The sequence below is a fragment of the Prinia subflava genome, chromosome 7 (assembly GCF_021018805.1).
Source record: "Prinia subflava isolate CZ2003 ecotype Zambia chromosome 7, Cam_Psub_1.2, whole genome shotgun sequence".
NCBI classification, from domain to species: Eukaryota; Metazoa; Chordata; class Aves; order Passeriformes; family Cisticolidae; genus Prinia; species Prinia subflava.
In genome coordinates, this window is record NC_086253.1 from 17,893,409 (window position 1) to 18,180,628 (window position 287,220).

Sequence of the window (287,220 nt, forward strand, 5' to 3'; positions counted from 1 at the left end):
CAGAGAAATGTCATCCTTTGGAGTGTGAAGGGAGGATAACCTTGTACCAAGGCTAATACTTTTTTATATAAGAAAAGGGGTGAACTAAAAATAAAAAAAAGGACCAGAAAAAGAAAGGAATGTAAAAAATAAACGGAATGATATAAACAAAATAAGAGTTAAATAATTTTAAATAATAATATAAACAATTACTATAATTTATATTATATGAAATATATGTTTATCTGTTTACATATTTATAATTATAAGATAACAATAAATTCTATGGAGATTATTAGGGGTATCAGAAAAAAGGCAAAAGTTGGGAGAAGAGAAGCAGAATCAGGGTTCTTCTGGGCAGTACACCATTATTCTGCAATTCCTGCTTGGGCCGCCCATAGGTCAGGTCAGGCTGCTCCACCTCTTGCCTGAGGTTCAAATCCCCTTTCACAGACACTTTTCTGGAAGGACAAGACCAGCTCCTGCTAAGCAATGCCTTTTTGGTGTGCTGTAATTGCACAGAGACACCTCACATTCACGGCATATCTTTCAAAAATGCACTGTAACATCTGAAAAATCGTCAGCCACTATAAAGAATATTTGCACGGGAGTGCAACATAAATCCTGCAGCTCCCCCGCTCTTGGGAATCACAGTAAAGACCAAGACTCTGCAGCAGGAGTCTTGGCAACTTATCAAAACATCTTTATTTATAAAGGACATAAAATACCAAACTTACAGGTATTCCAGATGGAAGAGACCAGCAAAGGCATCATCTCGTATAACAGTGAAGGAGTTGGAGTTCAGCAAGCTGAAAATGGAGAGCAGGCATCAGGAAAGCACATTAAAACTTGACACACCGGATTATGCCTATTGTGTTTATTGCCCATGACCAAACTAATCTCACTGACTTGAGCCCATATCACCCCACCACTGCAGCACACATAAAAGACTGTGGAAGTGTCCATTGAAAAAAAATTAAAGGCATTACATGACAGTAGTTAATGTCCACCACTCCCCAGGAAAAATGCTTGCTGTGCCATTGACCTTGGCTAAATACAACCTGCTCCTCAACCCTATGGTCCACTGAGCAGAGCAAGTCATCATTAGATGGCATGTCTGCTGAGTGTGGGCCCCATCCACTTAACACCCCTCCAGCTTTTCAGAGCCCAGCCCATGGCCAGTCCTGAGCTGCCAAGCACCAGCTCTCACTTATGCAGTCGCAGTGGGCCAGTGCTCACTCATTCCACACTCCCAGGGGAGTGCTCCAAGCCTGACCTGCAGATGGGGACAGCCTGCAGTGTGGGAGGACAGCAGCCAGTTTGTCTGCTGGAAACACAGACGTGTCCAAACCACTGAGACAGAGAACCCTGCTGCCTTTATAAAGCCAAGCGCTGTGTCCACAGGCGCTGAGAGGAGCTGCAGCAGTGCCTCCTCTCGGCACTGCCTTGCCCTACCCCCCTGTGAACTTCAGGGACAAAACTTAGAGCTGCACCAGAGAGGCTATCACCTGAGCCAGCACAAGACAGCCAGGGAGGTTAGGGAGGCTTTGCCAGCAAAGCTCATTCCTTGCTATATTAAACCACAACAGCAGACAATCTCCAAATGTTGATGTTCAAAGGCAGAGAGGGCAATCTCCTTTCAGGAAAATAGCAAAACTTCTTATTTGGTCTAAAATATTAACACCCCTCAAAAGAAATAATTTTTGGAAAATCTCAGGATTTTCCCCTATGAATGAATATGTCTGCACTAATTACTTTATTAGAGCAACTGATTAATCTTCCTTTTGCATGGTTTTAGGCATTTTACTAAAATTAATTTAGAAGACTAATGAACATGAAATGCAAACTTTCCCTGTGATCCCTGGATATTATGCTAATACTAGACAAATGCTCCTTAAATTATCCCAAAGAAATCTGACAAAGATGAAGACCACCATCAAAAATAAATCCTTGCATTACTATTTTACCATGATTACTGCCACAGAAGACATTATCCTGAGGTGCCCATGTGCTCAATTATGCATGCAGCTCTTTGTTATTTGTTATTTTTTTTCTCACGTTTTAAGGAAAAAAGATACAAATTACACTAAACAACAGAACTTGTGAGTGCCCAAGGTGGTGGTGACAAATCCCTCTTGCTCCCACATCTGACTTACCACGTAAAGTGACAGGAGCAACTTCTGCCTTCCTCAAGAACCCACCTCTGCCCCACCACCCTACACACATTGACATCTCCAGAGAATCTACTACAGCTAAGGAAAAGGGACCATCTTCATCTGCTCTTCCTCTCTCTTCCTTGTACCACCATCCAAACCAAGCAAGGTTCCCCCCAGCTCTAATTTTCCACCCACAGCTTCTCACCCTGGAATGGATCCCTCCCTTTCCTTCCCAGCTGGCACAGGTCACAGTTTGCCACCATTTATTGGTGGGCAGGGTCCTCGTGCCCTCTGTGGGGGGCTTGGTGCTGACCCCCAGCTCTCACAGAGACTTGGGTTTGGGGACCAGTTTCACGCTGAAGGAGGTGAAGGCTTCCACCCCTTGCTTTCCCCACTTTCCCCCAGCATTTTGCATGGAGTGCTGCTCCTCCCAGCAGGAACACAGGCCTTTAAGTCAAAGGAGGTGGGGTGCCCAAGAGAGGAGCCTCGCCTTCAGCCACCAGGTGCCTTTAGAGGCTATCTCTTGCTAAGACCAATTTGAACATCTAGTTCTGTGGCAGGCACTCAGTTTCTGGCAGGCTGGCAGGCTTTGGGTCGTTTTGCTGAATTTTTCTTTGCAGTGTACCTTTGCCTGGGGGGATCAGTCAGTCCCTCTGGGGTGGAGGTGTGGCTGGCCTGCTCGGTGCGTTCCGGACAGGCTGCGCTGGGCCGGAACGCACGGCTTTGCTGCAGACTACCAGAGAAGTGAGTATCCAGGCTCCCCAGGGGAGCTGTACTGCAGTCTCTCTATCTTCCTTGCTGCCTCCCAGGACAGCTAAATTAAGCAAGTTTGGGTAAGCTCCTGGAGCAGGACGCACACTCCAAACTGCAACACGGGCACAAGCAAGCAGCTTGCCGGGGGTCAGGAAGGAGGGATGGCTGCAAAGAGCTGGGAGCTGGGCCACTGTTTCCCGGGACAGAGGAGCGCTGGGTCAGTAGGGGCCACCCTCCAGGTTGCATGCTGAAGCACGGAGTCATGCTGCAGACAACACCAGCACTTCACACATACAGGATTCCCTTGAGGTGTGTCCTGGAAGCCTCTGCTCACCCCACTGTGCCCACAGTGCCACAAAGCCAGTGCCAGACTCCTGGGCACAAAGTAAGCAGGAGTGAGAGCCACCACCACACAACTCTGGGGGACAAAACTCAACCTTAAACTTACTAAAGCTGAAGTTTAAAAAAAAGTGGAACTTAGGGCACCATAAAACACTTTTCCCTCCTTTAGGAACTAAATACATATTTTTTGAAGTGGTTTCTGAGCAGAAAATGCACCCCTGAGCAGAAATGTTATGAAACAGCAGCTACAACTGGGGGACTGTGCAAGCTTTCTCCCGTTTCTCCCTTTCTACAAGGGAAAGGGAGCTCTACTTAGGAGAAACTGAGAGCCTCTATGCTTACAGGGACTCTATTTAGGAGGAAGGGGTGAGGTGCTACTTGGCCGTGCTCCTTCCCAGTGCCATACTTACAGCAGCTGCAGGGAGGGCAGGTGGGAAAACATCCTGTCCTTGACTTCGGAGAAGGTCCCGTTGACCAGGCTCCTGCGAAAAGAGATGCCACCCGTCAGGCGGGAGCGCCCCGCATCCCTCCGGCAGCCTGCTGCCCGCTCCGTCCCGCGGCCCCGCACTCACAGGGAGCCCAGGCCGGCGGGCAGGCTGCGCGGCGCCCCCGCCGCGCCCACGCACAGCGCCGACTCCCGCCAGCAGCTGCAGGGCGGCCCGCAGCGCGGCCTGCGCGGGGCGCCGGGCGGCGGCAGCGCCAGCAGCGCGGCGGCGGCAAAGCAGAGCGCGGGCAGGAGCCGCAGCGGGGCCGCCATCCCCGCACCGCCGCTGCCCGCCGGCCGCTCCCCGCCGCCCCCCGCGCCCTGACATCAGCGCGGCGCCGCCTCCGCTGCGGCGCCGGGACGCCGAGGGGGGGTCCCGGCGGGCGGGGCGAGGCGAGGCGCGGCGGGGACACCTGGCCCTCCGCCTCCCCGCGGGACGGGAGCCCGGAGCCCCGCGGGAGGCGCAGGGCGCGGGTGGCCCCCGCTGGTGGCTCCGGAGTGATGCTACTCCGGAAAACCGGGGAGGGCTGGGGTGCTGGAGCGTGTCCGGAGAAGGGCAACGAAGCTGGTGAAGGGTTTGGAGCACAGGTCCTGCGAGGAGAGGCTAAGGGAGCTGGGGGTGTTTGGCCCGGAGAAAAGGGACACTCAGGGGGGATTTACTGCTCTTTATAATTAACGGAAAGGAAATTGTAGTGGGGTGGATGCAGTCTCTTCTCCCAGGTAATAAGTGATAGCACAAGAGGAAATGGCCTTAAGCTGCACCAGAGAAGGTTTAGATTGGATATTAGGCAAAGTTTCTTCACTGAAAGAGTTTCTGGTATTGTAAGAGGCTATCTGGGGAAGCAGTGGAATCACCATCCCTGACTGTGTTCAAAAAATCACAGAATCATGGAATGGTCGGGATTGGAAGAGATCTTAAATATCTTTTAGTGCTAAAACCCCTACCATGGGCAGCTTTCACCAGACTAGGTTTCTCAGAGCTACCCAACCTGAGCTTAAACACTTCCAGCAATGGGGCACCCACAGCTTCTCTGGGCAGCCTAATGTGGAGGTGTGGTGCTTAAGGACATGGTTTAGAGTTGGACCTGGCAGTATTGGTTTAGTGATTGGACTTGATGATCTTAGAAGTCTTGTCTAATCATAGCAATTTTAAGGTTTTAAGAACAACTCGAGGGATGTCTAGATCAGGAAAGAAGCAGAAGGAAGAAGAAATAGATGATGACACCACACAATTCCAGTTGCTTTCCAGTAGTATGTGTGTGTTAAGTAGGCATTAATTGAATCATGCTGTATCTGAATGCTTGAAATATTTCAGAACTGCACGTAAAACCTTATTTGAGGTGCCCCGATTTGAATGAAACAGGTCACGCACATCAATAAAAGAATTACTCTTGTAACTTTGTGTTACAAGTTACTAGTCTTGTATTGTCAAAGAATTACTTTTTGTAACTCCTGTAACCTTCACTGTCTCTTGTGTCCAAGCCTCTCTTGGTTTGCCTGGGCCAGTCTCAAACTTCCAGAGCCCATTCCTGCTGCTGCAGCTTGTGCCTGCTGCGCCCCCGCTGCGCACACAGCCCAGCACGGCCCCTGTTAGGGGGCTGAAGACTGCAGTGAGACTCCTCTGTGCTGAGCAGACCCAGGTCTCCACCCACACACAATCCCTACGGCAGGCAAGAATTCAGAAAGCGTGAGCAACACCTGAGCTAGCAGTTTAATTAATTTATCATCTGATTAGGCAGAAACAAGACAGGGAAATTGTTTGAGGTCAGTGTTACTCCCAGTTTTCTTTGCCTTGTTTAATCTTTTCAGTGATTTTAATGATTTGTGTAATACATCTCTTTGCAGGAGCTGTTATGCACCACATCTGCATCTTAATTCTACAGCCACAATAATCTAAGGATGTTTATTTCATTGGCAAGCAGACAGAAATTGTTGTGAACCGTTAAAGCCGCTGGATTTCCTGTCATTCTCTTTCAGCTGGGTCACTGGTGCTTCATCCTGATGTCATTGAAAGTGACAGAAAAAAAGAATATTAAAAATTATAAGAATACTATCAGAAATCAAAAGTTTTTTTACTCTCTCTCACATTATCCTTCTGGACAAAATATCCTGCATGCAGCTAGAGCAGTCTGTAATAGACTGGGTGAGCAGCAGGCTGACGGGTTGGGCTTGAAGTGTTACAGTAAATGGGATGACATCAGACTGCCAGCCAGTCACCAGTGGGGTTCCACAGGGCTCCATCTTAGGGCCAGAGCTCTGTAAGGTTTTTATAAATTATCTGAACACAGGAAATGAACATACATTCAGTAAGTTTGCCAATCATATTAAACTAGGAGGAGCTGTGGACTCCCTCCAGGGTAAAGAGGCCCTGCAGACAGATGTGGGTAAGACTAGAGGGCTGACAGTCACCAAGCATATCAATTTGACAAGAGCAAGTGACAGATTCTTCACCTGGGACAGGTGATCCTCCTTATATGTACAAATCAGAGGATGAGATCCTGGAGAACAGCCCTATGGAAAGAGGTCTGAGGATCCTGGTCAGTGAGAGGTTGGATACAAGTCAGCAGTGCCCCGGCAGCCAGGAGAGCCAAGTGTGTCCTGGGGTGTATCAGGCGCAGCATCACCCTTGGTGATGCCCTTGGTGATCCTTATCGGTTCCTTCCAACTTGAGTTCTTCTATGATTCTCTGAAAAAGACACAACAATAACTTCCCCAAACAGCAACAAAGTAATGATGTTTCCATGAACCAGACAAGACATTTCTCCATGAAGTGTGACTCCTGTGGCTGTCCAGGTATGCTGCCTTGGGAGGCCTTTGATACATTCACCCTTTCCAAGTGGCACTCAGCATTCTGTCAGGAAACATGGCTTCAGGGTTCAGTATTGCTACAGGGTTTTAAATGTCTACAGATGCCATATTGGTATGTAAAGCACCTTCTCTAGAAGACACAAAGCTAGGACCCGAACTCCACAACTCAGTTCTTCAACTTTCACTCATGCTAAGCTGTTTTCTGCAGATGTCTAAAAATCCCAGGACACTTCAAAATGGAAAATTCTTTACCTGCTAGCACTGCCCACAATTAATTTTGCAGACGAGGTGTCTTCTGATTTAACTGATTTAAATGCAATTTATTTGGTGACCCTCTCTATCTCCCCATGGAAGACGAAGAAGGATTTTCTCCTGCTGTCTCCATATGGGGTGTTCTGTGCAGCCTCACCTGCAGCACCCCTGCTGCCCTCAGTGGGGGCTGCCAGGCACAGACCACCCTTTCTGGTGGTCTTGAAAGTGTCAAGAGTCAGAGGAGGATGAGGTGGAATGAGAGGCAGGTGCAGCAGGGCCAGGGCACTGCAAAGGAAGGCACCAGTGTGAAGGGCTTTATCAGAGGCTGAGGAGGGAGTCTGGAGCACCAGCAGGACACAGCAGATGGTCCTGTCCTGCCGAAATTAAAAGTTTTTGTTTTGGAAAATTCACGTGACAGAAAACAGGTATTTGAGGGGTTAAAAATACAAATATGCAGATAGATAAGCACATATAAATTACCTTAAAAGGATATTAAAAATTACTTGGTTTAAAAAGTGATGCTTATTTTATCCATACAGTAGTATAAAAATGCAGTGGTATAAAAATGAAATCTTCTTTTTTGAGAAGAAAATAGAAAACTAATTGATGTTGAAAAAGAACATTAAAAATGAGAAATAATACTGAAATGTGCATTTTGCTGCTTTCCTTCAAATTCTAGCTTATAGGCTCAGGTGATTTTTTTACATAGACTTGCAGGAGCATTCATTTAAGTCATGCCACAAATAAATGCAGTCAGCTGCATATGAAAGATTGTGCTATTCAATACCCATAGATAAAATGGCATTTCAAATGGGCTAAGAAGAACACATACAGCGTGTCAGAAGGCATGATATAAAAACCTGAACAGATAGGAGAGGTGCAAAGGCTGTGACATGCCTTTTAAAGCCACTGTAACTGAGAGTGCAGGGGAACATGGGGATCCCCTGGGACTCAGTGTGTACCCCAGTGCTGACCTGTACAATGGTGCACGAGATCTTCCAACTGGATGTTAAGTAGAAAACACTTTGATTCCCAGGTGAATATGGCTGAGACATCTCGACACTGATGTATGACATTATCATTGCCATTTCTTCTAACACAACAGGTCTTCTTCTTTTCCAAAATTCTGGATATTTATCTTGAATTGCAAAGAGAAAATAAATCAGAGGAGCATTTAGGAGCACATAAATATTAAAAGAAATATCTTGACGTGAAACTCGTCAGCTTTGTTTCTTCAGGATCAGGAAGGCATTTCTCACATGTTTTCACTTTCACTTTTCAATCCCTTTTTCATAAGCCCCTACTTTATTAAGTATTAACACACAGGCATTGACTGTATTTTGTCCTGTAACTTGACAGAAGTGGACAGTTATAGATAGAAGGCTGGACACATCACCCCTTATGAAATGAGAGCATTGAGGGGAAAAACATGTCAACCTTTTGTCTGAGAAAATTTAATTTCTAGGGTAGTTTGCAAATAAAAATTAGTTTTGTTGGATCACCACACACCACCTCTCCAAAGTAATAAATTAAAAAAAGAATTGTGGATGAGAGTAAAGTACGTCAATGAAGTGTTCCCACTATGAGGACCCTTAATTGCTTGTGACCCTGCTGTGGGAGAAGGTATGGGAAAATTAATGCTCTGAGCAATATTCATCTTGCTGAGTGTTTCCCTTTCTTTCTTCACTCATAGTTGATGTGACCTTTTTGGACTCCAACTGCTAGAGGAGATGTACTGCAACATGCAGAGAACGTTATTATTATCTTGAATTTTCTCCAGCTCTCAGACCAAATGTTTAGTCTGCTTGGTCAGGATTAAATGTCCTTTGCTCTTGACTTCTGAAGATTTCTGGTCCAGATTGCACACTTGGTATGTTACTGCAGCTTTCCTTTAAAGAAGCACAGAAGCAATTTACTTTGTTGAAATGTAACACTACAGGACAGGCTTTTATGAAAACTATTTTAAAAAGTATTCTCATAAATAAATTTTAAAAAAAATTTAAAAAAATTTTCAAACAACAACAACAAACCACCCCAAGTTGCCAGATCCTACATTGGGAGAGCTGGCATGTTCTCTGCACTGACACAATGCTCCCCAGCTCCAGTCCCTTACATCAGCACTGTGCTGTGGGCCCTGTGTGGCAAAGGTGGTTATTCACATTACATCAGAAAAAGAGGACTTGCTCACTTGTGCTGCCCTTGTTCTCATGTTTTCTAAAAGGCCCCTAAGCCGAGATTCACGGAGGCTCCAAATCCCCAGGTCTGGAAAGGAATTGCTGTGGAAAGAGGAACGGGCAGAACAAGTTAGGGTGGCCCAGAGCTTTTCACACATAGCTCACCTACAAGCCCTACCCGGCAATGAGACTTTTTGAGATGAGATATTAATAATATATTAACACCACAGGAATAAAAGGAATAAAACCATAAGAAACATAACAACCCACACACCTTCCTTTTCCCTTCACTTGTGAATCCCTCAGAGACCAAGGGAGTCGCAAATTGTTTCTTGAAGAGCAAAATTAATGAGCTAAGGCTGTGTACTCATATCCCCATGCACCTTCCCTCCTTGCATCCTCATCCACTTGGGATCTGCACTTCCACTATGCCCAGTTTCACTGACCTCATGCAATGGTTGCTCTCCTTCCAACTGTGCCCCATCCCTGGGCCTGTCAGGTGAGCAAGAAATTGGAAGTAGCTCCAGCTGGCACAGTACTCTGGGTGTGCCAAGCCCAGCTGCTGCCAAGTGCTGGTACTGCAAAAGCTGAGCAGAAGGAGGGGCAGCTGAAGGCTCCTTGCCTGCCCCTCATCTCTTCTTCTCATGGGCTCCCTGAATGGCAGCTCAGGATGTCTGTGTCCTCCATGCTTCTCTCCAAACTGATTTAAACTCAGTGAGTCCAAAGTTATCAAAGGGTCCTTGCAAACAGGCACAAATGCAAATAGAGGCAGTAAGAGAAGTCTCATTTCTTTAGGACAACAGGCAGAAGAAAAACTCCATAGAAAAAATGACAATTCTATAAGAAAAAGAGATTTTGCTATTTAAAGGATGGCTGTATTTCGCTGTTTTGCTATATGAAATTTGATAAGAAATTTAACCACTTAACTTCCCAGAAAATCAACAAAGGATTTTAACTTTTCTCTTTCCACCTTAAACTAAAGAAGAAAATATTTCTAATTTACACTTGTAAATGAAAGAAAAATGCATCCTTTATATTTTTAAGGACAGAAAGACTATGGTATTGGCTACAGAAAAAGTGGTCCACTTCTCAGTGAATTATGTCCTTTGAATTCAGTGAAACAGAATTACTGTAATTTTTTCCATGTTTGGACAAAGCTCAGATAATCTGCAGCCCCTCAAAAACATAGCACATGAAAATAAATCCTTAAATACCCCTTAATTTCAGATAACCCACAGAGACAGGGAGGCTCTGGAAGAAGGAAAGCAGACTTTGTGGGAATCATGGCAGAGGACTATTAAACAGAAGGCTAGATTTTTGCCTTGTATATATCTTGTTTATGGACAAATTGTATAGTTGGATAATAAATTCTATCAATTGCCATTTGATCAACTGCAGTTCCTTGACTATTTCACCCCAATTCTGCTTATTGATTTCATGTGCACTGAACTACTTCCAATCTTGCCATTTAAACCAGGATTGCTGGGTGCAGCACCCTCACAGAACAGACAGTCACTACATTTTGGAAGAGGACAAACCCTCTGCTGTCCCAATTTCCCTGAAAATGACCCCATATTGGTTCCCGCACATTTGAGATGAACCTTAAGATAATGTCCATCAAATTACAGATATTGGGGATTTTAAACACCAATCAGACTTAATCTGACACAGCTTTAGTAATGCTAAAAAGTGTTATATTTTCCTCATTTCAGGAAAGTCAAATCTCATTTCAGCAAATGAGGACAGGCAGAACAGTCCAAGATGACCCAGAGAGATGCAAAACAGCTTGGGTATATTATGGAGAACACAGAATTTGGTGCCATCTTTGCTAGATTTCTCTCTTCTTTCTCCTAATTTCTATGCAGTTCCAGTCTGTTGTGCAGCCTGGGCACGCTGAATGATGCTGGAAGTGTGAAGGGGCAGTGCTGATGAAAGAGTTTGGGGCTCTAGTCAAGCTCTGCCTGTTCCTTTCTCTTGCATGTCCTACTCCATTTCCACCATAATGTTTATACTCCGAAATACGTGTAGAGATTCGTGCTTCTGTGTCAGCTCTTTCCTCATAAAGCAACTTCCTGAAGATGGGTTGATCCTTGCTGGATGCTCTCCCACTTGTCTGGCCAGCATGGAGAGCATTGGGATAGAAGATGGCCCTCTCTTGCTGTTTGTACTCATTCCCAAGTGAGAGTCCCTCCATTCATTTTCTCTTATGCCAGTCCCACAGAAATCATGAGTGGTAACTGCTGTGCTACAGGGGGAAGTAGTATTTCCAATAATTATGTTCTGTTCTTAATGATGCTACATTATGTTAGAATATTTTATATTTATAAAATAGATTTCAATTTTATTACTCCATACAACCTAATCCAGTGCACTGAAAAGCCTATCCTAATGTACCAGAGCAAAGAAAGCAGGTATTAATGCCAGGTATTAAATAGATCATGTAAAATCATGACATGTAGACCTTTAACTTACAATATTTATAACATCATTGCCCACCTTGGCAAATACATCACTGACAACAGTTTGAGCAAAAAATTGCCAGGTGCATCTGTATTACATTTGTCAATCAGTTCAACAAGACTCATTTAAATTGCTTTGAGACACTACAAACACTCCTGTATAATAAGATCTGGCATATTCATATGTGTGTTTTAGCAATTAAAGAAGTGGCACACTCATGGGAAATGCTGGGGACCTCAGTGCTTACACTGCCATTCCCCTCTCCAGGCAACACAAAGTCCTTCCTCAGGCTTTGAGTGACAAAAAGATCAGACTGACCTGGATGACAACTTCAGGTGGGGAATTCCGAGTGCACTTTTCTATCCCTCCTCTGCCAACTGCTAATTACTCAACCTGGAGAAAGCTTCCTGATGTTTCCCAAAGTCTTGTGAAAACAGTTCATGTTTTTCACCCAAAGTGTTCTTGGAAAATTTGAATCTTTCCTCTTGGTTCTACTGGGAGGTCCCCTCCCCAGCAAAGTGAACCTGTCATCTTGGTTCACCTCACTGCCAAAATGCATCAGAAGTGCAGAGGGTGGGAGGAGGAGAGGACCACCAGAGGGTGAGGATTGAGTCAGGAATGTCAAGAGAACTTGGACTCTCCATAGGACCTGATGGGCTGCATCCAAGGCTGGTCACTCTATTGGCTGCTGCCCTTCTAAGGTCACTCTCTGTCACCTTTGAGAGGTCTCAAGGAGGAGAGGTCCCTAAGATCTAGAGGAGAGTAAATTTTGCACCCGTCTTCAGAAAAGACCAAAAGCATAACCTGGGGAATACAAGCTAGTTAGACTAACTCTGGTCACTGACAAAATCACAGAGGTCTCCAGAAACACTTTTCTCCAATGGATGGTATTTATCTGAACATTAGCAAGGCTTTTGACACTGTCTCCTGTGATATTCTTGCACCCAAGTGAGTCTGGACAGGTACGCAACTGGTGTCTGAAAGCTGCTTGGATGGTTGGGCTCCAAGGGCAGGGTGAATGAACCATCCTATGCTGGAGGCCAGTGCCAGGTACAGTGCAGCAGGCATGTGTCCTGGGACCTGTCAGCTTTCACATCCCCGTCAAGGACACCATGTGTGCACTCTCATCAAGTTCACACCAAATGGCTGCATTTACCACTCAGTAAATGGGATGGCAGGTCTGGCATCCAGAAGGACCTGGGCACACTGAAGGAATTGGCCAGCAGAAATGTCCTGAAATTCAACATGGATGAATGCCACATCCTGTACTTTGGAAGGAGCAATCCCTTGTAGGGACACAACTGGTGCCCAGCTGGTTGGGAAGCAGCTCTGCCAAGATGGACCTGGGCTGTCAGTGGGTACAAGCTGGGCATGATCCGGCAGTGTGCCCTGGCAGCAAACGTGGCTGGGGGTTACCAGGGCAGAATTAATGAGAGTGTGGCCAGGAGGTCAAGGGAGTGGCCCCTTTTACTCATCAGTAGTGAGACTGTCTGCAGTCCTGTGCCCAGCTTTTATCCTTTCAAATAAAAGGAAGAGGATGATGAGCTAGATGAGTTCAGCAAGAGCCTGCAGGCTGGCTGGAGTGTGGAGCACTTCCCTCTGAGGACAGGCTGAGGAAAATGGACTTGTCCAGCCCGGAGAAGAGATGGCTTTAGAGGCACCTAACAGCAGCTACCCAGCATCTATGGGGAGACCATCAAGGAGGCAGGGCCAGGGTTTTAACCCACTGAGACACATGGTAGGAGAATGAGAGACAACAGATGATGAAACAAGAGAGGTTCAGATTGAATGTGTGCAGAAAGATTTTCCCCACGAGGACAATCAGACAGTGGGGCAGCTGCTCTGAGAGGCTGTGCAGTCTCCACCCTCGGGGGTTTCAAGAAACAACCATATCAAACCTTGAGAAACCTGGTCTAACCTCAGGGCTGGCCCTGCTCTGAGCCGAGGCTGGACCAGTGCTCTCCTGAGGATCCTTTCAATGAGAATCATCCTGTGATCACAGGAGTCTCTGGTAATGGAGCCCCGGTTATAGACTCCATACGCAAGGATCCTGGTTGTAGGTGGTATCATTGAGAATAAGAGATGCAATTTTGAGGGTTTTTGCTTCCCCTATATTTAAATTGTCATTAAAAATGATGGATTATTTCAGGGTTTTTTTTGCATCACCCAGTTATATTCATGTATATGCACATCCATATATATAGAAACAGAGATCGTCTGTGCATTTTCCTCTGTGTATTTATCTACTAAATGCTTGTTTTATAATCCTGAGTGTTTTGCAAGGCTACAGGGTAATCTGCTTCATTCAGTAGTTACTCTTGCTCAGGAAATGCACAACAGCCACAAATGTTCCACAGCTTGGTTGCTGGGTAAACTGTAGCTCATTTGTATTCAGCACACTGTGTAAAAGTGATAAGAAGCCAAATACTCCTAGGAAACAGCACAAATGAAATACAGCACGCAGGAGGCAAAGTATTTATAGAAACAAAATATCAGCATTTTCCACACATTTACACAAAGCAATTTCAGTCTTTTCATAGGAAAAAAAGAACATCTCTGGCACTCATTTACTCATTTCCCTGCAGTCATATATTTTGGCCAAAAAGCACTGACTACATGGAAAACCTTCAGGTCATAGCAAATTAAAGATCAATGACAACCTAAAATAGATGCTGTCATATTTTCACTCCTAACATGTCTTTGCAATAAGAGCATTGTTTTAGCAAGTAAATAACATGACATTTCTGCTTGAATGGGATTTTAGCATTGTGGCTGAACCCTGTCCGCAGATCCCCAGCCTGTTAGGAGAGAAGGAATTATATCTATGTTTAACTCCTTGGGACCTCTGGATTGATTCACTGAAGCCCGTTAAGTGCAAGACAGAGGCTGCTCATTGGAAAAGCAGCTGATCACCTCTGCCTTTGTGTGCACTTCTCAGCCACGGGTTCTGTTTGGGGTGGGGAAGCCTTGCTGTGTCCAGGTGTGATGTCCCTGCGGCCCTTGAGACAAGCCCCCTGTGCCAGCAGGGCTGAACTGCTTCAGGTGTGCTCAGGGGAAGCGAGGGAAGGACTCTCCCCACTCATGCCAAACTGGCTGCATGGCAGAGGGAGAATCAGGCCAGGCCCCCACTGCCCATCAGTGCCTGGTGTGGCTGCACAATCCCCTCAAGACACTGAGCACAGCACCTGTGCCACTGCCTCTGGCACCCAGCTGACACAGCAACTTGTCCTCTGTCTTTGAGTGAATAGGTAGGAATAGAGAACTGTTTTTAAAGTGTAGGTAATTGATTCTTGAGTCTATCAGTGATGTTTTGAGACTCTGACTGTTATGTGTCATCAGCCCTCCTGTCTCTCATATAGTCTTATGAGTACCATTAAGCCTATGCAATAGCTCTTGTGGATTGGAGCAAAAATACAGTTATTTAGTAATTCCACAGTAAAGTAATAGAACAGGTAACAATTTTTGCATAAAGCTTAGAGAACAAACACCTGTGCAACTAATTTCAAGTATTATTTCCATTTGGCTAATGTGAGTGAAGGTTGGGAGACACCACCATCTGTACCTTCTTCTAAGATCCTTTTGCTTTAATGATTTCCTATTTGGGGATTTGGGGGAAGAGATTTGGAAATTAATTGAAAACCTATGATAAATCCCATCTGAAGTGTGAATTCAGCTTTTATTTGTCTTTTATTGTTGGGAGTTTTCATTAAGAACACTGAGAAACAGGAAAAACTAGAGAAAATGCTGAAACTGTCTAGAACAAAGCAAAGAAATAAAACAGTAGAAAAAATGCATCTGAACTTGGAAACAGCAGAAAGACCTAAAAATGTCTTTTTGTTGCCATAGTGTACAACTGAGTTAAAAATATTTTAGACAGAAATTGTCTTATCTATTAGCGGAAAAGACACTAAATTTAATGGTACTAAGTAATCATTTGCACATCTTTATTCTAGCCTTTGTTCTCTTCAGTCTTTACCAACATTAAATAAGCCACTAAATACATAGTGGGCTTTACAGGCCAGTGATTTATAAAGAGAAAAACAAGGCTTGGACAGCACTGGAGGCTGTGCAGCAGGAGCCACAAAGTGCTGTTGGGGCTTCATAGTTCAACGAAATATTTTCTTGAATTTATTTTTGTCTATACCTACACACACAATGTCTGCAGGTAAGACAAAGACATTTACAAAATGTATTCCTGCAGAGCAGGTTTCTTGCTCTACACCAGCCTGCAAAGCTTCAAATCTTTTCCTGCCTGGGAGAGGAGTGATAATATGTACCAGTTCTGGACAAGCCTGAAAAATGGAATAATCTGGGGAAAAAGGGATGCCGTTATAAAATGTATAAAAAGCTCATCCTGAAGCAGCTGCAAAGCAGCAAATCTAAAACTCTTCCTGGCCAAAAATGTGGAGGCTTTGCAAGTTATTCTGTTTAGGAGAAATTGATCCTATGTTGTTTCTAACAAAATTTCTGAGCCCTGTTCCTTTGGGCACTGGAGGGATTAAGAAAACAAAGATCGTTTCAAAAATAATTTCTATTTCCATAATCCACCTTTCTGGTCTTTTTCTTGGGATCATACTTATTTTGGGTGGGTCTGGCGTTCTGCCCAGTTCTATGTTTTACTCTTCCTTTACATCTATAGTCAAGTTCATAAAAGTTCCTCTTCACAGTCGATTGAGTTTCTTCAGTGAATTTACATATGTCATCCATTGTATCTGGTGCTGATACTAGTGAAAGTGAAAGATGTTTGCTTCACCAATTTCTGTAAAGCAGCTAGGTTTGTATGAAACCTATCAGAGACATAGATGAATATTCATGCTTGGGACATTTGTTTCACCCTTCAAGATGCTTACTGATTTACTGACATCTTTAAAATTAATGTGTCGGCTCATTATGTTCTGGATCATGTGGCTAAACTGATCTGGTTTCTCCAGAGCTGTAACAGGAATGTCAATGTTTCCCAGTGTGTATCCAAACAATATCTCTTTTCCTCATATCAGATTTCTATTTCCCATGCTAGGATCCTTTTTATTTTCAATACTCATAAATCATACTCATGCAACAAAACAATTCCTTTTATTGTGGAGTCTCCAAGAGGGTCAGCAAGATCTTATCTAGAGCAATGCACACATTTTAGAAGCTGCAGTTTAGGAGTTGTACTTTTCAGTTAAACTCAAAAAGACAGGCCTGGAAAGTAAGGTAATACTTCTCTGTACAGGGTGTAGGTGCAGAGCACTGAAACTTCAGTAATGTATCAGGTGGACCTTGGAGGGCACAAGACACTTCCCACAGACAGGAGGATGGATCACTAACAACAACAAAGCTGGAGGGAAAAAAAAAGAAAACCTGACTTAGAGATGCAAGACTGATGATAGAGACATCCCTTCTTGTGCCTTGTCTGAAGGTTGCATGGCTTGGGAATTTGGGCATCATCTACAGAATATGGTTTTCAATTGTGAGGAGGGTGCCTGTCAAATAACTTTATTGTTGCCCAGCTCTGGTGGGCCCTAAGGTCAAAAGGTGCCCATGTCCAAAACTGCCCAAAACTTAGGGGTTCCGGCTCAGGCATGCTTAAATTCAAAGGTGATGCAGAAATGGGGTTTATTGGCCTCTGCCCCCATGAAAGCTTTGAACCACTCTATTTTCTTAAAGCACCTTAACATAACAACGGATCAAGACCTTCACAAAATGCAGTTCCAGACACTATTTTTAAAATATCATGATGACCACCATGTTCCTCCCTCATACAATGCTTTTCTGATCATCATTCCATGAGTAAGTGACAAATCTATTCTCAGTACTGTCCCAAAAGATTCTCTGTACCTTGAGAGAAGAGTCTTACCCTGAGGCTTCTACTCCCTGGAAGAGATGTACTTCATCCTTCCAGGTGTGACAAACAGAAAAAAAAATCCCCTCAACATTCATTAAGCTGAGCAGAAGGATAAAATAGCTTGACACCCTTTGGCCTCATAACTTAGGAGGTAAAGAGCAGTGTTGCAAGCATGCTGCTGCTCTCCAAGTGTATGGCAGGGGTTCCCCAGCTGAGGCCCAGCCAGGGACCCTCCATGGCTGCCTGCACCTCCAGGTGAAGCACCCCAGCCCTTGGGACATGTCAGAGGGCTCAGAGTATCTATACTTTTAAGGTCAGGAGGACTTCTGGCAGCTACCTTATGTATACTCTAGGCACTACGGATGACGTTCAAAAGGGTCAGAGAGCACAGAATTGCATGGAAGACTTGGGGGTGATGGTTGATGAAAATCTTAATGTGAGCCAGTAATGTGCACTCACAGGCCAGATATCCAAGAGAATCCTGGGCTGTATCCAAAGGAGAGTGGCAGCAGGGCAAAGGAGGTGATTCTCCCTCTTAATTCTGTCCTTGTGAGACCCCATCTGAAGTACTCCGTACAGTTTTGGTGTCGCCAGCATAGGGAGAACATGGAACTGCTGGAGCAAGTCCAGAGGAGGATCATGGAGTTGGTAAGAGGACAGGAGAACCTCCCCATGATGACAGGCTGTGAATGTTTGGGCTGTTCAGCTTGGAGAAGGCTGTGTGGAGACCTCGTAACAACCTTCCAGTATCTGAATGGACCTGTAGGAAAGCCAGAGAGGGACTTCTCATCAGGAGCTGTAGTGACAGGACAAGGAGTAATGGGCACAAATTGAAAGAGGGAAATTTAGGTTAGATACCAGGAAGATATTCTTTACTGTGAGGGTGGTGAGACACTGGAACAGGTTGCCCAGGGAGGTTGTGGATGCCCCAATCCTGTCAGTGTGCAAGGACAGGTTGGATAAGCAACTTGGTCTAGTGGGAGATATCCCTGCCCCTTGCAAGGGGGGCTTGGGACTATAGAATTTTTAAGGCCCATTCTAACCCCTTAACATTCTAAGATTTTAAAATTCTCTGATCTGAAGTATTCATGTCTTTTTTTGCCTGGCAATTAGGATTCAAGCCCCTAGGAACGCAGTCTCTTACCAGAAGTGTTCTGCCCTAAATATACCCTCTAAGAGTCACCAAGAGGGACCTGAGGGACATGGACAGACCATACTGTATTGCAGGGGTGCTGGAATTGGCAGCTTTCCTCCTTTTATAGGGTATGCCCTGCTCCAGACCCAGGCTGTCAGAAGTACCCCAGTCACCATTTGCTTAGAGTTAAGTCTATTGCTTTTTTTAGGCAGCACTGGACAAAAAAAGTCTTACCAAAACTATTACAAATGCAAACAGGCACCCCGAGCATCACAGCTGTGAGAGGAGGTGTGTTGGTCTCCAGTGTGGAGGCTTGGCTCATGTGGGCCCACTGGCACTTCACTGCTCCTGCACAGGGCTCAGCTGACAGCTGGATAGTGACAAGCCTGGATCTCTACATCACTGCAAACCCAGCATCGTGAGTTCCATCAGGAGAATCATCACAATGATAACTCTGAGCTGGAGTTATGGGATATTGCCCTGAAGCAGTCACTGGAAGCAGAATACACCTATTAGCCTGAATTCTGAATCAACAAGCAAAAACAATATCCTTGCTTAAGATAAAAGACTGATATCACCAGAGCTATTCTACACCATTTAACATATTTTTCTTTACATTTATACAGCCTTTTCCTTTCTTTAAATTTTTGCTTTTGCATTCAAAAGCAGAATTTCAGAAAAGTTCTATTAAAGATGACTTTGAGTGAAAATGATTCATTTGTTTTGGAGCACTGTTAAGACCCATTTTCAGAAAGAATGGAAAAATACAGTCACGATAAAAGAACTTTGAATGAAGACAAAGGTAAGCTCTTTGGGAGTGCAGCCAAAGCTCTGGGTGTGGGAATCACATTCCCAGAAGTTCCTGCTTGACAGCTGGCTGCAAAAGACTGGAGCATGGGGAAAACCCAAGAACTAGTGTGCAAGAGCAACTAAAGGTCAGAGCAGCAAAGAAAGAATATGAAAATATGAGATCAGTCCGTTGGGAATTGTGTATTTATCAACGAAAGGCTTTGAGAAAGATTTGTCAGGAAGATGAGGCTGCAGGAGAATTTGCTTGAGAGACAAACACGAAAAATCTTCATTGAATTCGGAAAGAGTAGCACCACCTATTGGTGACCATTTGGGGTGGCAAAATGCTGGCACAGTCCCAGCTACACTCATGCAGATAAAGGAGAAAAGCTGCTGCTACTATAATCTCTGTTTTTATAATGGACACCTGAAATATTTATAAAGATAGGAATCTAGGTTGCACTTCTTGTGGCATAGTGTCATGGGTTAGCACTGGCCAGATGTTAGTGCACCCATGAATATATGTTTTTTCTCTAACAACTCCTGTGGGATGTGATCAGGAACAGAGCAGAGCAGGCTTAAATCTTGAAAACAAAAAAAACCCACCAAAACTTTATTAATTACATAAGAACAGGGACAGAAACACTCTTAAACACACACAGAGACAGAAATAAAAACTTCTTAGAACATTTCTTCTCCCAGTTTCCACCTCCCCACCCATCACTCTTCACAGACCAACCCTTGGGTTTTAGATCAAACAATCACCACTCAAAAACAAACTAATCTTCAATTCAGCAAGGGAGAGAGGAGTCTCTCTCGCACCACAGACTGTTCCTCAGAAAACACGGGTCTACCCCTTATGTGTTCCCATGTCACCCGTGGCACCGCCCAGAGAGGTCTGCCAGGGTGACACTCTCTTTTTCCTATGTCCAGCGCTCTCACCGCTGTCCACAGGCTGAAAACTGCATACAGGGCTCTTTTAAGGATACTTGCATGCCGAGCTCTCCCCTTTTTACCCAGGGGCCGGGGTTCCAGGAGCAGGTCTGCCCTGAGGGCAGAGGGTGCCACCTCACCCTCCCCCTCTTTTCTCTGCTCGCTCCACTCTTCCAAGTGCCAGTCACTGTAGCAAAAGCAGGGGCTGCTGTATCTACCCAAAATGCAGTTTATGTTCAAAAGAGACTTAAGTTCAGTCCATGGCGGACATTATGCAAGAGAAGTCCGGCTCAAAAGGCTACTCCTCTCATTCTTCCATCGAGTTCCTTCCAATCATGCTTTATCATCTCGGTCCCAGGCCGCTTCCCTCTCTCCGAAAACCACCAGTCATGAGAATCAATGTCTAAGAAAAGTTTCTTTCTGCCAAGCAAGGGTTAACAGTTTCTTCTCGGCAGGGTGCAGGCTCAGGCACTCCCAGGCTCCGCAAACCCCCACGTGGCTGAGCACCTTCTCCCGGAGTTTGGGGGGGAGGAGGGGGTGAGCACACACAGAAGGCACTTCTACAGTTTTCCACCCCTCCATCCTGGACGGGGCAGCTCAGTTCCAGTCCTGTCCCCTCTCTTCTCCCCCCCCCCCCGGGGGCTCCGGCTTACCTGAGCTGACCACGTGTTTCCCCTCCCCCACCCAGCCTCGTGGCCGGGCAGGGGAAGGAGGCCTGACATGTCCCTCTGCTGAAACCGGGATCTGAAAAGAGGCCGAGCCCCCCAGACTCCTGCTTTTAACTCTTTGTGTCCTCAGAGGCGTGTCCAAACATCCGAGTGACCAATCCAGGTGCTAGCAGAAAAGCTGATCACTGATTGGACTGCCCACATCCCCCTGGAAAAATTCACCTCCCCCCCAACCACGACACATAGTTGATGTCAATTCTCAATAATGCCCTAAGTACTCAAAAAATACATAGGTTTGAGCTTAACAAGACATGATTTGACCAGCATTACATCGACCTCATTTCAATTAAAATAAGAGAAAATCCACAGAAAAATCTTTACTCTGTGTCTCACACTTACCAGTATTTAAAAATACAAGCAAAACTCTCTGTATGCACTAACAAGCAGCAGAGTGGAAAAGACTACAAGATAAATATCTGTAATAAAGAACTTGGTGCCTTCTCTCTGAAGTGTCTAATCAATCAAAATGCATTTTGCTCTGCATATTTGCCTATTATATTTGCTGACTTCTGTGAGTAAAGCTTACAAATATTGACAGTCTATTGCTTTTTGGGAAAGAAGGTTTCAAGTAAGGAGCCATCCATCATAGCATCAGTGCTAGATGTGTTAGATTAGAAATAAACTAGGACTTCTTGGGTTGTTCTAGGGGCCCTGAGTTATCACTTATATAGGAGTGGTTACTGGATGGTTATCCTCAGTAAAGGGGTTTCTATCCCAGCACATATAGCTTGGACATGGTGCAGTTGTCTATTCCCTGTGTCCATCTTACTTTGTGGTTTTTTTTGGTGTTTGAGTTTGTTGTTTTGGTGGGGGTTTTTTGGTTTTTTTTGGTGCTTGAGTTTGTTGTTTTGGTGTTTTTTTCTTTCATGGCTAGCCTGTTAGAAACCTCCACTCTCAGGAAGCAGACTTGTGTGCAGTTCAGACAGGTTAGACATTAGTGGGGAAAGTTTATGAGGAAGGACTTGATTAAGGTCCATCAGGAGCTGCAGTTGATGCTCAGGCTGATGCCAAGTACCAGCAAGAGCCTCAGCTTTCCCTGAAGTTCATTTGCTGTTTGCCAGCAGCTGGTAGGATCAGGCCACGTTCCTGCAAGCTCTATTAACATATAATTGGATATGTTCAACGGTGTTCCCAAAGAGCATCGTTTTCTCTCTTGCCTGAGCTCTCTTCCACTCATTTAGCAGCTGGTTAAATGGCAGACCCAGGCAAGAGGGAGCAGTTCTGCTGGGCCTGCCGTGCTCGGCGCAGCTGCGCCGCGCGGTCGGTGACCGCCGCTGCTCCTGCCCGCGCACCGGCACAGCCACTGCTCCTGCCTCTGTCCACTGCACCTGCACACGACTTAGGAGGAAAAACAGCTCCATTGTTCTCTGTTTGGCATTTCTGAATGCAGTTGCTAAATCTATCAACTATTATATAACTAAAATACATCATTATGTACAAAGTGATAATATAACTATAATATAACCTAATATAACTAAATAATTACCTGGATTTTGCAAAAAAACTTGGAAAGGTATTTATATACTGGAAGTGTTCTTGGAAAATGTGAAATCTCAAGGGAAATTTTGTATAGGTATGGATGAATTGTAGCTTAGATGACCAGGATTTATGGCATCTATATTTTAATCATTTAAACTACTCTTTTAGTAGGATTAAAAAAAAAAAATTCTTAGAAATGAATGGTTGGATAATGTTTGCCTTTGTTGAGACTTTGTAGTAAAATTGAAAGCAGATCTCCACAACAACCTAAGTTTGGACAAAAATTTTAAACATTTTGGAAAACAACCCAAAACTCTGCATATAGATGCAGCATGTGATGCTTCTGCTCTGCACTCTGAAGTGCTCTGCACTTAAAAATAAAAGATCTACCCTGAGACAGAACCAGAAAGAAAATTAATGTTTCAAATTAACTGATGGCACTGAATTTTTTCCTGACAAACTCTTATTTTAGACACGTTGTTTTCTGGAAAGCTACAAGTAACAGCTTAGAAAACAATAACATTTTATAATATGAATAAGTTATTTGCTTAATTTTTCAGCAACTTATAACAATTTTTCCTAAAACCATAGACTTCAGGTAGGATTGGTAGCATGCAAGAGGCTATGTAACTATAATTGCTGAGATATTGTTTTAATTATTTGAAGTACCTGTTGATAGTCCTGAAAACTGATGTTTTCTGGCAGTGCATATTCAATAAACTGAGAGCAGCAGACATGGTGATGGCTCAGTGTCTCTTCACTGCTTCTCTGTCCCTCTGGAAGGAAATCAGAGATCTTTTCTAAGCTTTTTTTACCTAAGGGCATTTGAAATTATTGAAGGAAGTACCTAGTCAAACCCAGTAGCCTGCAACTTGGGAGCTGCTGATTTTACTCCCATATATTGCCATAATGTGGTATTTAGTCTTGTGGAGCCTATTCCACAAGGCTAAACATTATTCAGGCAAAAATGTATTTATCCTTGTTTGAGTAGAAAAGAGTTAAAATGGAAGATTTGAAGCAATCTGCATGTGAAAGAGAGAGAGGCAAGGACAGGGATGGTATGTGTCCTGAGCTACCTGTCTTGTACATCTCACTTTGACCTGCTGCTTTGGGCTTCTGAGAGAGCCAAAGGGCATAACTGGCACAGCTACATGAAAGGCAATTGGCCTTCTGAAGGGATCCTGCTGTCTTGTCCTATAAAATGGGAAAGATCCTCACTCAGCTCCATCTCACAGACTGATGGAAAAATCCATGCTTTCCACTTCAGGCTTTATAGACCTCAGGCAAAAATAAAAGATACATGCAAGTGTTGTACAACTAAAATGATAAAATAAAGAATGAAATTGAATTTTAAAATGAAACTATTTATGGGGTTTTTGTAGATGCAAAGACTTCTCTGACATCAGCTCTCCCCTTTTTATGCCACTGTGAGTTTCTGGTGGTCTTTTTGGAAGCCTTGAACCAAGTCCCTCATGACATATGTGCTCTCAGTCTGGGCCAGTGACACGATCAGTCTTCTGAGTCAGCGTCATCCCTATGCTTTCACGACACAGTGCTGCACTGCTGTGTCTTACTGAGAAAATGAGGTCACCCAAGTCTCACAGACTCCTAAATACAAATGCCTGTTACCGAAGAGTAAGGCAGAAAAACCAGGAGCAACTGCAATCCCTGCACAGCCCTGCTGCCACACAGGACGCATCACAAGGATATACTTGAGCATGGGGCCACGTAGCAAGACCCTAAACATAGGATTTCTGCCAAGGAAATCTGTTTCTCCCCAGCCAGCATAGGGATGAGGAAAGAAGAGCTACAGCACTGCCCTGTACATAAAAATATCAGCACTGCAGTGGAGGAACAATAAAACTGGGGCAAACAGTGGGGAGGAGAAAGTTGAAGGCATCTTACAATTTAATAAACTCATACCTGATCAATAAAAGAGCAAAAGCAAATGCAAAAACCTTGCAGGGCTGCCTACACAAAGGACTGGGGGAAAGCCTAAAGTAGGACTAAACCCTTCACAAGCCCTTACAGCTCTCCTACTCCTCGCTGAGTGTAAGTCCCATTTAAACATTCTCCAAACAATTCCAATCAGCACTTTATGGACACCAGCTGCAGCCATGGCACTGACAGCCATGGTCACATTAGCCCTGGAGGCAGCACCACCTGCTCTGCTCCTCTGACAGATCTCACTTTGACTGAAGGTGGAATGCAGCAGAAGGTGGGATGGAGCCGCAGAAATTCAAAGCAGCAGCATGCAGAAACCCAAATCTGTAAGGCGAACAGCAGAAGAACACACAGCCACTGTAAGAAAAAAGGCAGGGGATGACAGCAACCTGGTAAACTGAAAAAAGAGGAGAAATCACAGAATTCCAGAATGGTTGGAAGAGATCACAGTGGGTCATTTGGTCCAAAATCCCTGCTCAAGCAGGGCCAACCTAGAGCACATGGCACAAGATAGTGTCCAGATAGTCCTTGAGTATCTCCATGGAAAGAGTCTCTTTGGGCAACCTGTTCCAGCACCTGGTCACTCACACAATGAAGAAGTTCTTCCTCATATTGATGAGGTCCCCTTTCAGCCATCTCTTCTTAGGGTTGAACAGGTCCAGCTCCCTCAGCGTATCCTCATAACAGACGTGTTCCTGTCCCTTAATCATCCTCATAATCCTCCTCTGGACCTGCTCCAGGAGCTCCACGTCTCTCTTGTCCTGAGGAGCCCAGAACTGGACACAGCACTCCAGATGAGCCTCACTAGGGCTGAGCAGAGGGGCAGGGTCACCTCCCTTGATCTGTTGTCAGTGTTCTCCCTGATGCACCCCAGGGTCCCATTGGCCACAAGGGCACTGCTGGCTCTTGGACACTTGGTGTCCACCAAGTCCTTCTTTACAGAGCTGGGCTTTCCAGCAGTTTGGCCCCAAGCCTGTGCTGGTCCCTGGGGTTATTCCTCCCCAGGTGCAGGATCCTGCATTTGCCTTTGTGGAATTTCAGATGGTTCCTTTCTGCCCACCTCTCCAACCTGTCCAGGTCCTTCTGAAAGGCTGCACAGCACTCAGCTGTGCCCAAAGCTGCACTGAGCATCAGCCCAAAGCTTCTCCCAGCTTTCTGTCATCCATGAACTTGCCGAGGAGGCATCTAGACCTTCATCCAAGTCATTAATGAATAAATTAAAACAGTACTGGGCCCAGTATTGAACCTTGGGGGCACCACTTGTGACAGGCCTCTAGCTGGAGTCTTTGACACTAATTATGACCCTCTGGGATCTGGTGTTAAGCCACTTCTCAATCCATCAGGAGGGAGGAACTGTTAGAAGAATGAGAAGATTTATCATTAAAAAAATCCCTCTGCTCTTCCCAATGTATTTATTTTGAGAACACATTCATTGTGCATGTGCAGCTTATCTCTATAGCTCAGAGAAGAGAATAGATCAGCTCTCCACTGTCACCTTGACTGACAGACAGCTGTTGCTGTGGCAGAGTGACAGCTGAAAAGCCATGTGATTGATTCCAATGCCATCTTGCTTGATTGCAGCAAACGAGAGGCTTGTGTTCACTCCACTTTTATTGAAGAGATTTCTTCTAATTGTCTATTTACCATATTAAAAAATACTGGGAGATACAGGTCAGTGCTCCAGTAAGCCGATGTTTGGGCAATGTTTTCCAGGTACAAATGAAGATTTGCTTATGCTCAACACAAAGGCTGAAGAGAAAAAAATTAATGATCTTATCAGGTAAAGCAGGTGTTGTGGTCACACCACCAAGGTCACTAGCATTAACAAAACACTCTGAAAACAGAGCTGTGGCATGTTCCCAGCAAGGTGCTGGAGTGTTGTAGAGATAATGTACTCAGCCTCGAGGGGAAAAAATATGATGCGCTAACACTGGCTAACAGCTGTTAATAGCAGAGAATTGTGGACAGGAGAAGGATGTTTGACCTACCAGTCCTTTGGAGGAAGATGTAAACAACTGGCTTGATTCCCCACTGCCTTGCTCCTACTATGGCCTTCTATGCTTATGCCAAGTAAATGCTGCATATATGCTAAATGCTCTCAAAGAAAGAGCTGAGTTTTGCCACCACTTGCATGGATGTAAAAAATCCACAAAAACTGCAAGGTAGAGGAAAATTAGGGCGTGCAAATGCAGGGAGAGAGGTTTATGCAAAAACAAAGCAAACAGGGAGACTCAGAAATACAGTTATATAGCAACTAAATGAAAGCAGCATCTTTTAGCTCTGCTAAGTGGTGCCCCTGGAGTCCTAAGTCATTGTTACTGCCTTCCATGACAAAAATACATTGTTACTGCCTCTTCTTTCTGAGCCCATGGCAGAGCCATCACATTTAGGAAAGAGAAAACACCACTCCCTTCCGGATCAGCGGACTGGACAACCCAAGGCCAGCTCTGCCTAGCTGACACCTGCAGGTGGGCCACCGCAGGTCCTGCCTCACTTGGCAGAGCACTGGCATTTCAGGATGGCACAAGGAGTGCCATCATCCGAGCTCAAACGCCCTCAGTCCTGCTCCACCCCACCAGCAAATCCACACGTGCCTTACAGCCATGCTTGAGGCAGCAGCAGTGTTTCACTCACCATAACTACAGATAAGGGTGTAGAAGCAATAAAGAAGCCTTTACACTGCCCAGCTCAGTGCAAAAAGAGATGGAAAGCTATTTACTTGTAAATGAGCATATGGATCCAGAAGTCACTGGGTGAAGCCAGCACAAGACATTGTGAAGAGCCCCCAAAGACCTCCACTTTTGCAGTGACACAGAATCACGAGAAATATCTCCCTTCAAGAGGCCTTGGATCAATGAGGCTGAAATTTCTCTGAATGCCTCCAGAGATGGAAAACGAACTCTGTGGGGCCCAATGAAAACACGCACTGTGAGGTCAACATGTTGCGCATCGTTTCTGAAACATTAAGTGCTATCCTTTAGCAGATTTAGACACAGATTTAACATTCAGCTGAAATTTTTAGAAACAAAACCAAAGAGAAAACCAGAGCGTGACAGTTTGTGCCATCTGCATGGGATATGAGCATGAGTTTTAATGGCACCAGTTAAAACATTATTAAAAAAATTATATTCAAATCCATTTACTGATTACAAACCCTTTAGCAAAAAAAAAAAGCTAGTGGCATGTGTGTGCCCTTGCACCTGCTGCTGTTGTGTGCTCCAGTTGACTTCTTGCATAGGAGGTTCTGCATCAGTGGGGATGGCAATTCACTGGTAGGCATACCTCCTCCCTTCCCATCTATTCTCTGGTGCACTAATACTGCAGAATCAAAAAAAACCCCACATCCAAAATTACTCAGTGGGGTGAGGGGAGAACAGAGTACTGGAAATACGTAATATTAGAAGAGTGGGCTACTACTGTGATGAAATGAGAGCTACATTTTGACAGAATTCTCTGGTGCTTGTACTGTGCAGGAGATCAAGACTTTACTATGCATACTCTGATCCTCCTGGAGACTCAACACCTCCTCAGCTGCACCGCAAGCATTTCAGGCTATTTCTATTTTTATGAACTTTCTAGACACTTGTCTCATCTTCCATTTAAAAATGTGTCTTTACTATATCCCAAGCCTCTCCACCCACTAAGCTGTTTGCTATTGCCATAGATGCTGTACAGAATGAGAAGCCAGAAGACAATGAGAGTAGTAAGCAGACCTGTATTTAATCAAGAGCTTATACAGTATTTTGCAATTTTAAAAAGACATTTCTCTAGAAAATAACAGACATTATTATTTTCCCTCAACAGCTACATTTCTCAGTTTGACACACTGTAGCCCAAACTAAGCTCTTTTCCCTTTTGCAGTTCCTCAGGCTCCAGAAACTTGCAGGTTTGATTCCTCAACAGTAGCTGTGTCTGCAAACTAGCTCTACTTCACATGTGCCTGGCAGCCCAATAGCAAAGCAAGGCAGGAATGCTTTCCCCTACTGGACACTGAATTTTCCTGCAGCCAGAGCTCAGGGCTGCACCCATGAACCACCAGCTGCAGTGCTGGAACAGTGCACCCTGCCCCAGGGCCTACAGAGGGAGCCCACAAACAGTTCGGGTAAGGGACAAGAACGGCTGCAAACACTCTTTACGTGAGTTTCCATAGCAATATGAGCTTTACATGTTGCAAGAGCCAAACACATATAACCCATGCAGAAAGCTTCAAAAATGTGGTGGCCTTGCTCCTTTTCCCTGTATTTTGGCCATGTGCTCCTCTGGTACACTTCAGTCAGGAAATTGGCCTCAGAAGGAGCTTTTGGAGAAAACAGATCTGTAGTAAAACTATGTGTTCATTTTGAATTCCCAGCTGGTGTGTTCCTACTTGGGATGCCTAGAACAAGATCTGCTGCTGTCATTGTACATGTACATGATCAATGCCACCCTCCAAACAGCAGTAGGTGTAAGATGGTGGCCTAACGTTTGCAGCCCTTTGAGGACAAGCAACAGGAAAGGTAGTACCCAGCTGAAACTGTTGTATTCTTTCTTTTCACATTATGTTAAAAATCAAACAGTTACAATTCTGCTAAAACTGACTCAGCCCGGACTGGAATACAGGATCTAAGGGCAAATTAAATTTCACCATCCACATTAAGAAATCAATTCAGCTTCTGAACTGGATCAGCTTTGAATTTAGTTGAAATGGTTTGATGAAAGACTCCTGCCCAGTAGCAGATATAATTATCACACCCATCTTAATTGGATCATGAACTTGACTTTAGGATCCCTAAAGGAGTATTGAAAGCTTGGTCCAGTTACACTGAAGTTAGTCCAGAACACTGAAGCTTATCCATCAAGATAAATATATTACCAGTTCTTTGATACAACAGATGCTTGATGAGTAATGGAGCAAATGCCTTTTTAACTATGTTTTTTTAAAAGGATTATTAAACTGCACTAAAGTGTATGCTGTTATCTTTGAGGGGAAAAAAAGTATATTATATAAAAAACAGTTATTACAGAGCACATGGAACACAATTTTTCAAGCACAAGTTTCAGAATTAAAAATATTTGAACAAAGGTTCTCTGTGGAATGTCACTTTGTAACCAATTCAAGGCTTTAAATAGCTATTGTTTAAAAAAATTGTCAGCTATAGGAATAGTTTTCCCTTCAGATTCCAAATCCTGTCAGACCAGGGTGATTAAAATGTTGCATTAAAAAAAAAAGGGGGGGAGAGGAACAGGCAATCTAATCTCCCCTTATAAAAATAAAGGCAGCAACTCAATTTTTAAAGTATCATGAACAAAAGGCTGTAGCCCATCTATCATTCACATATGGATCCATGTAATGATTCTTCAATTAGAATTATTATCTGTACAGCAGCTGAAGACTGAGAACTGCTGATACACTGCAGATGAGAACATTTGCTAGTCTCTGGGCTCCGGCCTTTCTTAAAAAATGATGATCACACAATATAGATTGCTCGGTTTATATGTGTATTAAGCTGCAATGCCAGCATTTACATTTGCAACATTACAATTTTGCTTTCTTAGGCTCAAGAGAATTTGCTGCATCTGGTAGATTGTATTTGCTTTGTATCTTAGGCAATTGTTACGAGCAAAGCACAAATAGGAAATATTATTGCTCCAAGTTCTTTGTTTTGTTGATTATCTCAGATACTACCAAAAAAAAAAAAAAAAAAAAAAGTAAACTAAGAGTGGGATTGTGAGATGGGTCATTCAGTGTCAGTTCACTTGCACTCTATTATCCCAGTGCTATTTTTATAAGGCACAGCCATCTGCTCCCTCATTTCTTCCACCTTGTATAGATCCAGTCTAAGATGCAACATCAGAGGGAAAGAAAAGCACCTCACACAAGAGTTGCAGGCCCTGTAAGGGGGGGAAACTCACTTTGGTGATTCAAACTGCAGCAACCTGAGTGGTCCCGCCTACCCTTGCACCCTAACTACATGCTGTGACCTAGAAGATGATGGAGAGGCAGCTACACAAACAGTAGCTGTGAGACAGCCTTACTAAATGGGCATCTCCTCTTGGTGTTTGTACTAAAGATTCCTGCTCTATGAGCCTTGAATATGTTCTGAAGCCCAGGCAGCCTTCCCAGATGTCTTCCTCAATGTAGAAGCTGGAGGGAGCAAGTCTGCTCCTACAGATTTTTGAGCCATGTGAAAGCCTTTACTGAAGATGTAGAGATTAGAAAAAGGGCTGCAACTTAATTAAGAAGCTTTTCTACTTCACTGTTCAATCTTGGAAAGATCTTCATAAAAGGCAAATACTGCTAACACATTTGTTATTTGTTTCACAGTGAGCAATCTGACACATGCCCATGCCACTGCCATCTTTCACAGAACTACTTTTAGTGGGTGAGAGCTGCCATAGCCATGAAATCTCCCTGTAACTGTTATAAAGGAAATGAAGCCTCTGCTCATAGGTATATGCTCCAGTGTTATTTCACTACTTTATTATAGACATTACTGAATAGAGAGTAAAAAATATATACTCTTACTTGAAAAATACTTTTTATCCTCTACTGAATCTGCTGTTTCAAATACAGTGTACAGAACCATGTCTTCTCCATTTACTTGGAAGGATGTATGTTGCCATTTGAATTACTTAAAATTTCCTTACATTTATGTGACATTATAGAATAGTTCTGTCTCTACAAAGTTAATATTAATGAAAACTGAAGACATTTATGGGGATATAGCATGAAAATGTAACTGACAACTGGTACAAAAGCTTACCAAAGCAATAGAACATGAATACTTAATTCAAGAGTTTATACATTGTGGTAGGACACATTTCTCAAAAATATTTCAGATTTTCTCACTTCAGGTGGATTCTCTAAGATCTGTGAAGAACTTGAATGACACAAATTAAATTTTATATTAGTTTTCAATTAAAGCCATCACCTTTTTTTTAATTAAAAGGATTGAAGAAGTAAAAATCAAAAACTACTTAGGTCTATGAACTCTTGTCTAGAGTTTTGTTGACATTTTCAGCTTTGATTGCAAATGGGAAACATTTCAAAGACAGAAAAAAACATGAATCGAGGAAGCACTTCTAATCTATGTTAGAAGTGACCAATTTACTTTCAGCAGACAATTTCTTATGAGACCAAAAAAGGTAGAAATTTCTTCCTCTCAGAGAAGCAACTGCTGTTTTCTTTATTCAGAATCAGAACACTACTAATCAAAATGCTTATTTTAGCTGCTATCACACATCTCCCTAAACTCTTGTAGTAATAGTGCTAAATATTCACATTCTGTAACTGGTCATCTAAATCAATAATTTATACTCATTCAGGCAATATCAAAAACCAGGAAGAAAGGTGTCACTAAGGCCTGGTGGTTTTCACTGCCTGCTCACAGAATACTGAGGCAGTAAGCTGCAGTGATGTGGCTCCAAAATTTGTGGAAGTTTTACTGACTGGAAAAACTGAAGTACAGCATGCTCTCATTAAAAAAAATAAAAGGGGAGGGAGGGAGGGGAGGAGGGAGAAAAAAAGACAAGCTGCTCACATGTCCTTACTGCCACAAGGGCTCAGTGGCCACGTTCCCTGACATGTCTCCTAGGATGTGTTTGTACAGCAAACAACAATAGTGACTGCAGTCTGGGGAGCTGTACCTGCACAAGCTTTAATCAATCTAATGTGTAACTCCAGCAATAACAACGTGGAAGAAGCAGTTCAACTTAAGCTGAAGATAAAATGGACCTCATTGAGCATGAGCACCTTCAGGATGATTAGCACATTATTAACTCCCACATACTAGCATCACCTCTTGCATGAATTCGTTTGAATGTGATGGACAGACACGTCTCAAAAGCTCCACTATTTTGGTGAAGTGATTTACAGAGGGCTCTGAAGGATACATTTCTCAGATCCCACCCAACAAAGTAACTAAAATATTTCCTGACATTTAGAACTCATTAATTGTGGTATCCTGAACAACACTACATTACAGACAGACAAAGAAAATACTTTGAATTTACTTTGAACAGTAAATTACATAGAAGCTATGTACAATGTTGCAACCATGTTTAAGAATAAGTACACATTTTGCAACCTGCAGTACTGTCACTCCAGTGATATGGAACCTTTGTTTGAGGAATAGACTCTGAAGCTATTGTTTGCTTAATGAATTCAAATCAGCAAATGCACAGATCCACAGAAGCAACAGTGCCAATGGCAACAGACACTACAAAAATGGAAGTATATAAATTTCAACAACAGTGGACTAGAAATGCTAAAATACTCCCCAGGTCTCACTGGCTTTTAAGAGTGATGCATTAGTCTTACTCCTTTTCAGTGAGTTTTTGACCTGATCACCCTATTGAATCAGAAGAACAGAAACAAAAAAACCAAAGCCAAAACCAATGACTGTCCCTCTTCACAACGCCTGACTTTAGTATTAAAGCTCCTTTGGGCTGCTAAACTATGCACATGTTTTCAAGAGCTGAGTACTGACAGGATATGAGACACTCTAGGTTCCTCTTTGCCACTGGAGGCTGACTAGTTCTAGGCAGCTCATGACAGGTGAGAACACCTGAAAAATGTTACTATTCCAACTCTGTCATTTACCCATGCAGTCTGAACACTGCACTTAGTAAGTGCTATTCCAACATTTGCATGAATCTTGAAAAGAAATTAAAAGTGACACATTTATTGATGAAAAAACAAGTACTTTGAGAGCAGAGATACGTGTTGTTTGGATGGGGTGTACCTAGGATTCTGTACTGACTCCTAGGAGGGAATTCAGTCACTGCAACAGGCAATATTGTTAAACAAAAACACATGAATAAACATACTGTGATTTGGTCAACTTGGTCCAAATAGCCACATACAGATTGGAAGGCAAACTCTAAGTCTTTGTGAACATAAAGCTTTACTTTGTCAGATATTAAGTGCATTTCATACATTGCAAAAAACGGGTGTCTGGTCCTTTGTTCTTGGAGAGAGTATTGCCTACTTTCTTAAAGCTGAATTCCACCCAAATTTTTATTATTGTTTTCAATAACAGGAATATAAGATCAAGAATAAATTTCTGTACTGCAGATGCACAGTCCTAACCCAATACAAACCTGACATACTTCAGACAAAACCTTATCTTCCTGTGTTACTAAATCTGTATCTTCTAGTCTTCAAGTTGTTCTGTGCCTGTGTTAGCATCACTTATTTCAGTTATACTTTTTTCTTGCTTTGCTTCTTTTCTAAAAGTCTTCAAACACTTGTCAAGCCTTTTTAGGAATACATCTACATCTTGCTTTTTAATTCCAATTGCTGAGGCAGCATTGAGGTAAGCACAGGGATAGTCATTTGCATGTGACATAAAGCCTTTAAAAGTGTAGTTATTCACAGTTTGTACAGACCCACAGGGAACAACCCTGAAACAAACAAACAAAATCATGATTCAGTTAAAGATGCCATGACATTTTATGTGGTACCCTAGGTTGAACACAATTACACAAATTCCTAGTGAAGCAGGGAGTTGCTATTCCTACCACTGATGCTCAGCATCAGCGTAATTTAACTGTTGAAATGCCAGGTCAAACAGTACATCCTACAAAAGAATTACTTATATATCAAAAGGAAAAACCTGAAACATTCACATCAGGCAAAGAACTGGAGAGTTTTAACTTCAAAAATTGAAACTCTTGAACAATTTCAGCCAAAGATGGTTAAAATTACAGGACCAGCCAAGGTTATGACAGGCAAATTAAAAAGAGCATCTAGCCACAGTATATATAGATTTACTGTCATTCATCTGTGCAGGAAGTGGAATAATCCAAGCTAATGAAGCGTACCTTCTGATGTGGAAACATTCAGCTCTGCTATAAAAAAATAACATTAAGTCTATGGCAGAAGTTAGCATGGCAGCAGTAATATTCAGATTAAGGAATGCTGCCAAAACAAATTTTAAATCATTCTCTTCTTCTAAAAGGTTTAAACTAAAATCATTAAAAATTATTTGGCTTGCATTTCATTGTAATAGTATCTCTAAGAATAAATTCAGCTCAGAGTGGCTCAGGTTAGAGATTTTTAATGTTTTAAATTTTAAATTTTTTATACCTAATTAGTTTCAGAAAGCAGAACTTTTTTCCACTTGACAAAAAACTATGTAGGATATTAAAAGCTTATTCCCTTGACATCCAGCATAATCACATTTGTGCAGCAATAAACAAAACAAAGATCTTCTGTTGTACTTTACACCTAAACTGTAAGATCAGATCACATCTGGAAACTAAATGAAATCAAGGAATACTAGGGAATAATGACACTAAAATAACAGGCATAGATTATCTATTTAGGCTACCAAAGTAGACATAGAAAGCCTCACTGCTAACTTAGGCAGGGGGACATTACTACTCTATAACAGTGATGATGAAAGGGCAGTTACTCCCTAACTCATTATTGTTAGACTGCCTTCTGTAATCATGACAATTCCATAAAACATTTCACAGGATTTTGTACAATATATGCTAATACACCCACCCCACTCCCCCAGTTTTTTAAATTCAAAGTATCCTTACCTTGCTCCAGAAACTTGTCTTGTGAAAAGCATAGATCCAAGCTGGGTAACAGCAGCATCATTAGTTTCATCCAGATTCTTCAGTGACATGGCTAAAATAAGGTAAGATCAGGTTAAAACTGCTACAAAGTTGCCTTTTCTCCAAAGAACGAGCAAAAATGACAAGTTGCTTTCCAACAGCAAGAATCTAGCCAAATATTGGTGCTCACATTAAAAAAAAAAATGAAACACTGTCACAGATTACTTCCTTGGTTAGAATGTATGCAGATTCTGCACAGGTGGGTAGTATAATTTTGGTGTTCAGCAGAATTTTTGGTTAGAACAAATACCTTGAGTAGGAACTCCATAATTTCTTTTACAACATTAAGATGATGAGTAATAATATATTAATTTATTTTTAAATCTATTTTTATGAAGTATTACTATATGCTAGCATCTTCAGCCTGTCTTGAATTCATTTCTGTCAAATGAATACAATGGACAGGAGCAAAATAATGGATCCAAGTTACTACACTACTTTCATAGCAGATTACCTTATTGGTAACCTTATTGAATTATTATTCAATTTAGTAGAATGTAATAATGTTTCATATATAGGAATGGTATGTGGAAGTGCATTATGAATCCACAGTATATTACATTTTTTTAAGTTAAAACTCCAACAATTACCTAAGGAAATGGGATTATGTGGTGTGTCTAACAGTCTCTCATTGTGGTTATCTGCCAGCTTCTTCAGCTCACTTGAAAGATATGAAAACATCTCCTGAAAAAAGATGCAATAGTTTTGTTATTAGGTATCAAACAGAGAAAATAGCACCTATTTCACAAAACTGTTACATCTCCATTACATCCTACAGGTGCTCAGCTGACTCTCTTTTCATGTGTACCTAGTAAGTGGATCAGACAATTCTCTGAAATAATTCTATAAAGGAACAGCTCCATTTCCTGAACACTGTTCTTATCTCTCAAGCTGATAAAAAAGTCTCTATCTGGTCTAATATATGTGCTTGGGATGTCATTCATTCTCTCTGTGGGTGAAAAATCTTGAAGAGATTCCCATTTCCCAACAGGTTTTACTCCACCCTACATTTCAAGAGCCTTCTCATGCCCTAGCCCCCTAAGTCACTGAGAATGAACTGTTACCATCACAGATGGCCACTTTTTGGCAAACTGCTCCTTACTTTGTCTTCTCTCCTTTAATACATTCCAGACTAAAAGCATTATATTTTGTTACCAGGTATCACACAATCACACTTCCCTAGTGCAGAGACTTCTTTTTCTGCATGAGAATAAAAATCCAGTTCTTAAAGAGGCTCTAAGTACACATTTGACTGTATTTTGTTTCACACTATCTGTTGAGCAGTCTGTCCCTTTCCTAGGACCCCCCTTCTGTTCAAGCTGACTATAAGAATGGAAATATCTGAATTTCTGCTACCACTTAATTGGATTGCACCTCTACTGTGAAAGTGTCATAAGGCTGAGATTCATAAATACTTTGGCTCAGATACAAGTCACACTGCACATAAAAGAATGTTTCTCTTACTTCATCTGTATTTCATATCCTCCCTCTTTCCCCATAGTAATCTATGATAATTGCTCATGCTCTTCCTCAGTTTGATATATTCCTCTTCAGATATCAGCTCAAAACACTTATGGAGAGAGTGAGAATAAACACCATTCTTCTTATTGTAAGCTTTAGCTGGTTTTCCATCCTTTTTAATGCTTAGTCTCTCATAAAAACTAGCAAAACCATACAGACACTGGGTAGCCTTTTTAAAAGATATTAAACACCAGGCTTCTCCTCTTTCAGGCCATAAAAATTGTCCTGCTTATCTGCTTTAGTGTGACTGCCTGTTTAAGCATCCTCATCAATTTCTGGACCTGACAAGTGATTTTTCATTCTTTAAATAGAATTACCTCTTCTGTTTGTAGACCAGTATCCTGCTTCGACCCGTGGACTCTGACAGATATAAATTACAGCTTGTGATGAAAATTATGTTTTTGAACAGAACCTCCCCAAGGTCTTATGAAACCAAATGAGCTTTGTGGTACTTAAGTTAGCAGAATGTTACAGCTGCTTTTCTTGAACCACTGCAGGAAACCTTGCCTCCCTCCATGAGTGACTAAACGAACACAGCTCCCCACCTGCACTTCCTAATACCACAGAACGAATTCAGATGCAGAGAAAAAAGCACCCTCTTACTAAGTGAATTAGGCTATTGATACAACTATCCTCAAAAACATAAAGCTTCTGTAATACTTGAAAAAAACAAAACAAAACAAAAAAAAATGGGAGGTATCTATGTTTAATTATCAGAACTTGAAATCTGTGAAAAATCATTCTTATTTCCCTTAAACCAAGTGATTTTGTGGTTTCAGTTCAGAGTTTATTAACAGTTTACTCACAGCAGCTGAAAAATATTTATGTTTCAAATGTTAAGACACTTCTGCCTTTCCTCTGGTCTCTCACTGTATATAAGCACATTATTAATTTGTTGCTTTCCATAATAAGCATCACCAATATACTAGCTCTTTTATTAGAATTTATTTTGGAATACAAATCATAAATTAATTTGTGCTCCCTCTGCTGGCTATTTACTTCTAGAACTGAACAAAATATTGTAGAAATACACATAAATTGTGCCTACTCTGGTAATATTATTGGTGAAATTAGTACTGAGAAAAAATATACTGGAACAAGACCAATTTCCAAATAATTTTTCAGTGTTGTATCTAGGAAATTCTCTGATAAATCTCTTACAGTGTTACTGAAAGGACTGCTGAAAGGAATACTGGAAATATTATTGCAAGTTGGTATAAAAAGTTACCCACTGCATAAATATATTAAACTTAATTAAATCTATTAAATGAAATTAGGTTACTAGATGAGCCTTTACATACATAGGAATTTGTTTAAAAAAGGGAGGATGGAAAGATGGCAAAGAATTTCCATGTATGTATTTTCATCAGTTTGACTAAAGCTACATGAACACAAATTCAAAGTTTCCTGTTTTTATGAACAACACTATTTTGCATCTTTCCATTGGAAGCCCTGTAGATATTTTATAGTTTTAGAACTTTGTTGCAAAATGGATTAACTGCCTTTCCAAACAATGGATTAAAGCAATATTTTTGGGAGGTCAAATCTATAAGCAACCTCCATTATGAAATATTTCTCTTATATGGAAAATTTATAAGCACCCTAAGCAATTATATATAATTGAGCTCTTACATAATAGATTTTCTGTAGCAGGCACTCAAGTTTTCTCCAATGAAGCCAACTATTATGCTAAAGTTACACTGAACTACTCAAGCACTAAATGTCAGTTAAGTTTCATTATTTAATTCACTCTTTTACCTTAGAAACTTATCACAAAACCTCATTAGTCTAGACAAATGAATGCTGGACTATGAAATGTCTTTCACTGCTGGTTCTTTGAGCATCTAAGCCAACAAAACACCTCAAAAAACAAAGAACAAGTCATCAACATCACCAACATCAAACAGGCCAAATAACTCAATTGTTTGGATGAAACAGTCTACTTTGACACACATACACAAAAATATTTTCAAGAAGTGTTGTAACTATCATTAAAAATATCTGAATCATACTATATTTACACTGTAAAACTATTTTTAATAGAACCTACACTAGTGGGGTGACTCTTCATTTGTTGGTCCATTGTGATAGGCACTGCTCTTGCAAATGAAAAGAACAAGAGAGAAACAAGAAAGGAAAAAGCCAGTAACTCCAGAGAAAAAGAAGATAGGTGTACTGAATAAGCCATCAGTCCCATACCAGCTGACAAAGAAGCAACGGATGAAGGCCAAGAAAGTTTTTGTGCAGGGTTGAAACCATGCTAGCTGGCTCTAACCACCCAGCCTGCTTACACTCTGAGTCTGTAATGCTCTCCCTTCCTCCCTGTGTCACTTCCATCTGAAAAGATGAGCTGTCCTCAGGGAACAGCCACAGAGCTGCTTATGGTGCAGAAGAGGACACTGCACAGGAGTCATTTTACAGCCTCTTCATCCTAGACAGAGTCTGCCAGCTCTCCTACACCTGCCTGAGACTGATCTGGTCCCATCTTACTTTGCAGCAGCAGCAGTTTTATAATGCAACCATCACAGCCTCTTCTGCTCTGTGCCTCAGAAGGACCAGCTGCCTTTGAGCTGTGATCTGTCCAGACCACTTGGTGCACCACGGCACCCAGCAGAGGAGCTGCAGTGCTGAGCATGGAGACCTGCCAGCAGATGAGAGCCCAGAAGGAGGCTCAGTTCCTTGAAATGCAGCCAAACACATGACAAACTGTTGCAGCAGCCCTCTTGTTAGCGGGCAGAAATGAACTGAGACAAGACTTCTTGTTAAACACAGCATAAAGAGTCCTGGTTTATTCCTCTTTACTCTGAGCCATCCTGACTCCAACTATTCACTGACTCTGGCTGCAGGAATCTCCTGCTGTAGGTCTCCCTTGCAGCCTCTCACTGCTGGTTATTTCCTGCTAAACTCTGACTGCATGTGTGAATTTGCAGACTCTGAGTGCAGCTTTTACCCAGCCAGAGTGTGACTGCAGGTTCCAACAACAGACACAGACTGCAGACCCAGACTGACCTCACTGCAGTGATTCTCTCTGTCCAGGATCCTTCTTCTTCTTTTCCTCAAGGATTCTCCCGCTTCATGATTCCCCCTCACCAGCTGACCCACTCCTTTTTATCACACTTATCTTTACTGGATATAGCTGTTACTGATCAGGGGTGAGGCTATATTGGGTAATTAACATAGTATTAATTATTAGGGGCAAGATCACCTGCATTCCCTTCTCCAACAACAAACTACATGTATATGTGTGACACCTGCATGTATCACACACCCTCGTAGGCAGATTCTCTTGCATTGCAGCAATTTTGTGATGGATTTATACTAGAAAGGTTTAAAAATATGAAATTAATTACAGAACCTTTACATCTTTATTTTATCTGTATCTAACATATGTGTAATCTACCAGAAAGTGCCCAGTAAGCCTTGTCAATCTGATTTCGTAACACTAACATTCACATTTTTTTAAAGGTTCTTCTAAACAACAGCAATCAAGACAATTTCTCTTCAGCACTTGTTGGACCTTGAGTTCAGGCTCTGTGACCCACACTACTCCAACAAAGGTTTCTAAGTATGGAGGCCTCTCTGAAATTTCCATTTGTGCTTGGCACTTGTTTAGTTACACAACACCATTTAAAACAGTTCATTTAAACTAATTTGCCTCCAGCCACTCTAAAGTTTCAATATGGTTACATGTACTTCCCATGAGGAAAATCCTCCAACATTCTCACAGTTGACATGCTACAGTGAAACAAGCTAACTAGGAAAAAAAAAGAGGAGTAACCAATCTATCTTGCTTTGAGAACAGCTTATTTTTTTACGTTCTTAACATTCCTCATTAAACGGGCTTTCCTCTTCTTCCATCATAAGTAGAGCAGCAATACAAATTCACACTGAACTATACCAGTAACTTCTTCCAATCAGAACAACTCCACCACTGATAACTCATGAAACATAAACCCAGTATTATAATGAATTGTAAAACCCAAACAATTTTCTCCCACTCTGAATGATTTTAAATATTTTAGATACGTACTCCATAAGGACATAAAAATAACTCCAGTTCTACTCTCAGAAAGTATGCAGACAGATGGATACCATATAAAAAGCTTTATAACATCCCACAGTAACACAGAAATGCATTTAAGAAAATGAAAATTATCGTGATTGTTAATGAGGAAATTCTAATGAGCAAATCCATAACTGCTGTAAACAAAATAAAACCATCACCTCTTCAATAATACCTATATAATAATTAGTTAAGTGGATTAAAAGAACCATATTAGATAGCAGCAGCTATTATACCTGGCCTGTAGAGTTCTGAATGTAAACCCTGAATGTAGGGTTCTTGCTGTCCATGAAATTTGAGGTAACAACTAAGCCTGCTGTTTACACCATTACACACTGCAACACCTGTATTTCACGTGGCCTAGTTTAGAGACACACATACATATATGAAAATAACTTTTATGACCTAGGTATGTAAAATACAGGACATAACATAACCTGCACTGAGGCATCAAAAGTTACTATAAAAACACAACCTTTACAAAAAGTTCTTTAAAAGCAAAGATATTAACAAATTTGACTATGGACCAGCTGTTACCTGCATTGTAAAAGGACCTAGAATCACCTACTGAGATCACTGTTCTAACTATCATATAAACATATAAAAAGGAATTATGAAAAATCACTACTCCTTTATATCACTATATATAATCTCATACTCTTGGACAGTTGCACACTCCACAAATCCCAGATTCTCAAAAAAATCCCACTCCATTTACATGCTTCTCTCCCTCATATAATCTCTTTCCTTCCTGTATTAAACAGCTAATCTGTGTAAAAGGAAAACTGGGCAGATGATTTTGTTCCTTGCTTGTGCGAGACTAATCTCTTCTCAGTAATATTCTGGTCTTTCTGGCCTAAGCTCAAACGACCTGAAGTAACACCCATACGAATGAGGATCAGGTAAAAAGAGAAAGAAAAAAAATCACCTGAAGTTTTTTATAGCTGATTTTTTTGTGTGAGTAGGTGCAGCTGCACCAATATAGAAAGGAGTACTCAATGTCAAGCTATAAATAGTTCCTGCTGGAAGCTTAATAGCTCTGCTTCGGCTTCCTCAGAGCACAGGCAATAAACTATCGCTATTGCACTTTTACAATTCAGGAACAAACAAATTTAAGCAAAAATGTTTCTATTTCCATAGCAAATCCAATAAAAGAAACATATTTATGCCATATATAAGGCTCTGTTTATAGAGTATATTCCCATTTGAAATAAAAAGACCTGAAGTTGTAAAAATATAATATTGTATTTACTTTAGAATTCTACTTCCAAGAAAATTAGATGACTCAGAGTATACAGCTATTCATTAAGATATTTATGAAAGAATTATTATTTATGACTTGGACAATATTTCTCATGCCCTTTATACATCTGCTACTGGTAGAAATGTAACAACAAAATCAACTTTGTAGAAAACAATAAATTCTCTTGAGATTCTTTTGGACATAAGAGTAAAGGGGAAAAAATACAATTTGCTTTTAATGAAGACACAGAACATAAATGGCAATATATACAACAGTCCAGAATAAAATGTTGCAGTAGAGGCGAAAGTGTTAACTGCTTTCAGCATTTTACAAGCTGTTTTCACTTTAGTTGCACAGATCACTTCTTAGTCATTTTAAGGCCACTAAGTTGGTTTGGTTTTCTATAGTCTAGCTATTCCTGTGGGATCTCAGTACCCATACAGATTTGATAGATGCTTCTATAAGCAGCTAGAAATAAGTCACAGCATCCAGAACTACTGCTCTGCCACATTATCAGAGACAGCAGCAAGCTGTCAGCAGAAAATAACTGGAACACAGTTTTCAAATAAAATAATGAAACAGATAATGCATAGCTTAAAATTATTAATTTAATAGTACTTAATTCACATCATTTCCTTATATAAAGCCTCTATAAAAACAATTTTCTGTATTACTATATAAAGAGAGAAAAATCAGGTAATAATTCTAGAATTAAGGATAACTCAAGATTTACAAATTCCAACCTGACATCCACTGGATTTTTGTGTACTGCAATTACACCCAAATTAAAACCCGTAGTCTGTGTAAAGCAGAGAAGAAACTTAACTGTGTGTCTAGATTAATAACTAACATTATTTTTCTCTTTTTGTGGCAATGCACAGTATTTATAACCCAGCCAGAAGCTGTGATTCTCCAGAGAATGTGGCACACAAACATTTAATTAAGCACTATCATAGCACAAAAGCACAATAGGGATAAAAGCCGAAGAGCACTAACCCTGTGTCGTGGTTTGAAGGGAAGTGAGTTTTTTTAGAAGTAGTGGTCAAACCAATCAGTCCTTAAGTCTGAGTATTGGCACCTTTGTTAGCCACTAAGAGGTTGGACACGCCTCTGAAGACACGAAGAGTTAAAAGCCGGATTTCCCAGCAGGACTCTCTCTTTCCCTGCTCTGCTTTCGGAGAGGGAGCGTCTTCTCCTCTCCCCTGCCCAGGCCTGGCTAGGCCGGGTGGGGGAAGGGAGCAAGGTGGGCCTGGCTGAGCAAAGTGGGCCTCGGGGTGGGGAACAGAGGGAGCTGGAGTGGAGCTGGTCCAGCTTCCATCTAGAATGGAAGAGTGGAGGGAGAACTTTAGAAGTGCCTTCCGCGTCCCCCTCCCTGTCCCATCCCGTTCCCCCCCCCCCTTTCCCCCCCCCCCCGGTCCCGTCTCTCTCCTCCCCCCCACAGAGAGAAGGTGCCGAGCTGAAGCTGCTTGTGAGAGCTGCAGTGTCTGCGATCGCCTGTGCCTGACCTTAGTGGTGAGAGATAAAAGCTTTTAACTCTTTCTAAGGCAGAAGAGAGTTATCCCTCTCAAAATGCATTGCATTTTGTCTAATGTCAACCCATGACACCCTGGGTTACTCCTGAGTGTCATATCTCCTGTCCTGGAAGCAGTGTGACCATGATAAAACCATATAGTACTTCTCCATTTAAGTTTTTGTGGAAAAAAATCTACTGTGTTAGTAGAATTTAGGAACAACATCACATTTAGGAACAACAAATACGAATACTGTACAAGATAGTACAGGCCCTCTGTTTAGCCTCCCAGTTTAAACCAACACCAACATGGAAATCATGCTTACTCATGAGCACCATTTAGACAAGAAGTAATTCTATCACACTGACTTTCCAGATTCAGAGCTCTGAGCTCAGAATAAGTTCAGTGGCTTTCTAGATGGAAACTGGATTTACTACACAAAGCAGTTTGCAACAACACTTTGTTAATAGCTGACTTCAAGAAAATACTGCTTGCCAAAGAGCTTACCTTTCTCTCTTTCAATAAGTTTTTGTAGCCACTGGTTCCCAGAGACAGAAGTGTAATGAGGACATCTAAAGAAGGAGATGCAGATGCTCTTCCTGAAAAAAACCCCAACAGACAGATTAAAGTGGCAAAAATAAATTTTATGTGAAAGAAAGCTGATAATCAAGTTTTCTACAGTTATTCTGTATGGCTGAAATCAGCCCATGAACTAGTTACCTGGATACATTTTGCTGATCTCCTGAATGAAGGACTCGTCGAAGCCAGCAATGATAGCACCACCTACTGGAACCATAAAATTTTTGTCCAAGCTCTGAACAAAAGCATCTATTCTGCCAACTCGAGCACCCTTTATCAAAAAGGACGAAAAATAAAATCCACAGCATACATTATAAAAAAGGGAAATGTGAAAGCATCATAATTGTATAGAAGTATAGCTAAAAATATATATAATTCCTGAAACTCTCAGATACTGCATTTGTGATCAAAACATATAAATCACAGTATTGCCTCTTTTGGCATTGCTTCCTATTAGTACCATTGTCTCCCTAACATAGCACCTTAGAAATTACCATTTTCCTGTGATTTAAGATACCAATTTTAGTTCCTGCAAGTCTAAGTGTAGCTCCTTTCCAGCAACAACCAAAAAGAAACCCCTCAAAATTTAATGGGAATTATACAGTTAAAACTGTTCAATCTTGAGCACTTTTTACAACTCTCACAATAAGAAGCTACAAGTTAATGCTTCATTAGCAAAGCTTTTTCGATATATATATAAATTTGCATTAAACAAACAGGCTTATTACAGCACTCCTAAGGCTGCATTTAAAATCAAGATTCACGTAACTTCTTACAGCAGCTATCCCCCACATCCTTACACCTAACCACTCAATTTTTCAAAGGAAAAAAAGTAGATTCTGCAGCACACCTTCAATTTGAGTAGCATGTAACTGTGAACCGTACAATTAAAAAGTAGGCAGCATAAGAGAACTTGAAAAGTGGGTTAAACCCCATACATATCAAAATACATGCAAATACACATTTTTAAGACTACATACTAAATGTAGAAACAGAGTTAATACCTATGGCAAACAGAAAAAAGCAGAGCCAACTAAACATAATTTATTGCTTTATGTTTTGATAGCTTAATGCACAGGAGATAGGAAGAACACTCCAAGTTTGTCAGCTTTTTGTTTGCTATTCATGTTTGTGAACATGAATGCCAGCAGCTACCATTTGATTTAATTGACAGGAGACCACCAGAGGAAAAGCAACATGAAATGGTCTCAAAAGCTTTTTCCTGTGGTACTCTTGCAAGTTGCATTCACACTGTGCTCAGCATGTACATGTTCCCAAGTATTCATTAATAACTACTTTCTCATAAACAGAAAATTTTCTAGCACAAATAAATTTTGTAAAAAAATGTAAAACAACTCAGAGCTCAAATGTATATATTTGCATAAGCAAGAAAAAAACAACTTACTGAGTCTAGAAAAAACACAGAAACAAACAGCAAAAATTCTATTTGTAGCATTATAGACTGAAATGTTTATCATTGGAACATCTCATGCAGCAAAACCCAGCACTTCCACAGCCTCATTCATGTTAGTTTCTCACTAAACTTGAGCAGGTTAAACACAATGTACTAAGTACATTACAAATAAAGCATGTACCATTTTCTGTTTCATGAATTCCCTCAGTCTTTCAAGATTTAGAAATGCCAACATTTTGTTCTTTCACAATTGTACATTAAGCTGATCTGTGTCTTGTTAGTAATGTCTTAGCAATCAGAAAAAAAGATGCCCAGCATCTTTTAAATTACTAATAGTTCAGGCTCCTCCAGATCCTATTAAAATATAACCTATTATTTTGAATAGGTAACAGAAAAGAGAATATTGAAGAACAATGCACACACAATACAATGAGGAAAACTGTAAGAATTCTGTTTCATGACTGATCCTAGATATCAAGCAACATCCTCTTCAAACTAAACAGCAACAGAAATGAAACTTTTTTGAATGTAACATTGAACTTAAACCAGCTTCTCTGCCATTCTCTGTGCCAACAATATTTTTGCTGCTGTAGAACCCTGTACCTTCAACAAAAAATCTGTAACTCATTCTTTTGAAGACTTAATTTCTATTCACGTATGAGCCATTATGTCACTTTTAGTCAACAACTTTAGAAAATATTTTAAGAAAGCTTATTAAGGATATTTTTCCATTATAAAGACACATGAACATATACAAAACCTAAATAAATTTAGGGTTATGTAAAAAGCACAGTAGAAATAACTATTATTCTTAAATTCTATTTCTGTCTGTTGTGCTTTCCCAGAAAATTGTTCAAGTATCAGACGTGCATGGGATTACTCTCAAAGCTATGAAGCATCTGACAAAATTTGCTAGGTTGTCTACAAACAGAGATTTACTTACACTTGCTAAAAAATATTAGTAGAAATACACAGCTCCTACCTGCTGGATAAGATGCATACATTTGGAAGACTGAACACCATATGCATTGTTGACAATATGTGGAATGTCATAATTAGCACAAATCACAGCCAGCTCCTCCAGCCTGTGAGCATAAAATTGCAGTTTAGAGAAGCATTGATTACTGAAGCTCATATTACAAGTCAGACCATTAAAAGACTGAAAGGTCTACAGGGAAGTCAGAATGAGAAAAGTAACTTTTTTGGTTAGTACCTCAAGGCAGTATTTGTCATCTTAAGCTATAAAAGTTGAGATAAAAATTCTATTGGCTTTTACATATACTGCAAATCGTTGATCCACTCTGAGATTCTTCTTGCTTTGCTTTAAGTTTTGTGTGGACACCAGTTAATATACTCCAAACCATTCTGCTTTAGATACAAGCTTTTTTATTTTGTTGCTTTACTGTTAACTAACATAGTTTTAGCTAGTCACGTTTTTTCCTTTTCTCTAATATTCAATATGAAGACAGTCTAAAATAGTTTCAAGAGTGTCTTGGGAATCAAAAGCATCCTAAAACAGGAAGCTTTACATGTCTCTTTATTTCAAAGAACTAGTATTTCGATTCTTTGGCTGGAATCTCACTTGCATGTTTCAAATAAACTAAGGGAAAAGAAATTCTTTAAAGGAACATAGAGCTCTAAAATGTCAGAATATAAATATCAACAGACTGAAAATTTGTTCAGCTGTTTACTTTTCACTTGCCTTTAGAATCCCCTGAAATCACAGTGAGTTCAACCCGAATTGATTAATCAGTCAAATTAAGATTTATGCAAGCGCACTGATCATTTTAAGTAAGATCCTTCAGCAATTTAAACATACATATATGCAGTACCCTTTGCTGAAGCACTCCAATCATGCTAGATTTAAAATAAAACCTCATGATTTTCCCCAAACTTTTGAATCTGTTTTAGAAATAGAATCTATCTAAAAAAATTAGGCAATATAAAATAATTTAAAGTGATGATAAAGGTAACATCTTAAAAAAAATCAGGAAACTCTACTTCCAATGCATTTTTACTCTATCTCCTTCTGTACAGCCTCTCACTGTAATTTACTGACATACGCATAAAATGTGACGGAGTATGAAAACATTTTCCAAGAGGTGACATTCCTTTGCATTCTATTTCTATTACATTGTCTAGTGTTGTTCTGCAATGCAAAATTCTGCTGCAAGCGTCATATGAAATTTTCGAAACATAAATCCTTAGGAAATCATCATCACTACATTATCCTTAAAAAAAATCAGAAGTACTTTATGATTAGGAAACACCAGTAATCTAATGTACGTAATGATCTTCTACAGTCAAGATATTTGTCAGGAGCTGCATTTCCAATAATTTTTCACATTTATCAATGCAGAATCACAAAATATTCTGAGTTGGAAGGGACCCATGAGGATCACTGAATCCAACTCCTGGCCCTGCACAGCACAATCCCCAAGAGTCACACTGTGTGCCTGAGAGCTTTGTCCAAACGCTTCTTGAGCTCTGTCAGGCTTGGTGCTGTGACCACTGTCCCGGGGAGCCTGCTCAGTGCCCAACCACCCTCTGTGTGAGGAACTTCTCCTAATATCCAGCCTAAACCTCCCCTAGCTCAGCTTCAGCCCATTCCCTTGGGCCCTGTCACTGGGACCATGCAGAAGAGATCAGTGTCTGTCCCTCCTTTTCCACTCACAAAGAACAATATGTAACTGCAAGGAGGTTTCCCCTCAGTCCCCTCCTCTTCAGAGTGAACAGACCAAGGGATCTCAGCTGCTCCTCATGTGGCTTCCCCTCATTAATAGAATACTTGAGGAAATAGAACAATATGCAGGGCAAAGCTTTTGCCTTCTGATCTGCTGGCTCTTAATCAGACACACTCCTCACCTTCTATAGAAGAGACTCAAAGGAACAATTTCCCTCTTACAGGAAAAGTGCAAGCAAAGTATTTCACCAAACTAAAAACACAGATGGTGTACATCTATGTATGTTCACCTTTGTCACCTTCTGAAAATGAAAAGAGCAGTAACCTATTGCTACAAGTACTGAAAACAGAAGAGTCTTCTTTTCCAAAAAATATTCTATTGAACAATTAGATCCATTTTGCAATACAGAATGAGAATGCTACAGTTTGAAGAGAATGTGTTAGTATGCAAGGGAAGCAAATGATGCACAGCACATATATGTACCTGTACCTGCTTCCAAGGCCTAGAATGCAGCATTGAAAGTGCTACTAATGATATCATAAAAATAAACCATTAACGTGAATTGGCTACTGAAGTTCTTAGTAGTCACAAATAGAGAAATATTTCCCAGTTTCTTCTTCCTTTCTTTCTCTCCTGTTTATTAAAGTTCATGAAAAGAAAGCTTTCTTCTTTTTTCTACTACTGAAAGTAAAAAGATACCTAATTCTGCCAAGTACATAAACCAACTGAAAAGGACACTTTCCCCTTGGTTCTCTTAAAAACAGTAGTTTTAGAAACACCTTACAGCAACAGCAGGTATAATATCGAGAAAGAGCATTTATACACTACAGAATTACTCCCATAGAGTTAAACAGTACTTCAAAAGAAAGCCATAGGTACAGCAGGAATAAAACTACTTAAAATTTTAAAACACAACCACCACAACTACATAAAGCCTTACAAGTGCAGATATTTAAAAACAGACATTTAAAATTGCACCCTTGAGAAACGCTGTCAGAGTTTTCCTTCCTATAGGAAGATGAAGGTTATGGCCTTCAATAGTTGACAGTTTCTTTTGAACAGAAAGTACATTCAAATCTTCCTACATCTGTGGTATATCATAACATAGTGCCATTACCTAATAATTCATCTCTTAGTTGTAGAGGACAAAACAATCGCAGCATGTCAAAAAGAGGAAGCAGATAAGGTGAAGATTCATTTACCCAAGCTATAAAACAGACCATTCAGTTCTGAGAGCTGTGATTTAAGTTAGCCAATAAATCTGCAAGTCAACTTCAGGCAATGTTCATAGTATTCTGACAGAATTATATGGTTTTAACTCCCATCTTTCCCTCTAGCAACTAGGTTAACCTATGATAAATACTGGGCTTTTTTTTAAAGTTAGAACAGTAGAGTGAAATATATTTTTACTTGCCACATTTCAGTCTTTCCTATGCTTGTGGAGTAGAAGAGTAGCAAAGGCAACAGTAATATCAAAACATGGCACTAGCTATGGAGCTACATTTCCTGGATTATGTTTCCATGAGAGTCTACTTTTACTACTTCCATGAAATTTTAAGAAAACCATTAGCAAAATGACATTAATTTCACCACAAGAGAGCAACATTAACCTCACTTATATGACAGAAGAAAAACCTTCTGTGTAATTCTCACTTTCTGAATATACTTTTTCAGAAGAGGATTAAAGAATCTTTACTAATTGTTGGCAGAAACAATTTTAGGAAGATGGATGGTTAAAACATGGAGGTGTTGGTTGGTTGGGCTTTGTTGGTGTTGGGGGGTGGGGAGGATCTTTATTTGTTTTAACAGTAACAAATAACACACTTCTTACAAAGACTGCTTACCTATCAGGCACTCTTGGGGCGAAGCAAGATGTTGTAGAATGCACACAAAGAATATTTTCAGGACCAAGAGCCTTGATTTTGGCCTCCACTGCTTCGAGGTCTGTCCTTAGCTCATCACCTTCTAAAACATTTTCTATCACCACAGGCTCAAAACCTGACAAAAAAAGCAAGAACTGAATTTAACTCAACAAATATCTGAGTAATTATGGGGATTTAGTTCTAGTATACATGTGAAAAACACTTCATGCTACTATTGTCTTAATAGATTCTAACAGAAAAGACGATGCAAATGAGACAGATTGTCACCCTCTGATCTCAATTCCTAGGATAAAGTTTTTGCAAAAAATTGAGAGAGAGATTTGAACCATGAGCTTTGGTTTTACATAATTCTAAGGACAGCAAACTAGGCATCTTACTCTGAGGGTGAGCTGTAACTTCCTTAGTATTGTGTTCTCACTTGACTCCTTTATACACTCTGTACCACTGCACACACCTGCATTTTGCAAGGCATTAGGAAGACAGCATGCATATTTTAATTACATGTTAGAAATCAGGAGTGCACAAATAAAGCAGAACTACCATGAGTTAGGCCTTTTTTTGTATCTCACTACAAGGATATGAATTGATCACTCTGACAGATGGAAGTTTCATATCTGTTTGAAGAAAACACAGTGTCATCAATCAGTTACCTTCTTACCTGCAGTTATCATTGATTTAAAGCAAGATTTCTGGTCTATACGTGGCCAGATAATGTATTTTGCCTTTGGCCTCTTGTGCCTCAATGTTAAAAAACACAGAGTTAGACTCATGCCTGTTGCCATAGGAACCACAAAGCAACTGGCCACTGTCTGGACACCTGCAAAAAGCAAATCAAAAATTAACATGAAGAATCCATGATGTAACTTCACAAACAAGTGAGATTTTTCAAATTTACACCTACCAGCTAGTTTTATAACATCCAGAACTATTGAATTAGTAAGTTTGTTCAAAAGGCTTGAACCTGCAGCTTTAGGCTGTACTGCAGATATATCACCTGACCTTCCAATTCCATGGATCAACCTAAACAAAAGAAGTTGAAAACACACATCAAGTTTTTGCACGTTGCAAAGGCGTAATTCTTGCTGACTGAAGAGAATTTAATTTGATAAACAATTGTGGAAAACTTTGTACCCAATGCAACATCAGTATCTGCCACAATCAATTCCATTTTAGCAAACTACACATATTTGTATGAAATTTTGGTTTTTTTTTTTTTAACAGTAGATTAACAATCTTCCTCCATGCAAGTAAAAACTTTGACAAGATCCATAGCAGCAACACCTTTAGCATCTGGCAGGTTTTCTTTTAAGTGTATCTCAGCACTTCTTGATGTTTGTCAAAACAGCATTATAAATGCTGACATGTTGAGACACAACCAATGAAAACAAAAATGAGTTGTCTATAGTGTAGTGTAGCACAGGCATAGTGGTATTATAGATACTCCCTTGACAAATGCTTCATCTTCATAAGGCAAGGAAATAATATATACAAAGCGATATATATCTATATATACACGGATATATGCATGGCTTTGCCATCTTATACATCTTCACTTTATCTATCATTTTGCTATTCAATGTTATCTATCATGGAATACTATGTCTCTCTGCATTCTGTTTATAAATTATGCTTATAAATTGCAGTTATAAGTATTGAACATTATTTAATTCAGGAGTGGAGGATCCTGAAGTAATTTATAAAATACAAGCCTACAGAACTAACCTTACCCATGGCTGAAATGCAGCAGCTGCTCAAGTAAGCTAGTAACAGCATACACCTACTTATGGATTTAATTCCATTTTTGTCTCAGCAACAGAATAAAATGCAGTCCAAGGAGTATGTGACATTTATAACTTCTTGCAGCATGATTTCACAGCTTAAATTTATTCTCCCGTTTCAAGTTCTAAGTTGAAATCAACCAACACTTGATAATTAATTGAAACTTATATATCATCCTCGCTCCACCTAAAATATTTTTTTCCTTCGTTCCTGCTATGTTCTTAACAGCTGCCTCCTACCAGTACTTTTTATTTTGTGCACATATGTATTCTTCCTAAGAAGTAATCCTCCCTAAGACTGACCCTCTATTAAACTAAAAGGAGAGGCAGTTTGAAAACCATCTCCTGCTACCTCCAACACTCCCAATGTCACCTGTAAAACTTATTACACAAAGAAGTGGAGGGGAGGACACCTTGCTCTTGCTGACACTCAGAGGAGATGTGGGATGCCCGGTGACAGATCTGCACTGGAACAACAGCAGTGAACGCCAGTTCAGGCTCCCTCTGGCCAGAAGCCAGGCACGCTTTTTCTCCAGCACTGTCCAAAAGCAGAACTTCCTCAGATATCCTCCCCTCCCCTACCGTGCATATCCCAATCTAGAGAGCTGTACACAAAACAAAAAAACCCAAACTGATGTATTACTGGATTTTGCCATAAACATTTCATGGTACTGCAGGGCTTATGAAAGCCATCAAGCCTAAGTAACTCAACCCCATTATGGTAAAGCTTACTAAATTTCTGCCCTCTAATATGTTTTTGTGTTTATCTTTCAAGGAGAAACACCCTGGAACTTTCACTTTGTTTCACTCCTATTGGATAAAAAGTCACAGCAAGGTACTCAGCACAGAACTCAAGACACACATCGGAAAAAGTACATTTATAAGGAAATTATTGCAGGGTGTCTAAAATTATAGCATCCAACATACCCATTAAGTAAGTGTCAGAAGAGCTACAAGCTAAAAAAAGCTCTTTTTGTCTTTAGAGATCTCCTTAGTTCATATAAAATCTATTACAGATGGACTGGTGTTTCCTCTGCCTATCAACTAACCACATCATAAAGCTATTAACAAATACAACAAAATACAAATAGCTGTTCATGTCAATGTTCAGTATTGTGCATCTACAACGTACAGTAGTCTTTAATAATATATAGATGAGAAACTGCACCTTGTTATAAAAGGCATGTAATGTACAGATTATTTTAAAACAGTAAGATCTCTGCTTCCCTTCTAGAGGACAACTCAACAACTTCAGCATACAGGACGTAAACCTGACAAAACACTTTTGCTTCATTCAAGACTTTCTAATGAGTTATTACTGAAAATTTAATATAGAAAGCTGCATAAATTCAATTATCTCATCATATTATTTTTCTCAAATGCTATCAAGGTCTTAGGTAAACAAAACCACAATAAAATACGCCACTGGAAAGCATTAATAATAAAACTGAATAATTCAAATAGTCAATAATTTGTACCTGTAGTGCCTTCGGGCAACAAGTCCAGACACCACTCTTCCTTCCCTCTCACCAACGCCACAGTTGCCCAGGAAGTTATTGCTATCCATTATAGCAAGTTCATGAAGAAACAATTCAATGGTGCTTTCATCCCATCCATCTTCAGGACATTTCCCCTTAATAATAATATAAATATGAAACTTGGAAATGAAAAAGGAACAAAACTTCATGCAACTTGTTTGATTATCGTTACCCTTCTTTCTCATGCTAAGCAGCAGTTTGTACTTGCATTATTCTCTTTTATACTATCTAATGTTATGAACCTGTATTCAGAGAAAAGTTAAATAATGATTCTTCCACGTATTAAATACAATTACATTAGCACATCCCGACATTAAAACAATCAGGATATTTTTTACCTTCAAGTATTCTCTATGGTACACACAAAACCACTGCAGGGCACACCTGTTAATTACTCCCTAAAAGACTACAGATTATTTGATGTATTCTCTAGACATGATGTACAACTACAAGAACTCAACGGTAAAAACTGCACAAAAGGGAAGATATTCAAATATTAGAGAACCAAAAACCTGAGCAGAAGGGAAATACAGTTTTAATGTAACACATCTGCCTATCCACATATTTTCCTTTCTAGTTATTGTCTAATAAGCAAGGAAACCATTTCCAAAATATATCAAACCTGCAACCAGAAACACACTCATTCTTGTGCTCTTTACTGAATTAACAACTGCATCCATATTTGCAAATTGCAGACAAGATTCTCCTAGGACGGGGACCCATAAAACTATGAGGATTTTTTACAGGTTTAGAGGCCTTTTCAGATGCCCCAGTAACAAAACAGCCCATTCAGTAAATCTAATTAGTTTTCCAAGTGAGGTGTCAAAGTTAAGTTGGAAACAGTAGATGACATAACTGAGGAGTCTCAAGAATGGAAACATTTGCTAATTCATTGACAGTGATTTTTATACGCTGAAGCCAATGAAATACATCGTTTTGGCACCTTAAAAGCATCACTTTTTACCCCGTGTAACAATGTGTTAATATCTTACTGTTTTTAAACATTTATTTAACTGTTCTCTGGGCATTTTTCGGTAAAGGCACAACTCAGGGCAGTAATTTTCTTTTCCTCCCAAAAGCGCCTTTCACTCTGGAGCTCCGCTGGGTCCCTGCCATCACGGCACGGCTCTCCCGAGGCACCGGCCGGACCCGGCGGTGGCGCCGAGCCAGAGGGCAGAGTCCGTGAGCCGGGCCGGCCTGTGCGCTCACGGGGCTCTGCGGGGCCGCCCTGCCCGCCCCGGGGGACGCTTCCCCGCCGCGCCCGGCTGCTCGGAGGGCCGGGAGGCAGCCCGGGGCCGCTCTGCTCCGGTGCGCGGAGGACGGGGGGCCCAGCTCTGCCCCAGTGCGGACGGTGGGGCGCGGAGACCGGGCTGCTCGAGGCGGCTGTGCCCCGCTCGGCCCCCGGTGCCAGGGGCGGCCCCATTACCTGCTCCAGCAGCGCCCGCAGGAGCAGCTCGTGCGCGCGGCGGCCCTGCGCCCCCTGGCGCACGTAGGCCGCCGTCACCAGCCGCTCGCTGCGGCCCTGGTTCTCCGCGTTCATGGCCGCGGCGCTCCCGGCGCCGCCGCCGCTCCCCTCCCGCGCCGAGCGGGCCTGTGCGAGCCGGGCACTTCCCGCCGGAAAGGGGCGGGCCGGCGCACGCAGCGCCGCGGAGCTCCGGGGCCCCGCCCCGCCGCCAGAGCCGCGCCGCGGGGAGGGCTCCGCGGGGCCGCCCCCGCCCGGCCCTTCCCGGCCGCCGGGCGGAGCTGCACCGCCCCCGGTGCAGGTGCGGGGCCGCAGAGGACCGGTCCCGGCTTGGTGTGTGTCACAGGCGGCGTCCCGCTGTGAGGGGCAGCTCGCCAGAGCCCAGACTGCTGGGCTGGGAGGAGCCTCTTGGTGGGCTGGGAGGAGCCTCTTGGTGGGCTGGGAGGAGCCTCTTGGTGGGCTGGTTTTCGCTGCCCCGCGGAGCTGAGCATTAGGCTGTTGAGAACAGCTGCGTACCTCCCCGCTGCTCCCGCCGGGGCGAGGGCGCTCTGTGCTCCTCGGGATGTGTCTGTGGACACAGGTGCTTGTGGGACGATCCTCAAGGAATAGCAGCACCCTGGTAGGGCTGGGGGCGTAGCCCAAAACTGCATCACAGGGACAAAGACATGTTACCCAGCGAGACCTAATTAATTAATTAGTTAATTAATCAATTAGATTGTTTGTTTGTTTGTTTGTTTGTTTTCACCATTTGGGAAAATCACTTACACCACCTGGAGACCTGGGCCAGGCTTTGCAGCTGTAAAGCAGGAACTGCCAGTAAAACCTCAGCAGGTGGAAGCTTCCCCGGAGCACGGGCACCCGGCCGCCGTCGCTGTCCTTTGCCCGGCCACGGGACTAGCAGGTTCCCATTTGCCTCCTTGAAATAACTAGCAGGGAACGTAAAAAATCTGAAGAGGCGCGTTAAGTATGCGGTGTGTTTGTTCAAATGTTTAATTATGACCAGCCTGTGCCTGGTCCATTGAATCTGTTTATGAAATCTTATCTGCTTCTTCTGTTTTTCAGTTTTAGGCTCAGACGGCTAATTGGCTTGTGAAGCGTAGGTAGCGACCATCCCGTTTCTGTAGGTGTAGTTAGCCTGATTAGGATCTTTTGGGTGTTTTGACAGAGTACTCTTACACACCTGTTTGAATTGTTGGCTCATACTATAATGCACGGAGTTTCTCAGCCCTTTGAGCAGAAGAGAGCTCCACAGGTTATACTCTCCCCTTCGCGGTCCCCGCAGTCACCGGTGGCTGCATGTGCCGTGTTGCTGCTGCTCCTCCTGGTGTGTATCACGAGAGGGCGCTCACCGAAAGCGATAAGAGCACGATTGTGCGGATATTCCCTTTTTTTCCTTCTGTTTCTTCCACTCCAGTGTTTCGACATAGTGCTCAAATACATATAAGAGATGACAAAGCCTGCTCTGTTGGTTAGAAGGAGAGGGACAAAAGCTTTAGGATGAGGAAAATGACCTGGCCTATTTAGGTGATGTAATTCTTAGTAATTTTAATCTGGGTGGTTAATTTAAGAGCATTAGTTATTTGGAATTAAAATTAATGGTTTGTTAATTACTATGATGGTAGTGTGTAGCTTTTTTAAATTATGAGCTCTAGTGGTGTTTGAACTCTGCGCTACTGATAAGTGAGACAATGTAAAGGCTTTTTTGGATCAAGACCTGTGAGCAAGTTACAGAATTCTTATTGAAGCAGAAGATGAAAACTACCAGTTAACTGCATTTAGTAATACTGTAAAATGTAAAGATGAACGTATGAACCAGAAAAAATAAGGTTTTGTACTATTTTTTGCTATGAGGCTGGTGAGACACTGGAAGAGAGTACCCACAGAAGGTGTGAATGCCCCATCTCTGCAAGTGTACAAGGCCAGGTTCAAATGGAGGTCTGAGCAACCTGGTTTAGTGGAAGGTATCTTTGTCCACAGCAGGGGAGTTGGAAATAGATGACCTTTAAGGTCCCTTCCAACCCAGGCCTTTCTATGAAATAACTAATGAGTTATTTCTTGTTTATTTTTTCCAAAGAATGAACTCTCAATCTTTTTAGAAGCTTGTGAATTGGCTGTTCAATGGAACATTATTGAAACAGCCAGTTGTAGCTAAAGGGAGGTGCAGTATTACTTAATGTGTAATGCTGAGAAAAATGTCAGACTTCTTCCTTTTAGTTTGCTCATTTTGTTTGCTTCACACAGAAATTAAAGTCCGTATAATTTTCCATACAGAAAATTACATGCAGTTGCTGTAACCTTCATATATGTGTTTACTAGGCATCAAATGGCTATTCATCTGGAGTCACAGTTGACTGAGTTCGCTTTTAATAGAAAGGAATAGGAACAGAAATGCAAGTGTGAACAGATTTTATCAAATGTTACAGATATTAGTAGTTACGTAAGTAAATGACAGCTTAATTCCAAAGTCCACTGGTTGACAGGCAACCCTGGACAAAACAAACACAAATCCAGAATTTCAGTAAGGTTTTATTTTGTCAGTAATCAAGAAAAGTGATTTTCCCCCCTGTAATCCAGATTATGCACGTTAAATACTTATACCACGGTTTAAACTATGAGAATAATGAATATTAAATATATACAATTACTATTTGCAGCTGAGGACTGATTTACTCCCAGTATAACTCACAACCCTTGTTCTGTGTAAGTATTTAATGCAGGTATCCGTCTTCCGTATTTCACCAAAACCTGAGGAAACGCCCTCTTCTACAGACACGATTGGGAGAACACATCCAGGCTGAAATCTGATGCAGTATGTTTGGGTCATAGTTGTATTGTCTTTCTTCCAATTAATAAAGCATAGAGAGGAGGGGAAAATGGAAATAATGGCAATGTACTCATACTGTTTTCTCTTATACTGTTTTTAGGCTTCGTTTTGGAAGTTACTGTGATGGTTTAGAACAACGTGCAAATTTTGGGGAGGGAGAGCAGCTGGCTATAGCAAGTGGTGGCGAGGAGGCAAGCCTGTTCTAGGTGTGGAGCTCAGGCGAGTTTCAGGGATGTTTTTGTCAAACGTCGAGCGCTGGAAGCTGCCGCCCGTGCTCCCGCCCGGTCCCGGCCCGGCGGAGGCTCCGCCGCTGCTCCGCCCGCCCCGGGCGCGGGGCGCCGGCGCAGCCGCGGCCCCTTTAAGGCAGGTGGCGGGGCGGGCGCGGGGCGCGCGCACGCGCTGCAGCCGCAGCCGGAGCCGGAGCGGCGGGAGCGCCCCGAGCCCGCCCGGCCGCGCCGCCGCCTCCGCCCGCCGCGCTCGGCCCCGGCCCCGGCCGCCCATGGCGGAGCCGGGCGCGGAGGAGCCCGACGAGCAGCTGCTGCTCCTCGTGGAGCCGCCGCCGTCGCCTCCTGAGGCAGAGCTGCCCCGGCGGGGGCCGCAGAGTGCGAGAGCCGCCCCCGGCGGGGCCGTGCGGCAGTGTGGGGAGCCGGGGCTCGAGGAGGTGGAGGACTCGGAGGACTCGGGGCCCGACGGCGATGGAGAGGACGAGCCTCTCCTGCGGGCGTCGGGTGGCGGCCGCGGGCGGCGAGCGGGGGCCGCCTGGGACAGGGAGCGCCGCGCCGCCGCAGGTACGGCCCGCAGCCGGAGCTCGGCGGGACGCGCGGGGGGCGCCGGGGCCGGCGGCGCGGGGCGGCCGCGGTGCTGTGCCCGGGGAGGGCGGCCCCTGCCTTGGTCTGTCCTTCCAGCCAGGCTATAAAAATGCCTGTGGGGACCGAAGTGCGCTCGAGGTGCCGTGTCCGATGGCACGGCATCGGTGAGGGGCACCGGTGTGTTGACCTCTCTCCACGTTTGTGCTCGCTGAATGTTAATGAAGAGAAGATGCAAACGGATAGAAGTTCGACTGCTTTGTCCCTATGTGCAGGGCTCCACGAACTCGTTTACATCTTCTTGGGTATCTCCACTGTCACTTCTCCCCGCTCTGTCTGCTGCTGTGTTTGTTTCCGTCATGTTGTTCGAAACTTGTAGCTTTGCATGTTTTAAAGACTGTTTTGTGGTGGGACTGGCTGCTGCTTCCTGAACACTTGGAGAAGTGTCAAGCTTTCAGTTTGGCTTGCCTATCCCACTAACTACTTTTTTTTGTGACTCTCATCGTTTCGTCTTGGAAAAAAAAATCAGTCTGTGTTTGTTCTTTGTTTTAATCACATGCTCACTTTGTACTATCACATGCTTTAAGAGTTTTAGATGTGGGCTCTACTGTCATATTTTTGGTTTTCATAAAAATTTTATCTTCATATTTTCAAATCAGTTCTTGGAGAGAAAAATACAGTTTGAAAGTCCAGAAATGCAAGAATTTAGTTATTAATTTTAAAAGAGGCATAAGCGTGCCCATTATCTAATTCTAGATATACTGGCAAAATGATAAATTGCATGATATTTATTGCTTACTTTCTTTAGACTTTCAAGCTTTCTGATCATGTGCAAGTTTCTATATCAGTATACATCTAGGATGGGTTTGCTGACAGCAGTATGTGCAGTTCTGTCACTTCATTGCTTTTGCTATGTAATTATACTGTAGGATTTCTTGCCAGAGACTGGCAACACTGTTTCTTTTGCAACAATAGAGTGCTTGAAAAATATCCAACACCCCCCCCCCCCCATCAAGTTCAACAAAATAAGTTGTGTTAATAATTCTGTTTTTGTAACTTTTATTTGTTTGGCCATAAAGACAGAAAAATCTCATCTTTTACGCATGGGTCTGAAGTGTAGTCCATACGTGTAATGTAAACATGCCATTAAAATGTTAGAGTTTTCCTGTCGCTTCCCTACAAGACTGAAGATCTGTTTAGGTAGTCCTTCTAGCAAAACATTTCTGGAAACTTTAAAAAAGAAGTTGCTGCTTCAGAGTGGAGGCTAGAGCCACGGGTCTTGCACCACTGAAGCAATTAGGATGGTGAATGTAGAGTACTGCTTGGAAACTGCCCCAAATGTGTGTACGAAAATCTCAGAACTGACACTGATTAGAGCATTCCATCCTTTGTTTCCTTGTCCTTCCCTCTTCTGTATGTGTAACCCTTGAAGGTGCAGGGTTGTTTCATGTGTCAGGTGGAGCTGACATGCACCAGATGTTATTCATGTATGTTATTGCAGCACAGAGTGTTCCCTTAATGGAGTTATGGTCAGAATAGGAGAAGTTGGAATTGGTTAAAGGGGCTACCTTTAATCATATTATTGTTTAAAAAGTTTAAATCTAGTTTAGTGCTGAAGGAGTTCATTCATGTTACTCTTGCAAAGTGTGTTAGTTTAGTTTAGCTCATGTCATGCTAACTTAATGGAAGAACAGGTTGACGTGCATACATAGGTGATAGTGTTTGTATCTTCTTTGGCAACTGTTCATCATTCCAGTATAGCAGCTTCACAAACTTGGGCCTTATCCAAATCAATGTGAAAAAAGTTCTCAAGCTTGGTAGTTGGACTGTGTATGCGTGAGCCCTGTCTCCTTAGTGGGAGTTTAATGAGAAGAGTAATTTTCAAGAGTAATTGCAAGAGAAACCGTAATTCGTTATAATTGTAAGTTTAGAGACTGTACTGGGAATAAGTTGTGACATAACATGCTTTCTCAGTGGAAAACTTGATGTAAATAATTTTAAAAGAAGAAACTAATACAAAAAAACCACCAAAACCCAAACCCTGCCACATTCAGCAAATACTATCTTCAATTAATATGGCTTATTTTCATATGGAGAGGGTTGATAAACTCCTTAAAGCTGCTAGTTTCCTTGTCAGCTTAATTGTTTTTGTACAGCCACATTACTGTTGTAACATGCTTTCTTAGCAGCACTATAGCAATACTGAGCAAATAATGAGTTTCAAAAATTATTTAACTTTTCTTCTTTCAGCATGCAGTGTAATTGGTTTTTTATTTTATTTTTTATGAAGTTATCATTTATGTTAGAAAAGACATGGTTGAAGAATTTCCTCAGACAGTGAGACTACTTAATGGTTCTAGATTCTAGAATGAATGCAGAGAAATTAAAAACTGACCTCTGAGTCTTCCACACAGTCAGCTGCAATCCATGTGATACAAAGTTCATCTGTAGGTTTTCTTCATCTGGAAGATAATTGTGCAGAATGACTTAGCATGACTGTTGCACTTCATTTGGTAACAGTATAATGCACAACCCTGTTGCTGCTTTCATTGACAAAATATGTTGTAGTTGGAGCTCAGCTGTGTGATGAAATGTAGATGTGTGGAGATGTTTGAGGCTTGACTGTGAAATAAGAACTACCGATTTAAAGTGACTTTTTCCATGAAATGAGTTTATTCTGGGTCTTTTGGTTTATTTCCCTAACTCACTTAAGTACTTTGTGACAGAAAAACCTTTGAACCTCTTCCCTACTTCTTGTTGTCCTACTCTAAAGTCTTAAAATGTAGTTTATCACAGTAGTATTGACCAAATAGTTATAAGAGATAAGAGATTCTCATCCAATGGACTGTAGCTGTCAATTCTTAAGATCCACTATTAGCTTTAATGTTTCTCTTCCTTGTTGCCAACTTATACTAAGACTTACCTGTATTTTAATGCTTTTTGTCTGTTTTTGTTTGGAGTCCATGTAACTGTTTTAAGTGGTGCATGCAAGCGACTGCTAATGTTCTAAAAAGCTTCAAAAACTGTCCTGAGCTAAGAAAAAAAAAAGGTGTTTTTGTTTTTTTAAATTTGACTCTACACAAACTGTTAAGGAGTACATTTTTGAATGAATTCTGTGTAGGTTGTCATTCCAGAAGGATGTATATTAAATTTCTTCAATTGCTGAAATGGAAACAAAGCAACTTTATCTGTAAATATTTAATCTAGAATAATGTAGCTGTTTGTTAATGCAGAAATGAGACCTGATGCACAGGCCCAGTAGAATGCACTCTGTGAACTCATGAAACAATCTTAGCCTCAAAAGAAAGTATAATAATCTACAGTATCAAAACTTGTGAAGAAGTATTTTAAAAATTGAAAGGTGTTCTGGCGCCTTCCTTTCTATTTGTCTTTCTAAACGTTTCCACAGAGTCCTAGGGCTTACACAGATATCTGCACACACCTCATCTTCTGGTCAGTGAGTAAAGAAATGCTGCAAGCTGCTTCCAGACTTGTAAGGCTGGAATGGATGTGGCGTGCAGTACCTCACTGCTGTGTTGGTGCCGCTTCTGAGTGCTACATGTACCAGATTATTCAGTGGATTAACTTCCTTGCTTTTAGCAGATAATAAACATGTTAGCCAAGCTCTTAAATCAATCAACTTTTCTAATAGTGGGTAATGGACAGGACACAAAAATAATGTGTAAAATCTTTCACACTTTTTTTTACAGTTGTGATTTGAATTTTTTTTTCCTTAGATTAGTTTCATAAATAACTATCCAAAAGAGGAATCTTTGAAAATTGTAAACACTTAGTGGCAGTCTCAAATTTGTTTTTGCAGATTTGGCTGATTTATTTGAAATGAAAAGTTGATCGGACATGGATAAATCCGTGCACTGATTAAATGGACCAGATTTTTCAGCCTGCGGTTGGATGGGTGTCAGCAGGAAAGGCTGTTGGCTTATCAGTATGTTTGCTTATGCCTTATTTGTAGAACAAGTTGCACTTAAGACTGCTTGTTTTCTTGTTTTTCAGGGCATACTGGACATACTGCAGATATGAATATATTTTTAGATGATCCAGAATTTGCAGAACTCATTCTGAGAGCAGAGCAAGCTATAGAGTGTGGAGTTTTTCCAGAAAGAATCTCTCAAGGATCCAGTGGGAGTTACTTTGCTAAGGATCCAAAAGGGGTAAGCGTGTAACTGCAAAGTCAGACACCATCAGCAAGTTGAAAATGGAAATTCAAAAATTCTATCTATATGCAAATTAATTTAAATAAGTTATTTAATAATTTATTGTATGCCAAAATTTATTTTGGAAAAATCAATGCAAGAAATACTTAGATTTCTAATTATGTCTTGCTGCATAAGCTAAGGTGAAATAACTATTATTTATATGGTTCTGAAAAAAATTATTGCAAAATATGGAAGTATTTGGAGTATGGGACTGTGAGAATAACAATACTGAGTGCTTAGCAGAATTTAAATTTTGCTTTAATTTTTTGCTTTTGTTCTAGAGCTTATCTATGTTTGCTATCCATATTTTAGGTCTGATAAAACTTCATTTTGTCAATAGTGCAACTTTGATGTGTAGAATGGATTTCAGATCCTGTTTGGGTATTGCATCATTCCACGTCAGACCGGTTCTGTCACTTGCTTTCTCCTATTCCTCTTGAGTAATCTCCTCTTTCTTATGCTGGGAAGGAGCTCATTAAAGATGTGCTAAGCCTTTTTAGTGGTCACCTTCTGAAGTTTGCCCAAAATGAATATCAAATTGCAGACAAAATAAGCTGTTTCCATTAAGTCACCTTATGGGATTTGGTTCTATCAGAAAGATAAACTTCAAATTGCATAATTAAAATTAGCTTTTTGCATTTATTTGCAAAAGGTATATATTTGCATGCCGACATGGAGTTCAGTACTTAAGCAGCACTATTACAGAAGGCTTGAATATTTCTACATTTGTTGTTCATTGTGTAAGCAATAAATAAAAGACATTGTGTCTGTTACAGATTGTTCTGCAATATGTTCCTGACAGTTTCAACTAATTGCTCGTGTTAATGGAGTCAGTCTATAAATTCATTTTGACTGGCAAAATTAAGACTGGCTTTGGTAGCTTGTTCTATAGGTTGAACTTTTTGGTTCTACTCTGGTCCTCAACAGCAGTGGCTCTGCAAAGTTTAGCAAGACTCTAGCTTCAGCAAAACCTTGAAAATAATATCTGGATTTGACTGTATAGCACAGTACAGTCCAGGCTGGTAATAGAATGAGCTAAGCTCCTTTTCTAAATGGGCACCTAATAGCAAGTATTAGCCAGAGAGTGATTCAGAAGAGATAATTAAAGATTTGGCATGTACTTCTAAATACACCACAATGATTCCAAGAAATACAAAACTGCTGGCTTTGTTTTAAGCAGGGAGATACATGTGATTCAATGGAAAAAAATAAATAACTTTTTAATAATTCTAAACCTAACATTAGGATTTGACTAAAGTACTATACCAAATGCTGTGATTTAAAAATTAAAAAAAGAATAAATAGTGAAGTATTCAAAAAACATGCTGGCCTCTCACATTGCATAGCATATTTGTTGCATTTGTGTAAGTCTAAGTCGAATTTTGTCTGTGCAGTTGTGTTCAGGGTTTAGAATGCAACCTTAGAATCACAGATAACAGCATACCAAACCCAAGAGAATTCTTGTCAATTTGTTTCCTGTCTCTGTTTTATAAGACACTAATTTTATACTATGAATGCAAATAATGGTATTTTGTAACTTAGTGTTCCTTGTAGTTAATGGGAATTAATCAAAATAGATGGATGAGACAGACGATGCCACTAATGCCTGGTGTCTTGTGTATCTGTTTACAAACTGAATGAATAAGTTTCCTATAGTTACTTAGTCTCAGGCAATCTTGGACAAAGGAAGATTGTCTTGGAAAAATTGGGTGCAAAATCTCTCGAAGCTAAACCAGCTGGTCAGATCCTCTCCCTGATCCAGCTGAATCAGCAGCTACTGAAGAACAGTGCAAGTTTCTGCCAGCAAGCATGTTCATGACCTGAGTGTGAATCAGCTTTGAGTGTTGGTGCAACAACAGGCAATGTTTAGCTTATTGAGATACTCACTTTCTTATTCAGGAGGATTTAGTAAAATACTAGTATGTGAAGATGCTTCTTAAACAGTTGTCCTTAAATATGTATCAGAAAGAATTTGATTTAGTTGCCATTGTTCAGTGGGAAGGGATGAAGATGTAGCATTTCTATAGCGTTCCACTTGAGCTACAGAAGAGTCATTATGTGGACTTTATGCACTAGGCCAAAGTTTATCACAGAAAATTGAAAGATTATATATTTTAATGTGGTATAACCCTGTGGTTTGAGGTTAACAAATATAGAACCCTGTGTAGAAGGCACCTTGAGAAATTGCCAATGTAATGCTTGTGCTGTGGAGCAGCATTGTTTTAACAGGATTCTTGAGGAATGTCTAACCTATTGCTAGTTGCACCCCATTTTGAAGACTGCAGAACCTGGCTGTCTGTTCCAGTCTTGAGCTGCACTTAAGTTTTTAAAGATTTCTTTTTTGCAGCTTATCTGCTGGGTTTTAAGCCTGTCATTTTTTGGCTTGTTAACAGTAAATGTGTTGTTCCTTTTTTTTCTATAGCAACCTATTCTGTAGTTCGTTATGCCTCAGTTTTCTCTTAGCTTAAGCATTCTCTGTTCCTACTGTCTTTGATTATTCCTGTGTTTTGTGCTTATTCTCATTTTTTTCAGCTTTCTCCAGTTTGTTAGCAGATTTCATGAAGCACAGTGTCCAAAACTGAACGCAGGGCTCTGACTAATTTTAAGATTTACTATATTTCTCTAATGTAAATGATGGTCATTTTGATCCATTCAAACTCAGGATGATAAGAAAAATAGATTTAAAAGAAAAGAAATCAGTTGATTTTTAGTGTTCTGTGATATATGCCAATAACTCGCTTTTTGAAATTTATGAAAATTTAATAAAGAATAAAAATTGGTTACAAAAAAATTAATACAATAATAAAAGTTTAAAAAGTTTTCAGAGACAGGACAAATAATGAGGCAATAAGAGCAAAGAAAGGTAGCCCGGGTCTACCGTCCCCTCTCCTCTCAGACAAAAGCTGCGAGAAAGAAGGGCCCCGTTAGAGAGAAGCATCTCTATTTTTGAGGACAAACTTTGATGATTATGCATACTTTATCTAAGAAAAGCCCGTTTGCCAAGAGCCTTTTGCAAAACCCCTGGCGTCTTGGAGTCTGGCTTAACCAGGTGGCTTTGTGGATTCAAGGAGATATACAATGGTCTCGCTTGACCAGGGTAGATTCAAGGAGATATGCACGGTCTGGAGTGACCAGGGTGGTTTCAAGGAGATATGTATCTTTCCCTCTGAAACATCCAAGAGGGGTTTTTAGTATGGCTTGTTGTAATTGTTCTCTCTGTGTAGAAACCTCTGGGTTATCTTCTCTTTGCTCTTGAGCTAAGGACAATACCTTACACACAATTCTTACTTAGATTCAATGTTAAAAACTACATTTACTACATTATTTAAATGTTAATATTGCATAACTTTTCTACCTAGCATATTACATATAGTAAATATCTGCGTAGAGCCACACACCCAATATGCCTTTTTCACAATCCCTCCTCTTTCTTTTTATAATAAAATTGGCTCGAGCGATATTTACTGCTCTCTTGCATCCCTTCTATGTTCATTTTCTTCATAAATCAGTCTGGCTTCCTGGAGGGGGTCTGCTACTCTGTTTTGTTTCCTTAATACCATTATCTTTTGTACCGTTTTTGTTGTATCCATCTTTTGATCCAAGGTCACTAATTGCATACCTTGAACTACACTAGTGATTAATCTGATAAAACAAGGGATCAAACAAGGGAGGAATATTAAACCAGCTGTAGCACATAAGAGGAAAAAACCTAGTTTCTTCCACCATTCTATTCCTAGCACATTATCCCACCAGCTGGTACTTAGCATGGATTCCCACTTCTGGACTGGTACATGGGCGATTTTTCTGATATCATTGACTATATCCAGGACAGCTTCTCCATTATCATCTATTTTTAAACAACAATCTGATGTATTGAATTTTCCACAAACGCCCCCTTCTTCAGCTAATAGGTAATCCAGTGCTAACCTGTTTTGGTACACAGCGGCTCTGATTTGAGTTTGTTGTCTGGATATTAATTCCATTGCACTACCAGTTTTGTTTGTTATTATCTCTACGACTGCTTGAAGCCTTATGATACGGTTTAACATATAAATGGGAGTTCGATATCCCCAACTCCCGTCCTGTGCCCAGGTGGCTGGTCCGTATGTTTCCAGTATGCGTGCAGGGGGCCACTCATCCTCTCCCCATTTTTGGAATCCTCCAATTACATCTCTCTTGCTTCTTTTTAGATCCTCATAAACTGGTATCCCTAAGTGATCCCCTTCAGGTCCGGGCAAAAGAAAAAATCCTGGTTGTATGACACCCAGAGTACAGCTCCCTTTCCACTTGGGAGGGAGTTTTGGATACGCCCTTTTCCCACATATCCAGAACAAACCGTCTGGAGCTTTCCAATAGTCCAATTTTTGCTCATCCATATTCTCCCAAAATTTAGAAATCTCTGGGATGCCAACATAAGGATTCTTTCCTGTATCATTACATTGAAAAAGCCTGATTTTATTATTATATTCACAATTTCCGTTTTTTTCTTTTTTCTGGGTCCAGTACATGGTAGGTTCTTCTGGGATCCACCATACAGAGGTTCCATTACTAACCTTGTATCTTTTACAGGGAGTTTTTCCTACTTCACGGAGGAACTTTTTTCCTTCACGCCAAAGACATTCCTCCCCTATGACTACTGAACTTAAAATCCATCCCCCTGGCCGATTTTCTCCCTTTATACTTGTTTGGTTCCACTTAAGGAGCTCGATTGGGCCTAAGCTGCTGCCTTTCCATGGCCATTCTTCTGACATCAAAGCCCCTCCACAGACCCAACAATTGGTTACGTTGAGTTCCTTACTTATTCTTTCTCCCAATTCCACAAACAGATTTTTACCCATCCGTGAAATATCTATTTCTTTCTCCAGTTGTTGTTCCAATTTCTTATACAAACCATCCAGCGAGATTGGTACAGGCTTTGGTGGTGGTGCAGGCCTAGCTTTTTTGCTTATCAATTCCTCCTTTACCAAATCCTTTGTTTTACTCCCAGTAATGTGGGTGAAACACATCCATTTCTCCCCTTTTGCACATTCACTTCCCCTCACATTTTCCGCCATCCAGTACTTTTTCCCATTGTGTATGCAGTTTCCCAATTTGGAAGGGTTATAACAGTGACTGTTGATATGAGTGTGAGAAATAAAGAAGGAGCCTCGGTGTCTTTCCATATACAGTTTTTGGTAACACCTGTAGCATGGCCTGGTCGGCATCCCAAAAGGGAAGAGCCAGAAAATGAGTGACAGAACCAGCAGAGGTCCAGTATGGCTTATACTCCCACCTCCCATGCCTATGGGGTTGCAGCCCACAGCAGGTGTATGTGATCTTCTCGGTGGCGATTACAGAGGCCAATCTGGTCTTGCCCTCTCCTCTATTGTCACTTTCTCTTAGCTAATTTCCAGGCAAATCGTTTTTGACACTTCTTGACCGTGGTCTCCCACTCTTCCTCAGCTATCTCCCATTCAACAGGCACTAATAATTCCCAACCACACAACCAAGTTATTATTTCAGTAGCTTCAAGTTCTGCTTGGATAGGGGGCTCAGGTGACACTCTACACTTCATGCAACGAGAGCGTCGTTTGTGTGAACTACAGTACCAATTTTTCCCACAGCTCAAACACTTACATTTACACCAACCAGCATGTCCAGTATTTGGGTGAATCAAACAGGGTATTTGGCTTGGCAATGTATGAGGTAATTCCCCCTCCTCTTTATATAAATCACAGGCTAAGGCAAAAACACAGGGGTTTTCTGTCCGAAACAATCCCGATCCTCCTGTCTGTGGTGGAAGTATTCCTCCCCAGGGAGGGTACCGGAGGTGTCTCAAAGTTTTCCCAGGTGGTATTTGAAACCACTGGTGCAAACTCGGTCTAGCTTCCCAGTCTGGTGTGATCCTGTGTATGTTTCCTGGATCATGCGGATCTCCCCAGTTCATCACCTCTCATTTCCGTTTTAGGGTTAATTTCGTTTCACCCGGTTCCGATGATATTGTCCACTCCTTAGGCTTTTCCACAGGTCCTTTGATTCTGCTGGCGTGGATCCACCCTCGTTCTCTGGTCCGGACCGCCGCCTCGGTCGTCAGCAATACCTGAAAAGGACCTTCCCATTGTGGAGTTAAAGATTGTTCTTTCCATGTTTTTACTAATACCCACTCCCCTGGATGAATATTATGGATTTTAAAGTCTAAAGGGGTGGTTTGAGGGATTATTCCTTTTAGTCTTAAATTCTCAAGGGTTTTTGCAATTGTGTTAATATATCCCTTAACACTCCTTTCCCCTACTTCATAAGTAGCATTTTCATGTTTAGTGGTCAGAAAAGGTAACCCAAACATCATTTCATAAGGTGACACTCCCAGATCTGATCTGGGTTGTGTTCGAATTCTCAGTAATGCTAAAGGCAAGCATTGTACCCATGACATTCGGGTTTCAACTATTAATTTGGTTAAAGTTCTTTTTAAAGTTTGGTTCATCCTCTCTACTCTGCCCGAACTTTGTGGGTGCCATGGGGTGTGTAATTCCCATTTTATCCCCAAGGCTTGAATTAATTGTTGTAACACTTTTGATGTAAAGTGTGTTCCTCTGTCTGAATCTATTCTATTAACCATCCCATATCTTGGAATAATTTGTTCCAAAAGGGTTTTACTTACCACATTAGCAGTAGCCTTGGCAGTGGGAACTGCCTCCACCCAATGAGTTAAATGGTCTGTTATTACTAATATATATTTCCATCGCTGAACTTGAGGAAGTTCTGTAAAATCTACTTGGATACTTTGAAATGGTCTAAGGGCTAATTCCCGACCTCCCCGGGTGGTTTTCCTCATTACTTTCTTATTTATCCTTTGACAAGTTATACATTTTTCAGTTACCCTTTTTGCTACCCCATAAATCCCAATGCACCCATAGTTTCTTAAGAAATGATCACACAAAGCCTGGGTACCCCAGTGAGTTTTTTGATGCATGTCTTCTAATATCCTTCTAGTAAGTATTTTATTGAGTAATTGCCTTCCATCAGGAAGTTTCCATTTCCCTGATTCATCTTGTTCACCTCCTATCTCCTTTAACTCTTTTTCCTCAGTTTCACTGAATTTTGGAATTTCCAATTCCTCCTCGTTTGTAGTTAATATTAACATTACTCTTTCCACTCCATTCTCTGCTGCGTCCTTTGCTTCTTGGTCTGCCAAATTATTTCCCCTTACTTCTGGAGTTACTCCCTTTTGGTGACCTCTAATATGTACTACAGCTATCTCTTCAGGTAATTTTAATGCTTCTAAGACCTCTAAAATGAGCCCTTCATGTACTAATCCTTTTCCTCTTGAATTAAGCAATCCTCTTTCTTCCCAAATTTTTCCAAAGGTATGTACTACTCCGAAGCAATACATGCTGTCAGTGTAAACTGTACCCTTTTTATGTGCTAAGTGTTCTAGTGCCCTTTTTAGAGCATATAATTCACAGGTTTGAGCTGACCAGTTTGAGGGTAATTTCCCTTTTTCAATAGTTTGCATGTTTTTCCCATCAACTACTGCATATCCGGACATTCTTTTTCCTTGTAGGCATCTGGAAGAACCATCCACATAAATTATTTCCCCTTCTAAAAGGGCTTGGTCCTCAAGGTCTTCTCGAATCTTTGTCTGGTATTGGATAATTTCTAGACAATCATGTATTAAGTTATCTGTTGGTTCCCCATATAAAAATTGAGCTGGGTTCAGGCTTTTATTTACTTCTAATGTCAAATCATCACTGTCTATCAAGATCGCCTCATATTTTAGCATCCGAGAGTCTGTCAACCATTTTTCAGCCTTTTGGTTTAACACATTTCGAACTGCATGAGGTGTGCACACAATTAGTTTACCTCCAAAAGTCAGTTTACGGCTTTCTTCAACTAGGATTGCAGTAGCTGCTATAGCTTGAATACACACTGGCCAGCCATGGCTCACTGGATCCAACATTTTTGATAGATAAGCCACTGGTTTCTTTACTCCTCCCCACTCCTGAGCTAGAACTCCATGAGCCACTCCCTTTTCTGTATTCACATATAAATAGAAGGGTTTTGATAGTGAGGGTAAACTTAATGCTGGGATTGAAGCCAGTTTTGACTTCAGTTTTCCTAATTTATCCTCATCTTCCTTGTTCCATCTTATATCATCTCCCTCTGTCAACTTTTTGTATAAAAATTTTACTGCCTGTGTGTATCCTTCAATCCATAATCTACAATATCCCAATAAGCCGAGTAGTTTTCTGATTTCCCTTTTGGAAGAGGGAGAGGGAAGGGATAATATTCCTGCAATCCTTTCTGGGCTGAGCTTCCGGTTGCCCTTACTTATTAAGTGTCCAAGATATTTTACCTCTGGTTCCACAAATTGTAATTTCCTTTTTGATACTCTCAATCCTTTTTCTCCAAGAAAATTTAAAAGCTTTATAGTAGCCTCTCTGACTTCAGCTTTTACTTCTCCTGATAGCAAGAGATCATCTACATATTGGATAACTTGTATCCCAGAGGGAGTGGGGAAAGTTTGTAATATGGTTTCTAAAGCTTGTCCAAATAAGTTTGGAGATTCAGTAAAACCCTGCGGCAATTTTGTCCATCTTAATTGCTGCTTTCTCCCGGTTTGTGGGTTCTCCCATTCAAAGGCAAAGATATCTCGGCTCTCCTCGGCTAATGGGCAAGCCCAAAAGGCGTCTTTAAGATCCACTACACTAAACCACTGATGCTGGGGAGGGACCTTACTTAGGAGAGTATACGGGTTGGGAACTACTGGATATCTGGTCCGAGTTCTCTTGTTCACCTCCCTTAAGTCTTGTACCAGTCTGTAACTCCCATCAGGTTTCTTTACTGGAAGAATGGGGGTATTATGAGGAGACATACAGGGTTCTAGTGTACCATCCCTTATCAGTCCTTCTATTACTGGCTTCAACCCTTCCCGTCCCTCTAATGAGATAGGATACTGACGCACCCGTATGGGACAATCTTCTCTTTCAATTTTAACTTTTATGGGGTCAATATTCAATCCTCCTCTATTTCCTTCAGCAGCCCATACCTCCTTTTTAATTTTCTTTTCATCCTCCTGTTCTAGTTTCAGTATTTTAGCTGTCATCTTCCCATTTTCTGGTATAACTCCTATTCCTAATTTTATTTGGAAGTCTCGTCCCAATAAATTACTGCCTGCCCCCGGGACCAGCAAAACATCTCCTACCCAAAATCTAGTTTCTCCCTCTATTAATACATTTTTGATGACTGGAGCAGAAAAACTTTCTCCTTTTGCACCTACTACCTTTACAGTCTCTTTACTTACTTTATAACCTTTGGGAATATCTATGAGACAAGTTTTTTCTGCGCCAGTGTCTGCTACAAATTTCACTTCCTCTCCTTGGGGACCCACTTTTAGGGTTATCACAGGCTCTAGATGGTATTTGTCCCCTAAAAAATAGAGCCTGAGACTTCCCTAGTCACTTTCTGTATTCATCTCTTTGAAGATTTTCAGATCTTTTGCCCGTTTAGGGCAGTCCCTTCTATAATGCCCTTCACCTTGACAGAAAAAACAGACATTTTTGGAATGCCTCTGTGGCTTTGTTGGTGTTGGGTTTTGATTTTTTTCCATTCTCCTGTCTTTATGACCATCATATTTAGAAGCAGTGCCTGTGTATCTCTGATTTTTCTGGAAATTGCTTCCCCTCATAGTAACTGCCATAATTTTTGCCTGTAGCTTAGTTTGTTCTTCATCCCTTCGAACATAGACTTTTTGAGCTTCCTTCAATAAATCATCTAAGGGTTTTCCATGCCAATCCTCAATCTTCTCTAATTTTTTTCTAATATCTGGCCAAGCATTTGTAACAAAATTTACTCTCAATAAAGCTTTTCCCACTTCAGTTTCAGGATCTATTCCAGAATATTGTTTTATATTTCTCCTAAGTCGATCTAACCATTCAGTTGGGGTTTCTTCTTTTCCCTGTTGTATTTCAAAAGCCTTTTTAGCATTTACTCCTCGAGGGGCTGCCTCTTTTATCCCCTTGATTATGGTATTGCGATAATCATTCATACATTTCCTCCCTTCCTCATTATTCTGACCCCATTCTGGAGGTTCTGTCGGCATTATGTCTTCTCCAGAGGGTCCCTGGGGATGCTCTCTATTCCATATTTTTACTCCTGCTGCTCTAATCATCTCCCTTTCCTCATGAGAAAATAATATCTTAATTATGGATTGCAATTCCTCCCAAGTATAGATATTTGGTCCCAGGAACTGGTCAAGCTGTTCAGCTGTGCCTATGGGGTCTTCCAGAATCCCTCTTATTTCCTTTTTAAAACTCCTGACCTCAGAGGAGGTTAGGGGAGCATTCACGAAACCCGTTCCTCCCCCTCCCATGGGTACCTCTCTTAGGGGAAATAGCCCAATTTCTTTTTCCCATTCCTTTTCTTTAGTTTTGTTTTCATGTGGTGAGTAATAATCAGGAGAAAGTTGCTTCCTAACTGCATTTCTAGTATTTTTGTAAGGGGCATCTGGCAGAGACAAAGAACTCTTTTTAACCGTAGCGGCAGCGGTTTCCATAGAGACGATTCCCCTAACAGGAAGTGGAATTCCTGGAGGACTCACCATAGAATTTTGGTCCTCCCAAGTAACTATAGAGTTTGAGTCCTCCAAAGGAGGGGCATGGGCGGGGTCTGCTACCGGAATTTCCGAAGGGGAAGTCATTTCCTGTCTACTCCATGTGGCTGGGCTGCCCACGCGGCCCATGGCGGCTGGGCCTGCCGTCTCCGGCACAAACGGGGCCGCGGCAGCAGCGCCCGGCATCGCCGGGGCCGGGGTCGTCGCCACGGTCCTCGGAGACGGGACCGGCGGAGACCCGCCACACGCTGGCAGCGAGGGACTCGCCGTCCCAGGAGGGCTAGGAGCCGCAGATGCCTGCGGCGCCATCACCGCGGCGGACGGGAGGGCTGGCGATCTCATAGCCACAGGAGAGGCGTGCAAGGGTCGGGCCGCTGCTGCCGCCGTTTCTGGCGATACTATTCCTGCGGCTGGCGGAAAAGCTTGGGGACCTGGGGTCGCGGGGGAAAGGGGCAAGAAACGGGCGGCCTCCGCGAGCGGGAGAGGGTCTGCTGCAATTACTGGCGGAGAAAGGGAAGGGAAAGCCTCCCCCGCCGCCGCCGCCGCGGGCGAACCCGCCGCCGCCACCGGCGGAGAAAGGGAGGGGAGACCTCCCGCCGCCGCCACTGCGGCGGGCGAAAAGGCGTGCGGACCTACAACTATGGAGGAAGGGGTCAGAAAGCCCGCTCCTGCTGCCCCAGGCAGACAGGGAGCCACTACTGGGGGCGGGCGGGGGAGGGGGCCCGGTGCCACCGGGGCTGCCGCCCCAAGCGGACCCACGCCCGGGACGGGAACCGGGGCGAGACCACACGACAAGCCGGGACCCGTGGTATACGCGGGGGCAGGGACGAACTCCGACATTGGGGCCGAGGGAGACCTCCCGCTGGGTCCTGACTCTGGCAATGCAGGCGTGCTTTGAAAAGGAGGGGGTAGAAACTGCAGAGGGTCCCATTCCTTTTCTCTCTTTTTCTCCTGTTCCCCTTTTTCCTGTTCCCCTTCCTTCCCTTTCCCTGTTTTCCTCCCTTGCTTTGTTCCAGGGGTTTCTGCTACTTTAAAAATCTTGATTCTCCTATAATCTCCAGTCCAACAGGCCGCATAATTTCTTTCTTCTAAATCACTCTGTTCCTTTGAATTTATAAATTCATTTAAAGCCTGACAAATCCATTTTTCGAAGGAACCATATCTAGGCCAATAAACGTGATCAGATCTTATTTTCTCTCTTGGCCATTCTAGCATACAGAATTGTATCATCTTTATTTTATCCTTTGTCCTTGTACAAGGGTTTTTTTCCCAATTATTTAACATGATTCCCAGTGGACTGTCTGGAGGAATTTCTGTGGATGGTTTTTTACTTTTTCTTTTCTTCCCTATCTTCTCTTTACTGGATTTCTGTCCCATTTTTCAATATTCTCTCTACTCCAACCCCCCTTGTCTCTGTTCAACTTCCCTTTACCCCCACAAAAGCTACTTTTTTCCTTTCTCTCACACTATTTCTTAATACAGTTTACTTTCTCTGAGGAACTATAATAAAGTTTAAAATAAAAATTTACACTTTCTATACTTTCATTCATCCACATTCACTCCACCCTATTTTCCACTTATTCTCACACACAACCAACAATCATGACAACAACAAGGTACCTTTTTTTTTTTACACAACTTTTACACTCTTTAAAGAGTCCCTGGCCAGATAATGTATTTCACAAACCTTCAATCTGGCAATGTTGGGATTTCTCTTCCCAACCCCAGATGTCTTGGGTTTATTTCATAGATTCTGCAGAATTTAACATAACCCTGGATGTCTCAGAATTTCTCTCCAATCCAGCTGGTTATCAACCCTGGGTGCTCTCAGAATTTTCCTCAACCCAGCTAAATTCTGGGTGTTCTTGGAATATTTCTTCAACCCAGCCGATTATTAAAATAACCTGGGTGTTCTTGGAATAATTTTCCTCAACCCAGCAAAAGCTTTTAGGGTTCCCTTTTCACACACTTCTTCCCGGGGGGGGTTTCTTTCACTCCTTTTTACCATTCACTTTCGTCCCGGTGCTGGCCGCGTCCCTCGCGGGACAACGGAACCGCAGCGTAGGGGACTCCGCTCTCGCTTGGAAGGTCTGGGTTTTACCCCAGCCCGCCTCTCAGACACACACACTTTCAGCCCCCGTTCCGCGCAAAACGCTGCCACCCCCAATCCCAGCAATTCTTACCACTCCGTTGTCCTTGGGTCTTTATTCTTCGTGCACACTTTGATGTTAGGAGCTGGTTACCGCGGTTTTTAGGGAATTCTTTCCCTTCTCTTTGCCTTATTGTCTCCTTTTGTCCTTGGATCTTACCCCTTTCTGGGGTACTTAGCGAGGACCAGAGCCGAGGCCGCCTAATGCAGGCGGGACGCGTCTTCCTGGTCTCTAATCCTCTCACAGCACCCACAGTGGGGTATTTTAACCGTACTCTGCTACCAAATTGTGATATATGCCAATAACTCGCTTTTTGAAATTTATGAAAATTTAATAAAGAATAAAAATTGGTTACAAAAAAATTAATACAATAATAAAAGTTTAAAAAGTTTTCAGAGACAGGACAAATAATGAGGCAATAAGAGCAAAGAAAGGTAGCCCGGGTCTACCGTCCCCTCTCCTCTCAGACAAAAGCTGCGAGAAAGAAGGGCCCCGTTAGAGAGAAGCATCTCTATTTTTGAGGACAAACTTTGATGATTATGCATACTTTATCTAAGAAAAGCCCGTTTGCCAAGAGCCTTTTGCAAAACCCCTGGCGTCTTGGAGTCTGGCTTAACCAGGTGGCTTTGTGGATTCAAGGAGATATACAATGGTCTCGCTTGACCAGGGTAGATTCAAGGAGATATGCACGGTCTGGAGTGACCAGGGTGGTTTCAAGGAGATATGTATCTTTCCCTCTGAAACATCCAAGAGGGGTTTTTAGTATGGCTTGTTGTAATTGTTCTCTCTGTGTAGAAACCTCTGGGTTATCTTCTCTTTGCTCTTGAGCTAAGGACAATACCTTACACACAATTCTTACTTAGATTCAATGTTAAAAACTACATTTACTACATTATTTAAATGTTAATATTGCATAACTTTTCTACCTAGCATATTACATATAGTAAATATCTGCGTAGAGCCACACACCCAATATGCCTTTTTCACATGTTCTATATGTTTTGTCACTTTCCTAGAGCCATTACGTCTCTGAAATACCTGGTCAGTGAGTTGCTGGTTGGCTGAAAATTGTTTTTAAAGCTACTTTTAAAACCTCCTTTTTAAGAACTTAGAATAAATACATATTTTAAAATGCAGTCTTTTGAATTTTGACAAAATGTTTAGAAAATGTAAATATTGGTTTGGATTTTCTGTTATGAAGAGCTTATATTGAATTTGTGCTAATCCTAAAGAACCACTTTATGATACATTTATTTGGAATTTACCTTTGTTAGTTTTATTATTTCATTGTCTAAAAAGAGCAACTATAAACTGCACTAGATAGGATTTAACCAGTATTTTAAAATAACTGGTTTTAAAACTAACTTTAATATTTTGCATCTCAAAGCGCTCATTTTAATTTTATATTATTTACCTTAGAAAATTATTGGAGTGTTCAAACCAAAATCTGAAGAGCCTTATGGACATCTAAATCCAAAATGGACCAAATATTTTCACAAAGTTTGTTGTCCTTGCTGCTTTGGCAGAGGCTGCCTTGTCCCGAATCAGGGATATCTCTCTGAAGCTGGTGCCTATCTTGTGGATGAGAAGCTGGGGCTTGGAGTTGTACCTAAAACCAAGGTAATAGTTAAAACACAGAAATTACTGAATTAAAAAAAAAAAAAGCCAACATATTTGTCAGTCTCTGAACTGTGGCTGTGTAGATAGCCTTGTCTATCATGTGTTATTTGTAAGTCATTTATAAACTATTGCAAGTACAAAGGCACAGTGATTTGATGTAGAAAAAATGACTGATTTTTGATTTAATGGATAATTTTGAGATCTGATTTGAATCTCTTCTTTGGAACCACTTTCTAGCATTTTCTGATACCTTCTGTGCCTCATGTTTTGATGAGATGCAAATTACAAAAATCAGCATATAAAATTCCCATTTTTACTTGGGATATGTAAAAGAGAAAACATTCACCTTTTCATATAAATTAATCTGTTCAAAATGCCTTATGCTTGCTTTTTTTTAAATTTTTTTTATAACTGAGCATAACATTAACTGTAAATTTACAATTGAAATAATGAGGAATTCTGAGCTCTGTTTAACTTTCATATTTTAAGGTTGTCTGGCTTGTCAGCGAGACCTTTAATTACAGTGCAATAGATCGTGCAAAGTCAAGAGGAAAAAAATATGCTTTAGAGAAAGTGCCAAAAGTTGCTAAAAAATTTAATCGAATTGGACTACCTCCTAAGGTAAGATCAAAACTAAGTAATTAGTGCACTTCCTGATTCTTACATAAAACTTCTTTTTTAAAAAGGTATTTGTAACTTCGATGATAGAAGAAAAAAACCTTGCTGCTTGTTGAAAACTGTCTGAAATTTGATACAACTGTTACTGTTTCCATGCAACATGTATCCACTCTTACATCATTCCTTCCTTTGAACTATTTTAATAATCTTTTCACTTTTTGTTTAAATTAACAGTCCAGTTTTCTGCTGGAGTAGTAACATACTAATTTTTGTGTATCTCACTTTTGCTGTATTTATTGATTGCTTACTACCTGTCCTTTCAGTTTCATGTTTTGATATTGTCAGTCTGTTTTTATCCCTGCAGTTTGTCTAATCTTAAGTTTTTTTGTGTGATTTTTTTTTTTTCTTTCTATTGTTTCTATTCTTTTGGGTATCCTGCTGTTGTATTCTTCCTACCTCCCTTTTGTCTTATGTGCAGACTGCACTGACTAAAAACCTCACATCTTTCTTGCCTGAGGAGCCTTCCTGTATGCCCAGAATATCACTACAGTGTTCTAATCCTAAGCTTCTAAAACACAGGTTATGTACAGTCTGGGTAATCCACTTGTGTCAGTTCCCAGCAGTTTAGATCCATGGGACATGGGTTGTGCAAGCTGGTATGAGCATGGTTATTCCACATGCTGTGTGTTTATCTACCTGCATTTTAGTTCTCAAATATAAGTTCTTGAATTTCAATCTTGAGCACCTTTCACATATGTATAGAGCCTATGCCAACTCTTGTGTTCCTCATTGGACTCCTTTGGGAAATGTATTTCAGTTGTTTTTTGCAAAAACATCTGTCTTGAAGAAAATGGTTAATGCTGCTTTTCTTATCAGTGAAGTTTTAAGGCTTTTCTGAGAGGAAGATTTTTCTCTTGTACTTTTTAGTGAGTGTTCTCTGAACTATTGAAAGATGTGTTTCCAATGAAAAAGCGAACAGGTGTTAAAGTCTTTCTCTCTGTTTCATGTATTTGTAATACTAATTGTTCATTTACACTGAGCTGCCTGTGGCTGTATTTTATTCCTGGTAAACTCACTGAGTGTTTAAACAAATATTTAAAAAAAATCACCACCAGAACCCCCAGAAACCCACCCTCATGTGATTTGACTCTTACCTTTTTTAATAATATAGAAATGAATGAGAAATTTATTTATTACTTCATTTAAATTTTTTAATGTTGTATTTCCTGTGCTTTGAACTTTGAAAGTATATAACAAATTTTTTCTGTTAATATTAAGATTACTTATGTGACCTACCCATGTGCATTTTCCAAATGCAGTTTCTTAATATTTCAGGTTGGCTCCTTCCAGCTGTTTGTTGAAGGATATAAGGAAGCTGACTACTGGCTCAGGAAGTTTGAAGCTGATCCTTTACCAGAGAACACGAGGAAAGAATTTCAGTCGCAGTTTGAAAGATTGGTTATCTTGGATTATGTCATCAGAAATACAGGTATTTGTCAATATCTCTTGGTAGCTATCTATTTTTGTGAGACAGAAAGCAATGCTGCCTGAAAGCTAATGCTTAAGGCTTTTAATGCATTTCAGATGCTTTTCTCATGATTGAAGGCCATAAAGATGCATTTTAAATTAAAAATTGCTTTGGATTAATACATTAAATGTTGCAGTATGAAAATAGTCCAAACAACTCTTTGATTGTTACTCACTATTTTTAAGCAATGTGAGAAGTCAAGAAAAAATGCTTTCATTGTGCTTTAATTCTGTGCATAGGCTATTAACTGTTTCCCCCAGTTAGGATAAAGGATGGTGGAGGTTTCAGGACCCATAAGAAAAGCTGTGACTACAATTCCTTTTATTCTAAACTGGAGCTGGTAATAGCACAGTTTCACACCAGCTCACAACAGTTCATATTAATTGTGTAGGCACTGAGGTACCAGTGCAATATGTACGTGTCACTTCTCCTGCACTCTTGTTTCTATCACTCAGAAGCTGGGATTCTTCTGTTACCTGTGTAGGTGAATTACTTCTTGAGGAAACCAAAGGCAGTTTTATGTTGAAATATTTACTTTGCTGTTTTGGCAGAGATGGGCATCTTTGCTTTTCTTCAGACATGCGAGGTCTAGCTCATTTTCCTTTTCTCAAATTCTCTTTTTAGAAGCAAACTAGAGGAAAGTTTCATGAGAACATAATATTTGCTAGCTGTTGCCATAGTCTGTCAGCTTTATCAAATAAGCCTCCGTATTTTGAAACAATTAGTATTTTTTGACATTCTTGAAATTGTGAGGCAAAATGCAAATCTTCATTACATGGATGATTTTACTTTCATCAAATATATATAATCAGAATAGAACATTAAAATGTGATGATGATTAAACTTAAGGGAGCACCTTAAAGTGACAGAAGGTCTAACCAATCCATGCAGTCATCCTCTGTTTGAAAGACTTTCTCAGAGTGTTTAATCTCTCACTTGTCTGAAAAGTGCCGATATTTTCAGTTTCTTGTCCCTCTGTTTAGTTTTGCCCCTTGTCCATCTTTGTAGAGTCTGTTTTCTCCATGTAGTTCAAAGGTCACATTATCTATAATTTTGGAGGCTTTCTCCATTTCCTCATCAGCATTGAAACAAGCTTAAAAATTAAGTCACTGGGGTCTGGTAGTGTTTTCCTCAGGAAAAATGCACACCACAGCAAATCTTTCTGCATAAAGTGTATGAAGATAGTTTATTTTGGCCTTCTTGACATTTTGCTGCATATTCAGCCAGTTGGGGAACCTAAAGAAGTAATACATGCCTAAGAACACATGGTAAATTTGTTTCCACTGAATCAGTTGCCTGTACATTTCAGTAAAACTAAACCACATGCAATGGGAAAAACCCATTTTGAACAGTTTTGCCTAACTCTATGGGTAGTGTCAGTTTACAAAATTGTTATATATCACTCTAGAGGATGATTTCTTTATGAGTGACATGTTGTGACATGCATTTTCCTGTTTCAAGACAGAGGTAATGACAACTGGTTAGTCAGGTACGAAAAACAAGATGATGGACTTGATCTGTCAGATAAGGTAAGAGAATTGTACTCCGAAACTTATATTCTTTAAATTGCTTAGTTTTGTAACTTGGTCTTGCTGGAGATTAAGGGCATATACTTAATTCTGGTGTATGGTTTCAAGAAATATAACTACAAATTATTGTAGGCAAAATGAGTGGAAAAGCTATTTTGATTAGACTAGGTTAGAACAGTGCTAGAAATTATTTTTATCCTGTATTTTTGCTCTACTAGCTTGGGCTATACTAACAGTAACAGTGTCCACTGCCTGTTGCTCGGGCAGATTTCTTCATCCCTTTTTGCTCTGCTTTGTCTTGTGTTTGGGGAAGGGCTTCTCTTTAATGGTTGGAGAGTAAGAAATTACGTGTGATGGAGTTTGTTTGGATACTACTTTATATTGTTTAAGTTGAATTACCAGCTGAAGTTACAAAGTATATTATTTAGTGTTTTTAATAGGTTTTGCTGTTTTTATAAGCATGTAAGTATCACTTACTTTTTGAACATTCCTTCTGTAGGATAGCCAATGGATTATAACTAAAGAATCTATTAAAATTGCTGCAATTGACAATGGTTTAGCATTTCCTTTTAAGCATCCTGATGAGTGGAGGGCATGTAAGTACTGCATTCTTCAGTCATTTTCCTTTTAGGAGTGTATTTCCAAAGAAGTATATTTTATTTGTGTTGTTGTAGTAAGGAACTAAGAAATCATCACAGTAGTTATAGATTGATTTTTAAAACAATGTACTCTTCTTCAGAAAGTTAGCAATAAATGCCATTTTTGCAATGGCATATGTGATTTGTTTCTTGTTCATATTTTTTACCTTTAAACAGTATTAATACATGGGCACAATAAATGTAGTACTGTATATAATGGTGAAACTGGAAGAGTTTAGGAACATGTTTCTCACACATTTTCTTGAAGAATATAGTGGAAAATAACTTGACTGCAAGGATTTGCAAGTTGTCCCTCTGTTAGCCACATTTCTATTTCAAAATGAAGGATACTGTTGTAGGTGGACAAGTAGACAGGTTGTTTTTTCTTGTTCTCAGCTTTAGCTTACTTTGTAGAAGTAATATTTAGTTAGGCAATTTTCTATCTCCTTGAAAATACTATTACTATTTTTACTAATCTATTACTAACCTATTAAAATGAAGTTGGTTTTGACCACATCTCTAACTGCTTATCATTAGGAGGGAAGTGCCCAACAGGGCTTGCAATGACTCCTGTGGGCTGTTATGCAGTCAGGTAATTTTGGCAGTGAAGTGTGGGCTGGTTATGCTGTCAGAAGGCTGTTGAGTGCTCCACCCAGAGCCCTGTGCAGCCTCTATCTTGATACCAAATAGATGCTGTCCTACATATCTCTGGGCTACTGTCACTTCTGCAGCTGTTCTAAAGACACAGCAATTAATGCTTGTTTTATACCATCTTTACTTCAGCATCAAAAAGAATAAACTTGCATGATCCTTTCAATTTCTTTTGCAGATGGACAGGTGTAATAGTTTTGAAAAAATAAACTTTTAGCATAATTTTTACAAATTGCAGTCTCTTACCCCCTAGAGCATGGTTTTGATGACTAGAGCTGCTTGGTCATTGAGGATAACCTTCTGAAAGCCAGGGAGCAGCATTTGCAAAAGGCAGGAAGTTGGTCCAGCATGGATGAACAGGGAAATCCTGACTGAATTGGTATGCAAAATTTAAGTACATTAAAAGGAAAAATGTAGAGACTTCCCTGAAAAAATAGGGAATTTTCCCCAAAGTGCAAGAATGCAGTTTGGAATGTCGGAGCTCAGGTGGAGTAAAGCTGGCAGAGGACATGAAGAGCAACAGGAAAGGATTGAGTAAATCAGAGGTGAGAGTGGGACTGAAGAACAGTGCAGCAAAGACATCAAGGCATAAGAAAGAAGTTACTCAGTGCTGACTGCCTCAATTTTCATTTGTAGGATTTGCTCTCTGTCTCTTGGATCTTAAAGCTCATAAGTAGAGCCCCTGGGAATGAATCCCCAAAGCAGAAGAGAGGGAGCACTTAAGGAAAATGGTCCTACAGAGGTTCATAGGAGTAGCTGGGATGCAGTGGGTACAGTGGGAGCTGGCTGATGCTGTTTGTAATGCAGTTTTCTCATCACTCTTGAAAAAGTGTAGTAATGTGAGAGGTTGCTTCAGTCTCCATGAGGCCTGTGGAGTGAGTTCTCCTGGAAGCTGTGTTCAGGCACATGAGGAACAAGAAGGTTTACCAAGGACAAACTGTGCTTGATAACCAGGCAGCTTTTAATGATGACTGCTTCAGTGGCTGAGGGGAGGGCAGTGAAAACTGATTTTTTTTTTCTTGACTTTGATAAGGACTTCTACATGCTCTGTCATAGTATTCTTGTAGAGAAGCTTGAGTTATGAACTGAAGAGACTGTGAACTATGTGGAAAACTGGCTGGGCTGTCAGACTCAAAGGGCTGTGGGCATTGTGAGGAAGTTTAGGGGGTGACCTGCTGCTAGTGACTTTTCTCAGCTCCTGCAATTAATAGTTTGGTGTCTTGTTTAACATCTGGTAATATTTATTGCTTTTGCAGTATAATTTCATAAAAGGTGTCTAATAGCAATTACATGAAAAGCTATGAGTGCTTTTCTCTCAGTGCACTTAGAAGGCATTAAAAAATTAAAAATATATTAAAATAATAACTTTTTTGTTAATTTTCCATATGAATCAAATACCTGAAAGATTTCTATTTGATTGCAGCTATTATTTTACTCCAAAAGAAACTGCTTTACTAAACCAGGGGAAGGCCTCAACTGTTGCTCACAGTGTTTAATTTATAGCTTTTATGGCTTTAACTAAATATTTATTGCTTGATATGTTTCACTGTTTGAAAAAATGGCTTAGCAGTTGTAAAGCTGCTCTGGTAACTGTAGCCAAAAGGAATGTGTGGAGTAACAATGTTGGGAAAAGAAGTTACTGAGAACTTGTAGTAGATAGTAGAATACTCAACTCAGAATTGAATTTTTGCTTGTTTATCATTGAGTGCACTGTTTTTCTCCATTAGATCCCTTTCACTGGGCTTGGCTTCCTCAAGCAAAAGTTCCTTTCTCTCAGGAGACCAGAGATCTAGTTCTTCCTCGCCTTTCTGATATGAACTTTGTACAGGACCTTTGTGAAGACCTTTATGAGCTATTTAAGGTGAATCAAGTGCTTCTTTGAATTGATTATTACTGAAGTAGCTGATACTTGTAATGGGACAGTTACATTCATAAAAACAATAACCCTCTAACTTCTGAATGCCAAGATACTATGCTATTTTACCTCTAACACTGGCATGGTAGAAAGGGCTTATGTAATTGTAAGGAAATTGTCACCAATGTGTTTAATTGATAATAATTAGCTCATCTGAAAGCACAAATTACCTGTTCTACATCTAAGTTTCACATTATCAATTAAAGCTAGTTTAGTCTTACAGCACAGATCTGTGTAAAAACAGCATTTAACATACCTGTGTGATGAGTATACACTTAAACTGTAGCAGTCTGAGGAAATAATGTATTTAATGCAGCTTAATGTATCTCCATACTTTTCATATACTTAATTTTATATGCATATATTGTGCTAAGTTGCTGCTGAAGTCTTGATCACATTTAAAGTCAAATGACTCACTTTAAAGATACTGAAACTGTCTGCAGTATTGACATGGAAAGGGTGTCCTTCTCCAAAACATTTGTAAACATTTGTGCCAGATGTTCAAGTGAAATAATCCAATTAAGGATTGAAATAAATGGAAATTTTAATCTTTTGATGAAAATGCAGCTGTAATGTCAAAACTAGATCCTGAGGCACATTTTGCTATATTTGCCTCTTCAACTTACTCGTGTTTGAAGTGCCTCTGGATTTGTTAGTTAAACATTAATAAATCTGAAGGAGAAAGTATTTTTCTGCTGGAGTCATCATGAGAGAAAGTGCAGTGTAACATTGTGTGATAATATTAAGCCTGGTAAATGCCACCTGTTGGTATTTACCAATACCCAAAAGTTGTACCCACTGATGTATTTTATTCTATGATGTGGAACAGTCTTAATTTTCACATATGCAAACTTGATGCAATAAATAGACCTTTTTGTGATTCATACTAGCATTCTATTTGAAGCTTCCAAAAGTTAGTATAGTGTGGGTAAATATGAATATGCATATTATGATACTGATAAATTTACATGCCAAATATATAGCTGGAAAAAGGGGTTATTTACTGTAAACTGTTTGTTTTCTTAATAAAGACTGACAAAGGATTTGACAAGGCTACTTTTGAAAACCAGATGTCTGTTATGAGGGGGCAGGTAAGACTGCTTTCTATATTTTTTATTTATGTATTTAATTTATCATCACTCAGCTGCTTTTTTTTAGAGCTACAAAACCTAACTTCTATTGCACTGAACAACATTTGAAGGTATTTTCATCTGAGAAGACTAAATTTCTTTCTAGGGTTTGTTCTTATTTGTGGATAGATGAAACAGTAGAAAGTGGATGCTGAACTTTTTTTATTTTTACAGAAACTACTTTTATGCTAATTCTGTTTACTGGTTTTGTGGGGGATAGGGAGGACTTAAATGTATTTTCTTAGCAGGTACTTTAAAAATGAAAAAGGGCAATACATTTGGATGGAAAATTTGATGTCTGATTTAATTATGATTTTAAAATACATGTGACTTTATTTTAGAGTCATTATAATAAGTCATTATAATGTTGACTTGATTATTGAAAGCAATATTAGGTAATAAAATTTCTTCATTGTATCACATACTGAAACCATACTTCAAAACAGTCCAGCCATTTTCAGATTAGAAATTTGATAATAGTTAAATGTAGGGCTTGTTTCATTTTCTTTTGTTTTTTTGGTTTTTTTAAAACACTAAAGTAAGAGAGGAGGAGAGTGGTTTTCCATCTTCCTCCTATTTTACAGTTTATGACTGGTGTGAAATCTAGAGAAAAAGCTTTAGCTAAGAACAAATTTAGTTCATTGTAGGCATAATAGTGATTTCTGCAAGTGTAAGGCAATTGGACTAGGCAAGTTAATAGTCCCATTTGCCCTGAATTTATTGAAACTAGTCCTTGTGTTAATAAATTCAGTATGGATATATTGATAAGACAATTCCTAGAGTGTCTTAATTCAATGTTTTCTGTGTGGAATTTCCTACATTAAGATGTCTCTTGCACAGGACTGAAGCTCTGCTTAGTCAAATATAATCCCTGTTAACATCTTTTGTGTGATAGCTAGAAGACAGCAAACCTTACTTACTAAATTGAATTATGGGAGTTGTTTCTGAAATAACTCTTCTGAGAAGTTTGTATAGTCACTGGAAGGTGGGTTCTTGAAGTACTCATGCATCCTAAACTGTTTTAAGTAGCTTTTTTTGGCTACAAGGAATCTTTTATTTAACAAAGCACTTGGAAAAAATGGTTGATATAATTGAGAGTGATGTAGCTGAGGTTGTCAAAATTAATTTTCCACTATAAAGGCTGCATCTGGACCCTTCCTTCACACAGTCTCTCAAATGAGTTTTAGCAGAGATTTGTTTTAGTTTAGTTGTTTGTTTTTTAAGCTCTCTCTAACTATATGGTTTCACCATGGGAAATGTTAGGTTTTCAGGCATGGAAGAAATGCAGATAATGAGTAATCCTTGGATGCAGTTGGAAATACATGGGCAAACAATGCAGTTGTTTAGCACTGATTTTAAACTCGTTTTTGGTGTAAAACCAATGTACCTTATGAGGGCATTATAGAAGACTTGACTATCTAGATCACATGCTAAAGGATTCATTCAGTTAGGATGAATTTGCAGTATATCCAAAACATCTAAATACATCCTTAAAAATGAGAATTTAAGAATTAGAAAATGAAGAACCTAGATAAAGAAACTATATAGGGAAACATATCTTACATGGAAGAGTCAAGGTCTTGAAATTCAAGATACCAAACATAGTTAGAAGCCTAATTTTGTGAAGTGTAGGAAAAAAATTTGGGAAGGGTTTCAAACCCAAAAGAAACAGTTCTCTCAAGAATGTGGAGTCTAAGTAACGGGTAACACATCTACAAAGGATTGCCATAGAATTTTGAGAATGTAAATGTCAAGTGGAGTTGCTGGCAGAACCAAATTGCAATAAATAATGCAAAAGACTTTGTCGGGGATCTTTGGCCATGAAAGGGCAGAGGACCAGTCTTACAAGGAAGAAAGGGGCATTGTGCAGGGGAAAAAAGGCTTGATATTCAGGGTAATGCAAATGTGTCACTAGAGCTAAATTGAATACTTGCCTCAGTTTTCAGCAGGATAACATTGAACATGCAGTAAGTTATGAGGGCAGTCCATGAGCACTCAAGTTTTGGAGGAAAGATAACAGACTCCTGGGAGCTGAGGGCTGAATTTTAGTCTTAGCACTGGGTTTGGTATAAGCTAATTATATGGCTTCATATATTCTGATATGAAAATAATTTGTAGCTAAACTGCTGGTATATCCTATGTTAAATCATACCGGTGCCTTTCTTACAGGTATTTTTTTCACTAAAGGTGCAATGCTTTCAAAAGATGTGCTAAATTTAAAGTGCTCTTAGATTTTTCACTCTTAGAATTTTCTGAAAATTTGGAGAAGGCTGCATGAAATAAGAAAATAATGGAAGGGTAGACAGCAGTAGGATGTAGTCATGTTACCAAATAAATAAAATATTTCTACTTGCAATAGCTACCTTTTGAAATTAATTTATTCAGCACTACAGTCCTCTACAGAATTGATTGAAGAGTGGCATCTAGAATGATAAGCCTGTTAGCCACAGTTTTATTTGTGCTCCCTAACCTCACCTGCTTTTACTCTTTTTAGATACTAAACCTTACTCAGGCATTAAAGGATGAAAAGAGCCCAATTCAGCTTGTTCAGATGCCACGTGTGATTGTAGAGCGAAGTAGCACTGGAAGTCAGGGCCGAATTGTTCATCTGAGTAATGCATTCACACAGACCTTTCATAGCAGGAAGCCTTTCTTTTCCTCCTGGTAGCAACAAAATGCGTGGGAAGAGTAAGTTTCTCTTAACTTTAGAAAGCTACTTCTGTGTAAAGGCTCTGCAATAATGTACTTCTGCTGTATACCAAGAGCTCTGACTGCTGACACCTCAGAACTTAAATTCTAAAGACTCAAGAAATGTACTTTGAATGTAATAAAAGTTTACAATTTTTGTGTCAAAATTGTGAATTCTTATGTCAGGGAATGAAAAGAATTTGTCCATACTGTATTTTTATATGCTAAATTAATGTATTCTGAATAAGGGAAGACAGTTTGCATATGCTGAGAAATTAATTTTGAATACAATAGGAATTTTTTGTTTAATATAAATGTGAGAATCCATACACTATCAATTTCTTTTTATATGACCTTTAAAAAAAAATATTCAGAATGTTATCTTTGATTGTGAAAATGCTTTTCCTTGGAATTTTTTCCTGGTATTTTAAACTGGTTATAGATTTTTGTAGACTAGTTACTTGAAAAGTCATGCACTTAAAAAAAAAAAAAATCTGTTCTGGAAAAACAGAGAAAGGGAGAAGGGGGAAAAATAAGCTCCAAGTAGGCTTTTTTGCACATGAGGACCAAAAACAGTTAAATAGTTGAATAACAGTAAAATTCAAGTAAATACCCACAGTTTCTACTGTGACAGAATACACTGAGTGTACGTTTCAGAGGTTGAAAGTTCACTGTAGTGTTTAGCCATTGTATATTTAAGCACATATATGGGAATCTGTGATATTTCTTTGGAGATGCATCATGATGAAGAATTGCACCATGTTGTTCCAGGTTTGTTTTGCCATTTGTGTAAAAATGTGTTACCACCTGTCACCAGAGTGGTTCTTCTGCTAAGGGCAGAGGCACTCATGTGTTCATCACAAAGCCAGTCTGCCTTCTAAATTTCTAGCTAAGCACAGTTTGTTTGGGGTTTTCTGACTGGAGAAAAAAAAAGAAAAAAGAAAAAAAAGAAAAACCCGGGAATACCTACAGCACAGACAATTACTTTTGTGCCCTGAATAATATTCTGCTTACTTGCCAATCGCCATTTGCATTTATATTTAAGTTACCTGGTTTAAGACTTGACTGTCATGTTCTAGGTCTGTGACTTATGTAATGTGGTAAATATTTTTATTTTAATAATTTTCTGGACATTTAAGACTGGGGAGAAAGCTGCTTTTATGAAACCTTCAGTATTTCAGACATTGCTGTATTTTGTAATTCTAAGCAATATTGTTGAACGCAGAAATAATAAAATGCTTGTATTTTATATAGTTTTGAGTGGATGTGAATATTAATGTAGTGTGTAGTTAATGTAGCAACTTCACTCTTTAAGCCTTAAATGTAAAACACGGTACAGTGCCGTTCAAAAGGGAGGGAAATGCCTTTTGTAATTTTGCCATGATTGTTTCTATCCGAGCAGTTGATTTAAAAAGCGCGGTGTTGTTTCTGTGCGGCCCGTGCTGTCCCCGCTCCCTGTGGGCAGGGCCGGGCCTGGGGCTGCCCTGGGGCTCCAGCCGGGGCCCGCCGTTCCGCTGGGGGGCGCCGTCCCCGCCGTTCCGCTGGGGGGCGCCGTCCCCGCCGTTCCGCTGGGGGGCGCCGTCCCCGCCGTTCCGCTGGGGGGCGCCGTCCCCGCCGTTCCGCTGGGGGGCGCCGTCCCCGCCGTTCCGCTGGGGGGCGCCGTCCCCGCCGTTCCGCTGGGGGGCGCCGTCCCCGCCGTTCCGCTGGGGGGCGCCGTCCCCGCCGTTCCGCTGGGGGGCGCCGTCCCCGCCGTACCGCTGGGGGGCGCCGTCCCCGCCGTTCCGCTGGGGGGCGCCGTCCCCGCCGTTCCGCTGGGGGGCGCCGTCCCCGCCGTACCGCTGGGGGGCGCCGTCCCCGCCGTTCCGCTGGGGGGCGCCGTCCCCGCCGTTCCGCTGGGGGGCGCCGTCCCCGCCGTTCCGCTGGGGGGCGCCGTGCCCGCCGTTCCGCTGGGGGGCGCCGTGCCCGCCGTCCCCGCCGTTCCGCTGGGGGGCGCCGTGCCCGCCGTCCCCGCCGTTCCGCTGGGGGGCGCCGTGCCCGCCGTCCCCGCCGTTCCGCTGGGGGGCGCCGTCCCCGCCGGGCCGCCCGTTCCGCTGGGGGGCGCGGTGCCTGTCGGGAAGGAGGCGGTGCCATGGCGGCGGCGGGCTCGGAGCGGCCACGGCCCGCGGAGCTCGCTGTGCTCGGGCCGGTGCCCGGCGCGCCCTGCTGCCCTCACGGTGAGCTGGGTGCGGGGAGCATCTGCCCAGCGTCCCTGTGCTCAGCTCCCGCTGCGCTCCCGGCGCGGGCTGTTTTGTGAAGGCCTTGTTCTGGAAGCTCGGCTCTTGGAGCGGAGCAGTGAAACATCTGTAGGTGTTCCCTGTGTTATCGTATCCTCGCGTTTGTTCCTAGGTCCCGCGCTTCTGTTTGTGAAGACCAGCCAAGGAAAAGAGGAAGGAAGAAGATTCTATGCTTGTTCGGCTTGTAGGGATAGAAAGGATTGTAACTTTTTTCAGTGGGAAGATGAGAAGGTAAGAGAGCACTGCTTAAGGCTATGCTAAAGACTCAGGGCTGCGAAAGGTGATCAGAGGTGTGGAGCGCCTCTCCCACGAGGAAAGGCTGAGGGAGTTTGGGTTATTCAGCGTGGAGAAGGCTCCGGGGAGAGCTTAGAGCAGCCTCCCATTCCCTGCAGGGGGCCTCCGAGAACTCTGGACTGGGACTTTCTGCAAGGGTGTGTAGGGGAAGGATAAGGGGTGATGGCTTTAAGCATTAAGAGGACAGGTTTAGATGAGATATTAGGAAGAAATTCCGTACTGTGAGGGTGGTGAGGCACTGGAAAAGTTGCCCAGAGAAGCTGTGAATGCCCCATCGTTGGAAGTGTTCGAGGGCAAGCTGGATGGAGCTCCGAGCAACTTGGTCTAGAGGGAGGTGCCCCTACCCCACGGCAGGAGGGCTGGAACTAGATGATCTTTAAGTCCCTTCCAACCCAAATCATTCTATGGTTTTACAAAACATTGGCGATTTTTTTTTCTCTATTTAGCAATTTTAAAAGTATATTGCATTGTGGAAATCTCTGTTAAGTGCTGTTTTCTAAACTTTGTGTAATAGTTGGTATTTAGCTGAGCACTTATTTCTGTCAGGAGAATGTGTTTCAAGTATAGCTTTCAAGAAAAGCTGTGTACATTTTGAGCAAACCTGCTGGCAAAGCATATAAGAAGTTTGCCAGTGCTATGCAATGTTGAACAAAATTGGGTACTTCTGATCCCAAGAAGCCCTTGTTTCCCGTAATTAAGATAGAGAAAATCTGTTGGATACAAACAACAGTGAGGTATGCAAAATGCTGAGATGGTGGGGCTCGGCATGATGCTCAGTATCTCAGAATATCTGCAGCAATTTCTCTTTGTCATTCATTTTGAGTATCACTTGTATTATAATGTCTTTTATTCTGTTGAATTTTACTGTCTTCTCCTTTAAGCAAAACAGTTCCATAAGTTTTGGCCAAATGTCTTGAAACTCTGTTGTGAAACCATGAGTATGTTTTGTGGGAACAAAGTAGAAGACTCAGAGAAGAGTGTGAGCGACTGAAATGTTAAAGACTCAGGTGCAGATGGTAACAAGGAGCTGTCATGCTTTTAAAATGATTTCACACAAAAGACTTGGGCAACATTTCTATTGTTATCAGTTTTTCAGGATCAGGTCATAGTTCTTGAGAGGAAACACAACTGCTGGCACACATTAAAAGAAAGGATGATTCTTTTGATCTTCCTCATAATCACTTTTGAGTTTTTCTCTGAGTATTATATGTGATAGGAGAATGAAATGCACAGTTTAAACTCACAATGAGAGGCTTGTGTTGTTTTGCAGCATGTCCCTGTGCTGCAGACATACTTGTTCTTCTGAAACAACAAATGTGATTATTTTTCCTTGCAAAGTAGCTAAAGCATGAGACCTTTGCACCCTTTTTTATGTTGAGATATATACGTACACACAGCAGTAGCTGCGTTGTAACTTTTCATATATGCAAATTTTGCAGGTGTCAGAAGCTAGGCTTGCAGCACGTGAAGAATACAATAGAAGTCATCAGCCTTCTTTTACACACAGACAGAACGTGGACAGGTATAGTTAATGTATATTTTCTTCAGTAAAGGTGTAGTAATACAGGTTTAGATGCTCTGAATGTAGAGAGAACATTTCAGGATTCTTTAAATTATGAAAAGAAGAATTTGGACAAACAAGAACTGTTGTAGGGCAATGGAAAGGAAATAGCATGAAACATTTAACTAAAGCACGGTATTTTCAACCCAGGAGCTGGGGGGGGGCTGTTTTTTTTTTTTTTAGGTATGTATAGTCATTCTTGTGTTAATGCTTGTAATGTGCTTACAAGAGGTCAGTAGCAATTCCTGGTAAAAAAAATATTCCTGACTTCAGTCTGCAAAAGTAACAGGCTTAAGATTGTAAAAAGAAGCAAAGGTAACTTGGTAACAAGTGATGTCTAAATTTTTGTGTATAAACATACACAACTTTGCTGATAGTTGGAGTCTTCACTCTGTAATCCAGTTATTTTATGGAGATTCCCAGTATGTTTGGTGACAATATTTTATGCATTTCAAAGTGTCCTTTGAATATTTTTTTATAAATAATACTTCATCCTCATGGAGTTTTGTGAGAGCAATGTAAACTGCATTGTCTGTTTCAATGTCTGAACTCCTAAAATATTAAAAAACCCCTCCATAGCTCCCCTTCCTATCTTTGATAGAGACTTTTTTCAAACTTTGCTCCCTATATCTTTTGTATTCAAAGGTACAAGAATTTTGTTTGGTTGCCATCATCAAAGAGGAGGTTTTGCCAGGAATGCCAGCAGCTGTTACTGCCAGCAGAATGGGAAAAACACTCAGATCACCAGCTCCTGTGTGGTATCACCACTGCCCAGCTGAAAAGTCCAAGTCAACTTCTGTATCCACTGGAGAATAAAAAAACAAATGCACAGTATTTATTTGCAGACAGAAGTTGCCAGTTCCTACTGAATCTCCTTACAGGTTTAGGATTCAGACGAGTGCTGTCTGTTGGAACACCCAGGTACATCAATGAGAATTGTTACACTTTCAAATAATATTTCTCTCTCAAAACTGTCCAGCTTACTAATGATTACATAGTCAACGATTCTCTCATAATAAGAGGTTCACTGTGCTTTAATTGGTTGGGATTATCCAAACATCTAGTGGGGTCTAGCTTTGACCTTATGAGGTACCAGAGAAGACTGTGGCAGCACTGCAAATAACACTCATACACACTTCAGGTCTCTTTGGTACTTATGGAAGTGACATTGAGTTTCTTACCTTATTGGGGTTTTTTTGTATGAGGTGATCCCATACGCTCCACTGCCTTCTCATCTTTTAAGACTAACTTATTTTTTAACTTCGAGTACAGGCCAAGTGGAGTCCCCCAAGTTTAGATTACTCTGTTTTCTCTGTCTGTTTGGTTTATGTTTAGTAAAGTACCAGGCATTCTTGTCTTGCAAGATCATTTCTGAAGTTGGTCATTATGTGTTAAATTTCTTTGTTCCAATTTTTCTTCAGGCTTCATGAAATGATCCAGTCTAAAGCATCACAAGAAGAAGAATTCAGTGTTAGAAGCCTTCTGCTAGATATTGATTTCAGGTAGGTTTTAACAAATGTTTATGTATCTGAAGAACATATACAAAAATGTGTATTCTTACTGCCTTAAGAGATAAATCGGTGGTTGTTTTCCCTTTCTTGTCTCTGCATCTCTGTTCCTGTACACATACACAAATGACAACCAGTTGATGAGAAAAGTAAGTATACTTAATAATTTCTCAGTATTGGTATGTGTTCTCAGCAATCAGAACCCAAAGATTATGTTTTTCTTGAGGCTTGTTTTCACTCTAAATATCCCTTAGGATAGACAAAAAGTTATTTATATTTTTCTACTACTATCAAAACTTACATTACAGGTATTCACAGTTTTACACAGAGGATGAATTCTGCCACTACAACATGTTCAATCATCATTTTTTTGGTGGAGAGGTAAGGCCAAGTGTTTATTGAGTGCTTTGGTAAAAAAGTGCATGTTGTTGATGCAGAATTTTATAAGAAACTCGTGACTAATCTAGTAGAAAACACCATTAATTAATTAAGAGAATTTTAATAAAAGCAGCAATTAAGTTGTGTAAGCAACATTAGTTAGCATGAATTTAATAATCAACTCCAAACTGAGTGGAAGAGAACTACTGAAAAGGAGACAGTCTCATTCTTTGATTTTCAGTAATGTTTTTATATGTTAGCTGTACAGGGCACTTGTTTTCAGACCTTCAGGTGCCTTTTTTGTGGGGTTTTTTTATGCTATGGAAGAGGAAATTCACCTCCATAAGAGGGGGAAACAATTCATCTTCAAAGTTGAAACTTCTACAGTGATGGGTTTATTGCCAGAGACAATATGTTTACAGTTCTTGAATCATTATTTCTAAAAATTAACCTCTGTTTCTTACAGACTGCACATGAAGCTTGCAGGAAATTCTTGTATGAAGAAAATGGTGAAAGAGTCATTATGGTAACTGATCCCCCATTTGGAGGTCTGGTGGAAGCACTGGCTTCTAGTTTTAAAAAACTGATGGCAATGTGGAGGGAAACAGAAGAGGAAGGTATGTATTACAGCCACATGGGTGGCTTGTGCTGTAACATCACTTTAAGGAAAAAGCACCTATTTATAAGTCTGTGATTCTTGTTACTCAGGTGAATGTGAGCACACTTATGTTATAATTTCTAAAGATGAACTACTATATATGTAATTTATTCTGCTGATATTTTTAGTTCAGTAATGCCTAATCCTGAAAGTCTGTCTTCAAAACTTCTCCCAAATCTACTTTGCAATTATAATGGACTTTAAAGGTAGAGAAAAATAAGCTATCAAACCAGTTTCTTAGCAATCTAAGTGGATGTCATGAGTTTATTACATGGCACTTACATCTCCACGTGTAAAATATACCTAAGAGAAGCAGTTCTTCTGCCCAACATGATGTTTATATCCAGGTTTATGTGTTTGGCATGTTCACTGTAAATTTCTCATGCTGCATGTACTAGGTTTTTCTCCTGTGTACACCAAAGTCTTTTCATTACTAGGTCATGACAACAGAGAGATGCCCATGTTCTGGATATTTCCTTACTTCTTTGAGTCTCGCATTCTTGACTTTTTCCCAAGCTTCAGGATGATGGATTACCAGGTATGACTGAACCCAGTGGATCTGCTAAATACCACTTGTGTGCAGTGTGAAGAGCAGTATGAGTGAAAGCCCTTCTCTGTAGCTGTGCCTTGCTCATGTGAAGCCTGCATTCTGTATTTCTGTTAGTTGTATCTGTGGTAACTAGATCATGTTCCTGCTGTGTATCTTTAGCTCATCTGAAATTTATCCATGGGCTTGTTTCCTCTGCCAGACTTTCAGTATAACAAAATGTGAGTTAATTCTCACAGGTGCTTGTTGCAGAGGTGAGAGCTAACTTGATGAAGGATATTTTGTTTCATGCAGACGTTGAAATGTCAGTGGGTAGTGCCCAGCCCTAGGGAAAAAAGTACATATATATTTAAAAACTAAGGTCTTTCATCTCCAAAACTGCTGGGATCAGGGTATAGGTACAACGATGGAAATATTTGGAGTTACTTAATAATTGAACTTGTCAGTGATAAAGAAATAACCTGGCATCACCTCCTTCAATATTGTATCCATTCTGTGCATTGTTTAAGCACACAGGCTTCAGTGTGTTTTGAGGGTTTAGTCATGGGTATTCATGATGCTAAAGGTTTCTTTTTTCATGTAACAACTCTGCATGAATTTTGACATTTCTGATCAATGTATTTGTGGCTTGTAGAATGAAAATTTGTTGAAGAAAATGGATAACTCATGCTAGGCTAGATTCTACATTCCTGCCAGTGTTCAGAGATAAGAGTTTCTGTGACAAGTCTCTGAAGGCAGTGCTGGAAAAAGCAGGTTAATTGGATTTGCAACTTTGCAATTATTCTGAGATGGATTAAGATGTCACTTCTTGTAGTGACAAACCAAACTCTATAGGTCCTTTTTTTTTTTTTTCAGCAGGTTGCTCTTGTAAACAGCTGCAGTGTTGTCTTAGGTATCCCATGCAAATGAGCAAAAAGGAATAAGTACAATATGATTATTGAAGTATTGTGAGTCTAACCTAATACTATGTTTGCACAAATTTACAAGTAAAGACAAAAAACTTGATGAAGAATTTATAATTTGGTCTGGGGTTAGTGTCTTTTATATAAACAGGAGCATTTCATAAGGCACTTATAAAGATAATAAACATATAAATAGCTCTGCCTGTGCTTAGCATTCAGTTTAAGACTCTGTTTCATGGTTTTGTTTTTCTAGGTAGACTATGATAATCATGCATTGTATAAACATGGCAAGACAGGTCGTAGACAGTCTCCTGTCCGTATTTTCACAAACCTTACCCCGAGTATGATTGTGCTTCCTGAAGAAGAGGGATATAGGTAAGATGTATTAATGCTCAGCTGACTTTTTAAAGAGTGTCTTTGTTCTTAATTAGGGCATAAAGTCTCCAAAGGAGTTTGGGATGGTGCTATTTGATAGCGTCTTGCCTAACTTGGATGCCAGGCTTAAGAGTACATTTTTCTGTCTCATTCTAAAGTTGCATATTATATAAAGAATGTGTAGGAGAGCTGAAATATCTAAAAAGACATTTAAATTTGCCAGTGTGGAATTATGAGAATCCTTATTTTGTCTGTAGGAAATGTTGTCTACATCTGCAAGAGATTTACAGCTATGCCTGATAATCACCTGTTAACACAGTAGTAAAAAAATGAAGTTCTAAGAGAAGCATCAAGGACAGAAGAATTTAGTTTCATTTACTACTGATACTGTTGATAATTTGACCTGAATTTTACTATGTGGATGTATCATGTGTAAATGGCATAAGTGGTCATTTATGCAGCAAAGATATCATTTTTAATTCAACAGTAATTTTGCAGTCCCTATATTGGTTGTTAAGGTTGTATAAAATTAATTGTTTTGTGTACAAATAGTGGACCAGTACATCTTTTTCCCCAGATTTTGCACTGTATGTCAGCGATACGTTAGTTCTGGTAACCAGCACTGTGAGATATGCAATTCATGTACATCAAAAGTAAGCATTTCCACTTCTTTCTGCATGGGAATTTTAGCAGCAGTCAGATAACAACCCCTGTAGTACTTGCTTTGGTAAAAGCCTGTTCTGAGTTCTGTGGGAAACCCACAGCAGTTCAGTTTCATAGACTTATTATTACCTTCACAGTACATCTTCCATAACCCACTGGGAATTAATTCCTCTTTCCCTAATTCCTTTGTGTTGGAAAGAGGACAGGACAAGTTTGCTTAGACCAGACCACTTAGCCTAGAACTTACCCAGCTGTGGTCTGTTGACACATGGGTTTTTTCTTATGCTTTGAAGCTGTAACACATGCTAATTTCAAAATTTCATCTGTGGTTTTCACAGATTCTCAGGACTGTTGTTTCTGAGTTAGTCCTTCCTACAGATGAGTTGTTCCTGTAAACAGTGGGGACCATACACAACTAGTTGTCTTTTAAGATAGAATCAGTGGAGGGGTTCAATAAACAAAATCATTTATTTGCCTTTTGTAGGATGGGAGACAATGGAAGCATTGTGTTCTTTGCAAAAAATGTGTAAAACCCTGTAAGTACAGAAAAATATTTTCTAAATGGAAGTGTACTTAGTCCAAAGAAACTGAGATTCCAAACCAGAAGACAAAATATTCTGTGAAAGAAGTAAAATGTGGTAATTCAGAAGAGACAGAATAAACAAAAAGTCTCAATTTCACACAAGTTAGTTATTACACACAAGCTATTCGTTAGTTTAGATCTACATGCACTGTGTGGAAGTCTAATAAATTCTTGTCAAGGCACACTAAATCCCAATTATATTTATCATGGCAAAACAGAAATATTTCCATTTATCATATAAGTGTTTCCTAATTTTTTAAGCTTTGAATTTCATTAACAAGTAAGCAATTCCTAAAATGTTTTAGAGATCATGATAAAATTATGTTTTGTGCACAAATGTAATGGTATTTATACCTCTGTATAAATGGCTGAAGCAGTTGTTTTTATTACTGTTACAAAAATCAAAATCTGTAAGTACATTGTAACATCTGCACTATTTTTCTTTTGAAGATGACACACGGGATAAAAGATCTAGTGGCAAAATAATTCACACTTAATTGCACAGTATGTCTAGTAATGTGATAAGGCACCAGAAAGTGACTGCATCCATCTCTGTAAAGCTAATCCAGAATTAAACACCTGGTGATGTGGCCTATATTTGAAGCTTAGTTTTGAAATTCTAGTTTTAAACTTTTCTAGGGTCATAAATCATGTTACATGTTTTGCAGCCTGGTTTCACTGTGACAAGTGCAGCTGCTGCACTCTGCAGAAGCACAGCTGTGAGAAGAGCAACGTTGGCTGTTTCGTTTGTGGCAAGGCAGGTCACAAGCGCAGTGCCTGTCCCAGCCTGTCCTGCAGCAGGGCAGCTTGTCAGTAAGTGTGGTAATTGCATTAATTCAGTAAAATACAGCATTCACAGGAGGTGAGGTCTTACCTCATGAATCAATTCAGAAAAGGATTTTTTGGCTTTAGGTGCTGATGTCAGCTTTCACTATTGCCCCGTTACTGCATTGCTGGGGAGTATGTACTGAAGGGAGGGTATGATCAAAGGCAGGTCACTCATGGGGGCTCCCAATTCCCTGTCTGTGGGTTTACTTTCAAAATGGACTTAGATGGAGTGCAAACTTGGTGACTGATGCATGGAGCTCTGTCAAGATGACTGAAAATTGATGTTATGGAACACTCTTACTTTAATTCCTCATGAAAGGGCAGAGAAGAGAATCACCATAATGGTTTTGTTGCTTCCTGTCTCTTTTGCTTTGTTGTAGCATATTTTGCTTTTTTCATTCTGATAGTTCAGGTGCTTTTTGTAGTATGATCTAAATCTTCACCATTAATGAGGATCACATTGAGTACTTTTATTCTTCCACGATTGTCCTTTTGTTCCATACAGAACAGCACTGTACACATACCTGTATGTATCAGAGAGCCAAGTCAGTCGTGTGTGGCTCTCTTCAGATGGAACTAACTGAAAAGAGCAAAGGGGATTTGCTAAGAGATGATCCAGCAGATGGCTCAGTCTTTCCAGTTCAGGATGATTGATTGCACTTTATAAATTCCTCTCCAGAGTAAGGGGTTTTTCTGTGATTCTGGGCTTGAATGGCTACAGCAGTGGAAGGCAAATTTTCCCTCCCCAAAGCTGTACCTGTGTTCCACAGTGAGACTCAGACAGTTCTCCTCTTGGATCAGTATCCAGAGACTCCCCAGGTGCCTGCTGGATGGCACGTGGATTGAGGTGTATTGCTTCATGTCCTACTGATGGTAAACCAGGATTTGCTTAGGGAGTATTAGACACAAAAGGTAGCAGTGTTTCATTTTATATCTCTCTCGTAAAAATTCCATCTCTTAATGTTTGTTTTTCCGTTGCTAAAAAAAATTAAAAGGATGCTAAAAGAATTTCATAAAACCTCATCTGTTTTTTCTGTCAAGGAAGATACTGTTCTGTCAGGTGTACTAGAATGACTTTAGTACTTTCAGGCCATGAAGTCAGTTCTTTTGCTGATTCATTGCAGAAGATAACTTAGATTTCTTTTTCTAATAAAAGTTTTGTGTATTTTGTAATTATTCAGTGTTTTGCATTATGATAGGTTTTGTTTGAGACAGAAAATCCACTTGCTAGTTTTATTTAGGTGCTGTACTAATTGCAGGATGCTTCCTAATGGTGTTAAACTTCATGTGCTTCTTCTAAGTATTTTTATTATATATTCATGCATTATATATTCAGCATGAAACTCTGTGTGTGCTTTTTTGTACTTGGTGAGTGAGTTTCTTGTTTTCAGTATCTCTCTAAATTTGAATGCTGAATAAATACATAAAATGAATGTGTAATGGCAATAAAGTGGACATTTTTGTGAAGTTGAAAGATCATAACATTTTGAGATGGAATGTTCTTTGTACTTTTTGTGACAGTATTTCACATACTGCCATAAAATTCAGATACTTATTTAAAATGTATTTGTACAGAGAAGTGTGTTCTTCATTGTTTTCTAATCTCCATGTTCCTTTTTTTGCTTTACAGACCTGTCAAAAAGAAAAGGCAGAAAACTCGAAGCAGAGTAAAAATGGAGATCTGTAAAAGATTAGCTATGAAACATGTCATATTCTCCAAGAGGAAAGTAAAGAATAAGAAAAAGAAGACATGACTTTTCTTGCTGCTACATAGTTGCTAATTTATTTTTTTAATGTCAGCCTTCTGTTCCATTTTCTAAAAATGTAACTGCTAATATTCAGAATAAAACCTGATTGAATTAAGTGCCGATTCCTTTATTATACATCATTACTGGTACCAAAAAAAACCCCAACCCCAAAACAACTAAGTGAACTACCACATCCCTTACCATGTATTTCTATAATGTGATAATTTTGTACTTAGGATTAGCTGTTTATCTAATTTGGTTGGTGTGGGCGTTAAGGGGCTGCTGCTGAGAGGTGAGCTACTGGTGGATGCTCTGATTTTATGATGGTGCTGGAGGACGTGGGGCAAGGGAGGAAGTGAGGGTAGGTGGTGGAAAGGCAGAGTTCCAGGAATTCAGTCTCTGTTAGTTACACTCGTCTCACGGAGGATGGCTTGTGATTTATTTAAAAAATTCTCTCCAAATAGAAAAGGGGCTCTAAAAAACCCAAAGTACTTTATTTACTAGTACTAAATAGGTCTTAGTAAGTGAGTACAACGGGAAGACCCTGACCCCGCCTCCCCGCGGTCGCCCGAGTTCGGCGCTGCGGCGGCTCGGCTCCCGCGGCCCGCCCCGCTGCCCGGATCCCCCGCCCCGCCGCCCGGATCCCCCGCCCCGCCGCCCGGATCCCCCGCCCCGCCGCCCGGATCCCCCGCCCCGCCGCCCGGATCCCCCGCCCCGCGGCCGGCATCCCTCGCCCCGCGGCCGGCATCCCCCGCCCCGCCGCCCGGATCCCCCGCCCCGCGGCCGGCATCCCCCGCCCCGCGGCCGGCATCCCCCGCCCCGCGGCCGGCATCCCCCGCCCCGCCGCCCGGATCCCCCGCCCCGCGGCCGGCATCCCCCGCCCCGCGGCCGGCCCCTGCCGCTCGCTGCCGCTCCTCGCCGCGGCGGGAAGCGCCGCCCCGGAAGCGGGCGCACAGGCCCGGCGTGGCAGAGCCCGGCAGCAGCCCCGCAGCCATGCCCGCCTTCAGGCAGGTGGGCGAGAAGCAGCTGCCGCAGGAGGTGGTGTTCATGTCCTGGTCCCCCAAAAGGGACCTCATCGCCCTGGCCAACCGAGCGGGGGAGGTGAGTGCGGGTGCCGGGGAGGGGGCACGGGAGCGACGGCGCTGCCTCTCCCTGCAGGCCCAAACGCCTTTGCTGTTCCTTGGGGCATGTTTTTCGTAAGCCTGGCCAGGCATTTAGGGATAGCAATTTTTTAAATCAAGCGTCTTAATACTTACCGCTCCTTCGTTTTTTGCATTCTAATTTCTGAACAGTTTCACGTATGATGCGCTCGTTGCTTGTTTGTGGGATTTTAAAGTGCGTGAAAGTTCCTATTTAAATTAAATTACTTTTAAATCTACTCTTTCCCCCGGAACTGCAGTATGTGATCATGCATGAAGAGTTGTGCTTTCGGGCTGCCTGCTAGAGAGGTGATGGGTACCCCTGTTGGTCAGGAGCTTGTATCCTTATGCAAGGCTCAGCTTATTTCTCTGTACTGCTGTAAAGTGTGTGCAGTCCCCTAAAAGAACACAGGATTGAATCATCTGCTAGAGGAGCAGGTTGTGTTTAAGACACATGAGTTAAAAACTGGTAAAAACTGTGCAGCTTGAGCTGATTTACAGACGTTTATTACTTGGAGAATGTGGTTTAAGTTTGGCTTCAATGTATTTGCTTTGCAGGTTTTACTTCATCGGCTTGCAAACTTTCAACGTGTGTGGAGTTTGCCTCCAAATGAAAATACAGGAAAAGAAGTGACTGCTCTTGCTTGGAGACCAGATGGCAAAAGTAATGTCAAGTATATGAAGCGATACAGTGTGATAAAACCCCATGGGAAATCATGAATGATGATACTTCTCATCTGAAGGGAATTTTCAAGTAAACTGTGTTTGAAGAGAAGGGTGACTTAATTTTATCTAGGTTCATTCACAGTAATAGAGAGATTAACTCTATTGAATGCAATTGTAAGAAAATTTGTAAGCCAGATTTATATCTCAAATGCTATTTTTCAGGGTAAAGCAAAATTTCAACCTCCTAACTAAGCAGGATATTTTGTATGAACTACAAAGTTTATTGGGAGAGAAAGAACCTGTCTGATCAGGATTGATTGAAGAGCTTAGCTTAGTTAATATACACAAAACTTCATAGGCTAAAATTGCTCTAATTATAGACCAGAGAAGAAAAAAAAGCCTTTTCCTTATTTGTAGAAATAATGTTGAAATTAGTAGCTTAATAAAGTTATGCCAGAAATCAGTTAATTTTTGATTCACTGGAGGTGGGAGAATGGGAACAATCTTCTTCCATCACATGTGGATAAAAACTACCTATATTGTTTCATGATGGCATCTGAAGATTTTAAGAAACTTCTTTTTAAGCTGATTGCCTGTGATTATAAGAAAGGAAATACAGAAACCTCTGCCTGCTATTTGTTATTATGGATGAAGAAAGGTAGGAATAAAGTGATGCAAAAGTTTCTTAGCAACTCCTCATTCGTATGTTATATGTAATGTTATATGTAATATTGGACTCAAGTTTGCAAAATTGGAAGCCTCTACTTTATCAGAACTATAGTTATGAGTGTTAGAAGCATGTTCAGTTCTAGGTCAGTGTGAGATACAGAGTTTTTCACATTGGTTATTTATACATTTGACTTGTCTTTCTCCAGTTTTGGCTTTTGGCCTTGCTGATACCAAGCGGATTATTCTGTGTGATGTAGAAAAACCTGAAAGCTTGCACTCCTTCTCTGTGGACTTATCTATTACATACATGCATTGGATGGAAGTAACTGAGGAAAACAGGTGAGTCTGAAAAGAAGTAAATCAAAGGCTATGTAATGCCACCTTACAGATAAATTATACTTGGAATGTTACAAACAGTCACATAAAGTAATACAGTATTCCACAGCTGTGCGTTCTGTTCACCACTTGGCTAAAATTTTCCTTTTTTTTGAATAGACACTTTTCATATGCTTATTTTTAGTGCTCATACCTTAGTTTTGTGGTTCTTTGGGAAATACATTAAATTTCAGCATAATCTTGTCCTTCTTTTAAAGAGCTGCTTAATCTAGTGTGAACATGTACAGTCTGTCTTCTGATGCAGTTTGCTTCAATACCAATCAATTTATTAAACTAATTATAATAACGTTATGTTCATCTACTTGGTTAGTCAGAAAGAAGTATTATGTTTAAATTGTCTGTGTTTTCAAGATCTTTATTTGGGTGTTTACATCTTGCATGTTTTGTCTTGGGCGTTACATCCAATTCCATTGGCAATTCTGTTGTTCAGGAAGTCAGATTATCTCTAGTGACCATGAACTCTGTGTGACTGAACAATTCTCAGCAGCACTTGTGACCTGGAGGACATCATGGTCCCTATTTCTGTTGTCTTAAAGAAACCTCTGATGTGCTCCTTATGGCAGTGCAAGAACACAGTTAAATAAAACATTTATTTAAAGGAGGCAGGTGGTAAAAAGCTCCTGACTCGAGGATTTCCCCCCTCACCTCCAGTAAGCATCAGTCTTAGAACAGTAAGAAAATAGCTGTGCCCTAAACCACGCTACCATTCTTCCCCTGGTGGGGATAGGCTTACCTTCTTCTTGTGGAAAATCTCATCCTTCTGACATATCTAAGATATGATATTAAGTCTTGTGCTTTGATCTTCCTCTCACTGCAATGTGTCTTTAGCTGTTTTGAGGTGTGGGTAGATTGTACTGCAGGTTTGGAGAGAGTTTCAATAGAAAGCTTCTGACAGTAACTGCACCTCAGGTAATGAAGGATTTGGTGAAAAGCCTCTGAGCCACCAGATACAAACTTCATTCATTAGAAATAAAAAAAGATTTTTCAGTTCTTTTATTAATTTGATCACTTGATAAATTATTAAAGGTCTCATAAAGGACTATCCTCTGATATTTGTCATTTTGATATACATAATGCATTGGATATTTACTCTTAACTCTGGAGTTGAAAGGAAAGTCTCTTCTCATTTTTACAGTTTGAGTAATAAAGACAGTATTATGTCTTTTTCAGTGTTCTCACTTCTTTTTACAATGCTGAAGATGAATCAAACCTCCTTTTGCCTAAATTACCAGCTCTACCAAAAAAGTAAGTGTTACACTAGTAAGCTTGAGGAAATACCATTTGTCATTTGTTGTTATTTCGGTCATTCATCTTTAATGCTCTACAGATGTCTGATCATTGTTACTGACAGTAATTATTTTGTTTGCAGCTACAGTACCACTGCAAAAATTTTCAGGTAAGAAATTGTCATGTTATAGCGCTCTATTTTTTCATTTTATTTTGTTTTCTGGTATTGAAGAAAGTACATAAGCCCTAATCACGTGTTTTGTATTTTCAGTGAAGAAAAGTCAGATGAGATTATGAAGCTTCTGGGTGATGTCAGGTAAATTCTGGCTGTGGGTTGTTGATTGAGGTTTTTTGTTTGGTTGCTTTTTTAAAGGTATAAAATAATGGATAATTGAGTTTACTGTTAAGTTATTCATAATTTTTTTAAAGTCTCAGAGAAATTATATGGATTGTCTTTTTTTATGTACAAAGATAAAATTCAAAGCCTATATTAAAGTTTCTATCAGTTACCTTTCCCCCTTAGTTTAGAGGGATTATAAGGCACTTTATCAGCAACTACTATTGGTGTTGGATCTTTTTTTTTTTAGCAGATTTCTTGGGGTGCATTTGAAGGCTGATTTATGTGTTACTTAACCTGGTCTTGGAGACATTTGTGAATGTTTGTTATATACAGAGAATTCCTGGGGTTTTGTATGGTGTGACAAACCTAAACTTAAAAGTAGCTCTGAAACTAGCCATATCAGTGTTACTTTAAAATAAGCATTTGTTACTAGGAAGCACATGAAGAGCTGCTAGTGGAAATGTTATCTGACTGAGACTGGCTTTGTGCAGTGCCTTGTGCTGCTTTTTTGAGGAGGGCACTTAATGTCTGTGCCTTGTTTTTTCCATTTCCTTACAGTCTCACTGCTCAGAACCACCCTCCTGAATTCAAATCTGCATCTCTGTCTATCACCAGTTACTCCTTTTTAAAACTTGATAGGTCTTCTTACAGTAGGGTTTCCTTGCTTGAGAGAGAGTGAGCTGTCTGTGGTGTAGGAGCTTTGTGAATGCTCTCTGCTCCCTTCATCCAGTCAATTAATCAAACCAAAAGTTCTTAAGGTTCTGTTTTCCTGAGTTCTGTGTTGGCTTTAACAGAAACATTCTGCTTCAATGTATATTCATTTACATATGTAACAAGCAGAAGTTCTTGTATTTATAGGCTTTTTCCCAAGCCAGTGTAGCACATATGTGTTAATTAGTGAGCAGAAACATAGACCTGTCTGTCCCAGAGTATTCTTTGAACTGGGTTTCTGTTTCTGATGCTGTTGCTACTTCTGTGGCTGTTATTGCTGCTGTGTCCATTTCAAATGTTGCCTTTGAGGTGCTGAGGAGTGCCACTGAGTGTGTGTGACAAACTCACTCTGCATATAATCAGGGTAGTTCAAAGTAGCTTTGTAATAATGCTTTGCAGCCTGCATTGGTAAGGGGAAGGTTGCTAGAAACTTGTTACTTTTAGTGAAAAAGGATGCTGTGAATAAACTGTGCTATTTTTTCCCTATTCTCTCAGTTAATGTAGTAATTGATACTCTTAATATCAATTAGGGGCACATTTTATCAATAAAATCCAAGCTAATTGGTTAGTTTGTTTTTTAATTTCTTGAATTGTGGAAGGTAACACAGTGCAGTGATTCTTACGAGAAACATTATTAATTAAGGGATGGAATTTAAGTATTAACAATTATAACTGTGTGCATCCAAAATTTTTTCAGTATGCTTATTAACACATTCTTCTATTTTTGTAGACTTAATGCTCTTGTCCTTGGTGGCAGCTCAGGATTTATTGAGATATATGCTTATGGAATGTTCAAGATTGCTACAGTAAATGGGGTACGTTTGGTTCCTTTCCATGTTTTTTCTTCATAATATACCAAACTACAGCTGAATTGAGTGAATATATACAGATGCTTACACATAAGTGAAACTGGGCTGCTGAATTTAAAGAAACGAATTGATTGGGTTGTTGGTTATTGTTGGAAAGACATTGTAAATGGGAAATTCAACATCTTCTTTCAAAGTTCACTGTTAATAGAAAAAAAAAAGAGTGGGTTTGTTCCTGAGCAGTAGCTGAAAAATTACATTTTGTTTTTACATGTCATTGAACACAGTCTTCTTTGTATGTCAATATGTTAGAGCAGTAAATATGTCTTAGAGGAAATGTTTTATTAACTTGTAAGCTGGAATCTTTCAGGTGGCAGGTTCTTGTCGTGGGCTGTGTTTGTCTAGTGATTTGAAATCACTGTCAGTTATTACGGAGATACAAAGCTCTTCAGACAGTGAAGCAGAGATAACGTATTTTCAGGCAAGTAAACTAATTTAAAAATGTTTTTTAGAAGTAAAACTGCTTTAAAAATGACATTCTAGTAGCTTTATTGCTTTCCCATTATTTGCAGAAAAACAAAACTACCACTTTCAGCTGTTCTGAAATTAACTCCAGTTTAGCTTTTGAATTTATGTTGTTAACATGCAGTTTCACTGATGAGACTGACAATGGTGATCTGAGGCATTCTTTTAAATACTAGGTTTAGCATAACATGAATTTATTCAACTTCAGTTAAAATTATTCAGATTTTCTGCATTCTGCACACAAATGTGTAACAGCAATGCTTTTGATTATCCTATCTATGCAGAACAATCATCCTTAAAACTATTACTGTTAGAGCTCTAAAATGTGCAACCTTATCAGGGGTTTCTATAGATGTATTAAAAATAGCTATTGCTTCTTTGAATTAAATGTATTTTCCTCATAAAATCAAACTTAAGGAATTGAGAACTAAAAGGATTTCCGTGGGTCTTTCACGTCTTTTATTTCTGTAATCTATATATTGTTAAAAGACAAATCATCTATTAACTGTTGCTTTTTTCATTTGTTATAGTTGGACACTAGTCTATTATCAAGTTACTTGCCTGAGGTAACTCGAATGGCCCGGAAGTTTACTCACATTTCAACTCTGCTCCAGGTACTGTCGTGCTACACCATCCTTTTAGTCTCATGGTTCTGCAGGCTTTGACATTCTAATGCAAATGAAATAAATGTTTTTTTAGTAGGAAGCTTGATTTGGTTTTAAGAAAATGTAGAGCTCCAAGCTGGAATTTGATAATAAATTTTATATAAGACCTACAATGTATCTTTCCTTTATATTGTAACATTCATTTTTGAAGGTGTTGTTGAAGGGGGGAAAGGAAATAATACTAATACCAGTTTCTGTATTACAGTATATAAAGCTGTCATTGACATGCATGTGTGAAGCATGGGAAGAAATCCTGATGCAGATGGATTCACGACTAACCAAGTTTGTACAGGTGCTGTAGGATTAACCATCCTTTTGGAAAAACACTTTTTGCAGTAGTTCTGTTGGTCTTGTTAGTCTACTGAGTATCTTAGTGTTTAAGCATGGTGCTTCCAGATAAGTCTCTAAGTTCAGAGACAGCCTGGAAGTTACTGTGTCAAGTGCTCTGATGCTGAAGGTACCTGTGTACAATCAAGCATAATTGTATTGTGATACTTCTATTTATTCTGAATTTTTTAAGAATCATAACTTTCAGCTTGCCCAGCTGTTGATCAGTTGCTTTCTTTTTAAGGTTGGGCTCTTTGCACTTAAGTCATTGATAAACTGATTCCTGTAAATGTTCAGTAACAACACTTTCAGCCTAGTTCAATAGAGCACCTGTAATTAGCCACGTTTAAGATGCTATTTGATTTGCTTAAATTTTGTATTCATTGACCATGGCCAGAAGTTAATGAATCATGGGATTTATTTATTTTTTTAAATAGATTCTTGGTGATGGCAAACTGCTTAGAATTTTTATTGGGTAATGCAGTTGAAAATAACTTGAAATACTCAGAAAATTTCAGTGATCAGTAGTCTGATTTCAGCATTCAAAGGTATGGGGGGTTCTTTGAAATACTTTATATGGAGTGTTTGTGAGATAATTTGGTAGCCTGATTTAATCTCTTCACCAATCTTATTTCAATCATTTTGACTGACAGGAAAAGAATACAACCACTTCTGTTCAGGATGAGTTTATGCAGCTGTTGTTATGGGGCAAAGCAAGGTAGTTACCGTTGTTTTATCTGAGTATGCCTTTGCACTTGATGTTGAAACACAAAATTAGATGCTTATTTGATTCTCTCCCCACCTTCTTCAGTCTGGAACTTCAGGCATTATTAATGAACCAGCTGACAGTAAAGGTATGTTAACATTTTTTTAAACATACTAAACGAATCTATTTCAGTATCTTTTAATAATTTTTATGTTAACAGAACATTATTATATGATTTTATTTCTTTGTTAACAGGGTTTAAAAAAACTTGGTCAGTCCATAGAGTCTTCCTATTCCAGTATACAAAAGTTGGTTATAAGTCATTTACAGAGGTAAGTACAGAATTTCCAATGAATTATAGATCAAATGGCATATTATATGCTTTGCTAAAAGACAATATACTGTCTTGGTGGTGCTTTCTGTGTAGGTGTGGTGGTACAGAGACTGTGATCATGGCAAAATACATTATTTTACTTTTGCATAGTGGAGAACTAGTGAAGTATTTTGAACAATCTCTGTGATACATCACCTGTAAATTGCTGGCTGGTGTGTTTATATGATCTATGCAAAATATTCACACTAACTTTATGTGTCATTGGGACAATATCTGCTTTTCTCTGAAGTGATACTTTACCTCTTGTTCATGTCAGATCACCTTATAAAGCTTTGTGTATTAAATGATAAAAATGTAGCATGCAGCACTGAATTTCCTGAGGGTGAATAAAAAATTATTCTTTCCTCTGCCTTCCTAGCGGCTCTGAGGCACTTTTATACCACTTGAGTGAATTGAAAGGAATGGCTTTATGGAAACAAAAATATGAATCTCTGGGATTAGATGCATCTGGAATTGATGGTACAGTATTGTGTGTGTTACCTACCTGCTCTGATTTCACTTTTGAAACCTTAATAATAATGGTTAGGTTTTTTTTACAGAGGCTATTACTGCTGTTGGTTCTTTCATCCTGAAGGCAAATGAGCTGCTTCAGTAAGTATAAAGTCTAGAGAATTTAAAAAAATGTTCCTGTTCAGTTATGGAGGAGATCGATGGGCTAGGAATAGAGGAGGTTGGGAGAGCAAGACTCTTCAGTTGGTGGTGAGCTTTCATCTTGACTCATACCACAGGAATAGTCTTACTTGAAACATTGCATTGTGCATTTTAAATAAAACTGACAGAGCTTGCAGGCCTTTCTGTGGTAAAGATGGGACTTAAGCCTGCAGCAGCTTGTGACAGCCAGATTTTGTAATTTCTTTTCTTGTTTCTTGTTTAGAGTGATTGACAGTAGTATGAAAAACTTCAAGGCATTTTTTCGATGGCTCTATGTTGGTAAGATTGGTCACACAGTAATCATCCAATATCTGTTGTATATTGTAACCACTGAAATGCAGCAAGTAACTAGGCCAGTCTTAGTAATAACCATCTATTTTTTTTCTATAGAAAATTTCTGGGCTGTAAAGGGATATAGTTGATGAGGCAAGAGTAATTATAATATTGCACATAGATTATAAATTCCATAGTTCTCAATTAAATTTAGTATATGTAGAGTGGGTATTGTATATACTTGACCTGTAATGCTGCTCCAAACTGTTTTCTGCTTCATAAGCAGTTTGCTGGTCTTCATTTGGAGAAAAATAAAGGACTTTTTTTAGTCTACACCAAATTTGAAGTATAGCCTAATTGTCTTACTCTGTTACCTGGTGTTTTCTCCTGTGACAGCCTAGTTACTTGTAAGGTTCTGCACAGATGTAAAGAGTCTCTGTTTACAATGTCCACATGCACTTAGTAGCCACCTTCAGTTGTGTCTGGGTAGCTGCAGAGAAAATGTTACAAGGAAGTAAAGCACACTGTATTTTAGCCTGCTTGTTTTTATAAAGAGTTTATGAATAAGTTTATAACTTCTATTTGATCTTTTTAGAACTACTTTACAAAAACTAAGTGGTATTACCAGATACTGTAAAAGCACCAGATATGCAGTCTTAGCACTTACTAGCAGGAATATAATAGTTCTAATTTTGAAAATTGCCCAAATCAGAACTGTCAAAGTTCTCCATCATAATGTTATGTTCACTGTTTGTTTGGTTTCAAACTAAACAGAGAACTTTATCCAAGCCTTGCAGATTTAAAATTAATCCTGTGCAATTCTCTTAAAATACATTTTTCTGAGCATGACAATTTTCATGTATTTTACAAATATCCAATTTAGTACTCTTAGTATGGACATGAAAAAATTCTTATGAGCCCTTTTCATAATAATTTTGTTTCAGTCTCGCACAGGGTAGAATGCAGTAGGAAAAGACTAAAGATAAAAATTCTTCAAGATTTGTAATGTAAGCTAGTGAGACTAGATAGACTTCATTTCAGTCTTGATTTGTAATTCTTCATTCCAGACTCTTTTGCAGATTCTAATGAAGTAATCTTTTTTAACAGCAATGTCTTATGTAATACACTTGAAAAATTAAGAATATTAGGAAAACAGTATTAATGCAATAAGAATATAATTTTCCCTCAGCCATGTTGAGGATGTCAGAAGATCATGTACTTCCAGAGCTGAACAAGGTAATAGTAACATTTTCTGGTAAATGGTGATATTCTCTATATTCTGCTCATCTTAAAAGCAGAATTAAAGGTTTCTTTTTGTTCCAGAACTTGAAGGGTAGTGTCTGTGTCATTTGTTTGAGAAAGTTCATGCCTGCACATTCACACTAATATGCTGTTGTGCATTAATTACTTTTTCTGTTTTCTTTGTCAACACTACTGTATGTAGTACTCTGGGTATGCAAGGCCTCTGTATAGCAGCTCTTTATGTGCCCTAAATGATGAAGTTAACCAGAGTGAGATTTTAATATCTTTATCAATGTCCCAGTAGTGGAGAGGGAATATATAATAACACAATAATAGAATAATTTAATAATACCTGCATGGAATTTGCAGCCATCATCACACTGCCCTCATTTGAGGGCTGCGGTGCCTTCCAGAAATAGATGGGCTGGAGGAGTGGACAGGTAGGGACCTCCTGCAGCTCATGAAGGAAAATGCAAGGTTCTGTTGTGGGGTGGGTTAACCCCCTGTGAGTGCACCACTGGAGCTCGTGTGGCTGTGAAGATGCCAGCTCTGCCGAGATGATGTGGGAATCACTGGGTGTGTGCTGGGCACGAGCCAGCAGTGTGCCCTGACAAAGGGATGAGTTCAGCAGAGCACTCCCAGTCAGATTGGAGGCTGGAACATTTGCCCTGTGAGCACAGGCTGAGGGAGCTGTGATTGTGCAGCCTATAGAACGTGTGTTCTGTGCTCATTGAAATGTATTTCTTACCATTTGCTTTTCTCACTGGTTTTTTTCCTCTTAGATGACTCAAAAAGATATCACATTTGTTGCTGATTTTCTTACTGAGCACTTCAATGAGGTCAGTGGTACTGGTTTTCAAAGTACATGACTTGACTGTATTTTTCCTGACAACAGAGTCTGAAAAATCTTAGAATAAAATAGTTTGATCATCTTTTTGTTCTCTAATTCTCTTTATTTTTGTGTTTAAATAATGGGTTTGTTTGCAATATTTTTTAGGCACCAGAACTTTACAATCGTAAAGGAAAATACTTCAATGTGGAGAGAGTTGGCCAGGTAAAGAACTTAGGAATAAATGCAAAAAGAATAAATGAGAAAATCCTTAGATAGAGAAGCGTTTAAAGCTGTGTCCACTTTTCTTCCCTGGCCCTTTTGCTCTGTATTGCACATACCAGTAATGGTAAAAGAAAGTAAGTTGTTTCCCCTTATTATTAAGGAAGTGAGGGTTTAAAACCTTGTAGTTTCACTTAACACATGCTGTATTTTTAGGAAAAGACAAAAACTTGCAGCAGCAGTAAAACGCTAAAAGCCAACTTGAGTAAAAGTGTTATGTTTGTTGTCTATATGACATTAATCACTGCATTTCAAAACACTTGTGTTCAGACTTGATTTAAAAATCAGTTTCTTAAGGAAATATCACCATTATCTTAAACAATAGTTGATTTTTCTTATTGTTTCTAGATGGGGTGGAATATTTAATTTTAAGACTATGGCATATTAATTTAACAAGAAGTGTTTAATATACTCACTAGGGCCAATAGTGAAGGTGAATTATAATGTTCCCTATTCTAAAATTGCAGTCTTAAAAATGTGTGTTTCTTTTCTAGTACTTGAAAGATGAAGATGATGACCTTGTGTCACCACCTAATACAGAGGGAAACCAGTGGTTTAACTTTCTTAAAGATAGTACTCATCTTAAAGGTAACGTGCTTTCATGAAAAAGAAGTGAATGCAAGATATATGTAGAAAGTAATAAATGTGGAAGAGTTCTCTTTTTTCATGCTTACGAGTTACTTGTGTAGTGTTATTCCTTGGTCGTCATCTGAGTGCAGTGAAATAAATGGGCCTTGTTATTTTGCACAGGGTTTATGTAGCTGCTTACCCAGTCAATTACCGTTTTCTGGATATTGGGAGTTGCCCATCTTTTCTGTACCAGTCTCAGAAGTGTTGGCTAGGAAGGAATCCCAGAAGAGGTCTGTTTTAGGATATCTTCATTCCAGTTCAAGGAAGTAATAGTTATGCTTAGGTTGTACCTGGAGAAAGTGTCCTAACTTGTTCTCTTTCACTGAAGTCTGAGACTATTTTGTTAATTAGTGGTGAAAAAGAACTAAGAGACTATAATGAGCAGATGGTGACAATTATTCTAGTTCAACTTTAGAAACCAAAAACCTTGACAGCATAAGCTGTACAATAGAATTTGCCACAGTTGCCTTTTTCTGCCTATTTAATTCAGTAAAAAGGAGGAAAATGGTAGCATTTTTGTCTGGAAAATAATCTTTAGAACATCTGTTTTTAGAGATAATAATGGTGTAATATGTTTTTATAGAGATACAAGCATTTTTAAAATTGTCTGTTTACAGAAAGCCCACTTCTGTTTCCCTACTATCCTGAGAAATCACTGCATTTTGTCAAAAGGCAAATGGAAGGGATCATTGATCAGTGTCTGCAAAAGCCAGCAGTAAGTTCAGTTTTTACAGATGATAACTTTCTTTTAGGGATAGTGGTCAGCTGAAGCTAGCAGTCATGCTTAGCAAGGCCTGAAGCTTTAATCTTTGCCTTTGAGTGCCTACAACTTGGGTGTAGTCCAGCTTCACTGCTGGGATATCTCAAACCTTTGGCCAGGGAAAGCAGGGAAAGCACAAGGGGGATTTTTTTGTTGAACATATTCTGTTCACACGATATTGGGATCGGATTTTAATGTGGATTACGTGTGTGTGTGTATGTGCTGTGTACCAGATAACTGTGTTAGCTGGCAATACAATAGTCTAATATGGAGAAACATTAAACAAGTGTATGAAGTGATAGTAAAGTTTGCATTAGGGGTGTTTATTCCAGCATAAATATTGGTGGGATTTTCTTAGATGTACTCAGAGGTTGTTGGTTGGCTGGTTGGGTTCTTTTTATCTTAAAAACATGTATAATTATGAATAACTGCTGCTCTTTTATGGTCTATTTTTATTATATTTGTTAGGATGTGATTGGAAAGTCAGTGCATCAAGCAGTCTGCATGTCTCTCTACAAAATTTCTCAAAGGTATTTCTTTACTAAAAGCAGCTAAAGAAATGTGCAACTAAACTCATGCACAAGTAGCATTTTATAAACCGTTTTTTCTTTGCTTTGCAGTGAGGATTCCACACCTCAGTTATTTAAATTACCGTTTCTGTAAGTATGCTGCTATTCCTTGTTCCATGTAGTTCACCCATTATTAAAACTTGATCTAAATTTTCATTTCTTCTCCACATTGCAGGTGGAACGACAAAACATCTAATTTACATTATGTTCTCTTCACCATGTTAGAAAATTCTATTTCTAAAATACACATTTTGAGGAGACATACTGATACTTCCAGGTGAGACAAAAAGAGGGAAAATGGGTGTGTGAGCTTTGCCACATTTGTACAGAGAGAGTCACAATTTAAATCTTCGTAAAAATAAGGGATGAGCATAATGAATACAATCTTTCTTGGATACTAGAGAAAATGAGGAGTACATTAAGAAGTGCAGCAAACAGCAGCAGAAGTTTGTGTTGTATTAGCTCAAAAAATCTGATCTCAACACTCAAGATGGTTCTGGGATAAGGAAAAAATCAGAGTCTGTTAGATTATGCTCACAGAATTATTTATCTGTGCAAACTTCTGAAAAATTACAGAGAATCACACTTCCAGTGTTGCTTTGTCTTACTGTAAATGGTGTTCCTTTGATTAGTGTCTTGCAGTCTGTAATTTAATTCATTGGAAATATGGGGGCTGCACTCACAGGTGCATCAAATAGAATGCATCTCTTTTGGGGTGTGGATGTGTGTGTACCTTCAGGGGTTTCTGTGTACCCCGATGGGATTTGTTCAGCCTGGATGTGCTGATACAACTGCATTTTATCAGTGGGATGGAAATAAGCTGGGTTCAAAACCAACAAAAACTCCTCCTCTCTGTAAAATACTGATTTTTATAACCTGTCATTTAATTTGAGGAGACAGTGAATTGGGTGAGACTGATGAAGTGGGAATTTGTAAAGCACTTTTACTGATAAGGAAAGCATATGGTGAAGCTATCTTTTGTGTTTCCAGTTAATAGTTGCTGATGTCAATCTAACCTCTTTTGCTGTGGATTAACAAGTAACATAATGAACCTGAGACTAGGACAACTGTGCAAGGAATTCAGCAAAGAACTGCATCCCATAAGCCAGATGTAGTTTTCCATTTGACTCCATTAGTCACATTTTTCTGAGAAGCAGAAAAATTTAAAAGATTCCATCCAACAATCACATAATTTTGGCATCTTGTACCATCTTGTACCACAGTTGCCATTAGAGATTTTGGATTCTCAGTGAAGGGAAAGGTTTTTGTCACTGAAAAAATTAATTTTGTTGTTCTAGGTCTGTCAGTAATGGGATTCTTGCAGTAGAGTTTGGAAACTTCTTGAACAACAGCATAAATGAGAGCTCAGACTCCAGGTCAGTATGTTTGATTTCTCTTGCAGAGTGCTGAATTAAAGATCATATTTCTTAGGGATTTTCTTGCGTTGTTACCTTTAAAGTTAACTCACGTGGGTGAATGAGGGTGTGAGAAATGGCACAGGTGCATGAAGCTGCAGAGTCATGCAAATCTTACTTCATCTCAAGGTCAAATAAACTTTAGTTTTCCAGCTGAAAATTAAAGCTTTAACGTGTGTGCAAGAAACAAATCTAGCTGGAAACAAGTGTTTATATCGGTGATATTCTTTAAGTAAGATAAGACTTAAATATAGCCATCCTACAAGGCATATGATAGACTAAACTCATCCTTTTCATGTAGAAAAGCCAGATGTGATTTGCCCTCAGTACCTTCAGCTGTATTTCTAAATTTTCTTTGGTATTTATGTTTACTGGTTCTTATGTTTCATCTGAAATGTGAAAGTTGCTAGTAAGGGTTTTTTGTAAGTTGCTTTTTCCCCCCTTCAGAATAATTTTTCCTGCATGATAGAGGAGTCTGCCAGGTGGCTGCTATAATTCAGTATCATAGCTGCACAACTGATCTCTTTTATTATTTACAATAAAACTCATTGTTAAGTACTGAATACTTTTTAATATGAGTTCTGTTAAGTTCTGTATTATCTTATATTACTTGATGCTTTCTGAATTATTTTCCTATAGATGCTACAGTTGTTTGGATGCTCACTTCTATGATGATGAAACTGTAACTGTAGTTCTGAAAGAGAGTGTGCAACAAGAGGGGAAGGAGAGAGTCTTGGCTCAGCTGCCTTTATCTTCAGTATATATAGATGAGGACCAAGATAGGAAATTCATTTGGGATTCTATGGAAAGGTATTGAAAAACTTTGAGCAAATCTGAAAATGTGGAACTGAAAAGCAAATTAAGCAAATATTGTAATTGTGTACAGTTACTCATACTTTTGTGTGTGGAAATATTTTAAAGACACAAATTCTTTTTGTGCCAGGAGAGTACTATGGAGGAGATGGAAGCTTCCTAAATAGTTTGTTTTGTGGTTTTTGGGAGGTTGGTTCTTGGTTTTTTGATATGATACTACTTGTGTACCTGACTGTCATGAAATGCAAAGATCAGCTGAAGACACCTTATAGAATCAGAAAACTTCCTTTCTTTAGAAGATTCTAACTTTGCTGGTCAGAATACTTCAATTTAGGATGTTACCAGCATATGTGCTCATATACCTCTGTCTTGAATAAGAATACACAGGTATTTCTTGATCTTTCCCTGGCAGACACCCTTACAATTATTGTCAGCTTCACCTTAAAACGTCAGAACTGGTACCACTGTCTGCATGGGCAGGTAGAGGAGAGCATCAGCTGAAGGTGAACACACACACAAAGGCCAATATAGTTCAAGCAGTGAATCCAATCCTTTAGTTGCTGTGTGTCCCTTACTTTTACTTTTCTCCCATTCTTCTCTGGTGGTTTGCTTAAGATGCATTTTTGTTTCAAAATAAAGAGCCACACTGAACTGTAAATAGACTTTTTTATGCCACAAAGATATTGTGTATTGAAGAATGAACAGAAAACATTAAAAGCAAGTTCAAACTAATCCTGGCTGCTGTAAGAGGTAGGGAGTGTCTTCATACAATGCCTGTGGAGTGGAGTAGTGATGCATATTGGAAAGGTCATGGAGGCCAAAGTTCTATGTAAGGGGAGGCACTGCATCCAGGACTGTGTTGGGAAACTCCTCTTTGTGCAGAGCAGAGGTCTGAAGAAAAGCCACCCACATCCTGCTCTAGCTATTTCTTGTGGGAAGATCAGGCTTTACAACTCCCTTCTCACGTGCTGTAATGTTTTTAACTTGGTTGGGACATGCCGTGTCTCTCCAGTTGGATCTTCTGCTCTAGAGTATCACAGTGGCATTATGATGGTTTCAGAGACTTGTATATCTGTTGCATATGATGAAATTTAGACATAAGAAACTGGAGGTTTTTCTTAGAGCTGCAGTTGTTTGTTGTGAGCCAGCTTTGTGCTTTTTTCCTTGCTGTGTGCAGGCTGGATGAGCGGAGCAGTGAGATAACCACACGTACTGTCTTCTTGGAGAGTCAGTGGAGAGTGCTGGAGAATATGAAAGCTCAGTATGTTTCTGTAAATGGCATTAGAAAAGTTTCTTGTGTGGTAAGTGCAGTATCTCTGAAAAAGCCTGTCTGTTAAAGGAAGTGTGCTGACTGAAGTGGTAACCTAAAAGTTGCCCCCCTTTTTTTTTTATTTAAACAAATAGATTATTTTTTCATAATCTGCTATTAGTGTGTCAGGATACACACTAATAGCACAGGATGGAAAAACTGGAACAGGAGGTAATGGATCTGCTTGCTTTACTTCTCAGCCTGAGAGCAATATTTAAGTTACTAATTCCCTTGAAACCTCCATTTCAAAGATAAAATTATTTTCAAAGCTGTTGGTGGACAATTAAAAAGCTGTTGGTGTTTTGAGTTATTTAGTCACTAACAGGAACTTCTTACTGTCTCTATAGCTAAGTTCAAACCTCCGCCACGTCAGGGTGTTTGAGATGGATGTAGAGGATGATGGGGAAGTTGAGGAAGAAGAAGAAGAAGAAACAACTCAGATTGCAGCTGGGGAACCTGATGAGACAAATCAGCCTGCAGATGGCCAGGACAATGTGTGTGATGCATCTGCTGAAGAACTACCTGATGAAACTGAAGAACATGAGACAAGTCTGGATCCTTGAAATAGGCTTTGGTAATAGTAAAGGGACCAAACTGCATATACTGGTTTTATTGGCACAAAGAAAGATTGAAGAACGAACAAAAGTATTGAAGAATGAACAGAGAATTTTTAAAGCAGGTTCAAACTCATCCTGGCTGCTGTAATAAGCAGGGACATTATCAGTACTGGGACTTGATGTGGAGTGATACATTTGAAAGGTGATGTGACTAGTTAGAAAGTAATGTGGCTTCAGGCTGCTGAGATGATGCATCCCAGACCTCCTCAAGTGGCTGAATAAAGTTGGAATTCTGTGTTGCTTCTCAGCTTTGTTCTTTGTTCTTCTCAGATTTTGTTCTGGAGTACCTTTATTGACTCTTTTTTTGTCTGGTACATGGTTTGGTGCCAGCTAAAGCTTTGAAAGCTTTTCTATTTGCCATTTTTAATAGGTGAGGAGAAAAAGAAATACCAACTGAAGTTTTTGTAGCTAGGCTGTTCAGTCCTGAATACTGTTACAAAGATAAAATAAAGTTGTATATAAAACCAACAAAACTTGGGGCCTAATTCTTTGCTTCTCAGACTTTGTGTTCTAGTAATGGGTATGAAAGTTTCCTTTAGAACCAAAATGTAAGATTGCAAATCAGTGTAGGGCTAGTTACATAACAAAATTTAGCAACTGTTAATGAGATGCATAGTTTTAAAAGCTCTTGTCCTTGGTAACACAGCATTGCAATCAATTGCAGTTCTTTAGTCCTCAGAGCAATGTGTGTGTGCAGTGCATGATTTGTTAAATATTTGTATGTCTCAGCATGCCTAGTTTCTGTGAATTTGTTCCTGAAAGCCTGTCTTCTCAATCTGTAATTTTTTGTAAAGAAAAATTCCTACAGAGAGTATATTTTTTATTCTGATTTAACATTGGAGGTTGTGCATAGACTTCAGCATAATAATTTTACTTGCAATTTATATAGTACTGTAAGCATGATGTAGCGCTAAGCAGCAGAAACTAGAAATAGCATTTAGAAATCTCAAATGTTTTCTTCTTCCCTACTAGCTGTCATTCTCAACTGACTTAAAACTCAGCTCTTTGAATGAACAATGCTGCTTCGTTGTGGTTTGTTTGCCTTTGTTCTGCCTTGTTAAGGCTTTTTCCTTTCTATGATGTAATCGTTAAGAGTTTGTACCATCCCCTTTATATGTCAATCCTCAGACCCCCTCCCTGATCCCTTGTCTGTCACTTGCTGTACCCTTCCCTAGTTCTGGAAGGCTCTGGAAGGGTGTTGAGTGACAGGCTGGGAAGCGAGGGTCCATTCCCCAGGGTACCCTCAGTGGTCATCCTCGTTGTCTGTTACGTGCCCGTTCCTCTGCAGCCTCCCCCACTGGCCCATGTACCCTCCTCCCTTTTAAAAGGGCTGTGGGCTGCGGGTCTCATGTCAGAGTCTCTCTGCACAGCCTGTACCCCCTGGGTCTGGGAGCTTTCTGGAGACCCCAATAAGGGTCTGGATTGATCCCAAGGTGCTCTTTCAGGCTTTGCTCTCTCCTGCTGAAGCCTCCCCGGTCCCGGGGTACCACCTGTAGCCGCGCCCGGTGCCCCGGCACTGCGGAGTGTCCCCAGCTGACGCCGTGCCTGCTGGCCAGGGTCTGACCACACAGCCTCACTGCTTAATGCACCATCTTCCCTCAGAACACTGAGTGGGCCTTTGTTGGTGAAGAGGACCAAATTTACATTCTGTGCTTTAAAAATCTTTTAAATTTGCTATTTGGCATTGCAAAATTTGAATACTAAACTTACCCTCTTATTTTGAAATATACAATATTTAAGTAACTTTTTAAAAGTGGAATTCTGAAGGTTTTGATCTCTTTGGGGAAGACCCTGATAAAACAAGCTTTCAGTTTTTAAAGAGACTAAGTTTTTCCCTTTCCTAACAACCTCCTTGAAAGCTGCTTGCTGTTCATCATTCTTACCCAACAGATAGGTGGTCGTGGCTCAAGGCACAGTAAAGCTGGCAGAAATGCCTATCGAGGAGTGCCGTGAGTGTCTGTGTAGAGCGGGTAACTCTTACCAAGAAACTGCTATTAGAACAGAGCCCAGTCAGCTTAAACCTGGCCTTGTGTTCTTCCAGGAAACTTTTACTTCTGATCTAACTTAGAGTTGTCACATCAAGGGCTTAGAAGTAATTGTTCTGCTGTGCTTTGTGCTATGTAGTTTTAGTCCATGGGTATATGGAAATCCGATCTATCCTGCCCCAGTAGTTTCTAAATTTGGGGAGTTGTCATAATTTGCTGACAGTTTTGTAGACAAAAAGACTTCTATATTCTCAGCAAGCGTGCACACAATCCACTCTGTAATACAAATCTTTAGGTCTCTAAAAAACATTTACTGCTGCCTCTTTTTTAATATGTTTGTTTCACATTTGGCATTACTATTTTTAAAAAACACAACTTTTATTTTCTGCACTTTACCTGTTTAATGCCTTTTCCAGACCTTTTGCCCATATCTGTTCTTCCTGGTCTCTTCAAAGTTTGCTCCATTGCCAAGTGTGTGCTTTGGTCTCTCACCAGTGGTGCTGTTTTGCTCCACGACCTGGACATGCTGTGGTACCATTGCCTCCCATTTACGTGGATGTTGTGGCACATTTGCACCTTCCTTCAAAAACAGCCGCTTGAGCTGCTTGAAAGGACAGGAGATGAATGTAGAGCAATAGTGAACAAAAGTTTGCTTTATTGTACATCTGTGTTTGCAGAGAGGACAAGGATGTGTAGCTTTGTAAAAAAAGCTACAGCTGGTCCTAATGCTCCTTGACTTTAAAAAACCTACCTAAAACATGCCTCAAACCCCATTTGTAAAATGGGAAAGCCATCTCTGTAAGCACAGAAATTCCTTAGTATGTGGCCTGTATTTAATATCTGTAGGCAGAATTGGTTCATGTGTCCTGTTACCCACTGCACCAGTAACCTCTGAGATCTCTCATGCTACCTGGGACTAGCTGTTGGTCTTGGAGTTGTGGCTATAATCTTAATTTCTTGCTTCACAAGCTGGTTTAGGGGAAGAGCTGTCTTAGTCTGTGCCATAGAGCAATGGTAGCTGTCTAAGAATCCCATACAGGAGAGGGGTAGGAAGACTTCACCATACATCACATTATAAAGCAGTGAGAAAAACAAGAGAGAGGCAAAATGACATAGGGATCTCTAGGGAGAATGTTGAGGAGTTCCAAGAAAAAAGCCAAACCTACATCCCACCTCTGTAAGCTGAAGAGAAGAAATGCCACTTGTAAGTGAATAAAATGTGTTTAACCATTCCTTTAGGTTAAGTAATGATGCTGCAAGGAAATTAGCAGCCATAGGCCATTGGTGCCAGCAAAGTCCAGGGGTGAAGGAAGTTAAGTGGGATGTGAATGTCCTGTGCTGGTTGGCATTCTGCCCACAGGGCTTCTGCTCCCAGCTGGCAGCATCCCAGCTCTGCAATTATGTAATCATGCCTGCTCCTGCTTTTAGGCAGTTCTCACATGTAACCCACAGGCTAAAGTAAAGAATCCTAACAGGTTTAATTCTGACAGGTCCTCCTAGGAGCCCTACCTCCCAGAGTGAGCCTGTTCTTGCTGACAACATTATAGCTGGTATCCCTTTTTCTCTGTGTTGTCACAAGGAGTCCTAGAGAGACCTTCTGGATTCAGGAGTCTACCACCTGAATTTTGTACAAACTGCTTGGGCATGCACATTCAGGTGCTTATGAGTATGTGGTTTATGAGGGTTTGAGTGAATGAAATTGGTTCTAAATTAAAATGAAATTGCCTTCCCTTACACTGCCTGAATTATCATTTGCTATGTTGCTGCTGTTGGTTATATAAGAAATAAGGGCAAAGAGATAGAGCCAGTGCCTTTTAAAATTTGAAAGGATGGACCCAGTCTAAAGAGAGTATTAAGGGAAAGGGAGAGAGAAAGAACTAGATGCAAATATTTTTAGCAGTATATCTGATGACTTCTCCCAGGAGCTGTTCAAGACCAAGTTGGATGGTACCCTGAGCAACCTCATTTAGGGAGTGGCATCTCTGCCCATGGTAGGGGTGTTGGAAGTAGATGATCTTTAAAGTCCCTTCCAACATAGAGCATTTGATGATTCTATGATTCTGGAAGACTTAAAATACCGGTCCAGGGTTTAGGAGCATGTTGTTTTATCTATGAACTCTATTAAGGATTTCTGCTTAATTTAACCTGGGGGAATGTGATGGCTTGCTTAGGAGGAGTGGTACTGAGAGTGAATTTGGCTTCACTTTCAGGGAAGTGATAGAAATTGCAGCCAGAAGAGGATGAACAGACATTCTGTCCCCACTTTCTTGTCTCTCCAATGCATTTTTATCTTTGTAGATTACTGATATTTCCTTGACCTGAACCTTGATTGCTCAGTACTGAGTGAAGGAGCAGCCTTATCTGTCATGGTTGATATATTGACATTTGATTGGCACAATCTCAGCTCTAGCCAAAGTCCTGTGCCACCCTGTCCTTAACCTAACATAGCCAGTCAGGGTTAGTCTTTGGTTCTAAAGTCCTGGTAGAAGGAGTTCTCCTAGGAAGGGAGAACTCTCGTCCTTCCTAGCTTAATACTGAGCTACTCGTAAAAGCAGCTTGGAAGATGTCAGCAAACATGTTAATCTGATTCACTTCATAGCATTAAGAGGAGAAATATGCATATCTTTACACTCAAAGAGGAGTGGTAAAGAAAATAAAGAAAAATGTTTACAGTTTGTTGAAATGAAGTGCATCAGCAAAAGTGCCAATTATATATTTGCAGAACAAATCCAGCAGGAACTCTTAATTGCAAAGGCTGTCTCTTAAAGTGAAGCTGTGCCAAAATCTCTGTAGCCATGTTGGAATGGGATTGCCTCAAAGTGAACCAAAGCAGAGCTTCAAAGCAAGTGTATCCCTGCTAATTACAGATGCAGGGAGGGGAGGGTGTCCCAAAAAAGTAAGTAAAATTTACACCTTCCATTTTCGCTCAGTGTTTATTGGCTGTGTTCTTCTTTTCCTGTGTCACAACTAGAGACTCTTGGATGTAAGGTCTTGTAGTAGACCCAAACCTTCCTTTCAGTTTCTCAACTTGCATTAGAGATTGCATTACTTTTTATTCCCTAATGTCTCAGACCTGCTAACATGCATGTACTCATGGCAACAGTACATGCAGCACAGCTGTTGCTGTGTTGAGTTTGTAGTCTGAGTTGAATTTGACTTCCTAGAGTGGGATTGTCCAATCTTTGGTGAGCCACTTTCAGTAAAACACCAGTGGCACTTACTCAGTTTGTTGTGGCTGCCTCCGCTTTCTGTACATGAAGTATATACAGGGGGCATTGCAAAGGGGAGGAATGGTTCTGAGTGCAGTCAGATCTGGCTGGAAGTGATACTGCTGGCTTGCAGGTTGTATTCAAGCTGGGCAAGGTGAAGTCTGTTTTAATTGAATAGCATTCTTCAGTGTTTCTCCTGTTCATCTGTTGTTCTGGTTCATGGGTGGGACTTGGCTGTGTCTGGGTGTGAAGAGCTGTGCTCTGCCCTGCAGCTCCAAAGCTGTGCTAGTGACAGGCTGAACTCACAAGGGAGCTCCGATATCCTCAGGCTATTTCTGAGTGTAGTATTTTGTTCATGTGAAAAGCTGCAAGTGACTTAGTGAGCAAAGTAGCCTACCTGCACACAAATGCTTTTAACAGAAACCTGTCTCCAGTCTCAGACTGGGATCCTTCAACAGCTTGAGACTGGACTGGACTCCTTGTGCACACTTTGTGGCTTGGGGAGATAACCAAAGTTTGTATTTAAGTAACAATATTTTAAAAAAAGCTGTTGAGTTTACTTCAGAGAAAGGTTTAAGGTTTTATTTTTGCTTCCCTTCCAGAGGATCCCAAGGAAAGCATGCAAAATCTGACCAAATCAGCTCGACTTTTGCAAAATCAGCACTTGATGGCTGTTTAGACAGGTCCAGATTTATACCCCATTTTGAGTATTACCAGTTATTGACAATATGCTTTCTTATATTTTGATGTCATATTCTTTTGAACATCTTAGGATGCTTGAAGTACAGAATCACAGACTCATGGAATGGTTGGGTTGGAAAGGACCTCAAAGATCCTTGTGAGTTCCAGCCCCCTGACATGGGGAGCAAATTCCACTAGACCAGAGCAACTTAACTTTATGGAGATGTTCTGTGAGGGTTGGAAGGGAGAGGTTGGGAGGAGTATTTTTAGTGTGTACTTGGTTTTCTGGTTTGGTTTCTTTTTTTAAATCCAAATTACTTTTATTGACCATTATGGTTTTATTTGTGATCTAGTTTTATGGATTTATAGCATAAGTGTTTTATCAGGTAGTTTTGTGGCTTCATTTTCAAATGTACTGTAAGGGAGGTGATAGCTTTAACAACCCTTGAAAAGTATTTGAGGGGAATTTTATAGCCAACTGCTGTGATCTCAAATCAAGTCGGGCTGGACTGAGGGAGTTGAAAAAGAGATTGCTAGGTGCTACACAGAACACCATTGGTATTTTAAGAGGATAGCATTTTTCCCCGAGTCCTCACTGAAAACTCCTCAATTTGCTTTGGCAACTACATTATTTTTTGAAGCTCTTCATTATTTCCTTCTTTTTTGTTTCTATCTCTTCTGGAATCAATTTTCTTACTATTCTTAGCTGATTCGTTGCAGTCAGTATTGCTTATACCACTTTCTATCCAGCATAAGATGCTCCAGGTCTCTGCTCACCAAAATCTTTCTGGCTGCCTTTTCTATAAAAGTAGGAATAAAGAATTGCTCAGTTTAGATTCTGTGCTCAATTTAGAGTCTCAAGAAAGTGCCAGACTAGGCACAAAACTAAAGTTTCAATGCAGTATCATGTCACTAAGATGTCAGGGAAGTGATGCCTGTTGAGGTGGTTTCCTGAAACTCTTATCTCCCAAGGCTGTTTTGTTTTATCAATCATTTTGTCAAATACATATTGAGTTACTAGCCTTGTTTGTCAGCACTTCAGCAATGTCAGAAAATCCCATCACTCTGCTCCAGGGTGAGGTCAGAAAGTATGATTGTTAGTTTTGCAGGATGAGAAACAACTGGCAGGATGTGGATCCTGTCACACATTTAGTAATAGACACCACCAATAAAAGACAATCCTTGTCTTTTTATTCTTCCAACTGCTGAATTAATATAGCAGGTTTTCTTCAGTGAAAATCTGCTTCTGAAACCAGCCCTTAATATGAGGTGGGAACGGGCCTTCTTTACCATCCTGGGAACTTGCCCATAGGGAAACAGTAGTGATGGAAATCCTGTCCTGGTTTCTGCAGTTAGAGTGCTGGATTGAAGTTGTCTATCAAATCTTTGGAGACTGCTTCCACTGTGTAGATCTTAATCTTATTTAGTCCTATGTTAAACTTCGTGGTTGTTTACAGCAATCATAGAATCACGGAAGGGTTTGGGTTGGAAGGGACCTTAAAGATCATCTGATTCCAATTCCTCTCATAAGCAGGGGCACCTTCTACTAGAACAGGTTGCTCAGAATTCCATCCAGCCTGGCCGTAAACACTGCCAGAAATGGGACATCCACAGCTCCTCTGGGAAACCTGTGCCAGTGCCTCACCACCCTCACAGTAAAGAACTTAGTAGTATTTCCAAGTACCACACATCATGATTGTTAATGTATTACATAATGTACTGTGATTTTTTTTGTTAGCTTTTCATTTAAATTCTCAGACTCCTCCTACATATTTAAAAGCCCACAGAAAATGTGGGGTTGATGTAAGGTGCTATAGCTTCACGATAGCCAGAGATCTGTTTTGAGATGTGAGGGAGGGAATGTATTACTCATAGGTAGCCAGCAAAAATTTCAGGCACTGACTTCAAAAAAATACTTTTACAGATGGCTTGTAAGCTGCATGAGTTACACTCTTCTTTCAGCTTTATTCACGAATTCTCTAGAAAACTGAGAAAATATTATATGGCAAAAATAACTATACAATATTTTCTTAATCTTAGTTAATCTTTAGATTAATTCTTAATCCTTAGTTAACTTTTGGTTGGAGGCAAAACTCAGTTCTGGTTTTTTCTGCATACTACATATTCATGTTCTCCAGTTTTAACCCATGTAATAGTAAGGACATGCTTATATAATTGCATCATTGAAAAAGTTCTTAATCTGATGTTTAATTTTAAATCCTTGCAGTTCTACAATAGATGATTTTGAAAGAGCTGGTCAAGACTGCATTTTTGTTTTCAAAGAACATCCTATTAGATCAGAATTGTGGCTTACTTTAGGTATAATCATTTCCAGGATCTTGTTTTCGCAGTTTACAGAAGTGTTTTCAGTAAAATGGGAAATATTTGATAGAGCCAGTTAGAATAAGTGGGGGACAAAAAGGCATTTTCATTCTAGGCTTTCCGAGCGTTATTTAAAAATATTTATCCAGAGTTCAGAAATTCTCTAAAAATAGTTTTGTTTTTCTAAAGCAAGAAATAATTTGGAAGCTTTGAGAAGAATAGATAAGTGAGAACATCCCTGAGAAACGAAACTGAGTACGGTCTATCTTCCTACACATAAGTTATCTATATTATGGTAAAAGAGTTTTTGTTCCAAATGTTGCTATCCTCCCAGTGTCTTTCATTTCTCCTTGTGATTCCTGATTATGGGATCACTTTTAGACATTTACTGAAGTAAAAATGTAAGGGAGGCACTATTTTTGTTACACATTGCTGGAAGTTGCTTCATTGTTTGGATGGAATTTGCCTAATATTTCTCAGTCATGTAAACATTTGGACAAATATTTATAGTTTCAAATAACTCAGAATCATTTAGCTAATAGAAGAAGAACTTTTTACCAGAAGAAGTTGATTCTTTCCCAGAAGCTTGCAGCAAGGAATGTTACAGATTCCCGAAACACACATTTGAGTTGCACCATCATCACTTGTGCTGCAGAGGCCTTACGGAGACTGGAATTAGTAAATTAAGTCCTTTTTGTCTATGTTTCCACACTTTGGACTATAAGTTTTCAGTTTTAAGAGGAGTAATAAATGCACATTCCTCTTATTATGTATCTATGTTTTTGAAGTTGTAATTTTTTCACAAAATATAAACTACAGACCATCACAAAGGCAAGATAAATAGAAAAAACAGGTTTTCCAATTGAGGAATTTCTGTTTGACTTGATATTTTGATAGGAAAGAGAAAAGGAACATGAATGTATCAAATATGTACTGAGTTTTCACTTCTGTTGAAAAACAAACCCCAGTTTTGTCACTTGGGGAAAAAGAATGTGTTGAAATAATTTTTGCTTTTCCTTTAGCTAACAAATTATTTATCTGTATTGTCTGTATGTGACCAAACATGTGCCAGACAAGGGATCAGACACAAACAAAATAAGGTACCTATCACTTCTGTTTTCTACATATTCCCATAATTTTTAGCAGTGGACTGTTTTTCAGAACAGAAGTGTTCTGAGTGCCCTTGATGAAGGGAAATATTTGGTTAAGAGGTTGTTTCTATTAGTGTGGGTGGGATGTGAGAAAATTCACATTTGGGAGTGGATAAAAAAATCCAAAAGGGCCAGTCATCAGTGATTTGGGCAGAGCATGGAGACTGGGAGGTGAGTGTGAAAGGAAATGGGAGAGATAGGTGGAGACTGTGTTGGGCAAAGTTGATGAGATGAGATTTTGTGCCTTGGCAGTGTGAGCCACTGAAGACTTCTGGAGCAGCCTCAGCTCGAAAAGTTCAAGAGGACATTTTGTGTCAGAGCAATGTGGTTCCAGTATGGAGTGTAGCCAGAGAGCTACTTCTGTTTTCTATTTTTTTCCCACATTAAAAAAATTACAATTGAAAAAAAAGGAAAGAAAAGGAAAAAAATCCTAGTAATTTCCTTCAGCAGACTTCTATCAAGTAGGAGGTCTAAACACCTTGCTGTTCTTATCAATGTTGATACAATTGTGTCAGCAATTCTGCAGATTTTTTTTTATCTAACAGAATGTTAGATAAACTTGCTAAGTTGCTCCATTTACTGTATTGGAGTTGTAGGCACATTAAAGGAGTATAAAGCTGACCTGCATCTAAAAATAGAAGTACCTGGCAGAATGCAAATGGAAATCTGCGTCATACATTTTTATTTGAACAAAACTAACTGTAAATCAGATATGGTCATAAGAGATGGTTTGTCTTAAAATTAGCACAGAGTTTCTGTTTGAAGGGCTGTATCTTGTAAATCACATCTGGACATAATGAAGGGTTTATTTTCAAACTGTTGTATGCAAATGCTGATAATACTAATGCAGTGCCAAGTATGTAATGCCTTTTAAAAAAAAATCTCCCTGAAGTTCTTTATCTGTCTTAAAAGAAGTCAATTAAACAAAGCACACCTGGTTGGTTACTTCCAATACCTGCCCAATACTGTTTCTAGATACTAATAAGGCCATCTGTTATTACTTTAGCTCATAAGTTTCACATAGGCACATGGGGCTGTGCTTTAGAAGTCCTGTACTGTATCACTTAATTAAAAAGAAAATCTAGACAGTCATCCTTGTGATATATAAGCAGTGACTTGACATAATTTTGTGTCAATCCATTAAATGTTTAGCAGCTCAGCTAGAGGCCTAAGTTCCTGTAAGTCTGGATGGATGGATACAGGCATGGACCCACCAACAAGATAAAGCATAATGGTGTAAGTTATGGATTTACAAAAATGAGATGCTGAGTGCTTTCCCACAGGACTGGCAGCACTGGAGCAGCGAGAGTACCACAGCACTGTGTGAGGAGGGCAAGCTCAAGGGCAGCTCCTGTGAAATGCTGGGTGTGTGCTGTAAATCCACACCCTGCCTCAGCTCACATTTAGCAGTCATGTTGTCATATCTTTCTATCGAGTAGAATTGTTTTTGGTGAAAGAACAGCCTGAACCTTCTTTTTTTAATAGAATTATGATGAGCACAGTAAGAATATGTGGAGAAAAAAAGCATCCGGGACTAACTGGATGGTTCATGTGACTGTGAGGGGTTCTGCGTGCCAGGGAGGTACCTCTGAAAATCTGGGCTTCAGTCAGGAAAAGCTTTCTGGGAATGGGACTGAAGCATCTGGGTGTAGGCTGCTGTTGTTTATGAGCACATCTGAAATATGGACCTGATGCATCCTCACAACTGGTTGGTGAGAGGCTTGATTTTTGTGTTTACTGCCTCTGGATAAGACATTTGCTGGCCCTCAGCCTGCTTGCAGTGACTGTGCACAGCTTGGCCTGTATGTGCAGTGCGGCCACTTGTCAGGGGTTCCTGGATACCCGACAGCCCCACTGCAGCTACCTCACACCTGGGAAACAAGCAGAGATGGGCCAGGTACCTCAAGGGGAAGAGGAGGGGGTGTGTGGGCAGAAAGTCTCAGAAGTTTGGTGACTACTTCCTGACTGCTGGTTAATTTGCACATTTTAGCACGTAAACCACTGTTTGTATTTTAAAGGTCCTGCTGCTTGGCCTGTTCATTACTTTCTCAAAGCCAAACTTAAACTCTGTGCCAGGGGACAGAAACCACAGAAGGTTTTCAATGCTGGTTTTTTCTTTCCTTTATGTCTTTTCTGTTTCAGATGAAAACAACATGTATGACTTTAAATTTCTGATTAAACCTATGTTCTCCCATTTCCATATTTGGGATGTGGCACTACAGGAATATTCCCTTACCTTCTTGCCTGGTCCTCCAGTCATTAGACCCAGCTAGGAGTGGTTCTATCTGGGATGGTTAAGAGTGTTAGAGCCCAACTGGAGAAGAAAGAGAGAAACATTTTTCTCTTTGAGTAACTGAAATTGTTTAAGAAGAAGCTAGAGATCCATTTTCTATTTTTTTTGTGGGGGAAAGAGGAATTATCTTGTGAAGTCTGATTTCAGAAACTCTCTGTGGGTTTCCTGTACTTTCTGGGGAGACTAGGAGCTGGTGGAGCATGTGACTCAAGTGAATATGGACCTCAAGAAGGCAGCTTTACCCAATAGTCTTATTGCTTATACATTTTAACTACACAGAATGTCTTTTCCTTTTTTTCCTCCTTTGTTTTTTTAAGTTATGCCTGTTCAACCTGCCTTCAGTTTGTGTATATCCTACTCCTATGAAGCAATCTCTTTGTAGTAATTACTTAAAAGTCAGTTTCTCAGCATATTCCACCTATTTAAACTGTTTGCAATAGTGAGAACAGAGAGCAAATGAGGAAAATGAGAACACAGATTAAGTGGTTTTGTTTTTAAATTAAATGAGTGGAAAATATTAATGGGATTCATTGTTCTCTAGCTGTAAAAGCTGCTATTGAATTCCTGTTTGTCTTAAGTAAACACTTATTCCTGGAACCTTCAAGCAATGTTTTTCTTTATATCAGGTGCACACTTCAGATGCCAATGCCTTCTGCTTAATGACCTGCCGGAGGCCTCGTTCCGCTTTCTCTCATCCTGATCCCTGTGTCAGGGATCCTTCTGATACAGGGCTGTGCAGGTCAGCCAGTGTCAGCAATCTGCCCCATGCTTTGACCATCTGGAGTTCATCCTCAAAGTGCTTTGGGGAAATGTACTTTGCTCACTAAGAACTTAATTAGGCCTGGTAAAATTTGTACTGTCTTTCTTTGTACAGTCTGAAATGTCGTGGCACAACAGAGTTGAACCTAAGATGATTTCTTAGTATCAAACCTGTTCATTTGTTGTAGTGGTAGTTTTGATATATTGATGGTGTTCTGAAAGGCAGTATTTATAGAAAGAGATCATTATATTTTATCAGATCAACAGATTTAGCTGGAAAAATCCCCAGAGCTGTGTTAAGAGGCAGAGGTGCTTCTTCAGTCTTCAAAATTTTGTTGCAGCAACACATTGGTTGAAAAGCTCCAAAATATTGCTTCTCTTTGTAAACCCATTTTGCTTTGAAAAGGTTAGTGACCTGCTCCTGGATAATGACCCAAGAATATTATAACCTGCTATTCCACAAAATAATAACTTTATCTGAAAGTGGGCCTTGTCTGAATTACCTGGATCAAGAGGGGAGGATGCTGTAAGGAGTCAGGTGAAATAGCAGAACAGTTGTGAGTATTTCATTAGCATGGGGTTCCCTAAATTTGTGTCTGATTCAGTCGTTTGGGTGCTGTCTCAAGGTGCTTTTCAGAAGAAGCCTGAAAGAACTTGAAGTAGCGTGCTGTGTGCTAGCCCAGATGGTGGTGGACTGTGGGGGTCCAGAAATGAGAACAGAGATGGGAGCACAGACCATACTCCTTTCCTTTCTTTCACTTGCACAGGGATTTACCTTCTAAGCCATGGCATGAAGGCCACTCTTTTTTTCTTTAGTCTTTGTTGTATTTCTATATTCTGTGTAAACAGTGCTGCCTCAGAGATAAGCACTAGATGGATGCAGAGAAGGAGAGACAAACCAGTTTTCCTGTTGCAGAAATCCCACTATGCTGCAGCTCACTCCACCTCCTGTTGCTGTAGCTGGAAGAATAAAGCACCCTTCAGCTGCATCTCTTTTCTGCCTCCAAAAAAGATTGGGAAAAATAATGCTGCATTCATTCTGCCATCCTTTCTGCCAAGATTAGTGGGCAGCGTGTGCTGAAAGAGAGTTTGGACCAAAGCAAAGGAGAAGCTTGCATAAGAAGCTAAATATTGGTTAAAAACTCATCACTTGGTACCAGAATACAGCTGAATTATTGAACTTGATACTGAAACCCATCCAGTACAAACCTCTGCTGAAATATGATGTTTGGGGTGGATTAATGACTCCCTCTCTTAGAAGTTCTAAATTAAAAATATGAGCAGTCATTTAAAAATCAGAGATCCAGGAAATACAGGATGATTGCTAGAACTGTTTCAAAGCAAAGAATTTGATTACCTATCATTCTAATAACTTTAGGTGTTTTAAATTATTTCAAAATCTTGCTTTCTAAACTTTTTAGGTTACTGTATTTGTTAATTTAGTCAAATTCTATATAAATTCATATCAAAATAAGATGATTAGTGAAGCTTTTTCTTCCTTTCCTGGTAGAAACAATAGGGGAATTCAGCCTTGTTATAAGGCTTGCTTTGAAAATATTTAATAATTATAAGATGAGTGAACTTCTAATTGCACATTTATGATGCCTCATCTGGATTTCCTTTTTCCTCTGAAGCCTCATTTGAACCTAAATTAATTAGGTGACTAATTAAAGGAAGGCCTTTGATTTGAGATCAGGAAAGCATGTTTGAATGAAGGCTACTCCCTCTTCTTTATCTGGCAGCATCCTTGAATATTAGCAGTGTGTAATAATTAGGTGTGTCAAGCTGTGAGTTGATTCATCTTCTTTAAGTGGTCCCAGAGGAAGAGGTGGAGGAACAACCATTCTCCAAAGGTGGCTGAAGAGCATAAGATGCATAATGTGTTCTCAGTTCCTGATGCTTCCTCAGAATATGTACCAGCTAATACTTGAGTTCTTGAGCTCTACAACACCCCAGAAGTACAGACATGAAGTAAAAGGTAGGAGCGTGAACAGAAACACAGCATGTGCATGAAAATAATGTTACCTGTCCAAACTCAGTTCATTTTATAGAGGTAAAACCAAAATCTTTGGCAGGCCAGTTGGTGAGGCACTTGCATCCCTTCCACCTGTTTTGTACAGCTTTTTCAGTGAGCATAAACTATCAGTCCCTCCTGTGACTGATAAAAGTAATCTGTGTACCTTTTGTATGTGGAGCCCCAAACAGCACAATCTTTATGAATAATTTATTCCAGGAGGGTATTTTCCAGAGCTGCTAACCACTGTTGATCCAGTGTTGAATTTATGATTGGATCTGGCAGTATTCTCTAAGTCTGATTTTGGATTGCAACCTATGCACAGGTGCAAGTGCATCTTGAAAAGAAGTGCTGTTAAATATAGAGCAGACCCAAAACACAAAGTCATGGCCTTAGTTCCCTATATTCTGTAATAGGCTATTTTAGCAACAGTCAAACAGACAGCCCAGGCAAAAAACTTAGTCTGGAGTCCTGTGCCTGGCCCAGTCCTTCACGGTGGTCTTCATACCCCTGATGTGATAGCAGCAGCTCTGGTACTAGAGAAGGAGCTCCAAGTGTGTAGGAGGAGTGATGGCAAGCTCCTGCCTATCATAACTGCAAATGAAATGTTGAGGTTGTTTTCTGCAAATGAAACAATTCTATGTAATGCCTACCCTCTCAAGCACAAATAGGATTGGTTAGAATGCAGGTCTACAGTTGCTGAAGGAGTTGATTGTTGAATTCAGGAAGTCGATTGCTGTATTCAGCAGAGTCAGTGTTATTTCTAGCGCACACTGATTGAGAACACGTTATCACACAGTGATCCCCTGTCCTGTTCCCCCTGCAGGCTGTGTGTTCTTACCCTGTAGCTAGATGCTGGTAGCGTAATGGCCAGACGAGGAAGACAATCAACAAATTCATCAAGCTAATGTCTAATTGTCCAGTCTCAGATGACCTCTTCTGAGCTCAACTTCATCTTTGTTAAAAAACAGTGATTTAGAAGTGCTTTCCTACTCTGATAACAGTATTTGTTACTGCACTAATGAAATTAGCAATCAGATTTGATTAATTATACTTTTCTGTAATTTAATATTTTTCTAAGCTTGAAATAATGTGAAAAAGTTTCCTGGCAGAATTCAACTGTCTGGAATTAAATCTCATGGCCAACCAACTGCTGAAATACACTTAATGAGTTCTACAGCTTCCTAAACCAGGTTAGATGAATCATTAGATAATATTGATGGTCTTTGTTTACAGTTTCTCAAGCTTGGTGTTCTTGTTTCCTGTAATGAGTGTTAGTATAATAAACAGCATTATACATAGGTTAAACCCCACTGCTTGAACTCAAAGATCAGAAAGAGATGTACAAAAGTCTTCCTTGTAAGACTGTAGCTGCATCTGGGCTAGGAGGTGGTTAATAACACCATGTTAACTCTCATTCCTGCAGGCACTCCCCTTCAAAGCAAGTGTTTGAAATAGAAAGTAGCACTGTAGTTTGGACATGGGGAAAGACTGAAAAAGGTCCTGAGTGCTGGATTGTATCCCAGGGGATGAAGAAAGCTGTGTACTTGGTGACACAGACTCAATTATTCCTTTATTTCCTCCCTCTCCCCAAGCTGTGCTCATGTTCTCTCTCCAGCTCTACAATCTGAGCTGGACCTAGCCCTGTCCCTTGTGCACCCTGATTGATTTGCCATCTCCTCTGCTCTCTTTAGGAGTCTTCTACCAGTCTTCTTCAGCCAAGCACAGACGTCACCCTGAGCTCACTAAGGAAATCACTACCCAAGCTCTTTGAGATTCCTACCTGTAAATCTCTCCCTATTCTCAGATACCACTCTCCTTTCTAGGCCTTTACAGGTGTCCTTGTTCTGTCTCCCATCAGAGCCCCAAGATCTTGTTATCATTTTGTTTGTTTGGTTCCTATTGCAGTCTGGATAGCAGCTGTGAAATAAAATGCCTTTTCCCCTAATCTTTCTCTCCCTCTCAGTTGTAATTTCTTACCCAAGTCTACCCTTCCTGTTTTCTGTCTGTCTCTCACTCTTCACCAACCTTGCCAGCACTCCTTTTCGGGTTTGTCTCCCTCCTTTGTTGTTCTAGACAATTCATCAGTTTCTAAACCCTAACCTTCCCTGGTGACCAGCTATGACTGCGACTCCTCACTCTCAGACAATCCATTTCATGCCAGACTCTAAATCTGTTTCTTCTCCCAGTCAGTTGTGTCTACAGACGTTTGTTCAGGTGGAATGGCTCTCCTGGTGCTGGGCAGAGTCACTGAGACCATCACAAATTCAGCAGACCAGCCTTCTCCATTCCTGTCTCCAGTGCTGCTCCCACCTGCTGTCACTCCTGCCCCCTTGGGCTGATGCAGGCTTTGCAATGATGGAGCACAAAGTCTAAGCTGTGCTGAGATAAAGCCACCTCAGATTATTTGATGTGCAAAATCAATTATTTCTTTTAATTGTTGGTGTTTTTAAGAGCTGTTATGTTGTTCTGCTATTTTTGGAAGCACTTGTGGTTACCGTAAGCACAGAACTGCTCCCATCTAGTGCAGGCTGTACAAAAGCTGTCAAGCTTCAAAAATAGGCTCAGTTTAAACATGATGACAAAAGGCCAGCTGAAGTTGTCAGTAGAGATTTTGACACTTGTTTCAGGAAGGCCAAGAGTTGTCTCACAATAGGTGTAGCTTCTTATTTCCATGCTCGTAATGCCCAGAGCAGGGCACTTGACAGCTGTCTCTGTAGGTAACCTGCAGATGTGCTTCTCAAGGAATGACATGAAAATGTAAAAAGCTTCATAAGCCAAAGTACAGCCATGTTAAGCCTGCATGTGTAAAAATTATGCTGCTTCTTGTTTACTTGTAAGTCTTTGTTATATACTATTTGATTTCTTAAACAATATGCTACTAGGTCGTGTTTTGTTCCCCAGGTTTTTGAAATTGGACTCAATGATCCTTACAGGTCCCTCCCAAGTTCAGATATTCTTTCCTTCTGGGAAATTGAAGTGCATATTTTAAGGACACAAATTAATTCAGCTCAGCAGTAGCTCTGGCTTGGTTAATTTTTTATACTGTATAAAAAATTTTAGGGAAGTCATATACAAAACCAATCATCAAAACATGGGAGAAGCTCTCTAATACAAGATGCTATCTTTATTTTGTGAATGAGTCTAACTTCAAAAAAAATAAGATAAGACTGTCTTTACCTCTAACACTTCAGTGCTGTGAACATTTTAGCTATAATTTGTTTGCACTTGGGATTCTGGGAGGCATTTTTGAAGGTGCAGAGAAAGAAATCAAGGTCAAAGATCTGTAGGATGCTAATAGAAAGCAGAGGAGAGTTGCAGAGGACTTGGAAAGGCAAGAGCCTTTTAGGAGAGTTAAAGAAAAAGCAGAAGATTGTCAGTGAAGGAAGGCAGCATAACTCAGCAGAAGACCTGTGTCAAAGGAAGGTGGGAATGCAGCACCTCGGCTGAGGTCATTACAAACTTTGGCAAGACAGGTTTCATGAAATTAGATGTTGCATTACATCTGAATGTCACCTAGCATGGGGTAGGGTGTGGCTCAATCCCTTTTGTTTAGTAAGTGTAGACATAACAGAAACAAGTTTGAGAAATCCTGTTTCTGGAGTAGCCAGCCTTTCACAAACCTGCTGGTGAGGGACCACCCCTTGCAAATCCTTTCTCTGCTCACCCATCACAGGGGTTAACGTGGATGGCTGCTCTGCTGCATGTGGTGGGGCTTTTTGGTCTCCTGCTGCAGCTTCTGGAGGTGCAGGGTGCTTGGCAGAGGGTGTTGGGGCAGGCAGGGTGCCTGCTGTGGGCTGTGCTGGTGGGTGCAGAGCTGCAGCACCCTGGGCTCCAGCCCCACCACTGTCCTGCGTGGGGCCAGGGGCACCTTTCACCCCTTTTGTCTCCTCTGGGGCACCTCTGCGTAACCTGACTCTTATTAGCTGAGCACCCTTTTGATTTATGTGTGTAAACACTTTCTGGAAAGAACAAAGGTTAAAAAAGCAAATACAGTAAAAACAAACCCCAGTGCTTGGTTGTCATCTGCTGTTTTACAGAAATTCATGGTCAGGCAAAGGGATTGCATTATTTCTATGGCAGCACCATCGATTTGCTCTTTTCTGGGGAATATGTAGTCTGTCAGTGCCTCTCTGGTGATGTTATAACCGAGGTGTGGTGAGCAGAGCTGAGTGTGAACAAGGTTTGTGTGATCCAGTTGTTGGCCTGTGGGGAAGTAAATCTTTGACTATCAGCCAGCATAGGTGATATCAGATGGTCACAGGTGATGCAGTTTCAAATGCAAATACATGGTGCAGATGAATTAAAACTTTACCAGCTAGGGGAAAGGGGTGTTAGTACACATACCTATTGTCAGCCACTGCTGTCATACTCTTCAGTGTAAACACATGTACTTGACATGGGAAAGGTCTGGTAGTAGGAGTGTGTAAGGTAAATAATGGAGGAGAAACTGTAGGACAAAACAAATAGACATGGAAATTATTCTTTAATTTTTGCAGTGGTTTTTCTTCCACATTATAGCATAATTTGTATTTCTTATCTGTGAATGTCAATTTACAATTTAAAAGCCATTAGAATTTATCTTCTAATTATAAGCATAGTAGAATGAATACAGAAAATGAAAAATGGATTTGTACATGGATTTGACCACAGCATTTCACAGTTCTGAAATACAAAATTATCTTGGCAAAATTACTTACTCTGCCCTTAAATTCCATTTTTCCCAATTTTTTTTTGAGTTTGGCAGGCTGGCAGACACAGTTATAATTATGCTCAAAACAGAATTTGATTAGTACCAGATAGGTAATTTCATTGTATGAGGAAAAATATTGAAGCTGTTGATGATGGACAGAGAAGCTTTGTATGTCATTCATGTTTTGAACTGATGCTCATTTATCTGGAAACAATCAATTCAAGCATTTAGTGGCTTTTTCATCTTCTGGTCTCTTTGTCCAAGATTAAGTATTTTCCATATACTAGATGCTTCAACTTAATCTAAAATTATGGGTTTGATAAGAAGTTATTTGGTCGAATTCAGAAACCGCAGCTGCACAAATCAGAAGAGATAATAATAATTTTCTCTTACATCTATACTAAATTTTTCCTCAATTGCTTCTTTTATGGAGCTTTACGCTTTCTTGAATGTATTTCAGGGTTATAGTGCATGTTCTCAGGCACTGAAACAACTAGAATTGTCATCACAATTAAGCAACAAGGTATGGCAGATGCAGTCCAGGTTTGGAGGAGAAAGCAGAGTGGATGGCAGTCTCTAACTTGTTAATAAACCAGTGCCGGTGTCATTGCTTCTTTCTCCACCAGGGACAAATCACCCAAGTGTTTTGCTGGTCCTCCTTTCCTGAGTTTTTAAGGGACTGTTTCATCTTGTCTTTCTGGAGCAGGCTCAGGTCTGCAAATGGAAAATACATTTATTATAATCTAATATTTATGTTGAGATACCTTTTCTGTAGGCCAGCTGATTTAACTCCTACTCTAGTGAGAAATGGGCTATTTACTAGGAGTGAGGAAATGCAACTGCAGCCTTTCACTTGCCCCTCTTTCCAGCAATGTCTGCTATGCAAACCTGTGCTCCCTGGTTTGTACTTCCTCAGCTTTCTCAGTTTTCCAAAGTAAGACCTATACTTTAGACATCCCGAGCACGCAGTGCTTAATTGGCCAGAATTGCAAAGACCTGCAGTGCTGGGTATTATAGAGATTTAAAACCTGCTGTTTGTTTGTTGTAGTTCTCAGCGTCGTTTTTTTGCAAAAGCTGTTTTGTCCAGAGCTGCCTCTCTTGATACTTTCTTTTTGTGAAGGAGGAAGCTCCAGCTCTTCCCTGAGAAATCAGTGGGTGGGGAGCAAGGGTTGCTGACCGAAAACTATGCCTTTTGATCAATGGCCCAGGAATCAAGAGAGCTGGGGCCAATTTTACACCAGCTTGTACCTGAACAAGTCTGGTCAAGGCACAGTACCTACAGACTTCATAGGGGGTATTATTCATTTACTTGGACTCACTCTTTCCATACTAGGAACTGTGCTGAGCTGTTGTATTGTATGACTTTCCTTTCCTTGTTGGAATGTGATGCTGCTTGTTTCTTTAATATTCAGAGAACCATGTGGCTGGTGCTAAAAATAGTAATGAATAATCATGGCTTTAAAGCCAAAGAAAACAAAGGGAGAATCTGGGAACCCTGAGTGTGTAAGTCTTCTAATTTGGCTGGTGTTTGCTTAGCCTTTTTATTTGGTCTATCTTTTTTGCAATCAAATAAAACTTTGATAGGTTTTCAGCTAAGCTGACTCTATCTGGAAGGCTAACAAGGTTTCCAAACAAAACAATTCTTTTAATGAGATCATAAAGCTGTCTCCTCAGGAATGAAGCAGGGTTAGATGTTCATGGCTTAGTATGCAGAATCTGACGTTTTCAGAGGCCAGAAAAACCCGAGGCTTCTCAGATTTTGTCTTTATCTGTAGTTCAGTGTCATCTCACTGGAGGCATTTAGTCATTGCAGATACTGCAAAGCAGAAGTAGAGCTGATGTGAAAAATTACATTCTAGCACTTCTTTTTCATGTTCTTTTCCCATTGTGTGAAATGGGGGAGTCTATTAACATCACTCTTCTCCTGGAGCTGTATTTCAGCTCCATCTGTTTTGTTGGCTATGAGGTTATTAGCACAGAGGAGAAAACACAAAAGCAAAACAAGTTGCTCTCAGGAAAGCCGTCCAAGCATGAGTATTATAAATGATGGTGAAAACTTACTACCTGTGTTTGGTGAAAATCTTAACAAGTGAATAGCAGAGCATAGAGCCATAAAAAACAAGAGACGTGGTTCTGCAGGAGTTTTGTGCTGAAATGCAAGTGTATGGAGCCCAAGTTACAGTATTTAACACCATCAATGCTTCAGAGGTTAAGCCTCCTGTCAGCTAATTATGGGCATCCTCTGTTGCTCTGGAAATTGCACAGTTGCCAAGTAACTCTAGAGCCCTGCTGCCCATGCAACAGAGGTCTGGAGAATTGTCTCTCACAGCCTGCAATCCCACTCCTGGCTCTTCTCTTACAAGGCTAGCTTTTCTTTTTATTTTAATTGCTTTTTTTTTTTTTTGGAACTCTTTCATATTATTCTGTATGTATATTATTGTTATTATACTGCTCTATTATATATTTTAAATAAATTCAGAGACATGAAGACTGTTGGTGATCAACCCCATGAACAGCTAAGAGAATAAGGGACACTGAAGAAATACCTGAAATGTGTGCTGTGGTGGTTCCTCATGTGTGCCTGTAACTTGTCTGTTCTGGGCAGATGAGTGTTTGTCATAGTAAAATTAAGCCCTTGGTAATGTCAAAAACAGCCTCATTAGACGTCTGTGGAATTTGGCCTTCTAAGTCACAGAGGGTGGGCACACCCCAGGCACTGAGTGATGGCACAAGAAGAAGAGACTTGAATAGTGCCAACTCAAGCTCATCTGTTCATAAACAGTGCCTTTGCACAGAGCTGTGTGTTTGGAGCCCAAATCAAGGCAGTTGCACTACAGAAATGCTGCACAACATCATGCACGACCTGGGAGTTCAGGCACTGCTCAGCACTGGTGTGGTGGCATCACCAACCACTCTGAATTTCTGCTCCCTCAGAGGTATCTGAGCTCTGTTCCAGCGGTTCGTGGAGACCAATGTAAGCAGGCAAGGAGCCCAAGACATGCTGCTATTCAGCAGTTCGTAAAAGTATCTATTTAAAACCTTAATGTTGCGTGTGGAATAAAGGAAACTGCTTTAGAAGGCAAGTTAAATTTTGAGAGTAGTTAAAATAAGCATAAAAGAATTTTGCAACATACACATGGATCCAGAGCAACAGGTACAGCTCCTTAAAAGCTGATGCAACCTCTTTCAGATTCTTTTAGACATACCAGAAATGAACTATAGAAAATTCAACCTAGAAACTTGAGCTAGTGCAAACAGTGAAACTGTTACATTGTGAAATGCTTTGCATTGACCAGGAGCCTGTTATGCTTTTTTTTGGTTTTTTTAACCTGAAAAGTTCCGCTGCTGCAGAAAGATGAACACAGTGGAGTTAGAACAGAAACTCATATTTTAGGGTGTCTTTATTTGAAATCTAGTCTTCCTCTCACTTCCTTAAGCTGAGAAGATAGTGATTAGGTTTAGCTTGGATTTGGATATTAACTGTATAGAATGGTAATGCCCTGATTAAAAGAGAAAGAAAAATAATTTCAAAAAGTAACAACTAATTTATCCTTTTTTTCTATCTTGCAATGGTGGGAAGCTGGCTTGTGATCACCCCATTCCTTACCTGCTGTTTGCCACCAGAGAGCAGAGGCAAAGTTTAAATTTCTATAGTATGTACAACTCACACACAGATGAGAATTCCTGAGTATTTAGCCTGTTTAAATATTCCATGACATTTCTTTCCTGAACTGTGTAAATGAGAAGTCAACATCCAATATTTCTTCACCCTGCCAAAACCTGCTGATGTTTGCCAAGCACTGTGCATCATCCTAGCTGAACTCTCCAAGAGAAATTAGTGTGGTTCAGTGCCCTAATGTGGGCACAGTGCAGGGGCACCTGGAGAGTGTTGCTGCTGTAGGATGAGATTATGTCCAGACTAATTGCAATGTCCTCTCTGCAGCACTGCTTGGGAGCTAGTGTTGCACTGTTTCAGTTCTGGAGCTGCTTTGGCAGTAGATTAAAAAACCTATATATTGACTCTACTGAACACATAAATGTATCTCAGACCTCTGTGAAGGTCATTTGTAGCTCAGATTGTGGCCTAGCCCACAGCCTAACTGGAGCCATGGTATGTATTCCTCCTCTTTTTCCTCTTTTTGAGGAGTCATCTCCTGATATTCATAGCACTTTTCTTTTCCTGTGTTCTGGCCGTACCCCACTGCCTTTGCTCAAGAAGCCCCTTCTTGCCAGGGTGAAGACTCACCACTATTGTGTCTAAAGTCACCAAGTCCTCAGCCTAGTCCAGTGGATAGGAGAGATATTTATCACTGCCTTCTGGGAGCTCAGGATACCAGAGTTCTTGTCCTGACATAACCCATCTGTCAGCAGGGGTCACAGTGTATTGGTTAAGTTCAGAAAATGAGTTTAGGGAAAGAATTCAAATAAGCACTTTTGTGAGCTGCCTCTTCAATTAGCAGAGGGGAAAATAAAGCTGTTTTGTAGGAGTACTGTGGTATGTTGTTACCTTCTGAACACCTTCTGGAAAAGCCGGTCTTCCTCTGTTGATTGTGAGGGACTAGAAACTAAAAATAAAGGTTTTACAGAGAAGCTGCATTTTTCTAAAGAGGGAAAGTTAAGATCAGCACTAGAAAGGCAATGTATTTTCTTGTTGGTCTATGTCACTAGAAATACCAGCTTTTAATAATGCCATTAAATTCTATAGATCTCTGAGTTGTTTGATGATACTCATCACAGCTGTAAGTACTTTTTACCTTTTCTTGGTAATTGCTTGTTATCATTACAAGCAGTCACTGCTTGATCTAATCAAGTTTAAAAGTTTGAATCATAAAATATAAGAGCAGCAGTCTAGAGAAAAGGGAATTTTAATGTAAACTAATACTCAAAGGTATAATTGTTGCGTGGCTTTGCTTTCGTATCTGCAATATATGGCAAGCAACAGTATGAGAGAAGTGGAAACATAGGAGCATCTCTTAAAAGTGTTGTCCTCAAATTACTCCTGTGAGTCAGTAGAAGAGACATGTTTAAGGAAATTATCAAAATTGGAAATGGCTTTGTACATCTGTGTATTTTGGACTATTTCAAAGCACACTAAGCTTTGTATTTAACAACATTCTTTACATGGTACTGTAATTATTTGCTATACTCATTTTTTTCCTCTCTTCTTAACCTTCTTTGAACTTCTAGTTTTTAAACTTTCATTTATTATGATCTTTGTTTTGTTTTCCTATAAATGCTTGGGCTAAAAAAAGACTAAAAATCTTTGTTGTGGGTTGCTATTATTAGGATGCAGAATTTTACACATGAGTCCTCAGTATCCTCAAAGAGTGATACACATCTGATATAGGCAACCATTTTCTGACCACAAGGTAAATTTAAAAAATACATTTATAATTTACTATGTTTCTTTTGTAGTCTTACTGACCAGGCAATTGGTATTTGGTGTCAAATTATAAAAATTTGATACACTGATGACTACTGAAATTTTTGGTCACTTCTCATTGTTTGAAGAGCAACCGGGTTAGCTAAAGGAGGGGCATCTTCAGGCCCCTGACAGATGGCTGTCTCTGCTCCAAAGCCAGTCCTGCTGCACTGTTGCTTGGGTTATCAACTCCTAATCTTTCCAAGTGAAAATTATCTCAAGTAGCTTTGACCCCAGTAGTTGCTCTTCCAGTGATCCTGTCCATAGGTGTTTGCATGGCTAGAAGAGAATGTACAACCAAGCCTTACTGGGAGTTACTCATGAACTAAACTTTCTGGGCTCACATCCCACAAATCTTGGCTCTTTTTTGAACAACACAGCAATTTTCCATCCAAGAACCTTTTCTTCTGAAGGTTTATTGCTATAAAGTGTATGAATCACAAAGGGTTTTGATGAATCAGCTTCCTCTAATAAGTTGAAGGTCTCAAACACCTACCTCCACCTCTAACCTCCTTTCCTGACTCCTTGGCTTTTACAGAATACTTCAGAAAGGCAGCTTGAGTGACCTGTTCTCATTTTTCTTGAAGTACTCAAATGACAAATCCCTGAATGTATGGCCAATAAGACACTGAATTATTATTTTGTTCCATCAAGCTGTGATGATCATCTTGATGTATTTAATTTCCATTCCAGTTTCCTGGCTACATTTATGTATGCAATTGCTGAATACGAGTCCATGTTTACTGTGCTGGCCTTCTACAAAATATAAGTAATAAATTACACGAGATGTTTTGAATCAAATGTAAAAATGACAAAGTTAATTGAAAGGGCTTAAAGGTAGAGGGATTTAGAGCTGTTTCCTTCTCAGAATTTCTGAGAGCTGACATACTGCTTTTCCTGCCTACTGATTTCTGTATGGGACAAGGACCAGATTGCTGGCAAGCCTGACCAAGATTCCAGGAAAAGTGAGAGGAATTTCCTATGAGCTTTTTCACCTTCTGGTTTTACTTCAAGGTCTATGGAGTGGTTTCCTCCTCCTTGGAGGAGGAAAGGCCTCTGTCCTCGCCTTTTCCTTGCAGGGTGGAGGTAGGGGACCTGTGGCTGCAGGTTCAGCATCCATCCTGTGTTGGCTGTGTCTGCTGTGGCTGTGAGCAGTGCCCTGGTCTGAGCACGCACCTTCCCGAGGTGTGACTCTGTGACTTGGCACAAGATGAAGGCTGCACCAGGTGAAGGCTATGCCAGCTGCTCTGTGTGACACACTTCAGTAAAATTTCTCTGCTGTCAGGTAGGAAAGTAGTATTTACTGTAATGACTGAAAGCGAGCCCCATTTTGCTTCTCAGGCTTTTTTTCCCAGGAAACGCTGTTTTCTGTGTAATTGCATTGGCTGAATACCAATGAGTTCCGTGCTGTACATGCAATCCCAAATACAGTGTGCTCTTACATGCTGTTGTGTGGTGTAATGACAGCTGAGGTGATGACATGCTCTGTAAGGCAGTTCTTACCTTCAAGAACTACTTAAAGAAAGGAGATTTAAGAATGGATTTTTTGTAAAGTATTACTGTGTTCAAAAGCATAGAACTTCCAGAGGCTCATGAGTGCAAAGCAACAAATTTTCCATACAAGTCTTTTCTGTCTGTGGAAATGATAGGTGTGTATTTTGTCTTTAAATAGCAGATAGTTTGTCGTTGCATATGCCCCTAGGCAGAGAGGATCTACTCCCTGATGTGCTTTGGGGAATTGGATTTGTTAAACATGCCTCAAATAGTCTCTTCCTATCTTGATCACTAAAAGAAATGCAGGGATGTGGGTGTCTGTGTCCCATTGATCACCAGGTTAATGGTGCATCTTTGAGCAGAAAAAGAAAAAAGGGTTTCTCTTCCAGGAGTAAAACACAGGGCAGCAATTGGGGCCAGGAGTGTGGGAATAGATAGACCATACCTGATGGCTCTAGTGCACTGGGGAGGGTGGTCATTTGGGAAAAGAAATTCTGTAATAAAGGTCAGAGGGAATGTGGGTCACATGGCTTAAATGGCTGCCAGCCCAGGAGGGAGATAACAAGACTGGAAATAGCAAGTGTAGCATACCATCCATGAAAGAAGGGAGAAAACAGTGACCAAAACAATGCAGATGTGTTGTAGTGTGCAAGGCCTCAGAAAAAAACACATTGAGACAAGAATTATGAACATAGGGAGGTTGATAAAACAGAAAGTTGGGTGTAGGTAGGATGTGTTAACCTACAAATGTCTTGAATAAAAATATCTGTTATCTAGTCCTGCTGGTTTCCTTATCTGTGTTCCTGTGAAACTGTTAATATATTCTCAGAAAAAAGTAATACCTGAATCTGGAGAAGTATTAGTGTGAGAAGTGTGATGCTGGTGAAGAGGTATCTGGCAGACGTGTATTGGTCCCTTGGTATTGGTCCTGAGTATCATACCAAAAAACCACATGAGGACTGCAATACTAGAAATCAGCCTAAATATATATACAAAATGGCAAGAATATTAGCAGTTAACCATTGTTTGCTTTAGCCTGAAAAAGGAAAGCAGGTTAGGAGGAGAGTAGTAGGGAGAGTAGCAGGGAGAGTAGTTTATCTAGCTATTTCTGGCTCCCTGCCTTCTGTAGTGTGGAAGGAGTCACCTTGCAGTGCTAGAAACTCCGTTGTAGTTCTAATGTCACATTTTAACTCCTTCCATCTCAGGCCAAGGCTAAAATTCTTTTAGTGAAGCTTGTTCTGCCTGATGGGGTTAATATTGTGGCAGAAATGGCTTTAGCATCCAGACTATTCTACTTTAGAACAGAAAAAATAAAGATAAGATAGAAGTTATCTCGCAAAACATATCTTGCAATTCCTGCAAACAAAAGCCCACAAAAAGCCCTGTGCATTTTCTTATCTGTGAAGAATTTACTGTATCACTAGGATCTGTGGACTAGACTAAGCATGTGCAAGTTACAGCCTGAACCCCCAGGCCTGTGAGCTTTTATTCCTACTGGCAAGTTGTAAACCCTTTGAGGAGGATGAGAGCTGCACATCTCACCCTGTTCTGGTGCATGTTTCTGTGTGGCAACAGATCACGGCACAGCTGGATTTGCTGTGGGTGAGAACCAACTCCTGCACTAACAGGAGAGAGCACCTCAGCCTCCTTCCCCTGCCTCCCTCTGCATGCCTGTGCCTGCAGACCACAGCCTGCTGTCAGATGTGCAGCTGTGGGGCTGAGTGTCTCTGCTGTGCCATTCCCCAGCCCTGCCAGCTCCTCCTTGCTCCCAGGGGATGGTGTCCCTTGGTGGGTGCTGGCACGTTTTGCTGGGACACCTGCAGGAGAGAGCAGCAGTGATGTGCTGGGCTGCTCCTGCTCCCACCTGTAGTGAATTCCCTTCTCCCAGCAGTGCCACAGAGCTGTGGCTGCTGTGCTCAGGCTGCCCTGGGAGGGGCTGAGGCATGGGCAGAAGGAGGAGGAAGGGGTTTGATGGTGGAGTTCTCTGCCCTGAAGGTGCTCTGGGGTGTCCAGTTCAAGGCAAAGCATCCCAGCAAGGATGGGCTAGATTCTAATGACAGGAAGGTTTCCACTGTTGCCTTGAATCTTGTGTAAATCCAGATTGTTTCAAATGGTGGCAGCAGGAGATGGGGGCCTGCAGACAGCCTGACCTGGAGAGCAAGGGGCCACTGGGAGTCAGAGAAAGCTGCTCCGCTGGTGGAGATGGTATGATGCTGTCACCTGACTGAAAGGTGGCACATTTTGAAGAATTCAGTAGGAAATTTGTCAGCCTTCTCAAACTGGCCACCCCAATGTTCCTGTGCTTACTGGCCTGGATAAAAGTGCCAGTGAATCACTTCTGTTAAGAAAGTATTTCAAGAACAGAAAATTCTCAGAAATGTTGTTCAAATGGGCATCTCCCTGTCTTCTCTTTCAAAGAACAGTTTTAAGCTCAGGACCAGCTGGAACAGGAAACTTTAAAACAAGGACTCCAGAGATGTGTCAGTATCTTGTGTAAGGTATGGCACCTGTCTCAGGCTACTATTATATTGTCCTTCATCAAATATTGCTCTTAACCATTTATAGCTATTTTAATCTTGTATCTTCAACATGCATTTACGTCTTCAACAGATTGATTCCCTTTAATGTGAAATGCACTATGCAAAAATCAGGTATTCTTATACTGTTATCAGGCATAACTAGCCTTATGTATTTTGTTTACAGATTGCACAAAATGTGCTGGAAATTGTTCTTTATGCCTCCTGAACAGATCATCCTGTCTTTGCATTAATGCCGTTTTATGCTCTACTTTAACTTTCAGAATGCAAGACCAGTAGTTGAATCTGCCACATAGTAAATATGACACCTTTCAGAAACGATGGGACTACGAAAAAGAGTCAGTGACTTTCCAGAGGAGACAGCAGTAAGTCAGTAAGAGACAAACAATAGCATGCTTGGTATTACAAATAAATGTAAAAGCTATTGTAAAAGCTATTTCTCCTTCTTTGTGCTACCCTTTGCTGTGATGGTTTGCTGTCTTCATCTCTGTAATATCCAGCTACAGAAGAGCGCTTCCAGCTTTGCAGGCACGTGCATGACGTATCACACACGTGAAAGATGCTGCAACTGGAAACAACATTTATGTGGACTGCTTCTGTGTGTGAAAGGGGAGCTGGATCGAGCCTTGTGCACTTGTTTGATGGGTGCAATCATACTCTAAACCCTGCCAGAAACCCTGACAATTTGCTGTGTTCCCGTTTTCCAGTTTCCCAGGGCTTGTATTTCATGACACTATTTATTCACTCCTGAGAAACAGCCATGTGTTTCCCAAGGCACCACATCTAGAAACTAGCAACAGCTCAGTTGCTGCCAGGAGCCTGTTGTGTACCTGTTGGAGTGTGTGTTTATCATCCTTGAGGGAGCAGGGACATGTCCATGTCTGCCCCATCTGCACCCCCACCACTGCTTGTCTCAGTGGCTGCAGTTCAGAGCGGGTGCCTCAGACAGGCTTTCATTCCATGCAGTGTTCCCTGCTGCCCTTAATGCACCTGGGCTGAAAAGGGATCCTGCTTGTTATTCCTGCTGCTGAGTTTCACCGAAAAGAACCGCCGCAAGCACGGAACAATTACATCTGATCAAGGGCTTCAGGCTGTGGAAAAGTCATACATAATAATTATTCTGAAACGTCTGCTTTGACTGTCTCTGAATATCACAAGCTCTATACTTCATCCTTTTATATTTTGTTCAGCAGTATTTTTCAAATGAAGAACCAAACTCACCTAATAACAAAAGAATGTGCTCTGTGGCCTATGATATGTGCAAACCCTTGCTGTGACTGACAGGGGAGAAGGCTGCTAGGTCAAATCTTGTTTCCTGGAACCACTAACAGTTTATGAGGCCTGTGGAGACAGCGCTGATTAAAAAATAGCAGACCAATCCAAGCATGGTGTGAGGATCAAGGACAGCACGTAACGTATTGTAAGTGGACTATACATTATTTATATAAATTAGCATGAAGTTACAGTTTTACAACTCTGAAAGTCTTAAGTTACACATCAGCTGTAACAGAAGCACCTCTTTAAATCTTAATATATGCAAAATGACACTTGTTACCTTCAAGTTTAAAAAAAAACTTCTTCCAGCACAATTAAGAAGCAATTCTTGTCTTCTTGCTGAACTAATTTATGCTGGTTACTTAAACAAAGAAACACTTAATTTGAAAGTAATGGAAGCCATAGGTTTGCAATAGTATAATTTTTATTGAAAGTGCAGAAACTTCAATGAAAATGCATTAAATGATTATTAAGACTGTGTTTCTGCTAACTGATAGAGATACTTAGCAAGACTTAAAAGCAAGAGCTTAATTAGGTCACATTATGCCAGAAAATTCCAGCTTATCAATAAGCATAATATTTGGGCCTAAGTTTGAAAAGGTTTTAAAGAGCAGCCCAACTATATACCAAATGGTTTATCAATTAATGTTTTAGAGAGATAAAATTATATTTTCCTGAGCAGAGGAATTGTTCGTAATGCTTCTAAAAGTTAACATAATCCACATTTTTAAGCTAGAAGATGGTCTTTGCTGTAGTATTTCCTCTTTGGACTCAAGCAACCAGCCACAGTTTAGATCATAGCTAATGATGTATTCTGATATCCTTGAAGTATTGCTCTGTGCTGCCAAGAAATGTTCAAATTCCTGTTTCATGAATTTGTCTTAGGACAGAGAATATATTGTTGTGAGGTTTTGCTGGCATTTTTCTTTCATAACTGAGCCCAAAGGTTTAGATATTTATTTAATACCTTTGAATTCTGCTTTGTGTACTCAGTAGGAAAAGCCTTATAAAAAGGAGGGAGAGGGATTTTTCACAGAGAGTGACAGGACAAGAGCCAATGGTTTTAAACTGAAACAGGGCAGGTCTACAATAGATGTTAGGAAGAAATTCTTTCCCATGAGGGTAAGGCACTGGAACAGGTTGCCCAGAGAAGCTGTGGATGCCTCATCCCTGGAGGTGTCAGGTTGGACAGGGCTTTGAGAAACTTGGTCTAATGAAATGTGTCCCTGCCCACAGCAGACAGGTGGGAACTGGGTAATATTTCAGGTCTCTTCCAACTCAAGCCATTCTATGATTCTATGATTCTATGATATGCCATAAAAAGAGACACAACTGCAATAAAAGCACATCACTTTCTGTGCTTTAAGGGAAGCAAACACCAAAAACCCTGCACAAGACAAAATGCTTTCTGTCTTGGGTTCCTCTTCAGGTGTGCCTTGTGTCTATTACAGCACTGCTTTGTAAAAGCAACATTGGTCTTGTCACTCCCTTAATTACCCCTTATAAAGCTAAAAATATTTGTGTAAAAAGATGAACTGTAAACAATTAAAAAGCAGCTACTGCCTGGGTACATTAGTCAATGTAATGCCTTACACACATACATTTACACTTCCTAGTCAATTGGAACTGTAACTGTGTGTGAATAGGGGATTTCATCTTTCAGAAGTTTACAAGAAGCTATGTCTTCTTATTGTAGTGAAGTCAGCCATTGCATGTATCTTGAGGATGGGCACCTGGAAGTGGTGCTTGGAAGTGTCTATAGACACTATGGAAGTCTATAGAAAGTCCTGGCATAGTACTTAAAGAAAAAAAAGCCTTGCATTTCTTCATGTGTGACTTAAGGCTGAGGACTTATATCAAATTTAACTACAAGGAGAGTGAGAATGGTTCTTGCAGCATGTACAATGTCAGGTTTCCAAGAATAAAATCCTCCAAAAGAATCTACAGTTTCAATGGCTGACAGCAGGACTGGATAAAAAATGTTTATGTGGCAGAGGTATCACTGAGAGAAGTTGCTGTAAAAGAAGGAGACAATTTTTTTGATGTTTGGCACACTCCTAATTGCAAGACCTCTCAACTATGCAGCAAGACTAGTTTGCCTAATGCAGTAAGAAAATTACTGCAGTGCTCACACAGGAGAGGGCTGTTCTCACACCTGGCTTGACTTGGATTACTTTCCTGATTATCCTGGCAGGAATTAATAGAATAGAATAGAATAGAATAGAATAGAATAGAATAGAATAGAATAGAATAGAATAGAATAGAATAGAATAAGTTGGAAGAGACCTACAATGATCATCTAGTCCAACTGCTTGGGCAGTTCAGGGCTGACCAAAAGTTAAAGCATGTTGTCTAGGGCATTGTCCACGTGTCTCTTAAATGCTGACATGCCTGGGGCATTGACCACCTCTCTAGGAAGTCTGATCTGGGGTTTGACCTGCCTTTTGTTAAAGAAATGCCTCCTAATGTCCAGTCTAAACCTTTTCTGGTGCAGCTTGGAACCATTTCCATGAGTCCTATCCCTGCATCCCAAGAGGAAGGGATCAACTCCCTCCCTTTACTTCCCCTCCTCAGGAAGCTACAGAGAGCAATCAGCTTCCTTTTCTCCTACATGGACAAAGCCAGAGTCCTCAGCAGCTCCTCACATGACATTCCTTCCAGCCTTTCACCAGCTTTGTTGCCCTTCTCCAGACACATTCAAAGACCTTTCTATTAGACGCTAATCACGTGTAATTGCTTATGAACTACACATTAAGGAAAGTTACTGTGTTTGATATTTATTAAATACCAGATGGTTTGATTTTGCTGTTAATTTTGCAGATCTAGTTTAATGTCTTGTACAGAATTAGTGAGTTGGACTATTACTTGGCAACTGATTCCAAAGAAAAAAGATGTATTTCCTCACCTTATGGCAACAGATCACCTTTAGGTAAGTCACCTAGAGTTGTCCAAAAGCTGCTTCATGCATGAAGGCTCAGAAAGGTGATACTGTCAAGCATTTTCCAACAGTAAGTACAGAACAGTGTCATTGATGAAATCATTTGTCATTTTTCACCTGGAGTTTGAGGTGTTTCAAACTTTATTTAGAATGTACATTTTTGTACAAAATTCATGCATATGGCCTTTGAATGAGTAGCGAGTTCTTGGGAGATTATTTTGTCAGAAATCCTCATTTGATGTCACAATCAAATTGGCCTTTTTGGCGGAATTCATTTGAAAGAATGAAGATAAATAAGTGTGGATGTGGAACCTGAGCAGCTGCTCCGTAGGCAGCATGCAGAGGCCAGCAGGCTGCACAAGGCAGGCACAGGAGGAATGCACAGGTGGGAAAGGTGAGATGGAGCTTCTCATCCCTGCAGTCCTACTCACCTGGCTGCCAGTAATTATACTTGCTTGTCCTGCTACCAGCAACACCGTGCCCAGTGTCAGCCAAGAGTTAACAAATCATGGGGGAAGAAAACAATGGATTTCTTAAAATTAAACCTATCTTTAAACTGTCTGTGAACAATAAGAGACAACATTGCTTACTTTCCCAAAGCACTTGAATCTGTAAATTAAGGTTTGCCAAAGAGTGTGAATATTATTATTTATTTAAGAGCTCTCACATTTCCCTTCAGTTCTCTTCCTCTTCCCCATTACTTGTTTGTTGAGAAGGTGCTACTTGCATTCAAGGATATGTGTCAAAAGTGGGAGGCAACCAGAGGCTATGGAATATAAGATTGGTTGAGAGAGTGAACAGGAGTGGGAAAAGAGGGGTGTGGAGTCGGGGCAAGGTAAGGGGAGGGACTGTGAAAAGGTTAGCAGGAGGGGAATAATATTAGGTTTCTTTCGTGATTAAAAATTTCTGACCCCAAAGCATCACCAGGTCTTTGTTTTGGAGATTGTTTTTTAATGAATTATCTTGAACTTTAGTTAAACCTTTTAGTTATACACTCCAGACAAGAAGTAAAAGTTTAGAACAGCTATGGTAAGCAAAGTTTTAAAAAATTATCTGGGATTTAGTGCTCAAAGCAAATTACATGATCCAAATTTTTAGCATTCTTGTTGAAATCAAATGCAAGCTACTGTGGGTACTATTTTTTCACATGCCCCGTTTCAGCCTGTGCCTTGTTGCCTCTGACCATGCCTCCCCTGGGAAAGGGTCAGGAGCTGTGGTGCCTGGTGGCTGCAGGGCTGAGCAGAGCTGCCCCTGCTCTGAACCCCTCACCCCAGTGGCTGCACTGCAGGCTCCAGATAAGCAATCCCTTACATGTCAGTAGATGTTAAGAATGGTGCACCTTGGCAGCAAAACATCAACTAAAGAGGGCATTAAAATAAGATACTTCAGGAACAATAAAAACAACTGTAATAAGTGACTTCAATGAAAAACATAGTTATCATGGAAAATGTGAACAGAATAACCCCCTTAACTCATATCTATGGATGCATTTGTACTGACAGAAAAATTTGAGACATGGTGGTAAATGAGAATAAATTCATTCTGTACTGAAGAGTTGCTCAGTTGTTACAAGACCAAAAGAGATTTCCTTTTTCCTTTGAAACACTTCTATTTGTCTAAAATTGTTTGCCATATTATTGCTTCATAAAAACTATTTCTCCTGTGTTGCAATATTTATTTTCCTTTGTATGTCTGAAAGCTCTTCTTGTAGTTTTTCTCTTTGTAACTCCTTCAGTTCACATTTTACTTCCCCCTTCTGTTCCTGGCATTAGTTCTGTTGAATGCTGTCTGTTTATGACTTTCATTCCTCAGTTCTAGAAGTATGTTAACTACCATTACTGCATTAATTCTTTTGCATATCATTCATGTTAGATGAAATGCACAGTTTAGTAATACAGAACCCTGTGATAGGATCCAGTTTCCTTATACATTAAATTAGGGGGGGTTTATTCCTGTCAAAGTAGTCTTAGGAGTTTTATTCTTTATTATTCCCAACTATACCAGAAATATTGGGGGGAAAAGTGTTCTGAGTATGTATTGCAGTTATAGGCAGAAGAGTGCAGGTTAGCTAAAAGCCAATGATTTCCTTCAAAGACAGATTTACACTTCATAATGGAAAATAAATGAATTAGTGAACAGAGCGCTACAAAGTTGTAGCACTTGCCCTCTGTTACAAAATCAAAGTATCCTATATAAAGTCAGGGTCAAAGTCTACTACAAATATTATTTCCAAATAAATATTCAGCTGGGTACCACTATGGAAGTTCATACTCAAAAACCAATCTGACTGGGTGTTTTCATTAATAAACTTACTGCTAAAATGTTTATAGGCAGAATACTTTTCAGACAATAGATAAAACCAGGACTTAAATTTTTCCAGGTAACTGCACAAAGAATGAAATGTTCTTCAGCTGAATGGGTGTTAAGTCTTTAACCAAATAACAGTAGGCTAAATCCTATTGAAGTCAGCACTGGTCTTTCTCTTTAATGATCAGGGATTTGTGTTTCACATATCTGTAAAAGGGAAGGCTGATTTACACTCAGGCTGTTCCCAAATGTAGACAACTAGATTTGTTCAAGGTTTCTGAACAAGATAAAATGGACACTTTTATTTCCAAATGGTGGAAAACCTGTTCTCTTCAGTAAAGAGACACAGCTGTTTTCTAGATTTCCACCCTTTTGAATGTACATTGTTTAGGTGTGCATTCTTTGGATTTCTGGAATACTAAAAATTAAATTTAAATGTCAGAGTTTTTCTCTAGATGTTAGCTGAGAGCCATGCTCATGCTTGCTGTCTTTTGAAGCTGCATCTGCTGAAAGAGCAAACCTCATCATGTTAGTATTACTGTTAGGGGATATGTATCTTGGACTGCACAGACACCTCTGCAGGATAAATGGCCATTTCTTTTACTTCCTTTTAATTATTTTTGTTTTGGTTGTGACTTAGGTGCACTTGGTTTACTGTGCTAGGGCTTGGGTATTAAGGATGGATGGGGTACACTTGCACAGCAGGTATCCCTTTTATGGGGGAGATCTGCAAGGGAGCTTTTAGCACAGATGTTATGTAGACATGTTTCTTGTCTGTGTCATAACTTCTTGCAACATATAACAGTGACTGGACAGAGTTCACCTCTCACAGAATTTGCACATGCTAGGAATTTTTTCTTATTCTGTGTTTAAAACATTTTCTGTGTTTGCACTTCCTGCTAAATGCTAGACTTTCACAGGTATTATTCCAAATAGCTGCAGAGTAATCCAGCACCTTTGTTAGAGGAAACCAAGACCCTTGAAATTTGCTTGCTTGCTTTACTTTATTGTTTCCTATCCATTTTTTTATTAGGTCAGTTGTTACAAAGTAAATTCTAAAGTGGGAAGATAGAGCATTGCCATATACTTCCCAAGCAGCAGCAGCAGCATCTTTTGAATGTGTGCCAGACAAGCACTCCGAACTATCACTCTGACCGCCCTGGTGTTCTGGGAAGAACATCAGCTTCTTCTCCTCTGATTTTGAATGAAGGGAAGGCTTCTGGAACAAACAACAGCCACCTTCATCCCTTGTGACAAGCTTCTTATGAAGCCTCTTTCAGAGTGACTCAGCAGAAGATTCACCCGAGACTTCCAAAGACAGACTGTAGATTGTGTGCCTTTGTGTAAATGACTGTTTTTTCTTTCCTAAAGTTGTTTTTTTTAGTCCAATAGGTCTGATATGGAATTTTTCTAAAATGCTGACTTGGTCAGCACTTAGGATTGTGTTTAGCAAGTGGAATGAGGAATGCTGGAATAAAAACACTGCAGAAGTCATCACCACGTTCTGGTTGAGCCATGACAGGGCACTTGGGTACTTGAAATCTGCACATTTCATACCTTCCCACTCAGAAGAGCTGGGTTTCACAATCAGGGACTCAGAAAAGAATAAGCCATAACTCAGAGAAATACAAATATTCCCAATTAAATGATTCACCTATGTTGGGCATCACTTAAAATGTACTATTTTTAGATGTAATGTTGAAATGCTCTTCTGTTAAGAAAACTGAACCTCTGAACCACCAAGGCAGACCACCTTGGGTCCTTTTCCCATTACTTCTTTCCACTTCTGCACAGATCTCCACACAAAAGAGGAATTGGTTTCCTGTCCATCCTTTCAGCCTCTGTGCAAACTGCAAGTAGGGAGAGTGAGGCAGGGCTGGTGTTTCCATCCTTGGGCTACACCACCAGCCCTGCCCAGTGCCGTGTGGGCAGTGGGGTCGATGCCAGCAGAGCCCCTGCAGGCAGGGAGGTGCTTGGTGGTTGTGCTGCCAGGGTGTGATGCTGCACACCGGGCTGCAGAGGCTCTCACGGCCACCGCTTATTAAACATTTCTGACGCCGACTCAGGAGAAGGGCGAGCTGTGACTCACTGCTCTGAAGGCTGGGCATCTCCACAGGACTGAAAGGTGCAAGAAGCAAGAGTTTTGCTTTACTAAGTTACTAAGGCACTAAGCTGCTGGGAGATATGACTGCATTCAAGCAAAGTAGATCTGCTCTTTAGATGACTGGTTTAAGGCTTATTTTCTCAGTGTAAGATGCCTACTGAAACAGAAGAATTCAAAGAGAATAAAACTGCAGTGCCTAATGCAGCCCCCCATCCAGCTCCCTGTTAAGATCAGCACTAGAACAGACAGCAGTGCTGGTGGCTGCTTTGTCTAATCTACAGCACCACACTGTTTTATTGAAGAACATATCTCTTTATCATCTATTTGTCTTCATCTCTAGCGTTCTGAATGCGATTATCAAAGGTGTCCTTACACCTTTAAATCTACTTTGGAAGTAGAGCCACAGCTAAAATGCTAATGAGCTTGCCTTAATTGTAAACATTGAACACTGATAAGAATGAAACTCCATCCTCTGTTCTAAGGAGTTCTTACGTGTTTCCTACTTACACCGTTTTTTATCTGATTCTCCTTCACTTCTGTTCTTAGGCAGATTAATAGGTGCCTGAACAGACAAATAACAGTACTACATCTCCTTCACACCCTTTTGACAGACTTTTGAGACTGCAAAATATTTTTGGAAAATTATTATTGGAAAAAAGATTACTGAATGATCAGGCGGACGGCAATTTTTCAGGCTGGAACAATCCGTTCCCCAGCACTCACATGAACACATTTGTAACTTGTACTTAAATGCTGATGGGATGTTTTTTAGAATGTGATAAGTGTGAAATAGCCCATAGTTTTATCAGTGCTGCTTGCTGCCCACTCATGCAAAAAAAGTTTTATTGTGATCATTAAGTTGCAGGTAGGCAGTGCCTCTGGACTGTAAAATAGGAATGTTAGTGTGCAGTGATGAAAGCAAACTTTGCTCAACACCTGTCTATATATATTGCAGGTTTCAGTGGCTGCCCAGTTGATCCGTTTACTCTATTGTCTCGGAATTAAGTCGTGGTAAGTAAAAGCAACTAAGACTTATGTTTTCTTTTCTTCTCTTTTGAACTTTTTTAGCTTGCAAATCTAAAACTCTGCTTTTGCAGTTTAAGAAATGGCAAGAGAGAGGTAATGTGGGGAACTGGAGTGGCAGGTGAAATGTCATCCTCTTGTTAACATTTTCACCTTGTTTTCCTTTAACTGCATCTATATTTTAAGGAAGTGATTAAAAAAAACATAGTTCTGGAAACAAACTGTATTTTTTTCCTGTGATTAGCTAGGTTCATTTTTATGAAATATGATAAAGAAATAAAGTATTTGTTAGCAGCTGCCAAACCCCCCCCCCCAAAAAAAAAAAAACCTGTCTATGTCAAAAGAAAGTATATGTTTAACTATTATTTGAAAAGAAATGAGATTTTAAGTCATAATAGTCAGTGGTATTGGATACTGGAAAATGTCTAAGATATGATTAATGAAACATTGGAAGAAAATACGGTCAGTCCATGTGTTAGCATAGATCTTCTGTAAAGCCTGTGTGCCCCATGACAGCCGTGTCAGGCTGTTCTTGATGGAAACATTTTCTTATGCTAATTTGCTTTGATACACGGAGGTAGAAGGAATACATTAGAGTCTAATGTGGTTTGCTCAACCAATGTGGCAGAAGGCAGAAATCAACTGGTTTCTCAGTAACTTTTATTACCAGCTCTTCCATTAGATCAGTAAGTGTTTTTAATGTCATTATTTTCCCCTCTCCTTATTCTTTATGTATTATGTATTCTTTTTATGTATTTTTGTCTGTGGGATGGGGTAAATCTGTACTATTTCCTTGTTGGTGGGGTTATTAATTTTCTTGGCATTTTATTCTGGAAAAGTAATTGTTTTATTTAAATACCTGCTAGGCATTTCAAGTAGTTCACTGGTATTTCCTGGCTCTGGTTCCTCGGTGGAAGTCTCCAATGCTTTGCTTGGTTGTGAATTCAAAAATTAATCTTTGGGATCTCTTCTTTCTCTGCACATACCTAGGTATTTGTTCTCTTTTCTAGTTTGTTTTGTGTGGTTTTTTAGTTTTGCTATGTGTTAGATTCAGGCTTGTGAGCAATGAGCCTTACAGATCCATAGGAGTAAAATTGAGCACAGTGCTCTGTTTTTGTAGCCTTCACATATCTCTTTTCCCTTTACTACTGCATGAGTTGAAAGTTTACATCCTGGCTAAGCCTGTTGACTTATTCAAAGAAAAAGCCCCAAGGAAGGGGCTGGTGCCAGAGCAAAGACAAGACTTGATCCTAGCAAGGCTGAATCATTGCTGGTGTTTATTTAAGTTGTTACTGGCTCTGTTGCACCTGGGGCTTTGTGGCTTCCATGGAACAGGTTCTGGGGCAAAACTATCAGCTGATGTAAAGCTACTGAATGAATTGGTGTTGGCTGAGGAGCTTTCTTTTCCTGTCTCTATATAATGTGCTCCTATGTGGTACATTTTGAGGGGAAAAACACAGTATTTCTTCAAACTTTTTACAAGAAAGGCTGATATGTAGCTCGGTATTTATTCCTATGAAGTATGTATGATAAATATTCATATTTAATAAGTCATATATTTGGATATCAGATTAGCTAATAAAACCCCTTTTAAGATAAAAACTTCAGTGATGTGGTGAATGATAAGGAAGTGATGTATTTTTGTAGAAAAGCTGAGACAGAAGGAGGGAGACAGAGTGAGAGAGAATGGGAAAAGCCTGGCTGAACCCAGAATCTGATATGGAGCTGCTTAAGCAGCCTGTAGGTGCATGTGTGGTCGTGTTGGTGGTTGTAGGTATTGCCAGTTAGTTTTGAAAATACTGCTCTTTTCTTCAGTACTTTCTATTTTATGTTGTTTTGACTGGGTCTGCTCCCCAGGAGTAAGATTTCTTTAAGGCTTACTGCTCCATAGTTCTTGTGTCAGGCACAGTGTGGCCTTTTGGGGAGCTGTCATGGGTCAAGAGGTACGAACAATACTGGCTGGGCACAGGCAGCTGGTAGTTCATTTAGCTGTGTTAAGTCCAGCAAAACAAAAACTTGACAACTGTTTCTGATTTAGAACTGCAAAGCACAGAGAGTGCAGCTCTGCAGCAGAGGCAAACCTGTTACAGCCCGGTGAGTCACTGAGGAATGCAGCACAGGGCAACTGCGTGACACCTAGTGTTGCTCAGATAATTCCCCAGAGACTTTAACTCTTTGAAATGCTGTAGTGAGAGAGTATGGACATAAAAACCACAGGAGCCCACTTTGGCTCTGGGTTTTTCTCCCTCACATTTTATTTTAGAATTTGAATGCCATTGCTTTTTTCCATCTATCTCCCTCTTAGGTGGGGGAGGGTTCAGTTTCTTTTGAAGTTAGAAGGGATGTCACACATGGTTAGCATTTTCCAAAGGCAAGGAAAGATTATACTCACAACAAAAGAAGCACACACGATGGTGTGAGAGGATTTGCCACGAGGTTCACTGAAACGGACTGGATTACATCTTGCACAGGCATTGGTTTTCAGACCTTTGCAATATGCATAGCATATTGTGACCTGCCACTTTGAGGAGGAAGTGAGCTCCCGTTTCAGTACTGCTCCCAACAGGTGGATGTCCACAGCTCCAGTGCGTGTCCTGACGTGAGCCCGGTGACTTCACCCTGGCTGCAGGCTCCTGGGCTGGCACGGGGGTGGCCAGAGCTCGTCACTGCAGCTCATCCACGTCCAGCAGCTGTGGCTGTCCTGCCTTGGACCCGGACCAGTGCATCCGGCCAAACACAGCGAGTTGGTTCAGTGTGTGTTGTCATGGGCTGTTCTCTAATATGTTCCTTTTCATGTAGCTGTCTTTGTTGCTCAGAAGTAAACCCCTATTAGGGGTTTCATTGTCACCGATGTCTTGCGTCAGCAGAGTTGGTCTTTTCCACCACACCTGACGTCAGCCTGTGCAAAGGCTCGTGTGAGCTGCCAGGGAGCGAGCGGTCACTTTGCCACCCCACTGCTCTGCTCCTCCTCCTCAGCACATAGATCGTTTTCTGAGTATTTTCTCAAGGTGTTAATGTCTGTATTTGGGCCAAAGAAGAAGTCTTTAAAGGGAAAGCTACAGAATGTAGATTATCTTTGTAGCACAGTGATTAATTAACAGTAAGTAGCTGTGGCTAGGACTCCAGCAGAGAGTATCAGGTGTCTCTCCACTGTCTTCTCAGCTGTTCCTCTTAATAAGAGCTGGGATCTGGGAAAGCTGACAGCTTTGGTAGAACTTCAAGGGTATAGATGGTTCTGCTAAGTCCTTGATACCACTCACACAGCATGGGCTATTCCAGCAATACCTCTGCAAACGCAGATGCTCAAGGCAAGTACTGTAAAGGCCTCCAGTATTCAAGTCTACCTTCTCAAATCAGAGGTTGGCTAGGACTCATATGAATGACCTTATATACATACCTATAAAAAACTTCCTCTACAGCAGTGATTAACTTTCATTCTATGATGTTTAATCACATAAAGCAAAAACAATAGTAATACATGATGTACCTGTGGGATCCTAGGCACCTTAGGAACATGGGAGATTTTTATTATGGAAAAATGCTCTGCTGAACTCTTGTTTGGGGAGAGTTTATTTAGGAGCCATAGAGGCTGTTTGTGTGCTGAAGTTTTCAAGCTCCTGTTTCTCCACTGAATGCATCAGCTCAGTTTCCGTGCCGTATCCATGCGGGCTGAATCCCTCATTTCCATAGTAAGCGTAACAGAAGAGCTGTAGTACTGATGGCATCTCTAGGGGTGGTGGTGTCCAGCATATTCTGTGTCTCCGTGGCTGGAATAGGTTGCAGCTTCACATCTGAGTTTCCAGTATATTTTCATGATTACATTTCACTTAAGAATCACTTGTGCAGAGCAGTTATTTTTTTAATAGCTCTTTAAATGCTGAACATATATAAATGAAACTTGTTTAACAAGATGGAGGTGTTTTTTCCTGGGTGGGGCAGGAGGTTGTTTTGGCATCGATGAAAGTGCGAGAATTTGCTTTGAGCAGATGGGAATCCTCGTTGAAACAAGCAAGAGTGACTTTCTTTCATCTGTTCGAAGATCTTTGTGTATCTTGGGAGCTGCTCTGGGTCTTACACCACAGATAAAGAATGTGAAATGTGTAGTTTTTACTAATGGAATTGCAGAATAACTTTTCCTGGTAATGTGGAAGGGGAGATACTCTTTTCTTTGTGGAATTCCAGAAAACAATACCCACCTGTGTTACAGTAAAACACAAGTGATTTTGTCTGGGGGTTTTCCTTCCCAGCTAAATGAGGAGGCTGTGTGGCTTACTTATGTGGGCAGGGAAAAAACATTTTTACCATCAGCTATGTAAAGGATTAAGATTAAATAAATGATTAATTATAGTCCCTTAGAGTGACTGCTAACTGCTGCTGAACCTTGTTTATGGGAGCATGATTCCAGCTCTGACTTTTGGAGGCTGGGCACAGGGGCTGTGTTTATGAGGAGCATTGGAGGCAAATTTGCTGACGGGTGTTTCAGCCGTGTGGGTGCCAGATGTGCTGGTCATGGGGCAGCTCTGACTGCAGCACTGACTGACTTGTGTGGTAGAGAGGGGGGAAGAGATAGACCTGAAGGTGAAGCTTTCCTGGACAGGGTTCACTTCTCCCACCCTTTCCACAGAGGTTTTGGATGAGCTGGCTGATGTCACCAAGCCTGTAAAGGCAGAAGCATTGTGGAACATATTGGCTTGTCTTTCCATAATCACTTTCTCCCTTTTTCATGTCTCTCCCTCTGGCTTCCAATATTGGTGAAGTAAATAGGGAGGACTCTTCCAGGTTTGGCCTCCTCCTGTGCCTGGACCAGGTCTGTCATGTGTGCTTGCACTCGTGTTGGCAGGATTTGGACATGTGATGTCTTACTTTTTAAGTTATTATTTATTAATATTACAGTGCGTGTCAAAAGTGCTCCAAAAGGGTTCAGGAAGGAAGAGGTTCAGAGAGAGATCCTATGTACACTTTGTGAGCTGGACCTTGCTGCTACCAGCTCAGCCTCATTTGCAGCATCAGCTTGAGTTACAGGCAAATACAGACCTGCAGATGGCCACTGCTCTCTAATTTTCCTCTTCTCCGGACATTCAGCAAGCTCAAAACCCTGGGCTCTTCTTCCACCTTGTCCAGGACTCTCCTCTTCATGTTTCCATGGGAATGAACTGGTGAAGGCAACAAGGCATTGTGTTCAGAATTCATAGACCCAAACTAAGCAGTGCTTTAGGGAGGAATTTTTTTGCTAAAAAAATTTCTTTGTATTGAATTACCGGCTAAAGGTCTGTGTATTGAATTACCAGGCAGTTACTTAAATCAAGAAGGTGGAAGAAAGTAAAACAGTTCCCTTACTTCTTGTTGAAAGGAGCTAAAATTAATTAAAGAGAAGAAATGTCTATCTTTTGACAAGCCGAGGAACCTTTGCTTTCATGATTGTTAAAAGTGTATGAAAATACATATGTGAGATGAAAATAATTTTTTAATTTTGTACACAAACTGTGATTTAAAAAACAATTGAGAAATCGGTTTCCCAAGTAGAGGAATAACTCATAAAGTTTAGTAAAAATTTGTGTTCAAGAGAAAATTGCTTATATTTTATTCTCATCTCCTTTGCTCTTTATCCTTATCATATTTCTCACATGCACTCTTGTAAGGTGAATTTTTTGACTGCACTTGCATTTCAATCAACACTACTTTGTTAGTCACAGATCATGGCTCCCTGGCCAGAGGTAGAAAAGCCTGAAACCAATAACTATATCGGAGACTCTTCCAAACAAAACCAGAACATGGCTGGGAAAGACGGAGAAAATCACAAAGGTAATGTGCTCACTCCTGAGTTATAAAAATATCTTTAGTTTTGGGGATCCTTGGAGAAGACAGAAAGTAATTAAACAAATTTTTAAATGTTTTATTTCATCAGGCAACGTAGCTTCACTTGGAAATAAAGGGGAAATTCAACCTGCATTTTCCACAGTAGCTTTGATAGATGAGACAAGGCCAGAAGAAGAAGACCCGTGGGCTCTGCCAGAACTGCAGGACACTGGGGTCAAGTGGTCAGGTAGCCATTTCTCTGTAAATAAGTTACCTACATTGTTTTCCCATCACTTGTCTCATGTTCTTCCTGTATTATATTCAGTCAGTTAAGAAAAATCCGGAAATCATGCTTCTTACCCTCTTTAAAACACAAGGAGATATATGTAAAACAGTCCAGCACCAATATAGTTTTATATCCTGGCACCTGTTGGGTTTTTTGACTCAGTAGGATGATTATTAAAACCAAGGGTCAGTGCCAAATTTCATAAGGCTTTTGTCACATACCAAAAAGCTTTTTTTGTGGTCAAAGTAGATAAACAGAATACCTGCTTCTGCAGTTAAAATGTGATTAAGAACATTCTTTTGGGTTTAAACACACATTGGAGCCATGTCACTGTCTTTGTGTCCTCTGTCTCTGCTTGTGCACTGTTCCAGAGAAAAATTCAAACAATTCTTTTATACATAATGTGTTTGTTTTGCAGAACTGGATAGAAAAGGAAAAATCATTCGTGTACTCTATGGGATAGGGAAGTTCATTATGCTGCTTGGATTACTCTACATGTTCGTGTGTTCTCTGGATGTACTGAGCTCTGCTTTTCAACTGGTAGGAGGTACGAAAATATCTAAAATATCAAGAATAAAGTATGAATAGGCAGTAAATTTTGTCTGAGACAATTACAACTACCATTTTTCAAGAACATTCTTCATATGTGATGAGACATAGATTCAGAAGGAAGTAGCTCTGACCTTCTTTGGTGTGAAAGGGTATTTCTGTCTCAAAATCCAAAGAACTGTTGATGTAGGGGTTTTTGGCCCCAATTTCCCAGTAGATTCCTGTTACTTTAGTGACAGTTTACAAAAATACTTTTGTGCATAAATCTGTTCCATATAAAAGATATTTCAACAAGGTGAAATAGGAAAATTGTGCTCTTGACCAAATGAATGCACTTGACCACTGAAATATCCCCCAAATCCTTTAAAGATGAAAAATATTGAAATGTATTTTTTACATTTGCCTTGAAGTGTTGAATTCAGGTGATGGACTCAGGAGTGGTTATCTGAGAAATATGTGCACTTCTGTGGAAGTATTTTGCAGACACAGAAAGATACAGGAAGAGAATTAATCAGTATTATTAAAAGCATTTTCCTTAATTCAGTATCCAGAAATACCAAGTAATAACATTTAAATCAAGGTATGGGTAGTTTTTTTGTCCGACAGTCGTTCTGCTGATGGCCGTGGCATTATATGCTTCTCTGCAGAGTTCAGCAGGGATTATGGTCACTGAAATGAGAGAATAGAAAATATTCTTTAAAAACTGAGAAGCTGAGAGTCCAGAAGATGAATCTGGATCCCTGGGCTACACTACTTTTTTGGGATAGCAAACATGGTTATATATTTATAAATTAAATGGCTGAATGATTTTTAATTAAACACTCTGATAATTTCTATGGACTTTACCTTGTACTTCCCTCACTCTGCAAATATGTTTCTTTATAGGTAAAGCAGCAGGGGACATATTTAAAGATGATTCAGTGCTCTCGAATCCTGTTGCGGGGCTGGTGATTGGAGTTCTGGTGACTGTTATGGTGCAGAGTTCCAGTACCTCTTCATCCATTATAGTCAGCATGGTGTCCTCCACGTGTAAGTCTGCTTCCAGATCCTAGAGATCACTCACAAACCTCGTCTCAGGTGCAAACATTCCTACTTGTGTTCAAATGGTAGAAGCTTTGGGTAAAAGAATAGAGACTGTAGGAAAAGATTTCACAGTTGTTTCCCTGATGTAAAATCAAATTTTAAAAAGGAGTAATAATGGTATTAATATTAGTAGTGGCAGTAGTAGTGGTAAATAGGTTTTTTACTAGTAATAATAGTAAAACCACAACTGCAGTGAAAATCACTGTAAGCCTTGGCACTGAATGACTTAATTTTGGTATTATCTGCGTACTTTTCTCATGTTAGGCAGTTACTGAACTTCATTTTTTCTGTGGTATCATTTCAAAATTCTGCAGTAAGTAGGCAAATGCCTGGGAAAGAAGAGACTTTATCTTAATCTGGCCCTCTAACATGTGGTGAAAATGGATAATCATGGGCCATGGTATCAGTGGGGATCATGGGACTAAGGGGGCACCATGTTCCCAAGGGGTTTGATAAAAGCAAACCTGTTTGATTGGAGGAGCTAATCCCACTGACATCAGGGGAAGTCAGGGTTTCACTGACAGTAACAGAAATTTTCATTGAAGCATAGAGCTTGCTGATGATCTGATTTTTTTTATTCAGTGTTTCCATTTGTGCTTTCCAGTGCTGACTGTTAGAGCAGCTATTCCTATCATCATGGGAGCAAATATTGGCACCTCAGTTACAAACACAATTGTGGCACTTATGCAAGCTGGGGACAGGAATGAATTTAGAAGGTATTGTACTTAAACTCTCAATCTGGAAAACTGTTTCTTTCTTTTTTGTTGGTCTTCTTCTATATTCCTTGTCACTATTACAGCCATTCAACCTTTCTAGATAGGAAAGTCCCAAGCATAGCCATGGCAAAGGTATAATGTTGCCTACATGTATGGCTTCATATGCTTGAAGGAAAACACATCACATTCCTTTAAAAGCTTTGTGGGTTTGTAAGAATTCACCATTTTTAACCATCTTACATGGGGACAAGTTTTCAAGTGCTCCTACTATACCATCCTCATTTTATAATGTCTTTGTTATGGGAGGGCTGTACAAGATGTTAATATTACATGAATTTGGTCTGGGTTCCTTAGAAGAGATTTCAATGTTGAAGGCTTCTTAAGTCTGCAGAAAGCCAGAGCTGGTATCTATAGAGAAATGAAGTGTTCTGGCTGTCAAATACATACAGTGACAACTTTTAGACTGACACTTGACATCGCCACTGAGAGAGCATGTGGAGCTCATGGAGCACTTAGAGGCTTACTGGAGATGGGCAGTAAACTTGGGGGGGATAGGAGACTTTGGTACTTTGTCATTTATGCTGCACTGGGCATATTGAAATACTCTTAGCCAAAGCCTCTGAGGAAAGAGCTGTGGCTCCTCAGGCTTTGGAGGAGAAGATGGAAGAGGGCTATACACCAACAGTTTGCAGAAACATGTGGGGGAGCTGCAAAGCCCTCTTGCCCCAGGAGTCAGGGAGGACAAGTCCTGGAGGCAATGACTGATTGAGGATTAAAAATGTACCAAAAACAGGTGAGAGGCAAAACAAATACAGGCTGTACAGCCACTTCTTTCTTCAAGTAAGTACTCTTGGCAGCCTCATGTTAAGGATCTCTCTTGTCTTTTCTAGTTTTTCTTGTTTTACTCACCTGTCTGGCTCTCTAATTGGTCAACAGTGTGGAACCAACCTAGCAGTCCATAATAAAGTAGCTATCTCCTTTGACCCCAGAAATTAAGCTATTCCCACCTTGAAATGGTCTTAAACTCTAGTTTTATAATTTCATATCTCATTGATGTTGTACACATTTAACAAAAATCAACTCTGTTTTTTAATTTCTTCTTTCAGGGCCTTTGCTGGAGCAACAATCCATGATTTCTTTAACTGGCTAGCTGTGTTTGCACTGCTACCCATTGAAGTCATTACTGGCTATCTCTACCATCTCACCAATGTTATAGTTGAGTCCTTTCATCTTGAAAGTGGTGAGGATGCCCCGGAGCTACTAAAAGTTATCACAGACCCCTTTACAAAGCTCATCATTGAGGTAAGCTCTTTCTTACTTCAATAAAGCTGCTTATTTGGTTCAGTCACAACTAACCAAAATGCTCTGAGAATGAGAAGTCTTTGACTCCTTTCTCTGTGTCCTCGGGGTAAAGTTTGTTATGATGAATTCTTCTCTTCATATTTCATAAAGCCTCAGCTCTATGTTCCCAGTTTCTGTTCCCCCCCCATTTCACCATGGCAATGGCAGACCTAGCTAGGAGGACTGGGAAGGCAAGTGAGGACAAGTACAGCCCTGTGGGATGGATGGGAAGGCAGCCTGTGGCCTGGACATTGTCAGGTAGCACTAGCTGAGACAACCCTCCACAGCAGAGGATCAGCACAGGACCTGATGGTGACACTGAAATTAGGGGACATGATCATGTGCATCTAGAGGCCAGGGGGATGTACCCAGCTTCTGAAGTGACAGTAAATACAGTCAGGCAGTGTGTCAGAGCAGCTGATTAAACAGAAGGGATGAGATGAGGGAGTGGATGATGTGGGGAGAGTGAGACAAAAGCATTTGGGCATGTAGGGTTGTACCTTTTTTTCTGGGAGTAACCCCCCTCCTACCTGTTGGGCAGGAGTTCTGGCATTAGAGTCATGTAGATTTTATATGTTGAGCTTCCAAAGGGGTTTATTTGAGTAGAGCTGAACATAAGTATGTGATACAAGCTGGAATAATGCTTTCTAAAAATTCTCTTTATTCTTTTCAAGCTTGATAAATCAGTAATAAATGCAATTGCTACTAATGATGAATCAGCAAAAAACAAAAGCCTGGTAAAGATCTGGTGTGTCACTGAAACCAATGTGGTGAGTATCATGTTAAATTAATTGTCAGGTACCTCAGGAAATATATTACTGATCTGTAGCTGGTGCTTCTTCTCATCGGATTGTGAAATCAGATTTTTTTAGTGAGGGTGGGGTTTTTATCAGCAGAAAAAGAATGAAAAAAAATTTAATGTTGTTTTTACTCCACTTAAACCGAGCATGGTCACCAGTAGTGACCTTGACCTGGCTGCTTTTAGTGCTGTGCAGGCCATTGCCTATCAGAACTGGTGGATTGGTGCCAAGTCTTTCACTCCTTTCAAACCCTAATGCCTTTAAACTGTGATACTCCTACCAACTCCCTGAAAGTGGAAAAACTCTGCAGCATAGGCCAGAGAAAAGATTGCTTCAACCACCGTTTATCTACTGATCTAATCAGCTTTAGTTTTACGTGTGTTAGGGTGATCTGGTGGCAGCTGGCTGTTTGCAGCTTTCTTGGAAAACTGCCCTTGGAGAAAGCCTCTGTGGGGCTGTGTCCTGTTCCTCTTCACCCAAGCAGCCCTGCAGCTTGGAGGAATCTCTTGCACAGATCAACACCAATGAGTATTTTGGTAAACTGTGGAGCTGAGTGTTTGGTTGGCTTTGTTCAGCTAACTAGCAATTACGGCATTAAATAAAGAATCCTTTGATTCTCTAATTATTCTGCTTGTTGGCATATATAGAAAACTAATTCCCGAAGTCCTGAGGCAGAAGATACTTAAGGATACACCATGGAGGTTGAAATTAAGTGCTCAGCTCCTATTGAATGACAGTCTGGATGGCCACTGAAATGCTACCTATGGAGATAGTGCTGGAGCAGAGCCGTGCTCACCTGAAACCCTGCTCAGGTTACCCCGCAGAGCTCTGGGTGTCTCTGGGGAGCCTGGGCTGGGGTGCCACTGCCAGACCCCAGCCAGAGCCCCAGCCTGGTGCCCTCACTGCCCCCAGGCACAGCCTGACCCTCAGCTGGAGAGCTCTGAGTCCTGCACAGGACAAGAAACTACACGGAAAGTGCAGGCTGAGAGAAATGTATATTTCTAGATGCACACTTTTTTCTGTGTTTGCCTGTATTTTGGGTGTGTATCTACTGCTCAAGCTTATAGTCAAATTATAAAAACTGTGAAACCCCCAGAATTTTGACTTGATCTTGGTGAAGGGAAAGGAGAATAATTTAAATTATTTGCATTTCTAACAGGTTAAAGTAACTTCTAGCAAAAATTATTAAACAGACTTATGGCAAGGATAAATACATGCAGACCCCACATGTTTAAAGCAAAATGAACAATTTGATCTAGCGCAGCTGCTTTGAAAGTCAGATGTTTGAAAAAAATTCAGGAAGGTGAGAAATAAGACTGTGTTGTGTTTGTAAAGGTTTACAGGATGGCGGGCCTGGAGCCCAGGCCCTCCCTGGAGGTGTGGGGGCACTGGATCCACTCCCAGTTTTGCCTACCTGCATCATGTGGAGAGAGGTACAAATGCAGGTGCCAGTCAGCAGTACACAGCAAAAAGATATGATTTCTCTTTCCCAATTTCTGCAAAAGAAAATCACTCAAGCACTTTGGAAAGATACCTCGTGTTCAGGAGCATGGTTCAGGGTCCATTTGGCTGCTGGCTGCTCTCTTGTGGAAGTACAGCTCAGTCAGCAAACTCTTCCTTAATCTGTGTAATGACTTATGGACCTGGTGTCAGAATGCAGTATGTCCAGGCTAGGAGGGCTTATAAGGAAGGTTTTATTGTGGTATACACAGAAATTCAGTAATTTAGTAATGCTAATCATACTGCTTGTAATAAGCTCTTGATAGCATTTGAACTTTGAAAATCAAAGTAGGAGCAGCACTTTTGTTTCTACTGACATGGGAAATTGAGGCACAGAAAATCAGCTCAATCACTTTGTGTTCATCCAGCAAGAGAGGCTGTGCTAGTGTTGTAGCATTCTGACTCACAGTGCTGTGGTACTCGTCAGACCATGAAATGCATGGAGAGGTCAGTAAAGAGGTCTTTCCTTGACCAAGGAAGGTGTGGCACTGGCTGGAAAAGGAATGCCACTGTCTCACAACTGCAGCCAGACATGACAAAAACTGTCATCAGTAGATAAGTTCCTTAGCTATTAGTAGTTTGGTGCTGTGGTTATTACAATGAAGAAGCTTTGGGGGATGTGTTAATCTTTAAATGTTGCACTGATTGATTTGGGTAACAGCATAATCATTTATTTAAAAAATGCAAAATGTTATCATGCCATTAATGTGGTGCCAGCTTACAATTCTGACTTTTTAGCTGATGAATCTTGGTTGTAGTAAAATTCAAAAATTCTACATGTATTCTTAATAAAAGATTGTAGATGAATGACCTATCTGCTTTGTCTGGAAATCTTTAGACACTGCAGAATGTCACAATTCCACCTTCCGAAAACTGTACATCTCCTGACTTTTGCTGGACTGAGGGAAACGTGACATGGACCCTCAAGAATATAACTGAAACAGACTATATCACTAAATGTAAGTAGTAGAGCTACTTCTCTGCCACATCTTTACTCAAAAGCATACAGTGTATGCTTTCTTTTGGTGCTAACAGACCACTTCAAAGGAGTATCCAGGAGCCCTGGCCTGCATACAGACACATGGCACTGCTGTGGGTGCTGCCTGAGGTGCTCTGTTTGAGCTGCACAGCTGGAGTTACCAGCATCCTCGTGGTGTCTGCCTGCAGATGGATCTCTTTCCATGCTGCCTGATACCAGTAACTGAGGTCTTCAGTATCATGTCACCCTCGATGTTCAGATGGCTTGGAGCTACGGTTACTTTGCTGTAGTGGTTGCTAGGATATCTCCATCCCTATGCATGCCCTGCAGGACTTTCAGCAGCCCTTCTCAGGCATGCAGCCACCTCTGGGAAAAGCTGGCCCACCATGTGGCTTGGAGCACCCCAGAATTTTCTCTTGCCGTTGTACTCCTCTCCTGTGCACACCTAGTTCCTGCCTGCCCCATACGGGTGCCCCCTGTGTATTTTATGAGCATGTCTATAGTAGCACCTCTCCTGCCTCACTCAGACATGGCTTTTGTGGAGGAAGGAAGGTGGCATTTTCTCTTTTTCCATCAACCCCTCAAGTTGTGTGTGTTTTGGTCCAGTTTTCTTAGGGGAGTGAAAGAAAACCAGAGCTGGGCTTAGGATCACAGGCAAAAAATGTGGGTAGGCTAATTCATTGTCCTTTTCTTTTTCAGGCCAGCACCTCTTTGCAAACTCAGACCTGCCTGATCTTGCCATCGGGCTCATCCTTCTGGCTTTGTCCCTGCTTGTTCTGTGCTCCTGTTTGATAGCGATCGTTAAGCTATTAAACTCTGTGCTTAAAGGACAAGTGGCAAGTGTTATCAAGAAGACAATCAACACTGGTAACTATCTGCTTTTCCTGAGGATTGTTTTCAGGAATGACAAGGACACTGAGCATGTTTATTCATGTCTCCTGTTCTGGAAGACATTATAGAATATTTTAAAGAAAATACTATTGAATGAAAACTGTACACACTGCCCAGCTTTTTTTTCTCCCAAACATTTTTTCTTTCATTTAAAAATCTATTAGTGAACAACTTGATGGAGAAATGCAGCAGATTAACAGCGTTACAGACCAAAGTCCGGGCTCTGTTTCTAGATGTATAATCATTAGCTGTTAGAAATGTAGTGTTCCCATCCCCAAAAGATAGCACCAAAGTGCTGAGATTGTGATTGCCTGCTCTGGCACAGGGTCTGCATATTCCTTCTAAAGTAAATTGAAAAAAGTTTGTAGTAATATATAATCTTATCCTGTTCTGATGCCTAACCCTGTCTTCAGAAGGATAAGGCAGCCTTGAATAGTGGTGTTTCTCTGCCTTTCCCTGTGCTGTACAGGCATTTTTTTTCAGCCTGGATCCATTGAGTGCAAATGTTAGGGTGTTTTTTTTTTTTTTTCCACCAGGTTGCTTTTCCTTCATACTCTCTTTAATGGAGAGATTAGAAGCTGTAGCAGAGAAAAGCAGTCCTGGCACAGATCTCAGACTGTGGTTGAAGTGAGGGTTCACAGAAATACAGAAGGCAACAAAGTGATCCCTAAGATGTCTTTTCCTGGGCAAAGAACAATGCCTGAATTAAAAACAAGGGGTAGAAAGTGAACAGCTGACAGCTACTGCTTATTTAATTTGGGATCTGCTCTGTGTTCCTCTGTGTCTTCTCAGCTGATGAAGTCCTCACTTCTCAGCTCTCTCCATAAATTTGCAGGCTACAGGGGACATTTGTGCCTAGTTTCTCTAATGAGTGTAATTAGCTGTTTCCTGCAAGAGTTAACAATGTGTTTTTTGGCCATAATCTGCTTGGAACTAGTTAGAACAAACAACTTGGTTCTCTCAGGATGGTCTTCAGGGCTTTCTGAAGATCTGATCCATGCAGTGGGTGCCGAAACCAAGGCTCTGGAAACACCCAGAAGGTTTTGTGTTGATCTCTGCAGAAGCATTTCTGATACCTAATTGCATCACAACAGGTCAGGACAAGTGTCTGCCTAGTCTAGTATCCATCTCAAAGTGTATGCAGTGGTGCAAGGCTGTGGAAGGAGCACAGCAAACAGGATAAATCAAAGTAGTAGAACTGACCCCAAATCATCATTTGAGATCCAATATGCAAACAATATATCTACACTTTAAGTTCTTAACAGTCTGCACTACTGTGTTACTGTCACGGAGATCACTCTGGTATGCTAACAGCAGTGTTCTCCCTCTATTTTTTCAGATTTTCCATTTCCTTTTACTTGGCTTGCTGGATACCTGGCTATGCTAGCAGGGGCTGGTATGACCTTCGTTGTCCAAAGTAGTTCTGTTTTCACATCTGCTATTACACCCCTTGTTGGTAAGTTGTAAATGCTGTGCTCTTTATCCACGTTTTGTCTTCTCCATCATTCTGAAACCAGCTAAGTCGTGTTTCTTTTCTCCTAGGCATTGGTGTCATCAGCATTGAACGCTCTTACCCCCTCACCTTAGGAGCCAACATTGGCACAACCACAACAGCTATACTTGCAGCTTTAGCAAGTCCTGGGAGTACATTAAAATATTCATTACAGGTCAGTATAAAACAATGCTTTCTTGACTTCATTTAGAAGTTTTAACTTTACTGAAGAAAAACTTGACAAAAGTGGCTGTGATGCAAATATGCTGTTCATGTTGTGCCTGATTTTGTGTGTGTTATTAATGACAATGCATTCACTTCAACTGCTAGAGCAAAAAGGTTGCATTAAAAATTCTCAGAAATCAATATATAGCTAATCTTGTTATCATAAATTGTCTTGATCTGTGTGAATTGATTCAGAACTGAGACAGTGGAGGCCACTTGACCCCTGAGCGTGGAGACTTTGCTGCTTGGAGTTCAGTGCCCACATCCTGAGGATCCTCTGAGGGTCACTGATTTCTCTAAGCTCTCTTCTCAGGGCCTTAAGTCAGTTTATGAAGTGTACAGGGACTCCTGTAACCTAACTGAAGGTTGCACAATCTTTAAGCTGGCAAGCTCTCTATCTACCTGATGTTACAGTGAGCATCATGGAATCTATTTTTCTCATTGTCAGTGTAATTGGAGTGGGTTTTATTGAATTCCTTTTTGTCTCAAACTATTTGAAAAGTAGGAAGCTTTGGCCTCCCATTTTTCCACCCAGATATGAATTGAATGAATGCTTTACATCAAAGAGTGAAAAGATAATGAAGTTTCCTTGGTGAATAGGATGAATGTCTTTAGTAGCTAAAATTAATCAAGAAAATTACAGAAGTAATTTTATTGTCCTCAGGCAACAGATGTAATCATGAGAAGATGCTATCTTGATAAAGCTCAGATTTCATGATAACGTGCTGGTTTTATAATGCCCTTTATAAATAAACCCCTGTACTTTCATATTTACTTTAGTCTGATAATAGTTACAAAATTAAAATAGGATAAGGTGAGCAGGCAATGTACTGTTTTGTTCAACATATATTTATTCTAAGTGACTCCTGTAAGTTTTAGCAAGTCTGTGCCTTTTAATGCTAATTTTTGTTCAAAAAATTTTTGAAGTATATGAATCAAAGGATTATAAAGACCCAAAGTCCCCTTCTTATAAACTTATAAAGCCCTATAAACCTACAGCTAATTTTTGTAAAATCCAAGTTTGTACCATTAAAAATTTCTCTGTAGCTGTGTGCAATACCAAATTTATGTTTCCCATGTTTTCATTGAAAATGTATGGATGCAGAACCCAATGGTTCCCACACCCTATTGACAACAGCATTGCTTCCTGAGAGCTGGAAGTAATTATCATGTGGGTAGGAGGATTTAATGGCATTTTAGCTAATGAATTTCTCAAATGTTTTTGCTTTCAGATTGCCTTGTGCCACTTTTTCTTCAATGTCTCTGGGATTATTCTGTTTTATCCGATACCTTACACCCGCCTGCCAATCCGCATGTCCAAGACCTTGGGAAATATAACAGCCCAGTACAGATGGTTTGCTATATTTTATCTTCTCCTCTGTTTCTTTCTTTTGCCTTTGTTTGTATTTGGTCTCTCACTGGCAGGCTGGGCAGTCCTTTTAGGTGTTTGCCTTCCCCTGTTTCTTCTTTTTATTGCTGTGGTTGTAATTAATGTTATGCAGAAAAGGCGACCACATTCACTGCCGGAGAAGCTCCAAAACTGGGATTTCCTACCTGTCTGGATGCACTCCCTAGAGCCCTGGGACAATATAATTATGGCTTCACTTGCTTTTTGTGGGAAACACTGCTGTGGCTTCTGCAAGTGTTGTAAAGTCAATGCTGAACAGGAGGGTGCCAAAGACAAGCAGCTCAAAACAATGGAAGTTTATGAAAACACCATGGCAATGGCTGACGACGAAAGAGGTGGAAGAAGGGCACCAACTGTGGCTTGTGTTGACAAAACAGGCACAAACAACACAGCCTTGTAGTGCTGGATCCATGCATATTAGCAGAGATAGAGCACAGGACAGCCAGGCTCATCAAAACCACCTTGGACCTTGCACTGAGGACAGAGTGAACATTTTGTTAGGTTTCTGAAGCCAGTGATACATCACTCATCAAAGAAGGGAGTCAAACAAGCTTGACAGAGTCCCTAGAAAATCTATGCTCAGTTGCAAAGCTAATGACAGATTTGCTCACAGAGGATCTACTATGTGGTACCTTCCTCCAATGTTATCAGTAGCAAACAAAAGAAATCCTGATGTAGTCCCATGAAGAGAGGGATGAAAAGAAGTGGCAATCATTTCAAACTCAAAAAAACAATAAACAATGCACTTGTAGAACAGCCTTTCTGACCTACTGACTTGACAGAAATTACTTCATAATACCTAAAAAACCCTTGAAATTTAAAAAAAAAAGAAAAAAAAAACCCTAATGTTTTTTATTAGCCTATCTGCAGTGGTCCAAATGGAAAACAGTAGCTTTCCTAGAATAGACAAAATCTATTCTATGTGTGTGAAGGAAAATGAAATGCTGGGACATCCTTCAGAAGCTCTTGGAGTCCTGCTCCGACATAAGGGTGCACCTAAGCCCATTTGGAGCCCTCTCTCTCTCCTCTAACAGAGGGGACAGGAGCTGTAACCTTTTATCTCAGGCTAAAGACCATGAAAGTAGTTGCTGCTCCCTCTGCCTGCTGAATGTTAAGAATTGTGTGTGGAGACATCAGGTTGCTATCAAAGGTCTTGACTAAGGATGTGATTGTGTGGCCATTCCTCTCCCTAGGTGGTCCTCTTCAGTCCTGTTCACCATGTAATCCCACAGCTATGGACTATGGGTGCAGGAGGGAGGACAAGTGGCCACGGTAGGAGAGGAGAGAGTTGTGCCAGCCTGGGCTGATGCCCGAGGTCTGTGTGCAGCTGTGGCTCCTTTTGCCTGAGCCACAAAAGGAGTTTTCAGTGTAGCAGTGGAGGCTGGCTTTAGACCTACAACACAGGGAGCCTGCAGAGCAGATTTTGGCTAGCACAGGGCATCTGGTAACATTTACTGGAGAGAAAGGGGTTTTCACTACCCCTCTGTGCTCCGAACCACCCTACTTGGAAATAATGTGAATTTTATTTGTGATTGTATGTAGCAATGCAAATCGCAAATAAAACCCATAAGGACTGTAGTCACTACAATGGCTAGCAAATCCATGGGTAGTGCAATATTGGTAGGAAGCTGCTTGTGCTCAAATTTTACCTTATTGATGTTTTAGTAGATGCTTCTGAGACTGCTCTGAATCACAGGCTGACAGAAGGCATAATTTCAAAATTAGAAGAAGGTAATTTCAAAGATGCACTCAGTACTTCTGCTGGTTTTCAACAGCTTAGATATTACTGAGTGTGGGACAATATCTGAAGTCCAGTCACTGACATTCCAAAAAAAATGTGGCTGAGTGTAAACCAAGTGTCATTTAAAGTCCATTTAAGTGGCTGAATTTTAAATTAAATGTGTAATGAGAGTGCTGAGAAGGCCCTTAGTGTAACAAAGCCACCCAGTGCTGCTAGAACACAATCACTTTTGAACAGTTGTTTTCTGCAGAGCTTGGAATTCAGTAGGTTAAATTAAGCAATCAGGTAAGTACATACAATTTTAGAAGTGAAAATTGTTTTCAAACTAACATTAAAACTGACAAACTAAGTGTTTGCAAATTGCATTCAAACTGAGATTCTAACTGTTTCTGTAATTGTGAGCCAGTGACAAAATGCTTAGAATCAGAGTGAATTTCCAAAAACATCTAGTTTTGGTATAGTTCTGCTCTTCTGAAGTGTAGTAGCAAACAGTAGAATTATGTCAAATGTTCTTTTTAAAGTTATTTTGCTTATGCTTCATATAGTTGAAACAGAATTTTGTCAGCATCTCATTTTTAAAGTGGAATTTTTATATTTTCAGTAATTCTTCTTCATTTTATTCTCACAATTCTGGATGCTTTTTGAATCTGTTTCTTTAAATCCCAGTGTGCATTTCCCATGCCCTGTTTCTTTGGGAAGAATATGAGAAAAATATCCAGAATTGTTTCCAAGTTATCTTACGTTTCCATTGACCACCCATTGAAAGAGGAAACATTTTAGTCTACTTTTACTCATTTCTTAAACAACATGCACCTTATTTTGCTTCTTGAAGTCAAGCCATCAAGAACAGTGATAATAACTGTGGGAAAGCAATTCTTACAAAAGAATCAGGGTAATAATTGTCAGGCATATCAGTACTTTACAGTTCTTCTGTGTAACGTCTCCCCTGTGATCTCCTCTCCTTGTTCCAGGCCATACCCTGCCATTGTGTTAAGCATATTCCAGCAAATATTTCTGTTTAATACAGCATGATATGTCCTGGTACACTCACCCCCACACTCTTACTAAAAGATATTTACGCTTTATTTATAATTGTTTGAGTGTACAGAATTTTTCATAACTTATAGAGAAAAAGGCTTGAGATTGTGTTATATATTACATATTTGAAAACTATGCAATGTTTATCTATAAAAATGTAAAAAGGAACTACTGTATATTTTGTAATATAACTTTTCATTTGTTTGTAACTGTGTATACTGTGTATTATGGAGACTGTTGTCTCCATCAATAGGTTACTTAAAGATTGTTAGTAATGCAGAGACAGATTTCTTAAAGACGAAAAACAACTATAGACTTTCATAATATGGCTTAATGCACAAAGATACTAATCACTGTCTTTCTAAAATATTTGAATTTTCTGTAACGAGAAATTTTGGAAATACAATGTTTCTAAAATACTTTTTTAAACTCTTAAACACTTTATCTTTTAACTGTTTAAAGGACAGTATATGCTTTATATTTTGTCATGAATGTTCATCTTGTCTGTCCTCATGCATCGAATGTAAAAATAAAGAGAGGTTAAAAAAATCTTTTCATAATATCTATTTATATATATATATCATGGAATCCTGCAGAAAAATAAGTAGTCAGAAAAGTTCTAGCCTGAGCTGATGCAATATGCAAGAAATGAGAAGGTTTTTTTAGCCCTGAGCACTAAAGAAAAGCACCAGTGTGTCCAATATTTTCATATGAAGGAGAGATTTTCATATGGAGAAAAATGAAAAGAATTGCTTAGTGAAATTGTGTGGGTCAAGATATTTTCTGGCAGAGTGCTACAGACTGTCCTCAGTGAAGGCAAGCATGTAAGAGCAAAGCCAATGCTATTGTGGCAGCAGGGTGCATGACGAGTCACCACAAATTATCTGTGTCACTGTACAAGGCTCAGATTCCTCCTGTATTTTCTGGCAAACACAGTGTCTTTGCAGTGCTTCTTATACCCCAAGACCTGAGAGATGGCTGGCTTATAGCTGGCAAAAATATTCATCTTACTCTTTTTTTTTTTTTTTTTTTTTTTTTAATCACACGACTTATGGAGCTTAAAATTAACCAGACAGAGAGAAATAAAAAGTGCTCTTTAAATGTGTTAAAGAGTATTGAAAATGTTATTAGACTTCCTAATTATGAGCTCAGCAGTAGCTCAGGAACCAGCCCCCAAAGCACCTCTCATTCCCAATTAGACCATACTTTATCAAAATGAAGCTAGCAGAAGAATGTAACACCTATATTTATGTACTAAAGTGTAGACTGGCTGCTTCTGAAAGTGAAGCACCCCAGACCCATGATTTACAACTTAGAGGTTCTTACAGCCATGCATAAATACTGCAGTTCATCACCTTCCATGACTCCCTGTCTGTTGGGAATCAAAGCACACCCAGGGCACTGGCACATGTTGTGCCACCCACCTTTCTATTTCCAAACTGCCTGGGCCAAAGTTCAGCAATGCCTATCACTATTTAACCAATAGCAGTTAAGTCATGGAGCTCTACACTCATCAATGCTCATGCTTTCAAAATGTGCAAACAGTGCTTCACTCACTGCCTGTTCTCTGTCCTCTTCCCCTCTGCTTGCAACTTAAGCACGTTGTCCATAGCTCCTTTTGGTGCTCTGTGCTTTTTTAGTCTCTGCTGAAGCGCCACATTCGCTTCCCCCAGATTCAAACTCTTTGTACCACTGCACTGAATTGCACCAGGTCTTGCAGCATTCTGGTGCAGCGTTCTGGTTAGTCTGAAATGCTGCTTGAATGCTCCATCATCTCACCACGTGGAGGTGGGCACCCTCCAGGAGCCTTTGGACAGCCACTGGCAGTGCCATTGAGGAAGGCTGTTCTCTGATTCACAGCAAATTATTTGGGGGTGCAGGCTGGTTTGGTGCCACTGGCAGCAGCTGAACCAGCACACCATCAATAGCACAGGACCTCATCAGGGCTTTTAAAAGTAAACAGTGAGTGGTGTGAAGCAGAAATCCACCATTTCAGGAACTGCATGAGGAAGGAGACCACACACATGCCAGAGAATGCCAGGCCACGTTTCTGTTGCGTCATCTCAGAGGGCTGTGCTTCCTTGCAAGCGCTTTATCTGCATTCGGATGTTTTTTCCCTGCCTAATGGCCACTCCTGGTGTTGCCACATGCCAGAGATATGACACTGGATGTGTAAACCCACTCATGATATATTTACAGAATATTCTTTAGATCTTACTCCCTTTATGACAGTTCTACTACAAAGAAAACACGTGATCCATATGAGAGAATTGTGTGGTCACTTTGGTCTTTGGTCTGCATATTGGACAGTAATCACACTGATTTAATGGAGTTGTCCCTAAGCAGGTTTCCCCTAACAACTGAGATCTGAGTGTTTCAACAAGACAACAAGAGAAGCAGAGCAAAGGCTAGAATTAAACTGTCAAAAGCATTGTGTCTTACCCAGCACCTGATGAAATTCCCTAATTGCCATTTACACTTCTGGTGTATCAATCTTTTTACATGGCTCAACATCTAAGGACACATTACCATGACATAAACAATCAGGGTAATTACAGGAGCAGATATTTTGCAACCAACCCCACCGCTGATAGACTGGAGGTTTTTTACACAATGCAAAATGCATAAATTACAGGACATGCAAACAATTTGTGGACCAAATGCTGCCCTTGGTGAGGCAATATGTGGCCATAATTGACATTAGGAAAATTGGTGCTCATGTGACTGAGGAGAGCATTAAGCCTTATTTTAACTGACTAATGCAATGGCCTCAGGCACTGGATCTCAAATGGTTGCCAGGTTGAAGGCTGGCTCTTGGTGTTGCTGTACAGTACAAACAAAAGGCATTGACTCTTGTTTCTTGCTTCCTGCTGTTACATAATCTGAAAAGGCATTCTTAAAGATACTTATCAATGAAACTTCCATCTTCCTCAAAGACTGTGCTAGAACAGTTTCAAACACTCCCTAGCAGAGTGGGATGCATATGGCTGCTCCCACCCACAAGGTGCAGAGCATCCTTTGGCCTCTGCTTGAGGACAGGTGTGACACAAGGAGCATTTCAGAAGAAAATGACAGCACAGTGGCTCCAATCACAGGCTTGTATGCTGGAAGTGGAGAGAAGTTGGGTCTGAGTATATCCTGGGGAAATCTACTAAGCCTGGTTGCTGCCTTTGGCCAGGTTGGGAATGTCCTCACTGCCCTCAGAGCTGACACCTTTATCCATGGACAGGGAAAAGAAGAAATCCCAAGCAGCTCATTGTGTCTCAGGTGGGACCCCATCTCTGCCTTCAGTCCTTTGTGTCTGTGACAGCTTTTCTTCCTTCCCCTCAAACATAGCAATGCTGCTAAACCAAGGAATCCCCAAGCTGATTTCACCCAGCAGCGAGTGACATTTTGTTTTGTCCCCTCCCTCCATCACATTGCAAACTTGGGTTGCTGGGGATGGAGGAATCACAGACAGAGCAGGAGTGGGGCTGGAGGAACAGAACTTCAAAACAGTCCAGGGCTTCCGGGGTGGGATGAGGTGGAGTTGATATTGGGGCTGGGTGGCTGGCTGGACCTGGTGGTTAAATGACTGCACGTATGTGGCAGCAGGCAGGAAGCACTTTGCATTCATCAGCAGCAATTTCAACACAGGGAAACGCCTTGAAACACAGGGAAAGGAATAGGTTTTATTTCCCTGGAGTAAAACAATTTTTCTGGTGAGCCAAGCAAGGCATCCTAAGCCCAGATGCATGGAGCTGGCAGTCCATCTTTAAGAACCTCAGAGTTATGGATGTGGAGCAGCTCCAGTCCACCCCTCCTAGTTAGGTAACCACCAGCTATGTATTCACAATCTCAACAAAACCCTAAACAAGAGGGGCTCAAAGCATTCACTGAGGTGCTGTGAGAAAGCAGCTCAGTGTTCAGGGGCACCCATCCCAGGGCTTCACCTTGGACACTGCCAGGGGAGGGATGGAGGAGATCTCCCTCCCTCTGCACGATAACTTCACCTCAGGTATGCACACACATGGAGTGTTGTGTGCCAACACTGCAGGTGGGTACACTTAGGACAGATGTCTGCAGCTGGAAGAATGACCCATGAAGGAAAGTAACCAGACACCAGTGGCTCTAAAGCTGAGATATTACAGCTAGGAAAACAACACTGTTGAAACCAGAAACTCAAAGAGTCCAAGAGATTAATCTGTGGATTGTTCAAGGTCATCATTAATCCCTTCAGAGAATGACATGTCTGGTTCTTGGTGAATTTGGAGATTCTGATTAAGTGGTCTTCTACTGTTGCAATGAGCTGTCCTGTGGTGGATATGAATATTGCCTGAGAGCACCACAAAGAGTCTTTCTATTAGTAAAACTAACTTCTTACCAAGTCCTATTCAGCTGCCTCTCTTAGATGTGAGTCAGAGGTATAATACCTGAGAGGCAACTTTTAAAGTTGTTAAGACATCTTGACCATGAGTAACAAGTGATTTGAATAAATTACATTGAGCCACAGCTTAAGTGTAAAGCTTTTGGGCTTTCTTACACCATGAGCAGCAGTACCTTGCCAGGGAAGGCTTGTCACACCATACTGGCAGGAATGTTTGAAGCTACATTTACTCAGCCCTTGTCAGTTTTAATTAAAACCTAATTTCAGGACACCCCACTGGGTAGTTTTTAAGCAAGAGTAATTGTTCGGTCAATGAAAATGTTTCCACAGAGACACTATAGATTTTTCCACAGAAGGTGTTTTGAGGGTCAGAATCTCAAGCTGGTAAGAGCTGGAAGGACCACTCAGCTAGAGCATCCATGAAGGCAAAACATAATCCCTGGGTGCATTAGGGCATTTGTAGGGCAGTGCAGACTCGAGAGATCTGGCAGGATAGAGTAACCAGGTCTGCTTTTCAGGGGTTGTCCCCATACTCAGCCCATCAATGAGGTGGAGCTGTAGGGTCTTGAGGATACCCTGGTTCTTGGGGTTTGGACACCAGGGCTTGAGGCTGGATAGAGGGCAGAATAGAGACAGAGGGCAGATCCTCCCTCTTTTGTTCAGTCGTAGATCTAAGCCAAAATATCAAATGCATGGGTTTTACAAAATGCTCTGTTTCTCACTAGATGGTGAACACTTACTGCTTTCACATCAAATTTAGCATTTAAATGGCTTAGCAACCTTTCAAAATCGACAAGGGAGAGTGGATGGTAGAATTCCTGTAGCATACATGGAGCAACTTCAAAGAAGCAAACTCTGGTTAATGGAGAACATCACAGAGCTGAGAATGGATTTCACATCTGACCAGTAGAAAGGGCCATTCCAGCACCATCTGTTGACACATCCTGGCAATTCTCCTAGTTACAAATCCCACAGGAATTTAAAATTTCCTCACCTGGGCCAGGTGCCTTGCTCACCTCAGGAGGAGGCATTGACCTCAGCCTCTGCAGGGCACAGTTTTCAAATGCTTGAATGTGCACGCTGTACGATGGGGCAGTTCTTAGTCTTAGGCCTGCACATGACTAGTAGGAAAACTGGTGCTGGATAAGATATTACAAGCAGTCAAAATTGTTGTTTATTTTTAAATAATCACATGCATTTCTATACATGGAAATGAGAAAATTAAGTAGAAATGAAAAATAATTATGTAGCCCCCCAAATGTTATTTTATATCTATTGGATTGGGAAACTTTTTCTCACTAGAAGTTTCAACCATCTTCTCAGCTCAAAAAGGATGAGAAAAATTGCTCTAGAAAAATAAAGTATCTGAAATAGCTAAATCAAGGTTCCTGGGGCACAGCTGGGGAGGCTTAAAACCAAAATAAAGGGATTGAACACAGCTGAGAAGTGACTGGAGAAAAACAACTCTTGCTAGGGGCAGCCAGCTTCAGGCTTGCTGGTATGAGTCAGAAACAGCTCTGTGTTTGTGTGTCTGAAGTTTTGCTCATGGTGAGCAGGGTTGCTTCTGGAGATACATAGTCTAAAACTGTGGCTGTTTAATGAAGAGGTAAGTATTCAATTTTTTAAATAATTTTCCAGCTGGTACTTGATCTGAATCAACGGTATTATAACAGGAAGAAAAGAGGTTTCTATTCAAAGTATTTTCTTGAACCAAAGGAGATGTGGGGGAAGGATTCCTTTCTTGGGCATGTCAGCAATGTTCTGAAGGGTATACTCATTGAGAACCTTTTTGCTGATTTTCATTGCAGTAGTGTTATTCTTTTTTTTTGTCTTCTCCAGTCATGAGTTAACTTGTGTGGAGGTTTTAAATGCAGTCAAAACTTGCACTGTTGGCTGTGTGATGGGACATACACCAGTTGACTATTTATTATGTCTGTAGGAGAGAAAAAAGTCTAGTCTTTCTGCAAAAAATATCCCATTTCTATCAGAAACTGTCCTGCTGGTTTTGTACAGTATTTTGTCTGAACTCAAATGTTCAAAGGAACACTCTAACTCTTCACTTTTCTATTGGTGGCACACAAATCCTGAGGACACTGTTATGTGTGCTTCTAGCAAACAGAGGTCTTGAAGGAGGATACTGAGTGATTCTATATTCTGAATCTCATAGAGGTAAAATAAATTTGTCTTGTGATGTAGATTATGCACCTCATGAATTTATGCCCCCTGTGCCAATAAATGTATATTGGGGTGGACTATCAGGGGTTGAGGTATATGCTGGGGCTGGTGGCACAAAGCCATTGCAAGAATTTAGAAAATTTATAGGGTACAAGCAGCAGTCCCAGTCCAGCCATGTCCTGGATCAGTTACGGATGTTCAAAGTCTGAGATGCATCCTGTGGGATTGCCACTCAACATCAGCAATCTAACATGGCTTATGAACTCAAGCTAGGTTCAAGAACTGTTACAGTCTGGACTTCACCCATTATTGTTGGCTGAAAGGGGACAGTTATCTCCTCACTCGAGAGTAGAGGTCGATATGGAAATGTTTGCATTATTGCCAAGCTGTGCCTACACAGAGGAAAAGCCTTTTCTGCCATCACCCCATCCCACCAGAGAGGAAGCTGGGGGTGCACAGTGAGTGAGAGGTGACACAGCTGGGACAGCTGACCCCAACTGACCCAAGGGAGATTCCATCATACTCAGCACATCCAGCTGAGAGAAGAAGGGGGCCATTTGGAGTGTGATGTTTGTCTTTCTGAGTCACTGTTACGGGATGGAGCTCTGCTGTCCTGGGGGTGTCTGTACACCTCCTTGCCCATGGGGCACACAAAAGAATTCCTTGTTTTTGCTTTGCCTATATGCGTGGCTCTTGATTTACCTGTTAAACTGTCTTTATCTCAATACACAAATATCCTCACTTTTATTCTTCCAATTTTGTCCTCCCATCCAGGAGGAGTGCATGTGAATGTGGTTGTGTGGGGCTTAGTCACCTGCTGGGGTTAAACTGTGCCATGTGTCAAGGAGATCAAGGGTGAGATAAATATCTAAGATATTTTAAATCAATTATTCTTGAGTAAAGTAGCATTAATAACTTCAAAAACTGCATCTTGAACTTCTTTGTCCTAGGCACGTATTTGTTAATACTAGTGTAACCATTTAAATGTTTCAAAGAAAACACTTTAATTGGATTAAGTGAAAGAATCAACTGCAGTTATCTTATATATTTGCAGAAGGAGTCTTTATTAAACTCAGTACACAAAGCACACAGTAGATGTCTAAATTTCTGCTTTCATCTGCAAGTGGTGGTGGGGTAGGTGGATGCCTGGGGAATTCAAATGTTACGGATTTTATAGGCAGACTTATGGCCATAAAAACTATTTCATTTGAAGGAGGGATTTTTTTTAATGCATGTACCCCTAACATTTTGTGAAGCATTTACTGCATCACAAAAGAACCCAAATATTTGTGTCATAATGGCATTGGGGCACAAGGTAAATAGGGAGGGGCGGAGGCAGCAGTTTTCCAGCTAGTCTGGTACTTTCTCTCATGTTTTCTTTCTTTCTAACTGAATTATCACATGGGGTAACAAAACTTTCTTGGAAGGGTGCGTAGGTATTTTATTAATTGAAATGCTGAACAAGGTGGTTTCTATCTGTCATATCAGCAACAGAGTGTATCCAACTCTGTCATGCACTATCCCTCTGCGGGGCTGATAGTATCCAAGTGCCAAGGGTATCCTGTGCATTGGCACCAGATATTTGAGATATGAAAATGAAACTTTTTATCTCCTTTTAACATTGTAAAGGCACAGAGGGTGTGTTTGCAGAGCACACTAATGCAGTGCCACGCAGGATAGAAGAATTTGCCCTAGGAGAGCCCGAAAACCAGGCTGGGCAGCAACAATGCTGCCTGACAGCCTCTGGCCCCTGGCACCAAGAGCTCACACCTGCACCTGCCATGGTTATTTCTGCATGGCTATCACTCCTCTGGTGGGCTTTGGCCTCTGTGAGGACATGCTTTTAATCAGTGTAGATAACCACTTTTAATCCTCTTAATTCAAACTGGTTATCTGAAGAATGTGGCAATTACTCTAGGCACTGGAATATTTGGATTCATCTCTCTAATCTATAGCAGCTTTTCAAGTCAGAAAATTAACTCTTAAATAGTGGCCTATTAGTGCTTCTGAAGGCTGCTGGTGATGTATAAAAACTTACTGATTGGGGTCAGACACAGCTGAGCATTGAAGTCTTAAAAAATCTAAAGGAAAGATTTCTGATCACAGAATGGGTAAAGCTGGAAGAGACCAGAGTTGATTAGTTATCTGCTCCAACCTCCCTGCTCAGGCAGGACCACCCTAGAACACATGGCATAGAATTGCATTCAGATGGTTCCTGAATATCTCCAGTGACAGAAACTCCAAGAACTCTCTGGGCAATCTGTTCCAGTGCTCCGTCACACACAGTAGAGTTTTTCCTCATGTTCAGGTGGAACTTGCCTGGCATCAGTTTCTGCCCATTGCCTCTTGTGCTGTTGCTTGGCAGCACTGAGCAGAGCCTGGCTCCCTCCTCCTGCCACCCTCCCTTCAGATACTGACAGACATTGATGAGATCCCCTCTCAGCTGTCTCTTCCCAAAGCTGAACAGGCCCAGCTCCCTCAGCCTGTCCTCGTAACAGAGATGCTCCAGGCCCTTCATCATCTCTGTCACCCTTCCCTGGACCTGCTCCAGGAGCTCCAGGTCTCTCTTGTCCTGAGGAGCCCAGGACTGGACACAGCACTCCAGATGAGCCTCACTAGGGCTGAGCAGAGGGGCAGGATCACCTCCCTCAATCTGCTGTCAGGGCACAGCGTCTCCCTAATGCCCCCAGGGTACCACTGGTCCTTTTGCCCACAAGGGCACTGCGGGCTCAAGGACATCTTCTTGTCCACCAGGAGCCCCAGTCCTGCTCTGCAGAGCTGCTCTCCAGCAGGTCAGCCTCCAGTCTGTGCTGGTGCCTAGGGTTACTCTTCTCCAGGTGCAGGAACCTGTATTTGTCTTTGTTGAATTTTAGATGGTTCTTCTCTGCCCATCTCTCCAACCTGTTGAGATGAGAGACAGTGTCAAAAGCCTTGCTGAAGCTGAGGTAGAAAACATGCACTGCATTCCCCTCATCTGTCCAGGTAGTTGTTTCATCATAGGAAGCAAGCAGGTTGGCCAAGCGTGATTCATCTTTGGTGAGTCCATGCTGACTATTCCTGATCACCTTAGTGTCATCCATGTAGATAGAGATGGCCTCCAGAATGAGGTGCTCCATCATTTCTCCAGGGACTGATGTGAGGCTGACTGGCTGGTAGTTCCCTGGGTCTTCCTCCTTGCCATTTTTGAAGACTGGGGTGACAATTGCTTTCTTGCAATCCTCAGACACCTTTCCTGATCTCCATGACCTTTCAAACATTATCACGGCAGGCCTTGCTACGATGTCTGCCAGCTTGTGGATGTCAAATTTACCTAGGTGATCTCTAACCTAATCTCCTTGACCAAAGTCTTCTTTCCATCATTCCCTTACCTTGGTCTGCTGGGTCAGAGATTCCTAAGGGCTTGTCTTGCCAGTGAAGGCCAATGCAAAGAAGGTGTTTGGTAACTCTGCCTTCTCTGCATCCTCTGTTACCAAAGTCCCCCTCCATTCACTGAGAGGCCCATACCGTCCTTTGTTTTCCTTTCATTATTGATGTATTTGAAGAAGCCTTTCTTGTCCTTGACGTGCTAGGCCAGACTTGACATTGGATGGGCCTTGACCTTCCTGGTCTCAGTCTTCTGTACTCTGAAAATATCCTTACCTATTCAGAGTGGCCCAACCCTACTTCCATCTCAAGTGTTTCCTGCCTACACTTGAGCAAGAACAGGAGTTGTTTAAACATTGACACCTTCACCTGACTTCTTGCTCACTGGGAGGCACTGTTCTTGAGTCTGGAGCATGTGATCCTTGGCTATCAACCAACTCTCTTGAAACCCTTTTCTCTACAGTGCCTATTCCCATGGGATTCTTCCAAGAACACCCCTGAAGAGACTGAAGTTAGCTCTCCTGAAGTCCATAGTTACAATCTTGCTTCCTGCCCTGTTTCCTCCTTGCTTGATACTGAATTCTAAGTCTCATAGTCCCTGCAGCCAAGGCTGCCTGCAGCCTTCACACCTTCAACCTTGAAGGCCTTCCCCCTTCCCTGTTTGTTAGCATGAGGTAGAGAAGCACACCATTCCTTGAGGGAACTCCACCACCCCTGTCAGGAAGTAGTCATCAGTGCTCTCCAGGAACCTCCGGGACGGACTGTTTGTGTTTCACTCTGTTGCTTCTCCAGCTGATGTCAGTGTAGTTAAACTCACTCACAAGAACTAGTACCTGTGATTTTTGAGGCTACTTACAGCTGCCAGTAGCAGGCCTCACCCACTTCCTTCTCCTGATCAGGCTGCCTGATTCTCTGAAACATCTAATATTTGTTTAATGAATGAGCCTAGAGTTTTCTACATTAGAACAGGTGTTTCTTCTACTGGTATTGTAACCAACTGAACTGCAAAGGTTAACTTGTTTTCTGGGGCTAGCGTACTGTGTTTAACTCAAAAATTAAATTGGAAAGGCTGTCCAAGTGCAACTGGAGCTGGCTTGGAAGAGCAATGCAGCACTGATGAGAGAGAGGAGCCACTAAACTTTGTCACCTGGGTAGGACATAAGACAGAGCTGATATGGGACAAGGAAGAAGGGACAGTGTTATTGTCACTACTAATTTTGCAGAGTAGAAGGGGAAAACTACAATTTGGTCTTCATGAAAAAAAGATAAAACATGAGTGGAGACTTTAATTTCTCATTCCAGTTAGTCAGTACTGGTGTTTTTTGTAAAGGCTGTCCTGTGTTCTAGTAACACAGGCTGAGCACACTTCTCTCAAGAAAGCAAGCCTTCAAAACAGCTCTGAACACACGGGGACTGCTGGATGGCTCACACTAATAAACAGGCAGGTGAAATTGGAAGGAATCATCTCAGTCATTGCTTGGGGCTGGAATGGAGCCTCATGGCCTGTAAGAGAGGCAAGTAGTCTTGATTTGTCTGCACAACTAAACTGAACAAGGTCTGGAGGATATGCTTGGGCACTGGGTTGTGATTATCTCAGCTATTTGGAGGTGTGCTGCTTGACATAGCTCAAGCCCATTTGAGAAGAACCCTCCTAGACAATGGCTGCACACCTTTTGGGGACTTTATGGATCAAGACTGGTCCCAAGAAGCAGCAGATGGGGCAAATGGGTTCACAGGAAAAGTTTATCTCACCACAACCAGACAGCAGAGCCTGGCCTTGGAGTAGTTTATTAATACAAATCTATCCAGGGAGATTTGCTTCTAACTTGCACAATTACTTGCTGTGTAAATCAATTTGTCAGGACATGCTGTAATGAATAGATAGATAATGCCAAGGAGATATCTCAGTTCCTGCCTTGGCAGACTATCAAAAAAAGGTGCTAGGTTTGCTAATGGACTTGTGCTTTTTTCCTGTTCACCTGGAATAACCGATAAGAGCAAATAGCAAAGCTGAACATTAGGAGCTATCTAAACAGTTTATGAGTGATTAAGGAGAGGTCAGTGTGGACAAATGAAAGAAACAACAGAAAACAGAAAATGCAAGCTGGGGAAGGAAGCAAGGTCAAGAAATACGTTAGCAGAAAGATCAGTTATAAACAGTTATAAACAAAGCTGTTGCAGCCAGTTTTCTTCTAAGGGGTTATTAAGATGCCCAAAGGTGGATGAGTATCTGATAGCATTTGTCAAATAACTCAAGTCCCTTAAGCCAACAGGCATTCAGCACTGTTGGTGCAATTTCAGTTTGGAACACCAGTGCCTCAGAATATCTGATCTGCTGCAATTGATGTGACTTCTGCTTGGTTGTGTTTTTTGGGTTTTTTCTTGATTACTGTAACTGTTACATTAGTATATACTGCAATAATGCAAATATCTTTTCCTTTCAATTTTGGTTACTCGTTTCTCCTGCCCTGGTCTGATTTTGATAAGCTCACTGAGCTGAATATGGCTGCATTTACGCAGATACCTTCTCCTCAGGCATAGACTCGCTGTTACTTTCCTTACTGCAAATATAATGAAGCCTCCTGGCATGAGAATTAGGTATTTAGATAAATAATGAGCCTAGGATACATTTCCAACACACCTACACTCCAGATGCTGTATTTTTTTATTTACAATTTTCTGTTGATTATTCAGTAATTCCTATCACCTATGTATTAGAAGACAGCATAAGAAGTTGCTCCATGCTCAGATTCCCTTTGACATTCTTTAGTTTTCTTACCCTTGGGCTTTTTATTTTTGATCTCTTCCTACATCCCACTCTTTTAATGGAGTTCACGCATTCATGGGAGGACAGAGAGAGCATACGGATGGAACTCCTCTGCCAAAGCTTATTCAACTTGTTTCATACCTTTGTGCTATCTTTCATCCAGGATAAGGGATGAAAGGATAAGGGTCAACATACAGTGTTAAATGTCATAGTCCGTTAGTCAGTGGGGGCAGCTTACACAGACAAGAATCTGCTATAAATCAATTCTCTTCACAGATAATCTGTGTTTCACATGTGGTTTTTAAAGATCATCTACACTTTTCCAAAGGCTCAAAAGGGAATACTTTTTTGAATACTCAAAAATATGAGCAAGGGCATTAATATAGAGCTTTAAGTCTGTCCTCATGCCTATTTATTGGGATGCAAAGCTCTTCACTGTATGGTCTGGGAAGCAAGACCATGGAGTCAGTGGTCAGTCACCCCCACATCTGGCCCTGTCCTGCTACCCTACCGTGCAATTCAGAGCCAAACAAACTTTTGAACATAGTTGAAAACTGGTTTGAATTGTTTCCTTCATAAAGCCATAGTTGGTAACTTCTCAGAACTGCTCAACACTGACTTCCTTTTTTTTAGGGTATCTTCACACCAGATTCTCCCTTCTTCCCATAGCACTTTGATACATTGTATGTAGCAAACTCTCTTCCGTCTGTAACATACAAATCCATTTACTTGGTGTAAACTGCATCAATTTTAGAGAATTTGGCACCTATTTTGTAAATAAACCTTCTGAAATCCTTTCTTGTCCATCACTTATTTGCTAGAGATGATTCTGAGCAGAACCAAGGGAGAAAGAAAAACTGTCATCACTTACAGCACCTTATGCATGACCTGTGTTGTTCAGATGGCTGGACTTCTATCAAATGTGTATAAACAAACCATATCGAGCGGTTCAGCTCAACATCTGTGATTTATTATTTCCTTATTCCCACCCTGAACACTCAACATGGGCTGCAGAAACCATAAACTTCATGTGATCATGTTTCAGTTTATGAAAAATGATTCTTGATGCAGCAACTCTTTTTCCTTTCTGTCCCTGCTTTCCTTGTGATGTAATAGAACGATGTAGCTGCTTTGTGTAAATAACCATTCTCTTTCTCACTGGGAATTGGTTGATTCTCTAGGTTGTCAAGAGCCCCCTGGATCGTATAATAAGTGAAGGATAATAATGTAACCAATATTATTTTAGCCTTCAGGATTGCCAGTTTATTGCAAAGTGCTGCTTATCTTAAAATACTTTGGTAGACCTTCTGATGTAATAGGTAACAATAAACAGAGATGGAACCAATAACTGCTGGCGTCATGAAATATGTTGCAGCTTCAGCAATTGCCTCCTGAAATATAGATGTTGAATAATGTTTCTGGCAAAACTCTTCAAATTAGTTAATTACTGGAGTTCAGAACATGGGCTTTAGAGAGGAAAACACAGTGAGCCAGAGTGCTAACACTTAACTCTGACCTGTATGTACACAATCTACACCACTGTTGCTCGAAGAACTCCCAGATTGCAACACATGGGCTGCAATCACACCACCACTGACAAACTCCCATGGGATTACCTTGGGAGCTTCAGTTTTGCTACATGTGACATTTGCAGCAAAATACACCTTTAACATGTGGCTAACTATCAGCAAGATTTGTCTTGTTCACAAAAAACTACTCTGGCATGTGTATCTAACTGTGCACGCCGTTTGGCACCTGACCTAACACTGTCTATGTGGTGACATTTGTCTGCTCGTCTTCACTGACTTTCTGCAATGCTTCTGAGTTTACTATCTAAACCTGCTCCAGGTTTTAATACAGATGCACAGTCCTTTTTCATTAGGTGACAAAAATAGAGTTTAGAGGGCTCTTGAAATAGCCATATCTTTGTCTTAAGGTATTTGATATAATCAAATTCAGCTGCACAAGTTTTTGTTACTCAAAACAGACTCAAAAATAATGGCGACCATTTGCAATGGGTATGAAATACACATAACCTAACCCCAGTGAGTACAACAGTTTAGTACATAAAAGTCAACCTCCCTGCTTAACACATTAAAATGTGTTACATAGAACACCTATACATAGAAAGAACAAAATATGTATCTACAACTGTACTAAAAACAAAAAGTATTCTTTGCACAGTTCTTGATCAAATTAATTAAAAACTCAGTAATGTGGCACACAATTTACCTTCTCAGTGGGAAAGGGAGGAGCTTCAACATCTTCATTTTTATCCCATGACTTGTCAAGGGAATTGCTGCCTCAAAGCATCAACTCTTCTCTCAACACTTTTGAATTTTCTGTTTTCTGCAAGTGCAATGTGCCTCGATGGTATGTGTGTATATAGACATTTATATATAAATACAAAAATCTCTCTTGAAGGTCAGAGCTTTTTTTCTTTTTGCATCATTACTTTCTTACTGAAACCTCCTAAGTCTTGCTTGAAAAACCAAACAAAATATTCCAGGTTTGCTCTGTGAGAAGACTGTATTCCTCAAAGAAAGTGAAAGCGGATTGTCTCATTTGAAGCTAAGAAAACATACGTAAATAATGATATTGAGAGATTGCAATAGCAAGATAATATTTCATCCAAGAGGTGCCTTAAAAGAAATTTCTCCACATACAGGCTGAATTAAAAAAATATTTTTATTTACAAGAGTAAATAATGTAGTGCAAGGCGAGTGGATTTAACCCTCAATAATGCATAGATTGATGCAATTTATAGTCTGTGATCTACATAATTTTGCAGAGGTGACTGCACACCTGCTGTAAAGGTTAGACCTTTCCTACAGCCACTTTGCAGACAGTTTTAAATCAGATAGAAGGTATTTGCACTTCATACATGTTATCCATATGTCCCACCCAACGTCTATCAGATAAACTGTCACTTAAACAGGTGTCTTTTAGAGTCACTATAGAACATAAAATAAATCCTTGCCAGTGTTATCTACAGAAGAATACAAAAATAAATTTTTGTTCACTTTGTGTCACCTGATCGCACTTAAATATTCTTTTATTTATTCATTAGGGAGCTCCATTCTCTAATCAGTGGCTCTTGGTAGGAAGAGAAGTATTTTGTTGTGTCCATCAGGGAATGTGGATGCTTGTAAAACTTTGACTAAAACTTTGAAATAATTTCTAATATGTTATGACCATATCGCAAATATTCCTGGTGTGTTTTCTTCCAAAACAAAACCCTTTTCACATTGAAAAATCAGCATGGAATATAAAACGCCAAAAAACCTCATTGTTACCATTGCATGCACTGAAGTCCAGACTGGTTTCCATGGAACTTGGAAAGTATTGGTGACTGGGTTTTGCTTTTATGCAATTTCCATGATTCAAACTTGGAAAACTTTGCTAATTTCACCAATAAGTAAGCTCAAATGCAGTAAAAGCAATTTAATAAGAGATTAGATGTGTAAGTGAAACTTCATTAAAACCTGTGGGATGTTTGCTTACTTTTCAGCTAGGCAAAGACTTAGCAGGTTTCCTTCCAGGTCCTTCCATGATATACAGTATGATCGTGTGTTTGGTTTAGTGAGATAATCTGCATCATCTGTTTGGAGATTTTAAATAAATTATAGGGATGGTTTTCCTCTATGGTGGAGAAGTCAGACCAGTGAACTTCCCTACCACTTCAGCTGTTGGACTGCATTATTAATGCCATGTACAGGGTTGGTTGCCAGTTCTTAGATTCGTAGTTATTCATATCCTGTCTTCCAATGGAGTCAGCCTTAGGAAAACTACACTTCAGCTGGTAACAAGAGGATTCTGAGGGTTTGACTCCTGCTGTGATAAATTGTTTGAAAGTGTAGGTTCATCTTGCTGTGTTGGTCTGGTAGCATCCTCGCTGTCATTCCCTAAGGAAGAAGGGACGTCATGTGACAATGGCTCTGATCTTCTTCCAGGAGCATCACGAGCTTCAGAAGAACATAAAAAGAAATTATTTAAGAAAACCCCACTGTGTCTAGCAAGTCTATTCATCAGTATTTAAATATTATGTGGATGTAAAATTACATATAAAGAAAATATTCAAAGATTTGGAAATACTGAAAGAAGAATATCTATAACTATATAAATTTGTTGCATGATTCCCAAGTTACATAAATTAATAGCTAGTAAGAAAAGAAAACAGGATTTCAGAATTATCTCCATATTCAGCATACTATTCAGAGTTATATGTTTTAATTCAAATAATCTTTTCAGATTTAATGGTGTTGGGTTTTTTTAAATACTATTTCCTAAATGTGTAGATTATCAATGTGAAAGTCATTTTTTCAGTATTTTATCACAGAAATAACAGAAAACATAATTTTCTAACATACAGTTAAGCTGCCTACTGGGATTCAAACACAACATAAGAAAATGTATGTCGTGGAAGAAATTTTTTTGTAACTGGTAATATTCACAATTTCCTGATTAAGTCTTGTGATTGAATTGAATTGAAACACTTGACTCAAGTGGGAAATGCTTTTTAAATGATGACTCATTATTTTTCATGTGATGGTAGGGGTTTTATCCCTTTTACTCAGCAATGTAGTTTTGTCTCTGATATCTCTTTCAGTGTGGTAGAAAATGTGATGGCAGTTTTAGCAGACTGAAGTCTTAGCATTTCTGTTTGTTAATATTCTTTGTTCCATCAAAAGAGACAACATAGAGCAGAACTTTCTGTTTTAGGACAGGAGGAGTCTGCAACTCCTGACTGAATGCATTTACTGATTCTGTTACTGGTGTTAAGAGTCTGAACTGACTCTTACTGAGTCACTCTTAGAACCTCATTTTTTCTCCCACCTTGCATCTGAAGAGATCTGGTTCTATGAAACAGGAAACACACTTTGATTGCATATTGCAGAGACTACATAGGAATCAAAGTCATATAATTACTGTAACAATACTGCATGCTGAGAGATAGGGAATAATCACATGCAGCTAATGTTTTTATGAAGAATCTCCTTTATCAAGAGAAGTTCTTCAAAATCCAACAGGTTTGAAGTTATGCTTTACTTCATATACTCCTTTTTAATGATCAAAAAAATGAGATACGTGTTGAAGAAGCTACTGCTCAGAGATACTTCTATCAAACCTAGAATTCTGCTTTCATTTTTAAAGTTTTTACTGACCTAAAAAGATTACTCCCCATTCTTCAGTTTTACTATGACACATACTTACCAGATAAAGACTGAAAAGACTGCACTGCAAATGCAACAAGAATTGATAAAAGAAAGGTTCCCATGAAGTAGAGCTGTGACAATAATTTAAAAAACATAGTTAGAGCAGTGCAAAGCCAAGGTAGAGTTCCAAATGAACTGTGCATGCAATAAAGGAGCAATACATACCAGAGTAGAGTGTAAAACATTGTTCCAGAGAACTCTCATGTAAAAATAAAGCAATGCTAATGAACATGGACTAATTGATTCCTGGTTACTATTATTCCAGCACCTACAACAAGAAGATTAAAACAACTCATTAGTCCTCCTTCACGATTTTGTGGCATCAATCATCTAGGAATCTCAAATGGGTTTGCAGAACCAGTAATCCAGAAAAACAAACAAATATCATCACTGTCTCACAGATGGTGAAGTAAAAATTCATAAAAATACCAGCTTAAACTTAATAAGCACAGAATACCTCACCCTAGAAGTGTATTTTTATTTTCTTACTGGTCAACAATGGGTCTAAGCATCCACGCTACACTTACAAAGCAGTCACCGTTCTCATTCTAACTAATGTGAGCCAACAGCAGAAGGACTTGATTTAAAATTAGCTGTATGGTGCCAAAACTCCTTTAGAGACAATGCCATATGGCAAGTCCGAGCTTGGAGAGAGTTTTAGCTGACTAGCACAAGATCCCTACCCCTGTGGGGTGAGCTGAGCAGCTTTCTCAGTTCCATTAAATAAGACTTCACCTATGAGGGGCATTTAGACAGCTAAATCATAGGCATCTATTTTAAGCTTCAATTGATTCTTGTCTACAAAGGTTAGGAAGGAGTGGTGACATACATATAGATATATACATATATATACACACACATATATATCTCTAGAGCTATCTATATCTATATATGATATATATTATGATAAATATATTCATATTATGTGACCTGTAATATACCTTTTCCATATAAATTTTATTATAAATATACATATAATTTAGTTATAAAGTCATAGGCTGTGTGTCTATGTGTGTGTGTGTATATATATATATATATATATATATATATATATATATATACATGCAAATACATAAATATATAAAAGTATGTGCCCTTTTGGACAAAAGTGTATGACAATGGGAAAACCCCTCAGCACTGTCAACTCTAGAATTACTCTCCCAGCAAAGCAGGTGGATTCAGCCCAAGTGAAAGCAGAATTCACACTCATGCTCACAATCCCACGTAGTCCAGAAACCCTATGTATCTGACTTGTAGTTTCATGTGCAGTGGAAGTACTTTAGAGTGTAAGTTCAGTCTAACTGCAGTGAAGAACAATTTCAGCAGATTGTTGGTGAAGAGACAAATGAGGTTTTAACGTTGGTATCATCTCCACTTTTCTGGGTTCATTCCTAGCAAAACAGATGATAAACCACTCACTCATCATTCACAGCCTCATGTATTAACCATTAGCTCCTCCTTCTTCAAATATTTGAAAGGCACTCCCACAAATTCACTTAACACTGTGTAAGCTTCACATTCCCACTGTGCCTTCTAACACCTGTTGATTTATGTGGCTAAAGGAAACCAAAGTTCTGCACTGGAACCGGAGCACACGAGGTGGTTTGTCCATGACCAATGCTGGCACAGGACATTCAGGCAGCAGAGCTGTAACATTCTTAGATATCTAATATTCTGTGCCACAATATCTGTGCCAGCCTGGACATATTTGCAGAATCAATAGGAAGGATTGCTATTATCCCAGGTATTTTTAAGTTCTGTATTAAATTATGCTACATTTATAAATGAAATATTGGTTTGGACTGCACACAATTGACAGGTGCGTAACTTTGGAATTTAAATATATTGAACTGGAAAAGACCTCCTGGATGATTGACTCTAGCCCCTGCTATTTCAGGTAACCAAATATAATCAGGTCTCTTTAACAGGCATAAACTGAAATATATTTAGGGAATTTAAGAATTATGTTGACCTTAACCTGCCTTAAACCATAAAAGTGAACAAAGTTAATAATTATAGGAGTTGCTGTCCTCCAGAGCAAATGTTACTCACGTGGAAAACCTGAAGATGCTGATTAAGAGTAAAAAAGACTCACCTGTAATACAGTTCCTGAAGAAGTGATGTATTACTAGAATGCAATGCTTGATCAATATCCAAATGATCTAGAATGTAGGAAGGTATGGAGTTGCCCTCTTCTACAACAAGAGCCAAATTGAAGAAACCCTAACAGTAAAAGAAAATGCACACTTTTTAAAAACATTAAATTTTTGTATCTGTATTTTAAGCACCAAGTATCTAAATAATTTAAATGTCTTTTCTAAAATTTTTCAGTATAATGTGATATTCATTGAATAATTATGAGAGCCCTTTCTCCTAACCATATATTCAAGTAAATATTGAAAATGCTAAAGAAGCATAACTGTTTTCTTAGTTCATATCTTTTTCCAGATGGTTTCTTTTTCATTTTTAGTTGCTGCTTAAGCACAGTCACCGTATCAAATTGTCATATTTCATCTCCTAGGGAAATAGAGTGAAAACAGAAATGGATTTCTATTCTGTTACTGTTCAATTCCCCTTCACATAGCTCTACAGATCAATAGAATCTGAATAGTGAAATTGAGAGCAGAAATTTCCTCCAGACAATTTAAGTCCTTAATCTTACAGTTTTGCTTATTTGCACAAGTCTTAGGCAGCCCTGTATCTCTTCAGAGTCATGAAGATGACACACGAGACATTTTACAGGATTCCCCATCACTTTGACTTTCATACTTTAAAGTAACTATTTATGCATCTCTTCTTTCCTTTGCTAGTTTAGCAGTAATTTTTTGTCCCAATAACCTTAAAAGAGAACCCACTCTGATAAGTTCACGTACAAGACACGATCTGGAGATACTGCCATAGGGACAGGGAGAACAGAATATTGCACCCAGGAGAGCCTGAGAACAGGAAACTCAGGGGTGAAACACTGCATGTCTTGGTAATGTGACAGGGTGTATTCTTTAATTATAAAGCTTCTGAAGATGAAACCTTCATTAGTGAAGAAAATTCACCCTGGGATTCACTTGGTGTAATACACCAAGGGCAATGGGCCAGTTCTTTTTTTTAATCACAGAATGGCAGAGGATAGGACTGGAATACAACTCAGCTATTAACTCTTCCTCTTGCAATAGCAAAAATACTGACGTCACAACTAAGTCAATTGTGCCAAGGTAAGGTAGCACTAAATTAGGCCATTTACCTTTAGCTTACCAAGAAGCCCAATTCTAGGATCATTAATCTATGCTAAGTTTATCTTCTGTTATGAAACAGCAACTACTGACTCACAGGGTATTTTGAAATAATTGTAACTTATTCTAGCAGGTTTCTTTGGTGCAGATGAGGCCAAGCAGAAGAACCAGTCACAGCTAAGTTCTCAGATTGTTCTAGACTGATGTTTTGCCATGCCTGCAGACCCACCTGTGAATCACCCTCCAAGGCAGCCTGGGCGTACATCCGCATGGAGAGCTCCAGGTCTTTAGAATGGTTCTGGTAACCATAGTAGTAGAAATCGCCCATCTTCAAATAAGCTGTGGAAGAAACCAGCAGAAGATCATTTAGACTATTTGTAGCAATAGAATTTACCAACTATTAATGTGATGGAGAAGTTTACAGTAATTCTATTTAAAGCACAATATTACAAAACAAATGTACTCTTTCTCTTTGGTTCTCTTTGTGGCTACTTTATCTCAGCCTCCCACTGAAAGTAATTACCCTGGATGAAATCTCTCATTATTTCTCTTTAATGAATTTAGTGAATGACACTGCTTTTATCAAAACTGAGGCTTGAGAATCTTTATATTGTGTTCCTTTTTCACTGAATCCTTTTCTTCTGAATCTGTCTTTGGACAGCTTGAAGCCTTATTTAGTCAGATTAGCCCTAGTAAATTGAGGAGCCTTAACCATGCCATTTATGTGCTTGCTTTGTACCTGACACTATGGTGGCTGAACCTTTCCCAAAAGTAAGAGGACATTGCTGCTGCTAATTTTATTAGTTTCAGATCCAACTCAACCCAGGACAACAGCAGAGATACAATTTTCCTGGACTAGAAGGGAGCAACACCCAGCAAATATTTTACGAACATCTTTCACCGTAATGAAATGCATCAAAAGAGAGGGCATTGACTCAGACAGGAGCAAGCATGATGTTGCACTAATCTGTGCTACTGAATTTAAAAACTCCTATGACTGTGCCTACACTTACCTGACCTAAGCTTTCCTCAAATGGTTTGAAACTATTCTGCACTTTGGCTTGTGTGTCTACAGCAGCTTCTTAGAAATCCCATGTGTTTTTACAGCGGACTGAAATGGAGTGACAGCCCCATCCTATGAGTCTGACCTTCAGAAGTTTTTCTAATGTAAGCTTGTACCAGTGGATCTACCAAAGGGTCAACCAAACTATGCCTTACTAAGGTGTCCACAAACTCCTCAGGAAAGCTAACAGTGTTTGTCATCTCCTCTGGCTTCAGGCTATATCCACATGGTGTTCAGTTTGCACATATTTAAATTTCCCACACTGTATTTAAATTAATAGCATGAATTATTTTTACACTCCACTTTTCCACATGCTTGTTACAAATCACTTACATGCTCTTGTGAGACAATCAGATGAATGTTTTCAAATATTCAGTAAAGCTTTCAGAGGCACGAAATAGGCTTTGCTATTGAAGCCATAGATGTAGTAAAATTCAAGGCCTGAGGAATGTAACTTATTTACTAAAGGATTCTCTTAAAATAATCCTTTAGTTCTCCAAGGTAAGCTCTACCAATGTTGATAAACTCTGTACCCTAAGAGAAAAACTAATAATAAATTAGATAAGGAATCCCTTAGCCTTTATTAGTTTCTCATGACTCAATTATGATACACAAGTATATTTGCTTTTGGATTTTCCCTTTGACAAACCAAACAGCATGACCTCCTAAAGTCTACTGCTTTTTTTTCTTAAACTTTGAGTCAACTTCTCAGACTCCTAAATATCTAACCCTTCCATCCTCAGGAGTTAGCTTTTTTATTTTATTTTATTAAAATTGTATTATCCATTTAATGCAATAAAAGGAAATTTTCAGAAAACCTGTGTTGAAATACAACACTTTACCTTTTTTCCCCTCATATTCCTATCAAAACATAAAAAAGCAAATGCACGATTAGTAGGAATTAATCTTCCCTCAACCTGCCTACTCACACAGAAGTTGTGACAAATACAGTTTTTGTAATTAAAAAAAAAAGTAAAATTAAAATTTAGAAAGAATTCCTTATACATACCAAATGATGGAGCATTGACTTGAGAAACAGAGAAATTGTAGTATCTCCAGACACAGTCAGTTGCTAGGTATTTTCTTGCTAGGTCCTGTAAAGAAATTAATTGATTCATTCATATCCCAGGTAAGAGAACAATGGCACAAATTATCATTAACAAGGGCTCCTTTCAGGATAATGAGTTGTGAATTCATTTACTCACTGGTCTTTCTTCACAGATGTGTGCTAAATTTGACTGTGACACTTCAATCCCAGTTTCAGCTGCTAAAATGTAATGCAGCAAAGCTTCATGCCTAATGTTAGATAAAATAAATGATTGAAAAAACTTACAAAAATAACATGCATTTTAATTACAGTTAAAAAAACCACAAAAAGCACTAAATAAATGTATAAAATTGTCTACGAGCCAAATTTTGGTACAAAGTTTAAGAGTAAGAGGCTGGGAAACCCATGCAACAGCGACATACACAGGCAATGCCTGGTGTAACCAGCCATGCTGGATCTCAAGAATTGGCAGCCCTTTCCCTCTTGCACTGAAGCTACTCGCTCCAGTGGGCATTTACTCTATGTGCCAGACTGATGGGAAAGAAGAATTGATACGAAGCCCAATTCTCTATCTAAATGTTTCAGATAAAACATTCTTAAAAGGCTATTTTTTAAAAAAATCTAATTAACTTAGCTGTGTATATATTTGTCTAACATTCACCTATTTCTTTGATATGCTTTATATTTCATTTATGTGACTTGTTTTTTCTTGTCCTTTTAGATGGAGCTTTTTGAAAAAGGATTTGTCTCTCTTTATGTTTGAATGCATGAATAGAAAATAGTCTGTCCCTCTAAGAACTTTATGCATCTCACTGACTACAAATCAAGTAGTAAAATTTAATATTGCATTTGCAGTATAGCAGTTCAGTATTCTGATACTAGATAAGAGCATCTCTCATATTCTCTGCCACTCATCTACTCTGTATTATGAAGACTACACAAGAGGAAGTCTTTAAAATCATATGTGTCATTTTAAAATCCCAAGACAATTAAAAAACCCACTTGGTGTACTTTTTCTTTTCAGAAGTTTCCTATTAAGGAGCAGTGCTGCCAATGATTTTCCCCACAACACAAAGGTAAAACCATGGCAAGTTTTGGGGTTCAATGACTTGTTTAACTTGAAGCTAACTGGAAGATATGGTCAAATACACATTTGACTTCAAGAGTAGCTGCTTAAGCAAAGCAACTGAAATCAAATTGTGAAAGCAGTTGTTCTTACAGAACTAGGTAGTGTAACCTCCTGTTATGCAGCTATTTCTGCATGATTACAAATTATTCCTTGTACTTGCCCTGTGAAAACATTTAGTACAAGAGAGACCTGGGACTACAAAAGGAATTCAGAGGAAAGCTGGGAAATTGGTTGATCCTTAAGTCTCAAAGGGCAACTAAGCGAAGAAACTACATTTACAGCCTTTAAATCAGTCTTTGAAGGTCAAACCAATGTGACAGACAGATGTGTAAAACGTGTCTTCAAACAATGACTGAAGAACACATATTACTTGGATGGATTGGCAGTGCATCAATTTACACCTATGTAATTTACACCCTGGCATCTCAAGGAGGTCTCCAGGAGATTTTCCCTGCTAGCTATTGAGTCCAGACTTCCTGGAATCTTAATGCTCTACCTGCCATCTACCTGAGGACTGCAAAGTGAGCGGGGCAGAGTCACAGGCTTGCACAGCAGAACACGCTACAAAAATATCAAGAGAGTTTTTCAATGTTCAAAAGAGGGCTCAAGTCTAAGAGGAACTGTCTGTGATGATTGAGTCAAAAGACACTTCTAGGAATGGGTTACTCCAGAACAGTCCACTGAGAGTTTCTTGTAGATCTCCTTAGCCCGAAGCACTAATTCAGTACTTACAGGGGGACTAAAGCTGCAGGACTAATGAGCCATTGTTTTAACCACATGTGACAGTCTGATGATTACACACACAGTATCTTATGGCCATGCCTACAGAGGTTGCTAAGATGAAGCACTAAACTGGACAATTTTGAAACCTCTTGACTAGCTCATTGGATATTATACTTACACAAAAGACAATATTAATTATACACAGAAAACCCAACAAATCTAATCCAGCAGCTGGACTTTTCACAGAAATATACAGAAGTGAGAAAGTAAAATATGAAATTTGTAACAGAGAGAACACCGAAAGTGAACAGTTTTCTTCTGGTTAATCCAGTGCACATTAGACAAATATTATAGGATGAGAACCACAGTTGATACAAATATTTCACACTACTAACTCCTTGATTCTGTCATAATTGTTGAAGTATATTTTGAGTCAACTCCTCCTTCCCTTTATATCAGTGGATGTTTTGCAACTGATTTTTGTAGTGCTATTACTTCTTTTTTCTTTGAGGTGATGGCCTATTATTAATTATTTTATCTTGCTATAAAGTAAGTAAAAAATAGAAAATAAAGAGAACAGAAGAAACATACCATGAAAGTTCCAGATATGCATTGAGAGCTTTTCTGATTACATGACCTAAGTAGCCATTCTTCTCTGCAATGTGTTTTGCCCAGCTGTGGAACAGAACAAACAAAAAATGAACAGTAATGCTCCAGCAATGTTATCCCAACTCACGTAGACTCAAACACAAAAAGGATATGGGCTCACAAACTGATCTCTTCTGTAAGACAAACTCTGGGATTTAACAGTAGTCACTGCATCAATCCTGTAACGATTGACTGAGAACATGAAGTCCATTAATCTCTCTGAGTGTATTAGAGACATCCTATGGTTTTTTCTCAGCAATGTTTTTTTAAGAAAACAAACACAGATTGATAGATGCTATCAATAATTATCTGCCTGTTTTTTGATGCAAAATGCCAATTCTACCACATCACTGATATTTCTTGAAAATAAAATTAAAAAGCGAGGCTTTGTTAGATACAGTATTTCAGAGTTCTTTGATACGATCTCTCAGAGTTGTTCTGGAAAAAAAAAAGTAGAATACTCAATATCTCTTAAAATTCACTAGTCATCTCAGTAATACACATACTCATGCAGATCAAATATTACTGTAGAAGAACCTTTTGCCATGGAGGTAAGCACAGTGAAGTATATAGGCCATGGACTTAAAAATCACCAATAATCAAAATAAGCACATTAGAAATATATTCTCCTTTAATAAATGGTCTCCTTACTTACACTACAGCTTTTTCTGGATCTCTAGGGAAGTCTTCCATATTTCCTGTGATGTAATACAGGGAACATCGCAAAGTCCCTTCTATGTGTCCCCCTTGGGCAGCTTTATAGAAATAGCGTGCAGCAACTGTCTGTGAAGAAATAAGACACAATTAGCAACTCTGTATTATTGATCTTTATTGAGATTTCTTCCTCAGGACTCTTTTCATCAAAGGAATAAAAATTGGTAGCTGGCTAATGAGGGCAAGATATTTTAACTACTTTTAATGTACTTAGATAAAATGAATTCTTTCTTCTAAATTTTTAAAAGTTTAGGCTAGAAAAAGTTTTGAAAAACATGTATTCGGGTAATATAACATTACAGAACATCAAACAGAAAAGAGTCTAAATGTTTAACTAACATTTGCTGACACAAAAGTAAAATTAGTTATTCACTAGTAGGAAGATTATTAAGGCATCCTGGAGAACAGAACTTTTGCACTTGTGATACCAAATGAAGGCTGTGGAGCAGCGACAATTCTCTGTATGTTCAGCAGACCACAACCACAGTGCTCAAATCTTTGAAACTGGTTTATAAAAGATACCACAGACTGAGTAAGCAGGGCCAGAACTACAGAAGTGGGAAGGCTGTGTGACTGCACATTTTACCCTCAGGAACAGTAAACTGTAAAGTAAACCAAACCAGCATAGAACCCGAAACAATTTATTTCAGGAGATTTGTAACCGTCAATATATGCTTTCTGTTAGTGAGCATGGACTACACAGTCCTTCTTGCCATTGGCTTCGGTGAATAAAGAAACCTGGGCACTTTTAGATGTACTCCTATAATCAGTCCAGTGTGAAATGTGTATTTTGGTCCCTGGGGAAGGAAAATGTGTTTGCCAGATGCACATGTTGGTGAGCACTGCTGCTGTTGCCAGCAGAAATGCTCACTGTCTGGAGTATATCCAGATCTCAGAACTCAAAGCTCACACTGGAAACATTTTTTAGCTCTGAGGTCTGCCGGCATTTATTACAGTTTACCTCACTACACTTTTGCTGCTGTTCATAAAATGCCAAGTAAATTAAAAGAAATATAAATAAAGTAGACCATTCCTGTTAGGGGAAAGTTTATTTTGCATATATGTTAATGGGTTCTGTCACATAAAAACAAAGTAAAATACTGCTGTCTATGACGACTGTATCAAATTTTACAGTTACATTTTCAAGTTACATTTTCAAATCTGGATTGGAGATCTCTCACTGCAGGTCTGAGGCTCACAGAAGCTATGTGAATGTAGCATAGCTGTTCATGAGTTCAGGGACAAGGCTGTACTGCTTTCAGTTATTGTGGAATCCCTTCCCTATAAACTTCCCAGTCCAAAACTGAGAACGCAAATGGTCACATGATCTGAGAGCACACACGACCCTTCCTAGCTGCTCTCACTGGACGGAGTAAAATCTGCACCCATTTTGTTTCTGAATTAAAAGAATACAAACACATAGATATAATTTTGACTGAGATATTTGGGCAACATCTCTCTCCCTAAACAATCCGACTGAATCCTCCAGAAAAATCCTTCTTTATGACAAAAGGTATGAAAATCCAACTTAGGGTGAGCAGAGCAACTTCAAGAATGAGGCAAAAACTTCTAAATTTGGCTCTAATGTAAGAAATAGTACCATTAAATATTTACTCACTTGATTTCTGCCAGGTACTCCGGGATAAATCCCATCTAAATATAGGACACCAAGGTTGTATGATGCATCTGGATTTCCCAGTTCTTCAGCAATTAACCAGTGTTTGGCTGCTTTTCTGTAGTCTTTTCTAAAATTGTGGTAATACCATCCTAATCCATTCACCGCCTGGGGCAAGCCCTTAGGGAAAGGGAAGAACAGTTTCAGGTCACACATTTTTTTCTGCTTTTTGTCACTTCTGGGATTAGGGGTTATGAAGCTTTTTTTTCCCCACTACTCTTCCCTTTGGCCTTGTATATAGAGTGAGGAATAAGACTCCAGTGTCATCTTATTCTACAGTCTCAGCCATGTGCTGACTTTCACTTGTTGGCAAGAACAAACTGTGACTATTCTTCCCCTGGACAACAAGCAGGACACTTATTCTTGTGAACTCCCAGAAACTGGTTGACAGGATTAGCAATCAAAAACCCACTTCTTTTAAACCTGAACATTTCCTTGAGACTAAATAGAAAGCAATGAACACAGAACTTTGTAATGCTGCTTTCCAAATGTATTTCACCAACATCATACAGAACTACTTAAGATACTGCTATCTGCTATTATCAAGTTGCATCTTTGCATTTTGGCTCAAGAGGAGAAAATCTTGAGACTGTTTTTATTTTTGCTGCAATGAATCACCACTTGATTGCATAAACTGGTGGATCATATGGGATTGTAAGTGTGCCAGCAGTGTCACTAACTTGCACATTAAAATGCAAAAGCCATTAATTTTTTCAATAATTATGATGTTGTTTTTCTATAGAAAATGTGCATTGCAGCATAAGAACCCAAGTTCAAGGAGAGTAAGGAAATTTAAGTCTCTAGGAGTCTTCCAGGAAGCTGTTCCTCAGATCCTGAATCAAGGGAATTTTGATCACATCAAAAAAGCCTCTCTGTTTATGTAAGCCTTTCCCAAACAAGCAGTAGAACAGATAGTCTCTCCTGTTGCAAAGGAACCACAGAACTGGCACAGATCTATTCCGATGATAGTCAACAGTGAAGTCCTACTGTCATAATCAGTAATTTACCTAATTCTGGTTCTAAGAGCTAGGAATGTATTAAAGGTCTAGGTACTCTTTTATTCTAAGGACCAGACCATGGCCTGGGTAACCTGGCTGTCCTAGATCATTAAATGGAGTGAGGCTCCTCTGCTATGTGGTGCCTGTCAATTTTTCTCCCTACTATGGAAAAAACCCAGGACACTTTGGGACATCCAGGTCTTCTCCCTTAATGCTCAAGGAATATGAGGCAAAAACATACTCTGGGATCAAATACTCTGTAAATCACTTAACTAACATCAAGTTCCAAAAGATGTAGGTAGAGAGAATTCTTTTTCTTTCACAGAAATTTTGGCTGATTTTGAGTGGTCTAATCTCCCAGCTCAGGAAGATAAGGCTTTCACCATTCAGGGTGATGACACTGGAAGAAGCAAGCAGTATTGACACAGAGTTATGGTAACAGGCATTTTATATAAATCAGAGTTCATTCGTATTAGCACCTGGTATAGAACTACTAAAATAAAATATTTATTGTATGTTACCTTGGCTGCTGCTTTTTTCATCAATTCCAATGCAAGTTTTATATTCTTTTTCACACCTTGACCCTAAGAAATAGATATGTGAAACAATCATTGTTTACAAATGCAGACTGGTAAAAATTCACTTATGTACATCCAAAATGCGTTTTAATATTGATACTATTACCTACTAAGTGTCATTCAGCTTTAAACAGTTACAACAAAACAAACAGCTTTGTGTTCATCCTTCCTTCGCAGCTTTATGAAATCTGTGTCATTCAGTCTAGAAACAAGTATTTCATCAGTATATTCAAGTGATTTTTACAGGTGGATCTTTAGTTTTGAGCAACTAAGGAAGAATGAATAGCATTTAAAGGGGCATAGGTTGTGCACGGTTTGGCAGTGAGTAAGAGCTCACAGCTCTCCCGCAAAAGGATGTTAGAGTGTCTCTAGAGGAAATACACAAGGTCATGCTTATGATGTCCACATAAAATAATTCCAGACACAGGTAAAACACATTATGTGTGATCAAAATTTAAAAAAAAAACAAAAAGCAAAATTTAAGCAAGCATTTTCTAGAGAAAAACCCTCCACTGTCAAAGGAATGAGATGAACACCTAACAGTTCCTCACCAACAGTTCTAAGCTTTAGTGCTTCAATGTCTTATGGGTGACATCACTTAGCTGATACACCTTATCTGACTCAGATGTCAATGCTTCAGTTTAGCATTTTCTGTCTACTGCTTCTAGCAGGGAAAAACTAACTGCATGCAGCGATAATTTAATTCCAATTAAAAACCCATCCTAATAAAGAGCATTCTAAGAAAGGACCAAACTTTTACCTACATCTCTACACCAAAGCCTATGCCTACTAGCTGGTTGGATCCTTGACAAGACATGAGGAAAATTTTGGATCCACAATTTGGGTGGTATTTTGATCCTGAATATGGCTAGGAATAAAGTAACTGTTTATAAAATTTTGCTCTTTTTAAAATTTTTGTGCCTTTTTGGTAAAAATCAACATTGGCTTCATAGCTATTGATTAATTTTCAGAGTAAATCTAAAAGCACTTGTATACACTCTTACTGTGTGCCACTGCACATAACTTAGAAACATGATGTTTTAGGAACGGTTATTTTGAAGTGAAAACATCAAATATGACTTACCTTAAACAACACAATGGCATAATCGTATATTAACACTGGATCTTCTGTTTCTGTTGCACCCTTTGCATACCATTCTATTGCAGCTTCGGGATTTTTTGCCACTCCTTGTTGGCCCCAAAACAGCATCTGAGCCAGACGTTGCTGAAAGAAAACAACTTAAGCAGTAATGCTATAAATCCAAGTATTGAAACTGGAACTGGAGGAGCAGACTTTTGCAGGCTTAGATGCACTTCAAATGTGAGAAGAAACTAGTATACACCCCCAAGAGTTTGAAAACAACAGGTTAACAGGAATGTTCAGAGAGCTTTTCAGTGGTGGAATGTACTGATAATAACTCTACAGCAGGCTTATTTTTACAGCTGTCAGTATTGTAGAATAATCCTGGACTGATTAAAGTAAATGATAAGACAGATTTGATGCATCTCAGTATCACAATATATTGCTACTGGTCTCAGACAAGCAGCAGTAATTGCAATGTATCAAATACAAAGGGAAAAGGATCAGAGAAGAAGGTTGCCAAGTCTTGAAGAGTCTTCCCTTCTGCCTTGCATCATTGTTACGGCTTTTGCTGGATATTATTGAACAGGAACGTGAGAAATAGTCCAGGCTTGGAAAAAGAAGCAATTCTGGGTGGAAGGAGAAAATGTCTGTCCACTCTCCTCCACAACTTTCCTACATGGTCTACAGATGCACATTCCTGAGTGTGTCTAAAATCAAGAATGGGGAAATTTATCACTTTATACCTGTGCAGCTGCATTTCCTCTTGTTGCTTCATGTTTTAACCACATAAAGACATCACCATTTTCTTTTGTTTGAGCTTTTAGCAGTTCATCATCCATCAGTCTTATGGTTTCAACAAATGCCTGAAGAGTAGGTGAACAGAAAAAAATTAACTTCCACATGAATTTCACAGTGAATTTCTGTATCTGCTACCAGAAAGAAAAGGTTGCCCATTTTCTGCTTATCCCTAAAAATTCACAATCAGTTCTGGATTTTAAAATTCTCATCACTCCTCTGCTGGCCAGTGCATGAAGAACTATCCTTACATCCACTGTAAAAAAACATTCATTGCTTTCTTCCAAGACTGTAAGTCCATTCTACACCAGAAAGATATGCCAAAACACCAACAACCGAAAAAAAAAAACCCAAAACCATCTTTTGGTTTTTAATGCACTTAAAAATGACAAAGAAGTGTTTTTAAGTCTTTTAAGGCTTTAAAATTTCTACAGAAATTTCTTTCAAAAGATTAAAAAAAGGCTGGCAGAAAGCTTGATGAAGACCTGACCCATAGGACTCTTATCTTAGGTAAGTCTGCTAGCTTTTAGTTCTTCAGCAATTAAAATCTCTCTACTTTTGTACAACAATCATGCTTTCTGATAAGCCAGGATTCTAGCGCTAACCTACCTTGACTATTCTTTACAAATAAAGTTGTGTTACCTCCTGTTTAGCAGCCTATTCTAAAATGATTTTATTGTAACTTTATCAGATAACTATTTAACAACCAAGTCATTACATTTGATTATAGAAAAGGTTTAAGTATGGAGAGGACAATTCATCTGTTGCAGGAACTTCATCTCGTTTGTCTATTGAAACAGCAGATCAGTTACTTAATAAACACATCCAACTATATTAATAATTAAAAATCTGAGTGAGGATTTAGGGGCCAAGAATAAGGCTTAGACTTTAATAAAAGACAGGCTTGTGGACAATTCTGAGGATTTGAGTCTGATTTTGACTTTGATTCCCCCTTCCTAAGAAACATACTAATGATACCTACTATGATACAATTTGGGGGATTTTGTAACTATCATTGGATCACAGAATGATTTGAGCTGGAAGGGACTTTTAAAGTCCCTTTAGTCCAACACCCCTGCCACAGATAGGGACACAAATCAGATGAGCTAATATTTGTCAATCAAGACAAAAATCTTCTAGTCACATAATATGAATATGAAAAATAACTTGCACAGAAAACAAATTCAGATACACTTATAACTTTTTTTACCTGTTCCCCTTTTATATTGTGTTGATCCAGGGATGTCTTTATTGCAATATTGCTGTAATAAGCATATGACAGCTCCAAATCAAGTGGATAGTTATTAATGCCTTGGTAATGTTTATAGCCAAGATTCATCACAGAAAGTCTCTCGTTCCCCTGAGCACCAACCAAACTATATAGCAGTCCCTGGCAAAAAGCAACAGATATAAACAAGAGTGAATTCACTGCACATCTCACAAGCACTTTGCAGGAGATTTACAGGGAACAGAACGTTCACACTGGTAGCTGATATACTAGATATATCATGTAAACACAGTTACAGAAGCAAGCACAACCATAAAGTAGTCAAAACATCTTATGTTTGCACAGAAACACTTGAAAGAAGTGGCTCTAAATACTTTTCAAGTATTGCATTTATTCTGTCATCACTAAGTGTGCAGCAATTTTTAATGTCATTTTATATGGTATTGTTTATACTCTGACACTTTTTATACTCTGCAGTGACTTAACTAGTCCCACTGATGCCAGCTGGAATTTTCACACTGAATTCTGTGGAAACATATGGAAGCTAACAAACAGCATTTGAGAATCTTACCCTAGGGATCTGACAGGACTAGTAGGATGGAATCTATGGCTGATAAGGTTTCAGCACAAATCTCCCTTGAGGTATGTGTTAATTGGTCTATGAACCACACATTTGCCAAAAAACATTTTCAGCACTACCATTATTTTTCACCTGCACAGTAAGACAACCAGTGGTGTCCCATCTGTGCTGGATATTAAATTGTTTCCTACACATCTGAAGCAGATCCAATGATGAAATGACTTAGCCTCCATAATAAGCACTGTATACTCTGTAATTAGGGTATAGAAAAGGTTCCTGTCTAAAGTTTCTTGTTTTTGAAGAGTTGCAGGTGAGCTTTGTCTCTGATTGGCCTGTCAGGGGTTTTTCTGATTTAGTCTCCTGTAACCAGAACAGACAGATTTGCTATTCTCTATGAGTGTTTTATAATACAGTATTATATAACAATTAAATATCTATTGGCAGTTTTACTGTTGCCTTCTTCTCCTGGCATATAAACCCCTTCCCTTTATTCGACCTAGCACATAAAAACATTTCAGTTATTTGCAACCTGCCTACGAGGTCAGGAGTTCTCAAGCCCTGCAGTTGCTCAGTTGAAGCATGGTCACTTTTTTACAAAAGAAAACCATTCTACTTTGGTTACCCTTCCTTACTTGACCATAATATACTCAGTGTCACATTTTTGCACACTCTAAAATCAGACTTCTTTCCTGACTGTACTATGCAACCTTTCCACTTTAGATTTGCCTGATCTGAGACTTTTCCAACTTGTCTTCAAACTACTGTGAGTGACTCAAGGGCTCTTACTCAATTCTGGCTCCACAGTGCCTAGGAAAAGCACTACTTTCTATCTGTTCACTTTACCACCATTTTTAGGTCTTTATTGTATTACTGGCTTCCTTGTTCTGCTTGAGCAGAGTAAAGATTCCCACCATCAGGCCTTCATTAAGATATCACTGCCATCAAGGTATTTATTAGTAGCTTTAGTGGAGAATCCCTTCAACCACCACCTGGATCTGAAGGCCATTTCACTTTTTTTAATTCAATGGATCATCCCATTTCTTAACTGTCTTTAGAGGTAATTAATCTCACAGACATAACAGAACACATTAAATATAGTACCTTTACACGATCCACAGACACACCAAGCCCTGTTTCAAATATAACTGCAAGTAAATAGGAAGCCTTATGGTATCCACAACAACTGGAATCCATCAGGAGAGGGACAGAGGAGCCCAGATTGCTGAGGCCATTGGCACTGGACAGACCTTTCACCACCTTCTCAAATATCCTCTGCCCAACTTCGACAACTGTATCACTTCCATCTCCTAACACTAAAAATAAAATACAGGACACACAGTTATTGCAAGAGTTAAAAATTAGGAACCAATTTCCCCAGAAACTGAATAACAGACAAAATAATAGATTCTGTTATTTCTCAAGCTGAATGGTATCCTCAATGAAGATGAAATTCATAGAGACACAAGGTACTATTGAATATGAAGGGTGAATAAAAATCCAAAAGACAAGCTCAAAGTAACTAACCACTAAAAACATAAGCATATTTCTATGATTCCTTCTACCTATGAAGCCATCCTTCCATCTGCAGCACACTGTAACATATAAGCTATATAACACTCCTTTATTAAATTAGCTAATATGAAAAAAAAAGTATAACACATCAAGTCAAATGATATTAAACTACACAACAAATATTGTTATTTGAGAACAATTTAATAAAAGAAACATGATTACCATCTGGACTACTGAAATTCATCTCTTGTAACAGTTTGAACAAAGTGTGGTACTTTTCCCTGAGCTCTTTTCCCCACATAAAAGCATCACATTTGGATTTTTCTCCGTATTTGTGAATCAGCTCCAAATAATAGTTTTCATAGTAACCTAGAGAAAACAACATATTTAAGACATGAAAGATGACTTTTCGATTTTGAAATTTCTAGTTAATTCCAAATTCATGGACAAGATGAGCACACTCTTAACACAAAGCTAAAAACTCACTCAGCTAGCACAGGCCACTCACAAATACATTTAGACTTCTTCTTCCATACTCCAGTCACAACACATTCAATGGAACTCAGAAACATAAACTAGTTTTCAGCACACATTTAAGTTATGTCAATCTCCTTTCACCAAAGTGGACGCTTTGGTAGAAATTACTGGAATTACTCTTAATTACTGAATGTTAGGCAACTGTGGCAGAAACATTCTAGCAAAATCCACCCATTTTCCATTAGGGTCATTTTGAAAATGAAATGGAAAAAAGGCAATTGCATAGTGTACATTAAAGGTTCACAGTATTTCTTTGTCCCTTTATGCACCTGTCTTCTTACAGAAGACATATCAAGATGATTTAAGTTTTTATTCCATGACACAAAAGTATTTGCAGGGACAAACTCCCAGTTCTAGCTACCAGTAAAGAGACTAAACTCTTCAAATCGTATTCTTCTCTTGTTATGGCTGCATTTAATTTTACTTCTTATGATCAATATCCAGATTGTTAAGGGAAAGAAAACAGGCCTCCAAAGGTGACAGTTTAAAATTCATGTCATAGATCAACACTTACAACTTCTGTGTGTTTTTTCGCCTTGCCTTACAATATATCTGTAATCATAAACTATTTCTTGAATGTCCATACATCTCTCGTAGTAAAGCTCAATTTGTTCCACTGTGTCTTTGTCATAAAGAGGATTAGAAATCTGTAAAAAGGCAAATGATGGATAAATGGCACCCCCAGTATCTGTTGTTGTGTATGGTCAGCTAGAAAGATGCATTGTACACAAATAACAAAAGGAAACAGATTGTTCACTACGATCAGCTTATTTGGCACATCATATTAGTGTGTCAGACAATCTGATGCTGACTAGAGTAGACCATTGTATATTTATATGGTCAGCACAATCCAAAAATCACAGATGACCTTCCAAAACTGATCAAACCTATGTGACTTTTACCATCAGTTTTATCAAAACCATAAATTAATCAAATGTATCCAAGAGTGTATCACCAGAAACTCTGGGAACAAAGCAATACTGAAAAAATGTCCTTACTAAATATAGATTCAAAAACACCACTTTACATACTCACTGCCCAAGGCATTATCTTTTAGCATTTGAAATGGTAACTAATGTTGCTAGATTTCAACAGAAGATTATCATATATGACACATGCTCCCAGATACCATTGTGCAAAGAATGAACAGTCCATCTGAAAAAATAAAATATAGTCATAGTTGGCTGCTAATATTTCAACATTTCCAAGCAGTGCTTTTGCTCACCTGTTCTGTTTCCAGCACATTGAGGCGATAGTATTTCACAGGTCCAAAGAACGCTTCAATACCATTTACGTACCCACTGCCTCCAAGAACGAAGTATCCAGCAGTGTCATCATAATAGAAATCTTCCCTAAAACTTGAGAACATGAAACAGAAGTAAGCTGACTATCTAGAGGTACTGTGAAAGAAGAAAGAGAAATCAGTGTTTCTCAGAATTTCTGCAATTGACAGTCTTAAGCTCATTGCAAATATCTTTTTCTTTTGTAATTTGTCTATTGTCGAAATTGACTCTGCAATTTTGGGTGATCAATTATGGAGTAATTTTAATAAATCCCTTGTCTACAAACATATTAAACCAGCAGGATGTTTTATGTTTCTGACCTGTAAGTATCTTTTGATATTTTACGCATCGTTACTCAACCTTAGTTTTTTTCAGTTCCACCTTTCCCTTTCACTTTTCTAAAATCAGCATAGGAAAATTTAAGTTCTCAGTCTCCTAGAGTTATCATCTGCAACTTATCAATTTCTGAATTTAAAGCATAGCAGAGAAAGAACAATCCTGAAGTCTGCCATGCAGCTCACTGTTACACAGTTCCCTTATTAACAGTGTCATTTTTTAATTATTTGCAAGAGAAAGAGTCTTGAATTATAGTGAAAAATATAAATCTTAATTTATATTTTTCTTAAATTATAGTGAAAGAGAACAACTAAAAATCCATTTTAAAAAATATTCAGTAGCTTAGAATAAAGGACAGAGCATGAATACTTCTGGCAGCAATTTTCTCTCTAACTAAGCAAAACAAGTAACCATTTCCCTGGTGAAACACTACCTCTCACAGCAACAGTAAAACTAGACTTCAGTAAGGCCAAAAGTTCATTTGAAGACTGATCTTAATGCCACTGACCTGCCAGTCAGTTTTTAGTGAGGGTTATCAGACTCCAGTTCTAGATCACGCACCACATTAACTCATGGCATTAACAAAAATAGTCATCTTGTGCTTAATGTAAGCACAGCAAAGCAAACTGGTTTTGAAAGCATAGTGTAGAAAAAGACCACAAACATTTTCAAAATCAATTAGAATCTCAGTTACAAACTTGTGGTATCCTTCCCCCATTCTGTGTATCTGAACATATACACACAAATTACTCCACAAAGAGGAAAACGGTGCTTACGTAAAAGATTGATGATGATGTCTTTTCAAATTCTTCCCAACACTGCTTACTTCTATCTAAAAGAGCACAAAATATTAATTACAATAAAAGAAATGTTATAGGGTACATTTATTACAGTGTCAAGTTGCTCCAGGGGAGGTTTAAATTGGATGTTAGGAAATACTTCTTCACTGAAAGGGCTGTCAAGCACTGCCCATGTTAATTGCAGAGTCACCACCCCTGGAAGTGTTGAGGAAACAAGTGGATGTGTCACTGAGTGCTGTGGTTTTAATTGATAATGGTGGTGTTTGGTCAAAGGTTGGACTTGATAATCTTTGAGGTCTTTTCCAGCCTTAATGATTCAATGATTCTTGTTTCCACAGCCTGAAGTCCTTCTCCCCAGAGCTGTTCTCAATCTACTCTCTGCCCAGCCCATGTTTGTGCTGGGGATTCCCCTGACCAGGTGCAACACCTCACATTTGGACTTGCTGAACATCACAAGGTTCACATGGGCCCACCTCTCAAGCCTGTCCAGATCCATCTGGATGACATCCATTCCCTCCATCATCTCATCTACATCACACAGCTTGGGGTTGTTAGAAAACTTGCTGAGGGTGCACTCAATCCAACTCAATCAATCAAAGTTGACTTCCCAAAGCTGGATGGTCGGAAAACCCCCTCACAACTTTTAGCTTCAGATTTTTCATTCTTTTGCTATTGTGAGCATGTACAATTTACAGTATTTCTCTCAGCCTCAGCTATTAAGGAGTTTGTCAGAGGCATAATCAAATTATACAGATCTCAGCCTTGAACCTGTAATTCAGTAGCAAGCATACCTGTCCACCCTTAAAGGAGAGATCCAGTCGAAACCACTGCTTCAGAGGAAGGCTGAAGCTGGTTTTCACTGCAAGGTCATCCCCTCTCATGAGATGCATCTGAATATGCACATAACCTGAGAGCAAAAAAGGAAGAAAAAGGAAATAAACACCACAGAAACATTAATAGCAAGAATGTGTTTACTAATGTGTTGTTCACAGCGATTCTGTCCTCTTCATCACCAACAACAGAAATCTGGGCACTCACCAAGCCATACATCAGCTCTCAGAGAGTCCCACAGACAGTGCTCCACATTTCAGTGCTACACATCTCAGATTCTCATGCTCAGTGTCCCACATGAAACTACAGACTGAAAACCACGTTAAACAGACTAAACAGACTAAAGCTGAGGCAAACAGGGAGGCTGTCACAATTGATCTCAAACATCAGAAAGCAGCTGTGACTTGCAGTAAACTGCAGAAGGGAGCAGTAAACAATGGCACCATGCTGGTGGCACGGGACTGCAATGATCAAGTACAGGATGACTGTACCCTCCACTTCTTGGACCTGCCAAAGCTACACTCACAGTCTGGGCTTTCAAGACCAGAACAGGCTATTATGATACTCTAGTCTAACACTGAGAATAAAACTGATCCTAAAACCTCACCAAGCAAATCTCACATTAAGCTGATAACTTCTATTTTTCTTTTGTTCTTCAAAGGAAAACATCCAGTTTATAATCGATAAATTATTACTGAAATTGGCTACGTGATAGAGAAAACGAAAATGACAAAAATAACAGAGAGGAAGAGGTCAGTTGTCAAATTTGCAAAGAAGGAGGAAAAAAAAGTATTATGAGAATGCCAGGTGTGCACTTTTAAACTCTGCATGCTTATTTCATCTATGAGCCTGCCAGCCAACTCCCAGCCCTCTTCCAACAAGAACAGACTCCTACTGCAAGTGTTGCAAGACTAAGACAGTGCTACCTCTTAACTTTCCTCTGGATCAGGGAAACAGACTGGGTCTTGAACACCGCAGTGCAGGCAAGACCTTGAACGACTTTGACTTTGTCTGAGGCTACTCCAAATTATCAAAAATTTTCCTTTGGATATATATATGAATTAAGACCAAATTAAAATAACACTTCAGTAATAATAAGAAAGCTTCTTCATTGAGGTAAGACTGTTTAACCACAGTGTATGTTCCTGGCTGTAAGATTCAGGCTATTCTCCTGACAAAGCAGAAGTTAGCCAAGACATGCTATGCAACTACTCAGTTTTCTCCTGTTCATTTAGTAGCTACTTTCCTACTGAGACAAAAAAGAAGCATTTTGCAAGAGACTATTTTCACAAAATAGGTCTCATAATATATTTTTGTAAACGTTATTTCTAGGCACAGATCAATAAAGACTGTATTTGACCTCTTTGAAAGCCATTATAATATCCCTTACCTTCCTCATTTAGAAATACTGCGGGAGTACCATACATTTCTTTTGAATCAATAAAATAGAGTATACCACACAGATCCTTTTCACAGTGATGGAGTAGATATAGCCAGATTGAAACAGTGAACCTGTATGAGCAAAAACAAACAAAAAAGCCACTCCTGATGAGAAACCTCTCTACATAATTAGAAAAGCATGCATTTCACTTTAATTTAGCAAGCCTGTGTCACACATGTAATCTTCAGAACAGAACACATCCTCTGAAAAACCCCACTTAGGACTCTTGGATCTTTGATCTCTAACCGCAGACTTTTGTGGTAACAACAGGAGAAGAGAGTAAGGAAGCCTTGTCTGAATCAATTCCAGAATGCCAGGTCAGAGCTACTTCCAGATCCTACATCACCAAGGAACTGAAAACACAACCGAGACAATTGGAGCCAACCTCCCACACACAGACTACAGCACCGAATCCCCAGATGCGTGGTCTCGTCTTGATTGCTGAAGCCGGTAAAAACTATAAGCTCTGTCTTCTATACTAAAAGTGAACTGTGAAAATATGCTTGGGAGAAGCAGTTAAAAATGAGTCCATCCTGTGGACAGTACAGGTAGGTACGAATAGCTGTCACACAAGTATCACAGGACAAATAAAGGTGGAGCCTCTGCAAACTGTGGAACAGTGCAAAATAAAAAACCAAATACCAACAGCACTATGTACTTAGAAATTTCAGTTCAAACCTGGTTGAGGCACTAAAAGCAGAATTTATACTACAATATATAATTTTAAGGAGTTCCTCTGTGCCAGACTAAATCTGCTTCCACGCTCTTAACAGAAATTTGATCACTTATGTCTGTAACATTGGCACAGCACTTAGGTCAATGCTGAATGACTTTGAAAACTGTACCTCCAATGTACAATTCAGCAAAGCATTATAATTATTATCATATCTGATTAAATAGTTCATTTTTCTTCGTGACTTTTAGAAAGAGATAGTCAGTTTTTGCATTTCTATAATTAATATAAATGGTCAATATTTGTTTATAATACTTTAGGACTGTGTCAGCTTGCCTTGCTTCTCTCTCAAAAAATTGCTTAACATGAGTACCTTGTATCTTTTCCTAAACTAAACCACTGTAGATCTGAAAGCCTAACACCTGCTCTCCTGCTTTAAAAAAAATATGCAAGGGTATGAAGTTTTCCCTAATAGAAACTATGCCTTAAACAGCTAATAACACCATTTTCTCCAGAGATGGTACATGGGTGAGGTAGAAAGGTTTGTAAATGACAATCACTTGTATATTGATTGTTAGGACCTACAGGCAAACACTGTGCTTCTAAAAATACTGCTTGTGTGTTCATGCTTATATATTGCTCTTTTCAACTTTCATCTCTGCCAGTACAACAAACTCAAACACCTCAGTCTCCATTTAATCCTTGATTGCAAGTCTGAGACCATGTTTGCTCTGGACATATTTCCTGGGACAGAGTTTGGGGCAATGCTGATTCATTTCATATCCCCATAGCTGCAGAATGCCAAACTGTGTGAGCAGTCCCTCACAGTCAGCCTGGCCTCGCTGCAGGCTCTCCAGTGGTGGCCACCTCAAATGACAGTAACTCATCTCGGGCTCTATTTCTTTACGAATCCTTGAGTGAAGCCAAACAAGTAATCTCAGTTAGATCCACCTACTTCTGTTAACCTTTATTACATTGTGGAACCATACACAGAACTGAAAAAAGAACTGAAGAGCAGAACTCTCTTCCTCTTCCTAGCAGAACTACCCCAGGCTGTCACACAACCACAACACACACTGAAGACATCAACTGAAGGCAAGAACTATGTGGAGCAGATAAAAAGATGCATAAATTCATGCTATATACTCTAAACCAGAGCTTGAGTGCCTCAGTGCCAGAACCAGAATGCAGCTGTGTTGGTGAGTGAAGAGCAGCAGGTTTTCATCCATCCAGAAGAGACCAGGAGCTAAAAACTTCTCTGTATTTATGGCTTCAGTTATGGTCTAGTAATCTGCATGCAACCTGTGCTCTCTGGCAAGTCTTCTTGGCACTCTTCTAGGGGCCACAGGCCAGATGCAAACCAGCAGGCAAGTTCCAGTTCCTGCAATCATTTCCTACTTCTGTAATAATGTTGCCAGGGTGAGAGCATCTGGTAGAAGGGAGGTATGTTTATATATCTCTTTTCCCCTGAAGTTGCAAAATATGACTGGAGAATTGTGACAGTTTTGGGAAGGGGGACCAGAGCAGAGCAAGATGACCTTAAAAGGGTGATTCCTCTGTACCTGAATAGTGTGCAGGGGCTACAGAGTCTAACTCTCCTATCTAAATAGGAGAGTTTACACAGCAGTGGTAGAAGGAAATGGAGTGAGCTCAAGCTGGAAGACTTATCTAGGCAGAGGATTCTATCCCTAAGGGCTTATCAGGTGCAAAATAAACTAGAGTGTGAATTCATAGGGATAAAGCTGCTTCATGCTGCTTGCCCTTGCAAGAAATCCTGCTTTGCTCTTGGTCTGCAAACAATGTTAGAAATGCAGATCTGTTTGTAATGCAGAAAACCCCAGGCTAGTTAGTTATGAGACAGCAGTCTGATCATGACAGCAGGTAACAGCTAACTCACCCTCCTAACTGTACCTAACCCATTAGGCTCCTTTTGCATCTTTTCTCAAATTAGAAGGCAGTATTCCTTTAATTTGTGGTATAGCCCAAGAGTTCAAGTACATTCTACAGCATTCAAAAACCAAATACACCTCTGTTCAGTTACTTGCCTATACTTACATGGGATAATCAATCTGATGTTGTCTGACTGTCTCAAGTTCTCTGTTTTCAAACGGTTCAAATTTCTTCACAATTCCTGTTTTTTCCCCACTGGAGGCATATATAAATTCAAGAACCTGGACACCATCTGCAAAATACAATCTTTCTTAATCTGACAGACAGAAAGCATAGAAACTAATTAATTAGCTCACATTCCTACAGTCAAACATTTAAATGACTCAGATTAAAAGTTAACACAAACACTCAGTAAGTCCTTAAACACAAGTTCACTTGCTGCTATTACATACATTACAGTTTTGGACCAAATAACCCACGAAAAGTGAAACTGAGCCTGTTTCCAGATGGAATTAGAAGCAGGGAAAGAACAGACATTTAAATCTGAGATGCTTAAAGAACTAGTTAGTAAGCAAGAAGTCTTAATTTTATGTTATTCACTTAAATCTCATCCTATCTTTGGTTATGCCTAAGTGACGTTTCTCCACATCTCTTGGATTTGCTCTCCATTTGTGCCTCTCTATATTATACGTATGCACAGATACCAATTCTGTTCTTAACTGATGTGGATAATCCTGTAATAACACTGATAAAGCTGCCACTTCTAAGAAACAGGAGAAAAATCTTCAAGGCCATAATATATCAACAGCTTGCTGGGAGAAACCCAAAAACCAAACAAAAAACCATCAAGAAACAACAAAATAAACCAAACCCTGAGCAATTTGTTATACTATTATTTTAAGAAACAAAATCTGAATATTATTTCCTCCCACTGTCTGTTAAACTGATTTAATCTGTAATAGAAACGGATAATACAGACAATAAGATGTTTCACGATGTCACAGATATGACATGCTGTCTCCAACAAGTATTTTAGAAAGCCCCCAAAGGAAGTGAGATGTTCCCTGTTCTTCTTCAGAACATTTACATGCCCATGAAGTTAAAATAAATGACACAAACACCATTATGGGATTTTCTTGGACAGAACCATTTAGAAACAAATGTTCTTTTTCCTTCTAGGTTCTGCTTTGAGCATGCATTGAGAGCAAAAGAATTATCAGCAAGTGCAAAGCCAGAGATAGGCAAGCAGAAAAAAACCAAAGAACTCAAAAAATCTAGAAAGCAAAGCTGTTTCAGTAATCTACACAGCTGACAAGATACAATTTTTTATTTAAAACTACTATTTTTTTCCTAAAATGCTTGTTCATAATTGTTCTAGGGGAAAAAAAAAGGTGCTGCAAAGTTTAGCTCACAACAAAGACTTGAAAATATGTTTCTGAGTGTGAGGCCATCATCTTAAGCAGAATGCGACTACTTGTGTGAGAATTACTTGTGCGCAAGAACTGCAGAATTGATTCTGAAATAATGCAGTAAGGGACTGAACAACTCTCTCTGAAGATAAAGGAATGATGTCCACTGACTCTGGTGGGTTTTGACTAAAATTGTTTGAATACCGTTAGAAAATAGGGGGGCAGGCTGCTACAACCTCCAGGCTGGCTGTGATGAAACAATCTGAAGAGCAGGATGGCTTCAGCACTTGCAACTCTAACCCCACAGTTATGGAGATTACATGTTCAACAACGTTTCACAAGTAAACCACCATTTACCATTTATTACCAGCTTTTTTAACAGCTTACCAGAGATGTTATTTGTTTCCTTGAAGAAAAAAAGTGACATTGCACCTACCACTTTCATGAGGGCATTGAGGTATCCTATTGGCCTGGAGCATCCACAGATAGTCAGCACCCCACTGAAGACAAACTTTGTGGTCCTTATATGGCCTTTCAAAAGGTGGAACTGCCTCTAAAAATGTGTAATTCTTGGCAACTGCAGCCTGGTAGTCTTCATTCTGCTCATCATCATAGTTGCTAGCTGATTTGTGACTAATCCATGCATACAGTATCACACTGTGCACTATTATTGAGTTTCTGATGATATAATCATCTCTGTAAACCATGATACTAGGAAATTTCAAGTGTACTTGTCGAGTTCTGCTAACATAAAGGTTCTTCTCATCCTTCCATCTCTTTCTATATACTGGTACACCAGTCCTGAACTCGGAGGAAGCCACTGCTTCCAAACTGACAATACAAGGCTTAGAACATAAATACTGAACTGAAACCTCAGAATTGTTAAGAACTTTCTTTTCTAAAATGTTTAAATAGATAAAGTCTACATAATCCATATTCTTCTGAAACTGTGGAGTAACTGCCGTGGTCTGCAATGTCTCCTTTCCAAAGGACAGCACAAAGTTCTGCAAGAAAACCCAAAATACAAACATGTTAACCAGAGAATCTAAGTTTATGTACTCATATACTCACAGTAATAACAGAGTATTGCACAAGCACGTCCATATACCATACTTTAACTTCAAAATATGAGCTTTCTTTCACCCAGCAAGTAGACAGTACGGGTTACTGGAGAGCCACCATCAAGATTTTAATGGTAACAACTCCCCTACATCAAGTTCTCAAAGTTACACATGCTTCTACAAACAAACTGTATTTACAGGGTGTATCCTTCAGCCCTTATGCAAGTGGAATCCGGTCTAAGATAGCGACTCAAACGTCACTCTATTTAAACATGCTCTTATGATCAGGCCTAAGGAGTGTACATGAAAATGTACTGGCACGTATTCATTGTGTATCATTGTTTGCTAGGATAGCCACAGCCTGATGTTTCTGTATCTTCTTAAAAAGTTAGCTAATTTTGTTACCTGTCATGCAGGTCCCTGAAGGACAAACTAACAAAGAGAATGAATTAATATTTGTGAAGTGTTTCATTTTTGACATGTTTCTATCCTGAAGACAGACTTGGAAATTTGAGCAGCAAGACCAGCAGGCTGAATTTGCTCAGCTTTTATTCTCCACAGCTATTTATGTTATATACAGTTTGAGAGTGAGAGCCTGGACATACAACAGGATTATCCTCTATGCTGAAGTTCTTGTCTCTAAGGCTTCAAACAGCTTCTTTTCTTTGTGCCCTGCAGTCAGCATCCAGCTTGATGCACTGCCAAGGATCCGGGGGATTACTCAGCTCTAAGGGCAAGCTACCAACACAGCAGCTCCACCAGGTCCCCATGTCTGTCTAAAATATTCAGAATTGTCACTTAGGATTACCAGGGAAGATGGTTGTTAAGATTGCTCAAATGAGATCTGTCTTGGGTAACTTTTAACTTTGCTAAGATTAAACAAATTAAAATAAAATTTATCTTGGAAACCTATCTTGGATTGACGGCCTTTCCACTGTGTTTTTCAAAATATTCAAAAGGTTTGGCCTAGATTAGTACATTTCTAATTACAGAAATTATGTTCTGTGCACATGGAGGACTAGACCTTGCCCACAATCCAAAATGAGGATCAGTAAAAATCCCTAACAATAAACTACTTTGCTTTTTATTTCTTAAGAACATGTTGACACTCCTTGAGAACTACATTGAAAAAACATCAAGCCAGTAAAACCAGTGAAGGTGTAAATATTACAAAAAGTCAGAACTAAGTCCTTTACTAATTACTTGTTCCTATAGATGAGGATTTTTGGATTTTTTGATCACTTGTGTGACCAAATGCTATTTTTCCCTCAGTTCCCTGCCTCCTTAGAAGTGCAAAAGAGCTCAAGGGTTGTTAGTGGAACACAACTCTGCTCAGAGGTGCTTTTTACTTCAAGACCTTGACTTTATTAAGGGTAGACACTGGAAGTCATAACTGAATGAGGGAACTTTTGGATGAAAAAGCTAGATATCATTGCGAGAAGATGGGTAGCTCTAGATCACTAGATTTATTTAGTGTTCCTAGGGAACTTGTCACTTAAACCACTTTCCATAACTGCAACCAAATGCTTTTTATCTTCTTGTATCCAACAAGAGACACTGCAAGTGAGATGTGCAGTGATGCTGAACACTGATAAACACATGTAAGCACCGAGATATACACCTCGAACAAAAAAAATGCTAAAATATCCACAAAACACTGTGCAACTCAGTATTCTGGCTTTCTACAATAGGCAGTCTCATCAGTGACAGCCTTCCTCTCTGCCTTATTTCCCACTCCACAAAATGCATATTGGTTAGAGCATGGTCCTAATAATGACAAGGTCATGGGTATGATCCCTTTATGGGCCATGCACTTAAAGAGTTGGACTCAATGATCCCAGTGGGGCCCTTCCAACTCAGAATATTCTGTGATTTTATGGTATTGTAAAAACTATGCAAACTGAAGGGGCTAAAAAAGGAATAGCAATAGGAGGTTGGTATCCACTGGAACACATGGCATGGTGTCTGCCATATGCTGAAATAACACACATACACAAACACTGAGATAAAAGTTGATGGGAAAGCCTTGATGTTAATACTCATTTCAGTACCTTTCAGAGCTTGACTTGACAAAAGATACTATCCTTTTACATTTCCAACACAATTCTCCTTTGGTTTAAATGCTTCCAAAAGCATTAAAAGCCCATAGCAGCAGCAATTTATTATCCTAAACCTCTTGTACTTGATGGTTTTCATTCATATTTCTTGATCTTACAATAAAGAGTACTTTTAAGTAGCTTAATCTTTGTGATATGGGGACTGTGTCATGAGGAAGATGGTAATATACTGAGAACACAATGCCATGTGGTTATCACCAGATGCAACAGTCTGCCAGGTAGATACTACAAAGCATAGGGGTACTAATTTACCACACACATGCACTTACTGTCAAAACACAAATAGCCAGCTGTCAGTTTTCTCAGTGGTTATCCAATAAAGGGAGATAGCAACTAGACTCCAGCAAAGACAGCTTGGGTCTGGCACAGTTCATTAACAAAGATGCAGCAATGCATGAATATGTTCATCTGATTTCCTGTGAATGGTGGAAATTTTGTGGTGGGGATCCCAAAGCAGTAAGCTCTGAAACCCAAAGCCAGTTCTTTGTAGAAAAATTTCCATGATGTTCCTAGAGCACTTAAGCACAATGCAACACAATTGCTGATGCCTAAGCCTAGCTTTAGCTCTGCTGATCTAGTGCCTTTCCTGTAGTGCCTGATCTGCTAAATGGCTCCTCATTTTACTTTGTATTCTTTGATCCCTGGGTATTACTTGAGGCCTGTGCTGCCGAAATGCATGAAGTGTATTTGAGTCTGCTGTTACATTCCACCTAATAAACCCTTCTGGAGGCTCATCCAGTGAACAGCATGGAGCAAAGAACAACTCCACAGTGAGGAAGGCCTGGCAGAGACTGCAGACCATAAACTTCCAGACCACGGCTGAGTCTCCATGACCACTTGGTTGCCACTACACAGTGCATATAGTGTGTATCATCTAAATGTTTCTACTTGGTGAGGAACCCTCTTCCCTTCCTGTTAGATCAGACAAGGCAGAGGTAAATGTGCATCACCTCTGACATAGAAAAAGGATGAAAAGATTATACACTGAGTGTGATTATGAGACTTAAATATAAACGTTTCCGAGCACATTAAAGAGGCCAGCTATGCTAATTCACAATATTATCATGAACTAGGCTAAGTTCAACGAGACAGACATAAAGGCTTTGTTGTGTGTGGCAATTTAGCCATTAAAGCTGTAAAAGTTTTTTGGTTTTTTTTTCTTTTCTCAAATCCTGTTGAATCTGAATGAATCAGCCCAAGTCATCCCATCAGATCTTGGTATAAAAATCAGTGAGGGAGGCAAACACTGCAGGGGATGGGAAACTGAATATTTTCAGTAGTGTAATAATACAGAAATGATTGAGCGAGTATTCTTTCATTTGCTGGAGATCTCAACAGGACCCTCCATGAGTTCAGCCCTGCAGAAATTCCCCATAACCCTATGAAACCTGCACCTGTTTGCACAAAACCTGAAGATAACCACACTCCTTCACCCGCAAATGACCAACACATCACGCTACGTTTCAAGGTCTGTGAAAAGAAGACATCACAAAAAGGGGCGTTGATCTGTTGCTCTCCATCAGCACCAACACGGTACAGGCACACAAAGACTTGCACCAGACTTATGCTTAATAGCAAAAAAAGATGAAAAAGTAGTTTAGTAAATGGCCCTAAAGCACAGTTGTTTCCACAAGCCAGTGTAGCACTACGATCAGTCGTGCATCTGTAAGCAGATGTCAAAGGCCTCCCCATTCCTTCCACTCTGGAAGTTTATCGTCACCCTTTCAGAAAGCTTAACACTTGGATGTGACGGCTCGGCGTCCCCCAGCTCAGTAAGACACCGTGACCCCGGGGCTGGGAGAGGGCGCGGGGCCGGGCCGGACCGCCGGGGCCGGCCCCGAGAGGCGGCCCCGAGAGGCGGCCCCGAGCCCCCCGCGCAGGGCCGGGCTCCGGCTCCCCCCGCCCTGCGGGAACGACCCGCGGCCCCGCGCGGGCCGGGCAGGTGCGGGGCCGGCGGCACTCACCGTGAGGAGGACGAGCAGCAGCGCAGGGGGGCGGCGGGGCTCGGCCGGGGGCCGCATGCTGCCGCTGCGGCGCTGCCCAGCGCGGCACGGACTGCGCGGCCGGCCCGGAGACAAGGATGCGGCAGATCCGGCTTCCTGGAGGAGGGGCCGCCGCCCGGGCAGGGCAGGGCAGGGCAGGGCCCCGCTCCGCCGCCGCAGGTGCAGAGGGGCTGGGCCAGGAGACGCCGAGCCTCGGCCGCGCTGCGCAGCTCCGTGGAGGCTCCTCGCAGCTCCGTACAGCAGGCGCCGGGCGGCGGCCCGGGAGCGACGCGCCCGGCAGGGATCCCCGCGCAGGGCCGCGCCCGCCCGCTCCCTTGGCGGCTCCCCGGTGGCCCCCGCCCTCCCGCCTCGACGCTGCACCACCGGCGCAGTCTCGGGCCGGGACAGCTCCCGCTGCGGGGCGAGGCGCCTTAGGGCGGGGCGGCGGGACCGGGGCGCATCATGTCAGGCTGCCCGGGCCGGGCTGACAGCGCGGCGGCCCCGGCCCCGTGCCCGCACTGCGCCCGCCGGCCGCGCGGGGGCGCGCTCCCGCCGGGCCGGGCAGTGCCCGCGCCGCGGGCCCCGGAAGGCGCCGCGCAGGCCCCGCACCGTGTCCGCCGGGACCATGGCCGGGCTGGCCCGCACGCTCGGCATCTTCAGCGCCTTCGTGGCCGTGGTGGGAGCCGCCTTTTACCCCATTTATTTCCGGCCGCTGCTGCTGCCGGAGGAGTACAGTGAGTCCCTGCGCGGGGGGAGCTGGCTGGGCCCGGCCGTTCCGCTGTCCCCGGGCTTGGGGGAATGCTGGGGCTGCTGCTCGGTGACTGCTGAGGGGCTTTCTGCTCATCTAGGAGATACCTGAAAACCAAAATAATACAGCTCGCTTGAATAAATATTTCAAGTTATTGGCCCGCACGCGATTAAGAACATTTTTCAGCTGCTCCTTAGAGGATTGAGATACGGCTGAAGAAATTGAGATCAGAGAGATGGAGCACCTCTCCTGTGCAGAAAGGCTGAGAGAGTTGGCGTTCTTCAGCCTGGAGAAGAGAAGGCTTTGGGAAAACCTTGTAGAACACTTGAGGAGAGCTTGTAAAAAAGCTGGGGCAGACTTTTTAGTAGGGCCTGTTGCAATAGGATTAGAGGTAATGTTTTTAAACGAAACAGAGTAAATTCAGTGTAGATAGAAGGAATACTTTTTTTTATGATGGTCGTGGTGAACCACTAGAACTGGTTGCGCAGAGGAGTGGTGGGTGTCCCTTCCCTGGAAACACTCAAGATCAGGTTGGACAGGGCTCTGAACAGCTTGATCTAGCTAAAGATGTCCCTGCTCAGTGCAGGAGAGGTGGACTAGATGATCTTTAAGGGTCCCTTCCAACCCAGACTACTCAATGATTCTATGAGCTGTTTGAGTTCTGTTTTCCAACTGCAGTTGAACATCTAACTTAAAACTTGGTAACCAGTTGTGATGATTTGCTAGAGCTGGTCTCAGTCTGCAGAGTCTCTGAAACTGACTCCTGAGAAAAAACCCACTTTCCTTCCTAAACACCTGCCAGGAAAACCTGCAAAAGCCCACGAGTGACTCTACCCAGGAAGCCCTCGAAGGCACCTGCCGCTCCAGGTGTGAAGCCTCAGCGGCTCCAGGCGGGTTCTCCGTAGGGGGAGCACCCATCACTCCTCCACTTCTGTGAAATACTGCCAAAGGAAATGGGGGGAAGTTCTGGTGCAACCGGCCTTGCCCCCTCGCTTTAATTTTTTATGAACCTAAGCAAGCTGATGACCTGATGATATATGGGGTTAATTTGCCAAGACAACTGAAGATTTCTAGGAAGGAAAAAGAAAAAAGGATAACAAACTTACTGATCTTATTGGAAGGCTTTGGCCTTGCATCAAAACTCAAGTGAAATTTAACTTACAAGCAAGTTTTTATTCAAGGATGCTATGTTTGTGAAACTTCCCACAGTTATGTTTCCTACTCTGTGTTCCCTTTGGAAACTTTATTACTAAATCTTTTTTGCTTATGCTATACTTTCCAAAAATACTGTATTAGAAATGTGGCTTGACAGTAAGAAAAGGACAGAACTAATGGGGCATGTCCTCCTTTGTACTTGTGAATTAATGTGAGTAGATGTTTCTTATCAGTTTAGGGATTTTTAATCTGTATTTAGGACATAATATGATTGATGCACAGTTAGCAAGTGCACAAACTTGTGATTTGATACCTGATTCTAAACTTTAGTTATTGCCTGCTGCTGAATCTCCATCTGGTATCACCTTTATTCATTTCCATTGAGCTTTTCTTGATGCTCATCACTGCAAGATGAGAGGCACAAGCATTTGTTATCACAGTACTTGAGGCAAGATTGTGGACTTCCACAGTCATGGTGTTTGAACCAAAGTATTTAACCTTTGGGATACAAATGGATTTTCTGTGTACAGTCTAGTAAGATGTATGACAACTTCCACAGAAGCCTATATTGGCTTGAGCTGTGGGTGAATACTCAATATTTCTGTGTTTGGGGATGCTGTGTCCCAAAAGTTGGGTGTTTTGATTAGCATCACATAGTAATCATACAAAAGGCAAGAATGAATTTTAGTTACCTGGAGTGACATTGAACTCTGTAAACATGAAATGCTATATTTTCTTTCTTCACTCTCATTTTTCTTGTGTATCTGCCAATTTCTATACAAGTGAAGTACATTAACACTCAGGAAGAAGACTTTACTGCACAATTCTCAAACATCTTCAGAGAAGTTTCTAGCAGTTTAACAAATAAGATGAAAGCTACTTGGAAAAACTGTATGTAATCAAATTGTTGATATGAACTGTAAATTATGCACAAAGGAGTTTGACTCTTTTGTGCATAATTTAATGCACTCCTTAATTTCATACAGAAATGTTATAATTTTGTAGGGTTTTGGTAGCTCAGTTTGTGGCTTTGCTGTTTCTAATATTTTCTTGTCTGTATCTAGCTTTAAAAAACGCTGTTTCCTCATAGGGAACATGCAGTTTGATGTCAGTGATGAAACTTCTAAGGCTTCAGCACAGGCCTTTTCCACAGGGATTAACCAGAACAGTGGCTTGACAGTTGCTTTTTGTGATATTTTCACAGATTTCCTGATTTTCTGAATTGTGAAACTCTGTTCCTTCCCCATCCTGTGAGGTGGCTCTCACTAGGACTGAATCTTCCTTGTTGTCCTTTTTTTTTGGCTTACCTCTCTTCCAGGTTGTTTGCAGGCCCCACAGCAGTCTCCCCATTGACTGTTCCATGTCCTATCTGTGTATTTATCATCCTTTATGTTTTTGCACTGGTTTCTTTGCCACTTAACACCCCTGCTGCTCAACCCAAATGTGTCACCAGAGCTCTCAGACTGATTCCTGGTTTTGTCCCTGCCTCTCTTCTAGTCTGAGTTTCCACTCAAGACTGAATATCCTTCTCCTTCATGTCCTACAGGAAGACTTGTTCCTTGCCCTAATCTATTCTGTTCTCCCTTTCTGGGTTTTGTGCCTTTTCCTTTGGAATTAGACAGGTCCCTGAGATTTTGTCTGCTAAAAAGGATGAAATGGAATTGCCCTGCTCAGTGAACAGAACTGGAGAACCTGGATGTGCCTCTAGTGCCTGTCCCCTTGCAAGGAGGATCAATTACTGTGATATTACTGCTAGTCTCCAGTAGCATTAGGCTTGTATTTAGACAGCCTGATAACATGTGTGCCAGTGCATTCCCAATGGGATAGGATAATGAAAAAGTTCAGTTTTAAGGTGAGCTTAGTTCTGAGCTTCCTTTGCAAATGCTCACCCTGCAGGTTTTTAAAGGCCTCAGAAGTTCAGTGGTGTGGGCAGAAGGTTAATCCAGCTGAGCTTTGACTTCCTGCTTCAGAGTACCATTGTGGTGGTGAAGTGCATAACTGGAAGTGGAAGAAAAGGAGGGGCATTTAGTGAGGGAAAATAGTATAGTTTTCTCCATGTCTCTTCGTGGTAGTGGTAGAATCTTTCAAAGAAAAAGAAAAACCTGAGACGCACAGTGTATGGGAAAATATCCCTCAGATACTGAATTTCTCAGAGTTTACAAGCAGTAATTTTGTAGGTGCTATCATGAAATCTGTTTGCAAGATCTTTCAGGGCCTGAAAATGGGAATCACCCAAAAGAAAAATCTTTTGACTAGTTTTGTGTCAAGCATATGAATGACAGCTTCTAAAAGTATTAGTCATTCCTTAAGTGCTGGGACCACGGCAGGTGTTTTGACATCTTTATTAAACACTAGGCATTGTTTTAAGATGATTATCTTGTTGTTTGCAGTCTCTCAAAACAGACTAGCTATTAGTTTCTCAGTGAAGTAGAAATACTACATTTGCAATCTGTAGGTAGATACTCAACAGAATTTTACTGTGTAGCATCTAGAATTACTAAAATTTTCAAGATTATTTTATTGGATGCAATCAAGATATCTGGTATTTTCTATTTCTTAATAGTGTCCTTTCCGTTCTGTTTTCCAGAGAAAGAACAGTCAATAAACCGAGCTGGTATTGTTCAAGAGAGTATTCAGCCTGCAGGTACACTTGATTTATGTGTTTGCATCGATTGTTTTAAAGACCCTCTTGAAGTAAGGCCTGAATATTTATATGGATTTAAATAATACAGTGAAGAATACATTCAGTGAAAACATACTTAATAAACTTGCCATTTAATTATTTTTCAGGCTAATTCCTCATTGAAAAATTATGGTTTTAATGAAACTCATCTTCAAATGACTTAACTGGCCAAATAAGTTGCAGAGTTTCTGTTGTCTTCACACTTTCTTCAGAAGTGGGAACTGGCCTCCATTTAAGCAGCTCAGAGCAAACAAGAACCGTGGATAGGCTGAACTGTAGCTATAAAGAACAATGTTGCACCCTAGTTTTGTGGAATACTGAACTCTGCTGAAACACAGTTCATCAGCACTTTGGCAGTGCCTTCTGGCCTCATGGATGGATGGGCCATGCAGAAATCCACTACACATGAAGGCAAATTTAGAATGCAATGCAAATAGCTTTTGGATCCTTGCTGTTGACAGTGAAAGCCTTAGGAAAGCATATGAGGGAAGTAAAATTCAAGTATACCAGACTGTCCTTGACAGTTCATTTTTTCATAATGGTAAATGGAGTGGCTGTTCATTATGCAAGGATTAAAGATGTGAGAGTGTCTTGATGAACCATGTAATATCTGAACATGTTAAAGGGTAATTTATTTTTGTTTTTGAAAAAGCCTAACATCGGCAGCAGGTGAAAATCAAATAGGATTAAAGCCATGACCTTACTGCATGCATTGGTTAGATCATTAGTGTAGGGCTTGCTTTCCAGGGAAGGGGGTGAAATGCTGAAGAGAAGTAGGAAGGGTATTGTGAAATAGAGGTCTCATAAACCTGTCTTTTACACTAAATGTTCAAGAGGACTGGACTGGCTCATTTATCCAAGATATTGGTACTTAATGACCAGTTCTTCTTAGTGTAAGTTCTCCTTTTCATCTGTAAGTTCATCCTTATCATCAGCATCTGCTGATAAATTATGAAATCCCTTAGTTGAAGAGGAAGGGTAGACAAATTTAAGTGCTAGGTGCAGTTCTAAATGATTGATCCAACAATATTAGAACACCTTACCTATGAATGTGATAGATTTTTCCATTATCTGAAGTTTAAGATCAAGATGAGGTTGTCTTTCTGTATATTTTTGCAAGTTTAAGCAGAGTTGCAAATTCAGTGCAGAAATTGTTGGCTTCTTTCATCGCTTAATACACAAAGCTGGAGTAATAGACCTGTTTTTTCTCCAACAGTCTAAATTACCAACTGCTGGTATTCTGATATTTGATTTGTAGGGTTAAAAGTGTGGTCGGATCCATTTGGAAGAAAGTAATTGGCGGCTGAGTATATTGCAAAACTGAGGATGGGCGTCTTCAGCTGCTCCTTTCTCTGAAGTGTGTCTTTGGGTGTCGCTGGAGGAGAGTTCTGAATATGCTGTGTGGGCATGTGAAGAGCAACAAAAGCTGCTGGTTGGAATCCTAAGAGATAAAAACATGCTAGTTTTCAGAGAGAATGCTGGTGCATAGCTCACAGACTGTTAGAAAGCTGAATGATTATTGAATATAGAAATGAAATATTTACTTCCTTGGGAAAAGGAAAAGGGATTTTCTTTGAATCTGTAGACACTTGTAGAGTAAATTATGGATAGAGTAAATCATGCAGACTGCTGCAGTTTCCTCCCTAATTTGAAAGTTACAACATGGTGAGTGTAAATTTGTACATTAAAATTTTTAAACCATTGTGTTCTTTTTTTCATTGTTCTGCAATTGTGTGTGGAAGGTACCTTGGTCACCTGCCAGGTGTCCCCCTGGTCGTTCTTAGTCCTGCTCCTCCACAGGACAAGGGGAGTAAATAGAATGACAGAGCTTGTGGGTCTGGATAAAGACAAAGAGATTTCTTACCAGTTACTTTAGCACTCAGAACAGACTCAACTTGGAGAAAATTAATGTAGTTAAGTAAGTAGAATTATGATACACAATAAAGATCATTGCAGGATCCTGTATGTTTTGAAAAATGTATGCACAGAGTGTTCTGACATTAGCAGATTGTTTATCATCTTTTTGGACTCCACACACTTTCATTGGGACAACGTATGAAAGACTCCATGTTTACAGGGTTATTTTCCAAACTGTGGTTCTGCTACTTGCTGTTCTATTTCCACTTTTCTTTGTCATTACTCTCCCACTCAGACACACCTCCTCTTAGTTTTTATTTAGTCTTCTAATATCACTCTAAGCATTAGAATATTTTGTTTACTCTCTGGGAAAATGTGGCCATGTTTGATTCCTTTGAGTTCTCAGGTCATTTTGCTTGATGGTTGGAGCCAGAGTGAGTGTACTCATTCAGTGTAGGATCGTAGATGGGTTTGGGTTGGAAGGCACCTTAAAGCTCATCTAGTTCCAGCCCTGCTGCCATGAGTTGGGACACCTTCCACTAAACCAGGCTGCTCAAAACTCCATCCAGCTTGGCTTAGAACACTTCCAGGCATCTACAGCTTCTCAGAGCTACCTGTTCCAGTGCCTCATCACCCTCACAGTGAAGAACGTCCTCATCTCTCATCCAAACCCACCCTCTTTCAGTCTGAAGTTTTGCTCCAGGAAAAGAGCAACATTGTCACAAAGCTAATTCAGTGTTTGCTGCAGGAAGAAGAGTAGAGCTTAAAAAGAGGTTTTTATTATTTAAATCTTCTTCGATGAGACTGAAGAAATAAGGGAGCCTTGTTTTTTTATTTTCTTGAACAAAACATTCATGCATCAGACCATTTCAGCAAAGATTTTTCATCTAAAATACCTCCTCAGTGAAATTGAAACATTGCTGAAATGCATCTACTGCATCTATAACTGACAAGCTGCAAACCAAAGATTTTTCAGAGAATGTGTGAATTTTTCCATTATGCAGCTTCTGTCACTTGGTGACACAAATGCTTAAAACTCATATATCATGGTAGTGTGGAACCATCAGTATAAATGATGTGACAGAAAACGTGAAATTACTTAGTTTGAGGTTAAGAGATAAGACAATCTGCTACTCATTTACTTTGGAAAGGTGAGCAATTTGCTGAGTCTGGGTCTTGCCTAAGAAAATGTTGGGTAGCTTCTGAACAGTGGCTGCTGGGGGCAGGTGCTGAGCCTTTTGCCTTCATATTACTTAAATGTTGCAAAACATTTGGGTACCTGAACTCAGTTATTTAGCATTTCTAGAACTATACATGTTGGTCATGATCACTAATTCCTTCTGGTGCAGAAAAGCTCAGTAAGTTTTGTAATTGCCAATTTGTAGAGAATTTACAGTAGTTTATATCAGTTGAGTACTACTGTAGGGACGGTGTACATTGGTGAGCATTGATGAGTGTCACTTCCCACTCACATTCCACCCAATAAAGTGGGCTGATGGACCATGGCTTTAAAGCATTAGGATAGTGAATGTCTTTTTCAAATGTTTGCTATTCTGTCTGGATAAAACTGTAAAGTCAACAAGGTATGTACTGCAATAATCATCCAGAATTTACACTGAAATTTGCTGATTGCCCTGGCATGTGACACTTGCCTGGAGACTTGCCCAGTTCTCGTGTGTTAGGTTCTAGTCCTGCAGCAGGCTTGGAGACAATGCTTTATTCTGCTTGTGGATGCTTGACTTTAGCCTCTTCTTCCAGGTACCCAGTGGCAAGTGAAGTCCAGTGTAGTGAGCAGTGCTCTGCAGGACTCTTACCTTGCTCTGGCAGTAAGAGTTCTTCACTACTTTCATAACCTGCAACTACTATTCATTTGGTGATTGGGAGGGACTAGGCTTGCATTCTGCAGAGCAACTACATTTGCTAGTTTTGATCAAGTTGTTCTGATTGTTTTGATAAAAATTCTTTCTTAGAATATTTTTTAAGTTGTCTCTATCCTGTTACATGAATGCAGTTTGCTTATTTATTGTAGCTGGATTATGAACAGCAAATATACCTTCAGCCCTTGAAGGACTGAAGAAAAGTTTTAAACAGTGGTTGGACATCCCAACAGAAACTGGTTGTACTAGGTTTTAGCCTGTTGTATGCTGATGTTTTTAAATTATTAAAACTTGTTCCATAAAGAGCAAATCTAGCATTTTGGTCTAAACACAGCTTAGTTTTGAAGCACTGCAGATTGTTGATGATGCAATGAAACCCTCAAGTACAAACACTTGAGAAGGAGTAAATATGGCAAAAGATATGGGCAAATTGCCAGATTATACACATTTGTGAGAAGGAACAGTCTCAATAAATGAGTATAATATTCAGCAAGAAGAATCTCACGGGATTTCGAAAAAATCAAGTGGGATTTTTCTTGCTGAATATTACAATTATTTACTGAGATTATTCCAAATGATGAGAGGGGATTTTTTTTATCTGTAATACTTAAAGCACATAAAATAGCCTCCAGTTATCATGAATTTTATTCTATGTATGCCCTCCTATGAAAAGACAGCCCAGAAGAAGCAATTCTCATGATCTGCTTTTTTTCTAAACTAAATGAAAGCATGCGTTTTCCCTTCTTCCAGTCTAGCAATAATTAACTACTCATTTTCTCTGTATTGTGTACACTCCTGCTGACCTTCATTTTAACATGCAGATGCAGCGGTAAATGAAAAGCTGTATTGGCTTTTTCTGTTGTGCCACACAACCCAAAAAGTATGTTTGCTAGTGGAAGGAAATTATTCTCCAGCTTCCAAGAAAGTGCTGTGGAATACACACAGTTTCTATGTGGACAGTGTTCAACAGGTGAGAGCAAAACACAAAGTTCAGGTCAAAGCTTAGGTCGGACCTGTGATCCGAGGTCTCTTTCTCCATAGTGCAGACTGTGGGGGCCTTGCAAGAAAAATGGTGCAGTGTTTGAGACACTGTCTTGGAAAATAAGACTGTTGTAGTCAGTTCCATATTCCACCATGCTTTTGTCTGGCAGGAGGTAAGTAATTTAGCCTTTGACCTTCAGTTCCATCTGTAAAATAGCCATAAGGAGTGCTCCCCTTATTTGCAATTGAAAGTAAATACAGGAGTGGGGTTTTTTGATGTTCTAGAAATTTTTTTTTCTTGTCTGAGGAGTTTTATTCAAGGTTAGGGAAAATTGGTCTGAATTTGTGTGAGATACAGATATTTTGGTTTCAGGAATTTAAATGTTTTAAAGAATCTTCTCCAAAAGAAAATAATGAAATTTCCCAGATCTTTATACTGCTGAAATACTATGTTCTGAGATTGAAAATTTTATATTTTGGAAGGCAAACAGAAAACTCACCTGTTTTTCACAGCACTAATATTTTTTTGAAGAACAGCAAAAATGATTAAATTGAAATTCAACCACGTGAATGTTTTGGACAGCTGTACAAAAAAGCAGAAAATTAGTCAACTTTTTTTGGTGGTCCAGGTGCCTCAGCAATTTCTTGAGACTCAGCAATTTTCAATCTTTTGAGTTGCTATTTCCCTTATTTTCTGTAACAATGGGTCCTCCCTTCTAACCTTGGCATGCCAAAAAAGCAACTGAGAGCCTTCTAAGAGGTAGTGAGCAGAGGGGGTTGGGGCACAGTGAATGGAGGTGAGAAAGAACTGGAGATACTGCTGGGAAGAATGTTCCTCCTGTAGCCCCAGAGGAACACTTGGAAGTGGAGTGGAGGGTAGGAAGAGGAGACAGTGTTAAGTTGAATGGGAGTATGAGGAACATAGGACATAAATCCATTGGCATACAGCCTTTGTAGGCTCTGCAGCTTGCAGAGCAAACTGGGATACCTCTTGACTTATTTTCTGTTTCCTCCCCAGCAGAGTGGAAGAAAACCTGTCTAAAGAAAATTCCTAGGCAAGAGAGCATCTGAGGAGGAATTATATAGCTGTCCTTTGCTCTAGCCTGTCTTAAGAGGCCAAACATCACAGAATCATTTGTGCTGGAAAGGACCTCATGCTGAAAAGTGTCTTTCAGGCCCCAGGTCACAGGGAAGGGTGCCTCCTATCAGCTTCTTTCCATAATTCAGAAGGGTGAGTATCTTCAATGCCAGTCAAGGTAGAGGAGGAAGGTGTTCCCTTTGCTTCAGAAATTCCTGTAGGAGGAGTTCTCAGCGACCCACAAGTGGATGGCTCAGCCACAGTCTAGGAATGTATTCTTCCACTCCAAATGAAGAAAAACCACTATGGATATTAACCAGAAGTGTTTGCTCCCTTATTTATTCTATATGAATTTTTGGGTGCCAGTGATTATGGCAGGCCAGCTCTAGATCCATAACTCCTCACAGCTACAGATATGAGGAAGGTTCATACAAGAACTGTAACTTGTACCATTTCTGGCTGAACAGTACTGTTAGGAGTCCTCTGAAGCCTGGAAAGCAGCTAGTCTTAGAATCTTCACTTCTTCTCTCTTATTCTGGTTCTCACAGTTATCCTGTGAGTAGCTGATGTGGGCTTGCTGGATGTTCCATATAACAAAGAATTTCTTATAGTTCAATCCAAAACCCCTTGTCCCACCTAAGAACCTTTGAGACATTTCTACTCATTGCATTTTCTGTATGTTTTTAACATAGGTTATGTGATTTTGTGGCCTTTTCTGCCTGCCAGCCTGCCTACTTCTCTGTGCTTCTGGATCAAAGCAGCAATGCCAGCAACACCACTAAATGAAGGAGCCTGTAATGAACTGTGAGGATCTAAGGGACACATTCCTGTACTTGAAGTCTGGCAGTCCTTGCAATATGTCTCAGAGTTCCTCCTGGTTGCTTTCAGTTGACAGCTTTTGGTTCATTGCAAAATCTTGTTATTCCTTATTGCACTTAGCAGTTAAATTTTGTCCCATAGCTATCATTCCAGCTATTCTTTTCCTCTGACATTGCCTTTCATGTTGTTTAATCAGAAAATTTCATTAGTATATTTAGATTTTTGTGCCAAACAACTATTAAATCTTTTGAGGAATGCCACCAGTAAAATCCATCCAGGCCAATGACTTCCCATTTGTCATTTCCGCTTCTAGCTACTTTCATTCTTGGCTTACAGTTCTTGCAGCTACTAATTGTTTCCCTTGTGACATCATTCCAAATGCTTTGCTGAAGTCCAGAGGGAATATATCCCTTGGATTTTTGTCAGGTTGACAAGCTGGTTACCTGATTAGGTAGTACAATTAATACTCTGACATATTCTACTTTGGGACTTTTCACTGTCCCTACTTTTCTTTATATCACGGTTTGCTATGATTCTTGTGTGCTTTTCTGGAAAGAAGGACAGGTAGAAAGATGTTTTCCAAAGAAGTACCTGGACATTCTCATACTCCATCTGTGTGGATGCATCGTGAAGCACATAAAATTAACCATTCTGTTAGAAGTACCTTAAACATCAGAGAGTGACCTGCCTCCCCAGTCCAGGCAGGAAGGAGAGATGTTTGCTGCTATCAGCTTATTTCAAAAGCTCAGAAGTTAATAATCATCCTGTATTTTGTCACTGATTATTGACTCAGAAGAACCAGGCTTGGCTAATAGAAAATTGCCATAAGTAGTACAAGAACACAAGGATGGATTTATTTAGTCAGAAAAAACATCACCCATCAGACTTGGAGAAGAGGAAAGACAGTGAGCAAGTCCAATTGACAAAAATGGATTAGGTGAATTGTCACATCTACATTCATTAGCAAAATTATTTAGAGGGGTGCAAAAGTGTTCACACCCAGTTCTGATTTCCACAGGTCATTGGGTGCCTGTTGCTTAGAAAGGCTCTTAACAAGGCAGGCATGACAACCAGAGAATGACTGCTTTGAAGAACATAAGAAGTTTCCCTTTGCTTCAATCCTTTGGAATTACAGAAGAGATACAGATAAAGGTAAAAATATAATTTTTCAATTGTGCCACCAGTTTTAGTTGAATGACACTGATGGCAGTTTGTGATTCATTCATGAAGTGTTACATCCTTTGGGAACTATTTGGATTATGACCTGTATGCCCTGTTGGATCCTACAAACTCTTAAGGATGTCTTTACCCCATTTCATGCCCTGTTTGCCGTCAGTCACTCTGCCCATGCTTTTTCAGGAATCTTCCTGTGATGAGATGGTCTAGCTAAATTTCTGATCATCTCCAAGTCTCAGAAGAGCAAAAAATGTTTTGTTCCTACAATTTTCTGTCTTCCAAGATAAAATAAGTTGTCATGCAACTCTCTGTTGAAACTACCATGAATCTTCACAACCAGGTTCTAATTCTAGCCCTAAATCTGTGGAAAGTTTCTCATCTCCTAGATGATTTTTTCTACCTGTGTTTGCAGGCAGACAGTTCCAGTACCAGAAATGTCCATGTTAAGTGTTCTGCTGCTAGTACAGAAATGCATAACTACAAAACCAGTTTCATTCCAAAGAGACATTTAGGACTGCCTTGCTTAGGAACATGGCTCTTAGGGCAAATATCTACAAACGATAGGAGGCTTCAATCACTTAATTCTTTCAGGATTCAGCATTTTTTTTCTCTGCAGTTTTTGAGATAAATCCAGGAAAAACTTGTAGTTCCTACTTACAGTATAGCAATCTTCTTCACTCTGTCCTGAAATAGATCCCAAGCCAGGCTATCAGATCCCAACTATCAGAAAACAACTTCTGGCATTTTCAAGACCGTGTTCTGGGTAAATAGCCTCCTTTGTGTATGAAACACTTATGAAATCGTGCCTCTACTGTATACAAGAGGTATGATAATGTTTATGTATGCTTTGCCAATTTTATCTGGATGGACACAGGAGTCATACCCTCTGTTCTCTAGTGTTAGTTAATGTGTTGACCATCCTGTTGCCATTAAACTTCTCTTTGTAAAACACTGCAGGGGACAGCCCTTAAAATCATCTGCATATTCCAAGTGTGTATTCTTTATGGACAGCTTCTTACAAATATTTCTGTGTTGAATGCTAGCTGTTATGTTGAAAGTCTTCCTCATCATGCTAATGGCTTTACCATCTTGTATCATTGTAGAAAACATCACAGTGATTCCTTCATATACAAGAAGGAATATATACACTTTTATTTGCAGCTTCTGGATATCTCGGAAAATATTATGTTTAGTACAATGTTGCTGTATATTTGCTGTTGTAGAAAGTGATGGAGTTTCTGAAGAGGAATTATACACAGGAAAGGATATCCTTGCCTCAAACGAAGTGAAAGCATAATCCCACAAGTCTTCTCTGGATGTTAGGCATCAGTCCAGTGTTTTTCCACTGTTTGCATTTCACTGATCACAAGGGTCATCAAGAATCTTTGCCAGGATTATCTTAACTTTAACTGAACTCCCAATCCCAAATCTGAAGTCTTTTCATTGTTTTTTAACAGATGTGCTGTCTCAAAAGCAGTCATATCACAAAATCACAGACTATACACTGGAAATGACACTTGGAAGTCATCTAATCCAATTGCCTGCTCAAAGTAGGGCTACCTCTGGAGTCAGATCAAGGTGCTAAGGATTATTTGGTGTGAAGGTGTCTCAGGATTATGTGCTGTCTTGTATCTAGTTCCTCAGTCTTAGATAAGTCAGTACACAAGATCTTTATCTCTGGGAGCACTGCAGAATTGTACTTCTTGTCTGAAGTGTAGGTGGAAGTATTGTTGTGTGTGTTGGTGCAAAGCTTGTTAGAATATACCAGGGGTATTGGTATTGGTATCTCTGGACTTAACATGCCTGCTCTGGAGAGAAAACATCCTTACAGTGATTCAAGGATTCACCTTTATCCCTTTTCTGTGCATTACTTAGATGATATAATAAACAAATGTTAGAGTAAGTCTGTATTCTCTCTTGAGGGCAACCAACACTGGGATCTGGATGCCAGTGACTGGATTAATCTGTTATGCCAGGAGGCTCTCAGCCTCCAGCATTTTTAAGGAAGTGGAAAGTCATGGTTAAGTCTCAGTCTTTACCTGAGCAGGGTCTGTCAATGAATGCTCTCATTCAAAACAAAGATAATCTAGAGAGCTCTATTTACTTTTCCCACTGCAGATGAATGAATGGGCTCCTAGTGAAAATATGGATGGAACAGGCTTTTGAAGAGGTGTTTGAAGGCAGGAGGTGAGGAGCTATTTCAGGGTGAACTGGTCAGCCATACTCCCCTTTGAAGCCTCACTGACTGAAGGGCTTTGGCAGTGGGAAGGCAAGCATGCAGTGGGTATGAGTGGTGGTCACATCAGTCACTTCTCTCTCCACCCAGCAAAGGAAGAGCCACAGTCATGTTTGTGCAAACTCACCAGCAAAGGAACAGGGGCTGCTCAGCCCGGTCCAGTCCAGTCTGCAACAAGAAGAGAATCATCCCTCTAGTACACCTCAAACAGTCCACACCATCTATTGCTCTTCAGCCTAGTCAGTATTTCTAGTTGTCTAAAGGAGAGCTACTAACATTGGGAAAGTCTCTACACACAAGGTCTTTCCAAACACTCCTCTCTCATTTCCCCTGGGCCAGAAATCATTTTAGATGTGCCAGCTGCGACTCAGGCCCTGGGCTGATTCCAGCACCTGTGCCTAGTTGTATGTCAAAGTGAACTGGCTGAGCTTGTGGGACATTACAGTGTGCCCTGATGTAGGTGGTGCTTGGAAAGGTCCTGCTGGACTTCTGCAAGGAGGTGGAAAGCAACAGCATCAGAGCTGAGAGGTGGCAAAGCAGTGATTTCCAGTTCCTTCTGATGTTTATTTCCTGGTGAGTGAGTGACATGTTTAAGAATATTTTTAATGCTTGTGGTAGTAGCAAGAAGTGATACACTAGTTGCTTTGCATGTTTCTGTTGTCTTGAATTTTAGTATATCTGCTGCTAAAGATATAGTTACTCCTGCACTCCGGAAGAAACCCCAAAACAAGGACTAGTTAGCTGGATAATTTCCTACTGTTAAGTGTCTAGATGTAGAGTGAAACTTCTCATTTAGCATTTTCTGGACTGCTTATTTTCCAGTGAAAGAAATTTTCTTTTGATATAAAATATATGGTTCAGTCTCTGGAGAACCCTGTCTTTGTAATCTTCTTGTGCATTATTCTTATTACTAAACCAAAAAAATGAAACACAACCCCCAAAACAAAGTAGTAACCTAAGTTCAGAGCTGAAGAACGTAGACTTTCTTCCCAGGAAAAAATTAAAAGGGAAGACAATTTGTATTTAGTTCCATTATGTAGCCAAGAAAATTCTTTCAGAGAACAGTGCTATGTTTCCTCCCTCAAAGGTACTGTGTGTAACTAACATAATTAATTATACAGTTATTCACAACGAGGAACAAGGATGCTTCATTCACCTTGTTCTACAAAAAGGAAAAAAGGGTTCTCAATCTGTCAAGTGCAATGCAAATAAGAATTGAGGATGGTTTCTGAACACTGAAAATGGGGCAGAGATGGGAAGTTGTGCGATAAGGATTGTCTCATGTACATTGATGGCAACGGTGAAAGAAAGAGTAAATGGTTTATTTGCATTCATCTTTGTAGATTTCAGCTATATTCAAAGTTCTTGCCAAACAATTGCTTTTGCCAGTTTCTGGATTATTTATCAGCTTGGATTGACAAAATAAACTTTTGGCCCATGATGCAAGTCAGATGTCTAAGTCTGGTTTTGCATAGGGAACAGAGCTGACTTTCCCAGCCTAATAAGCCAGAACTTGGTCTGTCAAAGGTGTCCCTCATGAGGGACTAGAGAATTAATGAAGTCTGACTCTTGTCTGTGGAGGCTGTTTTTAAGGGCAGTACTACTCTCTCTGAGGCCATTAAAAGTGGGCTGGCATCCTTTCAGTGTCTCTGTTCAGCAGGATTGCCTCTTTCACAGATGTCTGCTAAGGCTCCGTTTCTCACAGCTTCCACATGACCAGCTGCTCTCAGGGGCCCTCCCAGCACAACAGGGTTGAAGGTTGAAGCTCAGGGTGCTAAATGTTGTGCCTTTTTTCTTTTTTTTTTTTTTTGAATTATAGAGTTTGGACTTGAATGATTTATGAAACATTTGACCATTCTCTTAAGGAAAACTCATCCTGAAATATACTTCTGGGAGGAGGCTTAGCGAACCTTTTGTGATGCTCCTCAGAGATCCGTGTACTTTATGAAATTTCATGTACAACCCATCACTTGGTTTATCAGCAGGTCTAGATCTACTGCCAATGATTTCTTTCCCTGGTTGCTATAGAAATTATATATTTAAATGTAGTTATTATTGCTTCTCAGGTTTATCCCCTCAGTTGAATGAGCCTCAGTGGAGGTGGGATGCTGTTCCCTCTCCTCCTTTACAGTTTATTCCCTGCTGTGGCCAGTTTACTCTTACAGAGTTTCCTGGGTAACTAGGGTCAGAGCTCGCCAAAACAGAGGGTTGCGCCTGTAGTTCCTGAAGATAATGCTGTGCTCTGCTTGCTGAAGAAGATGGTTCTCTGGTCATCTCTGATGGATCATTCTCTTTTGTGGTGAGACAATAACTACTCTCTGAACTTTCATACCTGGGCTGAGATAGACATGCTGATAGTCCTGTTGCTGCTTAGAATCTGTAAGACCCAGACTCCTTTGAGCAGGAGGCTTGTGTTCCTTCAGGAAATATAGTTGCCTACTGAGTATCTGCCTAAGCAGACTGTCAGAGGCTTGCTGGGGTCACATGGAGAGAGGATGGCTGTGTGTAAGATTTCATTTTGAGTCAGCTTGCAGGTATATTGAGTTACCTGGTGGAAAGCTTGCTGCCAGGGTGTTTGATGGTCTTTCCCTTGGCTGCAGCTTTTCTCTAGGCACATCTGACTGAACCTGCAACCAGCATGGGAGGTCATGGAGCAGAAGGATGCTACAGTACGAGTGCAGGCACTGCCCTTGAAGAACATGATGAGAGTGAGGCATGTGCTAAAAGAGAAAAATCCAGCAAGTCTTCCTACTAGGGTAGTGTGAAAGGTCTCATCAAGTCAACCCAAAGTTATGTTTTCCCTTTAGATATCAGCCAGTTCCTCAAAGGAATAGACCTCTGCATGTAGTGAATCCATCAGAAGGATGGATTCACTGCATGCAGAGAAGAAAAATATAAGGTCTTTAGGAAACTTAACTTGCTATCTAACTATTTATTATACAAATACTTACTTTAAAAATCTGTAAGGTGGCATGGTAACCTGGTGATGACCTTACTGAGCTGCCGTATATATGGCTGCTTTGTGACAAGGGTTCTGCAGGCTGCTGCCATATAGCACTAATTTACCTTGGCACACTTCAGAACAAAAGAAGGCATATTTATTTAATTTTTCAAGATTAACAAACTAGCGTTACTGAATAGACTGCCCTAGTATTTCCTTTGAAAAGGATACATTTTTCTCTTTGTTTGTTATTGCTGTTTCTGCCATGCTAAATAATTGGCCTCAGGCTCCAGTTCGGTACAGCACTTATATTCTTGGTACCCTCAGTAGCACTTGTGCATGCTTTTAAATTTAGAATTGATAGCCTGAGAATTGACTGAATTGTGGCCTCAGTGGTAATGCTTTTAATTGTAGTGTAAAAACCGGTCCTCCCAACGACCAGTAGATGGGGCAAGTAGGCCTCCTTATAGTTATGGTCAAATTTTGGGGTGTTTTTTTTTTTGAATGCAAGGTTAAAATGTAGCTGTTGTTGGCTCTTAGTTCAACAGTCTAGTTTGAAGGCTCTTTACCTTTGTACTGTAAGGGTAAATTACGAACTTTGACGTAACTCCACTATTTTCTTTACAAACATGTGTCGTAAACAATCGTTCTGTTCCTTGAAATCCTGAGATTTAAAATTATGTTCCTTTCTTTACACAGGGATGAAAACAAATCTTTTGAAGGTTTTGTTGTGCAAAGATATGGAAATGTGTGTTCTCTCCCCAAAACTAGCCAATAGTTAGGTGTTTACAACACTCATGGGGATGCAAAGGATCCAAGTTTTAGTCCCTGATAGTCTTCCATGTGCCTGTAGAGTGTACCAATGACAAGATCACCTTACTTGCCTTTTGGTAATCAGCTCTCTCCTGCAAAAGCTGCTGTCACTTTTACACATTTATTGATGCACCAGACTTGTACAGACTACATGTCTGGCCATGGTTGCTGGCCACATTTGCTCTCTGCCCACACTTCTTGCTCCCTGTTAACACCTCATGTTATGTACTTACCTAAAAAGGGGGTGATCTTCTGAATACTGCCTGTTAAAAGGAGTGAGAGCTTTTTCTTGAGCATATAGGTACACATAGGAAAAGAGAGTCCTCAGTTTCCCTTTAGCCACAATCACACTTCTGTTTGTTGTTCATCACATCAGCTCCTTAGGCGTGCTCTGCTTTGTCCCCACTTCTTGGAGCTCAGCATGGTAGTGTGAATCCTGGAGCAAGCTGTGTTCTTACAGGCAGTGTGGTACAGATGCCAGAGCTGTTTTCTGCATTACACTGAGGCAGACAGCTCCTCAGGTGCAGAGCCCAGGGATGATGGGGAGCTTCTGCTTGTTACATAGACCACATATGGTTTGCCTAGTTAAGTATAGCTTGCCCTTGTGGAGGCAGCTCCTACTGTTCAGCCTTGAATAAAAGGTAGTGATATTTCTGTTCTATTTTAGAGTGAGGCAAGCTGCCTGAGATAGTTCAGTGGGGGATGAAGAAACCTGTATCTGTACTAAACTGGCCAGGCAAAAACAACATGTTAAAATAAAAGAAAACAGTTTGGCTAAAGATTAAAAAAAATCCCAAACAAACAATCACCAACCCCCAGCTCTTTCTCCTCAGGCTTTTGAAAGCTGAAATGGAGGAATAGATGTGAGCCTTCCTTCTCAGATATATAGGGACAGTCTCAGCTGCTGGGCTTTAGTTTAGCACAGGGGCCTGTGAGTGCCACCATCTGTCATTATCTGTTTGTGATATCCAAAACTTCTCAGAGTGGGACGGAGCACAGAGGAATTCCTGGCTGGATTGCATGACTTTCTGCTCTTTCTTGAGGCTGTTACATTGTTAAATCTAAGATGGGTAATACTGAGTGCAGAGGGGTGTACAAGGCTTAAGCTGGTGTAAACTGAGAGCAGCTCTTTTGCAGACAATGAAAGTAACCAAACTCTACAGGCATCTAAACCAGTAAGAGTCTGGCTCACCTTCTCCAAAAGTGCATTATACAGAATCTAGGCATTACTTTAACCTATTCCATATTTTGAAGGAGCAATGTCTGTTGTATATGTCCAAGTTTGCTCTATATTCTCTCTCTTTTGCAGCTTCAGGATGCCCTCAGACTTCATCTCTAACACTGCCCCCTATGTGGTGAGCAGCATGATTCAGACAGGATTTCTTGCAGCCAAATTCCCACAGCCTGCAGTAGTCCTGCTTTCTTTACTTTCCATTCAGTCCTCTGACAGTGCTACAGCAAAAATTCCTTTGGCTCCTGCCATATCTACCTTTGCCTTTGAATATTTTTATTGGCTTACTGTGTTTTGAATGAAATATGAATTCCTCAGTGCTTTTCCAGCCAGTTGCATTTTGTTCATTGTGTATGTCTTGACAGTCCAGCATCCTTTGACTTCCTTGTGGTCTTCCTCTATTTATAATTTTCGTCATATTCTTCCCTGTTACCAAAGACATGTTCTCCTCATAAGATAAGCAGTGTTATGAACTCCCAAAGCCTCTGCTTCCACTCTACTCTGTGCCTTCCCTGAAAGGCTAATAATTTCTCTCTAAATGTTCTGGTTTGTGATATGGAAAGAACTGCTTTAAAATAAATGTATTGCTCCTGGGGCAGGTATAAAACATGGCTCAGACTGCACAGGCTCCTCAGGAACATGCTTTTGACAAATGCCTCATGAGGCAGCTGGAAACACCTACAGCATGCGGTGTTTTAGAGTAAACCAACTGCTCAGTGACAAGCTGGCCTCTGAGGAAAGCTGTGCATGCTGTTAGCCAGAGGTACCTCACGAGGACTGAGAGTCCTTCTGCTGTTTGGCTCCTTGCAGACAGCAGCTGTTCCACAAGAAGGTGAAACATGCAATAAATGACTGCATTTACTTGAAGCAAATCAGAGCTCAAGCAAAGGCAGTGGTCCAGCCAAGTATGTTTACTGCTCTGGGAATGCTTTTGTGCTGATGCAGCTCTTTCACCCAGAATCTCTGAACATTTTGAAGACATTAAGAAAGATAGGCTAATGCCTGTGTTTGCAGATGTGTTTGAGCCAGGTTTTGGATGCTGCTGTCCATATAGCCTACACTGAGTTTGGTATTGTTGTGGCTGCTTGGCCAACCATTTCCTTAACTCATAGATCATTTCTGCAGCTGGTGCCAAGCTCGTGGTGATGCAGTTATGTTGGTAACAGGACCTGAGCAGGCCACTGCATGGCTAGCTCAGGTAGGCACACATAAGCTGTGGTCACTTGAATATAAAAATACATCTGTCCTATTTTTAGGAGGCAAGAAGATCTGTGACCTGGACTGAAGACAAACGATCAGTTCAAAGATACGTTTCTCTTTTCTACTGCTGCTTTTGAGAGGAGAGAAATGGTGAAAGTGAAATAGTGTGTAGATTGTCATTAGTGAGAATAGGTTCAGACTAGGTTGTGCCATGTCCAGCTGCTGAATGAATGTTCAGATAATGCAGGAAAATGTCCTGTGACCCAGAAGGGAGAGAAGTAGTCTCTTCATGTGTGTGCATGTTTTCCTCATGGACCAGCAGATACATCTTTGGATGCTTCTTTTGAGATACAGAGGTCACTTGTTAATCTGCAATGGCATACAGAAAAGGGCTATATCTTTAGCCAACAAGAGGGTGTTAATGCAAGGATTTCATGTTGTTTTTCTAGAGAAGAATATGCTCCCAAATAAATATCACCTGCTTCTGAGTATGTCCCAGGGGTTTGGCAATGAGTTAAGAGCCAGAAGAACTGCACTGTGCTGAACTATTTCCAGCAGAGCCTTGGAGGCTGATAGCTCCACAATGATTGAAGGATGGCTCTTCTTTTCCAAACTGTCCCCAGACAACTGGGGTGAGTGGCTCCTCCCTGGTGGTCTGGTCGTCCTCAGCTCATTTTTCCTCAACATACAAAAGGGGCCAATCTCTGAAAAGTCTTGGAACAGACAACCAGTTCCTTCCAACTTCCTCACATTTTACTGAGAAACTTGCTTCTTCCCTTCTTATTTGCTTTGCTCACTCCTAGTGGTTTTCTGCAGACATTTCTCCCAGATGACCTTGCTAGAACCACAGTGAAACTGAAGACACTACTCATGTTCTACTCTGAGTTTCTTAACTACAAAATGTTTTCAGTTTGTGGAGAGGGTTTTTTCTTCTCTCTTTCATTCTCTCTGCTCCTTGGCTTCCCACAGTGACAGCCATATCTGTTTGATTTGAGAGAAGCTTTGCATGTGCTATGAGTGGCTCCTTCTGCTAACAATTTGTCCTCTGGAGCCTGCTGCTGCACAGTATAAATAAATTTCATTGTTTAGTACTTTCCCATTTTGTTCCCCTGCTGCTGGCAGTGAGTTGACCTACCCTGTTTTGTTTTTCAAATTTATCTTTCTTTGCCCTTCTTATATGAGACAAAGTCACAAGATTAAATTAACAAAGATGCATTATTGATGCATACTTTTTTTGTTATTTCGTGCTGCACTAAATGTTCTGCATAAAACAGGAACTAAAATGCAGATTACATTCTGAAATAGCACTCAATTGGGTCTTAGGACGGGGAATAATATCCCACTTCAAAAAGTCTAATGATGTGTGCTGAATAGGCACAGTTGCCATATAAAAAGTGTTTTCTGGTCATCCTGCCACATAAATTCAGTGTTTTTATAAACACTCTTCATTTGGCCCATTCTGTGCATGTGTGCTGCTAGGATGACCAGGATGTTTAGCACATCAGACCTTGCTTTGCAGTGGTGACTGTAGGTACTGGAAGTTCTCCAGTTGCAGTACTATGCATGCCCCTGCAACCTCCAGCTCAGAATATGGTAAATATTTAGAGTGGCTGAGCCCAATTTGGGCTCTGTGCTGTTTTAACTAGATTGTTCCTCCTGCTTTAAAGCTGGCTTAGGCATTTATCCACCACACCAGAATCACTGTGCAGTACATGTTCCCCAAATTGGGTGTGATGAAGGCCACAGTCATGTTTTCCATGGTTCCAAGCATGAAGCTTAGAGCACTTGAGGTTGTTTTTACTGCATGAATATGACTGCATGTGGATTTTAATATAGAGAAAAACATACTGTCACCAGCTAATGAAGTCAGTAAGGTGGTCACATTTGCCTACTTTCTCAGAAATTGTCATGATTCCTGTCGTTCTGTGGATGAATAAAAGAAATCTAACGATCTAGACAATCTTATTTTTGTCTATTTTTGTATCTTATTATAGCATAAATAGGTTTTGAATAATAGAAATCAAGTAATTTTTGTTTTCTCTTCCACTGATGACTTCTAAGTGAAGGAGGACATCACCATGCACAGGGTAAAAAAGATAGAGAAACAAACCCATTACCATTTGCATTTTACTAGCCAGATCTTAAAAAAATATTTGAAGGTGGGGAAATTTGTCACCTTAACATTGCAAATTATGTGAAACCAGTATGTCCTCCCACCACAGCATATGTTTGTGGTGGGTAGGCGGGGGAGATGCAGGGAAGAGGTGATGGTATAAAAATACCTTATAAAACAAATGTTGGCTAGGGGAGAGAGTTTGTCACTTCAGCTAGACTAGAGGGGGAAACCAGACAGACAGGGGGCGGATGGGGGCGTGGGGGAGGAACTTAAGTTCAGTGAGGTAAATAACTTGACAGTGTCTCAGAAATAGCAGTCAACTAATTAGCTAGAAAAGATCAGATATTAAACAAGAAGGTAGCCTAGTAAGTAAAGGAGTAAAAGCTACTGAAATGAAAAATTAAGACCTTAGGGGCGTCAAGCATGTGACAAATACCAAGCAGAGAAGTGTGACAGGTAGAAACCCCAAGATAAAGTGCACAGTCTTGCTAGCAGCCACTCTTCTGTACTTTCATAAACTGAGAAGTAGGATTTTTCTCATTTATCCTTCTAATAAGCATGCTAAGACAAATACAGACCAGAAGCTCTGTATGGTAACATAAATGCTGCTTTGTAATGCACTGCTAGCATGGCTCTCTCCCTCCACATGCCATATGGAACAGTTGTCCACAGCATCCAGGACTGTGCAAATGTGAGCAGACACCAACATGACCATCCATAGTGGCAGCCAGGGTGGAAAATGACAGTTGCCTTGTCATGCTGCTCGTTAGTTTGTGTGCTGTGGTGGGAGACTGACATTTCCACATCGTGGGACCTGGAGGATGCAGGAGCTGGTGGGAGGAAGGGCCAGAAGGGACAACATTCAGTGCCCCTGCACAGTTCCAACTGGAAGTAGTAGCTGTCCAAGTCTCCTTCCTATCTGTGATAATTATAGTTTTAATTTAGTTTTAATTGGCTTGCCTCAGTGGACAAGCAGGTGCCCAGCTCAAAGAGAGTGGGTGAGTGCGTGACAAAAAGAGACATGAGGAGAGAGCAGGCTGGTGAGGTGCTCTTTACATCCACTGATCTGTTACCCATGTGTATCCTGTTTTATGTACGGCTTCGGATGCTGCTTTCCTTTCTACTTATTCCCTGTTGTTTTAATCTAGGGAAATTAGAAAGCAATTTGGATGGACATCTCCATGAAAAGAAGGTGTTCTGCTAAATCAGACAAAACCTGCTCACCTGCTTCCTCTCTTCTTTCACTTGGAAGTATGTCTTTCTCCTGCCTCAGTGAGTGAATTTTGGGGGTAGGTCAACCTCTTGCCCCATGGTGTGGGGCCTGCAGGGTATTACAGCTGAGTAAGCAAGGCTCTGTTGCTGTGAGGGCTTATGCCAACCAACTCTGTGCTGACAGACTGGCTGGTGGGGCTTCTGAGTGACAGCCCTGGGACTGTTACAAGTGCAGGCACGTTTCAAGGGTGGCATAAGCTGTGGAAGCTCCTTGGTTCTCAATTTGCAGTCAAGGACAGAAAAAGATTCAGCTCTCTTCTCCTCTGACCTAAAACATATTGCTGAGGTCTGTTCTGCAGGGTGAAACTTTCCACTAGTAGGTGTTTACACATATTTGGCTATATCTGGCTATTTTCATATATTGGTATGCAGTCATTTCATACTTATATTCCTCTGAAAAACAATGTGTATTTTCCCCCTTCAACACATTTCAAAGAAAATACCCCAACAAAACATTGATAGAAAAATTTTGCATACTTCAATCAGGAAACTGAAACCTAGAATGCCTTCTGAGCCTCTGTGCAGCTGTGTTGTTGCTTTGTCCTTCAGCGCTGACTTAGGGTAGCTGTGGGGATTAGTAGTCTGAGTTCCCTGACTTACATGCATGTAATATTAATGAAATATTTTGGTGGAAATCTAGCTTTTACATTTCAGATTTGTTTCGTTGCTCCAGTTGGTGGGTTGAAACTGCCATCACAGCAGCTGCCTGAATATCGTGTAACACAACGTGCCTTGATGCCTTGTCATATTTCAGTGTTTGCTCACAGCACGAACAGTCCCAAGCATTGTGTTGTTTTTTTTCCGAAGGTCCAGAGTTAGTGAAATAGAGAGGATCTTTTTTCCTTCACTTTCTCACAACCCTCCAAGTTCTCATGCCTTTCCACTATCCCTTTCAGTGATTTAGTGATCCACCCTTTACTCTACAAGTGCTTGGGGACGCTTGCACTGTGATAAACAACGCAGTACAGAAAGCCTTTGCAGATGCTTCTGCATGTGGCTTCCTGAATATCCTGAGGTCTTCCTGCATGCAGCGAGCGTGCAGGTAACACTATAATAACTGAAGAGTGTAACAGTCAAAGCTAAAAGGTTTACAATTAATCAAGAACTTTTTTTGCTGGGGATCTTAACACTAAACCCGAAAACATTTCATGGAAATTTGGTACTTGTGATGCAACTCCTTGGGGAGTTCTTTATGTGTAGAATGCAATTTCTGATAAAAAGGAGAGAGAGAAGTATACTGTAGAGTGTTCAATAATCTGATCATTAGGTGATCACTGAGATGTACAAGACCAAGTTATAAGTTCTCTGGATGAAAAAGAAGAAACAGAAATATCAATTAATCTTTCCAGAACTGCAGATGTCTTAACTGTCGGGCTTTTGAGGAGGATGCATGAGTCTGATTTCTATGGCTTCTTTGTGTGAAAACTCTCAGAGACCAGTTCTAAAATTTCTCTTTTTTTGCTGGTACTAAAAACTTATGCTATTGCAAAATGCAAACCTTGTTATTCAGCCAGATAGAATAATAAAAGTTGTAGGTATCTTGTGAGCGTGAAGCAAAGAGGAAGCAAATGTGTTAATTTATTGGCTCTCTGTGAGAGGAAAATCTGGGCTTCATTTAAAAGTCAAATGTAAATATCTTTTTTCTAACTTTGGCTTGTGACAGATCAAGATTTGACATATTCTCATTTTTCCTAGCAAGCTGCTAAGGATTCAGACCAACTTGATGGAAATATACCTTTGACAGATGACAGCAGGATTTCATGAGTGATTTCTGTCTCAAGACGACTGCCCCTTCTCCACAGCCAGCAAGTAGCAATAGCATTTTAAAAGAAGGATGTCAGAGAGCAGCTTGGTTTTCTCAGCTGTCATCATTATTTGTTTCTCTCCTGGCCAAACCACCAGAAGCAGGTTAAGGATGATACAAACTAGCAACAAATCATGGGGTGGAGGACTGAGCATGTGACAATGCTCAGGCTATGGTGCAAACATTCGAGCTACGTTTCGAAAGCCTGGATTTGTGTTCAGCAGAGTTCATGAGTGAAAAATAAAAGTCTCTGACGATAACAATCAACAACATCAATCTCATTAGTGTCTGCTCTTCAGAGAAGAGGCTGGAGTGGATCCCGTCAAGCTGTGATTTGGTTCAGTGCACTGGGGAAGGTTCCTAGAAGCATTACCCCAGCTTCTTTACACTGTGCACTGAAGGGAAAAAAACAACATTTGGCAATTTGTTGTCAATATTTGTATAACTCCTGATGCCACTAAAACTGCATATGTAGGCTTTAAACTAACAAAAACAAAGCCATGGCCAAGCTGGAGGGCTGGATTTGTTTCCATGCACAATTAGGTTTATTTGTTTAGGTCTCATTTTATTTGCTTTCAGATGACTCAGATAGGAGTATTGCAATCCTTTCAAAGTGGTGTTCTGTGTATTTTTGGCATTGGGCTTAGCCAAATGTGGAAAGAATTGGCTGCTCAATAGTATTTTCTTATCCAGAGGTTTTTTCAAACTTTTGAGAGGAACTGAAGGAATGTCCCTTCCATGCCAGGCTTTCCCCCCTTCCCCTTCACAGCGTCTCTCCGTATTATTGTTAAAGAGCACAGGAATTTTAAAACACTCCTCTGTTGTGCAACTGTTAGCAACTGCTCTTATTAATTGCTTTACCATTATGCTGCATATTTAAATTCTCACTGGTGTCATCCATAACATGCTGCTGTGAGTGTCTTTTAACCCATTCCAATAGAATATATCAGTGGGGCCTTGCTCAGAATCTCCCATCCTGCTAGGCCAGCTCTGGGCTTGCTGAAAATGATTTCCTGCAGACATGAAGGGATATGTACATTTTGGCAAGTAGCCAAGTTTTCTGTTGGGAATTAGTCACTAAGGGCAGATTATTTTCCAGTGGACATACTGGTATGCTATCAGTTAAGAGAATTGTCTTAAATCTCAGCACCATGTTGTTTCTTTTATTCCCCAGCTCCCCAAAATATAAAAGAAAACAAAAAAGCTGCATTTTTTTTGTCTCTTCTGTGTTATATGTGTAGGAAGCAATGGCTTTTAATTACTGCTTTAGGCACCACTGTATTTTTGGGAGATTTTTTCCCTTTGTTTTCTTCTGATAATTTTGCTTCTAGAAATACTCCCTCAGATGATGTTTAAAATGGAGACAATATGAATAGATCTACATTTATTTCTATTTCTATGAAACATAAAGGATTTCCTGCACTCACCAGAAGTATGCATTTGATTTATAGCCTTCCTTAATGCTCTTCCCACTCACAGTCATAAAAGAAATATAGTAACAAAGGCTAATAGACAATCTATTTTAAAGTTTTCCCTGATAAAACCAAGCTGGAACTTTATTCAGCCTTAAATGTCAATTCTAAAATCTGAGATGTTTTTCTAATCAAGAGCAGTAAATGTGGCGGGTGTCTCGGTGGAGCGGGGCCGGCTGAGCGCGGCTGGCGCGGTGCTGCACACACACCTCGGGGGCAGACGGGGTCTGCACATCACCGAGTCCTCCCCAGGCCTGCTCTGCCAGACTGCCTGACCTGGGAGGGACTGCACAATGCTCACAGTATGGGATTTGTTGGGGGGTTTTTCTTGCTTTTTAGAGGATAGGAACCCAAAATATATCTATGACAAATGACCACATTGAGGAGGAATGTGGATCTTCAACTATGATAAAAAAGAAATAATATGAATTTCCAAGCCTGTGTTAAAAAAAACCCCAAAAAACAGAAGTAATAATAAGGTGGGCAAACTGGATGATGCCTAGAGGTCTGTTCCATGACACTTTGTTTCCCTCCCTCTAGCTGTGGAGAACTGAGACTGTCAGAATAGATCAAACCCATTTAGTGGCCTTAACATGGTATCACTTTATAACCCCTTCAGGGCATTTCAGCATTGGGCCTGGAAAGCTGTCAGACAACACAGTCCGGTGTGCTGGCTGCAGCTCTCCTGCCCTTTCCCCACACACACCATTTTGCTGTGTGCTGTTCAAGTCTAATCCAAGGCCTAATGAGACTCTGGATTTCACTGGAAGCTGAGAGAGGAGGCTGGATCAGGACCTGTCAGAGCTTATATTCTATGGGCTAATGTTAAACATGTAATTTGATTATCAAAGTTTTTTTTTGATGCAGGACACTGAACTAGTTTGATTTCTACTGACTAGTAAATTTACAATTAGTTTTTATACACTGAAAATGTGGAACCATTCCAGAGGCATATCCTTTGAGTGTATAGGAAAATATAAAGACACCACGCTGTATTATAGGTCCCTCATCACATAAGAGAGTTCCTATGTTAGACTGATTTTTACAGTGTTTGGGCTGCCTTAGTTGCCATGTACAATTAAGTGGTAAGGCAGAGACTTTTCTTGGCAAGTTATATGTATCTTTTGCATTTTCACTTACAATATGCTGTGAGCTACAGCCAGGCAGGTTGATTTCAATCTAAGGTGGTTTCACCCCTTCCTTCCTGCAGATGTGTAGTTGTGTGTAGGCAGATGCTTGCTGATGCCTGGCTAGTGATTCAAGTATTGAGACTTGTGGTCTTACCACCACTTCCTGATGTGCTTTACAGGTAAGTCTGAAAGAGGAAAGAGACTCTGGGGAGGAAAATTAGAAGAAAAGAAGTTAAAGATTTAAAGCATCAGCCTTGAAGCTACAAGGCAGTCAAGACATGGAAGGAATCACAGAAAGCAGACTGTACTTCCTCTTCCATGTGATGAGGGATCTGAACAGTTTAAGAATAGTAAAAACTTATGGCTGTGCCAAGCACAAGTAAGATAATCCCATGATATCCTATCCCTCTCTTCCGTAAGACAGAATGAAGTCTGTATCTAAATGCTGCTCCTGTTTAACTTCAGGGTAAAGTAAAATACCTCACCGTGGAACATCTCTGGGGGGTGTAAGTAAATCATAGTCCAGACAAGACATACATGTTTTTCATCTGTTGAGAAGTATTACATCTTAGCTGAGGGTTGGAAGCAGGTGGCTATCAGCGATGAAGGAGTAATTTAAGTCACTTGAACATTAAACATATCTTAATCACTAATGACAGCAGAAAATGCTGGGAAGCATGAGGAGAAAGAGGGATGGAGTAAGATGACCCATCAGTGAAGCTTTGAGATCTGATCATGGCAGAATCCAGGAAGGCTCCAAAGGCTCAAAGGATACTTTGCTTGGTATCCTCTGAAATTGGGTGTTTTTCTCCATATCTGAGGTTTGGTACACGTGGTTGGATTTAATCTAATAAAAGGATAAACTGCAGTCTGCTCTGATCCACAGGTGCTACTTGTCAAAAACCACTTTCCTCCCCCACTAATGCAGATCAAGCTGTCACTGAAAAATCAGGTTTTTTTGATAACCCAGCTTTTTTTGTGATGTTTCACTTTCCACTGATAGTCTTTATTACCTTGTCCTGTTCATTTGAAACAGGACCTTCAGTTTTCCATGATTAATAATGTAATTACAGTGATACATGTTTATTTCCTCATTGCTGGATTTCATAAAGTTGAATTTCCCATCTTTGAACTTCATCAAAGTGAAACATACCAGGTATCTTCATTCCAGCAACTTTGTCTGTGTTGCTTTTCTTATTGTTACTCACTTCTTTATACTGCATCTATAGCTGTGTGGTCACTCACCAGCAGATAGGAGCTTCCTCTGTATGTGCTCTCAGCTGTGCCTGTAATTAGCAGGTTGCAAAGCCCAACTCATAAACCTTGCAGCTGTGGCTTAACACTTCTCTAAAATGGCCACGTAGCTTCCAGTTGGCCCTGAGTGCCGAAACATCTGTCTGCAATGGACCTTGTAATAAACCCTGTGAGTCAGTGTAGTGGCTTCCTAGACAGAGGAGTGCTGGTGTGCAGTTAAGTAGCTTATTTATGCCAAGATGGCACAGGCTTGAGTTAGAAGACCAGTGGAGCTAAATGTCATGTAGGCAGGTCACGTATAACAACACGTATTTGCAGTGCTGAACAATAAGGCACAGGTGAAGGTAAAACTGCAGGTTGTGAGACCATAGGATTGCAGCTTGCTACAACCCTACAGGTATGAATGAAGAGAAAATGGCACTGTGTAGGAGAGGAAATATTTTCCAACTTCTCCAAACTTATATGCAAAGCAGAATTGCTGGAGAAGACTCTGATTCATGGTATTTGCCCTTTCTTCTCTCTACTATTGCTCAGAAAAGTGTGGGTAGGGGACTAAACCACTGTGAGAGTACCCATTATGCCATACCCAGTATGTCATTATGATATCTGCCAGCCATGTGGAGAAAAGACAGTGGGCCAGAGAGCAACACAGGTCTGTGGTACAAAACATGCTTGTATGAGTGGGTGAATCTGAGGGCTATGAAACTCCATGACAATATTTGACCATGCACAGCCAAGTTCTCACTTCCACATGAAAGGAGGAAACCTCAGTGTTTGTATGTCAAGACAAAACCCCATCTTTTCACCCTGCTTTCATTCACCCCTTGTAAAGCTTTATGACTAAGTCTGTTGTGTCTTCTCTTCATCTTGAGCTTTATTTCTTCTTCCCAAGTGCCCCACTGAGGCACCATGCAGGGTCTGCACAGTGCTGCCACAAGCCATAGTGCTCCTTGGGAGGGGGTGCTGTGTCTCTTGCTTGCTGTGTGCAGATACTGTCTCAGCCCCATCTTGCACCTTGTTGAAATGCCTGTGCTTGTTAAGGGTCTGGCTTTCTGGAGGACCACGTGTGACAGCTTTGCATTGCTCTTGGGCGTCAGACATTCTCTCACTACAGTTCAAGGGGACAGTCATCCCAAGAAGGGTTATTCCCAAACTGACACTTTGCTGCAGGGTTTCCACTGGGGTGACATCTGCTGATTTCATGCAGAGGTGCTGGGCCAGGCACCACGGACCACGACCATTGGAATGGCCATTTTCAGCAAACCCTAGTTAATCACACCCTCTGAAATATCCAAGACGTTTCCAGCTAAAAGCAAAAACTGAGCTGTTTGCAATGAAATGTAGCCCTTGCATAGTAATGTGTGCATGTAAGGACATTCTCAGAAATAAATGAAAGCCATGCTGGTAGCTGTTGGCGCTTTACAGCAGCTCCAAGAGTCCTTTCTGTTTTCCTCAGCTAAAATGGTGCCAGGATGCTTTTGTTGCCTGACGGGCTGCTGGCAAGAGCCTTCCTTTTGGCTAGTGCTGATTGCAGTGTTGCTTACTGCTGGCGAGCCTGGCAGCCAGGCTCTGTCCCACTGCCCCTGCCGGGGCAGGCAGCCTGGGGGCTCCAGCCCTGGGCACCAGGCACCCTCCCAGGGACAGGCTGAGGCTGAACACGGTGCCTGTGGCCAGGCGGGGCTGTGGGGAGCTGGGGACTGGTCCTGCTGTGGTGCCACTGGGACAGGGACCAATGACCCCAGGGGATAATGAAAGGGAGTCCTGGACAGGGTGACATGTGAGAGCCCTGGGGGGTGGCAGTGCCCTCAGGGCCACTTTGGCTCTCCAGCACCAGCTGCAGCCTGTGCAGGGCTCCCGCTGGCCTGTGCTGTCTGCCTGTGGGCCTGCGGATGGAGACACCTGCCTGCTCGTGCTGAGGCCTCCCGGAGGGCCTTCTCTGGGTCATAAACCTGGAATTTCATCAAATACCAGATTGTAATGCTTCTGCCAGAAGAGGGTGACCGCTGGAGCCTGGCTGTGTTCCTGGAGAGCCAGAGATCCTGGACAGCTAGATGTCCCTTGGGTGCAGCCAGATGAAATTATCATCTGGCTAGGCAGCCAACTGAGCCATTTGTTAAAGGTGAGTGCAAGCCCTCAGCACCTGCCTGGCCTTCTGGATATAGCAAAATCCTTGTGCTGGTTTGAACTGAGGTCTCCCTGCAAACCCAGACTGAGTTTGCCCCTCAGCAGAGCACATTTAAATGGAAAACCAAGGAGAATGTCAAGCACTCAGTATGTGAAAAGTGATCTCACAGAGAGCTGAAAGGTGTGATCCTTTCACAGACAGGTGAAAGGATCCCAAGGCCATGGTGAGGTAAGTAGGACTTGAGAATAACCTGCTGCTTTAACATCTGCTAAGGAAAAGATGGCAGATGGGAGAGGCCTCACACTGTTTCAGAGGCCTGACTTTCACCTCTGTGCTCATGGCAATATTCTTCATTTGTGCAATATTTCACCCAAGAAACAATGCTGCTAAAGATGAAATGATGCTGCTGAGGAACTATTTGGTGTTAGCTTTCCAGTCAGAAGAGTGAAAGGGTGATGCATTTGTCATACTTAAATGATGTCACTTTGGGAAGGGAATAATGTTTTTGTATTACGAGATAATTAATGTCTTCTATCCCTGAAGGTTTGATTAAACTATCAAGTACCAAGTGACATCTTTGTCATATGACACTTCTTTGGAAGCTATAAGTGCCAGAACAGCATTTCAGTGTATACTTTGGCTAATGTAGAGCCCCTGCTCCTCTCCAGGGCTGAATTTGTCATGACTCCTGGGCAGTGAGGAATCTTTGGTCTCTTGAAATAGTTATTTCGTTTTTTGGAGAGAATAAGAAGACAAAAGCAAGGGATTAATAAATTTTTAGGTAGAATTCCTGCAGCAAGGAATTGTGATCAATATGAAAAACCAGTAGTACCAAGACCGTGTTGCTTGGGAGATATACTTTGCATTCCACAATAGGCACAAAGGGAGATACTATTATTATTATTTTTCTGTAGATGTTTTAAATACAGTTAACTAATGCTGGCACCAGTAAAGTTACTTGCATTGAAGTCATTACGCTGATAATTTGTGAGGAATGCCCATCTGAGACCAAAGAGATTAGGTAAAGAAAAGGGAGCAAAAAGAAGAAGGATATATAGATGATCGAAATTAAAAATGACACAAATATGAGACAAAGCAATTGTTAGGAAATTAATCTAGGAATTATCCCAACACGCTAGAAATCTGTGGGCCCAGGTGGTCTGGTAGATTACTGTCTTAGCTGCTACCACTTCACTTTTAAAATGTAAAATCTACCCTGATCCTCAAATGTTTTCAGCCATTATGTTCAAGTTCCTGCAAGTGCTGTACAAGAAAAATTCATGCACGCCAGCTCTGTCAGAGCAGTGAATACAGCAGGTGAAAAAATAGAAAGCTAATTAAAGCTAAATCTTAAAATCCTGTTGCAATTCTATAATGAAGTTTGACATTAAATGAATTTTCATATAAAAATAAGGGGCAAATGTTTGGTTTTGTATTCTTCTTTCTTTCCTCCTTTTAAGAAAGTGTACCATAAAATTTTATTATGTCCAGTTATCATCACATGCAAAGAGCTTATTTCCTGTTCTATAACTTCATGACTATCAAGGGCACCAGTCATGATGCTTTGTTGCTCCCTAGGTTTCCCAACTGGAAGGAAGTTTGTTGAGTAAGTTAAACAATAGCCATAAAAAAAGTAAAGGAAGAAACATCCCTGTAACTCTACTAAATTTCTTAAATTCCATAGCAGAATGAAAAGAACAAAACCCCAAATGAAATTAAACTTGAAATCTTTTCTTGGATTTTGTTTAAAACTTTTGTGAGAAGATTCAATAGGTGTTTTAACTCAATCCCTAAACTTCTTCTGGACGAACCTCAGTTTTTAAGACCCAGACATTTTACTGGCAGTAATCTTTTGTTGGTCTTAGATTTGTTAGAATAGATAGGTTGTTAGAGGACTTGAGGCTTGGATTCCTCAGATTATTTCATTCATCTATGTCAGCCAAAATGCCAGTGAAACAATTTGGGCATGCAGGACTGAAATGGGAAGATTTTGAATTATTGCCCCATCATTCAGAAACTGAAGCTTAGGGTATATTTCCTTCTTTTTCACATGCAGCTGTCACAATGTGGAAAGCAAAGAAAATGTGAAACAAAAGGTGTTGAGTCCAAACACATAGTTAACTGACCAAGTTACTACAAAACTGTCCCTAAGAAGCTGAGATTTATTTAAGTGTTTTATTAAAGAATTATGTAAATTGCTGTCTCTTGTTTTATTCGTTCTAAGGATTTGTGTGTTTCTTAGCTTGTGAGGGCAAGGGAGTGGAATCTCTCATGGCTTCAAGAGAGGAAGTTGTTTTTTTCTGGGGTAAATTTTCTTGCTTGATAGAGAATACTTGTATAGTCTCTCCTTAAGTGAACTTTTTTGTGTTGAAAAACAAACCAATTAACTATTGTGGCTTTAGCTAGAGATTTGAACTCATACTATTAGACAAGGAACAAGAGTCATCTTTATTCAGTTGTCCCTGCCACATCACTTTGTCCCTATATTGCATTATTCTCTAGGAACATGATTCATAGTCCTTCAAACAGCTCCCTGAAACTGCAGTTTAGGGTAGGTCCCAGAAGATTTCAGAAAATCTAAGAACAAAGTCCCACCATTTTCTGGAGGTAGACTGAGGATAATATCTTCCACTAAACAAAGGCTAAACCTTAAGTTAACTGTTGACAGAAGTTGAATTTCTTGCAAGATAGCTGTGATTGAAGCAATTTTTATGCAGTACCTGTTGAGACTCAGTAACACAGGAGAAAATGATGATGCTGCGTTGGTGGCACTGGTGTCATCATTCTAAGAACAAGAAAACCCTTGTGTACCTATGGAAGACAAAATTAAAGTTTGCTTGTGGAGCAGCTTTTGACTTTCTCTTATGACTGTCATTACATAAGACTGAATTGTTTTGGAGGTTTAAAAGAGTAACTCTGATGTGAGGCATAAAAAAGAATGAGGAGTTGTTTACATACCTACATGGTGAACTAGTCCTGTTATTGCTGTGGATGAGTTATCTGACTCTTCATAAAGAAAAGAGAGTGATAATTTGGATTTTTTTGAGATTGATTTACATTTCAATGTTAAAGAGCTAGGAGATGGCAGTTTTCACCTCTGGATATCTTAGATTGTGACAATATGCAAAGTTTTGTAGAAGTCTTCATGATTGTCTCTAGGCACCCTGTTGAAGATGAATGAAACATTTTGAATTATTTGAGTTATTGAAATAGGAAAGAATTATTTGAAGTAGTGAGATGTCACTTTTGTCCTTTGTAGGCTTACCTTAGTAAAGCAGAAGTGAAATGCACATTGCCAGAATTTTTAAGAGCTCTGAACTTTTCAGAATCAACCAGATATTTGTTCTATACATATGGTAGACCTGAAGTGTGTCTGTGTGTCTGCTTTTGCTCTATTGAAAACATTCCCAGACTTCACAGAGACTATCACCTGGTCTATAACATTCTCAGAAGAGGGTAGGCAGTGGGATCTGACGTTGCACAGTCTATTTGCTATGATCTGTTACTGCTGGCAACTGTGTATGTGGGATTTATAGATGAATGTCCTACTCAGAGCTTTGGGAATTTGATCTTCTAATGCTTTTTTAAAATAAACTGTCTTTTGCTGAAAAAAATGTATAGCAGTATAGATTCCTATTGTTGGTATATTGAAGAGCGCTCAGACTTTTGAAAAAGGCCCACATATTTTATTAAGTGATGAAGAAAAGAGTGTATGGAGAACTGGGTGAAAAACTGAGGCTAAAATTATACCACATTTGATTTTTTTTTTCTGTGAGGCTTCTTGTGCCCTTTGCTGAAACCTTTCCTGCTGGATACTTAAATGGAAGTATTCTGGCCTAAGTGGACCTTGTGTCTAAGTGAATCTGGCAATTCCTATATTAAACCATTTCTAGAATATACAATTAAAGGAGCTGACAGTTTATAGAATTCTATTTAAGTTATATCCATTTCTTTCCATAATTATTTAAACATGTGGAAATGAGGATACAGGTATTCACAGAGTTCATTGTTTATTTCATTCTGATTCATTATTATATTGGAAAGACAAGTTACTAAGTCACTGTTATTTTTTTTTCCTTAGATGCTGATAATTTTTTGATCATGTTAGTTTTGGAAATTTTTATTCTTCAATTTCTTCTCACAATATGAGATTTTTTTTCTCATGTTCCAAATTTTGGTCTCAGGCTGTCTTGTTTCTACAAAGTGTTGCCTTGCTTTGATTTGTTCTTCAGAATGATGGGTGATGTTAAAAATCTCTTTGCAGGACATCTCACCATTGCCCTGGTGTGTTTCTATTCTTGGACTGCCACACTGGAATTTAAGAAATGGTAGAACCATAACTAAAATACTTAAGTGTTGCTAATTGATACATGAAATAATATTCTGAAGAAAGAATTTTGGCCCCTTTTTTGAAGATCTGGGATTCTAGCCAGCCATGCCACTACCACTAGAATTAGATAGGATCATCATGTATCATAACACCAGATTTTTCAGTTGACTGAATGCAGCTCATGTTGGCACTTCATTTCTAAACTGTTTGGGTGAATCTATTTTCCTTTATTAGTTGTGTTGCAACAAAGTATACTAAATGTTCATCACAGAGCAACTGGAGGCCTGGACAGAGGGTCAGGAAGAACAGATGTGGCTTTGTAGATGCAGGTTAGAAGTTCATTCAAGTGGGAGGGAAAATAGCTTTGTGTCTCAATAGGATGCAGGAAAATAGGAAAGGGGCAGCAAGTCGTACATGTCTCCAGAAGGCCTTGCATCTATAGGATGCAGCTCTCTCAGAAGGGTGGCTTTTTTGCTATTCTGAATTTCCAAAAGGCACAGAAAGCATTAATCTGAAACATGAAACCAGGCCCAAGGTCCTAAGCCACACTGAAATAGCAGTGTTGTTTCTTTTTCCAGATGAGTAATTGCTCTTTGGAGCCAGGAAGGAGGGGCTTGGAATATCACTTGAAATTACTTCCCCCCTCACACACCTCCACATTTTTTAAAGACTTTCCATGCAGTGAAGTCAGTGCAAAGTTCTTAGGAGCACAGAAATGGTGATTAGTACACCCTGCAGGAGGAGTACCTCTTGAGAACTGCTGGGGGACAGTTTAAAAAAAATAGAAGGAAAAGGGAAAAGGTCAGTTTATATTCTGGGTTGTTAAATCATGGAGACACATTCAAGGTCCATTCCAGCCATTCTGTATCACCAGAACGGCAGAAAAATGTCCCATTCACTCTGGCCCAGATAAACAGGCTGTTGCTCATCTATTTTAATGTTAGGATGGTCCATGTTAAAAGTGATACACATTATCCAAGTTTCCTAGTGGAAACATCAAATTTCATTATATATACCACAAAACCGAGCAGTATTTAGGACACTCAGCTGAGAAACCCATCTTCATAAACCTGTGCTTCTGCCTTTCTGTTCTTCACCACCTTCTTTCCATAAGAGTAAAAAAAGCTTTCCTTTTCCTTCAGCTTCTCTCATGTTTATTCTGCTGTTCTTGTTAGCATCACTCCTTTGCCTGACTGCCTATATTCCTGTTCTCATTCCTTCTCAATACTGAGCTTGGCTATTTATGGGTCAGTATCATTGGGTTAGTCCATTACCATGATGCGCAAAAGCTATCTCTAAAAATTATCAAAGTGCCTAGTAAATCTCATGGTATATTGCTATACTCATTGGAAAACCCTAGGTGCTCAGGGTAGAGTTCTTTGCAGGGCTGGAAATTCATTTGGGTTTTATTTGAGACAAGATCCATGATGGGGAGGAAGGTTTTGATGCATTGATTGCATTGGCCTAGAGAATACAGCAGCTGCAGAGGCTTGTTGATCAGAATTAATTTTAGTTTCTGGAGTTCAGTCCATCAACTGCTTTAGAAATTAGAAGCAAGTTTTCAAACCAGCTTCCAATTTTCAAACCAGTTTCCACAGCTTTTGGAAGGAGATCTTGACACAGGGGTCTGAGTTCACAAGAAAGGGGACAGAGCAAGTGTGTCAGTGCTTAAAATTTGTATTTGTTTTGCTACAGCAAATGGAGTTGCATGATTTTTGATCTGACCAAGGTATGGATTGATCTTCACTGAGTAGTAAGGAACAAGTTTTTCAGAAGACCAAAGGAGGGAAGAGATGCTTTCTAGCCACCCACACCTATGAGGGCATCAGTCAGTACCCTGTTTTACCGTATGGCTGTGAGAGCTGTTAAAGTTTCAGGAGTATTTTCAGGCCCTTAAAGCATTTTTCCCAATCTGACCAACACTGACTCAGTCTTGCTGGAGTTCTGCATGAGCCAGTCAGCCATACTTTACCAGAGAGCTGAATTCCTGTTGGTGTTCTGTCTTTCAATAATAGTAATAGCTGCAACTGTTGAGAATGAGTTCCTTGCAATGTTCTCAGCTATGCCTCTGTCACCTTGGAGTATCCACCAGAGATCAACAAAAAGGATGTGTGACCCTGCAGGTGAAAGCCTGGACAGAAGAGACAATCACACACCATTCTGAGCTCTGCTTCAAACAAGACATTGCAGGTACCACAAGCAGGGTTACCTTTTTCTGAATCCAGCATTTTCATGGCTTATTGCACTCCTACATATGTCTTTATATGGGAGTACCAGGGTTTTTTCTATATTAGGGATGGCCAGAGTGGCAATAAAGATAGTCTCCATTCTGTGTCCTCATGTGAACCTGACTGTGAGGCTTCCAGAAAGCTGGCACTTGTGTGCTGCTGGCATTTTCTGATTACTGTGTTTTTAAGCATTTTGCCCAGAAATGAGATGGCAATTGCAGACATCTACAGAGATAATGTTTCCTTCCTGAGGAGTGGAAAAACTGCTTACTTTTCAAAGAGCTTGACAGGTGAATCTCTCACTGAGGCACTGACTATTTCCCTCTTTGGCAGGCAAATTTCTGCATTGTTCCTAACACAAAAAGCCACAAAACTGATTAATATTTTATGGTTCTAATTTTTTAGCACTTTTCTTCAGCTTTGCCATGTGGATATGGGATGGGATGAAGCAGGTAATGGTATTTGTTGAAAGATGAAGCACTTATTCTCTGTGTGGATTTACTTGATCTTACCAGTCCTGTATCTTAATGATTCTTTACAGGTTCCAGGGCTTCAGTCTAATACTGTAATTAAACTGCCTGGCTTGATGAGCTGTTTTGTGTAGTGAGCTTCCAATTCTGGTTTTAGCTGTGCAACATTTTTAGAAGAGTAGTTTCTGTATGTCTGATTCATTAGTCTTGAGCCACCTCTGAACTATAGTGAATTTCCTATCAGTGTATGCAGGCTGGAATTTACATGTTGATGGCAATTAACGTCAAGTCATTGGGCTGCTGGTGAAGGCATTATTTGTACTCTGTTTGTGGGTGGACTTTCCAGTGACGAGATTCTTTTCTGAAGCAGACCTGTTTGGTGAGAAAACTCCACTGAGAAAGCAGTAGTGAAACTTTGGCTTGGTAGCATCCTAATCAAACCAGAAAAGTGGTATGTTGGTTTCACTCCCATCAGCAACTCCAAAGTGTCCAGTCCTATGCATAAGATCTGTAGGGCACGTACCTTGAACAAGAGAACAGAAAGCCACTGTGCTTTCTCTGTTTGACCACTTTCAGTGAAAACCTTACAGATACTAATTTCCTATTGGTCTCTGGACCATTTGAAGATTCTGGTTTTAAATAATATGCAGCCACCCCCTATTGGTTCATTCTGTGATTTCTTCTCAGAGACTAAGAGTTGTGTAGACTCAAAAATTATCAGAAATTGTCCTGGACAAGACTCTCTAGTCCTTACTCACCACTCAAGCTCCCTACATGTCTAAGACAACTGTTAGTGTAAGAATAAGGAATTTGTTCTTATGCTTCATACAATTTAGCTTTAGGGATGAGGAAATGGGTTGCTTTATTTGTTGAGTGGGTTTTTTAGTTTTGTTTTAAATGAGAGCTCTGACCCTGTTTCTGGAATGCCTGAAACTCATTTCTCTTTGTCGTCACTCATAATCAATTCCAGAGCTATCAAGTATTTCATAAAATGGTAGCTGCAGATTTTTTCCTACATCAACCACTGGGACTAAAAAATAAATGCACAGAGTAGGGCCAGAGTCTCAAGACACGTGTGACATTTTATTAAGCCTGTGTATATCATAGTTTACAGCCTCAGAAAGTTCTTGTTCTTTCCTCTGTTTATATTCCCAACTACTGTTCCATTCAAGTGTGGCCAAAGACATGTCGTTCTAATTCCTATGAACAAAGCACATAGCATTTAGTTTTCATTCCTGGCTCATTAATAATAATAGTGCGAAATTACAAAACAAATGTAAACAGTGAAGAACCTCTAGGTGATCATCAAGTTCCACTTGAGGATACACATTTCAGGATCCCCATGTATTCAACTTATCTGACAACCAACCAGTTCTTTCATTACTCATTTCAAACTGCTGGAAAAGGTAATGAGAAGCATTTCCCAAATGAAGTGAGAAAAATAACGTTTCACCTACCAAAAATCTCCTAACACTTGTTACTCAGTACCCACATGTAGAGGAACATGGCTGTGCATCTGTCTCTAAAATATGCATGCCTGATAAAGAAACCCAGTGGTATTCTGGGCCAGGAAAGGCTACTGAAGATTCTATAGGTGCACTTTTTTGACCATTCCAGAATATATTCAAGACACACTGGTTATGAAGCCTACAGTCTTTCTTCCTTTTCCTTATTCCATCATATTTTTGTGTATATAAACACAAAATGCTGTTAAGTACTGCTTCCAGACACAGCTTTTAATTTAGTGAAAGAATGCACAGTACAAACTAGTTTGCTTACCTCCAGTGGGAGCTTATAGGTGTGGGGAGAAAATATAAATGGAAAATGCCATCCTGACTATTATACTCTCTTTTTATTGTATTTTGAAATATTTACATATGAGCCTTTAAACATAATTATTGTGAGTAATGGAGCCAGAGAGTTGTTCCTTCTTATGGCATTAATTCTCATTGTCACTACTGTACATATTATCTTCTAAAACAGGACTTAATCTGTGGTTTGAATTTGTGGGAGCTGCTTTTTTTGGCTTTGTTATGTAACCACACTTACAACTGTGCCAAACAGCTTGTTTGTTTCAATAGGATGATAATTTGTTAAAACAGGAGGGAGGAGAGGGGGACTGAAGTGCCACGTATGCTTGGTTTTGCAAATATGGTACCTCATACCCACAAAGCATTTGCAAACATATAGCCAGCAGTGTAGGTGGAAGCTGTGTAGCATACTTTAGGAATTACCTCTTCTCAAAGTCTTAGAAATCTTGTGGGCTCAAAATATTCATCAGCATACTGGTGTTTAATAAGTTGCCATCTGTCAGCTGAAATGTGGTAAATCCAGTGTGAATGCTTTTAGCCCATGGAAAATGTAAGGCAATTTGATGTAGCTTTGCCTGCAGGGAAAGATGGCTAAACTAAGCCATACTACCCTGCATTTTGGCCAAACAAAAGGTGTGCAGTCAGGTATTTCCAGGGTCTCAGCTGATTTACAATAACTTGACCCATGATTGAGAGTTTTTCTGCACCTCCTGTTGCAGCCAGATGATACTCAGAAACTGAGGTCTGGAGGGATGGCTAAATTTAGCTATATTAAAATTTAATTCAACAGCTTTGGCACCAGAAAGCCTTTCAGAATTTCCTCTGTCCAGGATGCATGGAAAGTACGTGCTCTGACAATGTAACACCGATTATTTTGTGGATTTCTACAGTTCAATATTGTGAGCATCCAGGAGCTAACCCCCTCTCCCTGCCCTTTCCAAAATCTTTCAAGTGATTTTGTGGAGAAAGGATTCAGAGAAAAACCTCAAGAAAAAGGAGCCATGTGCTTGGGTTTTGCTCCCTATCACTGATTATTCTTGAAAAATTGCAGGGGGATTTGTGGGTTACAAGTGTACAACTCATACTACATAGTTTGTTACTAAGTACAGTACTGTCTTGCAGGAAGTAAGGTTTGAATGTCACTCTTGGGCTTTGAATACATTGTAGTGGGAAATGAACAGGAATTACCATTTCATCATGCATCAACTGAAAATTTCCTTTGAAAATTCAGCTTCTACTTGACTGCCATATTCTTAAAGCTGGAAGAGACATTATAATCTCCTTTGCTTGTCCTTTCATGTGACACAGCTTGCAAAATCTATATTAACATTTCCCAACTGAACCAAGCCTAGAACTCAAGCAGGCTCAACACTGCAAGTATTTAAATGTCCACTTTTAAGAAGAGTCAGCTGGAAACCTCAAACTGCAACACATTCTAACTTTAGAGGAAAATGAATTTGATTTAGATATGAACTTTGTGCCTTGGCCTTGACTCAGTTTTTTTCTAAGTAAAATTAGTGTCTGGCAAAAATACTCCAACCCCCTTGCTTATTGGGTAATATAGTTCACTGGTCATTTAAAGAAGTGTAAAAAGATATACTTGAGAGACTGCATTCCTTTGGAAGGATGCAGAGTACCTCAAATGCACAATAGGCCTCACTTGGGTATGAAGTGCAGAAAAAAAGCAACTGATTACAAAGATTCCTGATCAAAATCAAGATGCAAATAGTCCTCATCTATTCAATCTGCACTGAAGTAATGACCCATTTGGAAAAAAAAAAGTTTGGATTTCACTTCTTTTTTTTATTTAATGACTAAGTGTAGACACTAAAGAAGGGAATTGACTGATTTTACGAGCTGATTCCCTTTCCTTCCTCCTTGGCTCATGTGTCTCTCTGGTGACTAATGGGGAGGTTGCTTCTCTGGAACACAAGGGGAAAGTTTCAGTAAATTGCAAAAGCATGTTTGTTACTTGGAAGTTTTTTGGCACATTCTTTAGCAAAGTTCATGGAAACCATAAAACTATTCTGAAGAAAGACTTAGAGGCTACATTACCAAAAAATGCACCTACGCACAGGGACCTGCTTGTGAAAGTTCATTGCAATGATCAGATCAAGAATTTGAGCTGTTGTGCGGTCCAGCAGGTGTGCATAAAATACACGACTGCATCTGCAGATCCTGTCATGGAAATACACAACTCTCAGATTTGCATCATTGTCTCTATGTTTTATAAGGGTGAATTAAGTACCTAATTTTATCTGACAATTAAACTCTTTCCTTACCTCTTTCCTTGACCCTTCTGTTTTCCATGTCCAGAAGATAAAAGTTTTCCCCACAGAAGAATCTAATGCTTCTTAAATGTTTTGCCCTCACAGAAAGCACTATATGAAGCAAAATTGCTATTAAGGTTATATTGGAGACTGGTTTGTTCTTACAGAAACTTGATCTCAGTAAGACTTCTAAGTCTTCCTACCAGTAACTCAAATTTAATTTTCTTACGTGAGGAAAACCCTCAGAATCCATGGAACTGTAGGGAAAATAAGCAGATCTGCAAGGGGAGGGGAGGAGACGGGTTGGGGGAGGGGAGGGGAGGAGACGGGTTGGGGGAGGGGAGGGGAGGGGAGGGGAGGGGAGGGGAGGGGAGGGGAGGGGAGGGGAGGGGAGGGGAGGAGAGGAGAGGAGAGGAGAGGAGAGGAGAGGAGAGGAGAGGAGAGGAGAGGAGAGGAGAGGAGAGGAGAGGAGAGGAGAGGAGAGGAGAGGAGAGGAGAGGAGAGGAGAGGAGAGGAGAGGAGAGGAGAGGAGAGGAGAGGAGAGGAGAGGAGAGGAGAGGAGAGGAGAGGAGAGGAGAGGAGAGGAGAGGAGAGGAGAGGAGAGGAGAGGAGAGGAGAGGAGAGGAGAGGAAAGTGTCATCTGGCAGACTTTGAATTCTAGAAGAATAAGCTCATACTGGTCTTTTAGCTGCCTGGATTACATCTGCAGCTGTTCATATGCTCTCTTTTTTATATGTGTTCTTGCTGGCTTTAGTAGTCATATTCAGAAAAAAAGCAATAGATTTTTCTTTTCTTAAAATGCCCATTAAAAATGGACATTGCAGTCACGAAAGCTGTTAAGTAAGCATGCTGAGACACCTAGGAGACATACATAGGACTGGAATATTTTTTGTTTCCCTACCAATATCTTTCCAACTCAACCTGAAGTAAACAACTCTAATAGGAAAAGGAAGCTTCATTTCCAATAGCCCCTTAGGTCTTGGCTTCCCCAACAAGGAAGTCATATTAACATCTTCTCTGATGATGACTTAGTTGATACAAATAGGCCTTTGCTGAGAATGGAACCAAAACTACATCTTCATTTCATATAACCCATAAAAACATTATATAGGTCATCATTTGCAAGGTTTTAATTGGAGGCCAACATAGTTTTCCTGAGCTTCTCATAGTTCTTTGAATTTGCCCTTTTTTACCAGTCCTGTACCCATCTTGGAGCAGCCTGCAGTGTGTCCAACAGGAATGTGTTTGCATGTTTGCCACTGACTTTCAAATACCTTGCTGGTATAGCTGTTGGCAGTAGCTTGCTCTGCCTTCCTTTGTCCTTTTCTTGTATACTCACGTAACCTGAGACATGCAGGACGATTTTCAGTTTCATTTGTGATTTACCTAAAATTCTTGCCTTTGGTTGTTACAAGTCATGTCAGATGTATCAACACAGAGTTTCTCTTCTGCATTACACTCTCTTAAAAGGTGAATGAGTGCGCACACACACACACAAACACAGAGAAGCTGCTGAAAATCAATAGATGTAACTTAAATACTGGGAGTGTATAAAAACATAAACCACAATTCATTATTCAAAATGTATTAGCAAATGAGAGCCATGGGGAGAGCTGACATAAGCAATCTGCCCAACATACAAAGTATTAATTTTCTGGAAATGCCCCATATGTGCTGACTAGAACTACCTAACCCTAAAAACATTCATAGACAAGATTTTAAATAACTATTCATAAGAGTAACAACTCTGACACTGGGTGTTGTCTGAGAATTAATGACTGCCCACAATTAATGGCCCTCAACAGCGTTTCAGCCAGTAGCTCCTCTCAGTTAGTCATTAGCCCCTACACACAGTTCTCAAACTCTTGTTGTCCATTCAGTATTGGACCAGATGAAAATGCATTGTCTCCAAACACTGAAAAAGCTTGTAGCAATGTAAACTTTCAGCAACTCTACTGCTTGCTTGACAAGGTTTGCGTTAGGGAAATTTCTACGTTGAGTTTGGTCCTAAATTATATTTTTTATGTATCTTTTGATTCCCACAATTAATCAGTGCACAGCACCATAGGGAAAGAAGACTTCCATATGCTGTAGTAATGAGAAGCCTCACAAGAAATGTGACTAATAAAGAAAATATGCAGCTTAAGCAGTGAATTAATAATTTATGTGAATTGCAAACAAGAGTTTGCATATGGAGCAAGTATGATTACAGATGAAGCTGTTCATGCAGATAAAAGGATCTGAGAAATAGTTGCACAGCTCAGGACCCAACTCTCTTTAAGATCAGGTCATAATAACTCTTATGACTTGGAAAATGCAGGCTTGGTTACATGGAATATAAAATCTGGGGCTGTGGCTTTGGCTTTAGAGTGTGATTCTGATCTGAAGAGAGACACTTCCAAAAATATGGCTTGCTCATGTTATGACATCTTCCTAATCCTGTACTCAGAATCATACCTGCTAACTTTGGAGACACAATCCTGTTCTGAGTTCTGAAAAGAAACAGTAAATAATGCAAGAAGTGGCACTAGGGCTAGGAGTGAGATGGAAGGAGTCACTCACACAGTTCCTTGCTTTGGGACAGAAATGAGTTAAAAGCTGGGATTTCCCTGTCATGGAAAATATTGTCACTTTGCAAATTGCTCTCCTTCAGAATGAAAACAGTTTGAAACTTCCTGTGGGATGGAAATTCTGTTGAAATACTCTGTAAAAAATGTATCACAGTACAAACAGAAGGCCTCCTGATCTGTAAAGTAGAGGGTTTCTCCCTTGACTTAGACACAGCTGTCCACTTATAAAATAAAACATGAGAATCAGCTCATAGGATATTGACAGCACTGTACATTACACATCCTTTTAGACACCATCGCTACGCTACTGCATGAAATGTCAATAACAATATGTTTAAACCCCTAAAAATAAATTGCTTTTCATAACAGATTTCATTTTCAAATGTTTGTAGATTGTCTGGATTTGTTTTCAAGGCAATTTGAAGTCTTGTCAAAATTTTGGCTTCAGATTAAAAAAAATTCTTTTTTAATCCCTTAAAGACCAGTGCTTATAAAAGATAAAGCCATGTCAATCCCGTGCAGAGTTGCAGCGCTGGTACCTCACGCACGCCATCGCACCCACATTACCGAACAAAGCGCCGTGTTTCTGTTTTGAATTGGCTCCTGTCGGGACGTCCATCATAATGGTGTCTGCAAGTCTGAGAATGTAAAGCTACTTGCTTTGTGGCCAACCTCTAACTACTAATAAGGGTTAGGGAGAAAGTTTCCTTGGAGGCAGTTCATCCCCTAATTGCTTGCACTGATTTTCTAAAGCCCTTCTCAGATGAAGTTGGCATTAAGTCCTGTCAGAACCAAAGATTTAGCCCACAAGGACAGCAGAGTTTCCTGTACTCCCACAGCCATGGCTGCCAGTGCTCCAGGGCCCACACTCCAGTGAGAGCTGGGGGGGACTGGAGATGGCACTGTTTGCAGAGGGCTTCAGTCAGGGCCAGGTGCCAGCACAGGCAAAGAAGAGTCTTGCCAAGGGTGGCGGATGTCTAGTGACAGCAAAAAAAGGCTCTGCAGCTTCCTCAGTCTGTTCAGACCTTCCTCAGACCTTCCTCAGTCTGTTGGAGGTCTTTCTGCTTGGCTTGTCACTATGGTCTCTGACAGGGATGAGCAGGAGGGCAGAGTTGTTGAGTTTGGGGCCTCTTCTAATGTCAGGATGAGTAATGAGGGCTCTACCCTCAGTCGTTGTCATACCCCTGCCTTTCGTCCTCCCCTCCAATGACAGAGTCTGGCCTCTCATCCAAAGAGAGGCAAAATGCATTTTAGTCTTCTCTGCTGGGGATCCATGAGTCCGTTCTGATGTAGTGACCTACAGCTCCTTTTACTAAAGAACTAGGACTGTGGGAAACTGAGTTTGTGAATAAGGAAAAATAGGGACCTACTATTTGTGAGATGCAAAATTAATACACTGAGTGGTTTAACAATAACCATACCTGCCTGGAGATGGGGAATACACTGAATATATGAGGAGTGGCTGAGGTCACTTGCTCTGTTCAGCCTGGGAGAGACTGAGGGGAGACCTAGCAGTCTACAACTTCCTCACAAGGGGAAGTGTAGGGGCAGACATTGATCTCTTCTCTCTGGTGACCAGGGACAGGACCCAAGGAAATGGGTTGAAACTGTGTCAGGGGAGGTTTGTGTTACATATCAGGAAAAAGTTCTTCACCCAGAGGGAGGTTGAGCACTGGAACAAGGCCCCCCAGGGAAGTGGGCACAGAACCAGCTGGACAGACTCCAAGAAGCATTTGGACAATGCTCTCAGGCATATGGTGTGATTCTTGGGGCTACCCTCTGCAGGGCTAAGAGCTGGACTCAATGATCCTTGTTGGGTCCCTTCCAACTCAGAATAATCCAAGATTCTATAATTCTGTGAATATTTCCAGGTGTCTTTGTGCTGGTTTAGACAGCCCAAGAGTCCTTTGATCTATTTGAAATTGCCACGTTCTTACCTGAAAGTCCTGGCCCCTGCAAACACAGGGTATCTCTCTTGGACATGGTTGGTTGGCTTGCAGACTACAGCTGCCCCACAGCTGGCCAGGTTGGAATATGAGCAGGATGGGCTCAGGATTCCCTGAGTTCAGCTACCCTGGACATGAATCTATTGGATATCTGGGACAGCTAAACAAAAGCCCAGGGAATACCAGGTGAAATGCCTGTTGTAGACATCTTTTTTTTCCTAGTCTTTTATCATGCCTACTGTCTGGAGTTTTTGTTCCCCTGTCACCAGACCCCTTAAAGTTGGATCTGCTGCTCACACAGGTCCTCAGTAAGACGGAATCAAGCAAATGAAGGTCTTTACTGTGGGGTTTGCTAGTGTCTTCTAAACCCGGTATTTCAAAGCTTTTCACAAACATTACTAAGTTCCACAAAAGTGTCATTTCACAAATGATGAAACTGAAGGATGCAGATGTTTGAAGATTGGTCCAAGACAGCACAGTGGGAATGAGTGTGAGAATACAGATGTAATTGCCACAGGGTTTGAGTCCTAGATCAAAGAGGATCATAGGGAGATGCTGTAACCCCTTTAGACTGTGATATTAATTTATTTCTATTTGCATATCAGAAAGGTTACTATCATAATACACACTGGAACTACTGCAATAGTACTGCAGTAGTAACTGTTATATTACAGTCAATTAATTAAAAAGGCAGCATTCTATAGATCCGAATGGCAACCTTTGTTGTCACACAGTTTGGGTGACATTGGTTGAGAACTGGCTGTGTCAGAACAAGATTTTCAAAGCTGAACGCCTGAACTGGCAGTAAGTGTATGTAACAAGAAGAGGAAGCAAGAAGAAATCCTTTTGCAGTGAGAGAATGTAATTATTCCTGTGAAATCTTTTTTTTAAAATCTCACTGTTAGCACAGTTAAATAAAGTAACTGGCAGCAACATTCAGCATAAAGTCATTCACTGTTTATTAACAACAATTCTAACTAATCTAAAGTCATATCAATCTAAACAACAACAAAAAAATTACAATCAGTCTTTGAAGTATTCTGGAGCATGTGGTAGACTCTCCCCTCTGAAATATTCATATCTGATTATGAGGCTAGAATTAGTTGTGAGCTCCCCAAAACATTGATCTGTAATGACAGATCAATGTGCATAGAAACTTACGAGATGACATGAGAAGACTGCAAAGTAGTATGAAATATTTCCTTCCTGAACTCTGATATTATGTAATCAATAAATCAAAGCAAATGTAAAAGAGGTGCAAGGGGAGTGAAATGGTGTCTTTATGGTGATTCTCTGTATAAGAAGGAGAGTGTAAGCTCAAGCAACCTCAGCGAGCTGGGGTAAGTGGGCTGTGGTTCTGTGAGCCTGGAGGCATGACGCTACTCACTGGGAGGTCAGAAGTAACTAGAGACACTAGTCCTGGAAGTAGTTTCATTCATGTTCAAGTGGCCTGTGTATGTGCAATACGGAAGATGTATCAGGAGTATTTCAACCTAAGAACTGATTTCCAGTGGAGAAAGGAAGCTCATACTTAGGTATTGTAGAAATGGGTGGATGGAATAAATTTGGACCTCAAACTGCCCAGCACTGATGCAGAATCAGATATCTATACACATTCCTGTCAGGTAATTTTTAGTCTGTCATTATAGACCTCATGTGAAGGAGATTTTACAGTTTTTCAAGGATCTTACTGCAGTCTTTCACATCTTCAACTGAAAGCTGCATTAACACTTTGAACCCAACAGCATGCAAATGCAGAACTGCTTTGTAGTAGTAGTAGCTTCCTGGACCTGACCCCAGTAGATCGACTCTTCCCTGGACCATGCTGCACTGTTTCCTGAATTGTAGACATATGGCCCAGGACAGGCGGAGGAAGAGGCTGGATCTGACTTGCTAGCCTTTCCCCAGAGGCCGAAGGAAGCGAATATCTGACAGCAGAGCAGATCTCAAACAGCTGCACACTCACGATGCCTGTGAACACAGTGAGTCGCAGAACTGCAGGGGTTTGTGCTGCCAGTGGGAAGGACTGGACGGGAAGGTGCCTCTCTGCATGTGCCTGGCATGGTGCCGTAGGCACACATATCAACCCTGCACAGGAGAGCAAAACTGGGGCCTACCCCTGCTACTGCACAGGATACCAGTGCCTCGGGTGAAAGCAAGGTCAATCAGCCACATTGAGTTTTCCAAAATACCTGAAAGTTCAAAAAAGCTTATTTGATTACAATGAAGTCCAGTCAGCTCTGAAATGATCTCAGTGTGCTAGTTTTAAAAACCCAGTGGAAAATTAAACCGCACTTCCCCCCACCTCTCCTGATGAGAGGGACACTAAAGGCAGAGATTCTCAGTTGAGATAAGAACCATTTACTTGAAAAAACTGGGCCCTGCAGCACTTGGGAAGCTGCTCAGTCTGGTGGCTGCAGCGGCAGTCCTGATGCAGGGGGCTCCCTTCCCCAGGGCGGCAGCAGCAGCAGTTACAGCTTGCGTTTGTTCGAAGGACCAGTCCATCCTTCCTCACCACCGAGGTAAGACTGACTCCGCTTCCCGCTTCCAGCACCTCAGTATTTTCTGCTGAAACCGCGCTCCCTCACCATGACACGGGTGGTATGGAATTTAACAGTGCTAGAAAACTCCACCCCTCTTTTTCTTCTGTACTTAGGACACTCAGTTTTCCTGTACAAATGATCCCAGAATGCACAAATCTGCAAGGCAGGAGACTGAGAGAGTACCATATGTTATGTGAACAAAATTGTGACTCTTAGACAAGGTTGATGTTGGCCAACACATCTTTCTCAGAAAGCAAGAAATACATACAGTTCTTCCTTAGCTTGACCAATTATGAGGAGGTTTATTGTAAATACTGGAGAGAGTCCAGTGAAGGACTATGTATTTGATGTGGGGTCTGGAGCATGTATCCTATGAGGAAAAGCTGAGTGAGTGGGACTGTTCAGCCTGAAGACTAGGCGTGTGGGGTTCTCATCAGTGTATATAAATATACAATGGGAGGGTGCTAAGAGTATTGACACCAGGCTCTTTTCCATGCTGCCTGCTGACAGGACTAGAGGCAGCTGGCACAAACCCTCTGAATGTCAGGAAATACTGTTTTACTGGCACAGTTTGCCCTGAGGTTGTGGAGTCTTGATCCTTGGAGATATTCAAATGCCATCTGGACATAGTCCTGGACAACTGGCCCAGCCTTGAGCAGGCATGTTTGAGCAGTTGACCTTTGGAGATTCCTTCCAACCCCAAACATTCTGTGATTATGTGACTTTGACAAATACATAAAGTTTGTATTTGATACACAAGGATCTACAACACTGAGAAGAAGCATGACAATATTTTCTGTTGTTTGATGTTCTGTCTTGTACCTATTTATTCAGGACTCCTAGCTGAATTTATCTTATCCTAATTTATCTTACTAACTGATCAAACAACTGCACTGACTCCTTACAATGAAAACCACAAATCCCAGTGTCATGCCAGAGTAATAGACCTTGGTATCACCTCTCAGTTTAAATCAAAATTTTAAAAAAAGAAGCTACTATGTAAGTAGAAAAGAATTTTCTTGCATGGCTACTCAGAACTGACTCAGCATCCTACATGTGGGACTTCCACCCTCTAGAAAAGTCCCTCTGAACCATTTTGAAATAGGGGCTGGCATGAGGTGACATAAAGGCCTTTAGACTTAATTTGATATAGATGACTCTGAGGATCTCTTTTGTTTTCATTCTGTCATTTTACCGTCTCCTGAAGCCTTTTATCAAAATTATATGGTAACTGTGATAGTTCCCTGTCTACTTCCGCTCTCTTTAAGTAACTGGTTAGAAAAGAGACTTTTAGTAAAGTTACTGCCTTTAGCTGAATGCCTTTATTTGTTATTTCTTTATCATTGAAAAATCTCTTGCCCTGCCTAAATGAAATATTCCTTAAGTGGAAACTTATTGTGCCAGAATACTATATTATTCCTGACTGTGACCTATTTATACTCATGATGCATAAGCCTACACATATCTTTTTATTGTAAATAATGATTTTCCCTGTTCTCTGTTCTTTCATTGTCTGTGGAATAAACAATAAATATTTTCTGCCACAGGGCATCACTACAAAGGATACTTCAGCTAGACAATAACTACATGGAGTCTTGCCCTAACTGGGCAAGAACTGAGAGGAGTGTGGAAATTAATGACATGATTTATGCCACTGATGGCTCCTAGTTGTCCTTGTGTGAGCATGCTTGTTTTAAAGGACTCGTGTAGAAAGTTTACTGCACTCAAAAGCAACAAAGATGGACCAGAGTGTGTTTTTCTGATGCTATTTTAAACATGTGGTTATGGCTCTGAGAGACAGTTTCACCAGCCACACCCTTCTCCATTTCCCCGCTTCCTCAAATGGTTCCTCAGTGCTAGGGCAGATTCTCTCCACGTGGAACAATTGTGCAATCTTACATCATTCCTCACTCTTCACCTCTCCATTTTCTTTATCTGTCATGAAAAGTGTTGCTCTAATACACTCAAGACTTAATCAGAGCATTTTTAATGAAAGGTCCTAGAGTAGGCATTGCTATAATCCATTTACAGGTTTCCTACTTATTAAGTGACTGACAGTTTCATCTCTAACATATCTGAATTTTACATTGGACAAATCAAATTTTCAGCAATACATTTATCACTGGCAAAGATTGCTGAAGGATACAAAGTTTTGTGGGATTATTTCCTTAAGTGATATTTCATTTTTTATATAAATAGTCTTTGATGATCCTGTACTTTGATATATTTTTTTCATTTCATTTGTATCCAAAACATGTTGAAAGAAGTAGCAAAAACATTATTCTGATAAAAGAATATCTAGACAAACACAGGGGTTTTGCAATGTTCTCTTGGGAATTAAGCAGAAAATGAAAAAGTTTACCCATGGGGTGTTAGCATAGGTCTGCAGAAAATGTGGAGGAATAAATTACAAGTATGAATACAGAGAGCTTTCGCTCTGACATTTTCCCAGTGGCCATTTTACAGTTTTTATTGCCACTGTACCTGTTCATTAATACATGTGTTTTAATAGACATTCCTGTGCTACATGGAAATAATTCTGTTTCATGGATGAGGAGTTAAGAAACAGAGATTAAGCAATTTGTAAGAAGTCACACAGGAAGCATGTACCTATCCCTACATCTTTTAAATGGCAGCCTGGTGGTGCAACTACAGCAGCAACTCTCAGCTTGCAAAAAAAAAAAAGTTAGTATGAGTTGTGCTACAGCCCTACATTAGATATTGCGTAAGATCAAGATGATTATTAACTTTTAATTTATTATTAATGATACAATGCATAGCCCTTTATCTAGTATCTATGAAGCCTGATTTATCTATGAATCCTGATCCTTAACTTCTACCAGGTATTAGAAAAATTGCTGCTGCTCAGAGCATAGGATTCTACAACAAGGTCTACAAACACTGACACATCATTATGGAAAGAAGTGAATGAATGATACTTGTTCTATTTATGTGATTAAAATTATTTCCTTCCTACCATTGTGAAATGCAATCCTGCAGAAAATTGCTTAACTCTAACTTAAGTCCCCATCTGTGGTTAATATGTGTTTGTGAACACCCACTGGTGCACAGAGTCCAGATTACCTCTACCCACAATACCTCATATTTCTCTAACACCCTTGAATGTGTTTCAGAAATATGCTGATAGAACAGAAAATGATTGCTATTAAAAGATAATTTTCAATGGCTTTAGACAGATTGTGTTGCTAAATTCAGTTGAGAAAATACAGTTGGTCATACAGCCTTCTTATATTTAGCATGTATCCTTGATATTATAAAAATGCTTCTAAAATGACACTGGCTACTTTGGAATTTGTGTGGGTCCCCTGACACATCCTTTCTGTGGAAGCTGGAGGACCACAATATTCAAGTATGTTGAGTTCTCCAGGTGGCTGTCCCTCCTAAAGCTCCTTCAAAACATCTTAATCAGCTTTTGGGTTCAGTTTTCTCCTTGTCTTTTTATTTACATGCCTCAACCCAAGATCAATCAAGTTTTAGGTTACCTTGCCATCAATTTCCTTTGCTAGGTATCTGTTCTTTCACTGCCTCAGGAGGGGATGCCTGATGGGGATACTGTGCACCTGAGAAAACCTACACTTGCATTCTAAGTGGAAAAAGCAGAACAACAGAGACAGAATTGGAAGTTAATTTCCTTTTTATTTTTTGGTTAAGATCTTAAAATGTACTGACAAAAGAATCCAAAAACTAGGGACCTCTTGACTAAGAAGAAAGAGACCGAAGTCTAGTTGCTGACTAAAACCCTTTGGACATTGGAGTAATTTGAATTTTTCATTACCTGTGACTGGGCTGAGGTAAATTGGTAGATCTGGCACAAAGGGGCTGGAGTGGTAAACTGATGGGCCTTGATTTTTCCATTTGTTTAATAAAATGTTAAATAGGCATTGCAAAGATACACCAGATCCAGAACTTGCTGATTCTTATTTTCCACCGGGAGAGTTCTTACTTTGGAGGTGATACTTATGGAGCTGCCAGCCCAGAATCATCCTGCATCCTAATGGAGGAGGGATGAGAAGAGCTAAAATGGCTGCCAAGAGCTGAAGTGAAGACATGCAGAAATGAGTTTGATACAGTAGACTAAGTATTAATATTTTTTGTCCAACACAAGAATATATTTTAAATTGTGAGAGTTTTATGAAGTCCTCTGGAAAATTGATGAAAAAGTTGTGAGGCTAATCATACATGTTGTGAGAAGGAAATTCTGCAGTTTACCAAAACCGCAGGAGACCATGGCAAATTTACTTGTTTCTTGCTTCTACAAGACTAAAAACTACAGCATGTTGTCAAATCCTTGAAATCTGTCTTTTCCACTGAAAATGGAAATTAGCCCTAAGTAAAAGCCTAGTGATTAATCAAGGACTTAAAATATGTTCTCTCAGATTGGCTGGGTCAAGCAGGTTCTCCCTTTCATCACCAGGCCAGGACACAGATAAAAAAGATTGCTCTTGAAGTACTGCAAGCAAGACTGAATAACAGTAGTAAATGAACATACTACATGGTAAGGGATACTAAGCTGTGTTTACATTTTCCACTCTAAAAAATGGAGGAAAAAAAGGAAGGGTGGTAGCTGGAGAAAGCAATTCAGTGTTTATAAGATTCATGTGATCAAAACATGTAGCTAGTACTTCAGCGGCTGCTATAATAATTGATGACTTTAAGTGGGGCTACATTACAATGTAGCTCATTTTTAAATTACCTAGCTTATTCAAACAAATCTTTCCAAAGTCTATCCATTAGATTAGCTCAGCGCATCAATCAGCAGCATTCAAAATTGGGCTGACTTCAGTTTTTGTGGTGTCTTCTTTACAGTATTGTTGCCCTTATAAAAATTGTGTCTGTGGTCCTTGCAGATTTCCAAAGTTGGCTGCCTCCAAATTCTTTTAGCAGTGGACATTTTGGGTAGTGAGGGATAAAAATTTCCAAAACCACATTTAATTTATTTATTACCTCATCCCAGAACTTATTTTACCCTAGGGCACAACCAAAACATATGTAACTAATTATTCTGAGAATGTCCACAGCTCCAGTAAGTATGATTTTATTTTTTTTTTTAATCCTGCTATTTTTCATTCTTCCTGGTGTCCGTAAAGTCCTACCAAGACATTTCTGCTGGATAAATTAAGCTTTAAGTTCATGTGAAAATTTGTTTACATTTCAGGATAGTCTGTTTCATCTTTTGCTGTTCAAGTAATAATGTAAATATTGGCCCAAAAACTTTTAAGTCTCTGTCAAACATTTCGGGGATATCAAAAAAGAAAGTCACAAAATGAAGGCACCAGGGCCTAGATTTATTCAGTTAAATTCAGCTAATGCCCCCATGGGTGGTGATTCCTCTTGGCTACACACAGCTGAAGATGCCAGGATAGCCAGATGGAAACATCGGGCAGGAGAAATAAATTGGAATTTAGCCAATACAAATCTGATTTCGATTTAAAAAACAAACCCAAACCATAAAAACTCTGACTTCTTCAGGACAGAAAGCTGTCTTATGAGCCTGAATTTTGTTTAAATGCAGATTTTTTTTCACTATCTTCCTTCCAAAAGAGGGAAAGAATAAGCACAAAATAATTATTGAACTGCGGTGGAGTCATAGATTCAGGCCATTCTGATTAGGACTATGATACAAAGTGTTTAAAAAATAAAAAATAAAAAAATCCTTAAATTCTGTATTAGAGCTCAGAAAAACTTTCAGGCAGATGGCTGCAAAATCTCTCACAGGTATACAGATTTTCTTCATTGCCACAGAACAGACTCTTCCAACTTGCTCATGGGAGTCAGGAGAGTTGCATATTAAAAGTATTCTGGTCCCAGTTCAATGCAGTGTAAAAAACCAAACCTGTTCACTCTAAATATTAGAAGCAGCTTAATTCTCACAGAGAGGAATTCCACCTATGCTAATTTATTTTACCAGGAAGCCTGGTAAATTAGCCTGAAGCAGCCATCACACACTGTCTAAAAATTGAATGTGCATAATAATATAGAGGAGGTACTTTGGGGTATCATTTTCTTTGCTGAAGATGTGGGAGCTCAACACATTTAATATTCAGGCATGTGACTAAAGGTAAAATTCCTGCCTCAGTGAAGGCAACAGCAGAACTCCCCTGAGTTCAGGGAGGCAAGGTTAGCCTGATTGGGTTAATAAAGGACAGGTACAACATAGGAGCTGTTTGCAGCACTTGGTGTACCTGACAACAGAAAGTGACTCTACAGCTGAAACACGTGGAGTTTCCTGGTAGCCTTGTCATGTGGGAGTGAGTTCACATTGGAATTGTTTGGCTTTAATCCTGAAAGCAAGGGGATTTAATATCTATTGCTCTACAGTTATAAACTCCCTCATAGTGCGTTGGGGTTTTTTTATTACTATTACAAGAAATAATGTAGATGCCTGCTTTTGTTAATTACTCAGATCGCAACAGTATGCCTGATTCCATAGAAGACTTGTCAGTGTGCCCCCTGAAATATTAATTTTCCAGACAAACATAGCAAAAGCAAGTTTAATGGAAGACATAGAAAAACTGCTCCACATTTCTTAAGTGATTTTGATGCTAAGCTTTTATTTATTATGTTTGCTGGACTTTGAGGGACAATTTTCTTTGGAATACAAGCTACATTTGAGAGATTTTATTCAGAACCATGTCCTGCATGGTCTTACTCTGCCTGTGTATGTGTCATGTGTTTTTCTTGTTGCCCATTGAAGCTAATGAGCCTATCCACAAGAGTAAACATAAGATGATAAAAATTTCCCCATTCAGACCCTAACTCACATCTCAAGATGTGTGACCAAATGTAGGACATTCCACTCAGAAGTCCAGATGAGCTCATCTCAGATAACTCACTGTGTTTCCATCTGGTTCAAATTTGAAGAAAACTATTTAGTTGGAAGAAGAAAAATACATTTTGTATCATTTTAATGCTGAACAGATTTAGTGACATACTTGCTTATTTAATCTACGGCTTTGGAGAGTCTAATGAACTGAGTAAGATACATATCTTGGCTCCAGTTCTGTTCTAGGATACACCAGAGAAGCCCCAATTGACTTAAACGGAATAGCATCTTTGTTAACGAGTGCAAAATATATTCCACTGAAAAAAAAGTCTACAAGCATGGTATGAATATAAGTATTTCAAACTATTGCAAATTACTTAACAGTTCATCTGCATTTATGTCTTTATTTATGTCTTGTGTGTTTTTTTAGAGGAACAATACTGTTTAGTCAATAAAATCATCAATTTTTTTTATCTGAGGAATTTAAGCATGTAAACCCCACTCCCAATAGCTGAAGAAATAATAGGTGTGTGGATTGTCCAAATTCTGATGGGAGAAATTCTGAAATCCAGTGTTGTGCTGCACATCCCATTCTGCCGTGGATGTGCCAGAGGTTACCTGTGATATAATACGGCCCAGCCTGGGGGGTGCCAACCATCTATTAAAGAGTTCAGGGTCATCTGCTCCATTTCAGGAAGATAGGCATTCTCAGGATGGTCCAAACATGCTTCCTTTTTGTTTTAGTGAAAACATAGAGTGGCAATTGGCATAAAAACCAGATCTCCCCATAACCCAAATTTTATAGGGAAATTCGTGGCTCCTGGTGACCTTACCGGGAGAAACTACCAGGTAGCAGCAAATGTTGTAATTCCCTTTAAATTACATCACCATTCCAATAAAAAATATTGTTCTGTCTATCTCCAGCTGCTTACTCATTCCCAGTTCTGATCCATCTGTTTTTTCTATCACACATGATGGAAAAGATCAAGTGAGAAGAACAGCTAAAAAGCTATCCTGTTCTTTGTGTGGGAAGGGGTCATATAGGAAAGATAGGGTGGGAAAGAGAAGGATACAGTGCATCATGTGAGATCCATGTTTTCAGTGGCACTTCCATTTTATGCTGATTAAAGCATGTCACAGTACACTTGAGGGTACATTTTCTGCTCTCGGAGGTGGACAGGCCAGCTCAGCTATAAGATCTCATTTTACTGTCTCTGCCCCAAGTGTCACCTACAGCTCAGTTGTTCACATTTTTTTCCATGCTAAATTATGCATATGAAACCCAAGTATTCTGCAAGTATTACCGCAGAAAAATAAATAAAAAAGGATTCAGAAAAAAAGTGAGTCTAAGTTTTGTTTGTGAGTTGGCCTTGTTGTAGAGTTCAGTTTTCTTAAATGTTATGCTGACAATGTATCATTGTAAAATGATACAAAATGTTATTTTTCTACATTTATGTTGTCATCAAAGTTGTGGCATAAAAGACTTGATTCTTGAGCATCAAGACTGGAGCATTTTTTTCAGTGCAACTGATGAGAGAAATTTAGAGGGCTGCTTCTTTTCTCAAAAGATTATACAGTAATGAATGGTAGAGAGAATGTTTTTTGGGCACTCAACTATAAAACATTAAGAGTCTTTTGACAGTTCTTTTTTTGTCCGAAAATGTCATTTTGTTGCAGCAGTCAAACATTGAAATGTCAGTTCACCAAAATTTGGCAAAATAGCTTCTCCAGATGATATATGGAGGGAAAGAGAGACAAGCTACGAGAAAGGCCTTGGCTTTCTCCCAGCTATGGAAAACCAAGTTTCCAACCCCAGTCTGGTTACTAAGAGCTCTCCAGAGGAGTCTCGTCCTTTCCTGGGGAGTGCAGCCACTGTGAACCTTCTCTGGGGGCTTTGTCACAGAGTAGTACTTTGTTTCCAGTGGAAAGGTCGCAGATTGCATTTGCATGAATACAGAAACAAATTTTGAAACTAGAAGCAGTTTAATGAAATGGAATTCCAATTTTCCAGTCAGCCTTCCTTGCTTCGTTTTGTCATCAGCAGAACTCGATGAAAAAGTAAGTAAAATGAAGTGTTTGCTAAAAGGAAACAGACTTGAGGGAACATATTTGATACAGATATAAATGCCAAATTTCCATTGCCATAAAATACCACTTAGTGGCTGAGAAGTTCTGTCCCCTTCATCATGGACAATCTGAGGGTGAGAGATTTTCTTATGAAGATGCCAGAGCATTTAACTGCCTTTTTAAATATCATTTTGAGGCAGAGGCATGCATTCTGCCATGTGCACTGGTTGCAGCAATAACAGGCAGTCAATTAAGAAGGCAGAAGCAGAGGAGGGATATTTGCTCTGAGTTCTTTTCAATGAAGCACTTGGGCACAGATATTCACAGGTGTTAACATGATCTTTTTTTTATGACATGATGACAAACAGTACCACTAGTAGTCACTTGAACATTTTTAGAGACCTGGACAAAGAAGGAATGGACTTAACCCTTCTTCTTTTTTCCTTTCCATTTAGCTGCAGCAAGTTCTTGTGAACGTTCCTTTGCACCCTTGTCCTGAATTTTTATGGTGTTAACTGTCCCTTCAGTAGAACAGAAAAGAGATAATTTTTTGACTCTTACTTAAAACTGACTCCTAGTTTCTTGAGAAGATAAGAAAAAAAATCCCATGAAGAGAGGGAGAATAGTACAGTAAAACAGCAAGGGTCCTTTTCTTATTCTGCTTCCTCCAAGCTTGCTGCTAGACAAAGGAAAAAAATGTAGCAGAAAGCTTTATCAGCCACACTGAGATCTGGCAAATTTACACTAGTGCTGAGCTGCCAAAGGCTGCTCTTGGTTATCTTGCTAGTTGCAGGATTGCAGCAGTGTTGCAAGAGAAACAGTTTAGGACAGACTAACTAAACAGATGGCAAGAATAGAGAAAGATTATTTGAATTAAAGGAGGAAAAAGAGATAACAGGGAGAGCCTGGGAACAGTAATCTGAGCCTGACATGCTGGATATCATTCAGAAGTGAACAGAAACTAGTAGAAATGGGGTTATATTTTGGATCCTTCCCATCAGTTCTGTCTGCCCACATCATCTCTTAGCATTAAGAGAATTAAGGTTCAATAATGCCATAAAGATTTGTCAAGTCCCTGCATATAGTGGGCATTTTGTGCTACAAAGGTACATCCCATTCCTTTCAGCCTTCTTGGAATCAAACTATGGACACAGAAGTGCAATAAGCAAATAGGATTATCCTTTTGTTGTTTGCTAAATAAGCCAAATTTTCTGCTCATCAGTTTATTTTCTGCTCATTCAGCTTATTTTTGCTAAATAAGCCAAATTTTCTGCTCTGAACATTTCTCCATTTTTTAAAATGTAATATCACCAGCACTTCACTCAGCAAGTGTTTTTCTCTGAACTTTTAAAATCCTTTTGTCTATAAGGTTTCCTAACTTTAAAAAGTCTTTTATGTAACAGGGAGAGGGAGACTTTTATTATTTGGACATTGATATGTCCATGCAATATATCTTGTCAGTTTTGGATTAGTTGTCTTGGTCCAAATGACTTAATCACTATTAATTTCCCTGAAAAAGAAATAAACAATTATTTTAGAAAGAGTTTTCCTTGTCTTCTAAAACATCTAATATTATCAGCTCTCATGAAGGGCCACAGAATGGTGATATGCCAGCAACCCTACAGCTTCTGAGATAGTGGTCTATCAGTTTTAAATGACAATTCCTCTCTCAAATATGCCTTGCAAAATATCTTGAGGGCATCTGATGGCAGTGGTGTCACTGTGGAAGTGTCTCTGTGCTATGTGCCTGTCTCCTTAAAGATTTGTGATAAGTGGAAATAACTAAAGGATATATTCCATAATCTCAACAGAATCAGTTTTAAGACACTAGCCATGTCCTTGGCAGTGTATCCAGTACTCACAAAAGTGAATCTCTGGTACAACAGGGTTCATCCTGGGTACTAGGAACTGCCTGGAACCCTGGCTAAAAGCAGTGCAATTGTGTCCTCAGCCTCCATGTTGCTCTTCTCTCTGCAGGAAAGCAAGCATGGGCACAGCAGGGCTTGCAGCAACCAGCTCTTTCTGCTGTCACGAAAAAAAAGGAGTAAGAAATGAGAACGTTATGCAAAGAACACTACAGGGAACACTAAGCAAAAATTGTTCTTCAGTTGGAAAAATGTCATCAGCAGATTTCCTCTTTTTGCTTCTGTAAATTGCAGTACTAAGAGAAGGAGGGGAGGGAGAAGAAGGGAAGCGGGCTTATGGCAAAAATTTTATCGGCCATTTAAATGGTAGTCCAAACATATACTAGGAAATATTCTGTCAAGAAACTATTATTTTCAGAGTTGTCTCAAGTTTATCAAAGTTTAATGCTGCTTTTATTACACTATTTGCCTCAGTAACAAAATTCTGAAATTAAAATAGCCACCCTCTAATGCATATTACCCCTTCATGGTGTAAAGGACAACCCTGATGCAAGAAAACATCTATTTGGCAGTATTAAGAAGAAAAAGAAAAAAGTCTTGTGTGACTTCACTTTGGATTTGCAAGGTATCTGATGCTGAACTGTAAAGATAATCTAAAAGAACCAGCTTTTAAAAACAGAAAGCCTTGCCTCCAGGAGGAGTGACTTGAAATAGTAGTTCTATTTTAAATCTTACAGAGGAAGATAAAGGCTCTATGACTTTCTTACCTTATGCAATCAGAATACTGCATGAAGTGATTAAAGGAAAAGAGTGAGCCAATTCTCTGAACCCTAAGTAGCTAGACATAGTTACTTAGGAACAAAAACTTGAGAACTGTTAATGAAAATTGGGAACTCTTCAAGGACTGCTGCTTTGTCTACACAGAGCATAAAGGAGAAGTGAACGGAAACAAGACTAAGTTACAATACAACACTTACAGGTGACAAATGCAAGTCAAAAGAATAAACAGCCTGTTTAGAGACAAGTCTGTTCTGTGTTTACAATGGAGCAGGAACACATTCTTTTGTCTGGGCAGCAAATAGTGTCACACTGTACCATCAGCTGCCTGTGCACAGATGCAAGTGCCTTCAGCATGATATGTCAGTCACAGGGACTTAAGCATGAGTCTGGCATGTTCTGAGTTTATAGGAGGAAATCTGAAAACTATTCAACAGGCCTGATTAACTTCAATCATATTTCAATCAGCCCTGTCACTGCAAGATACCTATGCATCTAGCTAGCTAGATTACTTTCCACCTTTCTACACTTTTGCACCAATAAAGGTGAAATGGAAGGAGAGCAAGTGAAAAAATCACAAAA

General features: G+C 40.3%; 9 protein-coding genes and 3 long non-coding RNA genes across 25 annotated transcripts in view; 6 read left to right on the forward strand and 6 right to left on the reverse strand.

Annotated features, from left to right (window-relative positions):
* LGI2 (leucine rich repeat LGI family member 2) overlaps positions 1-4,347 on the reverse strand; it is a 20,049-nt gene extending 15,702 nt beyond the window's left edge. Inside the window, exons 1-3 of the mRNA XM_063401719.1 lie at positions 3,803-4,347; positions 3,641-3,712; positions 717-788 (exon numbers count right to left, since the gene is read on the reverse strand). Coding sequence (XP_063257789.1) covers positions 717-788; positions 3,641-3,712; positions 3,803-3,987 — 329 coding nt within the window. The 5' untranslated portion in view covers positions 3,988-4,347. The remainder of the gene's footprint in view (positions 1-716; positions 789-3,640; positions 3,713-3,802) is intronic.
* A 1,109-nt stretch (positions 4,348-5,456) lies between these two features.
* LOC134552514 (uncharacterized) lies at positions 5,457-9,772 on the reverse strand. Of its 4 annotated transcripts, XR_010080889.1 has the most exons (5): positions 9,395-9,772; positions 8,963-9,050; positions 7,749-8,663; positions 6,166-6,400; positions 5,457-5,712 (listed from the first exon to the last, which is right to left on the reverse strand). It is a non-coding gene; the product is annotated as an uncharacterized LOC134552514 (long non-coding RNA). The 4 variants fall into 4 exon arrangements; XR_010080887.1 differs by having other exon boundaries at positions 7,749-9,050; XR_010080888.1 differs by having other exon boundaries at positions 8,963-9,772.
* An 18,172-nt stretch (positions 9,773-27,944) lies between these two features.
* SEPSECS (Sep (O-phosphoserine) tRNA:Sec (selenocysteine) tRNA synthase) lies at positions 27,945-54,855 on the reverse strand. The gene is made up of 11 exons (XM_063401720.1): positions 54,492-54,855; positions 53,006-53,160; positions 50,651-50,769; positions 50,408-50,566; positions 49,711-49,864; positions 46,165-46,267; positions 43,910-44,039; positions 43,697-43,788; positions 35,442-35,535; positions 34,774-34,864; positions 27,945-33,627 (listed from the first exon to the last, which is right to left on the reverse strand). The coding sequence occupies exons 1-11, from the start codon at positions 54,603-54,605 to the stop codon at positions 33,378-33,380; spliced, it is 1,461 nt and encodes a 486-aa protein (XP_063257790.1). The 5' UTR covers positions 54,606-54,855; the 3' UTR covers positions 27,945-33,377.
* On the forward strand, positions 42,031-43,853 carry LOC134552774 (uncharacterized). The gene is made up of 3 exons (XR_010080940.1): positions 42,031-42,921; positions 43,120-43,190; positions 43,716-43,853. It is a non-coding gene; the product is annotated as an uncharacterized LOC134552774 (long non-coding RNA).
* A 2,713-nt stretch (positions 54,856-57,568) lies between the features above and the next one.
* PI4K2B (phosphatidylinositol 4-kinase type 2 beta) lies at positions 57,569-88,682 on the forward strand. Its single transcript, XM_063401724.1, has 10 exons — positions 57,569-58,139; positions 62,172-62,329; positions 76,532-76,732; positions 77,222-77,353; positions 78,686-78,839; positions 80,340-80,407; positions 80,907-81,003; positions 83,424-83,557; positions 84,643-84,702; positions 87,236-88,682. Exons 1-10 carry the CDS (start codon positions 57,584-57,586, stop codon positions 87,407-87,409), a joined length of 1,734 nt encoding a protein of 577 aa, XP_063257794.1. The 5' UTR covers positions 57,569-57,583; the 3' UTR covers positions 87,410-88,682.
* LOC134552775 (endogenous retrovirus group 3 member 1 Env polyprotein-like) lies at positions 65,114-76,098 on the reverse strand. Of its 3 annotated transcripts, none has more exons than XR_010080941.1 (2): positions 69,012-76,098; positions 65,114-68,464 (listed from the first exon to the last, which is right to left on the reverse strand). XR_010080941.1 is itself a non-coding variant. In XM_063401722.1 (2 exons), the coding sequence occupies exon 2, from the start codon at positions 67,651-67,653 to the stop codon at positions 65,836-65,838; it is 1,818 nt and encodes a 605-aa protein (XP_063257792.1). In that variant the 5' UTR covers positions 67,654-68,464; positions 75,146-76,098; the 3' UTR covers positions 65,114-65,835. The 3 variants fall into 3 exon arrangements, 2 of the variants coding, with proteins under 2 accessions (XP_063257792.1, XP_063257793.1); XM_063401722.1 differs by having other exon boundaries at positions 75,146-76,098; XM_063401723.1 differs by having other exon boundaries at positions 65,114-68,453; positions 72,729-76,098.
* Positions 88,683-89,557: 875 nt separating the features above from the next.
* ZCCHC4 (zinc finger CCHC-type containing 4) lies at positions 89,558-99,856 on the forward strand. The gene is made up of 13 exons (XM_063401725.1): positions 89,558-89,642; positions 89,815-89,933; positions 91,436-91,518; positions 92,203-92,478; positions 92,979-93,059; positions 93,374-93,446; positions 93,910-94,060; positions 94,539-94,639; positions 95,804-95,925; positions 96,503-96,578; positions 97,073-97,124; positions 97,840-97,984; positions 99,630-99,856. The coding sequence occupies exons 1-13, from the start codon at positions 89,558-89,560 to the stop codon at positions 99,751-99,753; spliced, it is 1,488 nt and encodes a 495-aa protein (XP_063257795.1). The 3' UTR covers positions 99,754-99,856.
* An 806-nt stretch (positions 99,857-100,662) lies between these two features.
* ANAPC4 (anaphase promoting complex subunit 4) lies at positions 100,663-118,181 on the forward strand. The gene is made up of 28 exons (XM_063401726.1): positions 100,663-100,848; positions 101,445-101,550; positions 102,428-102,560; positions 103,788-103,862; positions 103,987-104,013; positions 104,116-104,160; positions 105,626-105,710; positions 106,072-106,182; positions 106,757-106,840; positions 107,097-107,183; positions 107,872-107,936; positions 108,030-108,072; positions 108,180-108,256; positions 108,677-108,777; positions 108,858-108,909; positions 109,193-109,248; positions 110,432-110,478; positions 111,267-111,323; positions 111,482-111,538; positions 112,090-112,183; positions 112,843-112,940; positions 113,454-113,515; positions 113,606-113,644; positions 113,730-113,831; positions 114,853-114,930; positions 115,609-115,779; positions 116,960-117,083; positions 117,439-118,181. Exons 1-28 carry the CDS (start codon positions 100,741-100,743, stop codon positions 117,652-117,654), a joined length of 2,400 nt encoding a protein of 799 aa, XP_063257796.1. The 5' UTR covers positions 100,663-100,740; the 3' UTR covers positions 117,655-118,181.
* A 2,098-nt stretch (positions 118,182-120,279) lies between these two features.
* On the reverse strand, positions 120,280-161,594 carry LOC134552780 (uncharacterized). 3 transcript variants are annotated; one of them, XR_010080942.1, is made up of 4 exons: positions 158,308-161,549; positions 136,470-137,529; positions 129,293-129,370; positions 120,280-120,294 (listed from the first exon to the last, which is right to left on the reverse strand). It is a non-coding gene; the product is annotated as an uncharacterized LOC134552780 (long non-coding RNA). The 3 variants fall into 3 exon arrangements; XR_010080943.1 differs by lacking the exon at positions 129,293-129,370 and having other exon boundaries at positions 158,308-159,525; XR_010080944.1 differs by lacking the exons at positions 120,280-120,294; positions 129,293-129,370 and having other exon boundaries at positions 136,590-137,529; positions 158,308-161,594.
* SLC34A2 (solute carrier family 34 member 2) lies at positions 155,497-173,839 on the forward strand. Of its 4 annotated transcripts, XM_063401729.1 has the most exons (14): positions 155,497-155,757; positions 155,848-155,903; positions 161,603-161,717; positions 161,821-161,958; positions 162,416-162,544; positions 163,432-163,575; positions 164,234-164,345; positions 165,452-165,647; positions 166,361-166,456; positions 168,825-168,945; positions 169,665-169,832; positions 171,196-171,312; positions 171,399-171,523; positions 172,806-173,839. In XM_063401729.1, exons 3-14 carry the CDS (start codon positions 161,612-161,614, stop codon positions 173,379-173,381), a joined length of 2,028 nt encoding a protein of 675 aa, XP_063257799.1. In that variant the 5' UTR covers positions 155,497-155,757; positions 155,848-155,903; positions 161,603-161,611; the 3' UTR covers positions 173,382-173,839. The 4 variants fall into 4 exon arrangements, with proteins under 4 accessions (XP_063257799.1, XP_063257797.1, XP_063257800.1 ...); XM_063401727.1 differs by lacking the exon at positions 155,497-155,757 and having other exon boundaries at positions 155,765-155,903; XM_063401730.1 differs by lacking the exons at positions 155,497-155,757; positions 155,848-155,903 and adding an exon at positions 156,452-156,601.
* A 17,262-nt stretch (positions 173,840-191,101) lies between these two features.
* Positions 191,102-225,125, reverse strand: SEL1L3 (SEL1L family member 3). Its single transcript, XM_063401732.1, has 24 exons — positions 224,992-225,125; positions 220,286-220,853; positions 218,606-218,732; positions 215,827-215,948; positions 214,397-214,512; positions 213,582-213,637; positions 212,412-212,544; positions 211,701-211,833; positions 210,872-211,018; positions 210,239-210,450; positions 208,540-208,719; positions 207,278-207,397; positions 206,535-206,675; positions 205,394-205,456; positions 203,818-203,994; positions 202,141-202,268; positions 201,429-201,512; positions 199,143-199,233; positions 198,947-199,031; positions 197,104-197,213; positions 195,743-195,870; positions 193,813-193,915; positions 193,646-193,718; positions 191,102-192,396 (listed from the first exon to the last, which is right to left on the reverse strand). The coding sequence occupies exons 1-24, from the start codon at positions 225,046-225,048 to the stop codon at positions 192,227-192,229; spliced, it is 3,324 nt and encodes a 1,107-aa protein (XP_063257802.1). The 5' UTR covers positions 225,049-225,125; the 3' UTR covers positions 191,102-192,226.
* SMIM20 (small integral membrane protein 20) lies at positions 225,047-252,346 on the forward strand. Of its 4 annotated transcripts, none has more exons than XM_063401735.1 (3): positions 225,047-225,743; positions 229,500-229,556; positions 250,888-252,346. In XM_063401735.1, exons 1-3 carry the CDS (start codon positions 225,047-225,049, stop codon positions 250,896-250,898), a joined length of 765 nt encoding a protein of 254 aa, XP_063257805.1. In that variant the 3' UTR covers positions 250,899-252,346. The 4 variants fall into 4 exon arrangements, with proteins under 4 accessions (XP_063257805.1, XP_063257804.1, XP_063257803.1 ...); XM_063401734.1 differs by lacking the exon at positions 250,888-252,346 and adding an exon at positions 230,854-231,297; XM_063401733.1 differs by lacking the exon at positions 250,888-252,346 and adding an exon at positions 229,703-230,847 and having other exon boundaries at positions 229,500-229,606.
* The last annotated feature ends 34,874 nt before the right edge of the window (positions 252,347-287,220 follow it).

What these genes read in the sequence shown, in the direction of transcription:
- SEPSECS (XM_063401720.1), bottom strand. Translation starts at nt 54,605, where the DNA reads ATGAACGCGGAGAACCAGGGCCGCAGCGAGCGGCTGGTGACGGCGGCC. An exon ending in ACTTATTGAAAGAGAGAAAG is followed by an intron (nt 35,536 to 43,696) that starts GTAAGCTCTTTG and finishes ATCTTTTTTCAG; the next exon opens with GAGATGTTTTCATATCTTTC. An exon ending in AGACAAGTTTCTGGAGCAAG is followed by an intron (nt 33,628 to 34,773) that starts GTAAGGATACTT and finishes TGTTTGTTTCAG; the next exon opens with GGTTGTTCCCTGTGGGTCTG.
- PI4K2B (XM_063401724.1), top strand. Translation starts at nt 57,584, where the DNA reads ATGTTTTTGTCAAACGTCGAGCGCTGGAAGCTGCCGCCCGTGCTCCCG. An exon ending in TTGCTAAGGATCCAAAAGGG is followed by an intron (nt 62,330 to 76,531) that starts GTAAGCGTGTAA and finishes TATTTACCTTAG; the next exon opens with AAAATTATTGGAGTGTTCAA. An exon ending in GAGTTGTACCTAAAACCAAG is followed by an intron (nt 76,733 to 77,221) that starts GTAATAGTTAAA and finishes TCATATTTTAAG; the next exon opens with GTTGTCTGGCTTGTCAGCGA.
- LOC134552775 (XM_063401722.1), bottom strand. Translation starts at nt 67,653, where the DNA reads ATGGGAGGTGGGAGTATAAGCCATACTGGACCTCTGCTGGTTCTGTCA.
- ZCCHC4 (XM_063401725.1), top strand. Translation starts at nt 89,558, where the DNA reads ATGGCGGCGGCGGGCTCGGAGCGGCCACGGCCCGCGGAGCTCGCTGTG. An exon ending in CGCGCCCTGCTGCCCTCACG is followed by an intron (nt 89,643 to 89,814) that starts GTGAGCTGGGTG and finishes GTTTGTTCCTAG; the next exon opens with GTCCCGCGCTTCTGTTTGTG. An exon ending in ATCATTTTTTTGGTGGAGAG is followed by an intron (nt 93,447 to 93,909) that starts GTAAGGCCAAGT and finishes TGTTTCTTACAG; the next exon opens with ACTGCACATGAAGCTTGCAG.
- ANAPC4 (XM_063401726.1), top strand. Translation starts at nt 100,741, where the DNA reads ATGCCCGCCTTCAGGCAGGTGGGCGAGAAGCAGCTGCCGCAGGAGGTG. An exon ending in AAGGCAAATGAGCTGCTTCA is followed by an intron (nt 108,910 to 109,192) that starts GTAAGTATAAAG and finishes TTTCTTGTTTAG; the next exon opens with AGTGATTGACAGTAGTATGA. An exon ending in TTAGAAAAGTTTCTTGTGTG is followed by an intron (nt 117,084 to 117,438) that starts GTAAGTGCAGTA and finishes CTGTCTCTATAG; the next exon opens with CTAAGTTCAAACCTCCGCCA.
- SLC34A2 (XM_063401729.1), top strand. Translation starts at nt 161,612, where the DNA reads ATGGCTCCCTGGCCAGAGGTAGAAAAGCCTGAAACCAATAACTATATC. An exon ending in CAGCATGGTGTCCTCCACGT is followed by an intron (nt 163,576 to 164,233) that starts GTAAGTCTGCTT and finishes TGTGCTTTCCAG; the next exon opens with TGCTGACTGTTAGAGCAGCT. An exon ending in TGCTATTACACCCCTTGTTG is followed by an intron (nt 171,313 to 171,398) that starts GTAAGTTGTAAA and finishes CTTTTCTCCTAG; the next exon opens with GCATTGGTGTCATCAGCATT.
- SMIM20 (XM_063401733.1), top strand. Translation starts at nt 225,047, where the DNA reads ATGCTGCCGCTGCGGCGCTGCCCAGCGCGGCACGGACTGCGCGGCCGG. An exon ending in GCTGCTGCCGGAGGAGTACA is followed by an intron (nt 225,744 to 229,499) that starts GTGAGTCCCTGC and finishes TCTGTTTTCCAG; the next exon opens with AGAAAGAACAGTCAATAAAC. An exon ending in GTTTTAAAGACCCTCTTGAA is followed by an intron (nt 229,607 to 229,702) that starts GTAAGGCCTGAA and finishes ATTATTTTTCAG; the next exon opens with GCTAATTCCTCATTGAAAAA.
- SEL1L3 (XM_063401732.1), bottom strand. Translation starts at nt 225,048, where the DNA reads ATGCGGCCCCCGGCCGAGCCCCGCCGCCCCCCTGCGCTGCTGCTCGTC. An exon ending in TCAATGCCCTCATGAAAGTG is followed by an intron (nt 218,733 to 220,285) that starts GTAGGTGCAATG and finishes TGTATTTTGCAG; the next exon opens with ATGGTGTCCAGGTTCTTGAA. An exon ending in GATCCAGAAAAAGCTGTAGT is followed by an intron (nt 201,513 to 202,140) that starts GTAAGTAAGGAG and finishes TCTGTTCCACAG; the next exon opens with CTGGGCAAAACACATTGCAG.